General features: G+C 49.9%; 2 protein-coding genes across 3 annotated transcripts; both read right to left on the bottom strand.

Annotated features, from left to right (window-relative positions):
• Positions 1–2,786: 2,786 nt before the first annotated feature.
• On the bottom strand, positions 2,787–207,772 carry DNAH9 (dynein axonemal heavy chain 9). Of its 2 annotated transcripts, none has more exons than XM_086624181.1 (66): positions 207,682–207,772; positions 204,593–204,804; positions 204,166–204,399; positions 199,896–200,063; positions 198,499–198,615; positions 197,508–197,658; positions 196,350–196,464; positions 194,304–194,372; positions 192,974–193,100; positions 190,337–190,592; positions 188,569–188,810; positions 186,058–186,193; positions 184,781–184,977; positions 184,261–184,685; positions 182,211–182,433; positions 180,065–180,231; positions 178,822–179,692; positions 176,886–177,016; positions 175,645–175,771; positions 171,917–172,069; positions 170,796–170,921; positions 169,885–170,124; positions 168,712–168,872; positions 167,487–167,643; positions 166,577–166,681; positions 163,143–163,300; positions 162,685–162,823; positions 161,162–161,449; positions 160,478–160,688; positions 157,463–157,590; positions 156,871–156,979; positions 156,037–156,184; positions 154,264–154,438; positions 149,045–149,218; positions 148,071–148,278; positions 142,920–143,085; positions 141,495–141,597; positions 139,797–140,036; positions 127,275–127,436; positions 126,271–126,467; positions 125,204–125,366; positions 121,763–121,886; positions 119,571–119,713; positions 116,022–116,183; positions 114,812–115,045; positions 105,912–106,172; positions 98,256–98,681; positions 95,214–95,333; positions 84,920–85,108; positions 83,961–84,196; positions 81,718–81,840; positions 79,433–79,637; positions 74,460–74,624; positions 71,949–72,089; positions 68,371–68,541; positions 66,116–66,238; positions 48,279–48,472; positions 44,165–44,313; positions 40,365–40,492; positions 27,660–27,887; positions 22,941–23,132; positions 22,262–22,453; positions 21,356–21,526; positions 18,633–18,815; positions 9,658–10,047; positions 2,787–3,014 (listed from the first exon to the last, which is right to left on the bottom strand). In XM_086624181.1, exons 1-66 carry the CDS (start codon positions 207,755–207,757, stop codon positions 2,787–2,789), a joined length of 12,633 nt encoding a protein of 4,210 aa, XP_086480307.1. In that variant the 5' UTR covers positions 207,758–207,772. The 2 variants fall into 2 exon arrangements, with proteins under 2 accessions (XP_086480307.1, XP_086480308.1); XM_086624182.1 differs by having other exon boundaries at positions 121,763–121,882; positions 125,200–125,366.
• Positions 207,773–215,721: 7,949 nt separating this feature from the next.
• On the bottom strand, positions 215,722–230,148 carry ELAC2 (elaC ribonuclease Z 2). Its single transcript, XM_086623860.1, has 24 exons — positions 229,892–230,148; positions 229,753–229,803; positions 229,518–229,588; positions 228,945–229,009; positions 228,237–228,294; positions 227,642–227,710; positions 226,995–227,150; positions 226,441–226,499; positions 225,175–225,233; positions 225,020–225,092; positions 223,900–224,012; positions 223,154–223,252; positions 222,802–222,940; positions 222,638–222,723; positions 221,470–221,579; positions 220,582–220,678; positions 220,019–220,157; positions 219,384–219,422; positions 219,105–219,214; positions 218,537–218,636; positions 218,336–218,456; positions 218,059–218,137; positions 217,120–217,264; positions 215,722–216,442 (listed from the first exon to the last, which is right to left on the bottom strand). Exons 1-24 carry the CDS (start codon positions 230,146–230,148, stop codon positions 216,200–216,202), a joined length of 2,538 nt encoding a protein of 845 aa, XP_086479986.1. The 3' UTR covers positions 215,722–216,199.
• Positions 230,149–287,287: the final 57,139 nt, after the last annotated feature.

A 287,287-nucleotide genomic window follows, 5' to 3' on the forward strand; every position in this document is an offset into this window, starting at 1 on the left:
GTGGGCAGCCAAACACCCCACACCCGGTCCCTCACTGCCTCCCGGTGGGATGGGGGAGAGAGTCAGAAGAGCAGAAGTGCAAAACTCATGGGTTGAGATACAGACAGTTCAACAGGTGAAGCCATAAGTGAATGGCACATAGGGCTACGCAGAGCTGCCCTGCACGCAGGAGCATTTCCCAGCAGGCCAGGGAAGGGTGGTAGTATAAGGTATATGTAAGTTGTGGTGAAGGGAGATAAATCCAGTTGGTGGCCAGTCACAAGTGGTGTTCCCCAGAGCTCAGTATTGGGGCCAGTTCTGTTTAGTATCTTTATCAATGATCTGTAGGAGGGAATTGAGCGCACCCTCGGTATGTTTGCAGGCAACACCAAGCTGGGTGGGAGTGTTGATCTGCTGGAGGGTAGGAAGGCTCTACAGAGGGATCTGGACAGGCTGGATCAATGGGCCAGGACCAATTGTATGAGGTTCAACAAGGCCAAGTGCCAGGTCCTGCGCTTGGGTCACAACAACTCCCTGCAACACTACAGGCTTGGGGAAGAGGGGCTGGAAAGCTGCCCAGTGGAAAAGGACCTGGAGGTATTGGTTGATAGCTGGCTGAATACGAGCTGGCAGTGCGCCCAGGTGGCCAAGAAGGCCAATGGGATCCTGGCTTGTGTCAGAACTAGTGTGGCCAGCAGGACTAGGGAAGTGATTGTCCCTTGTACTTGGCACTGGTGAGACCACACCTCGAATACTGTGTTCAGCTTTGGGCTCCGCACTACAAGACAGACACTGAGGTCCTGGAGCATGTCCACAGAAGGACAATAAAGCTGGTGAAGGGTCTGGAGCACGTGTCTTATAAGGAGCAGCTGAGGGAACTGGGGTTGTTCAGCCTGGAGAAAAGGAGGCTGAGGGGAGACCTTCTCGCTCTCTACAACTGCCTGAAAGGAGGTTGTAGCGAGGTGGGGGTTGATCTCTTCTCCCAGGTAACAAGTGACAGGACAAGAGAGAATGGCCTCAAGTTGCACCAGGGGAGGTTTAGATTGGATATTAGGAAAAATTTCTTCTGATGAGCTCCAAACTTCCAAACTCAATCTGGAGGTAGATCCTTCTCCCATGGTTGCAGTGGCCATACTACAGGCTGATCAAGCCCACCTTACCTCATTTAAGAAGTCTAGAAATTAAACATCTTTGTCTGAGCCACTCACTCCATTTATTCACAGTTTGTGCAGGGAAATCAGAGTGAGATCTGACCCCTCTTTGATAACCAGTTCAGGATGAGGTGGGAGGACCAAGTCCCTCATGGAGTATCAGGGCAGCTCAAGGTGACTCACTCAGACCTGCAGGTCTCTCCAGGCTGCAAACTCCCACCCTATGAATCCCATGGCTGCCTGGAAACAGGATCCTGGAAGTTTCAATGCCACCACGTAGGCAGTGGAAACAGAGTTGGCTGGTGATCCTCCTGGTGCTAAGCATCTGAGCCCATTCAGGGCCAACTCTGGCAGGTGGGAACCTCTCAAGATGAGGCAGTGTTCATCAAGGTGCTCATTGGCTTTGGGGATTCACCTGAGTAGCAGGGTTTGCAGTATTCCCAAAGGAGGATCACACTCCCTGCTGGAGACTCGAGTCTGGCTGTGAGATTGTAACCTGGGACTGGGTTAGGGTGGGAAAGTTTGGGGGTGCTCATCGGTGCTAATTCCACTGAGACCAAATCCTCTGCACATCTGCCATCTTCCCCGTCCCTCCTACACAGTGACACCTTCAGTGAGCTCAGTGATGGCAATGAACTCCACAGACGAAAACCCACGGCTGCTCGCACGGTGTGGGGCAGGAGGATACTGTGTACCACATGAGGAAGAGAAACAGCAAATACTAGACAGAGGCACAGAGAGCACTGCACAGCTCCATTTCCCCAGGCAACCAGCCGAACTTCTCACATTTCCTGGCTCCCAAGTGCTCAGCTTCTGCAGCCCAGGGCAATGCTCCCTGTGTCTGGCTCGTTAGGATAATGCACGCTCCAGCCATCACTGTGCTTTCTGCTCTAGAAACACACCAGTTCTCACCCACTCCATCCCGAAGTGGAAATGCAGCTATCCCAACCTGACCCTGCACGCGCTCTCCACTCAGTGAGTCAACGTGTGACACCGGCCTCCAGGCAATTCTTAGAGACTAGTCCGGGAATAACGACTTTTATTAGCAAATTTCTATCATTATGTAATATTCTTCTTAAATAATCCTTATGCTCTGTTTTTACTGTTGATTACATGAAGCACACTGGACATTAACATCGTTTTCAATGTGTCTAAAATTTACAGGAATATTAGCAAGAAACAGTTTATATCCACACCATCTGCTAATCTCCCAACTTTCAAATTACACCTATGACAGAGAAACACTCATGTATAAAAAAGACTAAGGTCCAAAGAATTTCACAGGTCACTGGACTATCTAAGGGTTTTGGAGAAGGCCACTGACTTTAAAACTACTTTTGATCACGAAAGAGAAATAAACATTACATTCAGATTTGAGCTTAGCACTCTCTCAGTGTGGAAGATCTGGCTGTGGGTTGGGATCTTCCAGTGCTCCAGCACAGGAGCGTAAGAATTACAGGATATTGCTTTACAGCAGCCAAGAATCCGTTCCATGCGTCCCTCTGCACCTCTGTCACCTCCGTGCAGGTTCTGTTTAGGCCACGTGCTCAGCATTTAGAGAGATGGAGCTTGGGTTCCGTCTCAAGATACTATTTTTTAAGTCGTCTGACAAAGGCATCGTTAGACATTTGCAAACGAGGTGCTCTGCTGGTGAGCCTAGATCTGTAGCAGCAATGCCACGCCAGCGAGCACCCACTTGGAAGGATTTTCTCTAGTTTTAAGGTTAAAAGTCCACACGTAAGTTGGCCCTCTTTGGCGTGTCTTGTATACAGGACATGGGTACGTACTACGGGTATCTTGTTTGTCAGCAGGAATGGCTCTGATGAAAATGACAGGCATGGCTGGGGCTAGCTCCATGAGCCTGGCATCTGTGATTATCCCGGTCTACAAAGGAAAGAAGACAAAGTTGTAGTTAGATTTCCAAGATATCATCAGCTGTACCTCGATACACATGATTCTCTGTAACGTTTATACAAGCAGGTCTTTTTGGTGCAAACATCTTTCCTGAGATCAAGGGGGTGGATAATTCTATTTGAGGTACAGAGGGTCTGGATCAAACACCTACCTTGTTTCATCAGAAGCTCCCCTCAAGCATAGCTTATTCCAAGGGTACGGACACCTGCTCTCATCAGATGCTCAAACCCACCCACACCTGAGCAAGACTTTGAGGGGGAACAATGTTCCTGCCTATGTCCAGCCACAACATCCTCATGCAGCTCTTCCTCAAGGTTTTGCCAGACCAGAACCACCTCGTGGGAAGCACTGCTTGTGCTGAGACCAGTTATGGACACCTGAACAGGGCTCGGGATGCAGAACAATGCTCACTTTAGAAGAGTCTAAAAGGCACCAAGTAAGCATCCCAACACACCACCAAAACTTCAGCATGACCTCGGATACAGTTGTCTGGGCAATGAACGCACGCAGTGTTTTGTGTGGCCCCAAAAGGCACCACAGGCTTGTTTCCACTCTCACAGGTCGTCACACCAGCAAGGCGGATTCAGAAGAACTGTTCCTGAGGGAATATTATCATTAAATAACAAGTTGACATTATCCTCTTCAAAGCAATGCCCTTGCTCATCAGGCTGCCCAATCCAGGAGAAGGATGGTATGTGTCCTGGTTTTAACTGGGACAGAGTTAGTTTTTCTTTTTAGGAGCTAGAAGAGCTCTGCGTTTTGGATTTACTATGGGATTTGCTATGAGAAGAACGTTGATAATGCACTGTGTTGATAGTTGGTGCTGAGACATCCAGGACCTTCCAGCTTCCCGTGTGTTGCCAGTGTGCAGGAGCACAACAGGGTGCAGGGAGCATGGCCAGGACAAAGGCTCCACAACTGCCCTTGGATTTGAACTCAGACTTAGGATTTGGGGCCAAATTGGCCAATGGAGTATTGCATATCATGCAGCATCATGCCCAGTATATAGATGAGGGTTGATCAGGAAAACAAGCTCTTGGCTCTTCTGGGAAACCTTTTCGGGGGGCTCTCTAGGACTCTTGGTCTCTCAGAATTCTCTCTCTCTCTCTCTTTTTTCGGGCCTCTCACTTATCTGGGTTTGTGGTGTCAGGACTTGCCTGTTTCAGGATCGCTAAATGGGACTGCACTGGCGTCGGTCGCCAGGTGGTGAGCAATGACATTGTGCATCACTTGTTTGTACATATTATTATCATTATCTATTCATATATTACTATTATTTCATCATTATTACTTTTAATTCTATATCACTATTCATTCGTTCTTATCTCAGCCTCGAGGCTCCTTCCCTTTTCCCCTTTAATTCTCTTCCCAGTTCCCTGGGGGTGAGGGAGGGTGAGCCAGTGGCTGTGTGATCTGCTGGGCTAAACCACACCAGCGTGTGTCAGGGCATGAGATCAATGGCTTGTTTCTCCAGCTTGAGTCTCTCTGGCAACTTCTGTTTCTCTTTCTGACAATAAAATCCCCTACACATCAATCAATTTCTGGGAAAGCATGCAAAATTCCTTAATGGAGGCTAGAGAGACCAAATGAAAACAAACACAGAAATGGAAATAAAACTTGTCAGTGCTAAAGAAACTGTCTCTCACTGCAGCTGAGCTTCACATATCATTATTATTTCAAGCTCTTACATCAGAGGTGTGGGATGAGATTCAACCTCTCTCGTAGTTTATTTAGTTCTGCAGATGAGTGAAGAAAAATAATCCCTCTTGCAACACACCTCAGTTTAATTGTACTAAGGCTGTTATACTAAGCTATGATAAATCTAACTCCAATTTAGGATTTTATATTTCTAACATGCTGAACAAACATTAAATAATTCTTGTAATACCTTGCAAAGAAGCTATTTATCAAACATTATTATGCACTCTTTTAAAATTCATATCTTTCATTTCTGAGGCTGGATTTTGATCAGATCTCTTTTTTTTTTTTTTTTACTGCTGACAATTCTTCAAATCAAATTTCCATGATATATTCTACCTATTTCTGGGTTAACAAGAGTTGAAATCTTCCTGAGATATCTCTATGGAACATATCATTTTGTTATGTCTGGGCTGATTTGCATTTGCATTTTTTATCGCTCTCATCGTCAGAAATTAATTCTACTCTGAAAGCAATTTTCCCTAACTACTGGCAGAGCACACCTGGTAAAAAGCCACTGTTCTGAGCTCAGAGAGCTCAGGCGTCAGATCCTAAAGAAGCCTTCACTTCTGCGTGTCCTGGCTTCTCAACAGGCGATCTGAAGAGTGGATATATTACGCTGCCACGTGTCATAGAATCATAGAATCATAGAGTGGTTTGGGTTGGAAGGGACCTCAAAGATCATCTAGTTCCAACCCCCCTGCCATGGGCAGGGACACCCTCCACTACACCAGGTTGCTCAAAGCCTCATCCAACCTGGCCTGGAACGCTTCCAGGGATGGGGCAGCCACAACTTCTCTGGGCAACCTGGTCCAGTGCCTCAATGGGTCCAAAGACACAAAACAGGTGTCACAAGCCAGGGATGCTGATAGATGGGCCCAAAAACACATGCAGTAAGTCAACATCCCCTCCCACTCAACTGCCTTTTGAGGTGTCTCATAGCTGCACTTGAACCACAGCTAATTTAGGGTAGTTGGCTTAAAGACCTTCAACATGGCCTGGTAGTCTTTCAGATAGAGTTGCATCTGTTTGCAGGAAAGGGGGGCTAGTGATCTGACCAGCAGTGTAGCCAGCAGGGAACATCACTCTAAGGTGATTGTTGGGGTTAGTGGCTTCAATCGGACATCGGGAACAAGAAAAAGAGCCATCCGTGGAGCACGCAGTGAAGAAGACCTAATGATGTGCTGTCCAGTTAAAACTAAATGAGAGAGGAATTTTTATCACTGAGTAGTGTAAGAGTTGAGATACAGATGGAAAAGGGTTTGTCAAGTTACTAATTTTTCAAAACAACCATAAAAAAGAGAATGGCTGTTCACAGCACAATTTGCAAGTGCCCCCTCCATGGCTGCATTTTACGTTTATCACTGGACACCTCAGCTTGAGCCACATCCCACTCTCATTCTCATAACTCACAGATACATGGGCATTACTGACAGTTGACATCTGCAGGAGAAGGCTTCACGTGATATCCCAGCTCACCCCTCTGGGAAAAATTTCAATCTCTGATGTGTGAGATTTGATGTACCTGGTGCCTCTGCAGAAGAACATGGCAAGCTGTGATGTTTGGGACTGTAGCACCAGAACTGGGCTGTACCAGGGCTGGGTCGCACACTGATGTTTTCATCTGCATCCATTGCTGGCAGCATCTCAGATAAAAATGAGTGCTGTGCAGCCATTCCCAAAGATATCGAGCTAGTTGAACCATCAAATAAACGTGACTGTTCCCCGCCACACAGGCAAGAGGCCCTTCTAAACCTCTCTACTGGTTTAAGACTGGTGATTTACACAGGACTAGTTTTAAAAAGTACACAGAAAGGGTAGCTGGTGAGGCTTGAAGGAGGCACGATACCCTCAGTGTGCTGTGCACTGACTGTGCATCTCCTCCAAGGACAAGGTGGTGTGCTGGCTATGCTTGGCAAAGCTTCCTGTGGCACATGTGGTGCAAAACCCAGCTCCTCCCTTGCACATCTTCTGGGCACATACTTGGCATCAAACTGTCCATTGCTGGGAGCAAGAAAGCCAGGAATCAGTCAGCAATCTCTCATGGCTTGAGATAAAACATCCCACAGTGTCACCAGTCAAACTATCTCTCACTGAGTCCTACTGACTTTAACAGTGCTACAGCAACAGGTCATTCCGACCCAAAACAACCCGCTTGGTTTCATTTCTTCTAATAGCTGCCTGCTGTTTTGTAATGAATGTTTTATAAATTTAAGGCACCCAAGGGCAAACATAAATGTTTAAATACATAGGAAAATTTGAGTAGCAGAACATAGAGGCACTTCTTCCTTTTTTGGAGGCACAATCTAAATGTGAAATATTCTGTTAAAAGTGGAGGTGTTCCCCAGAGGACTTCTTCTAAACAGGACCAGCCGTTCTTATCAGAGGATTAATTTGGAAGAAGTATACAACCTAAAAGAACTGCGCACCTATTTCAAAAATGTTGCTTCCATTAATATATACTGGTTCTCACTGGCTTACAGGTAAAATGAATAGTTCCTCTAAGTGGAAGCCGTATTTCAGTGTGAGCAGCAGCATATGAAAAAATATTTTTCTTTTCTGAAATAAGTTGAGCATGATACCCAGACATTATGAATGGTTCTAGGAGTGTAATAGCTCAGTATCTTTCTATCTTTCACAAGGAAAACGTAACCAGAAAAAACACATTTACTAAAGTCTGGACGGTCTCTGAAGATGTTTGTCTTAATGCAATCACCCAGACAAGTTATTGGAGGGAGATAGAGGGGAGAAGCCATGTGTTTCCCGAAAGATTTCTGGCTTTGCACCACCAAAATTTCTCACTCTTTACTTCCATTATCACTTGGGGATGGGTAAAACCTAGGCAGAACTCAGCCATTTTGACCATTATATCTTCTAGCAATGGTGGTAATGATGGTAAAGGAAAACATAACAGTAGTCACTGGAATTTGTTTTTACTGCAGTATTCGATATGGAAGACCAGGAATTTTTTAAAACTTTCTTTGTACTGTTGTGTCCAGCTGATTTGTATCACCTTAAAATATCAGCTTTTGAGGGTAACAGAAATCCAGTGCTCCCAGTAGTAAGGGGTTGTGATCTCCAAGAGCCATAAGTTTTGTACGGCAGCCACACCAAGGCTTAGACAAGGGAACAGGCAGGGAGCTGTAGGACCAGGTCTTGGGAAATGGACTGGGCTGGTCCCTGTTCTGCTGCTGTGATTTCTGTTGTTAGCAGAGCCAAAACCAGCGAGGCAGGAGATCTGACCTTAAACCTGCATGAGATCCTTACTGCAATCTTCTGACAGAGCCTTTGCCAATGTTCCTGACTGCCTGTGGCTTTCCAGACACAATGCCCACGTCAACCCATTTCCAGAGAGAAAATGGAGCTTTGACCTTTCCAAGGATTTGCAATGAAATGCACCCACGCCATCAGTCAGTGAGTTCAAAGCTTTGCCTAATTTCCTATCCTTCCTGGAAAACTATTTCAGAGAGGGAGCAGAAAAATAAGCGGAGAATATTAGATCTGAATTGCATGGTCAGGTTGGCGTACGGTATACAACAGGCATGGCCTCTCTCCTCAGCGTCCTACACCAAGATGCACAAGAGACACAGGAGGACCTTCAAGGTCAAGACTCTGAAGAGTTGCCTCTGAAATAGAAGTCTCTTCCTGCGAGGGGGTAATCTTGACACAGATAAGTAAGTTGTGGGTGACCCGCTTTGATCAGCCTTCGCTCTCCCAGACCACGGGCAGCAGGAGCATCACACCGGCTGCCCAGAGCGAGAGCTGCATCAGTCACTGTCAGTTGATTCTCACATGCAGAACAAACTGGGAGTTGTGGTGGCACAGCCCAGGCAACTCGTCAGAGCAAGCCCAGCGGGGATTTGCCAGTCTAATGGCTCTCACTCTGCAGACTGCACTCCCAGCAGCTGCCAACTGTCAGAAGGAATGACAGGGACAACTGTGCTCCTCTGGGATGCTGCTCTGAGAGGTGCACTGCGAGAGGAGCACTGACAGCCGTACGGGCAGGAATTAGCAAGTGTACCAGCTTCCCTTCAGCTGCCCGGTTGGTGGGTCTGGTTCTCACCTTGGCTGCCCCGAGGCTGGCTGCGCTGCAACCAAAAGGTATTGGGCCACATCCAGTAGGGGAAAGAAGAAGAGCAAGGGCCATCCACACCATCTGTTTGCCCAGGATCAGCCTACTGGCCTCATGCTGAGGTATCAGCCTGAGTCCATGTTGACAATACAGGTCAGACTTTCATGTAAGCTTTATTTGCCACCCTAAAGGGATGGCTAAAGATTGTGATTAATTTTTGGCCACAAGTTCTATCTATGCAGATGACATCCTGTCACACTCAACAAAGGAAGGGCAGTGGTCTCGATTTGGCACATTCCACCCATTCAGCGCTGGGGACATGTATGAAATCAGTCTTCTCCTTTCTCCTCACTGCCGCTAAATGGGTGACAAAGTAATGACAATGCAAGCCTGCCATGTCACCTTTGGAGGCAACAGCGAAATCACAACCATGCGAAGGTGCAGGGACAACATAGCCTTGAAGGGACTCCATGTTTTCTGTCTGTAGTAACACCATGAGTGTTACTACATGACCAACCACAGTTTAGTCAATGTACACTGAGGCTGAGATTCATCTTGTAAAAACTAGTTGTATCAGTCCAAGTTGGCCACCTTGAACTGCCATCACAGTCACAAAGCAGACAACTCCGAGGGGTGATTCACCTGACCACCCTGGATACCCATTCTAGGCTGCAGAAGAGGTGCCCATCTTTCACATCTTTCCCGCTCCTGAAGAGTAAACTCAAACGACTATTTTGGATGAGCACCTGTCAGGGCTGAGAAGTTCCCCAGAATACAGTATCAAGCAATAAAGGCAAAACATCCATGGCTTCTCTCTCAACACAAGAGCCTTGGTGACCTTACCTGTGCATCCCAGCGCGCACCCTCCAGGAACAAACCGTGGACATACGCCCCTTCCCGAGGAGGACTGGCAAAATCTTCTCTGTTCTTTTTTGTCACGTCGCACTGCAAGGTCACCTTGTCCAAAGGCCACTCGTTCTTTCGGGCTGTGGACTGCATGATGGCTGTCAGGAAAGACTGGGGGTTGAAGAACCCAGCAAGCCACACTGAGGACGGTAAGGAAAAGTCTCCTGTCCAGGCCTCCAGCTCCTTGATGCGAGTCAGGAGGTCAGCAAACCATGTGCCCAGGCTGGCTGTGGAAGGGTAAGCCCTCTTTATCCAGGACTCAGGCACCGTGTCCAAGAAGAGGGCATTCTGCAAGTTCTCCATGTCACTTGTCATGGTCAGTTCTCCCTGAGTGAGAAAGGGTGTAATTAGCACTCATAACTGTTCAACCTGAACAAAGCCTGCTTGAAAGCAGTCTGAGCTAGTAGGTGTGGAAGACCATGACACCCTACACTGTCACAAGAGTTCACATGCTGTGAATTTCTTCATGAGTTTTGTGTTTTCATGGACATTTCCTATTGCATATTCCTGCATCCTCATCTTCCCTAATGTAAAAATACTACTTGGAGGAAAAGATGTGTAACAGAGTGACAGCGAGCATGGGTGTCCCTCGGTTGTCCCAATGTCATTTTTGTTTTCTCTCATTGACTGAAGATCTTTATAGGACAGATTTTCAGAGGTGCAAAGCTGTTCTCACTCACCTGCCAGGGCAGGATGCCAGAGTCTCGGATGATCTACTCCAAAACTGTCCAAATGTTTGTTACATCAAGTCCTATCTCCCTCCTCTCCTCCACTTCCCCTCGCTCCCCTCCTCCTTGATTACTCTGTAGTGCAAGTCTGTCTTTTTGACTTCACATGTTGTCCGCAAATGTAATCACAGTTTCTTTCACAGCAGGGAAACACACAACAAATTAAGATATGATTCAGTCAAGTGAGATACAGAGAGAGGTTTGGCTTCTCCTTTATCCTGCAATTAATTATTTTTAAAGCTTTTAGAAACCTGTATCATTTTGCCCAGACAGGAGAAGAGCTGGAACATCACTGCATGGCCAAAAGGACTTCTGCACAGCAACAACAGCATCTCTTTTGAACTTCTGCTACTCTGCAAAGGGTCCCCAGTGTCTGCTAGTCTAAATTTAAGAAAATTCCTGCTGTATCCAGCTGAAATTACATTAAATCTAAGTAAGAGATGCCTGGATGATACCAATGCTGAAAGGACAGCTAAGAGAAGCCATTAAGACATGCAGCAGTTTGTGCAGCAGGTTGTGCAGAGGGACACACAGACGGGGCTCACAGACTGCTGAGGGCAGCGTCCACCTACTTAGCAGTGATGGTGATGTGTCATGGGGCATGGTCTCTGGTACCATCTGGAGCAACTGTCTCTGGCACAGCAGAGGCCTCAGCTTGGACCAAGCTCATCATGTCTGGGACTGTAGGCAGTGCCTGGAGCCTCTCACTGATCCTGGGGCTGGGAGACGGTCTCCTTGCCTGTAGGAGATGTGTGCCAGTGGGAGACCTGTGCCACCAAGTGAAGGATCTGCAGGAGGAGGACTGTTTAGCATCAGAGATGATGAGAAAGAAACCAACTGGATCTTCTCTGAGACCCTGCAGATACAAGAGGAGCTTCAACTCCCAACAGCATCAAAGGCAGGCAGGCAGAGTCTGTGCCTATCTGCTTGGGAGACTCCCATGATGGCGAAGGCTGGAAGCTTGTGATACCAGCAGCAGCAGCAAGGCTTCTGTTCCCCCTGCAGATCTGCAGCTACAGAACAGGTTCAGTGCCCATGTAGGAAACGAGGGGTTGGGAACTCTGTCCATCAAAGCATCCATGCTGATGGAGCCTGAGCCATGCAGCAGCACAGGAGAGATCAGTGAGTGACAGTAGTAGGTGACTCCCTGCTGCAAAGGACAGAGGCCTTCATCTGCCAACCTGTATTGCTGTTTGGGGACATTTACTGCATGCTGCAAATTTGGATCTGGGACACTGTGGAAAGATTGCTGAGGTTTGTCCAGGCATCAGACTATTACCTCCCTTACACTCTTCCACAGCATCACCAATGATACCCAAAGATGGGTGTGCAGCCATTAGAGGGACCTGGACAGGCCGGAGAACTGAGCTGAGAGGAACCTCATGAAGCTCAACAGAGGGAAAAGCTGAGTCTTGCACTTGAGGAGGAATAATCCCATGCACCAGTACATGCTGGGGACCAACTGCCTGGAAAGCAGTTGCAGGAAAGGACCTGGGAGTCCTGGTGCACAACAAGCTGACCATGAGTCAGCAGTGTGCCTCTGAAGCAAAGAAGGCCACCAGTGTCCTGGGCTGCACCAGGAGGAGCGTTGCCAGCAGATCAATGGCAGCACTCTGCTCAGCACCGGTGAGGCCACATCTGGCATGCTGGGTCCAGTGCTGAGATTGCTCAGCCTCAAGAAGAGATGGCTCAGGGAGGATCTTTTCACTATCTATAAATATCTGACGGCAGGAAGCAAAGAAGATGGAGCCAGACTCTTCTCAATGGTGTCCAGTGACACAACAAGAGGCAATGGGAGCAACTTAAAATACAGGACATTCCACTGACGCACAAGTACAAACTTTTTTACTGTGAGGGTGGTTGAACACTGGAACAGGTTACCCAGAGAGGCTGTGGAGTCTCCATCCTTGGAAATTATCACAACCAGCAGGGCGTGGTCCTGGGCAACCTGCTCTACCTGACCCTGCTTTGAGCATGGGGTTGGACTAGATGATCTCCAGAACAACTAACCTGTGATTGTGTGACACCCAAGCCAAGCATTTCGCAGAGACAAAAACTTGCAGATGCAGATGCAGCTCCTACAGGTACATAATGCCCTTCACAATTTAAATCTTTGCATGCCCCACGCTGAGCTAGAGGGGCACAACCCACCATAGCAGTCTGGAGACTTACAGTGAATGTTGATCGCTGGTTTCAATTATAAATGTTTACATTTGTACTCTTATCATTTTACCAAAATTTATCTGACTTACAATCTTTCTTTGCCTCAGGCTGAGTGTTTTTGGAAAGATTAACTGAAATCAGTTGAGCCTTTTCTGAGAACGAGGGCGAGGGAATTGCGTCAGTCTATTCACATTAAAAAATTCCAACTGTTTTTTCACAGGGCTTCAGTGCGTCCAGCCATGAGGTCAGCAGAGGTGCCCTTTACTGGGGCTACAAAAATCTACGAAGCTTTAGCAAAAGTTGAAATCCGCTTAAAGCAACCCAAACACGTGTTCAGCAACGTTTGTCAGAGTCCAGCAGTTGAAAATCTTTGCAGTATATTCCTCTGCTGGTCATGCCCCGCAGAGCTCTGATCTGCAGATCGCACGGACAGGCTACAGCAGGACAAGATCACAGCTGGACACACAACCGGACCATGGCAGAGCAGTTACCAGAGCCCTTGTTGATGGCCCATGCTGCATCTGGTACCATGAAGTGAAAGCGGGCTTGGTGTTGAGTGATCAAGACTTAGGGCAAACAAGCACGCCGGCGCTCTTGAGCATTTTCTGAAAGCAAATACACTCCAAAGAGACCAGAGACTCCCGAGCTTGGAAGAAAACTGATCATCAGAAGAGAAGCCCTCTGAGCTAATCATGCTGCTGTAAACGCAACTGTCTTATCACGGGGAGGAGGGGTGTCAGCTGAATTCAGGCACTGGCAATGCCTGCTCTAGCACTTCTGCCTTCTTAGCAACGCTTATCTTCCCCTCTATCCCCTTTTTTTTTTCCTGTGAAAGTTTCTAAACATCCACGACGATGTTCATCTTGCCCGGCAATAAGCAAGGGCAGTGCTTCAAAGGGATGTGTGTCCCCAGCACCCACCAACTCAAACCAAAGCTGAGAGCACTTTTCTGCCACCTCCACGCTGCTGCCCGAGGATCCCCATTCCGAGCTGCACTCTGGAGACGTGTGGTTTCTCGTGCAGAAACCCCCTCCCTGGGAAATGTTCACCTCTCATCAGGATTGACTGCTACAAGGTGTTATTAAACCTCTGCTCCAAAGATGACTTGCAAAAAGTAGTAGGCTTTTAAAGGCAGCAAGCATCTGAACCTGCTGGGTTTTCCCACCGAGAACAGATTGCTGGTGGACAGAGAAAATCATGTGTACAAAGGTTTTAAGACGGTTTGTGTTTTAACAGTCTTGAAGCTAACAGAGGTAAACAGGATTAAATGCCAAGGTGGAGGCAGGACTATCTGCAATTAGTCCTAAAACACGAGGAACAACTGTAAGTACCTTTGGAATTACACATCACCTTCTGTCATTTCATGTGAGCAGGGACAGGTGAGTCTCTGCCAGTAAATCATCTCATTATTTCTATTCAATGATTCTACATTTGTAAGAAATCTCAAAATAATGGGTTGCCTGGTAAAAGGTCTTTAAAGTCCCAGGCAATTCCAAGCTGTGGGAAAATAATGGCAGATTGGCGAGGAGGATTGTAAACACGCTCAAGTGGCTGGCAGTGGAGGTGCAGAAAAACACATACATCACACTCATATGTTTAGTCTTGTGCGTTTGACAAGCAGAACATCTGTGTCCAGATAACACAGGGCTGTGACAGACTCAGAGCACCGTATGGAACATGGAATCATAGAATCATAGAACGGTTTGGGTTGGAAGGGACCTTCAAGATCATCTAGTTCCAACCCCCCTGCCATGGGCAGGGAAGCCCTCCACTACACCAGGTTGCTCAAAGCCCCATCCAACCTGGCCTTGGACACTTCCAGGGATGAGGCAGCCACAACTTCTCTGGGCAACCTGTGTCAGTGCCTCACCACCAATCTCACCACATGCTTGAGATTCCTGCCCTGCTGTGGGAAAGACCACAGCTCGGCGGCCAGCTACGCCCCCGCGAATCCCCGGGAAATGGGCAAAACCAGCAGGTTTGGAGATCCCCCAGCACGGGGCTCCGCGGTGCCCGCGTCCCGCCGGCGTGCCTCTGCCCGGGCGCTGCTTCGGGGATCCCCTGGTGCCAGGTAAGGAAAATCAATTCACAAAGAAATACAAAGGCAGCACACGCCTGTGCGTCTCCCGTTAGCCACCGGGGCCGTTTCACTCTATCTGTAACACACTTTAAGACAATTTGCTGGCCCACAACTAAAGCTCACGCAACAGAAAAGCACGGCCGTGTCTGATCAGAGGGTCTGGTAACGAGCTTCACAAGGCTGTCAAAATTATTTGACCTCATCAGGGGGCAGTTGCCATGGCTTTGGTTTTTATAACTTCTGTCGGCACGCGAACTCTGACATGTCATTGTGGTTCCTTCTTCATTGATACCACATGGGTCATCATCTCCCATCCCAGGACAACTTAGACCCTGAGAAGACCTATTCAATGGGCTAGTCTCTGGCTAAAGCCATGGTGAGACCATGCAGGAAGAAAAAAGAGTGTGAGGGTCGAAGTACTGCACTGGTCACAGGAGGACACTGAGAACCACAGGGCCTTCCAATAGCCAGAATCAGAAGTATTTTACACTCCTGGAAGGGTTTTGAAGTGGGTAAAAATATTGCAAAATGTGTGCAAGCAGTCAAATTGATTTAAAGACATAACCCTCATGATCATATATCCTGTCTAGTTTTATTTTCAGGAAACAAATGAATTAGCAAATGTAATTCTCAGGAAGGCTTAAGAAAAGCAATTTTTAAAGCCTGCGCACTCAAGCGTACTTGTTGGAATCTCCTGTGAGGGTTCAAAGGATCTATAGCAGCTATCTCATATAGTTGTCCAAATACAATTATCTATAAATTTGCATTTCAGATGCTGAATACTAAAGTGCATCCAGAATGATTCAAGTCACTTTTTTTTTTCCAAAATGCTGGGAGTAATTTTCATTAAAGACACTCTTGAAGGAAATCCTAATCAGCCTGCAGACACCCCCTCAAGATGAGCAGACTAGTGTCACAAATTGTTTTCTCAGTTAAGGTTATTTTCCCTTGAAATACTCAGCTAGCCTTACAAAATTTGGTCTCACTTCATCCTTTTATAATATTTATTATCCTCATTTTGGAGGCTTATCCTTCACTGAAGTTGCAAAATAGAAAATCCACTTGCAAAAATTACTCTGGGTACAACATTAACATGCAAGTGTTTCAGCCCAGCCTCTGGTCTCACCGAAGTCATCCAGAACAAAGGGCTTTGAAATGCAACATGCCAGTTATTTTTGATGGCTACCAGTCTATTGCAATTTCTCTTCCTCTTAATGGGATGTCTCCTATTTTTGGATCAAACAATCACTTTCCGCTACACAGACACAATGAATTATTCAAAAATTCAAATTAGGCATGACGTTTCCAAATCGCCTTCTTTTAGCAGATAGTCAGTTAAAAACAATAAGACTTGCTTCCTCCGCGTTTTATTCATTCTTTTCTGAAATGTATGGTTCCTGTTACGTAAGCTCTCCTCCTCTGAGTGCTGCCAGTAACGATCTCCCATCCCAGAGATTAACGTGCATTAACAGCTCTCATAGGAACTGGTCTCAGAAGGAACAATTATTTCTTTCCCAAACTGAGTGTGAGACCTAGCTGTCACGTCGGGACAGATGTACTGCCTACAGGAAGAGCCAACAGCAGGGCCAAGCATCCCTGGCTGTGAAGTGGTACTCAAGGCACAGGAAGGGCCCGTTGGGGGATGCTGGGCAGTGGTGTGGCTCATGCACAACATCCAGTTCAGCTCTGCAGGGACCAACATGCAACCCTTTGCTTGCAGGCACAGAAGAATTGCCCACTGGTGGTCTCTCAGACTCCTCCAACTCGTCTCTTTAACATCCACAAGATGAAGAAACGCTAACACAAATAGATACTGCTGCCCATCCACTCTTCAGTAGTCCTTAAGTCCTGGCCCTGTCGTGTCTCTGCATCATCACAGGTACTGAGGCTACTGGGACCACCCTATTAGACCAACATCATTAGAGGTGTCTTTTCTGCTGGTACCTTCTCACTTCCCTGCCATGATTTGCGGCAGGTTTTGGGGGAGAAATCTTCACCCTCTGTTATTGCCTCATTTCTGTGGGAGTTTTTGTCCGTGGTTTATTTAAGCCCATGTATCCACTCATTCCTCCAACCAATTTAAGTAGCTTATTCTTCTCCACATTAAATCTAATCACTGTATATTGTCCCAGTTACAATTATATCTTGTTTAGTGCTCCAGGATTGGAACATTAAATCACTTCTGTTTACCTGTCTCAGGAAACAGAATTTTCATTTCCACTGCCTATGCTAGAAAATAAAAGAAATCTGCTTATAATAATTGACTACATAAATATAAATCCATTTTAAAACGGATTGTGCATACTGGGACACCACGAAGTGTATATGATATGTCTCTCTTTTTGAGCAAGACAATAAGACAGCAGGAAACACACCGCAGAAGTGAGCCAGCATGGACCCAAGCTGCTGGGTTCACAGTGTGCAGCACAATGCAGCTGGGATTTACAAGCAGCCTGGTCCTATCCCTGCGGACTGCAGCCACCTAAAATCCCAGAGGCAGTCCCAGCACCTCTGCGTGCGTGCTGCAGATATGTCCTTTGAAGAGCCCTCTTCAAAGCTGCCCTCAGGAGAGGGCTGGGATCATCATTCAGTCTCAAGACAGGTCCTCACTCACCTGTCAGCTCTTTCTGCTAACGGGCTCATGCAAAGTAGTTGCAGTTCCTTCAAGTGCGATGGTTACCACGCTACACAAAGCATTTTTGCGAGCTGAGCATTTTGGCCAAATGGGATGACAACCTGTGTCGTTCAGGAAATGATGGAACAGGGAATGCCCAGCGGCAGATGCCCTTAATTGCTGCCCCACACCATGAAATCACCCAGGGAGCAGCTTTGTGTTGATGATGCAAGGCATTGGGGTAGCACTGAAGCCACCAGCTCTGTGCTGCAAGCTCCAGGCAGCATTCCTCTGCTACGCCTAGGCCTTTCTGAGGGATGCACAGCACTTGGCTATGGTGAAGGGTCTTTTGGGATGACAAGGTGAAGGGGAGGTGTTGCTACAGGGCACCAAGGCTGGCTAGGCAGGTCCTCACTCACTTGCAGTGCAGCCTGATCTATGCGGCTCTATCCCTAACGGGTAGTCAGGAGCCTTTTAGATTTTGTCCCACCAACTGCCTGGAAGGGAATTCAGCAGATGACTTACTTCCCTTACCAGTGGATGTAGCCTCAAAGCACAGCCCCCTTGCACATCTTGCTGAACCCAGAAATTTGCATCCTACCTGGTGTGTCCTGCCAGCCCCAGAGCTCCTCACTGCACTCCATAAAAAATGGCCAAAGCTACCACCCAGAGGGACACAGTCATCACCTTCACGGAGCAGAGTCTAGTTTCTTACCAGAGTGGAGAAGTAACTGTGAATGGAGCAATAGTGGACAGTATCTCCATAGGGAAGGTCTGCTCCTGACCCTCCTCCATTAGCAAATGACTCATACCCAGCAAGGGGAGTTGTATCTCTTTCAAAACTCTCAAGTTTTGAGGCTTTTTCTCTTATAGCTCTGGGAATTTTGTGTCCTTATACGTGACCAATCTTTCGTTTGATTTCAGCTCAGCTTGTGCCTTTAATGACACTTTGTTAAAAGCTCCCCTCAGTAACTGGGCATTTTGTGAAAAGGTGTAATTTTTTGGCTCAACTTTAAATAGGCCACGTCTCAATTTCAGACTGGCCTATTGCTGCTGTGCCGCAATATCGTTTGGACAGAAGTGCTCGGTCTCTGTTCCCAAAAGCAGTCATTGCTCTGTGCACCTTTCACCTCGCTCAGTGCCTGTGCTCATGGCCTGCGGACACTGTGCCATTTGAAATCCATCTGTGAACCCTTCCCCACGGAGCCAAGTTGGTTTTGCAGCCAGCAGTGCTGAGTACGGAGCGTGACCCCTTTCATTCCCCGAGCACCTTTCCCATTCGTCAAGTCTTCCCGAGGCTGTAGTCACCAGCATCTGGAGCTCCTACCTTCAGCCCCAGCTCCAGCTCCTTGAGAGAGCGCTTTATTTCACTGGTCAGGATGTTCATGCGCTCACATTCCTGGAAGGCAACCACAACGTACGGTGTCCTTTCCTCCACCTTTGCCATCAGTTCTGCAATGTTAAACTCATCCATCAGTTTCTCTAACATCTCTTCCAGAAGAGCTTTCACCTGTGTGCCGAAGAGAAAAGAGAGAGGGACGTTCGTGAATGACCCACTGGGCTTCCTCAGCTGACAGCTGCCTGAATACAGGATGAAAACTCCATCTGCCAGTTAGTGTCTCCGAAAACAATCAGTGTCAGCTGTGCTGGGCTTGGCACCTTTCAAAGCACTTGCCCCATCCTATTAAAATTCAAATGCTTACGAAAGTTAATGTCAGATGAGAAGTTTTCAAAGTGATGGCTTAAAAATGTCACCGTGACATGTAGCAGTCCCCTTTCTTCTTGGGTCTTTAGCCTGTGTTCTTACTTCTCCGAAGGTCAGAGTCAATGCAAGAAGACGGATGGGGCTACAGCCTCAGCTGAGCCTCAGGACAACTGAGCTTATGAGCTGTTTTTCTGTGGTATGTTGATAGAGAGAGGTGATTATATAAAATTGAATTTTAAGCTGAATTTGGCATTCTGAACTAATAGACCCGTGGAAGAAAAGCATAACGACACAAAATTATTTTCTGGTCAACATTACAGCTTGATTTGGAAACAGTGCTTTGTATCTCTAAATACTAAACAGGGAAAGCTCCCATGCAACAGGATGTTTCTACTGTCCGAAAAATAAAAAAAAAACCCACAGACAAAAACTTTGCTGATTGACGATGAGCCATGAAGACCCTAATCTTCATGGGGTCAGCTGTATGTCTCAGCTTTATGTGGACCGTTAGGCAACTTGGTATGGAAGTATCTCACATAATGCTTTCGTTTCCTTGTGCTGGAACCCAAGCAAGACTTCTACTTCAGGATTTTTCAGGAATGCGTAACGCACAGTTACAACTCTATGATCTGATGTGCAAAGCCTGGCACACCAGTGCCAGTGCCAGTGCCAGCTGCCAGCCCGTGGCAGAAGCTGTAATTTTATTGCCATGCCCACCAACATTTATACTTTGGACTCTGTACTCCAGTTTCCTCCCATCATTGCTCATCCAAACCCCCCACACTCGCATCAGCCGTTCCGAAGAGGTGATGATGTGCAGGCTGTTACTGCAACCAGCTCGCTGGCTAAAGCTAAAGCTCAGCTGGAAAAGCTCTTCAGCTGCACCTCAGGCGCCGTACAGAAATATCCTCTAATTTGAAATTCCCTTGCAAATCCCTTTGGCTCCGATTTTTTCACAACACTCACAGTTCATTTGCTGTAATGTGGCCTCCGAAACCCGTGGGAGTAACTGGACTTGTCAAAGCCACAGGAAAATGAGAGGCTCACCGATTCCCTGCAAGCTCCCTAAAACCACCTCAGCCAAACCAGGGGCTGGAAACCCTCAAATAGAGCAGCTACGAGACGACTCTTAACTCACTCTCATTCAAGGACCAAGTGAAAGGGATACAGCCAGTGCCAGCCACAGCTCAGATAATGACTGAGATCACCTCCAGGAGAACATTAGCTGTGGGAGCATCTCCCCAGGCACAGCGGGGTGCGGTGGGGCCACACGCAGGTTGCTTTCATGCAGCTTTTCTTCTCAGAGAGATCACAAAAGCCACAAGGATTCTGTGTTCCTGTGACAGTCTTCTTGGCTGTCACCAGGAGTTTGCAGGGTGGCCATGCCCTGTGATACCACCGCTGGTCACTCACTGGTAACTTTGGTTCTCTGGCCAGGGAGTTTAATTGCATTTCAATAGAGAAAAGACCAGGAGGGGAGAAGAGGTAGTCATGTTGGCTATCTTTGAGCATCACCCTTGGCTTTGCTACCTCTGAATTATTCCTCTCACCTCAAACTCCAGTATGAACTGAAAATTGAACATGCTGAGCACTTTCAAAAGCCCCTTAGGTGGAGGTAGTAAGTTCCCCAACTCCACACCAAGCCACAGGAAGCATGTGTGAAACCACAGACTTCATATAAGCTTTCCATTAGCCATTCATTAATTCCCAAAGCTTGAAACACAGAGCTGGGACTGTAAGACTGCAGAAACAAAACTGAGCAAGTGTTGGCTGGTTTCAGATCCTGTTATGAATGCTTGGGCCAGATTTTAATGAGCTGTGAGTTTCAAGAGGAAGAGCTCAGATCAGCCCGGTACATAGGCATAGAGAAGGATTTCAGCTGGAAATAAGGAATTACAAGGCCCCAGGGAGCCTGGGAGCTGGATGGGACCTGGTGGCAGCAGTAAGAGGTGGGCTGAGCTCTGGGTACATTGCACCTGGCAGATGGTGCTCAGGGAGCCCATTGGTATGCCAGCCACAGCATGGTGCGCGGGGACCGGTGGCTCAGAGACAGTGGAGGCCACAGAAGGTTTATTTGCAACGTCTCCACAGGATAATAATGAAGGCACTGCAGTTCAGGGGGTAATTAAAAGCCACTGTCCTATTACTGACAATACTCCAATTACATCCCACCATGGTGATGTTCTGCATAATATGAGGTTAGTGGTTTTAGACGCTCGGTTTGCATCCGGCAAAGGCAGAACACGTTATAATAAGCAGCTGTGAGACAAACCTGATGTAGACAGGGCTACTTATGAATAAGACAGGAATCAAAATTCAGCAGCTCCTTCCTCTACCACTCTCACCGTTTCCTCCCTGGTCACCACTCCGCCTTCACCCGTGCAGGTGTCCCGGGGCTGCATCTCCAACACGATGCGGAAGAGCTTCTCTGAGGTCTGGGTAAGGAATCCGATCTCAGCGTTAGGATGGAGGCCATACAGGTAAGGAGACTCCGGAGGCAAGGCGTCGTCGATGTACTGCACAGAGAAATTCGGGTTCAGGTTTGATACAAAGGCCAAGGCACTTTGCCCACAGAGTTCATGGCTTACAACTCTGCGCGCGGCTGAAGCACCAGTGAACCGACAGGAGAAAGGAGCGTACAGTTGTTTGCAGAACTGCTGCTACTCCTGCTGTGTACATTTAGTAATTGCTAAAGTTTGGCTCAGTTACACATCTCAGGCCTGGACCTTCTCTAGCAATTATCCACTGTGCATTTCAGCATCAATATCCTGAAATCTCTTGTGGGAATTTAGCTTCCAGTAGTTAAATTTTATGAACAAAACCAGCCTAATATGCCTATCTCTGCTACTGCATTTGTGTACAAAGAACAGATGAGATCAGTAAGTAGATCAACAAGACCCTTCAGTGTTTCTCATCAAAACTGATGATAAAAGGAGCTTGAAAGGGCCATTTTAGCTAACAGTACGTGGATGTAATTTTCCAGGAGCCCCACTCAAGTCTCAAGAACCAATACAGTTGTTCTACTCGTGCATGAACAGAATGAGCCCATGATGAAGTAGCAAATTACCATTAGGCTTGGCTCATCCAAGGGAATGCTGAAGCATCTATAGAAACAGAACATAATGGGAAATAACAGGAGGTGTGCTGAAACACTGCAGTCCTATTCACTGCCTCCGAAGAGACATTATAGGGCAGTTATGGAAGACATTACATTTACGTGTATAAATAATGCAAGAAAACAAAGAGCTTACCTGATGATAGCCATTATAGTCCATGTTCCCCGGGAGGGGGAATCCTGGAGCAAGGAGGAGTTCTCCCTCCAGCATTTCTGGCTTAATAAATTCTTCCAAATAGGTTTTGCAAAGCCGCCTGTCCCAGTCATCTGTAATGTGACCTCCATACATAATCTCACCAAAGAGGTAGCGTAAATCATCATATGGGACCTGAAGAATGAACCAGGAGGGCATGAAGGAGTTCAGACAGCCAGAGCTCCACCAGCCATGTTGTCGAGCTGCAGGCTGCAGCACTAAGCACTGATCTGCACAGTGAGTGCTTCCACTTCACTATTCCTGGTTTCTAAGTAAATAAACATTAGGAAGTAGTTAAATCCTGCCCAAGGAAAACTGGATCACGACATAGATTACATGCCGTTTCCCACTGAAATGCAAATTTAGTCTAAGCTCTGTTAAACTGAAGCCCACTATATATTTTCATTGAATAAAGACCACAGGCACTATTTGCTATGATTTGTAAGCTGCTACAGATGTGGGTAGCACTGAAGCTTCCCATCCCACCACAAAGGTACACCAAACCATGAAGCTGTAAAACCAGGGAAATGGCATTTAAGGAGGCTTCCCAGGAGGTTCAGCACAAATCAGTCCATCGCTGGTGGTTAAAAGCCACCAAACAGCCCACCTGTGATGTGCTCACCTTTGAGCTGGCCTCCAGGTAGTTATAGAGCACGTTGACAGAGATAGTGAGGTCTCCAGTGTTAAAGGGGTAGGAACGGTTCCAGCCCTGGGGGCCAAACTTGCGCCTTTCTGCCACCACGGCGTGGAAATAGCAGAGAGCAAAGAGGATGCTCTTGAACTCACTCTCCCGGGTGCACATCTCCAGCGTATCCTGCAAAACAGGCAGAGAGGCAGGGTTGTGTAAATTCACACTGCCCCCGGTCTCAGTGACTCTCAGGGCTCCCCAAATACACCGCACTTTGGACAGGAGTGAAGAGATTTCATAGAATCATAGAACAGTTTGGGTTGGAACAGACTTTTAAAGGTCATCTAGTCCAACCCCCCTGCAGTAAGCAAGGTCATCTTCAACTACATCAGGTTGCTCAGAGCCCTGTCCAACCTGACCTCGAATGTTTCCAAGATGAGGCATCTACCACCTCTCTGGGCAACCTGTTATCATCTTGCTCCTTAACCTTTCGACTTCCTCTTGCAGCTCTGCCACCGTGCTGAGCAGATCGTCCACCTGGTCATGCCTCACCACTGCTGTCCTTTACCAGGGAATGGCTCTGGCATTCCCTGCAGCCTGAGACCTGGATAGATGTGTGTTTTGGTGGGAGCTCTGTCTGGGTTGCCACATCCCTTCTGTTGAGTGCAGAGGACTTTGCTTTCTGCCAGGTGGATGCCACAGCTGAGCTCCTTCATGGAGGGCGATGGCCACCAGTGGAACTCACCTCTTGAGCTGGCAGGGTGACTGCGCCCATCCTGTACAAATTGCCACCTCACACCCTGGCTGATGCCCCACGGCCTGTTTTCCCGCTCTGTTGGCAGCTGTCCTGGTCACTAGCTCTCTCCAGGCTCCTTTTTGTAGGGGTGAGGTGGCCACTGTTGCTCTGGCAATGCCCAGGCCACGTCAGCATCTCCCTCAAGAGCTGCCGGCTCCTGGGGGGTCTCTCCGCTCCCCTGGCATTTCCCTGCCTCAGGAACAGCCCCTGTGGGATAAGACCTGCTGCTCTGCAGTGAGTCAGGTTGGTGCCAGAGCAGCTCCCCACAGCGACTCTGCTGATTTGCCCAATCAGTTCATTTCTGAATAATATACACCTTCACTAATTTTCTAAGTTAGTTTCTTGGCATTGTAAGTTTATCAGCAAATTCTGATGCATATTTTCTGAATGAATATTTTCCTTTCCAACTCAAAGTGGCTTCACACAGGAACACACACTGACAGCCAACAAGAGGGGAAGGACATGTGCACCCACCGAACACCCCCCCACCTGCATGTGCCCCACATCCCACACAGAGAGATGTAGAGAGGCACCACTCAGGGCAAGCGTGCCAGCAGTGGGACTGGGACCGTGGCCTTAAGCCAGGCTCCTGCCAAGGAGGATTGTACTTGGAACAACTAAAGTCCATCCTGCCTCTTGACAACAAAAGGTCTCCTTAGGGCAGCATTTCTCTGAGCTGCAGGGATGAAGCAGCAGGGAGTTGTCCCAGAAAGACTCTGCTCCCGCTGCTGTGACCCTCTGCTCCAAGCCAGCCCAGCCACGTGCCACAGCCGCGTATCCGCTGACGGCACGACCTAGCGCAGCACACCGAAGCAAGGATGTGAGAAACTGCTAAAAATCCAAGCAGGGGAGATCAAACACCTGCAAAAAAAAATCTAATGCAGCCCTTTAAGGCAAGAACAGCAACAGGTTCTTCCTTTCCCAACTTCCAGGTGGCACTTAAAGTTTGGATATCTACAATCAAATAGGCAGAATTGTGATGTTGGAGGTGAAAGGGTGAGAGCCCGAGTCATTTAATCAATGAAAATGAACAAAGAAAACCCGTCCCCAAAGAACTCTGGGATGCTGGGAGCGCTGTCTGAGCAGGTGGGCACCAAGGGGGAGCTCGGGCAGCCAGGCCAGTTCCCAGCAGCGTTACATCAGCGGTATGGGAGAGCAGAGCAGCAGAAGGGATGACGGGCTGGAGCTGTGTGCAGGGCACGAGGCCGAAGCTCAGCTCTCACAGGAGGAGCTGAACCCCCTTCTGTGGTGGAAGGCAGGCGGAGGCTTGTCCAGCCCTGGCCCTTGCACCGCGCTGGTGAAAGCGAGGGGGCTGGGCAGCAGATCCCCTGCCCCAGGGCAAGAACCCAATGGGATCTTCCACAGCCAACAGTACAGATCTCCCCAGACCTGGGAGATGAACATGTTGGGAAGGGCTTGCCTGCGCACTCACCCACACCCCTGCAAACCCTTCCCAGGAAAAGCACATCCAATGTACAGTGGCTCTGACCTGCACAGCAGAGCAAGTGGCTGAGTAAGGAGGGAGTAGTTACACCAGACCCTCCATCCTCCACCCCAGGGACAGATTCTTTAAGTCCACTCTGCTAAGTGGTGAAGACTACAAAAGGCACCTGCGTGCCTTTCTTTCATTATCTTTATCTTAGAAAAAGACAACGTTAGCCCTCTGATCAGCTGGGGAGCGTAACGGAGCTCAGGGTCTGTGCTGAAAAGGGAGAATTCATTACTCTAAAGCGTGCAGAACGTTGACTAACTGCGTAAGATGATCAAGAACATCCCAAACCCTGTTTTCCCCTTCATTAGACAGCACTCTAAGCTCCCTTCATTACCAAGTATGTGCTGAGCACTTTTCTCATTTTAGAAAATGTTCCTGGACTTCAAGGGGAGCTTCCCTGAACGAACACTGAGTAAGAACCCAGCTCAGTTTCATTCGATCTGTCTATTTAGTTGTGCATTTTTCTTCAGCTACAAAGCAGAACAATATTCCCCACACAGAATAATGGGCCTTCTTTGTAGCTTTCAGCTGAAAGCTAAATTTGAACATCCATTCTGTACAAAGAAGGAAATGAGGTGTAAAGGGGCACCACCCACTCACTCCAGGATTTCTGATAAGAGACATTTTATAATACTGCAGCGATTTAGAAAATGCTAATTGCTATCTGATTGAAATGAAGAGAGGCAGGAGGAAAACATTACTTGGGGTGAAGGTTCTCCCCTCCCTTGCACTCCAGGACATTTTGTGGAGTTCAAGATGATGAATTACAGTAGATAAAAATGGAATCATCTTCCCTGTCTACTCTCATTAATCCTTGCGTGGTGCCTCCCCGCCCACCTACTCAGCCACGTTAGCTCCTGCACTTGAGATTCCCCCCATACCAACATCTACGTGCAAAAATAGTTGTGAGCTGCCCCCATTTCTCTGCCCCATGAACTAATGCTTGGGGTCCACCATTGGCTGGGGTTGCTCTTGCCTGGTCCCAAATGACAAGAGGGTGTATGGAGAGAAAGGAGAGTAATCCTGCAAGGTTTGCCCTGCGTCTTCCAGGCACAGTCATCATCAGAGGCCACAGTAACTGCAGCACTAGTGATTCAAAAAGGCAGTCCATGGAGTGAAAGGACTTTCAGGCTGTTCTGGTTGCTCTAGGTTTCAGAGCCAGGCTCTTGCTGGGGGAGCTCAGTGTGCCAAGGTAATGGCAATGTGTGCACGAAGGTAATGAGCGTTCAGGGCAGCAGGAGGCAATGGTCTGTGTCTCTAGGAAAGGTATCATCACAAACGGGAGCCGTTAGCCCTTAACCTTTTGTGCCAGGTGGAAAACGGGGTCAGACGTAGCACAGCCGCCTCCAGCAGCGAGACACACCGGGCTCCAGCATGCCTTGGCACACAGGCTGTTCCCTGCGGAGCTGCTGGCACTCGCTCCGTGCCCCGCTGCTCTCAGCAGCTTCCTGCCCTGCGGTGCCCGGAGCTGCCGAGTGGGCTCGTTCAATCGCTGCACTACGACAACTCACACGTTGATCCACACCCTCTGCGGCACCAAGAAAAGAGTATTTCCTGTCCCTTCCACATGCTTTGCTGTTGTGTCTCCTGCTCGGCTGCAGTTACAGCAACAAGGAGCGGGGATGGTGGCTGCTGTAGCAGGAATGTGTGTGGTCACCATGCAATAAAAGCAACGAGCAACCTGCCATCAGCTATTCTTCTCGTGGGCCAGTAATTCTCAAGATGGCCTACTTTTGCCTCGTTTGGCAAAGCAAGTCCTCCCTGCAGGGAGATTTCAGCTCTAATTTGCAACACTTCTGATGTCAGCAAGGTTTTGAGCTGAAGGGCCTTTGGGCACACATCACCACGTGCCCCTACGCTGCTCTGAAGAGTGATGTGGGATGTGACCATACCAGTAGTTCTGAACCTCTAACCCTGGGTAAATAGAAGGGCAAAAAAAGAAAGGTTTAATCCCCTTGCCATTCCGTGTCTTTGGGGGTTAGAGGCAATATGTCACTCACTGGCCCAAAAACGAGTGACACACAGAGAAATCAAGTGGAAATACGACAAAAGTTTACCAAATCCTGCATTCAGAAGTTTGATTCTGTAACAAAATAGCCTTTCTAAGGATCATATATTGGTGAGAAAATGATTAGACTGGGCAGAAGTAAGTCTGGTGTGCTGTGACCCCTTGCAAGAAAGAGGCTGGTCAGGATTACCTGAGTCTCCTCTTGGGAAAATCAGTGCTTGGAAAGAGATCTGTGCCCAGCTCCTGGAGAAAACAGGACGGGCTTGTTGGATCCAGAAACTACATGACACAAAGGGACTTGCAAGTCTGATGACTGGGAGCAGCAATGCCCACACACATCACACTCTACCTGGGGCTTCAGCAGCTCCAAGCTGACCTGTCAACCAGTTACTGGTGTGGGACCCTCTGCATTCCTACCTGGTTGAAGTTGTCGAGGGCTTTGTGCAGGTTTGCGTGCATCCCGGTTGGGGCCTCATTGGTGATTTTGATGGAGTTCTCCAGGATTCCCTGGGGAATGACGTGGCCGTCACGGGAGGGAGCCGGTTCTGCGCTGATGAAGACGCGGAAATCCTGGTGGCTGCCCTCACTGTGCTGCTCCAGCTTCTTCTCCAGAGAACTCAGCCACTTGGCCACCAGGTGAATGTTCTGGCAGGGACAAAAGCGACACAGGGGACAAAGCTCCATTTACACCTGCCCTGAGCAGGCACCAAATCCATCACATGAATGAATGGCACCTGTCAAGGCTATGCCCTAAAAGTTGGTACTTGCCCCAGTAGTCCCTGTGTGTAACTCACAGCCCCAAATATTCTGTCACATCAAGTACACTTTCAAGCTGAAAATAATCAATACAAATCACCAGGAATGGAGCAAGCTGTTATCGGGTTGTCTGGGTTCTTGGTGATGATACTCTCCTTCTCGTTACAGTAATGTACAGCTGATGAAGTAGAGCTATTTCCCCAGACCTACCAAGCTCAAAGGAAGATGTTTGTTCATTTTTAACAGAATAACAGTGAGGACCCTCAGTATCAGTTACTGGGCAAAAAAGTCAAACAGATGGTTTTACAAAGATCTTTAACACCAAATTTTTATTTATTCATGCAACTCATTAGACATATCTGTCAGAAAATTAAGCAGTATTATACGGAGATGGTGAAATGGGTGAAGACAAGTCTCAGTTTCTTCAGCTAGAGTTCTATACAATGTTGTCGTTTCCAGGGAAGAAAACATCATTTTTTAATATCAGGAATGGGGCAGGTCACACACAGGTTTGTGGGCTAAAACTACCCTCATTTTAAAGTGAGGCGTGTAATCCAGGCTGACGGTGTTAGCAGGCATGCTGGAAGATGATTTATCCCATCCAAAGACAGGACAAGGAACTTGCTAAAATTAAATTAAAAGCAGCCGCCAAAAAGACAAACTGCTTGCAGGTGGCAAGGAAATTACATAAAGGAACAATATTAGAGGCTTAGAATAAATATATATCACCTATAAAAAGGACCAGAAAGGAGCCCTCGTGGTTAAATAGCAGAGTAATGGAGACTATTAGGAGCAAAATGACATTCTTCAGAAAGTGGAAATTGTGTCCAAATGAGAAAAACAGAAAACAGCAGAAAATCCAGTCATGGTAATGCCAAAAAGATTTTAAGAAGCAATATTCTGAAAAGCATAAAAACCAATAATAAAGCCTTTTCCAGAAGCCAGAAACCTACCAGAGAGCCTATAAAACTAAAAGATGAGCAAGGTGTGCAGAGAGTGCCCAAGAAAGCCAAGGCCACCGCAAACCAGCTCATATTTGCAGGAATATTCACTGCAGAGCTTGGGGAGTGTCTCAGTGTTACAGCCTACGTTACATGGTGGTATCACTAAAACACTGAGCCTCGAGACATCTCTGGAGACCATCCAGCCAACCCTCCTGCTTGAAGCAGGGTCACCTATAGCAGGTTGCTGACTGTATCCAGTTGGGTGTTTGGATATTTCCAATCTGTCTGGGCAACCTGTGCACTGGCAACCACCTTCACAGTAAAAAATAAAACAAAATAAAATAATTATGTTTAAAGGAAATCTGTATTTCCATTTGTGCCCGTTGCCTCTTGCTTTTTCACTGGGCACCACTGTGAAGAGTCTGGCTTCATCTTCTGTACTCCTCCTGCCAAGGGGTATTTAAAGACATTGATGAACCCCTCTGAGCCATCGCTTTTGAAGTTAAATAAGCCCAGCTTTCTCAGCCTCTCCTCATAGGACAGATGCTTCAATCCCTTAATCATTGGAAAGACTCTTAAACTGAAGCGGGAGATGAAGAGTTTTTCAGAAAAACTGAGAAATAATAGCAATTTACTAGGACCAGATGGTATCCACCCTGAAGAAACTCAGATGTGGAAGCGCTGTATTACTCCTCAGTCTGCACCGGGCAAACTGGCAGAGGCTCCACTAAACCAGGAATTAGCACACAAAGAGTGGGACTTAGAGAAAACTAGGAATTTAAAATTTCCAACCCATTTTAGATAGCTAAAGGGGGGATGCCCAAATCTGAACTTGTCACCATAAACTCCCTTTGGGGTTGCCAGAAAGGTGGGCGCCAGCAGCAGCTCACCACCCCAGCTTCAGGCATCGCCCCAGACAGTGGAGGAGTTGTTTCCATGGTGCCTATATGTCTCCATGCTTGGATTTTCAACAGTATCAGCTGTTTATCTCTCAATTCCCGGTATTATTGCAGGTAAGAGCAAAAGTCTCGTAGGTTACCAACTGGTTAAGGCACAGGAAACAGGGAGTGGGAAGCTACTGGTGAAGTTTGAGCTGCTCACGGTGTTCAAAAACCACCTGAAAGAGCAAATGATCGGTGACATGACAAAATTAGTCATCAGACAAAGTAATGTCAAGTACTGAAAGTAAAACCTGGTGGTAAGGAACTGCAGAAGTGTGCCATCATTCTAAGTGACGGGCAACGATACTGCAGAAGAAATTCAGTGTTGAAGGGGTGTTGTTAGTAGGTCGAGAGAGGTTCTCCTCCCCTCTACTCTGCCCTGGTGAGGCCGCATCTGGAATATTGTGTCCAGTTCTGGGCCCCTCAGTTCAAGAAGGACAAGGAACTGCTGGAGAGAGTCCAGCGCAGGGCCACAAAGATGATGAAGGGAGTGGAGCATCTCCCTTCTGAGGAAAGGCTGAGGGAGCTGGGTCTCTTTAGCTTGGAGAAGAAGAGACTGAGGAGGGACCTCATTCATGTTTATAAATATGGAAAGGGTGACTGTGATGAGGATGGAGCCAGGCTCTTCTCAGTGGCATCCAATGATAGGACAAGGGGAAATGGATATAAGCTGGAACATAGAAGGTTCCGCTTAAACATGAGGAAGAACTTCTTCCCAGTAAGGGTAACAGAACACTGGAACAGGCTGCCCAGAGAGGCTGTGGAGTCTCCTTCTCTGGAGATGTTCCAAACCCGCCTGGACGCGTTCTTGTGTGATCTGATCTTGGTGGTCCTGGTCCGGCAGGGGGATTGGACTAGATGATCCTTTGAGGTCCCTTCCAATCCCTGACATTCTGTGATTCTGTGATAGATGCAAAGCAATACACACAGAAAAACAACCCCAGCTATAGACACAAACAATGATGGGTTCAGAATTAGCTAGTACCACTCAGGAAGAGATCTTGGAGTCCTTACGGTTATTTCCTGCAAAGAGCAGTTCGATGCTTAGCAAAGTGAAAGCAATCAAATGTCAGCAAAGGAACAGAGAGGAAAACTGCAAACATTATTATGCCACTCCATAAATCCATGATGGGCCTTCGTCTTGAAAAAAATACCCAGTTCTCACTTCTGTATCTCCAAAAGGGAGAGACTAAATTGATATGGACTGGCCAATTTGGAGAGAGAGGAGATCGGCGTGGAGGGGGTGACTGAAGAACAAAGATAGAGGGATGAATAGAGCAGACTGCAAGTTTAAAAAGAATAAATTACAGTATATTTTCATACGACATAACTAAACTGTGAATTTATTGTCTCAGGGTTTTTGTGGAAGTTGAGACAATCACAGAATGAAACTGAGCTTAGATCCACTGAGAGAAACATCACAGCACACTTGTGCTGTCTATACACCCTCTCCCTCAGATTCTGGATGTGCCTTCTTACAGGCAAGGAACTGCACTTGGGTCTGCCCCAGTATGGTGTGGACCGATGCCGCATAGGAACATCAAGGGAGCTCCCTCATGAGAACACAGAAACCCTCTTCTGGCTTTTCTGTTTGAGGCTGCAGATGTCTTTTGTGAGCTACTCATGGAAAGATCCCAGCCAGGACTGGGGAAGAGGATGAGCAGTTGTAGAAAAGGAAAATCTGAGGCCCTTTAGGCATGGGTTGGGATAGAGCAGTGGCTGCTGTCACAGCCTATTAGCAGTACTGGCAAATGCTGAAGGGATGGGTCAGCACCCAGAGATGGACCAAGAGGCAGGAAGAACCAGATGGTGATACATCTCTCCAAGTGGAGCTGAGATGCCTCAGAAGAGAAGAAACTAAAAACTCAGTCACATCCAGAATCAGCCCCCTTTGCACATCAGTGACTGTCCTTGCACACTGCCATGTCCTTGCCAAGTCCTGGATGCAAAAGTCAGTATCACCTCTCACTTTTGTAGAGAGATCTTGCTGAGGATTGGTATGTCAACATTTGGTATCCCAACTGTACTTTTTTTTTCCCTATTTATATACGTAGCGATCATGGTGAAGGCTGACTTCTAGTCTCCTAATAGTGACAGCAATGTATGCAGATCCGAGTCTTGGCTCTGCAAGCAATGCCACCCAGTGTCTACAAGCAGCTGGACCAGCAGAGCAGGCACGCTCACCTCCTTCAGAGAGTAACTCCCCTCTCCAGTGTCACAAAGCAAGAGCTCTAGTCTGATCTTGGTTGCACGAGCACAACTTCAGCACAAGTTGCCTCTGGATCTGTACCAGTGTTCAAGGGTACTGGATATGGGTATGTGTGAGCACAGATATCTGCAGCTGAACTAATGATCCCACCAAAGAGTCACGGAGAAAGTAAGTCATCTTATCCTAAAACAGATGTGTGCAGTGCATCTGATGGATCTCTGGTGAAGGTGCCCAGCTCTCCCCTGGCCTGGAAAAGGGGGCTGAGGTGACTGGAGTTGTTACTATTGCAGGCACCTGAAGTTAGGGGGGATGAGTGGTGCTTTCAGAAGCCTTCTAGTAATACAGGAGATACATTACTCTGGCTTCAGGAGTATCAGAAAATAACACAGCAGGTGTGCAACTGTGTTTTCGAGACTGTAATGTCTTTTAAAAATGCACACTTAACTATTTCTGTTTTCTTACCCTCTATAGGGCTGGGTACAAAGTGTACCAAGACTGCAGGAAAAGCTCCTGTGCTTCCGTCTCCTTGCTCAAGACCTCTGTGGTTTAGATGTAAATACCACATTCTCTGGTGCTTGGTAACTTCAACATTGCCCTCGTCTGCTCAAGATTTTATGGCACTGTCTTGGTGCCCTAAGTCAAATAAATTGCTAGATGACTCCTGCCAGAGGTCAAGCCTCCGTCTCTGAGATGGCATTTGCTTCAGAAACATGAGTCAGGAGAATTATCGCTTGGGGATGTCATGGACACCTTGCACCCTCCAGTCTTGTTGCCCCAAATTTGATTCACATGGGTGGGAACAACATTTCTTATTTAGAACTGCATAAATTCAGTCTCCTTCCCTGAAAAGATTTAGGGTTGTGCTCACGGTACATGGAGGAAATGAAGTTTGGGGTGTAGAGAGAGACAAGGAGGAGATACCTGAGCAAAGGAATGATGTTCTGGGGCAGCGTTGCTTTCTCGTAAACAATGACTGCGTGAAGAGCAGCAGACAAAATGCAATTATATCCGACTGCTGAGGCACCCGTGCTTGCCTGATGCAGCTAGGATTTCAAGAGCTGAGGTAATCCCCAGGTTCCAGGCAACAAACTCACTCTAAAAACAAAAGTCCAGTAATAAAGGAGGAGTGGACAGAAACTTGCAATTGAAGTGTTTCAAACAGCCACAGAAATTAAGTGGGAAAGAGCTCAGTGAAACAGCGTAAGAAAAATTGGGCGTTAAGTATCAGTTTAATGATAGGCTACGTACCTGACCTTAAGCATTTTCATCTTTAATTGGTAGCTTCTTCCTACATCTGCTTTTGTGGTGTTACGTGGCTGAAAAATAATTGCTTTCGCTTGTGTTGACATGACACCAATGATCATTATTTGTCAGTATCACTACCTTCTAACAGCCAACTTCTGGAATATTTCCACTCTAGCTATAACTGAGTGTGTTTATATACTATGCTTTTGGGATGGAAGGGATAGAAAAGAGGAATTTATGCAGCAAAACAGAGGTTGGTACTAAGAATTCATGACTTGATGAAATGAATATGTCTGCAAAAAACAGAGGGAGATGCAGTGGAGGGGATTCATGGGTTTGAAGGAAACTTTGCAAATTTATCCTTAGCACCAAGATAACACAACTTGACAGAACATGACTAACGACAACACCGGTGATCCTAATAACTGAATATGTCAATTATCAATAATGACGTAACACAGACAAAGCTGCATGAGCACCCATCACAGCGGAGTTACATGTTGATTGAAGAACCACCTCTTCTTGCTTGTTTTGAAAACTTCCTCCCACCAATTTCATGGGCTACCTCTAGACCTCATTCAGGAGGAGAAAGAGGGGATAATCCAGTCTGTCCAGCTACCTTTGGCTCAGGGATTCATGCACTCCCAATACTATCTCCCTAAACCACACTGTACAGTTTACACTGCACCAGTTTTACGTCCTCCTCATTCCCTAAGACTCCCTGAAGACACATTTACCCAGGACACAGCAAGGTATTTCATTGCTTTATTACATTTTTTCTCTGCCTGATTTTGAAGTCTGTGAAAGAGCCGTTGTGCGAGGGTAAAAGACAACTCCCTAGCATCTCTGGTTTTTCACAGCTCATGTCTAGGTCTGTGTTGCAGGCAGAAATAGGCAATGGTCTCAAAATCACTGTCTTGCTTTATGAATGGAGGGTGGGGAGCAAATCCTGCTAAAAAGGAAGCTGCTGAAAAGAAGGCAAAAAAGAGATCTGAAACATCTTCCCATGCACACTGACCGTTACACAGCAACCTGCCCTGTGCTGTTTCCCCACTTTGTGCTACGGAGCACGAGTAGCTGAGAGCAGGTGCCGGAGGATGAGGGTCTGCGGCGAGAGCTGGGCCAGGGGGCACGTGCAGGAAAGGCGGGAGCACCACCGGCTTTTCTTTGGGAATTCACTCCCGAGCACCTCTGTGTGTTTGCACTTCACAAGGCAGAACATATATCACAGGATGCAAGCGTTGCTATGGCAACCATCGGAAATAGCACCACGTACAACCCAGCACGCACCCCACGACGCGCTCCCTTTGCTGACGGCAACTGGAGACCCTTCGCGCTTCCGCAAGCGGCTCTCTCCTTCACGCCTCCTCACAAGCCACCTCCCAGGGCAAGGAGAACCGGCTGGTTTTACAAAGCCTCGTTCTCTTGGGAGATGCTCTCAGAAAACAGTCACTGCTTTTACAGTACATCCGAAAACTGGTCTTTACAGCCCAGAGACAGCCCGACACTGTAATACTCACTGCACCGTGCTGGGGTATAAAACGGGCCAGGGAGGGGGTACCACAGACAGCCCCTTCCCCGGCCCTGCTTGCTGTCAACGGTGGTGTGAGATTTCATCGCATGAGAAGATGCCACACACACGCGGGAATGGCTCCACCCTTCCCCAGGCAGCCCTGCGACTGTGTGAACCAGAGACCAAAACCATAAGGATAAGCACAGACCCTCCCACCGACACCTGGGAGGGACCTTAGGGTGCCTTAAGGGGCGAAGCTATTTCCGAGCAGCAAGCTTGCTGTTGCGTGATGTGGAGAGAGGCAATGGCAGAGCTCTGGAAGCACCAGAGAAGTTTTACCCATGTGCCTTCCCCTAGCTGAGAAATTACAGCAGCCAACTTTCCAAAGGTGCCCCACGTGCTTGGATTTCTGTGGTAGCACCCTCAGGCTGTAGCACCCTCAGGCTTTTTCAGACCTCACTCCATGGTCACATTTGGCAAGGAAGAACGCGTTCGATCCTTGCAGAGTCAGCACTATCTGATCGCTCCCTGAAGCCCTTAGCCCCCAGCGAACCTCTCCAAGCACAGAGGGGACAATTACAGCATGGAAGAGCAAGTGCAACTAATTTGTTGTCCTTCCATCTCACCCCTGAACATGCTTTCTGTTCCTCTCGTGTTGCTGGGCCCTATGAAGGCCCATCATCTTACTCGGGCTGGGCCAAACGAAGGAGCTCTGTCATCTACACACAGTGTCACTTCTCTGCTCACCACCTTAGCCCCTGAGCAATTAAGAACACGGTGGCACCACTCTGCCTTTTGCCACACTAAAAACGGTGCATCTGTTCCTATCCTCTGTTTGCGAACGTGTCTCCTCCACCATTTGCGATGTGATTTCTCCGATACCGACACAGATGCAGCACTGATCTGCCTATGTAGGTACTGGCAATGCTGAGCCAGGTCAGAACAAACATCAAAGCGGGCTTTACACCTCAGGATCTTGACTTGGCCACCGCTTGTCCCCATGCTAAAGCTGTGCTGTAGTGACTTCACAAAAATGCATTTGCGTGAGTGTTTCAAACATCCAGTCCTCAAGGACAGCACATCTTTCATCCTTGGAAGAAGGAAATAAGACAAGGGGCAATGGCTTTAAACTGAAAGAGGGGACATTTCGATGAGATCTAAGGAAGAAATTTTTTACATTGAGGGTGGTGAGACACTGGACCAGGTTGCCCAGAGAAATTGTAGATGCCCCATCCCTGGAAGTGTTCAAGGCCAGGTTGGATGAGGCTTTGAGCAACCTGGTGTAGTGGAGGGTGTCCCTGTCCATGGCAAGGGGGGTGGAACTAGATGATCTTTGAGGTCCATTCCAACCCAAACCATTCCATGATTCTATGTAGGAGCTGTGATCCCTGGAGATGTTTTATGCACCGGACTGCCATTCATAGGACTTAAACACTTTCAGGAGTGGGGTTGGTCAGCAGCTACACACCTTCCTCACATGCCTCAGCCCTCCCAGCCCATTCGTACAGACATGACTGCTGTCACCCAGTCTGAATACAGACTTAAAAACTGCTTTTGCAGCTTCAGTATCCACTTCTTCTGCTACTTCTATCTTGTAATGATCAATCAATATGTTAACCAGGTACGGTGTAGCAGCCTCACAGCCCCTATGATCAGTTCTATTGGGAAATACGCTGCTGAGGGTCACCGAAAGAACAAGTCTTGATTTGACCTGCTCTGTAAGCTGCGTTACAGCTACCACCAAGCATTTGTATAGCCTTTTCCTTAAATCTTCTTTCCTTAAATTCTTCTTCTCTGACTGTGGACAACATAGTCACAAAAAGGGCTTACCTAAAGGGCAGGTCCAAACCCTCCTGGCAACAAAAAGGGTCTTGAGAAAAATGTGATTTTGTGATAATACAAAAATCTAAATTTCTGTAAAACTTTCTTCAGTCTTTCAAGATGTTGTTTCATTGTTGTCCTACCTCTACATCAGATTCCTTTCCACCAGTTGTTACTAACAATTCAAACTATGTTTGACAGATGATATTGGAAGCTCAATGCTGATGGTTTAACCACCTAAAGAGAAGGTATCAGATCCAAATTCTGTGCCTTTATTACATCAAGAAAAATTTGGTTTTAAACCCTCCAAACCTATGAATTGTTTCTAAGGAGACCTAGAGGCTGAACCTGATATCAAAAAGATTTTTGTGGAGCTCAAAGATCAGCCTCAGTTCTTCAATGCCAACAGTTTGCAGCTGCTGGGTTTGTGCTGAGGCTTGTCTCTGCAGCCCTCAAGTAACAAGTTCTCCTTCAGACAACAGCACTTTTGCCATATGGGGCTCCTGTTTTGCAGTTGGACCATCTGTACTTGTAGAAAATAGTTTTATCCATGGACTTTATTCTCTCATCATCTATGTCATCAAATAGTATCAGGGTAGGTACTGTGATGGGAAGGGGTAGGAGTTCAGCAAAGCTGAAGCTACAAGACAGGTACAACACTGATGCTAGAGGAGCAGGAAGCTGCACTGGTCAGGCTTTGCCAGTGTAAGTGATTTTCTTTCCATGGGAATGAATAATTGGGTGGCTTTCTGTTGTTCTCTCTTATGAAATTAGTCATTCATGAAAATAACCATTTTTGGAGTGAGTTGAAAAACTTTCAAGTTCCCAGGGGAGACACGGATGCTGTTTTCTTTATTTTGCCTCCTATGATATCAGAAGGTGACATCGGCAGGTCAATACAATTGACAAGGAATTGGTCCCAGGACAGCTGCCCTTCCCAACACAACAGTGATCCTGTTTCTGTAATCCAATAAGGACTTCCCAACTGTTTCAATATCCCTGAACAACCAGTTCCCACAAACCTAATTCTCTAACTCGTTATTGCTCAAAGTACTTGACTATCATTATTTCTGGTTCCAATCAAGGACCAGTAATGAACTACATGCTTAAAAGCCACCTAGGTGATCATATCAGGTGTTTGTCTTGGAGAATGTGTGTATGAGTTGATGTCAGACAGCAGGTTGAGTGGATGGAAGAGGAGCTCTACTCCACGTGAGCTGAGGAGCTGTTCAGTGGACAGCAAAATACAGAAGTGAACCTAACAGTTGCTTTTTGTCTGCTCAGACGGAAATGGGAAGCCTGAATATAACTGTCCTGTGGGTGGGATACAGCCTTTAAATAATGAGGTTGATTAGCCTGAGTAAAATTACCCTGACTGTCTCTTGAGATCATCTCTAAACTCTCTTTTATTATTCATGCAATGATCCACAAATCCTGGGACATTTTTGTAAATTGAGTTGTCTGTGTCATTCCAGATCTTGTGCAACTGATCTACAAACACTCCTGAAACCTTTTGCAAGGTATTTGTCACCAAAAGCCTTGCAGGAAAGATCTTACCAAATAAACTACCATAGGGCAAATATTTGCTATGATCCATCTACGACTGAAACGACAGGAGAATCCTTTGTGGGATCTCACCCCCTGAATCCTGCTGTGCTGAGTGCGGATACTGAGTTTACCAGTATCTGGAGAGGTCAGAGTTTCAGCCTTGTGAAAATGGTTTGTCCAACATTGGAAGAAATAGTTTGTCCAGAGGGTGATTTCATTGCAGGTGGACGTTTGCTTGTTTTGTCTGACTAAAGGAGTCTTGTCTGCCAATGTAGGGGACACAGGTCTAGCCCCTGAGGCTGCTCTCCCTCCTTCTCATTTTACATGAAGTCCTTGGAAGAAGATGGGAACACAAAGTGAGATACAGAGAGAGGTTCTGGAGCTGAGCAGCTTGGCCAATCTAGGTGACAATTAAATGCCACTGCTTTGTTGTCACTCCACATGCCCAACCGAGACACCAAATGCAGAAACTGAAGAGAACTGGTACTGCCTGCCTCCAACACCTCTGGAGGTTTCCAAGTTTGTCCTGAGAGTGAAGTGCCACCAAGGCACGACTCCAGCTCCTTGTGGGGCCCTCACTGTCTGCATTGCTCAGAAGATCTGTGACTATAAGAACAAAGGAAGGAAGAGCTCTGACCTCTGTGTTGAATCAGTCTTGCCTATATTGCTTTATTCTAAACCAAGAACAACACAGAACTAGAATACTGACATGTACAAAGTTTTATCAGTTTTGTGACTACACCAAAGAAAATCCCAGATGACTGACTGACCCCGAGGAGACCCAGCACTGGCACCAGGCAGCCTGTCCTAATGGCCACTACTGTGACCACTGAGTTTCTCTTACAGAGTTTTCATCAAAATCTGCTGTCCCTCAGCTGAATTAATCTCCTTTCTAAGCTCATGGGGAAACCTGTCTGCTCTGTGCCACCAGAGACAGTCACACTTGGCAAGTGTTGCTGGAAAATCAGTCAGCCCAACCATCAAAATCGTCCTTTCATATAAATCTAATTTCTGCAGCTCTTCTGATTTAACCTTCGGTGTTTGCTGAGACCTCTTACTGATTGCTCTGACCACCAGAGAAGAGATGAATGGATGAAATAAAACTACTTCAAGCCCACAGTACTCATCTGCTAGTACTGAAGCAACAGACATGAAAGCTGACATTGCTAACAGATCGTTTACAAGATCTAACCATCACTGTGGAAAAGAACCCTTCACTTTGCATTACTGAATGGGACATGTCTCAAAAAGCTGCATATTTTCTTTTTCACCTTCCCAAAGGCAGATGCTGGTATTGCAGCCATCTGTATTAAAAACTCTTGAAAAGCTCAGCATTGTCTACCTTGGAGAGAGCTTGCAAAAAAAAAAGCAAAAATTAGATCAAAATATCAATGGCATTTAATCTACATCCAAAATCAGGCCTGTAGGTTCAGATCAGGACTCAAAGCTTTGTCTTAATCTAATTGTATCCAAACAATTCAGCGATAATGAACATTTATAAAATCCACATCCAGGAAATCAGAGGGGTTCCCAAGACCTGTAACGAGAGCTGGCATCACTGACTCTGCATATTAGCAAACCCGGGCGCTCAACAAATAAGTGGCTCCAGAGAGCACTTGACAAAGACAGAGCTCCTTCTGCACCCTAAAATGCTCTGAAATAGTTTGCCGAGTTGTGATAAGAGCTTCAAACATTTACCTGTTTTGGGATGCATAAAGAAATCGGCACCACTGTGGATGGCCTCTGCCTTTTTTACTGTGGTGTGCATGTTCTCATTGCTTATTTAAGTACATGGTAAGTTTTGAGTGGTAGTAAGAGAACTAGTCTAACAGCTCTTAAGGACAAAGCTCTTTCTTTATTCATGAAGGAAATAAAAGCATGGGAAAGCGTAGCACAACCTTCCCTCAGAGGACTCCCTACAACTACACACGCTACAGGAGGCTCAAAGAGCAAGAAAACCAGAACGACAGTGCCCAATAAAATCGATAGATAGCAGTAAGAAACAGTTGGAAAGCGGCTGCTTTGGACACACAGATGACACCGTGTCCCATCTCCCATCCCTTGTCCCATCTCTCCACCATTGCCAAGGCGATGGGCATCAGGTAACCCAGGCGAATGGCAGGACTGTTTCCAAAGACACCGTACCTGAAGGATGACCCAGTGACCTTCCTTTGCAGCCAGATCTAGAGCTTGCTCAGCAACTACTTCTTGCCCTTGGCCAAGGGACACGTTGTGGAAATTCCTGTTGTTAAACGTATAACCGAGTTTCTTCCCTAAAAGAAGAAAAAGAGCGATGTTGAGCACTTTCACCCAGAGCGGCACGCGGCACAGCTGGGCTCAGGCAGCAGCAGCCAGGCAGAGATCAGGCTTATCAAAAACCCTCACAGCAGAGCTATCACACTTCTCACAATAGTTATCTCGTCTCTCACGCGCTCCTCGCCAAAGCGCTGAAAGCAGCAGCAGCTTCTTCCAAACTACTTTTAATTACAGAGCGGCATCAACAAACACAAAGGTACATTATTACAAAGTGCCTCTTGTTCGAAGAACATTATTCCCCTGCAACCTTGTGCAAAAACATACTTTACAGTGATAGGAAATTAAAATCATTTCCTGCTGATTAAACAGGCTCTGAGAAGACATCATTCGGGGGGGAAATGCACCCTGCGAGGGATGCTAGAACCAGCAGCAAGGTTAGGAACCCGTTCAGTTTTCAGAAGGCAGCTGAAATGAAATCTGTGTGAGCTTCCCATGGCCCCGACCGAGGCCTCTCAGGCTTCTTGGAGCGAGAGATCAGTCATCCCTCCAGATTTCTCATGGATCTTCATGGGCTTTATCAGGTGTGCAGATGCCTCTGGGTGCCCCACAATGTGTGTGGGAAGGCCTATGGTCAGTGGACTGTGGCAGAGCCCATGGGAAAGGGTGCACCAGGAGCCACTGCAGACCACCTCCTACAGTCCCTTCTACATCCCTCTCTGCTCAGGGCAGAGTGAGAACCCCAAAACTCATGTCATTTACTACGTTGTTCTGGAGGAAGGATGGCAGCTATTTAGTGTTTCTTCATTTAATCTGTGATACTCCTTTGAACTCCCGATTTCTCTGTAGCATCCTAGTGCCTCAGATCCTTTAAGTGATCATGGCTCAAGATTCCCTGTTTAGTTTTCTGAATCTGTGTGTCACCCAAAGATGGAGAACATCAGTAGCTCCTCATCTCACAGGAGAAGCAACTGCCTGGAGCAAGCTGTCTTTGCTGTGTGCTCCTCAGAAGAGGAGCACCGATTTGTGCTGCCGGAGGGACGCAGCCCGACAAACATCCACACTGGCTCCACGCGTCATAACAGGACACATTCGGCTCAGCCGGGGAGTTGGTACACGCATCCCGATGTGCTGATCCCTTGGGATTGCCCACATTGATCTTTGCGCGCAGGTTTGCCTTCATCCAGGCAGTGCACCCTTAATTCCTGATTTCTGTTAAAAGCAGGCAAGTTTCATAGTAAAACAAGGAAAAGATTTGTCTTGCAAGACTTAGGATTCAGCTCTCGGTACAAGATTGGAAACAGATGGTCATAAGTAAAACAAACATCCCAAATCTTCCCGTTGCTCCAGCTCTCTGCTTAGCCTTACTACAGTAACCCCCTTGGATACAGCTCTTCCCATGTCTGAGAGTTTCCAGTTTTCTTTCTCTTCATCTCTGGTGGCTGCCAGCTTTTGAGAGCTGCGAATCTGCTCCTCTGCCTTCAAGACCTGCCCTCTCAAGAAGGGATGGGGCAAATTTACAGGAGGCAGGGCGCTACGCCAAACCAGGTGAGTAATAGTAAAATCAATATCAGTTGTTATTTCCACTTTACAGACAGGAACTGGGCTGCAGAGGGACACACCATGAGCCTGCGCTGGTTGCCTCACCAAGAACAATGCCAGTCTTCCTCCTTGCTCGGAGGAGAAGAGGGGACGGTGCTGCCCTTAGCAGGGAGCTGGGGAAGCTTTCTGAGCCCAAGTGTTTGCTGCAGGGTCCTCCCTATGTTGCCAAGGAAAGGTCCCATGAGTGGGCAGCATCTGGAAGAAGACACCTTCCATTCACAAGAATTATTTAGCCAGACCTGCACTTTAATAAAACCCAATGAAGGGCAGAGAAAATATCAAATACTGGATCCAAAGCGAACCCCAGCGAGGCAGCTTTAAGGCTGCTGCAGCTGCACTGAAGCAATGGTTTTATTTCATTAGATTTTTTTTCACTTTTACTTGCTGTAACTTTTCTGGCTGACTAACCCCAGGAGCTCAACTACACACATCTTTACAATTCCAATTAAACCATTCATGGCTGGATTTTAGTGCTTCATTTCCCATACAAGAAAACAACGCAGTGAGAGACAGGATCACCGATGTGGCTCCAAAGGGAAGCCAGGCACAGGATAGGACCTTCCTCATGGGAGGCCCCTTAAGTTCACCATAATGAGACTTGATGTCAGGGCAGAAAGAGCACGAAACACAATGCAAAGTCCAGGAACTCCCCAGGATGAAGAATTATCATCTGGCCTGTGGCTCAGGCTGCACCGAGCTTTAACATCTCTGCAAGCTGCTTGTGGGTAAAGACTGACTCAAACATTATTTTGGGATGACCCAGAAGGTGCATCAGAGAGAGGGAAAGAAATCCTCAGGTCAGCATTCTGCCACCACTCGCCTGGATGATGGCTTACTTCAGCATTGCTGATTTCTCTGCTGGGGCTGCTAGCCTTGCTGATGTTGAGTCTGGAGACCTGCCTGCTAAAAACCACCCAGCAGCTCTACTACGGTATTACAAATTACATTCCTGTCAGTCTTTAAGAGGCATTTGGATATTGCCCTTAATAACATGGATTAACTTTTGGTCAACCCTGAAGTGGTCAGGCAGTTGGACTAGATAATTGTTGCAGGTCCCTTCCAACTGAAATATAATATTCTATTCTATTCTATTCTATTCTATTCTATTCTATTCTATTCTATTCTATTCTATTCTATTCTATTCTATTCTAATTCTATTCTGTTCTTTCTCAAACAGTTTAAATATACTATGTTCCACACTGCCAGGAGCATGGGAGCTTGACTGAAAGTCGTGGTCTTGGAGATATGTGTAGCGTATTGCTGGAGAAGGAGAAAAGACATCTGATGAGCATAATGGCAATCTGGAGCAGCCCTAAAGCAGTACCCAAATGTGTCTGACTCCTCTGCTCCAGGGGGATGGAGCCCCTCTTCTATAACAGTCTCAAAAGAAGCGACGGCAACTGCAGTGACCTCTGTTCGACAGTCGGAAGTGACCCCATTTCCAGATCTACTGTAACTGCCATGTTCAGGCTGCAAGTGGTAATTCTTCCCCAGTGGAGCTGAGACCCGTAGTAAATTCTGCACATTGGCAGCTTCAGAGCACAGGCACTGACTGCAGCAGTCGGTGCACTACAGAAAGCATCACTGCCTTCTCAAGCAAGGCACCTTAGAGAAACCCCTTTGGCTTTGAAGCCAGCCGACAGCACTGCCTCTGACCATCCACACCAAAGCCAACTCAGGAAGGAGGAGATTAAAAACTGGAAGCTCTGCCACTAACCAGCAGAATGTTATAGGCGGCTGTTGCTTATTTTTAGCTATCTGACAGCATATTAGATATCTCTGACGTAAATTATAGGTTGTGTACAACACCAACTCAGAAATCGTTGCAGTGTGAACCACACGGGGAATCCAGGCAATGCAGGAAAGAGACAAGTTTAATTTAAACTTTAGATGAAAATCCAAAAACCTTTAATAAAGAAAAAAATAAAAGAAACAATCGCATCTTCTCACAATTATCTATTTTTAACAGATTACTCCATTATCTACAAAGCAGTGAGGAAGAAAATACATAACAAGAATGTCATGTCAAGATAATTATGCAGAAGATAAAAAGCAATGCCGTGCTATGCCTGGAGACATGATTTATTTACCTTGTTTCTCCACGTCCTTCAATGGGTCGACTCCTGGGGACAGGATAAAAAACATCGGGGTTGCAGGTCCTGATTCCTCAAAGGTTGTTGCAAAATCCAGGGATCTCCCTCCCACATATTTACTGCCAAGCTTTTCTTCTACAAAATCTCTGCCAGAAAGAAAAATGTTTTGCCAGTCTACTATTGTTCACAAAAGACAGATTTCCCTGCAAATAATCAATTAATTAGTTTTCATTTTGCCAATTCAAACAAATTAGAAATTTCATGGAAAAAATGAGCATGAAATAATTTTAGAGAGGATCTGCAGGCTGGGCTTCAGGAGCTACCATCCAGTAGCAATGTTTGGCACTTTTTACAGGGGTAAAACGACACGTGGCACACCAATACCTGACAAACGAAAGGAAGTGAGACCTACCAGCCCTACGCTGCATTCGGAATTTCAGTACAAGTAGGGGCTTGATTCTGACAAAGGTATCTCAGGAGAGAAGAAATAGTGATGTTGATGTACAGGAAACTTCCGTGTACTTTGTAATCCACACAGCCTTTGAGAAGAAAGAGCACTCCTTTAGATTTATCACCAAAAGTCACAAGAAGTCCATACGATTTACAAAATTACTTTGTTCCGGAAAGATAAAAGAGAAGAGCTCTAAGAACATCTAGCGTGTGTAGCTTAGTCTCTGCATGAGAGTCACAAGGAAAAATACAACCGAGTGAACAGGAAAAAATTCAGCTCCACAGCAGCTGCCTGAAGAGAATACGGCGCGTGGAGAACGTCCAGGCTGAATTTCCCCAGGGTGAGCTTACCAAAATCACTGCTTTAGAAAAAGAGGATGCAGTGAACATTGATTCAAAGGTAGGAAGATTATATTCAAATCCTAAGAACGAGCAGTTGCTCTTCTAGCATAGATGCATGACTCAGGCCTTTTGAAAAACTCAGTACCATGGGGAGGAAAAACATTAGCCGGTTCTCACCTGGTAGATGATACTGGAATAACGAAGCCAAATTCTTTCTAAGAGAGTTGAAAGTCTCCTTCAAGGACAAGTGAAAGGCACTTGGAATAGATATGTCTAAGGGATTGCAAAAGAAAAAGCTTCCACTTTGTCTGGTACCTCTTTCAAGTAGATTTTTCTGCTCTGGGTCAAGATATGCTGAAGAGCTACTGGAAAGCTTCAATCCACAAAACTTAAAAAGTCCATTAGATACAAGGCCACATTTTTGTTTTACATTTCTCAGCTCCATGAAATGATGTCTTGGAGATTCAGAAACACAATTAATGTGACTTAAGAGACTTTGAAATGGACCACACATGCAGGAAAGGAAGGTCTGCCCTCAGACACAGGACTGGAAGAGTGCCTACACTTGATGTCTTTCCAATAAGGTATTCATAGAGGTGGTTCACAGTATAAGCAGTAGGATTTGAGAAATGGTGCCAGAACAAAAAGCAAAAATGCCCTGCGAGACAGATGGCTGACTTACAGCTTTTCTATGAATCCAGAGATGCCTAAGATCCTCAATCTGAAGAGTTCATGTAAGTGTCATAACCATGGCTGTAGGTGCCAGCTGCCAGAGTCCTTAATCCTTCTGCATTGTTTCAAAGGTCTTTTCCTCAAGGCAGAAGTACCAGTGCTTTGGAAGGACTTCACCATGACCAAATTATACCTTGCAAGTGGCAGCTAGACTGATTTGACCTCATCATGAGTGTGGAAGCTTGGGAGCACAAGGTGTTGCAAGAAGCTCCTTGTTGATGTTCTTCAATAAGATTGAATTTACATTGGAAAATGTCTTTTGAGGAAATTATGGTTCTTGGTGATGGACAGTAGAGCACTGCCCTCACCTAAGCTCTAAGGAGTGAGTCATGGTAGAGTGATTTCTCCTGAAGGCTCCTTAGGCAACAAAACAGTCTGTCTGTGCAAATATCCCCAGGATCTGCTATGAAGAGTGGCTGAAAAACTTCCAAGACAGGGAAATGCAAAAAACGTGCACAGGGGTGGAGGGAGGATGGTATCCCTGTCATTTTAGATACTAAAGAGCTTCCTAAACTATCTTCATGGAGGTAACATATATGACATGGGACAAAAAGCGTCTTATACCTTTCCAAACAGCAGCTGGAGATGGGGTAAGGATATTCTAGAGCATCTAAAATATGAGTAGGCTACCAAATTACTCTTTGGCTCCTTATATGCACTCAAGTACTTGTCAAGACTCTCAGAGAGACAGGAAGGTTAGGACTGTACTCGTAGTCCTGTCCGTTGATCATCAACAAGGTGTTTAATATCAGCAGATTTAACTGGTATATGGAAGGAAGAGATCAGCAAGTTGAGAACTGTAAAACAACCTGTGGGATTCAACGACACTGCAGATATCCAAAACTCAGTTAATCTATTAAGACACACGGGATCTTGAAACGCTGCTGGCTGAGCCAGGCATGTTGAGGCTGAAGTCCTCGTGGTCAGAGCATGCAGCTCCCCAGTGCTCTACGGGATCCACTGCTTTTTGAAAGGTCACAGATGCAACACAACTTTGAAGGTGCTCAGGAAAACAAGACACCAGATGACCATTAGCACTCTGTGTGGTGGCTATATTTGAGGACTCTGATACTATTGAGGAGGACCAAGGAAGTCAAAGGCATTTTGACTACTAATAATTTCACATTTGCTTTTGCAGTATGAGATTTCCCTAAACAAAAGCCCTTCTTAAGCCCTTTGGGCTGAGTTTTTGACTACCTGGTATTTCAAGGAGAATTTTAGACACAAACATCTACAAACAAATTCTTGGGGAAGGCACGGTGAACTGTTACTCTTTGTACATGTTTACGTTCTATCCTACTTGTAGATAAGAAACAAAATAAAAAAAAATAAATACTCTTGAGTAAACAGAAAAGCTTGTCATGCCCAGACCCTAAAAATATCCAGCCCAGCTTTTGAACTTGGATTCTCCTACCTTTTCATAAAAGAGAAATACGAAGGAATTGAGGAATTGAAATTTTAGGTTCTAGTTATTTTTGAGCTATGTGAGTACCACCATTTTGATTGTGAGGAATGAATTATACTTGCTTTAATGAAAAATGCACTTAAAAGCTCCGAAAGAGAAGAACTTATTTTACTCAGATTAAATAACAACAGGAAAAACAGTATTTTCAGCGGAGAGAACACATGGAGGATCCAGCCCTAGAAGAGTAACAATGTAAAAGAAGATGGTTTGGAATGGTATAATTATGACTAATTATAGTATTTAATTTATAAAACATAATAAGATTGACCATAGTGAGACTTCACTCATTCTTGTCTGCGTTTTTCCACGAATTTTAAAGCACAAACAGAAATCTAGTTGATACACTGAGTAATACAATCTGCTACCCATATACACGCACATGCCAGATGGTGGAGCAATATAAACTACTGGAGAGGCAGTGGCATGAGAGGCATTGCTGAAATGTCAGAACACAGACTACCAGGACAGAGAAGGAGAAAATAAGTCCTAATGGAGTGAAAGACCTTTAGTTTCTCCTGGAACAAGCATATTGCTTCTGCATGCCTTCATAAAGTTTAGATTCGTCTAGTTACCTTCACTACATAATTTACAACTACAACTTTCAGAACTAGCATCACATGAATTTTGCATTTTACAGAAAAAGAAAAAAAAAAAAAGATGAAAACCTTCATAAGACTTTCCTTCCATACTTTATTCTTGTGTCTAAGGAACAACCATAAAGGATCTAGTAACAAATATCGACCTCTATGAACTCTAGAAGCTGTACTGATCATTAAAAGACTCTACCAGATGTAGAACACCTGCATGATGATGCTCATTTTTCACTTGGCATGTCTGCTCCTCACCCAGTGCTAGTTACACTGCTTCCATCACCATCAGTGATACAGGGCTGGATCTCCCTAAGCAAGAAATCCCAGTTAAATGAAACGTTTTGGCTGTCTTGCAGAGTTCAGAGATGACTCATACAGCAGATTCCTTTATAGGAAACCATTTTGCAGAACTCACGTTCTATAATAAATAAACCCAAAAGTATTCCTGAATTACTCCTGTTCCCTAGAAAACACACACCCAAGTTGCCTGCTGAGCCAGAGCATTACAGAGACAGGACAGAAGTGGCCCCACCTGACAGCGTAGGTCATGCGGTCGGGTCGGATGGCTCTCAGGATGCACAGGCGCTGCAGAGCTGACTTGTTCTTCCATTCCTGGGGGAACTTCTCCTTTTCAGGACACTCAGATTCAACAAATTTCTTCCACCGTTTCGCAGACCCCTCAATATCTCGATCCAGGTTTCTGAATTCCTCCATGGATGAGAGAGCCTGGAAAAAATCAAGGAAGATCTTCAGAAGAACAATCCTACATGCCTTTGGACCATTTTTCTACCATTACCGACTGCTCATGTTTTGCTCCAACAGAAGTGTCCTAGCTGGAGTCTGGGAACCACAACCAGAAACCCACCAGGATCAGACTTTGTCCCTTCTCCTTTCTCCAACTCTGTTGTCAGCACACTGTCACAGGAGCAGGACTCAACACGGGCCATTTGCAAGGCCACAGGAAAATGCACCTGGGGACAGTTCCACACTTGTGGAAGGTACACGCTCAGAGTTTTTTGCCCCGTGCATTTTCTGAACTGAAATGTGTCTCAAGGCTGCCCATGTTACATCAGCTCTAGAACCACGCTGCACCTGGCCCAGCCTTCCCTGATGGTCTCACCCACACCCCTGCAAAGACCTTCCCCAGCCAGTGAAGCCACACATGGCATCCATACCTTCTCCCCTGCAGCACAGTCGCTGTCACATGGGAGTTTGGAAGTGACAATACAGGAAAGGATGAAAGAATTTGGCATCATCCACAATGCAGTTCTCCGTAACCCAAAGAAGGAAGAAACCTGCTCTCCTGTTTTGAAACCAGAACTCAGAAGGGTGACAGGCACTTGATACCGTCAGCTATTCCAGAAATGCCTGATTTGGGTGGGAGCTGGAAATTCTGAGCCCACATCTGGCAGGAGAGCGCGTTGCTGGCACTCCGTGAGCTGCAAGTCTGCAAACAGCCTCCTTCCTGCTCCACCAGACACGGAGAGAACTGTGCAGCCAAACAGCTGGAACGTTGTGCTTTTGCATCCAGGGTGCTCAGCACCCACAGCTAAACTCAGGCTTGCCGTGCTCACCAAAACTGCTTTTCAAAGTGATGTCACTTGCCAAATGCACACCAAGATTGAGTTCTCAGTGCTACCAGTCTGTAGCAGAAGCAGGTAGCTGAAGAATGCCCCAAAGTACAGCTGAGCGAGGCAGTAAATAAATGGTAATTGCCATGAAAATGTAGCTAGATTTTTTTTGCTAGAAAGTGGCAACTATAAATGTTATGCAGAGAAGTAAAGAATCCAAATTATCTTTCATACAAGTGGTGGCAAAACATATTGCACAGCTTGTAAGGTTCTTCTGGATTTCAAGCAAAATTCTCGCTGAAACAAACATCTTCAGAGCGTTTTGCATAATCTGAAGCTGTAAGCAGTTGAATATGAAGTGGGAAAGACAAGTGAAGTATAAAAGACAGTGAATGAGCTATTTTCTAAGGAAACAGAAGGACATACTCAGAGCGAAGCAGAAGCCTCTTGATGGGCAGAGGTGTTCTGCACCATTAATGCTCCAGCTCACATCCCATACAGCTCCGCTGCGGAAAGCAACTGAGAAAGCTCCTTGAAAAATGCTGGTGTCACACCTCGTTCAGATCAACTGAAAAAACACGCACTTACCAAAGGGCTTTAAAAGTCATGCGAATGCCCTGACAGAAGTGCTGAGAGATTGCCTTGAATATGAAGCTGTTGCAAATGAGGCAGAAGACACTGAAGGCCGCCCTGCTCTAAAAACTGCAGGGAAGCCGTGCTTTCCCTCTGGAAAGGCTTCCCAATGAGAAGACAAGAGCAATGTAAAAGTTTATCTTTTCTAAAGGAATTGTAGACTCATAGAATGGTTTGGGTTGGAAGCGACCTGAAAGATCACCTAGTTCCAACCCCCCTGCCATGGGCAGGGACACCCTCCACTACACCAGGTTGCCCAAAGCCTCATCCAACCTGGCCTTGAACACTTTCAGGGATGGGGCAGCTACAACTTCTCTGGGCAACCTGTTCCAGTGCCTCGCCACTCTCAGAGGGAAGAATTTCTTCCTTAGATCTAATCAAAATCTCCCCTCTTTCAGTTTAAATCCATTGCCCCTTGTCCTGTCACTACACACTCTTGCAAAAAGTCTTTCTCCAGCTTTATTCTAGCCCCTTTAGGCACTGGAAGGCTGCTGGAAGGTCTCCCTGGAGCCTTCTCTTCTCCGGACTGAACAGCCCCAAATCTCTCAGCCTGTCTCCAGAGCAGAGGTGCTCCAGCCCTCGGATCATCTTCGTGGCCTCCTCTGGACCCGCTCCAGCAGGTCCATGTCCTTCTGATGTTGGGGGGGCCCGGAACTGAATGCGGTACTCCAGGTGGAGTCCAGGTAGATGACATCAGTTGCTCTTCCCTTACCCACCAATGCTCTAACTCCATCATAGGCGGCCACCAAATTGGTCGGGCAGGATTTGCCCTTAGTGAAGCAATGTTGGCTGTCACAAATCACATCCTTTATTTCCATGTGCCTTAGCACAGTTTCCAAGAGGATCTGCTCCATAATCTTGTCATGCACAGAGGTGAGACTGACTGGCCTGTGGTTCCTTGGGTCTTCCTTTTTTCCCTTTTAAAAATGGGGGCTGTATTTCCCCTTTGCCAGGTGGGGGGAACTTCACCAGACTCCCACAACTTCTCAAATACGATGAATACTGACTTGGCATCTTCATCCATCAGTTCCCTCATGACCCGTGGATGCATCTCGTCAGATCCCATGGACTCGTGCACCTTCAGGTTCCTTAGATGGTCTTGAATCTGATCTTCTTCTACAGTGGGCGGTTCTTCATTCTCCCAGTCCCTGCCTTTGCCTTCTGTGACTTGGGCAGTGCAGCTGGAGCTCTTGGCAGTGAAAACTGAGGTAAAAAAAATCGTTGAGCACCTCAGTCTTCTCTGTATCGCAGGTAATCAGGTCTTCTGTTTCCTTCTGGAGAGGGTCCACGTTTTCCTGACTCCTCCTTTTATCACTGACATATCTATAGAAGTTTTTCTTGTTGCCGTTGATGTCCCTGGCCAGATTTAACTCTATCAGGGCTTTGGCTTTCCTAACGTGGTCCCTGGCTGCTCGGACAATTTCTCTTTATTCCAGGCTACTTGTCCTTGCTTCCACCTTCCGTAGGCTTCCTTTTTGTGTTTGATTTTGTCCAGGAGCTCCTTGTTCATTCATGCAGGTGCCTCCTGGAGTTTGTGCCTGACTTCCTCTTTGTTGGGATGCACCACTCTTGAGCTTGGAGGAAGAAATCCTTGAATATTATCCAGCTGTCTTGGAAGCCCTCTTCCCTCCAGGGCTTCATAGAATCATACTCTACCAAGCAGATCTCTGAAGAGAGTCTGCTCTCCTGAAATCAGGCTAGTGAGCTCATTCTGCTCCCTTCTCGCCACCCTAAGGATCTTAAACTCCACTATTTCATGATCACCACAGCAAAGTTGGCCCTTGAGCTTCACATTTCCCACCAGCCTCTCCTCTGGTTGCTCTATCACTTGGAAAAGGAATTTCTAATCAATGCTTTCCAGGAACCTCCTGGATTGCTTCTGCCCTGCTGTGTTGTCCCTCCAGCAGACATCGGGGTGGCTGAAGTCCCCCATGAGGACCAGGGCTCATGAACGTAAGGCTGCTCCTATCTGTCTACAGAGGACTTCATCCTCTTAGTCTTTCTGGTTCGGTGGCCTGTAGCAGACCCTCACTATAATGTCCCCTGTCCCTGCTCTCCCTTTAATCCTGACCTATAAGCTCTCAGTCAGCTCCTCATCCACCCCCACTCAGAGCTCCATGCACTCCAACTCATTGACATAGAGGGTGACATCTCCTCCCCATCTCCCCTGCCTGTGCTTCCTACAGAGCCTGTATCCTTCCTTTCCAAAACTCCAGTCATAGGAGCCATCCCACCACATCTCCATGGCGGAGATAAATAATAGACTGAATTTAGTTAGAAGCTGTACTTCAACACCGAGTGCAAACTAGGGGAAGAAAGGAGTCAGAAAAAGGGGCTTCTTATGACAAATGAGTTCATGCTTCTAGCAGGGGAATGCCTGTAGATGACAGAGAGAAAGCAGCTGTGAAGCCATTCCCAGTGACTCAGGAGCGTTCATTGACTCAGGACATTCATTGACCATACACCCACAGCATCACAGAAGCAATGGTTGGAAAAAAACCTCTGGAGGTGTCTAGTCCAACTGTGTGCTCAGACTAGGACTATAGCCTGGATCAGGTCAGTCATGGCTTTGTCTACCAAAATGATGACCTCTAAAATGAAGCTCTCTCAGCCCCTCTGGGTGTCCTGTTGTAGAGCTGCACAATCCTCCTGGCAGAGATATATTTTTTTTTAATATGTTCAAGCTCAATCTCTCTAACTGCAATTTCTCACGGTTGATCCTTATTGTGTTCACTGCCGATAACTAGGAGAGTTTGGCTCTGTTGTCATCTTGTAGCTGGACAAACCCTTCCACCTTTTCCCACAGATCATGTGCTCTAGGATGAGAATTAGAGCTATAGGCAGGGAAGTGTTTGTAGATACAACTATAAACACGACTCCAACCAATTAAGCCTTGCTGAAAGTCACAATTTCACCAATATTGCCACAAAAGACACAGATAAGAGCAGAGTGCTTGCAATACCTACAGCACAGACCGACTCGATTTGGCACTGACCATCTCAAAGCCAAACTCTCAGGGATCGTGAGGATTTCATGAAGAAAACTGTGAGCAAAGTAGTGATTCAACAGAAGTTGTTTCCACATATGGATTAGCACTAACGTGGAGAAATGTCAGCAACAGAAGTACTTGCTACAAAATCAGTGCCACATCCTACTTTCTATGGAAATCTAGAAACCGGAGCACAGAGCATGAGAAACTGAACTTCACAGGAACAATGCCATATATTCTGATCCACCAAAACCTTGTCCTTGCAGCAATAAAGATATTTGATGCACCTCTCATAGCTGAACACAATACAATGGCAAATGTTGAATTCAGTGGATTCATCAGCGCAAGCGCTTATATAAAACATTTTAACACTCTTGACTTTTGAAGTGTCTAACTTAAAACACCACTTCAGAACTTTGGCTGCTGCTGCTTCGAGAAGTCTCTTGGTGATGTTAACACGGGAGACTCTGAAAAATTGCTTTCTTCTTATTAAATGACAGACACGTAATCAGAGACGACAGTCTCTCTCTCCCTGAACAACATGTTGCACAATCAAGAAAGCTCTGATTGAAAGTATAAAGTCTGTATTATACAAATTAACACTAAAATTTTCATTAGTCAACAATTTTAATTGCATTTATTAGGAGTGATGGTATTAATAAGAGATACTGCTATTTAAAAGCTGGTGCAATGAAAGCTATCTCAATCAGTAATCTTTCTGTGAATATTAATTGCTTTTCAATACCTCTGCTGTGAAATTTTCCAAGAAACTTAGACCAACAATAATATATCACCGCTTCCAGGCAGCAGGAGTAAAAGCAGGAATGGTACATGGGACAGCAGATGGGTACCACATATCGACCTGTGCAGCAAGGCTATTTTTGTCAACATAATGAAGAATACATTTGTCAATTAGAGTTGTCATGGAAATTGAGAGAGACACAAACATTGACCAAAATAAAATATGATTAAAAAGGCTGGAGGACTTCAGCTCCTGCCTTTGCAACCCGTGCTGTAATCATCTCTGGAAACAGGAGGGTCTTGAGTTTGTATCTTAAAATGAGCTCCGACAGCCAAACAGGTCTCTTCACACCATGTCAACGCAAGGATCATTGTTTTCTCAGAGATTTTTCATTTACTGAATCACAGACAACTTGCTTTTATCACGTTGGTTTTCTTTGACAGTTTCTCGTCTAAGTCAGAACCAGCTTTAAACTGGAGCTGCTATGTCAGCAGATCCGTGAATTTCACACATTCACAAATGCAAAGCGCTCTCTTTCCCCCCGCAGCTGTAGGAAACACAATGTGTATCAGCCATTGGCTTTGAGAAGGAAATCCTAGTTGCCATTGCAGAGCAACTGCTGGTGTCCTTACCAGGTCTCCTGAACACACGGCCCTTCAGAGTCCCAAAAGGGCCAGGAGGGAAACGGGATCTTTGCAAAGAGACAACGTCTCAGGGGGACGGGAATGAACCCCAGGGAGATGGGCACAACAAGGAGACGACACACACAGTTTCTCCTCACTGCTTGCTGCCTCCAGAGGGTGGGCTGAGTCTTTAGTGAAAAGAACAATTTCAAAGGTCTGGTGTCATTGCTACTGCATGCAATTTATCTCCCAGTGCCAGATACACTACAGCAAGTCTTTGTAAATTTATTAGACAAAACACTTGCTCTTATCACTGAAGGCAGTTATTCTAAGGACACCATCTGGTCAAAACTGGACCCAAGTTTAGGCATCACTTCATAAGTTTTTGTAAAATCAAAAAAAAAAAAAAAAAAGAGATTATCTCCATGTTTTCTTCCCCTCGGGTCTAAAGGAAATTATTCTTTTAAAAAAAGATTGGTTTGTATTTTAAACAATTTCCATAATTTAAAATACCCTGCTCCACAGTCATCTGACTCAAGAACAGCTCTGGGGCAAGGGAAGTCAAAACGGCACCTCATCACCATGCTCTGAGCTGGCATAAATAGTGTGGAAAGTACCACAGTGCAAGTAAAACCAGTGCTGCTCCTTAGACCTATTTACCAAGCCTCCCAGCAGCCAGGAAATTGTTGTTTTAAAAAAAAACATAATGAAATCATAATAAAAAAAAAATGTGAGAGGGTTTTTTTTTAATGCTATCCTTACTTTTTAAGTCTTCAGGTCATACCTTTCAGTCTTAGATCCTTATCTTGCTTTTTTACAAAAAAAAACGCTACTTAAATAAATTAGGTCTGTAAGGAACACACTGAACATCAAACGTCTCTCTATAAAAATCACACAACTTGACAACACTGGAAAGAAATTATATTTCACATTCTCACAGTTTTAATAATCTGTGAGATGATTAAATCCTATCAATAGTCACGATTTCCCTTGCAGGACGGAGATGTGTTCCTATGAATTACGTTATATGCTTTTTAAGCAGAGCGGGCTCCACAAATCAAAAGTTCACAGTGCTCAGCAGTTGTGCAACTGACCCTGAGCCCATCTTCTTCTGCAAAGGCAACGTCATTTGCAGAAGCTGCAAGGGTTTCAGTGGGCAGGGGTGGCTTTCAGCGAGCCAAGCCCACAGGCTAATGATAGTTGAAGGAGAGTTGTTTTCAGATGTCAGGGGAGGTGTGTAGCAGAGCTATCCAGGTTCAACAGAATGTTTTCAATACCAGCACCAGGATAAGATTCAAAGTTTAGAAACTCTCCAGTAATTCAGAGTATTTGATCTGGGCAGGTGTCACCATGGCTTGGCCGTGCATTTTGGAGCTGTGCTTCACCAATCCGAGGGACGCAGGTTCTTGGGGAGGTATGGGAAAGTCCCGTCACAACTCAGCTCCCCAGTTGTCTGTCTCTACATGGGCTTGTAGAGTTTGAAGCAGCTCATGTGTGACCTCTTGCAACAGGATTAAAGGAGAGCAGCTGTATGAATGCTGGATGTTTGGGAACATCATGTGTTTCCAAAACACCTTCTAAAGGTCTTACATTGTCCATATGCACTGTGAGTTCTGCTTATATAGGTTTCTGTAAATATTCATCATTTCTTTCCTTCATTTTCTGTAGGTGGCCCAAATCTCGTTAGGAAAACCAGCATCCCCACAGGTGGAGAAAGACAGCTCCTGGGAGAATGGTAAAGTTAAACCTGCGTCTGGCTTGAATTGATAGACTGGATCGTTCAGGAAGTAGACGTATAGGCAGACAAATTATTCCATTTGAATACTACTGTTAACTGGAAGGATTAATGTAGAAAATGATGGAATATTTGCCATCTTTCCCATACTAGGTTTTGGTTCGTATCATTCATTCACTGAAAGTATTATTTTCTTTTTAGCTGCGTTACTTGAATTATTCAACTTCTAAGAAAAATCTCTACCAAAGGTAAAAATAAAGACATGATGGGTTTGCCAAACTCCAATCACCTCTCAACACAAAAAAGTCATTTTAATCATCCTTATTTCTTTCATAAAATCTGACTGACAAGTTCACTGCCCCTATCTTCATTCAAACGCCTCCTTGATTTTTCCCCACTGGAAAAATTACACTGGGGTTAAAAAGTACGTAATGCCATGCCATGCCACTACACAAAAACATCCTTCTGTTTATCTGCAGCATCCTTCCTAGAGCATCACAAAACACAGACACCGTGTGGTTGGACAACAGAACTGGTCTGAGGAGTGATGTGTTGGATTTCCTTACCTTTTCTCAGAAAATTCCGAGTGAAACCTTCACAAACCAGAAAGCAATGGCTTCACCATTCACGTCCTTCCTACTAGGAGATTCTTATAGCCAACTCCACTGGATAGGAAAGGCCAGCAACAGAAATGAGATTTAGTCATAATCTTTGTGTTCTGGTTGCTCATAACCACCCACCAGATTTTCACCATTTTGCCTGAGATGTTTCACAGAGAGGTTCATATTGGCATTTTTCCTGCATTTTCTGCAAAGTTGTTCAGGTCGTTTTGAGAATGGGCCTTGAAAAGTCAGGCCGTCCTGCCAAACCATGCTCTCCATCTTTCCTCTTCACTCTTTGATGCTCTCCAGCAAATCAAGGACATACAGCTAGAGTCGGAAGCTGGCCATGGGTCCCTGATGACAGCTGGAAGGTGGTACTGGTCTATTTCTGAAAAGTTCCCTGGATTTGGCTGTTACAAATCACAGATGGGCCGTCACCATGGGCCAATGCGCAGCAAAACTTAAAGAGAAAATATGTCTCATGGACTGAAAGAGCCCAGCTGAAGCATCTGTTCCAGGATGTCACCTGCTAGAAGGCTCTCAAGGTCCATGATTTTGTGTCCTGATGTACATATATGTATATATACACACACAGGTATGGACTCATCCCTTGATGAGGCTTCTCACAGCTCTTTTCACAGCAAAGGTCTCATCCAAGATTTCATGGTGGCACCACAGCAGAGCTGGTCTTGAGAACAGACAACCAGACTAGAAGCTGCAGAGCTTCTTCTCTGAGAGCTGGTGCACTCAGGCCCCGACAGAATCCTCGCACGTGTGCCACATGACCTGCTCGAACAACCTCAGTAACGAAAACTGGGAGTGATCTATGCCCGTTCTTCACTATCTTCTATTACAAAGATTTTCCAAATGTCTGGTGTGAATCTCTCTTGCGGTACTTTGAGATGTGTCTTGCTCTACCCTTTACTGATACAGAAAACCAATGGCTCTTTCCCCTTCGGAGGTCACTTTTTGAAGATCGTACCCTCCTGTCCCCTCAATCTTGAGGCCCTCAGGCATAACCTTTCCCCTTCTCCCTCTTCTCAATCTCTTCTCACAGTTATGTGTTCAAGTATCTAACACTTGTCATTGCTCGCCTCTATCCTGTCTCCACAAGGTCCACATCTTTCTTAAAATGCAACACTCAAAGATCAAACCCGACTCCAGCAGAGGCTTGGCCAACCCTGAGTGAAGTGAAAGGTGTGTCCCTATGGCACTGTCAGACTATTCATCGCAGGAGGATGCTCCTGTTCAGATACTGGTGATACTGTGGTCCACTGACACACTGTGGTCACATGGTGGGGATCATGCACAGACCATGAGTGCCTCCACAAAAGGCTGTGTCATGTGCCTCAACACAGGTAAAGCCTTGGTGTTACCACCAGGGTTCCAGAGATTGTTCCCAGTTGAAATTTAGCTGCAGTCTTCACAGCTGTTCCTGCGAACCAACACTGCCATGCAAAGGAAACCTGTACGAGCTCCACCATGCTACAAAAATAAGGAGGTCCTTTATGGCAGATCTGGGTTTAAAAGCAAGAACTAACAAAGAGGAGCCAAGTCCAAGCCATTTGCCTTCATTACCTTTCCAAAAGCATCTTATACATCTAGGTACAGCATGTCACGTCAAAAATGGGATGACCTCTTTCACACCCTTAGTTGCTAACAGAGCTCAGCCATCAGACCTCTCTGTGGTCACTCCTGGGCCCACAGTCAACTTGTGTCTTTTCAGGAGTGCACTGCAACTGATTGTTTTCCTGGTTTTTTTTTAAGAACAATGGGACTTCAAAAGATATACAATGTCTAAAAAAGATACATTTGATAATCTAAAAGATATCTCTGATGATGCAATTACTTCCCTTTCCTTCCATTTAGAGGGTGAAAGAACATTTACATTCCAAATGACCGGCTGACAGAGGGCTTTGTGTCATGGGTGGATTGAGAGTGAAGGATGGGGGCTGACACTGCGGTAGAGATATCCAGAAAAATCCAATTTCCACTCGACAATAAAACTAACATAGTAAGTCTTTGAATATTTGATGTATCAAAATCTCTGCTCTATTTCAGATAAACATCAGATCGTTAGCCAGTAGGTTAAAAAAGAAAAGGAAAACAAAAAAGTTAAAATATTCTCAAGTAGCATTTCTGTGAGACATTGGGAACATTTCTCTGAGACTAGAGTGCTGGTGCAGACAGATGAATCTCCTTAGGAAACTTCTAGATGAGAGCAGATAAATGCACATCGAAGTGTCATAATCAATGTTTTCTATCAAAGATGCGCTAAAAGAACTGAAGAACTGAGTTAATGGAAGAAATTTAATTAAGACTATGATTTTCTGGCATAATAATAATTTTGAATGTACATGGAGAGCTGTGAGCTGAAAGCCTTTCATATCTGACCAGCCTGATCAAAGGACCTTGCTTATGCTCGAAGAATACAATATAGGCAGCAGATTGTGTCACAAGGAATCTTTGACGAGAATGAAAAATTTCAGTGTCTAAAAAGTACAGAAAGTGAAAGCTGGAAGAGGGATTTCTGTTCTTTTGTCAAAAAAATCCAGTTTTCTTAAACGTAAAATGTATGATTTGGTATTTTATCTCATAAGCCACACACGCAATCTTATCATCTGCATTCTGCAAAATTATAAATATGGAGTTAATATACTACTTTGTCTACTGCTGTTCTCCTCCTCGAAAGCTGAATTCAGTACTTAGAGCTCATTATTCAACATCACATTTATTAAACAATGCCCTTTCAGTAGCGTTTTCATATCTACATAATGAAAATTCTTCCTCTTCAGAAAAAGATGAGGGAAATGATTGGGCTGAAGAAGTAATCCAAGTTGGCCAGGTGTATTCTTGCTGTATATTAACTAGCTTCGCTTACCCTATGGGACACATCTGCATTCAGCAATGAAGAGGCGCTGCAGAAAATATCACAAAGAAACTCAGACTTGGGCAATGCGTATCTGTGCAAAGGAGATGCAGAGCTGCCTACACCCAGCCCGTGGGAACACGCTGCCACGGTGAGAGCTGGATGCACGCACAGTTAATCAGGGACTGCGGTTCTGCAGGAGGCAAAAGGCCACAAGGCAACACGGACACAGCCCCCCAGGAAGGACACGGCACGAAGGGAGCCAGAGTCGGGGAGAATTTTGCAGCAGAGATCACCAGGGTCACAGGGAAATCCATTCACCCAATCTTCAGCAAGTCTCAGTGGCCTGAGAACCACCCCATCTTCTCAAAAGGGCTGGGTTTTGGCAAAGGCAACTGTGAAAGTGAAAACCATAAGGGCATGACCACTGGCTTCAACAGTAGTGGTGAGGCTCAGGAAGAGCTCAGCTTGACTCTGGGCACGTTCATATGATCTTTTCTAGGCAAATCCAAACTGCGCTGCTGAAAAGAAACACAAGCATGGTCTTTTGGCATTGTGCACTGAACAGAAGATGTGTAGCTATGCCCTGTGTGAGGCTTTGCCTAAGCTAACAAGCCCTGTGATGGGCAGATTGTACTAGCTCAGGACCAAAACCACACTCATGCATCTAATAAAGCTGTTCCAGAGTAAGGTTGTCTCAGACTATGGGTAGAGGGAGGTTCTACCTGTCTGTCTCAGACCCCAGCATACTATACAGTGAGGAGAAGACACACTTTTCTTGCCTGCTGATCTGCTCCTGAATCTGTGGCTGCAGAACAGGTCCAGGCACAAGCTCACCATGAGCCACACAGTTTGCCAGTATCTTGCTGGCTCACATTTGACTTTGGCAAACTCACTTGCTCTCAGAAAATCCCTGGACATAGCCCAGGGGGTAGGACACTCCAGGGACTTCCCACAGCAAACAATATAAGTCTCTCTAGTTTGGGAGGCGAGGGGAGTTTCACTGTATGGATTCACATTGTGCCATGTCATAAGCTGCCAGAGCCCGAAAACAGCTGCTGGCTGCTCCCAACCAGGTACCAACACATTCATCTTATGACACTGGAGAACTTCCAGTGAAGGAAAGAAGGAAAAAATGGAGAAAAAAACGCTACAGAGAATAATCTTTACACTGATTCTGTATTGAGTTCAATCTTGCAACAAGAATATAAGAATAGTCATTTGCATACGGCTGTGGCCTGACATCCTGTGCAGCTCGAGCAGTAGCATCACTGTACCTTGTAGTCTAAGGTGTGTCCACACATTTATAGGTAAGTTAACCAACAGGCAAACCAGGAGAAATGGACAACCTTGCATGCACACAAAAAACTTTTTCAGAAGTACCAATGGAAATAAAAACTTTCAAGCTAAGTGGATGAGGAAAGTGTAACATACTGTAACAAAAGAAACTGAAAAAAAAGACAGAAAACCTCATTAGGAGTAAAAGAATACTTTTGACTTCTCAAGAGATCACTATTATGTATCTGCAAAAGACAGGCCTTGGAACTGAACCGACCAACTCTATTGAACACCAGAGCCAGGGACTCAGCAAAGGCACTACTTTCATTAAACGATACAATTTCGTCCCCTTCCTGCACTTAATTAACCCTTCAGTGACCCGGGGGCAGCACTGGCACTGAGGCTAATGACTGTGTCCTTCACCAACACCTCTCCTTGCTCCAGAGCTAACCAACGTGCCTCCACAGGGGCTCCACCGGTACCACTTTTTCTCCCGTGTAGGCTGAGTGATGAACAGAATCAAGTTAAGCTCTGAGCAGTTTTTCTCAATCTGTGCTTCGTTTGAACTCAATTCCTGGTTCAGGCTTAAAGCAGCACTAAAAAGCCTGAAATTTACCTATTTTTCCCAAGTCTATCAGCAGATCTAATAAAAGATATTACCCCTCCCTACAAAACATGTCCTTCCGGACAGGTATGTGAGTTTCTTCATTTAGTGGTAAATATTGAGCTTCCCTGGCACATAGATTACAGCAAAAAACTCTGGGAAACTTTTACTGAGCTTAAAAGAAGCTGGAAGAGTCAACCATAAAGATGTGCCAGGTGCTCCAGCCTCATGAGCTGAAAACAGCTGCCCAACTGCAAAGGAGTATTAGCTTACACATATTGTTAATCAAACAGCAGCAATAAATAATAAGGCAAGTCACACAAGGCTATTTGCATGCCCAGAGTCCTCATCATTTAATGAGGTTTCCTTTGAAATTAAGGTGCCCAAACCGGAGGCACAGAATGGGCCACAAATATCAATATTGATTTCTTTTGGCACTATGGTCTCGGCCTGAAACCCCTGGCAAGAGGAGGACTTTGGGCAGGAGCGTTTTCAACGTTTCTGTGAAAAAGCAGTAGAATGCTAAATTCCACTTCGAACTTCATGTAGGAATCTGAAATGTACTTTGCTCAAGCTTTGTTGAAGAAACAATTTATTACAGCACTTAATTTGCCTGATGAAAGAAAAGGAGATTTTAGCCTGCTAATAAGCTGTAGAGAAGCCATGACTAATTAACCTAATTATAGCAGTCTGTGACAAAATGTGATTGTACTCAAACCATGCCTCAAGTAACAGGAGTTGCCAAAAACTCAAAGGCTAATAAACCAACACACATTATAGAACATAAATACTAATAAAGTTGACATCAGCCATATTATTTACAGTAAAATCAATACTACAATCATCACAAAAGAGTGTTCAGTATCTGATAATACAGAATTCACAATCTGAAAATCCTGAAACGTATCCAATTAGCGCAAACTATTGACCAGGGACCGCAACTCTTCGGGCTGTGCAGTTCACGGAGACGGTGGACGCATGCTGAGGCTGGAGACACCTGAAATGTGCAGCAGACTTGGACACATTTATATTCTCCCATCTCACAGCTCAGCAAAAAGGTGTGCAGAGAAGCATCCCAACCAAAACCCCCGAGATACTCAACGGGAGAGAGGAAGGTGAGTGGGAAGGGCTCATGGCAGAGAGAATCAGTTATTGCAAAGCAACTTCAGGTGACGGTCCATTCTCAATTCCTGCCTACCTCAGGATAAGTCTCCAGCTACTCCACACACACAAAGACTACATGATAAATACCCAACACTGCATCAGTTTTGGATGGCAGAGGGATGACGGAGTGCAGGCAGCTGGTGAGGACAAAGTTGGGGCATATATCTGATAAAAGGGGTGAAGACCTTGTTCAGTGATGCCACTGACAGTGCTTGAGCACTGACAAGTAGAAGTTCCTTACTGCTGGTCTCATAGCAAGTTCTGTCACAGTATGCTATGCCCTCTGACATGCTATGCACAGGTTCTCCTGGACATGTCATAGTGATGCAAGAATAAAGTCTGAAGAATGAATGACTGGGAGTATGTTCCTTCTGGAGTTTACAACCCTGAGCTGACAACTCAGGGTCAACTGTACCAACTTCATGACAATAGTGAGGCAGTTGCAACCATTATGATGAAGCACATGGGGAATATGAAAGGCAATTTCACCCACATTGAATTGGAACTGGCCAGCACAGAAGGGATCATCTCACAGAGAAGAAACCTCACTGCAAACTTAGGTGTCTGCTTGTAGAATGTAACACCTGCAGGCAGGACTAGCAAAGGCAAGGGCATCCTTGGGCACTACAAGAGAAATGTGTTTCCTAAGATGCATAAAAAGATCTCCAAAATGAGAACCAAAGCCTGAAACCTCTGAAACCTATGGTGGAAGGAAGTTCACCTTCCAGAGGAAGCTTAGAGTACTGAAGAAGAAAGAAGCTTTGCAGTGCAGTGCTCCCAAGCAGTGAAGTACTCCAACCCAGAAGGACTCCAGAGGAACCGAGATGTATGATTCATCCTATATATATATCCTCATGCTGGACACAGACAGGAACAGAGCAGAGTTGAGAAAGCCTGAGGTTATCAAGCAATAATATGTATGTATACCTATAATCTGTACAGACTGCACAGACCAAAGACAAAATATGCTGTTGCAAAGCAAGTATTTAATGGGCTTGATGGCTGAGTTCCCCTGATTATGTGTGTTGACCCTAAAAGTCCATTTAATTTGTCTTCAAAGGAGAAACAAAAATAAAGCTGCTGCTGTCTAAGCAGCAAAACGCCACTGCTGAACAAAAGATGATTAAAGAAAGAGTGTAGAATTTGTTATAATTCCTCCATTATTATGGAAATATGCCTTTTAGAGGATGAACAGGTCTGGTTCAGAGAGACGTTCCAAGCTTATTTTATGGCTGAAAATGCGATCGTGACATTTTCAACATGATCTAGGTCGTGTACATGCACAGAATGAGATAGGCCAGTGAAGAGACAGAGATGATAACTCTTGGTCAGAGAAGACACATCTGGCGTGAATTGTTCCACGCTACCATTTGAAATCGTTACGATGACCTGGGTTAGAAACATCAGCTTCATTTGACTTCTGAACTGCAGCCTGCAACTCAGAGCTCCAGCTCTGTGTTACCTTAAACGACAGTGTTTGCCAAGTGAAGCACAGCCTTGCAGGTTCTTGCCTAGAAAGGCATGTGGCACCATAAGCCAGGGCTCCTGCAAAACTCCAAAAGCCCCAAAAAACAATACAAACAGGAAATTTGGCTGGATGGTCGCACTCAAAGAGTTGCAGTCAACAGCTCAATGTCCAAGGGGAGACCAGGGACAAGCGGTGTTCCTCAGGGGTCGGTGCTGTTTAACATCTTTGTCAGCAACATGGACAGTGGGATCGAGTGCACCCTCAGCAAGTTTGCAGATGACATCAAGTTGTGCGGTGTAGTGGACACGTGGGAGGGAAGGGAGGCCATCCAGAGGGACCTTGACAGGCTGGAGAGGTGGGCCTGTGAGAACCTCATGAAGTTCAACAAGGCCAAGTGCAAGGTCCTGCACGTGGGTCGGGGCAATCCCAAGCACAAGTACAGGCTGGGCGGAGAATGGATTGAGAGCAGCCCTGAGGAGAAGGACTTGGAGGTGTTGGTTCATGAGAAGGTCAACATGAGTCAGCCATGTGCACTGGCAGCACAGAAAGCCAACCGTGTCCTGGGCTGCATCCAAAGCAGCGTGGGCAGCAGGTCAAGGGAGGGGATTCTGTCCCTCTACTCAGCTCTCATGAGACCCCCCCTGCAGTGCTGCGTTCAGCTCTGGGGTCCCCAACACAAGGAGGACAGGGAGCTGTTGGAGCGGGTCCAGAGGAGGCCACAAAGATGATCCAAGGGCTGGAGCATGTGTCCTACGAAGACAGGCTGAGAGAGTTGGGATTGTTCAGCCTGGAGAAGAGAAGGCTCTGGGGAGACCTTCTAGCAGCCTTCCAGTACCTAAAGGGGCTACAAGAAAGCTGGAGAGGGGCTTTGGACAAGGGCAGGTAGTGACAGGACAAGGGGCAATGGCTTTAAACTGAAAGAGGGGAGATTTTGACTAGATCTAAGGAAGAAATTCTTCCCTCTGAGGGTGGTGAGGCACTGGAACAGGTTGTCCAGAGCAGCTGTGGCTGCCCCATCCCTGGAAGTGTTCAAGGCCAGGTTGGATGAGGCTTTGAGCAACCTGGTGTAGTGGAGGGTGTCCCTGCCCATGGCAGGGGGTTGGAACTAGACGATCTTCAAGGTCCCTTCCAACTCAAATCATTCAGTGATTCTATGAAAACAATATCAGAAATGTCTTAGGCCTGGATGAATACATTTTGTCTGGTCGCCCTCCAGGAACCACAGAAGTTCTCTGTGCAGCATGGTAGAAAGGAGACAAAGGGAAAACCCAATGTCCTGGATAAAAATTTGAGAACTATCCCAACGCAACCAGGATGTCTTCTCTCCCTGCTTTACAGCACCAGAGAAATGTCCCAGAAAGGCAGCATGCTATAAATAAAACTGATTCTTAAATCACAGCGAGTGCCAGAGACTGATCAGAAGCCACACTAAAACAAAAAATACAATCTCAGATCCAACAAGGTGTGAATGAGCATGCCTAACTTGAACATTTGACCCCTTCCAGAAAACAAACCACACCCTCAATCCAGTCCAAATCCCAGACAATTGGCATTTGTTGACAAATAGGAGTGAAGATGGGTTAACTCACATCTCTTTGAGATGCTCTTCCTCACCTCTCACTCCAAACACATGGCAGCTGTTAGACCTTCTCATTGCCATGACTGTATTTTCCTGCAGAAGGTCTGTCAGCTGTCACTCCTCTATCCCCAGCACATCTCTGCAGATAATCTTATATACCTTAAATTCCCACCTCCTCCCAAATACATTGAAGATCTCCATGTCCTTTACAACTTATGATCACAAAAAACAGAGGATACTCTTATTCCTTTCCTACAGAGAGAAGCCTAAATTTCAGAGGGAAAAATCACCTTCTTGGGGACACACAGATCATCAGGGGTACAGTCATGAGGAGCCCACAAAGTCAGTCTTGTATCTACAGAACTCTCTATTTCTGTGGCATTTTTGTGCTACTTCGTATGTATGGTCAGAACTTTGTTCACCAAATGCTACAAGGACCAACCTGAAGGCTACTGAAGGGCTTTTAGAGGAGATAAGGGATGCTGATTTCACAGTTCAAGTGAAGCAGATACCTTGATTCCTCCCCAGGAGTGATTAGACAGGAACTCCACAGGGCTTGTGACTCTGGTCTGTGCTGGGTATCTTAGTAGGAAATCCAGTTCTGCTGTGTTGATTTCTTTACTCATCAGGAGTATCTGTAATTCCAAACAAACAAGAGATCCTTGAGCACCAATATACTCCAGCAGATTAATTATTCTCAGCAGATTAATTATTAATTATAACTCAGGTAGCTGCCAAATGTGTGGCTGAAAAGTACACAGTGCCCCATGTTGGAGGGGTGTAATGAAACATACCATATAGGTGCTTTGGTCTCCCAAAAGAGGACCAGGAACGAGTATGGAGATTGGCAACATGAGAGGATCAAAGTTTGGGAAAACTATGTAGCAAGGGCTGTGATCCAGGTTCACAGATAGCACGTTGAGAAGTCCCTTCCAGCAGAGACACAAACTGCAGGGTGTACTGCAGGTCCCTGTGCTTGATATTTGCAGCTAGAGAACAGATAACTTTCTTGAAAGGAACCAAAGCATTCATCCCTAGTGCATAGAATCATGGAATGGTTTGGGTTGGAAGGGACCTCAAAGACCATCCAGTTCCAACCCCCCTGCCATGGGCAGGGACACCCTCCACTACACCAGGTTGCCCAAAGCCTCATCCAGCCTGGCCTTGAACACTGCCAGGGATGGGGCAGCCACAGCTTCTCTGGGCAACCTGTGCCAGTGCCTCACCACCCCCATTGTGAAAAATTTCTTCCTTATATTGGCATGCTACCAAGCTCTTGACCGTCTCTCACTACCTTGTTCCACTTTGAAAGTGGAGAAAGTTCAAAACAAAACAAACCAACCAAAAAACCCAGAAAACAAAACCAAATCAAACTGAAAATGAAAAACAAACACACACACACACACATAAACCTTACGGTACATACATCAAGAGAATAAGTGGGTCCCAAACACTGGGGAGCAGCTGGGCCAGTCAGCTGTTGCAAATGTTTTTACCACCAACAAGTGGCTTTTGGGAACACAAGGACTAAGACTGCCAGAGCAATGCTGAAGGTAATTCTGGAAAGCCACACGTGTTCATGAACCCAGCTGGAGCCACTGCTCCATGTGCACTGCCAGAGTTTGGAAATCTCAGAGACAGATCTCCAAAACCCTGAACACCAGTTCTGGGTGGAAAAAGAGCAGAGCTGGAGTGGTGAGTTTGTCATTTCCCTGTCACAGATCCTAAATGTGTCTCATTATTGCCTACTGGGCAAGGGCATCTGAAGTGTGCCTGGCATCTCTTCCACCACTGATGGTAATGAGCCACCCAGTTCAAGAGCCAACTGCTTTTTTATGCGGGTGAATCCTGTGCCTCATCACTCAGCTGCCTCCACACTCTGCAATTGGGGATACTGGTTTTCCTGGCAGCTTAAAAGTGACCCATTAACTATTTTTAATGCTTAATGTAGTTCCAAACACAATGTGTGCTACTTGAATACTTTATTTAGAGATATGTGTTAGAAAATTTAGGGATCCTTTGGGTCACAATTAAGGCTGACATTGCAAAATATAAGCTGATGTTTTACACACAGACAATTTATTAACTAAATATATTGTTCAGGTCAATTTTTTAATATATGTATATATATCTCTGTGTATATATATACACATACGTTCCCTTTTACACATAGAATTTGTTAAGTAGAATTAAAAAAAAAAATCCTGACAATCACGGGATCCAGGTTAACTGGACCTGCACAGTGTTTGAGCGGTTCCAACTTGGTTCATATCTGCCTTCTACATGTCAGGGCGTTTACACAGCCATTCACTGCACAAACTTCACAATAACTTTGCAATATCATGCCAAGTGCTATTTATTGATTGAATTTGATTTCAGCGTAGGGACATACAAAGGTCTTCTTGCTCAGATCAGAGACCAAAACTTCTACTAACATACTAGACAAAAGACAGACACTACGTAGCACGCATTTCTTTTGGATAAAACCAATAACCTTCAAGACCAGCTCACTTTACCCTGTTTTTCAGGGGCTGCAAGCAGGTATTACTCTCTCAAACCACTTGTCAGCATAATGCAAATCAAACACAGCATCTGTGACTGTTACCAGCAAGAGAGGCAGAGAAGAAAATCAGTTCCCCAGCCCTTGTATTTGCTGCTCTGATGCTGAAGGCCACAGCTGCGACAGTTCGAGCTTTCTCTGCATGCCAGTATCTTTGTCTGTAAAATACACCATTGCATACAAATTGCACGAAACGGTGGTGTTTACCTGGAAGGTAACTTGAGCAGTGTAGGTCAATTTATCACACTCAAACAACCCCCGGGTTGTGTACTGGAACACGGAGAAGGTAATGCTGTCGATGAGGTTCAGCACGCGCCCTGTGAGGCTCTCAGCTGGAGGTGCCCTCTCAATGGCTTTCTGAAACACGATGCTGAACGCCTGGATGGGCAGACACAGAAAGACACCCATGGTTTCTAGATGCTCTTTGCACGCTCCTGGGTACCACCTGAAGTGTTGCAATAAGTGAAGCCAACTCAGACACTTCATCTCTGGAGCCATAAACAAAGCATTCCCATCTTGCCCAGCAGTGTGGCCACCAGCTCCAGGAGGCAAGGGAACAACATTTACAGACCAGACCCTCCATCTGCCTTTAGCTGATTTTCAGGAACATACAGCCAGGCAATGATGGCATACCCTGTGACATTGCACTCTCTTGGGCTTGAGAAAGTAGTGCAGAGACTGGCTGATGGAATTAAGACACAATGGATATAGGAAACATTTCTCTGACCAAGTACGTTCCCTCATCAGGATTACACAGTCCACTTTCTCTGCAAATGTTGAGCCAAGAGACAGTGGTGTTCCCAGAGGAAAGCATACCTCCCGTTTCACAAATGTTTCAACTTAGAAAAAAGCAGAAATGCAAAAAAAAAGTCCAATGAGTATTTTACTGTCTCGGTTCAGCAAAGGGCTAGATGAGAAGGGCAGGTAGGACTTCACCTTGTGGAAACTGGATTAACCAGTCAGTAAAACCCTCTCGGGGATGGGTGCATGCCTCAAGAATGATGCTCTTATGTAAGATACTAAAGATTCTTGGAACAACATTTCTGATCTAAATGAGAAAAGACAAAAAAACTTTCAGAGCCATCCGAAGAAAACCTATTAGCAAATTATCAAATGCAACTGGAAAAAGAGAAAGAAAAAAAAGCCTAAATCCTGATTAGCAATGCAAAGCCTCCATACACTGGGAGCCAGCTAATAGGAAATGACCAGGCCAATACAAATTAATAGCACCAACTGGACAAGGCATGACTGTGTTGGCAGTGTTATTTTTAGAGTTCTACAAAGGAAAAACGATGCCTCAACAATTTAAAGTAACGTTGATACCTACTGCATTATTAAATAATTGCAGAACGGATTTTCCTGCTTACATTTCTTTAAATTGTGCTAAAACATGCTGCAGAGTCGCATATAAATCTTGTGTGCTCTAATTTATAATGGGCTTCTAGCTGTGTGGTAAGTATTTTAAAATCATCTCTGTGCATCTTTACACAATGTTTTATGATCTGTCATCAAAATTTATTAGATAAAACCATTTCATCCAATAATTTCCTATGTATTTATACACGTTGCTAATGTTAACTGGAAAACATAAAACAAACAAAATACAAAAGACGTAGATTAAAGGTGAAACCTTAGAACTCTTGTATCTATTATGTATGTGTAAGGAATGAATCTTTCAAAGGGCACCCTGGCACAAAAGATATTCTGTACATTTTCCTGGTAAAATTATTTCAGCACGAGTAGTAGATATCAAAAAGAAAAGCTTCTTTGTGGATGAGGATCAAAATATTGTATTCCCTTCTCAATTACTTTTTCCAGGTCACTTGTCAAGGTAAGAAACTGTTTGGAATAAGTTCTAGACTAGGATGCCATCTCATTTAACCCTCCATCCCCCAAAATACCTTCCTTCTATGATAAAACAAGGTCTTCCCTTTATTAAAACATTACAGCTGGAGCTCTTCCATAAATACCCCGAAACGCCCTTGGGTCTCTACTGGCCAGACCCAATAAGACCACCCTGCCAAGGCAAGGGATTGTCTGCACGTTCATTTTTACTGCAGCAAGTCCTTAGAAGCTGCTCAGGATCCAAGACTTCCCCAGTGTCTTGGGCAACACATGCAGAGCTCAGAGAGAAGGGACTCCTGCCTAGGCAGCTCCAAAAGCAGAGGGGACAGCTTGGAAGAAACTTCACTTCTCACCAGTCAAAGAACAGAAAACAATTGATACAGTGACACCTAAACATGATGCAAAGATATGAACTATGAATTCATCACCAGTCATATATTTCATTCTAAAGATTTAGCTCCTCCGTTGTGGCAAGTGGAGTCTCAGGCTATTCACACCTGCCACAAAAGGAAGCACTGGTGTCTTAGAGATAGTCAAGAAACTTGGAAAACATGGCCATGCTCTCATTCCCACAAAAGCTACTGGCTTCCCACTGCACTCTGCTGTCACATAGCAAGTGAGACGGCTCAGCCACACCACTGAGTAGTAATAATTGCATTGAAACCAACCCGTCATGTTGGAAATGTTCTCCAGGTGAAAGGCTTTTGTAAATGCAGCGTAGGAAGCAGCCAAGCTCCTGAAAGCTCAGCTGCTTGGGACCCTTCTTGTGTTGTAGAGATGGAAGCAGGAATGACTTGCCTTTTGCACAGAAGGTGGCAATAAATCCCTGGTGATGTGGTCACAATGGGACAGGACTGTGTTTAGAGGGTAATGAGGATCATAGAATCACAGAACGGTTTGGGTTGGAAGGGACCTCAAAGATCATCTAGTTCCAACCCCTCTGCCATGGGCAGGGACACCCTCCACTACACCAGGTTGCTCAATGTTTTAATACTGTGTCATTTAGGAAGTCAGTCCTGTTTCAATATGAAGGTCTAAGATAATCGTTAAGGGCTGTGTCAGTTCCTGTTAACTTCTGAAATATCTGCACAGGCATCACGACCCTGATGACATCACAGATACAGAACTGATGTAAATATAAAGAAAAGATTAAATGATGGAGCAAGTGACTCCAAATGCTGAGCAAAATCTCTGTGTATAAATATATAAAATGCATAGAAAAAAGTACTTTGTTGGCTCTTTCCCCAGATGATATCCTTTAAACCCATTACTCATCTTGTTCTGGAGGCCAAGGCCATGAATATGGAATGAAGAACAAATGGCTCGTAAGGTTCTGCTTTGCAAGGAAACTACCTGGATTTTTAGCAATAAAGGATATTAACGCATCGCTAAGTCAGAGTGCGTCTTTCCACAAGTCTTCAGCCACTTAGAAAGAACCCAAGCAAAAGAAAGAAAAGCTGATTAAGGCTCATCTAACCTGATCCCAATTTGACCACCTGCAGTGGGCTGACTTGCAAATTTGGAGTCAAATAGAGACCCTGGCCCACACTCAGTACTCAACACAGAGGAGCCTCTTGGCATTCAGACCACTCCTCACTGGGTCTTTGCAGGTGCTGCTGAAATTCTGCTCCTTCCACCGGGGGCAGAGATGAACGTGCTCCTCTCAGTGCAGCGAGTTTTGGACAACTCTTTCCCAAAAAGCATTAGACATTATCGCAACACGAGATAGGAGTAATGTATGTTGAGCAGCCACACAAAGAAATAAATTACAGGAAAGTTTCCCATAAAACCAAACCAGCAGAATGGTTTAGGTTAGATCATCTTTTTGCCTGGGAGTTCAAATATCCCCAAGACAATGACTTTGAAACTCAGTAAGAGGAAGAAGAGGCAGCACTGCCTCCTGCAGCCATGGCACGGCCCGAGGCTCACGGGGACAGTACCTTCAGAGAGAACTGGTACATGGGATGGATGGCATGGAGGTCGTTCATGGTGAAGTACAGCAGAGATGCCCGCGCGGCGGCAGGCCTGTAGTGCTCTCTGGCCTCGTTAATCTTGGCTTCTGCCACCTTAGACTCCTGGACCTGGGAGGAAAACACAGAACAAAATTCCTGTGAAAACATCTTTGTGCAGCCCAGGGGAGGGCTGACGTCTGCCACAATGACGTCGGGCCAACCCGCATGAGACCACCGCAGGGACCAGCCTCCACCCTCTGAACCCCGGCGCAGCCAGGCTTGAGCCGCCCGCTCCCAGCATCCCCCCTCCTCTGGCATATTCTCTATTTAACTGCATTTACCACCCTGTTGCCCAATCCTCTATTTTCCTGAGCCCCCTCCAGGCTTCTCTCTAGGATCCCTGCTCTTTCCTAAGTGGAATTGCTTTTCTCATCAATGAGTTTCTCCTGCTAATTGTCCCCCTCCTGTGCAGGTCATTAATAACACAGGGCTGAACAGACTTAGTGCTGATCTAGAGGCAGCTTCCCCCCAAGGCTGAGAAATGCTCATTTATAACGGCTATTTTCTGCCTTTCTTCACCAGCATTTAATGCACCCCTGCCTTGCTGGCCAGGTGTCTGCATAGCTGCTGTGATGGACATGGTGAAAATCCTTTTGGCAGATACATCACTCCATTATCGTCTCAGTCCTGTTCATTCTTTCATTCCACTTCAGCAGCATAAAGTGACATCCTCCAGCCTCCTGGGGATTATTTTAGGCTCTGGCTATGTACAGTCATGTCTTGCAACACAGCCACACGCTGCCGAGCCAGTGCTGATCCAGCTAGCTCAGCACACCATGCCATGGGGACATGGCAGAAAAGGGCTCAGCACGTGTTGTACAAGCCAGCGAGGCTTGACACAGCCCCCACCAAAACGCAGGTCACTGGGTGTCCCTGTGCCATGACCTGAGCTGGTGTGAGCACATCTGGCTGGGCCACATCAAACCTTCCCAATAAAGCACAGGCTGAGCCTTAATCTGTTGTGTGCAACCAACACGTGTTGGGATCTGTGGGATTACCCTGTCTGCACATCCCCAAGAGCAGCGATGGGCTGTAATATCTGAGTTCCCCAAAGTGCAGCTGCAACGGATGCTGCAGAAATGAGCATCCACAGGGGCCAGGAATCACCTGTCTACATCAGGTGAGCCCCTTTCTGGCAGCACCCATGTCTCTCCATTGACAATAAAGGGAGCCCAGAGCCTAGCTTAGACTTAGACAACCAACTTTTAGATAACTCGTCTTCAAAAAGTTTAATAAATCTAGTAAAATAAAATCCAGAGGTGGGGAAGACAGTTGCTTTCCATAAATAGAGCAGGGAGGACCTCCATAGGAAGGAAAATATTGGCTAAATATTTTTCTTTGGGTAGACAGACCAAGAAAAGAGAAAGGGATGACTTGAGAAGCAGACCTCTAACAGGGACCTGAGATGGTTTTCCATGTGGGTATCAAACTCAAAAACCAGGTGCAAACTCCGAAATTCATCCCTGTTGCCACAGAGCTGGCAGTGACCAGTTTTACAACCACAACTTGTTCAGAAATTGAAGCACTTCAAGAACACCTCCTTCAAGAGGGAGATGCCAGGCTTGCCAGGTCAAAACATCCCTTTGACATCCCCTTTGGGGGTTCAAGCAAACCCTTCTTAGGGAGCTGAATGCAGCTGATGTACCACAAATGGCTAGCAGAAATAATTCCAATTTTATGTGGAGAATCACTTAGTTCCTTGATCACTGGGGCTACAGTGCTGGGAAGTGAGAGGCAGTTCCAGTCTGACCCCAGTACTTATCCAGGCAGCATGGGCCAGTGGGCTGGAGGATGACAAGTGTGGGCTGTGAGGTGGGAGGACTGTGGAGGGAAGCAGTTGAGAATGGCCATACAAGAGTCCTATCACAATCCAGGAATGACAACCACGCTCCTCAAGCTCCCTCAGTGGAAGGGGAAAACCACTTTGCATTTAACTAACCCCATTGAGCCAGCAAGGTGGACTAAGCAGGTGGCAATGCTGACACTGCCCAGCTAATACAACTGCTGATTTACACTCTAGGGAATGGAAGGGTATGAAATACCCAAGTTCTTGCAGATTTACTTGAGATCACAAACTCAACAGACTCCAGTCCCCAGTCAGTACTAAAATCTGGCTTAATTGAGGAAGCGCGATGTATTCAGGATTACGATGGAACAGTTTGAAGCTGCCTTGACACAGTGTGTAAATTTTATTGTCTTTACACCAGGCACTGACGTTTTCTCTTGGTCTTAAATAGGCCATTTAACATACAAAAGCTCCCAAGAACTAAACGGCCTGAAGCTGCCCAGAATGGAGAGCACTTCGATTTATACCACTTTCTATTCTCTGCTCAGCAGAAGGGGCAGAGATGGGCAGAGTAAAGAAGTTAGCTCCACCCAGAAATCCTTAAAGATAACATCACACACATGCTTTTCCCTAGGCTATCACTGTCTTTTTACCTTCTCTTCAATTTCTGCAGCTGTCTGTTTAGTGATCTCCAAGTTCTCCACCAACGCTGTGTCTTCCAGGAAGTTCCCAGATGCTGATGACAGCCGAGAGAGCAAGTTGTCCTCTAACGTTTTCAAGGTGATTTTGAATCCATTCTGTTGCTTTGTGAGATCCGACTGCAAATAATAAATTCAGAAAGTTTTCACCATAAAACACATGGTAAAGTAAGAATTAACCACCTTCACATGGGAACAGGCTTATAACTGGCAATTGCCATAGTGTGACACTGCTTACTCCTGCCTCTGTGACTCCTGAGTAGGGGCAGAGCTCCGGGGATCGCTCTATATCCAACAAGTCATCAACTCAGAGAAACCTTGAACAGCACAGAAAGCACCAGGAGAACTGAGCCCTTTCACTAGGAATGTATTAAAATGCTGGAAATGAATCAAGAGGAAAAGATCTCCATCCGCCATCTCAATGGATCTCCATCCTGTATCTCCATCTTAGAAGTAGCTACTTGTTGGGATCAAGTCATCCTGGATAGTCCCAGCTGCTTCCCACCCCTCCTCATGAACCTCTGCACTTGCCACTACACACCAACACCAGTCACACCAGCAATGAGGACCACGGGGTTAAAACCTGATGGCAAAAACAACAGCAAGGTCACCTGGGTCCAGAGATGAGCACAACGCATCTCAGGCTCAGAACTGAGGGCAAAGTCACAGCCTCATTTGGTTGCTGCTCCCATTTCCTTTCTGGTCTCGAGATCTCACTGGGACCAGTGGCTTACTGTGCTAGAAGCTGTACATGCAAAGACAACGTCCTCCTGCCAAAGAATTTGCAAACTCAGCACAAAGATGGCCAAGCAGATACAGACTGGGAACAACCATCTTGTCTCCGGGGCAGATCTTCACAATTATAGTGCAAATTCTTCCAGTTTCTGTGAAATTCCCCCTCCTTTCTCCCCAGACACTTGTTCCATTTCCCTCTCTTCTGTAGAAATACCAGTCACTAACACTGCTCATGGTGGAAAAAAAGACTCTCATCTGGCTTCTTTTTGAACTGATCCTCCAGAACAGGCTTTCTCCCACGAAATGTGATTGCCCTGTTCTGTGTGTTTGCTCAGGGAAATGACATCTTTCCTGCATTTCAGGTATATTCTGTCATTTCACTGTAAGATCCTATTGTGAACACCTATTTTTAGCGTTATCACAGAAAACATCCTGTGGAAAAGCTGCGTGTCTGATGTGGATGCTGCTAAGATACAAGCCTGGTGACTATTCTCTACATAACTGAAGTCAATCGCCAACAGCCTGGTACACAAAACACTGCTGAGTGATACACAGTGTTAAATCCTCAGGCTGTACATAAGTGACACAACCAAGAAATTCAGGTAGTTTGCAAAAAAAAAAGTGGTTTATAGCCCTGCAAAAAGCAGCCAGCATCATGAAGTAGCAGACGTGGTGCACGTGAAATTGAGACAAGTTCTGGGCCACGGCGACTGAAACATGGCAGATTAAATGTCATAAGTCAAGTGATTTAATGTTCCAAAGACAGCTTTTGGAGAACATCCCCACACCTTCCAACCATCTTCAAGGTGTGGAAGAGCCCCAGAAATAGGAAACATAACTCTAAATGTCTCTTCCAAACCCACAACATACAAGGGAGCCCGCAGTATTTGCTCTGCTGCCAGAGATTTTCAAGCAGATTAACTCTTTCATTAATAAGTCATCTTTCAATATTTGGGCTGGAATTTCACATACTTGCTGCTCACACACTCCTTCCACGTTAATGCCAAGCCAAGTACTCAGCAGAGAGTGCACCGAAGCAGGCCTGTGGTTGGTGTTTCAGCTATACATTTGTAAAGGTTTTAAAGGCCTGTTGTGTAGGCATTACACACCAGAGTTTGCCCATGGTGGTAAATATTTCACAAGTCTGGAAACAGAAAACTAACACGGCTAATTTTGTGCATTCCTGTCGTTCAAGCATGGCATGCCTCGAAAAATGACAGTTTGCAAGCTGTTATTCCAGACCATGGACTGTAAGCCCTGGAGTTTCTAATGAGGATGTGTGTGATTTTTCCTCCAATAGCTTGCAATCACCACGCAATTCCTGAAACACACCCTTAGCAGTGCACACGATGCTGCATTCCTCACAACAGCCTGCATCCGTTGCAGCTTTGTCATGTTATTGTTTTCTTATCAAAGAATCTTTCTATCATTTCTTATTTCTGCAGCTGAACTCATCATCTGTTGTTTCACAGTTGATATACAACAGCTCGACTTCTGGGAAACAGGTTAGTCTGAGAGCCTTCAAAAGTTTGTTCCATTAAAAAAAAAAAAAAAAGAAAAAAAAAAAAAGGATGTTCATCTAAGCTACAGGCCAGTTTTGCAGGAATCACTAGCAACCCCTTCTTTGCTTGGCCACAGTAGTCACCTTCCTCTCCTTGTCCTTTCTGTTGGTTTTATTGTATTATTTTAACATCATAAACTAGAGAAAAAAAAAAGAATAAAAAAGAATATCCCTGTATTTTCAGTCCACTCCTGCAGAGCACCTTCTTTCCTGAAGAACCTCAACACTGTCCATCAGAGCCCAAACGTGCAGGGACTTTCACACTCACTTTATCTCCTGAATCAGCAAGGCAGGACTTCAACTCATGGCATATCCACATATGGCTTGGGACACAGCTGCCAAAATATTCTTCCTAAGGCAGCTCTCAGCACTAAACAGACAACAAATTTGAGGCAAATGCAGTTTGAGACATTTCAGACCAAGCAGTGAAGTCTGGTGATGGGGGAGATGCTTGAAACCAGCCTTGGTAAGATTATGTGGACCACAGGCAGTGCCACCAGCAGGTGGACGAACCACGCAAAAGGAAATTGCACATGAGACCAGAGGGAAGCTCTCAGGACTTGGCCTTGCTTGCCTTGGCCGAAACTGGTTTCAGCTTCTCCTTAGCTGTGATTGTCTCACAACCAGGTCACCACTGCCTTAATCCAGTTTAGCCTGGCTTTAACTTACAGTCAGAGCACGTAGCTCTTCTGGACAGACTGACCTGTCTCTAGAACCAAAATATGGCAGAGTGCAAAAGTGCTCTCAGACTCTGAACACCCGTTGTAACGGCAGCGCAATCCTCTGAGTCACAGACGGCTTCAAGGAAAAGAAGGAAGAGAAAGGCTGCATAACTGGGAATACATGAAGAAAAAGATTATGGAGACAGACTGTGTTGAGGAAACATTTTAAAAATGTTAGTGTTATCATAATCGGATTAATAATAGTCACTTGATGAATTTTGATTAGGTTATTAACAATAAATTCTGGGCTCTACATGTAAGGGGTGTTCCATCTTTGCCCATAACAAGATTTTGAGCTCAGTAACTACTTTGTGGTGCTGTAGCAGTCACCTCCACCTGCCCGCAAGCCAGAGCCCTAAACCTTCCCCAGACACCAAACCTTTTTGTTCCAGGGTAGAGAGGATGGATTAAAGCACAACTGGAGAAGTGGTCTCTCCTTTGAGTAATCCAAAGATTCACATGTGTGTTTTCAGGGAGCTCCCCTCAGCTATCAGACAACAGCTCTAGTGGCTTTTTTCACATCAGTAGATAGACCAGGGGCAGAAGAAGGTACTGAGCCCCAGGCCAGCAGTCACCCACAGCGGTCAGCGCAACCATGCCCGGTGCCAGTCCCCTTTACCATGCCTAAGGAGCCAAGTCTTTGCTTTTATCCCAGCAGGGAAGTGATTTTTTTGGCTGACTATTCCCCATCCAGCAGAACATCTTGAACATCAGAGTGGTTTTCTCCTCCCTGATATCTGCTGGGGCAGCAGGACTGCAGCAGGAGGGAAGCGGACGAGAGGGAAAGCAGAGGTAGTGGACTCTGGTATTATCTTGCTGTGGTGATAAGGTTCTTTCTCAGCGCGGGAGGGAAGCGCTGCTGATTTTGAGTTCCCAATTTTCCGAACCTGACTGTGGCTTTGTCGACCGCGCACGAGACTGAATTTGTCTTTCTTATCGTGACAAGCACCAACAGTGATGCTGCTGAGGCTACTGGGAACGATCCTTCGCACAACGGCCGTTAGTGACACCACCCTGCTGATCGTGGTCACCCCGACGAACCCCCTGAGCGCAAACCAGCAAAGCAAAGCGGCTGTTGGCCCGTTGGCGACCCGGCACCGGGCATGTGCCAGGGGTGCCTGACCAAGAGGCTTTGGGTCTGTGGCGGTCGCAGCGAGACAGCCGTGGCTCGCACGTTAAATGAGCTCATTATGTATTTTGGATGCCATCTTTTGGCTCGTTAACACATGAGCCTGGTTAAAACTACATGCATCATTAAGGCTGCACAGCCAACGTCCTTTAGAACCTCATTAAATGAAAAGATTAGCACAAAACTGGCCTGGCCTGGCTGAACGTGTGTCCTAAATGTATTCCCACTCTCAGCAAATATTTAGGATTATACATATTTGTTACATTGTTAAATGTGCCATTAGAACAAAGGATTTTCTTTTAAAAATTATCTTGAAACTGAAGCCTGAGAGGTCAAACAAGACCCAGAACTGAAAAATTTCATTACCAGCCTCACAATATTTACAGGGGGAATCCTATACCATCAATGCTTCAAATTAAGTGAGATTATTCCTACCTCCAAAGTTAAATCTGTGAAGCCTAGAAAAAAACTTGTATAATGAAAATCTCACTTTCCGTTTCCAAGAGGGGTAGGAAAAGAAAGAGATTCTTACCCAAAGTTTTGGAGAAAAAACTTGAAATTGCAGTTCAAGTGTTTCCAAAATACCGAGAAAACAAAAGACTGAAGAAAAAAATTCCTCGCTGTTTGTCATTTAAGGGAAATCTCCTGATTTTATGATGAGCTCAGCAATCTCGCACATAAAATGCTATTTTTTAAATTATGACAATTATTATTTATTGTTATTACTAATGTTATTGGGTTTATTTATACTTGCTCCTGGTGTAAACTCCCAGCTACGGACCTTAAGCCCTTCCAAGTCAGGCCTCTCCATGTTGACCACCGCCGCGAGCAGCTGGTCCTCCAAGCCGTCTTGCGTGACGGTGAAGTTGATGAGGGTGCACTGTGCCTGCAGCTCGGGTTGGAAATGAGGGTTCGCCAGCTTTGTGTGGAGGATGAGACGGAAAGCAGGGTTGAAGTCACACTCCTTGTCCCCAATTTTAATATACCTGAAATTAGAGCAAAAGGAGCATGAGCGCACCTCTCTCCCAGGGCATTTCGCCCGAAGACAAACGGTGGTATCGGTCAGTGACATCTACCAGCGTGGGACTTCGCACTCTTCATACAGAAATCACTATTAAAGCAAAAAGTATTTCAAATTGGATGCACTTGAATCACTTCTGATTTAGGATAAAAACCCAGACAATCGCCCCTGAATCTTGGATCCTATTTGAGAAGGCTCACAGTTTCTGGCAGCAGGAGGGTCAGTTCAACCATGAACCTTCCTTGCTTTTTACAGAGGCTGTATTCCACCTAAAGTTGGGTTAGATGGAGGAAAAGCCTCTCAGCATGGAGATTTTAATCCAACACAGCTAAAATTGCCCAGTGTGTTGGCTCAGATCAGGCCAACTCTGCGGTCGCACTGAGCTTGAGCGGTGAAGCCAGATTAGGAGAGCAGCTGGTCACCATTCCTGGGACGCAACCTCACTCAGGAAAACCCAGCCTTTTCCTGCTCTGCATATCTGACATCAAGTCTAAAACTTACAGAGACCTCAGAAATCAACATACTCGAACCCCAAGTTAACAAAACACATGGGAACCAGAGAAACAGAGAAACTGGAGAAGCTTTCAGGGATACAGTTGGACTGTTATGGGAACAGTGGTGCTATCATGGGAATGTGAACAGATTTTCCAGTCAAACATCAGTTCACTGGGTAGCCCCTTGGCCACCTTGATTTCTTTTACAGCTGTGAAACTGAAGCAGAAATAAATCACACAGTACAGGCAGCTCACAGCAGCACCCAGAAATACTGCCGAGAGCCCCGACTTCAAAAAACCTTCTTGTTCTGGGACTGCCAGCACCCATCTATGGGCTTTGGGCTCATGTCCTGGAAAACACAAACCCCACGGACTTTTTATTTGATTTATGACTTTTTTCCCCTTTCTTAGGAAACACATGATCTCACAGGGAGTTTCGAGAGCAGGGACATACAGTCTCAAAAGGGGATGACTGAGTTTTTCACTGTAGGGGAGTGACACTGTAGTGTCCCACCACCTCTGCTGTACCCCATGTCCCCTTTCAAACATGTCAATCCCCTTCAGTAGGACCATCATTCCCTCTGAAAGGATCCTTCCCCCTCCATCCTGCAGCTGATCCCACAACCAGCCACCCTTCTCATGACGCTTTCCCCTGCAAACTTTCCAGACGGCTTGCCTTTCCCAAAAGTTTATATCATTCAAGGATATTTCAGGCAAGGAAGGAAAGGACCCTCAAAGAACTTCAGGAATGTGAAAGGCAGGCTTTTTGGTGTTTACTGCACAAAGTCACGAGAAGGACTGCACTGCGAGGTGCTGCACAGGCGCAGAGGTCAGCCCATGCTGGGCTCCGGCGAGCGCCAAAGCTGTCAGCGACAGAGACTTTTAAAACCCCAAATGACATGTGTCCTTCTAAAGACTGGTGAAAGCCAGCGAAACAACATCAAAAGAGTCCCCACATCAAGTTCAGCGCTGAGCAGGAGGTTTTATTCGTTGTCGTTATTTAAGCACGTTAAGAATGTGGTTTTTTTCATACAGAAAGAAGGAAAAAGGGAACTCCCTTGCTGCCCTCCTTGCTGACCTCCTCTTGGCTGGAGGGTGACCAGCAGCTGCCATGAAGAACTCAACCTCATTAAGAAACACTTACATATTCTTAATGCTTAAACCTGCAGCTGTATTCCTAAGTGGTGCACAGTGTTTGCTAAAATTCAAGGTTACTTTTCCTGCATAAGAGCAATAGCTATTTTGGTAATAAGTCGGTGTCGGGGTAGCCAATTACAGACACCAAGGTCACTGTACAAAAGGAGAATTACAGGTCTTGCTTTTACATGAGGTTTGAATGACACTGTCCAACAAAATGAAAAATCCAGGTTTATTTCAAAGCCATCCTATGCCTGAATTACCTGTAATTGCCTGATTTCAAGTGGCTTCTCTTCTGAAGGCAGGATGTCAGTGCTGCTGTATACCAACACCCACAATCTGAGGTCAGGAGCAGAAAGCACAACAGCACAAAGAACCCATTCACACATGCCATCAACTCCCCCTGAAGCTCACCTTCCTTTCTTGATTGTTTCTCGCCCCAGTAATGGCCCCAAAACTGGATCCACGGATTCCTCCAGGTTTTCAATCAAAACCAGTTCTCCTGCAGCCAGGGCTCGTTCCATCGTGTCCAAAAACCTGTGGGGAACAGCGTTGGTACCCGGCACAGCGAGGCTGGAAGCGATGTTTTGCAGCAAGAAGGGTGGGAGGGGAACAGAGGGGTGCTCCACGCTGCCATGGCATGACAAACGTCAGCAGTTGCGAGAAAGAGATGTAAGATGGTGCCAACATACGGTGCAGAAAACAGCACTGGTGGACAATCAGCTGTCCAACAAAGAGAACCAGGTCTCAGACCTCCCAAGTGCAAACCTAACAACTGTGTCTTATTTCTTAAGAAAAGAGCATGAGCATCAGTGAGCACAGATGGGACAGCTTGGGGTTACTTTTGGCAAATACTTTGTTTCCCCCAGAACCCACTGGTGCAGTTGACCTTGCATAAAAGCAAAGAAGAGGAGCAGGTTTCAGCTCCGTTTGCCCAGGGTTTAGGGTCACGTTTAGGACAGCTTCTTTCCTCACGAGGGAACTGAGCCCCTCTGCACAGTGCCCAACCGTGAAACTGGGATGCTCTGCATCAGGGTGCTTTATATTGGGAAGAGCAGAGCCAAGTGCTTGTGCTCTCTCCTTCAGGGCTGCTCTGCATTTCACACAACTGCATTCTCTGAAAAGAGGAGAAAAGGGCCCTGGGCAGGCGGTGAGGATGCTCCGGGCACCGTTACACCATCACTGTTGTGCTGAATCGCTCCAACTAACTCCACTGACTAAAATTTAGGTTCCTCGTCTAAGCTAGAGAGTTTGGGACCTCAAGAGGTGATAGAAAGATCTAAGACAAGAAGTTCAGAATGACCTTTAGGTCTGACCTTTAAAGGAATATGTTGGCACAATGCAAACCTCGTCCTTGATCAGCAGCTCTCATTTTTCTGAGTGCGGGAATATTTTATATAACGAAACAGTCAGCGAGGATGACAGCATCTGACCCCAAAGCTGCTCAAATGGCCCTTAACTGAAGGAGAGAAGGGTGTGGGCTTAAACCTTTTAAAGGAGCTGAAAGTAAAAAAGTACCATTTCCCAGATGATGAAACACTCCCTTATTTACTGTAATGGGGCAGTAAATGATGCTTTTAGCCAACGGCCTGAGGCATCACAGCAACACACTAAAATCCCCTCTAAGAGCACCTGCCAGCCTGCTGTGTGGCCGGGGAGGGAGGGGAAAAGAGACGCCGTGTTTGCACAGCAAGGTGTGATGGCAACATATGAATGTTACAGGGTCTCCTCTGGGATCCTCACTTTTCCTCAGACTGTTCTGAATAACTGCAAGGCATGATGGCCAGGAAACAGAAATTTGCTCTAATGAAAAATGAGCTGTATTTTCATTCCAGGCAAGATCAAATCTAATAACTTCTTGCTATTTTCTATGAGGAAAGTAGAGGAGGAACCAGAAAAACAACCTGGGCAACCCCAAGAAATCTCCAAGTCTACATGAATTTGCAAGCACCAAGCTTGGGTCACTCTCCCCTGTTGCCAAATAATCTCAGTGCTCATACCCAAGTCAGGACTTGACTCTGGGTCTGCTCCATCCCAGCTGGACTCATCATTAGTGGGTAGAAATAGGTGCAAACTGAGATAGCAGAAGACTGGTCTGTGCGCTGATCGGAGACAAGGGTCCACAGTGGAAGAGCATTCCAATAAAAGATTCAGCCAGAGTAATGCTGGGGTGCTGCAATGAGAACGTCCTAGCTGGTGCCAGCATGAGAGAAGTGTTGGCCCAGCTGTTCTTCAGGGCATGGTGACCCTCATGGCAGCTTCACCCTCTGTGCCCAGGCCCTCTCTCTTCTTCCAAGATGTAGGGGGCCCTACTGACCCTCCTGGGTGAAACCAAGTCAGGACACGACACATAAGACGAGCCTGATGGAGGATGCCATAGTCTTAAAGTATCTCAGCCTCCAGCACACAACCTTCTCATTCTCTGTTTGAGAGGAGTTTCTATGGTAACTGAGCCAAGCACTAAGCAGACCCTCTATTTAATGAGAAATCTCCATCATTTTGGTAATGAATAAGCAGCTAACGCACAAATAGGTTCGAGGGTTCTCCTCAGTGCAATTGGCTCAGATGTTTGCAGTTTGAACGTACGCTGTTCATCAGCTACCACAGGCAGATAACCACTAAGAGGTATGATTACGTGATAAGGCTGATGTTTTTACCCCTTCTGCCCAGTCCGGATCACTCGGAGGTCTTCGCCGTACTTCGTTTTGATCCATTTGATACCCTGCAGCTGGGGATCCACCAGGAGGGGCCAGCGCTCGCAGCTGGTGAGGATGGTGGCGTTTTCGGTGGACATCCGATCAGCTGGCAGGCCCTCGTTCTGCCACGCCGCCACGTCAGCATCATCTGTCAGCATGGTCAGGGGATCGAGGGATGGAGTTACAGGGATTGGCACCTGGGAGGAAAGGAAAAACGCTGCCTAGTGTGTCGGCAAAAAGCCACGAGTGGGACTTGCAACATAAAGCATTTTGACTCGAGCATCACTGCCCAGTTGTGGCCCTATTTAAAAGCTTCTTGGCATTCCACCAGGATTTGTAACATCCAGTTACTGTACTGATGTGCAAAAGCTCAATCCTTCAGGAGATCGAGCAGGTGCATTTACTGATGTATGAGAGGATCTGGTAAAAATTAGTGAAATATTAAACAATTTTGAAGCACAAGGGCTTCCATCTGGTCCAAACAGCAAGACATGGGTGAAACCAGCTGAGAGGCATGGCCAGAGTGAATAGAGGTTGTGTCCAGCATGAAGAACCATCTGGAGTTTCTCCAAGCCTACGAGAGAGCTGGCAATGAGCTCTGCCTGTTCCAAGCAATTCCTTCTCCATACTGCCTCCCCCCTTCTAGGCCATCCCTGGTTAAAACTGCAGCATTGGCACTGGGCTCCATGTTTGGGATGCTGCATCGGGGATTTTCCTTTGTACATGGAGGAATCTGGTCTCTTGCATGGAGTAAGGACATCACAACATTTTCCCTGGAGAGGAGTAAATCAAGTGTGGCTATGTCCTGCCCCGACTCGACGGGCGTACAGGGATGCCTCTCATTTGGGAGATCCCCTGCGGACATCAGAATTTATGGCCATGTTAATTCCAGTAACAACTGCTTTTCAGAGAAAGCTTACTTTTAGCTGGTGTAAATAGGGCTTCCAGATTCCGTCCAGAAGGTCTTGACGGTATTTCTTGGTGAAGTAGCCCAGGTAGGAGACGAAGGCCGTGATCAGCAAGACATCTCCACACAAGGTGCTCTGTTGCTGTTTGAAGCCCTTCACAGCTTCAGCCCATCTCACGTTCTCAGAGGCAAGTCCCCCAACCTACAATTCCCAAATTAAATTGATCATTACGGTGGTTCTTTAAGCAATATCTCAGTATCTGGCCATGTCCATACCTTGTCCCTCAAGTCAATTGTCATTCACTAAAGTTTAAAACCTGAGGATAGGAAATATGCAGCAATTAATTTGCTAACCCCCCACCACCATCCCATTCAGTGAAAGACTGGTCCTGCAGGTGAATCTCAGCTGTCTGCTCCACGGCTCCTCCAAAATCATCAAGGGAGGATCTGTCACTTCCTCAGCAGGAATTCACACCAAGCTGCCTGCATAAAGATTGCTGAGGCGGCCCAGCAGAGGTTAATTGCCCTAAGGTACAGACCCACACCTCCTTACACCCACTCTCACACATAGCACTCCTCTCCAACAGTCACAACTTTATCCCACATAGATGGAATTTTGATCACAATCCCCTCGGGTCTACGTTTTCCTTTCCCTTAAGGCTCCATCCAGAAAACACTTCCTCATGGATTTTTTCATGAGCATCCAATGCACCAACAGCCCAACTGGGGTCTTACCAGCTTTGAAGAGGGCACAGCATCTCCTTGCAAAATAAGATAACTCCACAACTACAATAACTCTACAACTGTGACCATTGGTACTTTCTGGAGTACCATTGGTCCCTCATTCCTGAAGTCCTGTGATTGTAAGAGATATCCTGACTCACTCCTCTTTTTTTTTAAAAAAAAAACTTTTATTTTAAAATCTTTTTTTTTTCTTTTTTAAAAAAGAGAAAGCTTCAGCTCTATTAACCGAGAAACACAGCTTGGAAATACAAATGGAATACAGCCTTCAGGTTTGTAAGCCAGAAGAACCCAAAGCAGTTTTAACTTGGCCTCATGGATTTGAGATCGAGAACACCAAACTTCATTGTCAAATTCACAATCACTCTCCTGTCATCAAGGTGCTAGAAACACCCACGTAATTCCCAGATCCCCTCTATTCACAGCCCTTTGTTGTCAGGGCCAATCAGCACTTTCTATTTCTCTTCTTCAGTGTAGAGTGCACATGAGCTTGAGGTTATTTCCCATATTTCTCATTTTTATTAAAATTCTTCTGTATCCTTCTCTTTTGCAGATCTCCCCAAATAAGAGGAGCTGCAAATGTGACTAACGTGACACTTCTTCCAGGTTACCAATGAAATGTTAAATAGGACCAGTTTTAACACAAATCCCTCTGATAAGTATCATGAACACCTTGAATAAGTCCTTCCCTAAAATGTTTTTTTGACTATTTTAAACTAATAGGTAGAATGCAGGTCGCAAAGATGGGAAGGCTTCACCTTCCAATCCTCACTGAATTTCACCATCACACGTCCCAACTTGGTCAAGTCCTGTTTCTAGCAGACTCTTGCTGCCTTCTGGGGGTTAGGAGCCACCTTCTCATTTCCAACACAAATTTGCTCCTGGACAGCTTATGCCATTGGTTCTCCTGCAGACACTGTCCTTCAGCTCTGCTCTTCTTCCACCCTCACATGTACCTCCAGAGGCTCTTTAAACAGTCAGTATTTTCTAGGGAATGTGCTCTGCTTGGCTAAGCAAAAGAAGTTGATCTAGTGCTCCTCTGAAACACACAACCACAGGAACAGCTCTACGGGGCCAGACCCAGGTCCACCTCCTTTGGCATCTTGTCTGCTGACAGCAGCCCTTAGCAGATGACTTGGGAAGACTGTACAGATGAGCACCTGGTAATAGTTCCTGACACAACCTCCCACCTTCCCACAGCTGGCGGTTTAAGGACCTTTTGCAAGAGAGCTTGTATCTTTGTGCTTAATAGCCACAGATGATTTCTTCCTTCATGACTGAGTCTAAGCTGCCTGGATACCAACCAACCTTTTGGCATCTACAGTATCCTGTGGCCAGGAGATACACAGTTTAGCTACGCTTTTCGTAAAAAAAGTACATCCTTTGATGTGCTGCCTGACCTTTTCAATTGCTAAAACCTGTTAGCACAGTGGAAAAACCGAACAATCACGCTCGTGTCACCTTCTCTGTACCACTCATGATTTCGAGTCCTTGATACCCCCTCTGCTGTCTCCTTTTGAGGTTGAAGAGCTTTAGCCTATTCAATAATTCCTCACGCAGAAGAAGCCTTTTGATTGTCCTTGCAATCTTTATCTTTACCGAATGATGTAATCTTTATTATCCGGTTTCTTTTTATTGTTACCTTCTCTGCATCGTTTCCCATTCTACTACATCCTTTGAGGTTCAGCAGAGGGGGCAGAGGTACAGCTGCACATTCAAGATTTATTTAGAATGTATTTATATGGTGAGATTGTGATTCTTCTCTGTTTTGTTCTCTCTTCTCTTCCGAATAAACCCTAACATTCCATTTCAGCTTGGGTTTTCAGTTTGTTAAGGGTTTTTTTTTGCCTCTGGGAACACAGAGCTCAAATACTCACAGAACTCTTAACTCCACCATTTCATTCCTGAATGATAATCACTAGCTCAGTATCACTCACAGGGCATCAATCCACAAGTCTCCTTTCCTTCTCCCCTTTGATTCTCTTCCCCATCCCCTGGGGAGGAGGGAGGGTGAGCGAGCAGCTGCGTGGTGTCTAGCGACCAGCCTGGTTAAACCACGACATACCTACGGGTCTTTCCTCCAGTCTCCTTGAGGTCAATTCTCATCCTACTCCCATAGACTCTACGGATCTGATTTTTCTAAAACTTGTAGACTCTCTACATACTCCTAATTGATTTCTTGAGGTGATTTTCTCTTTATCCACTCAGGTCGTGGAGGTCTTTTCTTCTCTTTTGCTTGGGTCACACACTACTGCCAGTTCTATTATCTTAAAGAAATCCCAGGTGCCTTCCACCTCAGATCCTAGAAGTCATTGGAATTCTTTTTATTTAGCAAGTAGCAAATTAAAAGCCACCTCACTCGATTACCTTTAGCTCTTTGATAACGAGGGACAGTGAACAATCATTCCCTATTAACCGTCTGCACACTATGCATGATTTTATAGGCTTCTATCACGTCTATCCCTACACTGTCTCTTTTCCAAAAGGAAGAGCCCTAATCTATTTCCTCTGTTCACGTATGGAAGCAGTTGCATATGTCTTGTACCTTTTCTAGGTCACCTACAGCCTTCTGAGACGGGGTAACCCATGTTCAGCATGCAAGATACAGGCACACCGTAGATCTGAACTGATACAATGATTGTTCAACTTCTGCTTCCTGATTTTTCCATACCCATTTGTAACGCTCAATTTGCCTTTCTTCCTCCAGTCGAGTACCACACTGCTGTTCCTGAGAACTCTCTGCAACAACTCCAAGAGCTCTTCTGTGAGTGATAACAGTGCAATTAGGACCTATCAGTGTAAATGCATGATTACAGTTCATTTTCCTTGCATGCATTATTTTGCATTTGTCATCACTACATCTCCTCTGCCACATTAGCACGTATCCACTCATGAATACCACCCATCAGCCATCCTCTATTTTTTCTGGTGTGCAGATCCCTAGATGTTCCCTGGTCCCTGTCCCTTGGATCCTGGAGCACCTTCCCTAGGTGAGCTAAAGTTTGTGAGATGCCAAACCAAAACCAAGGTACTGTACAAGTTCCACTTGCCTTCATCCCCCTGGTTCATTTCTCAATCCAAAGCAACACTATTCAGTTAGGTCTGCTCTTCACAGAACCTCAAATGTGTTTATTTCAAAGTCTGGGGACTTATTTCTGCTCACAGTCACACAGGTGACACATCTCGGATGTCCAACAAATTGTGTATCAGTAAGGGCTGTCAGGACCTATCCCTAGATCAAAGCCAGAGATGACACAGGAGATGGTGTGCATTGCACAACGGTGAGCTGGGATGCAAGCAGTTCCTTGCATACAAGTGATCCTTTTTTGACAGCATTAGTAGCAAGCTGTGTGCTTTCTATCCAGGGCCTTAACAACATCCAGTGGAACGAGTACTGACATAACTTGTTCCTGACTGCATTTACAGCTGACTGTGTTCAGTGCTCCCTCAGCTATGAGACCTGCTTGCATCTCCTCACCGCAGCAGCTCCATCCTGCAACCAGCCAAGATGCATAGTGCTTCAAGGAACCCAACGGAGTCTCAATTCAAGTTTTTCCCAGGCCATGGGGTGAGGAAGACATGTAACCAGCATGGTCAGAGACTGTTGCCACTCCTCCAGCGTTTCTCTCCATCTTATGGCAAGCATGACAAGATTTCACCTCTAAATAAAAACTCCTCTAAGTGAATGGATTCTCTATTAAACGGCAATACAAACGCTGTAGGTCATACGCCAGCCACAGGCAGACACAGCTGATTTCCCAGGGACTAAGAGCTTCTCTTCTTGTCTTTCAACCAGTTGCATTGAACCGCAGTATTTTCCACCAGCAGAAGTAACTCGGTCCTTGCCCAGACTTCTAAATCATCCCTGATCCTAATAATTTCCATTGTTTTTCATATGATCCACAGGTCACAGAGACCCTTGGTAATCATGCATCGCCATGTGCTGCAGCATCCTGGCAGCATGAGAAGCCAGTTACCTTCCTCTTTTTGCAACTGGGCTGGCAAGAACCGTGTTCTCCCCCATTAAAGGTCTAAACAGGAGCCCAAGGTATGTTCATTCAGGGATTTCAGTTCCAGACACGAGTTTGAGCCGACAGCCTGTGCTCATCTCCCATGTGAAATGAGAGATGGAGTTTCTGGATTTAGTCTGGATGACTTTGCCCACCAGTGGCTAACGCTGCCTGCAGGTCCCAAGGCTTAACTGACTCCAGGAGCAGGATGGCACACGCCTGCAATTGTCTGTGCAATGAGTTTCTGGCTGGGTTGCAAAAAGTTCCACGCAAGTGGGAAGTTGGAGCCCTCAGTGTGGCAGCAAGAGATGAAACCCTTCCAGCAAACTAATCACCACTTCAAACCTCAGGTGGGAACACTGAAGGTGACAGTCCCTCCATCTATGCTCCAGTCCCAAGACAACAGCCACGGAGCGTCTCTGTGGGAAGCGCTGTCTGGGTGGCTCATGCACTACTAAGGGGACTGCTATGTCTTTGTCTTTTCCAGTGTTTGTTTGGCACAGCTGGGCAGGGTTAAGAGGGCTGGGAGGGAGAGAGCAGCAGAAAGATAATTTATGAGCCTATTTGCAGCACTAAGAGAGCTCCGAGCATCACTCAAATCTCTTTCCAAATTCTTGCCTTTGGAGACGTGGCAGCAGCAGACACTGAATGGGACAGATAACTGTTTTTCTTCCCTTGTTCGCTCGCTTTCAGATTGTACATTGTTTGGAGCAACAGGAGACTCTCAGCTGTGTTTTGTGGATTTGTGTGTACATGCATTCTCACCTCTCAGCAGGCCATAGACAAAACCAGAATGCAAACAACCCCACTCCCTCTTCTCTGCTTTACAAAAGCCCAGGGTTGACACTGGCTTCCCCAAGCTCTCAGCCTCTTCTCTGTTACCAATGCTTGTGACTATCAGGCTGAAAAATTTACCCTGTGCAAGCGAGGCAGATGTTGTTTGCCAGCTAGAGATCAATAAAAAACACGCTGCTTTTCTCCAGCAGAATGCAGAGCATTGCCCAGCACTCATCTTCCTCACCATTGCAAAGACTGTGGCAGTGGTATGATGCTTCAGTTTTGTGTGATCCTAGATGCAGGAATAGAGATTTACTTCCACCTAGCTCTGCTTTTTCTCTAATAATGAAAGGATAGGGTGTTTCAACCCAAGGGAGAGCACATCCTGGCAGCAGCCAGAGGGCAGAAGACAACAACATTGGCAGACTATGGAGAAAACAATGTTTAGCCTGTCCCATCTATGCACAAAGGCAAATTCAGCTTGGGGAAGGTCTTCATGCTTTCAAACACAGAGCAAAACTGCTTTCCAGCCTTCCTGGGCATCTCCTTCGCAAGCACAGGAAGACGTGACTAATCATGGTCCCCACTATGGCAACGCGCCACACGCCGCAGACGTCCAAACTCCATCTAAATTAAAATGGCTTCTAAACGTCAGGAAGGACTGGCAGGGCTGAAAAATAACAACCATATGCAAAGGAGAAAGCCTAAACCTGAGTGATGTCTTTTATCTGCCAAAAAAATATCAAAACAGCCTCCTCCACCCAGTTCTCTTCATGCACATACAGAACCATGGAACGGTTTGGGTTGGAAGGGACCTTAAGGATCATCTAGTTCCAACCCCCTGCCATGGGCAGGGACACCCTCCACTACACCAGGTTGCTCAAAGCCTCATCCAGCCTGGCCTTGAACACTGCCAGGGATGGGGCAGCCACAACTTCTCTGGGCAACCTGGTCCAGTGCCTCACCACCTTCAATGTAAAAAATGTCTTCCTTAGATCTGATCTGAATCTCCCCTCTGTCAGTTTAAAGCCATTGCCCCGTGTCCTGTCACGACACTACACATCAGTTCTGCACACTAACACATTCGCCTTTTTCCTTTTACCATTTTCAGTTTGCTTCAATGAGAAACTTGAAACCCAGTCACCGAAACATTCCGATTTTAAGCACAGATAAGAGAGCGAAATAACCACGGGGGTGGCCAATGTCACCCACTGGGGACCAGGAAGAGCCACGCACAGTTTTTCCCGTTCACACAACATCACATAAGAGTAGGGTGGGAAAAGCATTTTGTGCATAAACACTTCCTAACTGCTTTAAGGATTCCAAGATTTCAAGGCCTTCTGTTGTGCTTCTCCTGAAGCCTGGACAGAGAAAGGTTTCTTTCCAAAACCGGTCACCAGTGCATCCCAAGAGTTTCAAGAGGAAAGAAACAGGAAGGCTTTGAAGCCTTCTGTCTAACTAAACTGTTATACAAAATAAATCACCTAGACTGTGCCTTAGCAATGAAAAACATGATATTCAACAGTTAAGTATATAGTCCAGCATCAGCAAAGCGTGTGACCAAGTTCTGCTTTTAAGCAGGTGCTGCCCCTGCGCCTGTGAGTGGTACCAGCTGAAGAGTAAGGTAAAGAACACGCTAAAAATCAAATATATTCCTGGTGCTTCACTGAGGTCACACTGCCTGTGACACAGGCTCAGTGCTACCGGACCACGGACAGACGAGTGTATCATTGCAAAAGAATCAGAGAATCATAGAACGGTTAGGGCTGGAAGGGACCTTCAAAGGTCATCCAGTCCAACCCCCCTGCAAGGAACAGGGATATCTCCAACTAGATCAGGTTGCTCAGGGCCTCGTCCAACCTGGCCTTGAACGTCTCCAGGGATGGAGCATCCACCACCTCTCTGGCCAACCTGTTCCAGTGTTCAGCTGCAACCACAGAAAGTTTTTCTAAAACTTGATTCCAATGTCTTATCTTGATTTCAGAATTAAAATACTTCCTTTTAAAGGAAATTACTAAACTTTAAAAATCATGTAGGAACATAACATGATGTTATAACATAACATCACAAGAGACAATCTATCTTGTTAAAGTATTTTCTCGTTTCATTTTACAAGAACAATTTTTTTAATATAGCCAAGACAAAAAAAAAAAACCAAACACCAGAATTCCACAATTTTTCCTTATCACAATGTCACAGTTGTACCTGAATGAAGATTCATGTTTTAAGCCAAGAATTCACATGCTAAACATGCACCTTTAAGCAATCGTGTTCTGTTTGTTACAGTGGTACTAACTGAGGTGAAATCAAGCTGTATTCAGAGTAAAACACACACACGTATATTTATATGAAAAGATCTTAAACCATCATTTCTATGTTTCTTTTTCATGAAACATTTTCTTCTGGTATTTGGTGTTTACTGGTTCCTAGATGACTCAGAGCCATGTCTACCTCCACGTCACACGTTGAGGTAGATCCTAAAAATCCTAAAACCCAGGATTTTGTTAGGCTGTGGAAATACGCAGGGAAATATCTTGCAAAATCGCCCCAGAAACATAATGGGTTCTTTCAAATGAAAAAGCTTCTTTCCTGTTTTAATTAAAGGTTTTGGAAGCATTCAGGGAGATTTAACCTGAAGAACATGAAAGTATAAAACTCCTACAGCGGCTGCATAAGAGAGATCTAAATCAGTGTAAAAAAGGGGATTTATCTGCTGTTTGTCTTTAACCTCTTGTGTCTGAGCACATCCCAGTCCTGCCTGCGGAGCAGCTGCCTGTGCCACAGCCGTGCTGCACTCCTGCTTCCCAAAGCAGGCATGCAGGGGTTAAAGACGAAGGGTTTTTTGGAAGTTTCCCAGTACCTGGGCATGCAGGTGCTGGGAGCCGTGCGATGCCCCACTAAATGCGGCCGTTCTCACGCACCCATGAAAACCCGCTTGAAACCTAACCAGGTCTGGAAACCCAGGCTAGAAGCAATTTGCTGAAGGTCACCTAAGATGGGTTGAGAGTATGAAACGGGGAATGGAGCACAACTCTCCCTGTCCAGAGGAAAAAGCTTAACCATTTGGCTATCTGTTTATCTTTACCACTGATTGCTATATTGGCATAGACACAAATAGACACTTTACACACAAATTACAGCACGACACAGCCATGAGCTGGTAACACAAGCAGAGAAACCTGCATCCAGCTTCACCTCTAGAAATCCCTTTGTATTGTGGCTTAGCTGCCACCAGCCCAACCAACAGAAGCAACTTGCATGAGACAGACTGAGATCAGCATCCACCCCTGGATAGGTGCAGACTGAGCAGGACGCTCTCCTGGACATACAGGTACAGCGGGAAAGCGAGTGGTTTGAACACAACATCTCTGCTGTTTCTGGGAGGAAGGGCAGCCCAGCAGCCTTTCTTTTGGTTCTTCTACAAGATGGGGCTGCGCAGCCCCAGCGAAGGGTCCGTGTGTTTCAGTGAGTTTTGCCAGGTCTCAGGCAGGAGCCGTGTGCCGAGCTGCGCACACATCCTGCACCCAAACCAGGGCAAGGCAGGCACGTCACACAGCCAGAGCTGCAGCAGAAGCAGCGTGGGGGTGCACTGTCTGTGCCCATAGAATCTGTACCTCTACTCGCATCTTTCCTGTGGGTCTAGTGAGTCAGATGATTTAAAAGCATAAAAAAAATTGGGGCTCTCCACTGAGACAACATAGATGCTGCCTTCATGTGCTAGAGGGTGAGCTTGAGTCAGCAGAGCCAGCTGTTGGAACCAGCTCCAACCCCACTGCCTGCCAGGGCAGAGCTCAAGCACAGGATGGTAAGGGAGACCTTCCAGCAGCCTCACAGTACCTAAAAGGGCTACAAGAAAGCTGGAGAGGGGCTTTGGACAAGGGCATGTAGTGACAGGACACAGGGCAATGGATTTAAACTGAAAGAGGGGAGATTTTGATTAGATTTAAGGAAGAAATTTTTTACAATGAGGGTGGTGAAACACTGGACCAGGTTTCCCAGAGAGAGAAGCTGTGGCTGCCCCATCCCTGGCAGTGTTCAAGGCCAGGTTGGATGAGGCTTTGAGCAACCTGGTGTAGTGGAAGGTGTCCCTGCCCATGGCAGGGGGGTTGGAACTGGATGATCTTTAAGGTCCCTTCCAATCCAAACCATTCTATGATTCTGTGGTTTCCTGCAGCCCTGTTTCCTGCTTGGAGGAAGACCAGGCTCGCTCCAAGTGAACAGCCAGTGCAGAAGCCAAAACACAACTGGACAGTGTGAACAGAAGCCACTATCTCCTCAGTCTCTTATCCGTGAAGCAGTGGTAGGGCATTGCCCCACGGAGGGCCAGGAGGCTGCATACATTGAAGATACACCAGACTGCAACACATGCCGTTGGGCTGACAACAGGGACAGGCACCGTTTTCTGGAGCTTTTCACTCTTCACTTTTTGTCCTTTCAGAACCTGCAAAGCTACCGGCATATTCCGTATTTGTTTTCACGACACGGTTTTTGAGTCATGCAGTTTTACCCATCAGTACTTGTTCGTGCATTTCAGTAACAAAAAGGAGATGAGAGCTGTGAAGAGAGCATAGCCAGTCTCTTTAAATACGAGCAGTGCCTACCCTGATGTATGAAAACAGCCAGTGCAAATTCATTTTCATCACTGAAACACGCTGCAGCGCAGGAAATGTATTCCAAAAAAAGGAGAGGACGTAACGTCCTGTGTGCACATGGTTCATGTCTCAGCAGCACCTGATACCTCCCATTCATGCCGCTGGAGTCGCATCTGCTGACACTCACCAGTCGATTTGCAAGAGCGATGGTACACGCTGTAGCTTCAGCTTCTTGCTGACATTTCAGTTTGTCTGAAGTGGCCTTCTCAAACTTGGCTGTGAGCTTTCCCAGGTTCTCATTGAGGCGCTGTGCATGAAAAAAAAAAAGAGAAAACGACAGCACAGTTTTAAGGAGAACCCTTCTCCAGAGATGATTCACCCTTTGGGCAGGGCTGGCCAAGCTCCAGCACAGCTCGTGCTGCCCGGGCTGGCACCCAGGGTGTGCTCTGCTAATCTACGTGCTTGTAACTCACATCCTTGGCGCAGGGCAGAGGCAAAGAACACACAAAAGCGATTTATCTGAGGCTCTGTCCTGGTGTGAATTTAAACTGGGAAAGGGGGTCCTTACTGCCAAGTACCAATGACCAGTGCTATGGCTGAGCAATGAGCAGGGCAGCTAAAAACCCAGAATCCTATGCTCTCTGATGCTGCAGCCCCCTTGGCCTCAGTCCAGTCTTTGAGGCTCTGCTGATTCACCAGGTCACTCAAACCCCCAAGGCGTTCCTTGAGCAGCTGGAGGTAAGCCCGCACCATCTCCAAGCCATACCTCCTGCACCCTATTTCCAGAAAGCAGTATGACAAATAAGTCAATAAAGTTCTTCTGCTCCCAAAGCTGCCTGAGCATGTGCCATGGGACACACGTGCAGAGGAGCCCAACCAGCACTGAGTGGGACCATCCTACATGCAGGTTGGCTGCAAAGTGCTTTGGGGCTGAGAAGGGGCAGAAAGGACCCAAACCAGCTGGAGAAAAAGAAAAAGAGCCTTTTGCTTGGACAGAGCTGTTCACACTCCCGTCTGAAACAAACCAAGGGCTCCCACAAGCACTTGGAGCATTTCAGTTCTGATAAGAGAAGTAGAAGTAATAACTGATTGTATCGGCACCCCGTGCAAACTGCTTCAGGCTGAACTGCCTGTCAGTCACTTCAACACCGTTTGAGCCACACGCTAGAAACAAACCTGGAAATGAAAAAGGATTGTATTCGGGATATCTGCAGCTCTCCTGGATACTGGGAAACACAAAGCAGTCTCTCCTCGACCTGCCTTGGCATTAATAACACAAAGAGTTTTGGTCTCTGCGTGCATATGAATGTATGTGCATACATAGGCTCATATACAGAAAATCTCGTTACACAAGCACAATCTGATAAACGAGTTGATGAGCTGTGAAGAACAGCTCAAACCTGCAGTACGCACCAGGTACACCCTACAGGAACAGACAAATACATCTGTGTGCAACTGTGAGCATACATCTTGCTTTTCCATCCACCCTCCTCAGATTCGTAGCAACCTGATTTCCCATGTGAAGGAGGGAGGATGGTACTTGGTATTTTTGACAATCAGAATAGTTTCATTTATTACTAAAAATGGGAATGTGGCAGCTCGGGGCCGGTTGTGAGCAGGTATGAATCAGCCTCCTGTCAGGGAAGCGATTCAAGATGTCTCAGCTTGATAAGCAAGGATATACCTCCACATCCCCCACGCTCAGCAGTGTATCATCACCCATCTGCAGAGGGGAAAGCTCACCTAAACCAGCCAGTTTTGTAAGCGCGTGCCAGCCAGTACCAGTAATCTCCCCAAAGATTGCCATTTTCTTTAACAAAATCCCACTTCTTTAAAAAAAAAAAAAAAAAAAAGAAGAAAGAAAAAAAATAAAAAGCTCGGGTATTAAAAGCTTTGGAAATGAGCTGCATAAAAGGGATGAAAGAAGCTCCCCAGCAGCGTATTTCACATCTGAGATGGGAGAACCAGCGGCTCGAGACCTCTAAATCCATCCCTGCTCCAGGTGCTGTGCCCGCCCCCCTTTCATCTGCAGCAGGAGGGGCTCCTGGAGAGCTCCGGAAATCTTTTTTATATTTGTAGTTAAAACGTGTAGTAAGCATTTTAAGAACAATAAGCCCTAGGAGGCATCAGAAGAGTATTACGTATTTTCCAGCATGAAGGTGTGCTGGCAGAAGAGGTGAGTACTGGGACGAGCTCAGCTGGAGGGACTGGGCTGCCCCGCTCCAGGTGCAGCTCTCCCAGTCACTTGTTTAAAGACAAACCCGGCAGCCCAGCTGCCAGCGCAGCGCGGTTATTAACGGGGATTTTACACAAATTGGGGTGTCAGTACAAAAAGTGCAGCCACAGAGGACCCATCACTCACAGACAGGGACCTGGATCCACAGCACCTTCAGAAAAGGCAGGTTTGGGGGCGCGAGCGGTGGCACCAGGAGGGACCCGGAGAACACCAGTGATGGGACGGGGATGCTGTGCTGAGGGACGGGCTGGCGGGGTCCCCCGGGCCAGGGGGTATTGGCCAGGGAGGGAGGGGGCAAGAAAAGCATTATGTCTTTTAACACTGAGATAATTTTCCAAAGGAAAAGGAGAAAGGCTAGAAGCTACTCTCTGTAGAAATGTGATTTTAATCACACAGTAATTTCTTTTATTCAATGATTCTTAAATTATTTTTTTTTCTGAAATAGCAAAACTCTAGATAAAGATAACGCACAAGATATGCTGACCAGGAGCTGTGCTGTGACAAATTATTAGGCTTCTACTAGAGCAGTCACCATCCTGTCAAACATGCCCATCACCAGGGCCTGAGCGTGGGGAGCCGGTCCAGCCCAGCACTGTGCTACCAGCACTCCGAACTCAGCCTCCGCTTCCTCTTCCCTGCCGCCGTGCAGCACACCAGGAACACGCTGCTTTGAGCTAACGAGTTTTCTGAGGACCCATGAGTAGAGGCAAATTACATTTTAAAAATTAGATAGGAATTATAAGAATTGATAATTAGCCTTCCTCTTAAGGTATATGCAAGGCTGGAGAAGAATAGATGAAATGTAGAAAGCAGCAATAAAAGGGATAGAAAAAACTATAATCTCCTGAATCTCTGGATTCCCACCCTACCTTTAAAATGAATGACTAAAATGAAGAAGACATGAATGCAGAGAAGCAGCTTTCTCCAAAGCGGAGGATTTCTCCGCGTGCAGCGACTGGCACGACGAGTCCCAGCGAAGGGCAAAGCACTTACGGCGATTTTGGCCTTGATGGTGGCCAGCTTGTCCTGGGCAGCTGCCAGCTCGGCGTTGGCTCTGCTCAGAGCCTGCCGCTTCGGCTCCACGTCGCAGTACACCTCGTGGAAACGCACGATGTTCACCACCCAGGAGCAGAGCCCGGCCGCGGCGGAGGACTTGGTGGTCACGAATTCGGGTTTAAACTTGGGATCTTGTAAATAAGGCTGAAGGGCTCTGAGGCAGTTCTCGTGGATGTTCTCCTTGTCAAACTTGATCAAGGAGTCCAGGAAGCCATCCACCCTGGCCATGGCGACTTTCGCGGCTTTCCAGCTCCTGTCCTTGGGAATCTTTCCTCCCGGAGCCGTCAGCACCATCACGGCCGCGGTGACGTTACTGACGGCTGAAGGCGGCGACCCGAAGGACCTCAGCTCTGTCAGATTCTTCTGAAAAGGGGAAAACAAGGTTGTTAGACAAAAATGAATGGGCTTTCTTTTTACTTTGCCACTAATAGAGTCAGGCTCCCAAGCTATCAATCCGATAAATTGAGTTTCTCTCGGCGTGAACATTGCTGCCTTTAAATCACCACTATGCATGTTTGCAGCACATGTGCTCCATTCCCTGCATCCAGCTCCTTATATCCCACCCAGGACCAGCATGGCATGGTGTTCCTCCTTGGACTCCCACCCTTGCAATGCTGCCTGGGGGAGCAGGATGTTTTCTGCCTTCTCAGAAAATCAGGATAAGGAAAAAGGAAACCTTTCCAGATAATAACCTCTATAAATAGAATCACAGAATGGTTTGGGTTGGAAGGGACCTTCAAGATCATCTAGTTCCAACCCCCCTGCTGTGGGCAGAGAACAGCCCCCAGCCCCTCTAAAACTGCCTTGCAGAGCTCCCCTTCATGCTCAACTACCCCCTGTGCCAGACACCCACGCATTAAGGTCTCGTTGAATTATTTGTGTGCACCCATGTTTCCACGGGGCTGTCATGCAGCCCAAATTTAGGCAATTTAACCAAGCAGCTCAGCAGGAGAGAGGTCATTGGGGTGAACAGGCAGTCCCTGCACGAGAATCAGCAAATCTCTGGGGACCTTCCCAAGGGGGAAGGTCCAAGAGAAGGTCCAAGGGGGTCTTCCCAACTCCAACACTGGCAGTTTTAGCAAGTCCTTAATATTAAGCAGGATGAATCTTAACCTAAGCAAGAAAAGCTGAATCACGGAGAAAGCACCCACTTCCTAACACACTTGCACCTGCGACAACAAGGCAATGCTGAGAGTTTTCTCTGCTAACACCTGAAATCCTCTCTCCATGCACATGCGAGACAGCTTTTGCATAGCAAAAACCAGCACAGGCCAATCAGCTGTTCCCAGATGACACGCTGCCGTCAAAACACGGATAAGGGCTGTCTCAACTCTCAACACCAGTTTGAGAAAAATCTATGAACTTCCGTCGGTTCCTGTTTCTATCAGGTTTGGAGAGCTTTTAATCTATATTCTCTGAAATTCTGCTTCGATCAGTTTCTGCCTATGGAAGCAAGGTGAGATAGTCTGGTACTTCTGAGTATCCATTTTTTGGATAAAGGTATCTGCTATGAATCTCTTCCTAGATGTGTCTGTGGTTGCTTCTAGCGTTTGTTAATAACCAAGCTAAGAGAGACAGGCCCTTGGGAGCTGTGTGCATTTCCAGTGTAAAATGTCTCTAATTAACATGCTCAATGACATGGAGCCAACCGTGAGCACAGACGAGTGCCCCAACATGCTCTGCTCCATCCCGAGCACTGTGCTCAGCTTAGCTGGGAGCAGCGTGGGCTGGGGGCTGGTGCTCAAGGGAGACTGGTGCTCGGCAGGGCTGGGAGGGCTCTGGCAGAGCAGCCTGTGTTTAACAGCCTGCATCTCACTGGAAATGGAACACTGAGCTGGTGCCATTGGTTTTTCCCTAGGAGGTGAGCACTTCCATGAGATGACAGGAACAGTGACACTACAACCCTGAATGGAAGGGAGGATGACACTGTCATAGAATCATAGAATGGTTTGGGTTTGGAAGGGACCTCAAAGATCACCTAGTTCCAACCCCCCTGCCATGTCCCCCCAGGGACACCCTCCACTACACCAGGTTGCTCAATGACTCATCCAACCTGGCCTTGAACACTTCCAGGGATGGGGCAGCCACAACTTCTCTGGGCAACCTGTGCCAGTGCCTCACCACCCTCATTGTAAAAAATTTCTTCTTTATATGTAATTGAAATCTCCCCTCTTCCAGTTTAAAGCCATTGCCCCTTCTCCTGTCACTACACGCCCTTGTCCAAAGCCCCTCTCCAGCTTTCTTGTAGCCCCTTTAGGCACTGGAAGGTGCTGGAAGGTCTCTCTGGAGCCTTCTCTTCTCCAGGCTGAACAGCCCCAACTCTCTCAGCCTGTCTCCACAGCAGAGGTGCTCCAGCCCTCAATCATCTTCATGGCCTCCTCTGGACCTGCTCCAGCAGCTCCATGTCCTTCTTGTGTTGGGCTCTCCAGAGCTGAAGGCAGTATTCCAGGTGGGGTCTCACGAGAGCAGAGCAGAGGGGCAGAATCCCCTCCCTTGACCTGCTGCCCACGCTGCTTTGGATGTAGCCCAGGGTACAGTCCCGTTCTGGCCAGGAGATCGAGTAAGACCTGGGCAGTGTGGAGTGGCCAGTTTCCTTCCTTACCGCAAGAGTCTCTGGCACCATGGGAAGAGGACAAGTCAGGTCCATTGGCAGTGCCACACTGTCGAACTTGGGTACCAGGTAAAGGGAGCTCTGCCCTTTTCCCTGATGACATCAACAGGTTTCATTTTAACAAACCACTCTGAATTCTTCTTCTACATTGACATCAAGTGCCACCTGCCTCAGGAATCCCAGCTGCTATGGCATCCTCGCTTGCCTCTGGACCATCTCCAGGGAATATTCCCTGTAGGTAATTGCATGGGAAGTTTGTTGCTTTTCATATTGTCACTGTTTTCTGCTCACTGTAACCTGTGCAGAGACTGAGCAGCACTGGCCAAGCACCATCCTCCTTTCCAGGGGCTCACAGACCACCCAGACATCCCCGCAGGACAGCTGCTGCCTCCTCTTGGGAAGTGCTTTGTGCCAAGCAGAGACCCATGAGCAGGGAAAGGCAGTGCCATGTGCCACGATCTCCCCATTCCCACCCCCCAAAAAGGAGATGAAGATGCTGAAACATCAGATCTGCTGCGCCCCATGTCCTGCAGTCCTTAGGGCCCAGGGGATGCGGATGCTGAGACAGAGCCCAGGCACACTCACAGGGCAAGAAGGCAGACTGCACTGTAAGAGCTAAAATGGCATTTTTGCCTCTAAAACCTGATTTCCCGAGTTTTCAAACTCACTATCAGGTCTGGGTTTGCATTTTTGATTTTGCAGATATTCTGTGCTATCATAACCCACGTCTTTCAGCATGGTCCATATAATAATTCTCTTCATTATTTTATATATGCGTGTATATACACCTCATATACGTATATAATTATCACTTTTTAACTCCATGAACAGCCTCTCCATTTGCCACGGGCACTCACCCTGCCACCAAACCCTGCGAAAGGCATTAACACTCAAGCAGGGGACGGAGGTGGCTGCAGCAGCTTCCCCCCGTGCCACCAGTGCCCAGCCGAAGCGGGGCTGAGCCTGCCATGGCCATCGCCTCTTGGCTCGACCAGAAAGAAGGAAAAGGAAACCCAGAGAGCTAAATCCTGCTGAAGGCTGAGCTGGGCCACCCCCTCCAGAGAGCAGCACGGTGATGGATGGTTCTGAAGGCACCAAAGGGGATTATTTAAAGCACCAGGAAGATAATCCTCCCTCCACAAAAATAAGGAGCAGAAATCAAATTGGGTTGAAGTTGTGCCCAATGAGACGGCAACGCGCACGGCATGGCCACCTTCATCCGATCACATGCTGCCCAGGTGAAGTATTTTCTGTTTTGCTGGAATAATTTGCGCACCAAAAAAAAAAAATAACATGCATTTGTTACTCGTAACTACCGTCGCTTGGGAAGTGTCTCGTGAACAGCTGCTGCTCTGATTGCAGTAATGAATGATGAACAGCGACTTTAATGGGGCTCAGGCGTTTTTTACCAAACACCAGGCTGCTTTGCAGCCAGAGGCAAGGCAGGAGGGGATGGAAAACCATCCAGCTAGAAACTTGTGGGGCTGTGCAAGGGCACAGCAGCATGGCAGTGCCTCTGGCAGCAGCGTGCCCCAGTGCACAAGCCATCTGCCACTCAGCCCTGGGGAATTCAAACGGGCTGCCACTGCTGTAGATGCCCACACCAGAGGTTAACACCTCCCTCCATCCCTCTGGGAGCAACAGGTCCATCCATGGCTGCCTAATGCTCCTCCACTCCACTTGCGCTCCTCCGTGCCGCTCTCCTCTGCTTCTCTGGCTGCAAATCTCACATGGGATCTCTGCCCTGCCAGGAAAGGTTGATCCCTTGGATTTGTGCCCTGGTAATCCTGGAAATGGCAAAAAACCATCCTGGCCCATTCTCTTGTGTGGAGCTCAGATCTCATCCACATGATGAGGATGTGTGACCTCTCCTATAAAGACAGGCTGAGAGAGTTGGGGCTGTTCAGCCTGGAGAAGAGAAGGCTCCGGGGTGATCTTATTGCAGCCTGACAGTACCTAAAGGGGGCTTACAGGGAAGCTGGAGAGGGGCTTTGGACAAGGGCAGGTAGTGACAGGACAAGGTGTCAATGGCTTGAAACTGAAAGAGGGGAGATTTCGATGAGATCTATGGAAGAAATTTTTTACATTGAGGGTGCTGAGGCACTGGCACAGGTTGCCCAGAGAAGTTGTAGATGCCCCATCCCTGGAAGTGTTCAAGGCCAGGTTGGATGGGGCTTTGGGCAACCTGGTGCAGTGGAGGGTGTCCCTGCCCATGGCAGGGGGGTTGGAACTAGATGATCTTGAAGGTCCCTTCCAACCCAAACCATTCTATGATTCTATGATGCCATGGACAGCCCAGGTGCCAGCCCAGGTCGCATACAGCACTGGCAGGGGCACATGGCTTTAGAGCAGCTGTCCTGTCCAGGCGAGCCAGGGTTTTCATGAAGGTTGGCCACCAAGGGCAACCAGCTGGCTGCTGACCAGCCTTGCTCATCCTTCACCTGGGATTAATGCAAAGGCACCCCCATTGCTGCCCTCCCCACACAGCCTATCTCCAAAAGAGAAAATAATAAAAAAAAAAAAGAAAAGTGGGGATGTGGCTGCTCTTCTTTCAGACTAGCAGGTGACACTGGCACAGAAATGTCCATGTATCTACATACTTACTGAACTCCTTGATAGCTGAGTACATGTTACTGTCATACCTATTACTGTTATTATTACTGCATTCTACTCAACAGCTTTTCTCACTGTTTTCCCTATTAATGTTGCATATAACAGCGCTGTCCAAATGAGACAACTTAGATAATTGGGGAGAAACTGTATCTACACACATAAATATTGCTGATTATTCATGTCAGAAAGCAAGTCGAGCTCTCTGACGCATCTCCGATCAGAAGGTAAGGAAGACCAGGCCTTCCTGTGCTCTGCTTTGCAGGTCCCTAGAGAAAACCTCAGCATCTCCCTAATCTTTGCCTAATGAGATATTCTACAGCTCCAGCATGAAACCAAAACAAATGAAGAGACAAATATTTTCCCTTTGTACAGTCCTTTCCTTTCCAGGAACAAGAGACAAAGCAACACGTCTGCAGCGAAGCCACGTGTTTCCTGAAAGCTCAAACAGAAAACCCATCCCTGGTGACTTGGAGACGCTTTCCTCTCCCTCACCAGGGCTATGGTTGAGCGGTGGTTTGAGGCAGGACCGAGCCATGCCTTGCTGCGACCCTGGGACTAACTCTGATCTTCTACCCGCCCCGGGTGCACGGGGAGTTGGCTGCTCCAGGATGCTGCATGAACTGAAGACCAAGATAAATTGTAGGTACGTGTCTCTGGGGCACATCTCAAAGTGCCAGGCTCCAAACATGAACTCCTGGAGTTTCCCTTGGAGGAAAAACTTTTCAAGGTACCAAAAGCCTTCCCTAAACGAATCAATCAGTCTCCTGCAGCCAGAGCAGTCCTTATCTCCTGGATGTACATTTCCCCAGTTGCGTCTTCCTTTGGAGTCACCTCGTCTGCAGCAATGTGCAGCTCTACTAAGAGGTCACCCTGCACTCGGAACCCAACTACCCACCACCTGCAACAGTGTCCTGACCAGCCCAGGGACACCTGAAAAACAGGTCCTCTCCCCTCCAGAGAAGCCCCGGTACTGGATAAATCCAAACATGGAATGAGACTTCTGTACCAGCACTTATTGTGTCAAACCAAAAGCCACCCCATGAGTGCACCTGTGGAGCCAAGCTGTATGTATCAGAGAATGAGCATCACACTCAACAGGCCTGAGGAATGTCTTGGACAAAGGGAGGGCAAGGCAAATTCCACCCCAATACAGCTGGAGAGGATCAGACTAAACCCTCAGGCCACCGTGTTTTGTCCCTATAACAGCAGGGAACTCATGAAGGAAAGATGCCCAGAGGAGCCCAAGAAGTCACCAACTCTCCCCATTGCACCTCTGGATCTCTGATCCTTCTTCCCCACCCTGTCTCCCCCTTGGCCAAGCAAGGCATTTGCCATGGGCTGCAGGAGGACACTTGTCCCACGGTGCTGCAGACTCAGAGGAGGACGTGAGCCTTTCCATCACAGATCCCTTTCCAAAGCAGGAGATGGGTCAAGTGGGAACTTGGAGGACACCCATGCTCACTGCCAGCTGCAGCCACAAACTTCCACCTCCACACCCACCAACACCGGTGTGTGAGGCTCACATGAGATCCATCTGTGCAACCTTCTCAGCACCACCTACACCACTGGGGAGAAAGGCTCACAGAGCAGCTGGGTGTAAAATCTGCCTTGTCGGTATTTCGGTGTGTTCTCAGCTCCCTCCGTGCTGTTTGTGCACTTGCACAGAAACATCCCAAGATAGCAGCACCGATGCTGTCACTGAAATGACGGGGTGCTCAGGCTTCACCCCGCCTGTCCTGTAACACCTGCTGCACCTCTGCTGTGACCAGCTAAGGGCACAGTGCTCCTTGCCACAGGACCCTCAGTCAGCTTGAGAGCACCGGCAGCCTCTCCTGTCTCCTCTCCTACAGCTCCATTCCCTGCAGCTCGAGGGTAACAACCTCAGAAAAGTCTGGAGCGAGATGTGGCCTGTGCCCCTGCCCTGGAGCCCAGCCCTCCATCCTGCGTGTCCTCCTCCACGTTAGCAGACAGGTCTGAGCCAGAGACAGTGCCCAGACAGCAAGACAGAGGTACAGAACTGGTGATCCCTCTGAGACACTCTTCCCTGGGTCCTGAAGGAGGGTGACAGTAAGGTGACCTCCCCTTCCCTGTGGGGCAGGCCGAGAAGCAGTGGAGCCAGCCAACAGTGCAGAAGAGGTGCAAACGAAGCACCCACCTCCAGTTCCTCCTGTTCTCCATGGCCATAAGTAAAGAGCAATTTGGTGCAGCCTCATGCTGCTCTGAGTTACACAAAGGACCAAGCATGCACCAGTTGGAAAGAAGCTGGAGGAGGGTCAATACAATGCCCTAATACTCAGGCCATCAGATGACACTACTCCTCCACAATGCAGGAGGAAGATACTGGATTTCTGTGGGAATCTTCATCCTACCTTGTTGAGGGTGTTCAGGGCGGCTTGCGCAGCTGCCAGGGCAGGCTCAGCTTTGGCCAGGTCCTCTTCACAGTCCTTCTGTTTCTGCTCCACCTCCTGGGTGATAAGTGCCACTTTCTGCTCCTCCTCATCAGCGACTGCCTTTTCCTTGCTCACTTTCTCAGTCTCCACCCCCACCACCTGGATCAGCTTGTCAGCATCGTCATTCTTCTGCTTCAGCTCCACTTCTTGGGCTGCCAGCTTGGCCTTCAGCTCATCCACCTAGAGGGAAGAAAGACATGTAGGAGCACGGACACTCACCGACCTGCTCCCCACCCAGCCCAGCAGCACCAGCTCGCACTCGAGAGGGGCAGAGCGCCACCCAAAGCATGGAGGGTCTGTGTGTAAAGCCAGCAAAGCCCTGGCAGCACAGAAGGGTGGTGCTTCTAGCTGTTGGCAGGGTACTGCTATTCTCCTTCACTCTTGGTTGCTCGGGTCACAGTTGGAGAGCCCACGGTCCACACACCGGAGCAGCAAGGGAGAAACCAGCACCAGCAGGATGAGCTGCTAAGAGGGTTCATAGGTTTCATAGATTTCTAGGTTGGAAAAGACCTTAGAGATCATCAAGTCCAACCGTCCCTAATCCCCATTAAACCATATCCCTAAGTAGATCATCCACCCTGTTCTTAAACACATCCAGAGATGGGGACTCAACCACCTCCCTGGGCAGCCTATTCCAGTGGCTGACAACCCTTTCAGAGAAGAAATACTTCCTAATATCCAACCTGAATCTCCCCTGACTAAGTTTATACCCATTTCCTCTCGTTCTATCACCCATCACTAATGTAAAGAGCCCTTCCCCCACCTCCCCACCATCCCTTCTCAAGTATTTGTAGGCTGTAATCAGGTCTCCCCTCAGCCTCCTCTTCTCCAGGCTAAACAGCCCCAACTCCCTTAGCCGCTCCTCATAAGTTTTATTTTCCAGCCCCTTGACCAGTTTAGTCGCCCTTCTCTGGACTCGCTCCAGGAGCTCAATATCTCTCTTAAAGCGAGGGGCCCAAAACTGGGCACAATATTCCAGGCGCGGCCTCACCAGTGCCGAGTACAGGGGCAGGATCACTTCCCTGCTCCTGCTGGTCACACTGTTCTTGATACACGCACCCCTGCTTACTGTCTCCACTTGGAAACTGGACAGAGGTTCTGGGACAATATGAATGTTGCTTTGAGCAGGTTCCAATGGGAAGTAGGTGGAAACCTTCATTTCAGGTATTCTTGGGATTACTTTTGCACAGCCCAGAAGCCTCACCATGCACCAGGTGTCTGCAGGACAAGTCTCTCATTACGAAGCCAGATACACCCAGCTTTGAACATGAGATCTGACGTTACATCACATCCCTGGAAAAGGAGGCGGGCACGTGCTGTGCACGCGTGCTTTGCGGCAGAGATGACGTGCTACAATTCAGCTGCACTTTCTTTGCTTCTCAACCTTGACACCAGCAGAACAGAGCACGCCAGTTTCGCCATGTGTTGAGGAGGACCTGTGCACCAGGACCCAGTGCTCCCCAAGCCGTGGGCTTACCCAGGTGCACCCTGCCACTCACCCACCCCTCCATCCCGGGCCCCACGCGCACGAGGCAGAGACAGCACCCCATCCACTCCCTCGCAACCATCAGGTCCTACAGACTTGTGGCAGGAAGGGCATTTTTTACACCAGAAAGATTACAGTTGGGATCTGCTGACGGGTACAGCCCTTGCCAGAGGTCCATGGCTCATGGGGCCTGAAAACGTGATGTCAAATGAGGTTGAGAAGGGATGTCCCGTTCAGTTGGTAGCCAAGAAGCACAGCAGTGTTGGCAGCTCCTCACACACTGCTCCACCGAGCACCTGCTCACACCCAGCGAGGTAGGAGCCTTCTTCAGCAACAGGCTGAAGCGTTTGCATGGTGGGGGAGCTCACACCAGCTCTCCCTTGAAGATGGAAAACCTCTTCCTAAAAGCACACATTTCAATGAATTTACATCGGCTCTGCGCAGACCCCGGAGTCCCTCACTGTCCTGCCATCAGGCTCACAAAAGGTTGCTTAAAGCTCCTGCGGTACGTCTTTACCTACACAAAATACCTTACCAGCAGGGAAGCAGACCCTCGCTTTTGGTAATCATTCCATTTTTATACCAGAATAACGAGCACAATTTGCAGCCTTATATACTGAAGCTATTGATGTTCGGCATCAGCTCCAAGCGGAGAGCGGTTTCTTAGGAGCCTCTTTGTGCACTTTATCCATTGTCCTCTCCTTCTGCCTGGTGCTACAATGCCATTTTCACCAGGACAAAAACACAACTGTAAATCCAAACGACCCTGGGCTCTCAGGAGCACACAATCCCTTCGGTTGGCAAACTCAGCGGCAGCTTCTTGTTCGGCTCCGCAGCTTCGAGGATTGCAGGAAATTGAAGTGGGGGACTTCGCTGATGGCAGATATGGATTGTGACCTTCTGCTCAAAAATCAGCAATCATGTGCTGGATGCATACACAAATGGGAGCTTTCGGGGTTTCCATGACCGTGACAAAATAAGCAAGGGATCAAAACCCAACCGCACTCAACAGCGCTGTAAAACGAGCGGATGTGAACCCAGCGCCGCCCGTGAGAACAGAAAACGCCTGGACACAACGTGCTTCCAGCCAAGCACGTGCAATCACAAAGGGTAAATGACTCGCTATAACGCTGTCAGGATTTAAAAAAAAGCATGGAATTCAGTTAGGGCTCTGCCTGAAAGAAATACCTGGAAGCCCAGAAGTGTGTGTTACTCTGAAGGCCCCTGTCCAGCTGAGCTTGGGTTCCAGGTTAAATTCCAAGTGAAAACGATGCAAACTGGAGCTGTGCTGTGTATCCTGAGGTTCTGCTGGACCCTCTGCCAATAGACCACACCACATCTAGGAGACATATGGTGACCTCCAGCCTCCCTTACCTGCAGCAGGATTTTGGAACATGAAAGGAAACAATTGTGTTTCCCCAGTGAGGCTAAAGCTCAACCCCAGTTGAGAGGGGACAATTTAGCGGTGTTTGTGCTGTGGAAAGAGAGAAACAGGAGCTACACCTAAATAACCAAACTCACTGGTTTTAGTGATGTCCTGGGGGTGGCACAGGGAATGTACATTTATGAACTTTACTCCTCCAGTTTCACTCCCTCAGCACAGCAAACACGTTTCCCTGAATGCTGTACTCGCATCCACAGCAAAAACAGTCACATCCATTCCTCCTCCCTTCCCTCACATCCTAATGCCCAGACATAAAATGCCTGATGAGACACCAGTGAGCAGGGAGGCCTCATGCCAGCACCTTTGGGAGGGCACAGGGGCAGCAGAAAGCTGAAATGTGCTCCCATCAGTGACCTGTGGAGCTGTTCCTGGTAGGGCAACATCAGGAATAAAGGCATGAAAAGTTCTCCTCTTTCTACAAACGGCACAGTAACAGAAGGAACTCAAATTTCCCCTCTCACCAAAAAGGACTTTCTATCCAAAAATGATGGCAGCTTGTACACAGAGCTATTTTCTGTTTCTTTGGAGAACCCAGATGCTTGTCATATTTCCAGCCACTAAACTACACTTCCAAAGCCCAGAAGTGGCCAAGTCCGACCACCACTAACACAGACTATCTCAGGGTGTGCAGAAAACCTTCCCAGCACAGCTTCTGTCTTCTCTCTTCTCACAGCTTAGAACTTCTCCAACAGTCACATGCAGTGTCCCTCCTTGCACTGACACCCCCCGTACTCCTAGTCCACCTTATGAAAACCAGCAGTGTTATAAACCATCCAGATTAGGAGCAGGGCCATCCATCATCCTTTGAGTGTAGAACTCTGCAGACACCGAGGTCACTGAAGGAGCGGGAGGAGGTGCTCCAGGTGCCAGAACAGAGATTCCTCTGCAGCCCCTGGTAAAGATCATGGTGAGGTAGGCTGTCCCACTGCAGCCCATGGAGGTCCACAGTGGAGCAGAGATCCACCTGCAGCCCATGAAGGACCCCATGCTGGAGCATGCACCCAAAGGAGACTGTGACCTCATGGAGACCCCACACTGGAGCAGGCTCCTGGCAGGACCTGTGGCCCCATGGAGAGAGGAGCTCACACTGGAGTAGGTTTGCTGGCAGGACTTGTGATGCTGTGGGGAACCTGCAGTCTGTTCCTGAAAGACTGCATCCCTGGAAAGAACCCACACTGGAGCAGTTCATGAACTTCAGCCTGTGGGAAGGACTCATATTGGACAAGTTCATGGAGGACTGTTCCCTGTGGGAGGGACTCCATGCTGGAGCAAGGAAAGAGTGTGAAGAGTCCTCCTCCTAAGGAGGAAGGAGTGGCAGAGACAACGTGTGATGAACTGACTGCAACCTCCATTTCCCATCCCCCTGCGCCACTGGAGGGGAGGAGGTAGAGAAATCGGGAGTGAAGTTGAGCCCAGGAAGAAGGGAGGGGTGAGGGGTAGGTTTTTTTAAGATTCGGTCTTATTTCTCAATTACCTTACTCTGATCTGATTGGCAATAAATTAAATTCATTTTCCCAAGTTTTTGCCTGTGTTTCGCCCATGACGGTCACTGGTGAGTGTTCGCCCTGTCCTTATCTCAGCCCACAAGTTCTTTTCCATCTTATTTTCTCCGCACCCTGTCTTGCTGAGGAGGGGGAGCGATTGAATGGCTTGGTGGGCACCTGGCATCCAGCCAAGGTCAACCCACTACACCTCAGCGAAAAGGAAACCAGGAACACTCAGCGTGAGGGGAAGGCTGAATACCAGACCATCCGTCTACAAGACAGAGCTCAGGGAGGCACTAACAGGCACGGGGCATGCGTAGCAGGGACACCTGACACATGGACACAGGCATGGACAACCGGCCTACAGGGAGTTGCTAAAGAAGATAAAGAGGAGCAGCTCCATATGGAGGGGCAGGAAGAGACCGTGTTATATTCAAAACAAGAGCACAGGACTGGGGGTTCACACCTCTTCGAAGACATGAGCTCTCACAGCTAACAGTGGGGGTCAGGGTGCTGCAGCGACCTCTCCTGTTTGGTTCTTGCCAGCATATTGGACCCTGCTGTGCTGTGGAGCAGCCACAGACACGTGCTTTATAAATTACCATCCAGACACACCACAGAAGAGTCATTACCACATCCAGAGGGGGTGAGAAAACACCACTGGCTTTTCCAGTGGCTGCCAACACTGGTGAAAGCAGAAGACGCCTTCTGGGTAACACGTAACTGGTAATCACAAGAAAGCAAGAACTACAAGAGAATAACGGTACAAAGAGAGACCAAGGTGGCATGGCAAATCACAGCAGAGTGTCACCCCAAACAGAAGAGAGAACTCTATTAACCTCCTTCCCATAGGCAACACCAGGATAAGAACCAGAGTAAGGCGTGAGCAGACAGATCCAGCACGTGCCTTAGCATGGAATGTCATTACTGGCCACAAAAGGGTCCCCAACAGTGCTAAGAAATGTGAAAAACCTGAGCAGCTTCCTAAGTCCAGGACAATCTGATAAGCAATTAGTAATGTGAGGTGGAAAGGGAAAGAGCAAAGCAAATGAGAGATTCAAGGGTAATGTACTGTGACTCCAACGGGGAAGGAAGAAGTGCTTGCCTACCTACCACCAGGACGGCATAAGAAGAATTATTAAAGAATAGAAAACCTGGAAGGCACGATCCCGGAAGACTCGTTTTATCTGATTGCCCCTGTCTTGTTTCAAGAGCACAAAATACATCACAAAGGTCAGCGATTAATTGATAGAGCAAGCAAGACTTGAATCTGGAATCCAGTGATGCAATATTAACCAAAGTCATCCTAAAAATTACTCAGCAACAGGCTCCGAACAGAGCACTGACCTCTTCCTAGTGAACATCACTCTGAAAAACAAATGACTCATCCCACACATCTTCCCAAATCTATTATGTCCTAGTCACTGGAAGCCAGCTTCTGCTTTTCTGAGTATTGAGGACAGCTGCTGTCTTCAAGAAAAGATGGTTAGGCATGTTAAAATAATGAAAAATATTTCTTCAGAAGAAAAGTTGGTCAATAGTATCAAGATGTCCAAATCTCCAAAGGGGAAAAAAAAAAAAAAAAGAGCAGGTGAGGGGAGAAAAGTCAAAGGGAGGGGAGAGGTTATTTGAAACTGCAGTGGCTAAGTCAAAAAGTGCCCTGCAGCTGCTTGCACAACAGCCTCCTCATGCTGAGGCCACACTGAACAGTCTACAGAAATACATAAAACTCATAATTAACTTGTCATGGCATCCAAGCACTGGAGAATGTTGATGATAGGAGCACTAGTCCTCAGACCTAAGGCACAACCAGCTCATACCCAGGGATCAAAATCCTCCTCCTTTACTTTGAAAATAAAGAACAGCATATCGCTTCCAAGCACCATGAACACAACCTGGAGATGACACATCTGAGTGAGACAGAAGACTTGTCACTTCCTCAGCACCAAGACCACCCATTTCCATGGATGAATGTAAAGTTCAGACTTTTAAGTCCATATTCAAGATTGAAAGTCCTGATATGATTGCCAATATCGCTAAACATCCACACTCCGGTTTCAAATCAACAGCAGTTTTGACTATTGCGCACATCTGATAATTTAGGTGTTTAATTTTAGGTCCCTAGTGCTAATTTTAGATTCAAATTTGACATATTTGTCCTCACTGCTCTGCATCTTAATCAACTTCACAAACAGGCACTTCTTGCCCCAGCTTTACTCCAATCAGATAGGGACTTCACATTCTTTTACTTTTCTTGCAACAGCAAAGCCTACAAGACCCACAGGTGCAGTGGCTTCCCAGCTCCTCCCCAGTCCTCCACCACTGCTCAGCACCTGTTTTGTGGCTTGTCAGAGAACCCTTGCCAACACAACGCCCATATGAAGATACACCTGAAGAATATAGAAGGGTCCCTGTGTTTGACCGACACTACAGGGACTTGTTTCCTCTCAGAAGGTTAGTTTCATATTAGTTGCTCTCAATAAAAAATAGACCTAACCCATCTTGTCCACCACTGAGGTATCATGAAAAGCAGCAGCACCCCACAGGTCAGCTAAACTCTTTGCCTCCATAGGTAAGGCAGATGTCAGGTCTGCTTTGCAGCGACAGCACGTGCTTATTGCCCTGGTTGGGGTCACTGGTTGCAATGGGTGCTCTCTACTGCTGGCTGCTCAACCTCAGCTGCATCCTTACAAAGAAGATACTAAAGCCTGCCAAGGGGGGGGTGAAACATGCCCGCTCCCCTCCTGAATCCTCAAAGACCCATCCTGCACCATGACAAAAGCAACTGTTTGAAGTGAGATGTAGACTATGAGAGTTGAGAGGCACTAATAAAGCCCATACATCACCCTCCAGAAGGACACGTGTCCTATTGAGTGTGACAGACCTGATTTATGCCACCAGCATTATCCGGAGCATATCTATGGAAGGGGTTGAACCTGTTAGTCCTCCATTCAATCAACCCCCTGCATTTCTTTGGAGCAGTATCAGGAGAGGCCCATTTACCCCAGTAGAAGCTCGTAAGTGAACATTTGTGAGAGTTAATAGAATATGAAATAGAGAGAAAACTGGGAGTTTAGCAACAGATGTAGATGGCAAAGTTCTGAAAGGCAGTTTGAGTCACTACAGAGAGGCTGGTGAAACACTCAGAACGACATCTAGCCTGTGCCACAGAGGAGCACCAGTGCTGCTCTTTAACGGTGATTTTTGGGATGGTGTCGGGGTTCAGCCCGGCGGCGGCTCAGCCGCTCCCCACTGCCCGCAGTGTGGGGAGAGGAGAGAAATGTCACCCACGGCCCGAGGGTGGGACAGGAACGGGGGGAGCACCCACCGACCGCGGCCCTGGGCAGAACGGACTGGGTCTGGGGACAAACCAGTTCAATTGACTGACAGTTACTGGAGAGGATAACGAGAAACAAAGTCAGATCTAAAACCAACACCTCCCCCACCGCTGCCCCCTTCCCGCCGCTCCCTCCTCCCCGCGGCGCAGGGACGGGCAATGGGGCTGCGGGGCAGTGCGTCTCGTTTGTGCCGCTCCCTTCCCGAAGGAGGAGGGCTCCCCACACTCCGTCCCTGCTCCAGTGGCTCCCCCCCTCCCGGGACAGCCCACAGGCTGCTCCGCCGTGAGAGGAGAAGCCCCGGGGTGGGGAGGGGGCAGCCCCCGCCTCCCCCCGCCTCACTGCAGCTCCGAAACAGCCTTTCGGGCTCCTTTGTCCCGGCTCAAAGGGGCCACTGGCGGAGGCGCGGATGGGCCCGGGCTGAGGGGATGGGGGTCCGGGCTGGCCAGAGCCCGGTCCGAGCGGTTTTGGAGCCCGGGAAGGGGCAGGGGTGAATCCCCTCTCCCGCTACCAGATCCCTTTCCCAGAAACCCAGCACAGATGGTTAATCGACGTTTCAGACGTTCATTACTTTTCCTTAAAGACGGATAGTGTAATGCAAGGAAAAATAAACATCAGCCGTACTCGGAAAGGATGCTCTGCTCAGTCGGAAAGAGAGGACTCTTGCTGAAGTAATTGTAGGTTTCCTGGGCGCAACTCCAAAAATCACTGACCTTCCAGTATTTTCTAAGCCATTTTGTCACCACAGCTGAGATATAGCCGTTAACAGATGTACACAGCCGACTGAATCCCTGTCTCCTTTTATATCCTGTGATCTTTCATCTGGGATTAGCACCACCCAAACAGCGGAGACTGCACCCACGTCTCTTCCCTTCGCCTTTCCAGCACAGAACGTAACTCCTGCTCCTCCAGGAACCAGTTCAAGCCAGACTAGCACCAGGATCTAGCACGAATTTTACACCCTGTACAGCACCAGCCTGTAAAGTTCTCCTTCGAACCAGGATGCAGAGATGTCTCTAAAAGAGAAACAAGGAAAACCATCGGCTTTTAACCCCAAAGAGTTTGCTGACCTGTGCAGACGTGCTGTTGAGCTTCTCCAGGCCATTCTCCAGCCGCTCCATTTTTGCTTTTAACTCCTTGCCCTTCTTCAGCAGCAAATTCTGGTAGAGTTTGATTTGCTCCAGGAATGACTTCGGAGTGGTGTAGTTGTATCGTCGCTCATTGCTCAGGTACAGTCGGGATATCTCGTTGACACTTGTGTGGACATAGGCCATGAATTTGCTTATTGACTCTTTCACCGAATCCTGATGGTAAGATGAGAGCACAAGGAGAAAATATTTCAACAGAACAACGATGTACAGTGCAGACCTGTGCTGTGTATCAAGGAATTTATTAACTTTTTATTTCGCTGCAGCAAAATCCGGAATGTAACATCTAAGTTGATCCCTTTTCATTTGTTATCTCTAAAATAACTTTGTCTGCTCGTGTACTTTATACCTCTTTTTATATCTTTTTATCTTGTACTTTATCTATTCCAAGCAATTTTTCTAGCATTCAGCTCTATAAAATAACAGCCTTGTAAGTATAAATTTGGGCTTTTCTCTTGTACAAATGAGGAAAGTGCACACTCATGAAAAGAAACATCATAGACTTTGTTCTTCCAAAATCTTGCCCAGAAAAGATAAATAAACAGAACTGAATCTCTTCTAGTCTAGGAGCAGGCTGTCATCAATGAGAACATGACATATTTTTGCCCTTGAGATTTCAGACGCTCAGACACGCGTGTGGAGAGAAAAGCATATAATCCCTGCAATAATCATAAGCATTAAGTTATTTTCTACACCTATTTGTAAGCTGCCTCTCTTGTTAGCAACGCAGTCGTTCCACTGGCAATACTACTGGTGGACACACACACACTCACACACGAGCGTGGTGCCTGTGGCCATCCTTCTGCTAAGGTCCATGCCCCTCTCGGAAAAACCTGGGCTGTATTTCTAGCATGGCTTGATGCAGTTTAATGCACTACAGCACTACCAGTGATTCCTCCGCAAATGGTCACCCAGATGTCCTGGATAAGTGCTGGAGGGCAGTAACGGTGAGCAAACCCTCTCCCCAAGACTGTGCTCGATGTGCGAGGCATTGCTGGCACCGGACGGAGCGACGAGGTCACACCTGGCTGCCACCAGCACCATGTCGCCAGGGTTGGCCAAGGCCAGCACCCTGCAGAGGAACCCCCAACCCAAGCATGGCTTGGGATTCCCCAGATGCCAGTGGGCTCACCTCCACGGCGTCTGTTTCTCGCAGAAAGCGAAGGCTGACGGACTCCAGGGCCTCCCGTGGCCACTCCTGGAACCAGTCTATGGCCGTGCAGCTGACGATGGCGGGGAACCTCCTGCTGCGGACGCGCAGCTTGCTACCAACGGGTGAAAAACACAGCGTGACCTGTGGAGCCCGAGGAAAGAGAAGGTGAGAAGACATGGCCGGGAGCAGGTGGTGGGCTCCAGCCACACAGCCCAGCCCAGTCTCTTCCAGCCACTTCCAAAGGAAGATCTTGTGCCACCAGCTAAGGGTACAGCAACGTCAGTCCTTGAGCCCTTGCACTTCAGACCAACAAGCCTGGCCCGGAAAAGGTAGAATCTGGCAGTAAACACATTTTTTCTCTACAATAAAGCCAAGCAGTGGTGTTGGAGCATTGCTATGGTTGAAAGCAGAAGCCTGGCACACTTTCACAGCGGCAGCCAGGGTTTAGTTTAACCACTCTTCCCTGCGTTAGCAGTGACACAGAGCTTCTCCTGCCAGGGAACTGGCGTCCAGATTCAAGTGGTACAACCAGGAATTACAGTGAATGGATCTAAATTCTCCTGGCAGGACCACAGGCCTGCCTGGATAGCTTCCCCAAAAGCCAGCACTGAAAAGTGTTCAGGTGGCTCGAACTCAAAATCCGCTTTTATCAGAATGAGAATTTTTTAAAATAGAGAAATCTCAAACCAGAGCAGGTTGGCAATAAAAGCATTTGTGAACGCGTTTTCCCTGCTCACTGCGTTTTTGCACAGCATGTCCTTCACTTTTCAGGCTTTTTTTTTCAGTCCAAGAGCTGCTAAAAGTTTCTGAGTTGCAGCAAATCATGCAGCGTCCATGGGTCTCTGGGAAACCTCTCTTTGCATTACTCTGGGGCTCGGTCAAGGGACTGTTACTTCCTCACTCAGCATCCTCCCAGCCCTGCACCATTTCTCCTTTCTCCAGCCTTCAGCACCCTCTCCTACTCCATCTGCCTTTCCCTGCAGACCTGGAGCCTCCTTCCCCCAACAACCAGCCTGCTCAACTCCTCTCAGGAAGGCACAAGCTCTCCCTTTTCCAGAAGGAAACTCCTGGTCCAGGGTGTGAAGCCAGGACAAGGCAAGTACCTTTCCTCTTCATTGCCCCACCACCAGCTTTAACAGTAAAATAAGACTCAAGGACCAAAACCTGCCACCACCATTCATCACAGCCCTTTTCCTGCAAGTCTGCTGGGGCTGGACTTACAAGCCCTGCTCATCAGGCACGAAGGAGGACACGGTCAAGTTGCCACCATGCAATGAAGTAGCAATACCTGAGCAAGGACTGGTTTGGGCAACAGCACATTTCACTCAATGCATCATCCCTCTCCCACTTGTGAGCCCTGGCTGGCACCTGCACAGCCTTGCAAGTGCCACGGGCCAAGCTGCTGCCAGCTCAGACATCTCTATAAGGTGTCACCATCTCCACCATGAGCTAAGATCTGGGTTTCAGAAACTGTTACAGCCTGCAACAAAACCACTTGCATCTCATTTCAGAAGAGGCAGTTGAACGCAGAGCTTCTGCTCCTCTGACAGGGCCACTGAGTGCTCACACGCTGGGATAGACACGTAGAAATCCTTCCTACACCTTCAAGGAGAAGCTTTGGGCACCTCTATGTTGCTCTCTCAGGGCCAGGCAAGTTTCAGGAAGCTATCCATGAACAAAAGCTCTCTTCTGCACTACTCTCTCTCAAGACCCCGAGGCAGAAGGTGTGTTGGTGCTTATGCTCCGCTGGGCCAAGCCCATCTCTTGTACTGCTCCCAGAGGTCCAGCATGCCCTGGACCAGCAGATCGATCAGCTTTCTGCACAGCGCGCGATACAGTCACAAAACATTGGGGAGAATAAACCGCACTTCCTGGCTGCCCCCATCCATCTGCTCTAACACGTCGTTACGGAGAAGGGCAGACAAGGAAAACAGATCAGCCTCAAATAAATCACATTCGTGCTGTCCTTCCAGTGTACCTCACTAGCTAACAGGAATATATCTAAGGAGGGACACCAAGCAGAAGACAATGAAGGTGCTTCAAGAGCTACAAAACAGCATCAGCACTCATCAGAAATTCCCCTTTAAACTGGGAGAAGGAGAGAGAGGAGAACGGGATTCCCTCTCCTTGGGCTTCTGTACCGTGGCATAGTCCCCAAGTTTTCCCTCAAAAATCAACTCTCCAGCTGTTCCCCATTCTAAACACGTACCTACCCACATCAAAAAGGGAACAGGCGAACCTACCTCAGTGAACGTGTCCCACCAACACAAAACAAGCAGCGAGTAAGAAGAAGAATATGTTTTCATTAAGCAAGATCAAGCCTTCACTCGCTGCCCACCCAGCCTCCCTGCTCTGGGGCCGCAGAACTCTGCAGTCCCGCAGACGGGTAAATACCGTCTGGAACAGTTGAACTTCTTGCACTGTACTTTCTTCACATGCTGGGCATACCTGGGAAGTCCTGAAACTGTTTTGATATTTTAAGACGTATTTATAAGGCTAGAATATGGGCTGCAGTGGAAGCAATCCTGTAAGCATGTTATGTCCCACTCAGTTCCCAGCACTCTGTTTTTAACCATAGAATGGGTTAGGTTGGAAGGGACCTTCAAGATCATCTAGTTCCAACCTCCCTGCCATGGGCAGGGACACCTTCCACTACACCAGGTTGCTCAAAGCCTCATCCAACCTGGCCTTGGACACTGCCAGGGATGGGGCAGCCACAACTTCTCTGGGCAACCTGTCCCAGTGCCTCACCACCCTCATTGTAAAAAATTTCTTCCTTAGATCTCATCTAAATCTGCCCTCTTTCAGTTTAAAGCCATTGCCCCATGTCCTATCACTACACGCCCCTGTCCAAAGCCCCTCTCCAGCTTTCCTGTAGCCCCTTTAGGTACTTGAAGGCTGCTAGAAGGTCTCCCTGGAGCCTTCTCTTCTCCAGGCTGAACGACCCCAACTCTCTCAGCCTGTCTCCATAGCAGAGGTGTTCCAGCCCTCGGATCATCTTGGTGGCCTCCTCTGGACCCACTCCAACAGCTCCATGTCCTTCTGATGTTGGGGTCTCCAGAGTTGAACACAATACTGCAGGTGAGATCTCACAAGAGCAGAGTAGAGGGGGAGAATCACCTCCCTCAATCTGCTTTAAGATAATGGTTTTTTAATTATTCTGGTTATGGATTATCAAAAACATGGAGAATGATCCCCTGTGCAACTTTTTCAAACAGCAAGACTTAGTCCTCATGCACACCAGTTAAATCCCTGTGCATGGCTTTGAAAACAGAAAGACTTGTCCTGCTCAGCTCTTGAAAAGAAAATTTTCAACTCCCATGGTGCTTTCTAAACCCCAAGAAGTGATAACAGATGGCATTTGTTATACTTCAGCACTACTTGCCGAGAGAACCACAGTTCATGTTGTGAACAGGCAGAGAGGCCTTTCAGGCTGCAGCCTGACCTCCCTAGAAGACAGCCTGAAGCATCTCCACCCCATGGCCCTGTGCCAAGGTCGATGGTGAGGACCCGACCTCCCCGTCTCACCTTCAGCTGTCGTCGAACACGCTCTATAAAAAACTTCCAGCAAGTCTCCCTGGTGTCCACCAGCCCCCGGCCTTTGACTTCATTCCTCACGCTGTTGATGATGTTTTCAACTTCATCGTCGGGGAAGAGATCAGGGATTTCTCCTAAGTGAAGAGAGCGCGGTTTGATTGGCTGGTCTGGATTTTGTAGCAGTATTAGAGCAAAGTGAAGCGGTTGCCTCCCTCTTCACGGGCTCAGGGCAGCCCCTTCCTCGAGAAAAATCACTGCGCCAGGTGCCCATGGACCCCGGCAGCTGAAAAGTGGCACAGAAGGTCAATCTGCTAAAAAATAAACGCTTTTGAAAGCAAGCTTTCCTATAAAAGCACAAGGTAAACAAACATGGAATAGAGTCAAAGTACCAAAAGCGTGTTTTTTTCAGATCTATAGTGCTAATTAGATCACAAAAAACAAAATTCAAATATCAAATACTCTGTACACGATAATGAAATCATTTTAGTTTTGCAAAGGGATTAATTACATGGACAATTTCTGCAGCTGTTCAATGTCATTTCCAGCAGTGGCCAAATAACTCCCAGATCACCAAAATGTTTTAAAAGTCAGAAATCTTTTAAAAACTTTTAAATTGAATAGTTATGCAACTGATTGCCAAAAATGTACACAACCAAATATTTTTTTAGTGGTTCCTTAATTTATCACCTATTCATTTCCTTTCTAGCTTCTGATTTGATTGAAATCATCATTATTGAGATACTGTCAATATGAGTACTAATCACTTTGGAAAACACACTCATCAGAAATCTGCTCATTTATAAGAAAGACTAAAATACATATTTTGTTCTAGCTTCTTAGGTGATGATCAGAAGTGAAACAAGAAAAACAAGCCTGCAGATAGCAGAGAGCAGCCAGACCCATCAGTCAGCACACGCTGGGTGGCACTAGGTCATGTCATGGAAAGCCACAGTCCGTGCGTGGCCCCTTCCTCAGTCCAGCTGTGATTCTACACTGCCTCCCTGGACCCTGAGTGGGGACCTCTGCTCTGTCCCAACTCCCCCACATGGCAACCCCAGGAAAACACTACATCTTTCAAAGCCCCTGTAAGGTGACCTGGGCATCCCAAAGTCAGGCTGCTCGACCTGCCCCTTCCTGCAGGACACTGCAGAGCTTCAACTCAAGCCATGAGATGTTCGTGTCGCCTACACCATGCATAAGAGGTGGTGGAGCTACTCATCTCCACAACAACCCCTGTCCTTACTCCTAGTTACAAATTCATCACAGGCAGGTCTTGTTTGCTGCTGAAACCATCTGGCCAATTTATAGCCACATATGTCGACTCTAAAGTTACTCACAAACTATCACTCCACTGTGATGTCAACTCTCCACCCCTCACCATCCATGGAGGTCACCTGAACCAGCTGGAATCTTCCCACTCCTGACACTTAAACCAGGCAACAAGTGATACGCAGTTAATCGCAGTGATTTCCCAGGGAGCCTGGGGAACACACCCACGCTGGGTTACTTAATGTGGTCACGGTGACACGGCTGCACACTCCCATGTGCACTGTGGCTGCAGTGCACCCAGCACAGCGAGTGCTCATCCATACATACTTGTGCTGTCCTCTGCAGGGAAACAGCATTGGCATGTAGACTGACTATTCTGCAACTGTTTCAGCAAGCAACAGCTCAAAAACTTAAATGCATCTGGAAAAACAGAGAGGAAAAGGACAGCGACGACATAAGCAGGTAGTTGACGCACACAGACATGGTCATCTGGTGGCTTTGCATCATCCCCCAACTCGCAGATACTCCAGTCAAATATTACAGCCAGGAACAACCTTATTTTATCGGGCAACTAGAGCACGGATGCGTGGGATCCATCTGTTGATATGTTCTTTTGCCTCTGCCCTCAGCTGCAACATCACGACAGACACATCACTTAACAACCGTATGCAGTGTTCTATGAAGTATGGAAAAACTGGGTACAAGACATCAGAGAAAGAAAAAAAATTACTGGACATTGGAGTGTGTCCTCACCGAGGAGACCTTAGCGCTGCTTTTACTCTAGAGCTTAACCCATGTATCTTCTAGATCCTTCATGCACTGCCCTTCTGTGTATTCCAGAACTACAGAGGCTACCATGAGCAAAACTACATGGAAAAGAGGGAGAGGAGAAATCAAAGAAATTAGAGACGTACCTGATGCTAAGAAGTCATTCACCAGCACCAAGAACTGCTCATCCGCCACTTGCGCGTCGGTCATCAGGAACACAGTGCCTACGTTCTTCACGCCGGCTTTCAGGTACTGCTTTGCCAGGTCTGCCTGGGGGTGGGAAAGCAAGTGGACTTAGAGGTTGCACTACATTCTGCAAAGTACGGGCTAGGTACCACACCTACAAGTGAGATGTTTTAGAATCTTCTCGTTAACCAAGAACAAAGCAACTGCAATTAGAATGAAGCTGCACTTTGGCCTCTCTCCATCCTCACGGCTGAGCCTTCCAGGTTATACAGGGGAGTCTGTTGCTGTCACCTGTAAGACTAATAAGACTTGACGTTACGCCCAGGTCTGCATAACACAAAACTGAGAAGAAAGCTCCAGGCAGCACTGCTAGACAAAGGGAAAGGTCTGTAACTGAAAGACTTGGAGATCAATGGATGTGGCTGAGGACATCCATGCAATCCCTGGTTGTGGAGACTGCAAGAGAAGTTCCTAAAGGCTCCTCTGCCCCGGGCTGTGGGTACGGTAAGTTACAAAATCAGAGAAGTTAGGGCACCACTGGGACTGGGAGAGACAGCAGTGACTGGAAATGTTGGTTCTTGGTACTCTGATGCTGTAGATTTCTCTGATTTCACAATTATACATGAATTATTTTTTTTTTTGCTCAGGTGCTGCAACACATTTTCTTTTGTTTGTGAGGAAGGCAGGAGGACACCTTGTGCAAACATGGATTTTTTTTCAGTTGTGTATTTCTTCCTTCTCTTCCAGAGTCCAAGCAGGCACTCACCCTTCAGTCTCCCACTCGGTGCAGTGATGCTGACACAGAGCCTGCTCACATGGAAAAGCTGTTTCATTTCAAAGGGGAGTGTCCCCCTAATGAAGGACACCATCTTTTTGAAATCCAAGTTGCTCACGAGATGGGAAAAACACCCTTGTCCAGCTCAAACTCCATCCTTCCCTTCCTGCCCCTCCAAGCAGGTTACAAGACATGGAGGGGACCCTGAAGGAACGCACTGCCCAGCGTTTCAGAAACTCTCTTAGAAATTCAGCACACACACACGTTTCTTCCAAAAGAATCAATTGTTACTTTCATCACCAGAAATTTGGATTAGATCAATTATAATAGTGGGAGAGGCCAATGGTAGACAGCGTAATCTCTCACCATCTTGTTCTTCCGCATTAAAAAAAAAAAAAAAAGACTCCGTATTTCATAAATTCTTTGAAAATAAATATAGAGTGAAGGGAACATCAAATTATCTTCCACCTCCACAGAGAGAGAAGCACAGAGATGCTTTGAAAACAAGTTTATTAATGCTGGTATCGAGCTATATTCCTACATAGGAGCACCGGACTCCTTAATAAATTGGCAGGTAGGAGCTAGAAAACCCCATGAGTTGGGCTGAAAAACACAAAGGAGAGCTGAAAACACCCAACGGATGATGGACGGGCTTGTGCGACATGAGGAAACCAACCACAGGCACAGGTCATCAGGTGGTGCCGCTGACGGGGAAGGAACCCAGGGGTCACCAGCCATCACGCCTCCCAGGCAGGACGCAGCGAAGTTACTGTGATTGCGATTTCTACAATATTTTTCATGAGAATCATTTTTCCTGTAGCTAAAAAACTTTTAAACCATTTCAGTGATATTTTAAAATGTTAATTTGTAACTCCTAAGCTCACTAGCGTGGGCATAAATATAAGCACAGGTACATGTCTACAGTGAACCATCCACCGTCCACTCAGTGTTGGTGGATAAGAGAAGAGCAACTGACATCATCTACCTGGACTTGTCTAAAGCATCTGACACTGTCCCACACGACATCCTTGTCTTTAAACTGGAAAGACATGGTTTTGATGAATGGACCACTCAGTGGATAAGGAATTGGCTGGATGGTCGCACTCAAAGAGTTGTGGTCAACGGTTCAATGTTCAAGTGGAGACCAGTGACAAGTGGTGTTCCTCAGGGGTCAGTACTGGGACCAGTGCTATTTAACATCTTTGTTGGAGACATGGACAGTGGGATCGAGTGCACCCTCAGCAAGTTTACAGGTGACACCAAGCTGTGTGGTGTTGTGGACACGCTGGAGGGAAGGGATGCCATCCAGAGGGACCTTGACAGGCTGGAGAGGTGGGCCTGTGAGAAGCTCATGAAGTTCAACAAGGTCAAGTGCAAGGTCCTGCATGTGGGTCGGGGCAATCCCAAGCACAAGAACAGGCTGGGCGGAGAATGGATTGAGAGCAGCCCTGAGGAGAAGCACTTGGGAGTGCTGGTGGATGAGAAGCTCAACATGAGCCGGCACCATGCGCTGGCAGCCCAGAAAGCCAACTGTGTCCTGGGCTGCATCCAAAGCAGCGTGGGCAGCAGGTCAGGCAGGGGATTCTGCCCCTCTGCTCTGCTCTTGTGAGACTCCCCCTGCAGTGCTGCATTCAGCTCTGGGGTCCTCAGCATAAGAAGGACATGGATCCAGAGTGGATCTAGAGGGGGGCCACAAAGATAATTTGAGGGCTGGAGCACCTCTCCTATGAAGATGGACTGAGAGAGTTGGGGCTGTTCAGCCTGGAGAAGAGAAGGCTCCAGGGAGACCTTCTAGCAGCCTTCCAGTACCTAAAGGGGCTACAAGAAAGCTGGAGAGGGGCTTTGGACAAGGGCAGGTAGTGACAGGACAAGGGGCAATGGCTTTAAACTGAAAGAGGGGAGGTTTCGATTAGATCTATGGAAGAAATTCTTCCCTCTGAGGGTGCTGAGGCACTGGAACAGGTTGCCCAGAGAAGCTGTGGCTGCCCCATCCCTGGCAGTGTTCAAGGCCAGGTTGGATGAGGCTGAGCAATCTGGTATAGTGGAAGGTGTCCCTGCCCATGGCAGGGGAGTTGGAACTGGATGATCTTTCAGACCCCCTTCCAACCCAAACCATTCTATGATTCTATGAAAATACCAGAGGAATAACTGGGTACGATTTGGGAACTCTCTTCCTACTGTCTCCTGCTACTTTTCCTCCAAATGACTCCACAATAGACACCTCACCAATAAGCTAATTACCACACCTTGGTTTAATTAGAAATAATAGTCAACTAGAACTTTTCTGGTCCTTTAGTGTTTCTTGAACAAGCATGAAGTGGATGTCCACACTGTTGGGTTCATTAGCACAGCCCAGTGCTGACACTAAGCCTTGGGCTGGAATGCTCTCAGGCCTGGCCAGCTGAGAGGGCTGGCAGAGGACATCAGGTCTGTCTGCACCCCTGTTCAGACATGCTTCAATAAGGTGTTTCAAGAAGCGTAGCTCCTCTCTGCAGTCCCATATCATGCCTGGAGCTTTTTAGTATCTTCACAATGGTGTCACTCAATATGGAACAAGACAAAATTTGGGGGGCAAGTTCTGCTTTTTATTTCCTTCCCTTCCACCTCAGCCTCAAAAGTGACCTACCTTCAGGTCAGGGATCCCATACCCTTTCCTCAAAGTGATCTGGAAAACCTCCAGAGAGCTAATGAAGGCTGCCAGTCTGGTCAGGCTCTGCTTGCCGCTTCCACCCACGCCAACCAGGAGAGCGTTTCCTCTGGGGGACTCCAGGATACGGTTGATGCGGCAGCTAAATTGAAGCATAAAAAAACTCTCATTAATAAGAGTATTTTTCTTTTTCTCTGCCTGGTGCTTTTCAATACATATTTTATTTACTATGAAATTGTATTCTGAATGGGATGAAAAATGTCAATCTAAGAGACATGTCAGTAATCGATCCCCATCTCTGCTGACACCTATACAAAGGACGTAGCTGACGAAAAAAATAGTTTAGTGGCAATTCAGACTGTATCCAATTTTTTTCCTGCCTGCCAAGTCCTGCTGGACGTCTTTGCAGGGAGGACAGGGAAAAAAAGCACGTTACATCAACATGCAAAAACCGGGAACAAAATTCAAGGTTCTGATGCACCTCCTCAGTAAAGGTTTCTTCTCTTCACAAAGCATTTGAGGCTCATGTCCAGGTGAAGAGTCCCGCTATGCATTGAAGGATATTCACATATGCCTAGAATGGCACAAAACCTGTCTGGAAAACAGAGTCTGTGTTTCTTACTTACCCAAACCACCACTACCTAAGAGTGAGATTAGGGAAACTGCAGTATAACCAGTTCCGTAGCTGGCTGACAAGTGAAGCCAATAAAGCACTTGAATATTGTCATGTACAATAAATGTTCTTGCCATATGCAGAGCATCAAGGGCCAAAGATATCGTAACAGCAACAGACTTTAAAATAACCACCAGCATGCAGTCCTTTCATCTGATAGCCCCAGGCACCCTCATGGTTTCAAGAGTGCCCTCCAAACACCAGTTAGAGAAGCAGTGCAGTATTCGTGCTGGACATGTCACATGGGCAGATGAAGCCTCTGCACACCTCCAGCTCCATCAGCCCTAACTACAGATACCTACATGCTCCAAGAAACTCCATAGAAACAACCTGTGCAGATAAATGAGATCATAAAGCCAGAAAATTCCCTTACACATGGCACATGGCATCCTCAAACAACACCAGGCTCATGGCAGCGTTGACTTCGTTGTAGTTGTCCAAGGCTTCCACAAGGATCTGGTTCAACTCCTCCCAGGTTGGAACTGGTCTATAGCTGGGTTCACCGATGCCTTTAGCAAAATGGCAATAAAGGTTCATTCGCTTGGTCTGCTCTAAAGTTTCCTCAATGTCCTGTCAAAGAAAAAAAAAAGTATGTATATGACAAGTATAGGAAAAAACACTGCAGTTCTATGTCCTCTTTCCAAGTAAAATATGGTGATCCAGCAAATGCCTTTTTATGCCCATATAGTTGTACCTGTAAGTTGGAAAAAAGGGAAGAGGGACAAGAGGTAAAGAGAGGGGAAGGAAAAACCCCAATACTGACTTCTTTTGCTCTGACGACTCTTCGTAAATGCCAAAAACTTGACTCATTACTGGAGGACAATGTGGCCCCAAGAAAAGCCCCACAGCAATAGCCATGGCATTAGGCTGGTGCATGGACAATGACAACACCTGGAGGAAAAAGCGCTGTCTGCACTAATCACGTCAGTGACACTCATGTGGTGCATGTGGCAGCACTGCTGGGCAATGCCAGGCCTGAAGGAAAGTCCAGAGCTTTAATTTGAAAGACATTTTGGAAAAAGAGAAGGCATTAGAGATTTATGCCTGCGTTTCACTTCACTCCCATCGAGACTGGGGATCTGACCCTTCTCCTGCTTTTGCCACGTGAGACTCAAAGCACTTAAATAAAGGAATTTAATTCACAGAGCCCAAATCTCCTCTCCCCAGTGCCCCATGGAGTGCATTGTTTACCCACACCGCAACACTGGCAGCTCAGGACATGGATGACAGAGACTTTGCTCCTGGGCTCCCCTCAAGAGCATTGCCCTCCAGGCAAGTGAGAGGTGGGCAGATGTTTGGTCAAACTTTGCATTCCCAGAGAACTTTTTTCCTGTAAGCATGTATGTTATTATCAGAGACATGAACTTCAACACTTACATCATAGAATTTCTTTACCATCTCCAGCTGAATTTTATCAAAAATACCATAATCTTTCTCTTCAACCATCTTATCCCGGTACACCCGGTTTGACTCATGCAGGTAGAGTTTCACTAGGTCTTGGGGTTGCTTCAGACATTCAGAGGTAGAGAACAGAAGGCCCTGTGGAGAGCAGAGACAGTTGGTAAACCCCATCTTGACCCCAAGGGACTAACCTCACCCCCAGCATCCAGGCTAGCGAGCCAGGATAGGGCTGAAGCACTCTAAATGCAGAGTTGTTATAGCAACCTGCAACTGATCTTCTGCATAAGCCCCTACTCAACAGTCCCTGGAGAACGTGCCCTTTGTTACTCCCAATCTCCCAATGCTGTTTATACCCATTATACCCATTTTGATATCCCAAACAGCATCCCCAATGCAGCCTGGCTGGGCTGGTGGTCCTTATCTCCGCAGCAAAGAGCGTGCAGAGTCGGGTGCCAGCCCAGACGTGAGGCTTTTTGCATCCTGACACCACACCACGGGTGCTTTGTCAAGAAGACAAAAATAGTTTGGAAATTTTGGTGGCAATGACATTTTTTTTAATCAATTAATTTTAATTAGGTGCATTCTGCCTGCAGGAAATATTAGTTGCTGTCTGCTTATCCCAGGATGTTTACCATGAACTCTATTAAAATGCATAAAAGAATTATATTTCAAAGAAGTGTCGCCTATAACTAAGCCTATTAACAGCACACAGGGTTTTCAATGGCATGAATTAAATAGAGAGCTTTTATTCCTAACATCTAATTATTTATACATAAAACATAAAATGCATTAAAAGCAATGTTAAGGCACTTCCTCTCAGTTCATTGGCCCGTGGCTGAAATCGTTTGGGTTTCACATTTGTCACCACAGCTGCCAAATTGTTATTTTATTTGTTTCATAAAAAAAAAATTATTGAGAAGAGCTGACAACTCGAAGAGAGAAAAGTGAAATTCATCAGGTCCTAAACTGATTTTTAAAAAATTAAAATAGAAAAAAAAAAAATCAGTCACTGTAAAGAAAACTAAATAAAAGTTGTTGTGTTCCTGCTGCAGGCACACCTCAGTGAGAGGAAAATCCACACTTCACAAACCTGTTATCAGCTTATTAACACCTGAACATCTCCCTGTCCTCACTTTGCAAACCCGACCCTCCTCACTCCTCTCACCAAAGCCACCAACATCAACACAATTGATGGCTCCTCCATCAACACAACCAGCTGCATCCCCACGGAGCGATGGGGTTGTTCCGTGCAGGAGGTTGAGCTTCCAGTGACTACGACTGGGACGTATGCAGGATGCGTGTTCGTGGGTAGCTGCATCTGCGATGGATGTGGTGCCAACATCAAAAAAATAAAGACAATGGATAATCCCGTGCCCTTTGCCACAGCAATGCAAGTTGCATCCATCTGGCTGTTGAGTCCTCAGGTTGCATTTAGCCAAACCTTTCAGCTTCTCCACCTCGCCAGCAAGGTCAGAAGATGGTTGGGAAGCCCCCTCTGCCTCATTGAGGCTTCTCAAGACGATATCAAATATCACGACGTCGATGACAAAACAGCGAAACGCCAGAAGAGGCCTTTGCTGAGAGGAGCAGCTGTGCCCATCGGGGTGGGAGGGGATCGCTGCCAGGCTGCAGGACAACCCACCCTCCGGCCAAGACTCATCAGATTAGGATTTATCACTGGGTAATTCTGAGTGACAGGATCCTCCGCAGCTTAATAATCACCCCAGGAGATGATGTGTATTTGGCACAGAAACAGGGAACGTGCTAATCATCCCAGGAAGACACGTCTGTTGTGCTGTCGTCATGCATCAACATGCCAACAGAGATGGGCTGTCACGGCTCCGACAAGGCAGGACTTCAGTTAGTTGCTTGTTTTTTTTTTTTTCCTATAATCTCCATGAAAAGGAGGAGAGAGAAGAGCACCCATGACCCCGTCAGCCTGCCAGGGAGTGTGTCTCCTCCTGGTAGGACCCCATGTGCTCTGCACTCACCACAGCTGGGAAGGGAAGTCCAGGAGGTATTTCTATTACCCATCAGAGCTCTGTGAACAGGGACAAGTATCGGTCAGCTCGCGCTTTACCGTGTCAGCACATCTAGGCAGCTAGCAGCCCTGGCCCAGGGCACGGCAATTCCCACCACGTCTCCATTAACGAGTCCTAGCCCACAGCATTACCTCAAACACCATGTTGTCACTATCCTCAGACCAAGAACGGTCTCAAAAAACTTCACACTTCCACCAGCTCTCTTGAGTTGTATCTTCACCACAACCATTGGTTTCCCCCGAAACCTCAGAAGCCTTCCATGCAAGACCAGCTTCCATGCAAGACCAGCTTCCATGCAAGACCATTTTCTCCACCAATAGGCTCAGGTGCTCTGGATCTAATCCAAAGCCCCTCACAAATAAAAGGATCGCTCGTTTTTCTATAGTGAGATGCACAGCACTGCCCACAGTATCAGTAAGTGCCACGTCACACAGCTAAGTGATTTTTGGTAATAGAGTGGTTCTTCAAAGAAGGTATTCGAAGTCACATAGTCAGATGGTCCAGCTGAGAGACTTAAATTTTTCTTTCTTTTTGCACCCTAACATGCTCTTAGGGGCACACATGGAAGAAATGCACACTCATCTCTACACACAAATATTTTGCACGCATACAGCCAAAACAGAAAGAGAAGAGATCTCTCCACATGCAGGACAATCATGGAAAGTTAAAGATTTGGCATGCTGCTACCCAGAACACAATAAAACCTTCATGTAGAGGGAAGCCGAATGTTTGGGTTTAATAAAAAAAAAAAAAAGAAGAAAAGAAAATTAAAAAAGCATCAGAAACATTCACATGCCTGGCACCGTGTCCTGCACACCCGGCACCGCGTCCCCACACACTCGGCACCATGTGCCACACAGCCAGCACCATGTCCCACACACCCGGCACCGCATCCCCACACGCCTGGCACCGTGTCCCTGCACACCCAGCACCGCATCCCCGCACGCCTGGCACCGCATCCCCACATGTCCCTGCACACCCGGCACCGCATCCCCGCACGCCTGGCACCACATCCCAACATGTCCCTGCACGCCCGGCACCGCATCCCCGCACGCCTGGCACCACATCCCCACATGTCCCTGCACACCCAGCACCGCATCCCCGCACGCCTGGCACCACATCCCAACATGTCCCTGCACGCCCGGCACCGCATCCCCGCACGCCTGGCACCGTGTCCCTGCACACCCGGCACCGCATCCCTGCACGCCTGGCACCACATCCCCACGTGTCCCTGCACACCCGGCACCGCATCCCCGCACGCCCAGCACTGCGTCCCACGCACCCGGCTGGGGGAAGCGCCTGGGTGAATGTGAGCAGTTAACAGGCTCCCACGGACGGGGCAATCAGGTGACAGGACAAAGTCCTGTGGGTAAGAAAAGGTAAGAAAAATAAATTACTTTCTCTTTCTTTGCAGTCTAAATAACATTTAAAATAACGAGAACTTGTGCAGCGTGGTGACCCCTTTCCAGCTGTTCTGCACCGCTGCACTGCACATCCTGCTCTCCTCCTTCCTGATCTTACTCTTGGGGCTCCTGGAGCTGCCTCAGCACTTGGAGGACAGCGGTGACATGAAAACAGCGACAAACACTGCGTCACCATCAACGGCGCGTGGGCCACGAACCCGGGCTGGGTATTGCACCAATCTTAAAATGTGCTCATGGGGCAGGATTGACGAGGGGCTCCAGTCACCCCACTGGCACCGCGTAGCGCTGTATCTGCCACGCGCGATGGAGCAGCCCATAACCAGCATCTGGATCTCAGTTCAGAGGAGAAACAGCAGAGAGGGTAAGACAGACGGAGGGGGAAGCTCCGGAACCAGACTGGCACAGGCAGCCAGGGCGCAGCCAAGGTCAGGGCTGAGTCATGCCAAACCACCGCACCAGACCAGGGGACAAAAGTTCTTCCTTGACCGTCTCCGATCTTAATGTGACACGCTCCTTGAAAATCTTGTTAGAAACGAGAATAAAAAGCAAAATACAACCCTGCTGAGTTTATGACGATTATTTTAGAGAGATGACAGATATAATTCAGAAGAAAATACCATGGTAACCCTTTCAGATGGAAAGACGGACAGCAACAGGGCTTGCTCTGGTGTGAGTCAGTGGGGAATATATTTTTAAAAAGCATAATCCACGAGTCTGCTACAGCAGAGACCTGTCTGCTTTAATCAAGGGTAAATTGCCTGGAGTCTATCAACCAGTTTGGCTTGGCAGTGCATGGTGGGACCCAGAGGCATGAAAAGGTGCCACAGAAATGCCCGGCAAAGTAGTGTCGGTCTTTAACCACAGATGGGACCCGCGACAGAGGGGAAGCAACAGATGGCACCTTCTGATGAGCCACCGGATTACCAAGGACGGAGGGGTGATCCTGCTTCTTGTGCCAGTTTATGTGGTGGGGTTTTGGTGGCGGGGGAGGGGCTGCAGAGATAGCCCCTGTAAGGAGCTGGGAGAAGTTTCCTTGGTTGGCTCCAACACCGGTCAGACCGGCCTGTGGTCGGGGCTGAGTCAATCAGCTCCTCTGCAACTGCCCTATTTAACAAGGTGGACAAAGGAAACTGAGTCACATGGGACCTGCAGTGAAGAGAGGGGGAGGCAGGGGCTGGCCCTGACCCAGCTTCCCAGCCAGGGGGCTGCCACACTGGGATGTCACCACTCCCCTGGAGAAGGCCACAGCAGTGGGACTGGAGTGCTCCGAAGCACCCCACTTGCAGGACACCCGCTGGATGGAGTTCATCCTGCTGGGACTGCTGAGGTCCTTCAGGCTGGTTGGGCCCAGCATGGCTGCAGTGGAGAGAGGACTGAGATCTGAGAGAAACAGCCACACAGACACCGGGTCAGTGCGGTGGGGCGGGAGGAGGTGCTGGGGCGGGCCCCGCAGTCATGGCAGACTGTGGGGCACAGACCCACCGCAGCCCGGGGAGAGCCCATGCTGGAGCGGAGATGCTGAGCCTGAAGGAGTTCATAGAGGACTGTATCCCATGGGAAAGGACCCCACGCTGCTGGAGACTGACGGTGGAGCAGAGATGTGTCTTCAGTCTGTGGAGGACTCCACGCCGGAGCGGGTGGCTGCATCTTAAGAAGCTGTGACTCCATGGGAAGAGCCCGTGCCAGAGCAATCTGATGGGTAAGGATTGCGTCCTGTGGGAAGGACTCACGGTGCAGAAGTTCATGAAGAACTCTCTCCTGAGGGAAGGGACCCCATGCTAGAGCAGAGGAAGAGTGTAATAAGTCCTCCCACTGAGGAAGGAGAGGCAGAAACAGCATGTGAGGAACTGTCCTGCAGCCCCCTCCATTCCCCGTCCCCCTGCGCTGCTGGGGAGGAGGTAGAGCTGGGAAGAAGGGAGGGGTGGGGGAAGGTGTTTTTAAGAGCTGGCTTTGTTTCTCATTATCCTCTCTGATGTAACTGATAACAAATTAAATTGATTTGTCCCCAAGCCGAGTCTGTTTTGCCCGGGGCCATAGGTTGGTGGGTGATCCCTCCCTGTTCTTATCTCAATCCTTTTTTCACACTTTTTTCTCCTCTCCACCCCACCAGGGAGGGGTGAGTGAGGGAGCAGCTGCGTGGTAGCTCAGCTGCCCGCTGGGCTAAAGCACAACACTCACGCAACAGTAACATCCCTAACAGTAAGTGATACAGTCCAAGGACAAGGAGCCAGGGCTGCCATTCCTGCAAATCTTGCCTAACCCTACTCCAGCCCCTTCTTGCCCATCAGCCTGGACTGTGGTTTCCAGCTTCTCCTCACCCTAAACATTTCCAGTGAGATGCAACAGCAAACTTAAGCTGGTTTATTATAGCTAGATTTTACAGCACTTGCTGAGGCTTCTGTAACCACTCAAAACCAGCCCATGAGCCCCGAGGGTTGAAGATGATCACAGATTTTGAGGCTCTTCATTATTCTTTTTCAAAATCAGGAAGGAGCATCCCTCAACCCAGACCTTAGTGAGTTTCCTGGTCAGCAGTGTGTTTGTGTTCATCAGAGGAACTACGTCCAGTGCTGGCTTCTTTCTCCCTTCGGTTCCTGTCGTGGTTTTAGGCTGATCCAGCAACTAAACTCACAGTCTCTCCTTCTCCAGTAAAGTGGAGAGGAGAAAAATATAATAAAGGGGCTGAGGGTGGAGACAAGAACAGAGGGAGCACCCACCGACCATGGTCCTGGGCAAAACAGACTGGGCTTTCTTAAAAGCAAAACAATTTATTGATGGTTACTTAAAAGGACAAAGGGAAACAAAACTGGTTACGTGAGAGGATAAAAAGAAACAAAGCCAGATCTTAAAAACCGACACCTTCCTCCCCGCCACCGGCACAGGGAGCAGGGACTGGGGGAGTGCAGGTCAGTTCATTCCGTGCTGTTACTGCTGCTTCTCTCTTAAAGGAAGAGGAGTCCTTACACCCTTTTCCCCTGCTCCAGTGGATCCCCTACTCATGAGGAAAAATCCACAAACTTCTCCAGCGTGAGTCCAGCCCACTGGAAACAATCCTTCCCCACGGATTGCCCCAGTGTGGGCTTTACCACAGTCTCAGATTCTTTGGGAGTTGTAGCCACTGGCTCCGGCGTGGGTCGTCACACAGACTCCAGATGCCTCTCTGCCTTGTCGTGCACCCCAACACGACCATCCTCAGGCTCAGGCATCTCCTCTCCACGGGCTGCGAGTGGGTCTCTGCTCCACCGAGGCCGTCCTGGTTGCAGGGGGGCCGCCTGCCATCTCACCATCAGCCGCAGGGGAAACTCGGCTCCGGCACCTCCTCCCGCTCCATCCTCACTGACCTGCTGTCGATGCGGCTGTTTCTCTCAGATCTCAGTCCTCTCCAGGTGAACTCAGCCCAGTGGGCACCCCGGGAGTGGGGTGCCCCCGAGTTCCCCAGCTGGCTCCGCTGCCACCATTCTCCGTGGGCGGCGCCGGCCCGACGCAGGCAGCTGCCCGACCGGGAGCCAGGGAGCGGGGGCAGTGCCCTCCTCCCTTCCCTGCTCGATCCTGGGCAAAGCACCTTTTCCGGTTCCTCTGTCCTGACTTAAATAGGGCAATTCGCAGAGGCGCCCTATTGGCTCAACCCCGAGGGGGATGGCAGTCTGATCTGGTGGCCAGAACCAAGTCTAACCCGGTTCCAAAACCAGGGAGGTCACAGGGAGCAAAACCCCACTCCTGCCACCAGAACCCCCACCCCCTCCACATCAAACCATGACAGTTCCTCTGCTACACCCACAGCCCTTCTGCCAGTCTCTGCCTCCCTGGAGACTTGTGTTCCCCTTTGGGGAGCCATCCCCTCCCAGTAGGCACACACGTTACCTTTGTGCCACACAGGAGACACTGGCTTATTTGTACGTGGGGGCCTGAACCAAGGTTTCACCCTGCGGCCCTTGGCCAGCTGATGACAGAGAAGCAGTGGCACCACGGAGTGCCATGCTGAGGCATTTCGTATTGTCCTGCTGAAGGGCAAGTCCAGAGTCAAAACCAAGTGAGAACGGCGGATAAAAACCTTGTTGTGTCGGAATACATGGAATTTCCCACGACCTTCCCAAGTCACCAAAACGAGACGGTTCATCTCAGGGGACAGCTACTCCGCAGCCAAGGAAGCCTCGGAAGGAGCACAGCTCAAGCAGTTCAGACAAGAGACCCACATGGAGCAGGCAGATACAACAGAGGAAGATACAGATGCTGGAGCCCACATGGGATATCCTGACATGTTTCAAAAAGCACGAGGCACCCACACTTGGGTAACAGAGTGAAACCACACCTGTGTCCCTGGCAGGGAGAGCTGGACAGCCTTCTGGCCTCCCCAGTCTGGGATTTCATAGATTTCATAGATTTCTAGGTTGGAAAAGACCTTAGAGATCATCGAGTCCAACCGTCCCTAATCCCCATTAAACCATATCGCTAAGTAGATCATCCACCCTGTTCTTAAACACAGCCAGGGATGGGGACTCAACCACCTCCCTGGGCAGCCTATTCCAGTGGCTGACAACCCTTTCAGAGAAGAAATACTTCCTAACATCCAACCTGAACCTCCCCTGACTAAGCTTATACCCATTTCCTCTTGTTCTATCACCCAACCTAGGTATCCTCACATACTTGAATCTGAGCATCTTAAACGAGCCAAATCCCATCTTGGACCTGCAAAGTGCCGATGTTTGACAACAGGACAGCCACCTTGGACTTCTTTCATCTCCAGAGAACAAGGTGCTTCAGAAACAGTTCCTCTGAGCTCTTCTCCGTGTTTCCATGAGGACGAGTTGAACTTGAACTGCAGACAAATGCCCATTTTTCTCTGCTGAGGGAGAGGACGTGACTGGCCAGGCAAAAGGAATCCCACTTGAAGATGCTCAGATCCCCAGAGATGATCGTTCCAATTAGTCAGGACAAACATGAACAGTGCTTGACAAAGTCAACCCGCTGCTGCCTGACGAGTTTTCTACCCCTGGGGGTACAGGTTGCTCTTTTTCCCTTTGGTCTCACCAATAATGTTGTCTAGACAATCTCTCTGGCATTTCGCCGTCATTTGGAGTGAACACCTTCAGGAGTCACCTTCAGCTGAACCTCACACGAAGCAACACAGACATCAGCCTGAGCAGCTCAGGCCAGGTGGCAACGGGCACCGGGTGCAGAAGGGCAAACGTGAAAGCAATGAGTACCCACATCTGCCTGCTGAAAGGAATTACTGCCGACTGTTCCGGGGCAGCCCTCCTTTCTGTGCAACGCTCATCTGCACACCAAGCCCCAACTCGTTCACTCTTCATTAGCTGCAGCAATTCAGATGCAGGTTCTGGGAGTGTTTTGTAACGAGACAATCAGCACCTCACTCCTTCTCATAAGAGCTGCCAGGCAGTTTTGGCGAAGGGAACCACGCCGGGTTCGTAAGGCCCTACGGAAATGTTTAGGTACGATATCAACATCTAACCCAGCACGATGACGTGAGGCACCGGACAGATTGCAAAGGGAACCCTGTCAACGAGCGGTGCCGAGCCAGCAGGACGACAGTGCCATGGCAGCAAGTCCTGGGGTTGACTCCTCCACAGCTGCCATTTGCACATTGGCTGCGGGTAAAATCCCAGCAGAGCTGTAAAACAGCGATCCCCAAACACCTGTGGCACACGCAGCTATTGTGCCCCCGGGGTACGATTGTTTGTCCGGGATTAAAACGCATTTGAAAACGGCGTTACGCACCGACCTGCAAGCCTTACATCCACCGATTCTCCATCTTCCCACAGAAAAAGGAAATTCGGACAGCCCTGATTTCTCAGGGGTTTTGTTCCCCTCTTTTTTTTCTCTCTTTCTTTTCTTTTTTTTTTCCCCCCTCCCGTCTCCCTTACTAGATAGAATCACATCAAGGGCCGTGGACCAGATGGGTAGACTGCAAGGTGAGTGGAGAACTTGCTGGACCACCAGGCTCAAAGATGTAACTAGAGGCCAACTACCAGCAATGCTCCTCAAGGGTTGGTACCAGGGCAATACTCATTAAAGTCTTCCTCCATGACCTGGGCAGTGCATTCTCAGCAGGTCTGCAGATGATGCTGACCAAGCAGAGGGGTTATGACACAAAAGGGAGGGACCTTGACAGGCCAGAGAAAAGCTGTGTGAGATTCAGTCCACTTCTGATTGAGTGCACCGTCAGCAAGTTTGCAGATGACACCAAGCTGTGTGGTGTTGTGGACACGCTGGAGGGAAGGGATGCCATCCAGAGGGACCTTGACAGGCTGGAGAGGTGGGCCTGTGAGAACCTCATGAAGTTCAACAAGGCCAAGTGCAACGTCCTGCACGTGGGTCGGGCAATCCCAAGCACAAATACAGGCTGGGCAGAGAATGGATGGACAGCAGCCCAGGAGAGAAGGACTTGGGGGGTGTTTGTTGACGAGAAGCTCAACATGAGCCAGCACCGTGCACTGGCAGCCCAGAAAGCCAACCGTGTCCTGGGCTGCATCCAGAGCAGCGTGGGCAGCAGGTCGAGGGAGGGGATTCTGCCCCTCTGCTCTGCTCTTGTCAGACCCGCCCTGCAGTGCTGCGTTCAGCTCTGGGGTCCCCAACTCAAGAAGGACACGGAGCTGTTGGAGTGGGTCCAGAGGAGGGCTATGAAGACGATCTGAGGGCTGGAGCGCCTCTGCTATGGAGACAGGCTGAGAGAGTTGGGGCTGTTCAGCCTGGAGAAGAGAAGGCTCCGGGGAGACCTTCCAGCAGCCTTCCAGTACCTAAAGGGGCTACAAGAAAGCTGGAGAGCGGCTTTTGAAAAGGGTATATAGTGAGAAGACAATGGGCAATGGCTTTAAACTGAAAGAGGGCAGATTTTGATTAGATCTAAGGCAGAAATTTTTCCCTCTGAGGGTGCTGAGGCACTGGACCAGGTTGCCCAGAGAAGCTGTGGCTGCCCCATCCCTGGAAGTGTTCAAGGCCAGGCTGGATGAGGCTTTGGGCAACCTGGTGTAGTGGAAGATGTCCCTGCCCATGGCAGGGGGGTTGAAACTGGATGATCTTTCAGTTCATCCTTCCAACCCAAGCCATTCCATGATTCTATGAAAAGGTGAAGGGGAATCTTACTGCTGTCCACAACTACCTAACGGGGAGTTATGGAGAAGATTGAGCCAATTTTTTTTTTTTTTAAATGAATAGCAAAAGGACAAGAGGCAACAAACGCAAGTTGTGGGAAGAAAAATTCTGACTGAAATAAAAATAGATAAACTTCACCACAGAGTGGATTTAGCAGTGCAACAAGGGCCAGGGAGGCTGTGGGAACTCCAGCCTTGGAAACGTTCAGAATTCGTCTGATCAGCCTGACCTAACTTTGAAGTTGGTGCTGCTTGAGCAGGGGGTTGGACAAGAGACCTCGAGCTAAATTATGAACTTATGCAGCTGTAACAAATGCAACACAAGGAAAAGCATTTCTGAGGTCCAGAAATTCTTTCACATTCAATTTCAGGAAAAAAATCTGTTCCAGCAGAGGTAAGCAGGAAATCAGGAGATCTCAAAACCTGACAATATTTAAGGTAAGTATATAATCAAGAATGAATAGCAAAAGGTAAGGAAGGATTTCAAGAAAAATCCAACCACAATTTTCATAAACTTTATGAGACCCAGGAGCCGGCCTGCCCCGCTCCTGCAGCCATGTGATGAGCGAGAAGCCACCTGAGCTCCTGTCACTGCTCCTGCCCGGGCAGACCCTTTGCTAATACCCCGCGACCTTAGAACCTTTCAAGCAGACTCCAGTTAAAATTCAAGCTTCCCATTGAAATGCTTCTTTTCTCTCCGGGCCTTTCAAAGCAGAGATTAACCAGGAGCCAGGATTTAACACGACCCACATCTCGCGGCAAAGGCTGCTGGTGTTTAGCTGAGCACAAGCGACAGGTCCGATTCCTTCCTGACACAATGGAGTTATTGACTTTGTCAAGGTCCTCTTCTTGGGTTTCCCAGTGCCTGTCACTACCTCAGCTCCTGTCTGAGGGACCAGACCACGAGGCACTGAACTTTCAGTACGTGCTTTGTAAGAGGGACAGCAACAAACTACAAACTGGGGTTTTACAACAGGTTATGGTGTTTCAAACCTCTTGATTTGGCTGCTGAGAACTTTCTCAAACTTTATTAATCAGCCCTAAACTGTGAAAGGCTGTTCGGGCAGTAACACCTGCTGCTTCAAAGCATGAGATTTCTGGGGAAAAAGAAACAAAAAAAAAAAACCTCTCCAGTGTTGGAAGAAAACATTTCTAAAGCTGAAAAGCTTCCCCTTGGTATAGAACTGGCTCCAGTGGTAACTCAGTTTCAGCAATTAAGTCAAAGTGGGTTTTGATTTATTTATCAACCCTTTAAATGCCATCCTTCATGCACATGCCGAGTACCTGACCATCGAGAAGCTCAGAGGACATGCCAGTATAGGCCAACAAGCTGTACTTGCTCTAGGTAGAGCAGTTGAACTAGTTTCTGCTCTCCTATCCTCAGGGTCAGTAGCCCACTAAGTATCCACCACCATCTGCCTGAGTGCAGTAAAATAATTTCCCTGCATGGTGGAGCAGTGCCATTAATCCCCACACTTGCACGTGTGGAATTGACCCTCACAAAGACAAGCCCAGCTCCATCACACTCACCAACAGTCACTTGTGTTGAAGTGCTGAAGTCAGGAGCCTAAAGCTCCCTTCAGCTGGTCCCTCTACAGCCAGAGGGCATTTCAACCCACCCAGAACCTGCACCTCCTTCTGGAGCTGCTCATCCCTCCCAGTTGTCCACACGAGGCTGGAAAGAAAATAAGCTTCTAACTGATGTTCCTCAAAGTCATGAGTGGTGGCTCTGGAACCCATCCAAATCCAATCAGGCATTAGGGAATGGCCCCTTTACTCAGGGGACACACATGCTGTGTCATTGCCAGGTGGGAGACTGCGTTTTGCTCGCTGAGGTTAGCTGGGCCAGAGGAACACAGGTGCCACAGCCTCCCATGGCATCAGGACAAGCTCCAAGTGCCACAGGACAGCAACTGCACTTACTTGGAAGATATTGGAGAAGTCTCTCAGGTTAAAAATGTAGTGAAACTTGATAGCCGTTGGCAGGAAAGTAGCAGCTACTTTCTGATGCAGTCCTAGGGCAAGGGCAACCAGCTGCTGAGCTGATTTTTGCACAGCCCCGGAGAAATTCCCGCTCGTCAGGTGCTGCATTAAAATGGTGCTGTAGATCCTGGACAAGGCATCCTGACCAGGGATGGAGAGAGCGAAGACACAGAAGTGACGCTGAGGAAGAGAAAGGAAGACATGGAAAGGTCAGAGAGATGGGCAACCATCTCTCAAGCAAAATGCCTTTGAGGACTTGATGTGGATGGACACAGTGCTAGATAATCTCATCTAGGCTCCCTTTCCAATGAAAGGTTGGACCAGCTGATCTTCCCGGGTGCCTTCCAACCTGAGATGCTCTATGGTTCTATGCCTTGCAGTCTACCTGAACAAGGCTATTTCCCTCTTCCAATTTCCCAGCAGAGGACAGTTGGTACGACATCCTGCTTGCTAAACCAGGGATTTTCAACTGCATTTCACAACTCCTACGCTGGAAGTTCAGTCCATTGAAGAGCTGAAGGGCTCTGAAGGTCCTATTGGTCTCTGATGAAGTCCAGTCACTGTCTCTGTCAGAAACAGTCCCTGGCAGGTGCCATCTCCCAGAATACCCTTTTATTGATTTGGAACTTGCAAAGATAGAGGAGATGCCCATCCACAGCCACAGGACAGTTCCCTTTAACACCACAGATTGCTGAAGAGGAGCCAGGGCCTGGACTGACTCTGATCATGAGGTTTCTCCAAGAGGGAATGAATTTTGCTCTCCACTGCCCCGGCTCCCCAACAGCTGGCAGGTCCCTGCAGTGCTACGCGCAGGATTTGTCCCTGTGGCAGCCGCCCCGCCGAGTCACAGCTGCTCTCGCCTGGGCCCCCATTTCTCAGAGTATTTCTCCACCACTGCTGACACGCCAAGCTTCACCCTGGAGCACAGCAAACACCTGCCACACGGCCAGGAAGAGCACCGTCCCTCTGCTGCCGTGTGTCCCCCTCAGATGCCAACAGGACCCGCTCAGTGCTTCTGATCCGTGGGCACAGGGAGCAGCCCAGCTGCCTCCCACCCGGCTCTGCCACCGCAGCCTCATGGCTGGGAGAAGGGGTAAGTAACGTCAGGGCTGATAATAACCAGCTCTGTGATCCACGTTAAGCCCCACAGCTCCCAAAAATCACACCCTGAGGTTTAAAACCTCTCTCGAATCTATACTTCTGTTACTATCAGCACTTGCAGTGGTTTTGGGATTGTTTTTTTTGTTTTCTTTGTTTGGGTTTGCCCCTCGCACGTCTTTTTAATGAGAATACACTGCCAGCTCTGTCAGGAAATTTTAGAAACCAAAAGGCTTTAATGAACTATGTTCCAGAGTTCAATATCAGCTAAACAAAGACAAAATCGAAGAGAAGGCTGTCCTGAAAGCTGTGTTAAGCTGCTGGCAACTTGTGATTCCTTCCTCTGACTGCGCGGCAGAACGTCAGTTAAAACAAACAAGGGAATAAGGGAGCAAGTCTGCTGCTTCACCATTAGGAATTACAGTCACTTGACACATTCATGCCATTTCTACTAACAAAACGACAGCAGCATCAGTGCTCTTCCTCTAGCCTCATGCTTAAATAATCCACCCAAAACCAAGCTGTAGTGCGGGGCTTTACCTGCAGACGAGGGTTGATGGTGAAACTCCCCGCCGTCGGGTTCATGCACGACACGTACTGCACATTGGTGACCTCCTTCAGCGACAGCTTGGTCCTGTCGTACCTGCAGGGAAAAGCACGAGCAACAGCACGGTGAGCGCAGCCCGCCAGCAACCTGCCTCTCCCTTGGCACGTCCAAGGGCCGTCCATGTCTGCTGCTCCTCGGGGGGGTCAGGTTCTGCATCCCACCGAGGCAGTGCCCAGCCTCCCTGTCTGCACACAGCCTGGCACACACGAGTCCGGCTCTTGGTGGAAATCTTTCGGCTTCAACAGCCTGTAGCTGATATTTCTGTTCTCTAGTAACAAGCACTGACTGCAGCCCCCAGGTCGTATCCATGGCTTGCACGGAAGTTGTAGAAAATTGCAGGAGTGCCTCTGGTTTGAACCCACCCAGGACAAGGGCAAGCACACTGCCCACTGCCAGGGGCAGCTGCACACCTGCTGCCTGCGTGGGAAGGGTGGGCAGTGTGCTGGTGGCCCAGGGGTGCAGACCCACAGGATTACTACTGGGCTCAGGGCAGCCCAAGGGTAGCTGTGAGCTCTGCCATCTCACCCCTCCCCATCCCTGGCACGAGCTGCAGACCCACCAGACTGCAAGAGAGCACATCGAGTGTGCAGCACCCTGGCAGGCGCAGCCGAGAGCACAAGCAGACAGCCTGGATGTGCCCAGGAGGGGACCCGTGCCACGTCCCCCCATGCCACTAACGCTCCCGGGCAGAGCCCTCCTCCTGCCTGACTTCCCCGACAGCCACAGCCCAAAATTCCTGCCTCCCCTCCCGTTGCCATACTCGGGAAGCTTTTGGCCGAGCTCCGGCGGGCACGCAGCTGTCCCTGCCCTGTGCCCCCCGCGGGGAGAGCTGCAAACATTCCATCCCACGCAGCGCTGCTGACCGCGATGTAAAACGCACCAACCTCCTTCCAAAACACCGTCACTGCTTTTCCTTCAAACTACCCCTGCCTCGAAAATGCTTGTTTGCTGCTGCCTGACTGAAAGCAACATGAGGTGCTCACAGCAGGGGCAGCTCATCCCAGCTGAGGCTGAACCCACAGCCTTCCTCCGCTCTCAGCATCGCAGGGCATCAAGGACGAGCATCGCGCTTCCCGGGCAGGCTTTGCGCCGGGACCACGGGGCAGTAAGAGCAGAGCAAAGCTCCTCTCAACCAGGCTACGAGCAAGTGAGTTTTTTTACTGGCGACAGAGGAAAACTCAAGGCTCACAACACTCAGTTCACCCAGAACCTCCCAGCAAGCTCCAGCCCAGCCAGATGCAACGGAAAATACGGGATGGGAAGAGGGAACCAACACTTTGACCTTCTCTCAAACTCCATCCCCAACACTGGAGCTGAACACAAAGTTCTTGGATGCCTGAGCCTGAGCAACCTCCTACCAGTGGCCGTAGTCCAGGTGCTGCCTGATCAGCGTGTGGGGCTGCACCGTCCCGTAAGCATCCACTTCAGGCATGTTCAGATCGTCCATGAAGTACACCAGCTTCTTGGTACCCGGAGGGCCATAATTTCTGCCAGCCTTTTTATCCAGAGGCTTCTCAAGCATGCCTGTGGGGAGGCAGAGGTGCAAAACTCAGCTACCAGCAGAGGCGTTGCTGCAGAACAAAAAGGATTTCTCAGCCCAGCTCGATGCCGTGCTGCGTGCAGCTACAGCAACCCAGCAGGAGCTGACCCACGCACGGGATGCAGGGCTCGGCTCGCAGCACGGGGGAAAGCCCCTGGCCCCCTCCAGCTGCCATCACAGAATCATAGAATGGTTTGGGTTGGAAGGGACCTTCAGGATCATCTAGTTCCAATCCCCCTGCCACGGGCAGGGACACCTTCCACTACACCAGGTTGCCCAAAGCCTCATCCAGCCTGGCCTTGAACACTGCCAGGGATGGGGCAGCCACAGCTTCTCTGGGCAACCTGTGCCAGTGCCTCACCACCCTCTGAGTGAAGAATTTCTCCATCGGGGACGTTTATTGCTTTTTGGGAGCAAGAGCTGGTCTCAGCACAGGATGCTGCTCAGCAGCAGGATGGCGGCTGTCCCCAAGTGTGGCCACAGAGCAGCCAGACCCCCGCACTGGGCTGCACGGACCCCCGGGCAGCTTTTCCATCTCACTTGGCCAAGTCAATTGGGCCAAGCTCTCAATTTCTCCATTCAAACAAAACATGGCAAATTAACAGTCTGCTACAAAACAGGTCTACTTCAGAGCAAACGAAAGATTTGCACGCAAGATAAAGCCTTTCGAATCCCTTCTGCATAATTTTTTAACTAAACCTTGCTTGCCGAGGGCATTCCGACCCGTGCGGCGGAGCGGTGGGTCCCAGGACATTGGCTGCTGCCCGCCCCAGCGACGCAGTGCCACACCGGTAACACGGCAGCAGCGGCTGGGCGCTGGGAGGGAACAAGGGCGATGCTGTGGGCACAGAATCCCACGAGCAAAGCTGATTTTATGAATGTAAGTGCATTTTTTTTAGCTCTGTTAGACAAAAGAAATAGGTGATTTCAGGGCCGAATTCCTGGACATCTTCAAAACAACCAAAATAACCTTTTGCATTTAAATGCACCGAATACCCACAAGTTCCCTGATCCCCTTCCCAGCATTACCCAAACCTCCAGATAATGTGACAAGGCTCAGTTCCAATACGAGCTGTCAAATTACCACCTAGTTTTAAGCACAGCCATGCAGAAGCAAGGGAAAGCATGGAGGGAAAAGTTTCTCATTTCAAAGCTTTGGAAGGTTTTTATTTGTTTTAGCAAAAGACTGAGGTTATGCATTGCTCTGGATCATAAAATGCGGGGAATACTTATAACACTGGGCTGGTATTTAATAAAAACCACCCCATATTGCTGCACATCATGTCTTAGAGGTGATTGGTTCCTTGGATCGCAGCTCGAGCAACCTTTCTGGCCACGGTAAGTGGAAAAGCAAACAGGAGCAGCTCTCCAGCTCTCCTCTGCCCAGATCCTGGGATGGGTTTTCTGCCGTGGCCTCACGGTCTCAGGGGCTCACTGCTCTCCTGAAGGCAGAAGCAGAATTTGTTCCATTTACACCGTTTGGGGTTGTCAACACACCTATAAGTTGCTGTAGAGAAGCATAAGCAGCAATTCTTGGCAATTAGGCGAGACTGGCAAAAATGTAAATGGGACTGGGAATTTTTATAAAAAAAATCTCCTTGTGAAAGTGTACACTTAAGCCATTCATTATCATGTGCAAAAGTTATTAAGGAAGATTTATATTCCAGTTTTTGCAGACCACAAATCACTTAAAACATCATTTTTCTTACTGCTTCGGTGCGTTGCAGACAGCTTGTCTTTCCCACTACTCAAAATTCAGCTGATTTCTTGTCACAGACAGTTGCTGCCCAAAGGAATGAATTGTGCTAAGAAAAATGATGGATCTTTCCTCAGTGGAGTCTCTCTCTCCCTTCAGCAAAACCACAATATTTGAAATTTCTGGGAGCAAGTTAAATTAAGTGTTTCAAATAAGCATTTAATTTAAATTTAATTAGTCCTTAATTAACATATAAAATCAGCCCTTTTTGAGGTTAAACAAGTTTGCAGGAGATTCATCACACTGAAATGCAATTACTGGGGATCAAGTGACATGGTCGGGAAAGTTGCATTTTAATTCAAAGCCGCATCTCACGACACTAATAAAGGGTCCACGTCTCTGCCTCTGAGATCCCACCACACCCAAATTAGCACCTGAAAGAAACAGTCACTGCCCAGGAGACTTAGCAAGTGCAACTCTTCTTGCCTGCTGGCTGGTGATCAAGGAGGGGGAGAGGGAACCCCAAAACCAAAAACTAAAACATTTATTGCAGTTTTATCACGGCAGATCTGGAGCGGAAAGGTGCTGAAGGACAGAAGACAAGGGGCAATGGCTTTAAACTGAAAGAGGGGGGATTTCAACTAGATCTAAGGAAGAAATTCTTCCCTCTGAGGGTGGTGAGGCACTGGAACAGGTTGCCCAGAGAAGCTGTGGCTGCCCCATCCCTGGCAGTATCCAAGGTCAGGCTGGATGAGGCTTTGGGCAACCTGGTGTAGTGGAAGGTGTCCCTGCCCATGGCAGGGGGGTTGGAACTAGATGGTCTTGAACATCCCTTCCAACCCCAACCATTCTATGATTCTAAGCCAGGGCCACATCTGACAGAGGAGAAAGGAGGAGCAGAGGTCCAAGAGGGCATGAAGCACAGAGAGCAGCAGACTGGAGGTCCAGGGCAATGGGCTGAGAGAGCAACAAATGCCACAGAAACTGGTATTTAGTCACAATACACCAAAAAATAAATACCTGCAGTGGCCCCAGGCTTGGGCAGAGAGAGCGTCTGGCTCCTTTCAACCCCTATGCACGTGCCACTTCTGTAAGCCACGGGTTCCGCAGGGATGGTTTAAACCACACACCTGGGCTTCCCCCAGATGGTGCACGCTCTGCACCCTATAAATCTCTGCACCAACAGGCCCCTTGTCTAGGGAATTACTGGCTTTCAGGTTAGGCTCTATTTTAAGTAAAAAAAAAAAAAATCCCAAACTGCTTTGTGCCCATATTTTACAAATTTAAAGAGGGAGGTGCCTACTAGGGGGAAAAAAAAAAAAAACAAACAACAAAACAAAACAAAAAAAAAACAGCCAAGTGACAAACTACACAAAAAGGGGAAAAATGAACTCTAAAAAATGAGCTACAGGGAACCAGGCCAAGCAGCATAAGTCACGCTTCCCAGTGCAAATCTCACAGCCACATAGAATCATAGAATCATAGAATGGTTAGGGCTGGAAGGGACCTTCAAAGGTCATCTAGTCCAACCCCCCTGCAAGGAACAGGGATACCTCCAACTAGATCAGGTTGCTCAGGGCCTCGTCCAACCTGGCCTTGAACGTCTCCAGGGATGCAGCATCCACCACCTCTCTGGGCAATCTAGAGGTGGTTGCCCAGAACAACCTGAGAACAACCATGTGGAGGGAACAACCCCTCATCTTCATCCCCACACGAGACGAGGGGCTCTTCTCTGCGGAGGGAGGGTGAAAGTCGCCGTCTCAGCCCGGAGCTCACGGCCACAGAAGGGCACGCGCTGCCCGGTCTGGTCTGCCTGGACACATCCCAACACCTGCACACACTCGTCTGGCCAGAGGGAGATAAATGAGCCCACGTCCCTCACCCAGGCAGCTGGGCGGGCAGACAGACCGCTCAGCCCGTTTCCCAGCCCAAGGGCATTTCCCAGAGACCTCGCAAAGGGAGAAAAGGAAAAAGGGGTACATGGGAGGGTGGGCACCAGCAAGACCAGAAACCCCCCCAAACCTGCCCCAGAAAGCTGACATGGCCCCACAACCCGGCCCCAGGGTGCAGAGCAGGGGCTGAGCCTGTGCTGTCACCTCTCTGCAAGCGGCTCAGTCCCACTTGAGCCCCGGCACCTTTCTTAAAACATTTGCGGTGGCAGCAGCCTGGCAGAGCACGGATGAAGCCCCAGGCATCAACCTGGGCTCTGAGCACATCCCCACCCAACACCGCCCGGTGAAGGTTAAATCCTTGGTCTCACTCACGCTTCACAGATGGTGGTCCCGAACATGGATGGGGGAGTAAAAGGATTTTAGGACATTTGGATCAAACCAAGCTACATAAAGGATGTTGTGGTGTTGGTTTTTTTTTTTACGGTGATCCACAGCTGTTATTCAACTCAAAACAACCCAGGTTGTTTCATTTCTGGTTAATAAGGTTAATAAATACACGTTAAAAATTATTTTAACTCTTTTAAGGTCAACTAGAAGTGAAAACATCGTTCCAAAATGAGCCATTTCTCAAGAATTCCCTCCTTTTTCTTCGTCTCTGAAGAGACTACACAGCAAAACTGACATCATCTTGGTCTCAAACTTCATTTTTCATTGATGTGCCAAAATCCTCATCAGTGACGTTCTCATGGACTTCCCCAGGGCCAGCAACTGCTTGGGGCTCTGAGCCCCCCAGGTCCAGCAAGCCCTGTGCCCCTGGGGAGGTGGGGATGAGGGAGCTGCTCCATGGCAGCACGTCGGGCTGCAGCAGGACACAGAGGACAGCCCCAGAACAGGCAGCCCTGGCTCACAGCCCACACATCTCCCTTAGCACCACCTGCACTGCTAATTGGGATGCAAGTCCCATCATGGCACCCTGAGGACAGTTTGGATCTTGGCCAAGAAACCCATCCTGTTCAGCATGGGCTTAAATTCAAGCGGATAAAAGGCACACCTCGAGTACGAGCTGCGTGTTGTACAAAACAGCTGCAGATTTGAGCATGTGCTTCAGCCCAGCCCTGAACCAGAGTCACGGTGTTCAGAATTCAAATCCTCGTCTTGGGAAATGTCACCTTCCACCAAACCAGGGGTTCACTGAACTGAGAGTTTCACAGCAGGGTTTAAGAATCCACGGGCATCAGTGCAGTGCCCCCAGATGACACAGGCAGCTCACTCACAGCTTCCTCCAAACACCAGAGTCCACATCCCACTCCAGACCGTGCCAGATGCCCCAGAATTCCTTAACCTGCCAGACAGAAGTCCCGTGGCTCAGCCACTGTCCTACCTTGCAGCATGGCAGAGGTGGTGTAGTAGTTAAATGGGACCTTCTTCACCACATATGCATCCGTGTCCAGCGAGGAGAGCTTGTCCCCCACCAGCACAGACTTCCCCGTGCCGGCGTTGCCCACCAGCAGCACCGGGCGCTGGCGCTCCAGGAGCCTGTCCATGAAGTACCGCACACGGACCGTCTCAGCGGTGGGCACCAGGCAAGCCTGAGAGGGGCATAACGAGCAGGTCAGAGTCTCCGTCTTTGCCACAAGCCCACAGCCACGTTCTGGGGAGAAGTAAAACTGGGAGAACCAGGAATGAGCGAGGTGACCCCAGTTTCTAGATTGCACTGGGAGGGGAACATCACGCTGCTGCCAGTCATTAAACTCAAACTGTCCGTGCAGATGAAACCAGGACAGCTGGACGCTGGGAGCAGCATCTGGATCTCCCCACAAACACACACTTTGCTAAAACGGTACCAATTTTTACAAGTCATCTGCTCCCTGTGGCACTTTAAAAGGAAAGAAAAGCGTAGCTGGCAAACACGATTCACTCCCTGCAGAAACACCTTTTTTTTTGTCCAAATCATAAAACCATCTCTATTTTCAGCTGGGCACAGGATGACGACACAGTGTCTTGGGGGCTTTGTCACTACATTGTCTCACATCCTGCAGGCTGAACTCCTTGGCCACATGTACCCCCCGTCCTGCACCTCCCATCCTGCACCCGGGGCACACCCGCTCCTGGGTCATCGGGTGGCTCTGAGCCTGACCCTCGTGTACATCGCTCATACTTGGAAGACGGATGAAGGATGTGTCTTCACAGTCAAAGCACAGTAAAGAAAGATGGGTGATTTAGTTGCACCTCATCAAGAATGCCATCCTTATGGTGAAGTGCTTGACCTTTAACGAGACTTCATGGAAATGTCCATGTACAGTCCCTAAAATGCATGTGTTCCTCCCAGACAAAAAGCGTGCAAGGTTCACCCACCTGTAATGGCACTTCTGGATCAAATTCAAACTGAGGAATCAGTTTAGACCAAGGCTCAAATTTCTTCGTTTCTGGATCGATGTAAAAGTCAAAGACTGTGCCCTGAGAGGGAAACTTGATAGTCTTGAATTCTGCCACCCACCACTTGCTGAACTCCACTCTGTAATCCACAAGCTGCAAAGACAAAAAGTGGAGAAAACATGCTCATCTGGAGAAGTTCATTAGTGATGGAGAATGTTATCTATCCCAGTCCACCAGAGTGGAATTGGTCCTTAAAAATATATTCCCCAGCATAATGATCTTATCCTTTTTCCTATTATTAAGCCTAATTTTTCATTTTCTGCATTTCTTCTCATCACTCCTATTTATTCACCTAAATAATTCATCCTCTGTGTTGATCACTCTTGGTACGTCTGAGATGAGATAGATGGATCAATTTGAAAAAGAGAAATACGTGTCTGTGACTAAACAGACCTCTTGATTGACTCTTGGTGCCTACTTCTTCCAACAGACAAGGACACAACATCCGTCTACATCTGTGGTCATGGTTAGTCAAAGCGTGCATACTAAAGCCCTTCCTCATATATTAATACTTAGTTGTTGTCTTCTGGCCTCTTTTCAAGCTGTAACGTTTTGGAGAAGCAGGATTGCAGACATCCACGTACCAAAGCACCACAGAGGGACTTGGCAGGACCGGGGAAGTGATTGTCCCCCGTACTCTGCACTGGTGAGTCCACAGCTCGAATGCCATGTTCAGCTTTGGGCCCCTTGTTACAAGAAAGACATCAAAGTCCTGGAGCATGTCCACTGAAGGGCAATAGAGCTGGTGAAGGGTCTGGAGCACAAGTCATATGAGGAGCAGCTGAGGGAACTGGGGTTGTTCAGCCTGGAGAAAAGGAGGCTGAGGGGAGACCTTCTCGCTCCCTACAACTGCCTGAAAGGAGGTTGTAGCGAGGTGGGGGTCAGGCTCTTCTCCCAAGTAACAAGTGATGGGATGAGGGGAAATGGCCTCAAGTTGCACCAGGGGAGGTTTAGTTTGGATATTAGGGAAAAATTCTTCACCGAAAGGGTTATTATGCATTGGAACAGGCTGCCCAGGGAAGTGGCTGAGTCACTGTCCCCGGAGGTATTCAGAAGACGTGTAGATGTGCTGTTAAATAGATGTCTGTGAAATACCAGACGCATAATTTAGCCGGTTTTAACAGCAGTTTCTTCCTGAGGCATCTGTGGGTCTCTCCTCCCCACAGCCATCCGAGCGCTTTCCCAGGCCAGCAGCCCTGGTGGGACTGCCACCGCAGTGCCCACGGGCTGCCACCGCAGTGCCCACGGGCTGCCACCGCAGTGCCCACGGGCTGCTACACCTCCAGCACGAAACCTGAGTTCGAAGCTGAACTGAACCGAGTGTCCTCTGTAAAGTCTCCTGAGCCACCTTCCACCAAAAGACCGGAGGGAGAATTTGAAAACTGCATTATTAGTATCCAGGATTTTGCAGTCCCGTGCTATTCAGAGAGGCACAATAACTGTAATTCTCCGTTCTCCTGTTGCTGTAACTCCTCAGCGCTGGCCGCCCAGTACCCTGCAGCGGGAGGGATGTGCATCACTGCTAAAAGCTTTCTCACAAGGGTGCCCTTACCCTGGCACAGGCAAACCCTGCCACGGGCTGCCCACCCTTCCCAGCCCAGCACGTAAGCGGAGCCGCTCCAGCCCCAGCTCTATTGCCAGAACAGGAATCAAACTGCTTCTTCAACAAAAACCCCATATGGATTTCTGCTAATTTCAGAAACGGCTATCCATCATCTGCTTTCATACCGGGGCCCTGCTACCCACCACCAGGGGTAGAGCAGCGGGAAGCCTTCCAAACTCTTTCTCCTGACATTTTGGCAGCGAAAGGTCAGCGTGAAGGGCACCTTCGATAGAGAGCAATAAACAGATTTTATGTTGGATCGTTTTTCATCAGCCTTCCCCTCGCTCACGCCGCTGTATCCTCGCGCTCTCAGCTCTGACATTTACAGAGCATCACAAGCGGCGACGCGCGGTCCAGCCTCAAAGTCAAACCCTGCCAGGGACACTGCGCCCGCAGCCCCTCCTGCAACCCACACACAGCCCAGCGAGACCGTGCTGAGCCCAGGCCAGCGCCCCCTGGGACAACATGAGGACTTCAGACGATTGCTGAAGTGAGCCCAAGAAAATGGACAAAAAACTCTGATAACTGTCCATCACGACGCTGAAGAAATACACCATGTCCTGGAATGAGTAAAGAAAGATGGAGAACATCATTGGTGGGATATTTTTGTAGGATATTCACCATTGGCAATTAAAGTGTTAAACTTATTAATACATCCTTTGCTTGTAGTACTGGTAGCAGTAACAATACTAATAATTGTAAACCTTATTTTCCAGTACAAATTAACCAAATTGACTAGAAGAGTTCGGGCGCTACTCACAGTTCTTAAATATGAACAATATGGACTTCTGCAAAAGAATTCACAAGGAAAAAGAAAAGGGGGGAATTGTTACCCAACAATGAAGGGGTTAAAATGTTTGTGTTAAGAATTTCATGAAGGGTTTAGTAGGAGGTTTGCACATACCTAAGGAACAGAACAAGATGACCATCCTTGAAGCTGCCTTCAATCACACTGAAGAAGTGATTAGAAGGGAGACTCTACCCAGAGCTGTCTGCCCTTGAAGGGAACATCCCAGAAAATGTATAAACTTTGTTCTCATGTTTTTCTGAGCTGGCAACACGCGCAGCAGTGACGTGGGGAAGAGGGAATTCTGGCCAGGAGAGACAGCGACCACTGACTCATGGACCACCTGCCCTGAACATAGCCCAGACCCAAAAGAAAGGGGCGGAGGAGAGAACTGAGCTGCAAAGTAATTTACATGTAAAGAGAGAGAGAATTAACCAATTGTTTAAGAGAATAACAATGAATATGTAAACACGTTATGAATATGCAAGATTGTGGTGTATAACTGAGGTTCTGGCCAGGGGCCAGGGGTGCAGCCAGGAGGAGATCTGCCCCGTGCACCCGGAGCTGCAATAAAGAATGCCGCTTTCTAAAACTCCAAAACAAGTCTTGGAAGGTTCAATTTCAATTCTTTCCAGGTACCACCAGGGAGCCACGCAGAGCAACACCTGCCACACCACGGACTAACCCTGCTATGGGGAACGCGGTGCCCATCCGCCACACGCCCACGCTGCAGCCAGCTCACTCAAGGAGCCCTAAGCTCCTGTAATTAGACAGCAGCTTGTACTGCTGAAGCAAGGACGAGCAGAGCTTCCCAGGCTTTGTTGTGTTGGGCTTTTTTATGTCACCCTACACTGGCAGCACTAAGGCTGAGTATTTCCCAGCTGGCACATGGGAAATGGAGGGTTAATTCCTCCACAAGGACCAGGAATAGGTCATTCAATGGCCACGAGGCATGATGGCACTGAGCGAGCACCATGCTGAGCTTGGCCTGTGTTGTTTATCACTTCCCCAGACATCTGCTCCTTGGTGCGAAGCAAACGTGAAGGGTCCGGCAGACGTTGTTGCTCTAACATTGAGGCACATGGAAAAAACATGAGGAGACCTCAGTGAGCTCTTGAGCCGCCTCCGAGAGTGGTGGTGCATCCACTCAAGCTGGGGAATGATCTCTGGTGTCAAGTCCATGGAGAGACCTCCCACGTACTCCAGACAACACAGAGCTTGACACAAGCCCATTAGAGACCAGGTGTGGATCTCTGAGCCCTTGACAGCAGTGCCCTGTCTCTGGGCAGACCCACACATCAGGACAACATGCTTTAGACCTGAGGATAAGGTATCCTCTGACCAGGAGATGCAACCACTCCAGAGAGACTGAGCAGAACCAGAGCAGGCAGTTCCAGCAAGTGCCCGATGTACGTCCATCTGCAGGTTTGCACTACTTGCAGTGGTCCTTGTGCCACTTGCTGAAAACTTGGTACTCAAAATCTAGGCCTTCGGGTGCTACACGTGCTCTTAGACCTCTCTACAAGTGCCTCAAGCTTCTCCTGCCTGCCTCTGAACCAGTCACATTAAAAATCTCCAGCTTGTACAGGCATCAATCTGGAAACGGCAACGCCAGCAGAGGGTGGGAAACTGTCCTGTGAGCACGGGCACGAAACCGTGGAAGGGAGCCAAGGGTGGCCCTAGCGTCGGCAGCGCTGGCAGCAGGACTCGGACACGCAGCCCGCTGGCTCCTTGTTCGTTATTACCGTTAACGGTTGGAAGTTGTAAAACAGCAGCAGCTTTTCCAATTACTTGGAAATGGAGAGACAGCCCTGCTGTGCCGAGCTGAGCCGTGCGGCCAGGAAATGGGGCGGAACTGGGGACTGGAGTGAAGGGAAATGGCCATTTCTCCTCTCCTGTGCATGAGGCATTGGGCAGAGACAGAGAACAGGGAGGGTCAGAGGCAGCAGCACAGCTCTGCTCCCCCCAGGTAAGTCTGGAGAAGATCCTTCTCAAGATCCCTGTTGTTCACATGCTACAGCTCCCACCAAAGCAGTTGGGTTTCAGCCCAGCTGGAAATGTCTGTGTTTCTCCAACGTTTTAAGGGACCAGGACGTGAAAGGGGGCTGAAAACGTGCTGTATCAACTGCTGACCTTGAGAAAACTCAGTCTTATAATATCACCATCACACCCACATTATATAATGCAAGCTGACGGATTCAGAGGCTGACAGCTGCAATTAATCCATAGGATAGATGCACTGTGGGAAGCAGCATGGAGAGTAGCGCCCTGTCTTCCTCTGCCTCTCAGACACGAGCGTACTTTGAATGTCAGAGACAACACTAGAGATCCACAACCCGATTAATCATCCTGGCCTAAGATGATCTTGGTCTCTAGATCGTGTCCTCCAGCACTACAGATTGGGTGTGGACATCCATCCACCAACAGCTTGACTGAGCCCAGCAGCTCCTGCCAGAGACCATATTTCCCCCCAGTGGAATGTGTCTGCATAAGCAAACATCCCTCTGTCTTTGGCACTTGACCCCTCAGCCATTCTCCCGTGGTGTTACACCCTGGATAACGAGGCCTTTCGCAAAAGGAATTGTTGTGTTCAGGTTTCTGGTTTCTTATCACCTGTATGAGCGCCCCAGGAAAACAGCATTACTGATCCAAGACTGTGTTTTGGAAAGTATTAAAAAAAAAAATCAAAACAAACAAACAAACAAAAAACCTCTGTAAAAGACGCTGAAACAGCATCTTCCTTCTTACCTGGTCTTGAAACATTGATCCACCAAAGGCCCAGACAGCAGCAAAGACAAAGTAAAGTTCATAAAGCTCCTTGGGACAGTCGGGAGGTGTGTTCTCCTCCGTCAGGAGGCATTCAAGGAGGTAGCACAGCATCTGAACCATACTCTGCTCAGGAATGGGAATAATCTTCTTAAACCTAAGGAATGGAAACGGAAAGCATGGGAAATATAATTGGGTCCAGCAATACAGTCGCTCCCAACCCGGGAAGGAAAGCCTCAAAATGCTTTTTCAGAATATTAGCGCTGTGCTTGCCAGCAGTGCATGGCTTACTCCCAGGGACAGCAATAAAGGAACATCCATTCTCTCCCTCGGACCTGCTGGCACCGGCGCATACACAATAATAACAGTAATCAGAAGTTTCGAGCCTTTTAAAACTTTGATCCTCTTGAAAGAAGTAAAAATGGAAGACTCGCTAAAGGCGATGATTTCCTGCGAACACCACGAGTTCAAAAGCGGTCAAATAGAGGAGTAATAAAATAAACCCTTTCATCTTGCCATTTTACATTCATTTAGGCTACACTTACAGAATTCCAAACTAATATCGTAGCAGCACTGAAGTCCTCCATAAAGTAATTACAGCTATTTGAAAGGTTGGTTCTACAATTTCTGAATTAAGCAAGCTACCAAAATACTCAGCTCAGGGGTGCCTGCAGCTAATCCCGTGGATTTCACGGTCTAACAATGTTCAGCAAATAGAGTGGGAAATGTCCAATGAATTTTGCTGCCAACAGCTATAACCAGCTTGGTCCCCCAGGGAGCAGCTCCCTAGAAAGAGGCCTAACTCCTACTTCCAAAGACCACGGCTTTCACTAATGCCGCCCCTCTGACACATCCTCACCCTGGTTGATAACTCCCATGCTCAATTGTACACTGAATTTTTAATTTTATTTTTTTTTAATGAAGGTGCAACTACAGGAAGCAAGCAGAGGGTAGGAGAAGCTCCCTTACTCAAGGTTGTTGGGACTTCACTTTGGTCAGTCCTCACCACAGTATAAGAGAGCTGTCTCCCATGATGATAAGAAAGAACCACACGACTTCTCTATGGGCGCTGCTTTAAAGCTAACTCAAGCCAAGAAGCACCAGGACCCTTCCAAATATCCAAGTTCTTCATGCTCATTAGATTCGTGTCCAACCATAGAACATACCCAGGCTGGACACCCACACAGACCGACTTCATTTTGTTAAATTATATCAGGAAAGAAATTCAAGAGAGAACTGCCAGTAGAGCAAACCCATCCTCTCCCACAAACAGCAGTTTCCTTCTCGTCTCTGAGGGGCAGGAAAAGAAGTGGGGAGAGGAAAAAACAGGATCTGCTCTCTCCATCTTCCACACTGCATACTGAAAATTTTCCTTCAGCAGTGGTCTGAAATCTGCTCTACTGAAAAATCACTCGTGGAGCAGACTCAGGTCTAGCATGACACATCAGGAGACTGAAAAACTTTCTCTGTAGGATCTCCTGGATTTACTTTCCAAGCAATAGAGAGCAGGTACAGGTAATATAGGAACAATCAAATCAAAGTCAGATGAAAACCAGATCTGACCAACAGAGAACGTGCAGGAGCATCAGCTTCCCCACCTCGCCCCGTTGTTTCTCTGAGCTTAAGCCAACGATGCTCAGGGTTCTCAGGGGCAAGGAGGGCAATGTGCTCACAACCCCAGCACAGCTCGGCTGGAAGGTGGCAAGTGTCCTCCTGCGCTGGCCAGTGGAGATACAATCACTCTTCAGATGGTACCTTGTTCTGAGGGTATCCAGGCAAATCGGCAGGTACTTATCAAACAAAATGGTCAGGTTGGCTCTTTCGGACTGGATCTCTCGCCTGTCAATCCAGCTGCTCACTGGGGGATTCCAGCCCAGATCCGATGGGTTGATGTACAGGATCCCTTTAGGCCCAAGGTAAGAGAGAACAGTAAGGACTCAGCAGAGACTATTCCTTTCCTCCAGTAGAATGTCTCAGCTACTTTGACACAACTCAAACCCCATCAAACGTGCCTGGGTGCCCCATCACCCACCACTCCTCCTGCCCCACTGCAGAGTAGAAACAGTAACAGTGAAGAGACTTAACTCAGGAAATCAAGACACCTTTCACGACACTGCCCCAAATTCAGAACATGATCTTGCTTGAGTCATGTTGTTGCTCTGGGCCTCGTTTCCCCATGTGTAAAACTAGAAGACACCTTCATTCCCTTCTGCTGTATTTCATGCACTTCTCCAGAAGATCAGGAGCTCTTCGAGATAGGGACTGTCCCTCTCCTCACCAAGTCCCTACACAGAGCTTTGCACAACAGGAGCATTCTCTCAGCAATGCTGAAGTCATGATCACCCATCAACAGTCAGAGAGCTCTGGGTAAATCTAGGAGATGATGACAGCTCCACATAAGGACTTGAGATCAGGATCCTCAGTTTGTCTATCCATTTCAGGAATCTACTCTGTCCACCAAAGGCGGCTATGAACTCAGGTTGGGTACTTTCAGCAGGAACCAAGTTGGCCAACAAAAGACTAGTTAATGGCACTAGATCCTACTTGGTCCACGCAAAACCCCAGTGTGAAGCTCAGACCAGGACTCACCTGCTCTGGACACGGTTGCTGGGGTGGCTGTGCGCAGGTGGCTGATCTCGAAGACCAGCCGCATGGTTGGGTTCAGAGGGATTCTCTCATTGCTTGCCAGGGTCAGCACCTACATGTGGCAGACAGACAGGTGAACGTCTCCCCCGGAAACAGGAATGGAAAGTGTTCAGCACTGTGCACTAAAAAGCTCGGCTGCTGTCAGCCCAGCTCCTCAAGGCAAAGCAGCTGATTTCTAGTAGGTAGGAGAACGATCCCTCTCTCTTCCATGACCCAGAATGAACAGCACTCCCTTAGGGTGGGGAAAAAATTGTAGGATTATGACCCCACTCTATTCTTAAAGGGCCTGAAGTTATGATCAGGACATCTTTGGTTACTCATGAGCCCAACTCTCTAGAAAAAGGAAATTCCAGTGAAAACATGCTTTGAGCTGTTTCCCTCATGCACCATTTTATACCAAGCAATATTGCATAAATATCTGAAGAAACACAACTCCATTGTCCTAGCAGGTGTTTTTTCAGCATCTGCATTTCTCCTAGGCTGAATCATGCCATGCAGTCACCGAACACCTGCTGCTTTATCTTGCATCCATTACCTTATTATCATCCATCACAGTATTAAGAGACTCAATCCACATTGGATCAATATCTCCATCTAGTACCATCCACTTGGGACCATCATGTGTGATGTTGGCCAGCTCTCGCATGATTGATGAAAACAGTCCTGGGAAGGCGACAGGAATATGTTGATGAACGCTGAAGTTGACACCTGCCCTAAGAGATTTCTCCAGCAACTTACTAAAAATTATCCTAATTAATGCTTTCCTCTTAAGCACTCAAAACTCTCTGCATCTGCACATAAATATTACTATATCACTATATGGGTCTAGTCTGCTTTGAAGAAAAAAAAACGTTACCAGTTGTCACCACTGAAAATAACTGCAGACCTCCATACGAGCTTCATTCCCACCGAGAAACATAGATTCATAGATTCATAGATTTCTAGGTTGGAAAAGACCTCAGAGATCATCCAGTCCAACCGTCCCTAATCCCCATTAAACCATATCCCTAAGTAGATCATCCACCCTGTTCTTAAACACATCCAGAGATGGGGACTCAACCACCTCCCTGGGCAGCCTATTCCAGTGGCTGACAACCCTTTCAGAGAAGAAATACTTTCTAACATCCAACCTGAACCTCCCCTGACTAAGCTTATACCCATTTCCTCTTGTTCTATCACCCATCACTGATGTAAAGAGCCCTTCCCCCACCTCCCCACCATCCCTTCTCAAGTATTTGTAGGCCGTAATCAGGTCTCCCCTCAGCCTCCTCTTCTCCAGGCTAAACAGCCCCAACTCCCTCAGCCGCTCAATCTCTCTCTTAAAGCGAGGGGCCCAAAACTGGGCACAATATTCCAGGTGCGGCCTCACCAGTGCCGAGTACAGGGGCAGGATCACTTCCCTGCTCCTGCTGGTCACACTGTTCTTGATACACACCAGTATCCCATTGGCCTTTTTGGCCACCTGGGCACACTGCTGGCTCATATCAAGCCAGTAGTCAACCAACACCCCCAGGTCCTTCTCTGCCAGGCAGCTCTCCACGTATGGGAGGAGAAAAGTGAAGAGCAGATACTCAGAAGCAAAAGAAGGTACGAATTACACAATGCAGAGAAAACCATCTGAATATACCTCAGAAGTTCTTATAAATGTTTTTTTTTTGTGACTCAAAGTATATCAGGGAAATCGAGATGCATTAAACGCCGGGTCACGGCTTTAGTGAGATTGAGGGGAAAACAAGCATGGAATGACATTGAATGACAGAACAAAATGTCAGTAAAACCAAGGAGACAGAGAGGATGCAGTGTCTCGAGGGGAGTAAATAATGAATGTTAAGAAGACCACGAAGGCTGGAACAGAGCAGCAGTACTGCAGAGCAAATGAAAACTCCACAAAACTATCGCTCTCCCGTACACGTCAAAATACCCAGGGAGACGCTGGTCTTCATGAAAAAACATCAGGCAAACATTAAAAAAAAGCCTCTCTTCTGGTGAATCGTGACAAGCACAGTTTTTTTTTTTTTCTCCAGGACAAGCTATTTCCTTGTGATCCAGATCAGGATCAGCGAGTGGCACTATGCGACTGAAGACAAAGCTTGTGCACAGCAAAGGCAGAACAGCTCGCCCGAAACAGGTATCCAGTAAAAAAAAATAAAAATAACACTTCACTGGCTCTGCCTTGACTCGGTTCTTCACATGTTGGACACAGGCCCTGGACCACTCCACCACCACTGGTGTCAGAAATAGCTTCTGTCTCAGAGCATCAATGCTTCCCCCATGCACACCCCAACAGCAGAGGGGAGGAAAGTGCCTCTCTCCCAACCTGTGTATCCACACCTCTGGTCTTGGGATTTAGAAGAAGAGTTTGGTTCTGCAAAGAGCACTTTCAGGATGCCCTTGTGGGACATTTTACCACCTGGCAGGTATAACCTTTTCAACTCTTGATAATGAAAGGAGTGACAGGATTAAAATGGGAAGAGGAAAAGAAGGGGCTGATCCGTAAGGGAACACACCCGCTGGTGCTGGGCTGCAGTGAAGATTGCCTGGCTGGCGTCTGACAACAAGAAACAAAATTTTCAGGAACGGTTAAGGCAGAAAATATCTGCCTTGAAACCTCAGGGACGAGTCCCGTAAGCTCCCTTGAAACGTTACAGGCTGGAAACCACTGGGCAGCCCCTGTGAAATGTCCCTCTTGCTGTCCAGTGCCACCGCAGTGCTCGGTCTGCAGTCACTGCTGCAGCCAGTCTGCCGAGTTCCGGCTGTATCCCACGCTTCCCTCTGTCGCTTTGATTTAGGGTCCCTAATTACAATTAAAAAGAAATTAACCCTGGCCCTGGAGCAAGGCATGGGGTCAGGAGGGGGCCAGGCGGAGGCCAGGGGAGGTGGGCGGCATCATCTCCTGGTGGACTTTGAGCCAAGGATGATTTATGGCAACGTCTTCCCTTACCTCGCCCACACCTCCCAAACCAGCCTCGCACGTAAATCAAAGCTGCCGTTACGTTTTCGCTCCAGATTTCTGTAAGCTTTCAGCAAATTTTAAACCCTCATCTTACGTTCCTCAGGAGCAATCAGGATCAACCAACTGGTAAGTGCTGGTGTACTACAGAGACCGGGCAGCAACGTTAAGTGGAAAACCACCACTTTAAGGCTGCTGTGTCTCTGCCACCAGCAATGGAAACGTGGGGATGGCACATTTTGGGGCACCCCAGCGCACACCGTAGGGCAGGAGGGAATTTTCTTCCATGACTGGTCCAGCCAACCCTGAAAAACTGCCTGCCTCACTTAAGAACTGGTAAGCATTGGTATTAATGGACATGATAGTCGTCCTTAGGGCATTAGGATAAAGTAGGTTTATGCCATACTTGCCATTTGAAGATCAAAAAGCTAAAACATCCTACGTATCCTTTCAACAACAAACTGCCACGTGGCTGTGAGCAGCAGAGAAGCACCTGGGCTTTCAGCCCTGCACAAAGAACCAGTCATCCTGCTGCTGCCCAGGGAGTTCATTAAAAACATCCGTCTTTATCTACACACTCAGGCATGAAAAGACATTTACCATCTTTCCATTCTCTTGTTGCTGGGTTAATGATGCCGAAAAGCTCATCATTGGTGACTGCCTTGGGGTTGAGGTCTGTCCAGACAGGACGGCGCTTCATTATCTGGTAAGTCTTGTTCAGGGATCTCATCACCTGAGACTTGCCCGTGCCTGCGTTCCCCACCACGAAGACAGAGTGCCGGACTGTCAGCAGCTCCTCCAGCTGCACCACCTGAGAAAAACACTTCCAAATTTTAGATAAAGATGACAAACCAAAGTTCAGATTACAAAATAGCTCCCATTGGGCCTCTTCTTTAGAAAGATGCAACCCAGAGACACAAAAGGATTTGACATTAAGTTTGGTCTAGCCACTCTAATCAAGATGGGCGAAATCCTCAGCCTGCAGACAAACCACCAGCACTATTTACACCTGATAGCCATCAGCCAAGGAGGTTCTGCTCTCCAGGGGCCCCACTTTCATGAGCCTACAAGAGTTAGTCTCTTTGTAAACTCAGGGACTGAGCCACTGCTGGCTTTAGGGGCAGGTGCAACTGCATCAGATACAGCAGAGCTGACTGTCCTCCATCAAGGTCTGCCTGCAAGGGAGATATTGTGCAGAACCTTCTTTGAGGAGGCAAAGATGATTGAGAAAACCCAAATGATTTGATGGCGATGTAGGTACAGCAGAATATCTCTTGGTCTTACTTTGAGCACAAAGTTGTCTTCAGCCTGCAGCCGGAGGTCCAGCACAGCCTGCCTCACAAACGACTCAAAATTCAGGTCACGCTTCCGAGGCACATCCAGCGCAGGGAAAAGATCCCCAATCAGCCCCATAAACACGGGCACATCATCGGTCACAATCTTGGGGATGTTGAAGTCACGAAGAGAGCGCATCAGAACTTGGTCTTCAGGTCGCTCTGGGTCATCTCGCTTGAGGGAGCCAGCAACAACTAACACCGATTTGATAGCACGCAAGCCCCAGTCGTAGTGATCCTACACGAGGGGAAGAAAAAAGAAGCAAGTTCATGCTCAGACAGTACATCACTGTGTACGGTGAAGAACCAGCATCTCCAAACTGCCAGACAAGCCAGCAATGGAAACACATGCAAATCTGTTATTAGCATTGTGGCCAGAGACCTCGACCAGCCTGAGTTACCAGTTTCCATTTCAGTAGGTGAGATTCCCATCAGGGACAGTATTAAAGAGTCAAATAATTCAGCTGTTCATACTGTCACACAGGCTCACAGTTGGCAGTAAGACAGCAGTAGGACTTGCACTCCAGAGACCTAAGCAATTTGTTTCACCTAAATCATAAAGCAGCTAAAGCAAGGCCAGCCAGACCTCTGGACCTGCAGGAGGTGAAAGGCTACCAAGGTGAAAGGCTTGTTAGTCCACTACAGGGCCTCAAATACCCAAGTTTCTCCATCCTGCCCATCACAAGATCACAAGCATGTTTGGTCTAAGAGGCAGTCTCCCAAGCAGGGGCCAGTAAAGGCATTGCTGAAAAAGGACCACAAAAAGGCATGAGAGGGACTCTCAAGCCAACAAATAAATTGTTATATTTCTACTCTGTTAACACTCTCCAGAGCACAGCTCGACAGCCAATTGCTTTGTGTGGGAGGTCATGGCTTCCACCAAGATCTCCAAGGCACAGCACAAAGCTTCTGTGACAGGGCGTCTCCCACCCAGCCCCATGCTGGCACAGCCAGGATCAGATTTTCCATCTCACATTGTGATTCAGCTCTTCCCTGGACCCAACTTTGATCTATGCAAAGGACAACAAGTAAAAATCTGATTTGCTTTGCACTGAAAGTGACCCTGCTTAGCCAACACCTAACAAGACCTGGAACCCTTAGGCTGACCTCAGAGAGGGACAGACATCATAAACCACTTGCAGGCAGGAGAATAGGAACTAAGAGACTGGAAAGCAAAGCATCACTGAATACTACCCTAAACATGGTGTTATTTGAGCCCACTGAAAGATCTCTCTCATTCATGCTTTGGTCAAGTTCTTTTGTCTCTGCAGATCCTCCAGTAAAGCAGTCTGAGAATTTCATTGCTCTGATGATCAGAAACCTTCTCTTCTCCCAGCAGCTAGTGCAAATCCTGACATGAAATAAGAGCTGTGAAGTTTTAGCCATGGAGCTGAGTGGCAGAGTGCCATATTTCTGCCGATTTTGAACATCAACAGGCCTCATTGTACCATCCAGGCACAGAAGCAGGCTCACCTGCTTGGACAGGAGCTCTTTGCAGAGTTGGTACAGAGTAATGAACTTCCTGGCTAATGCCCGGGCCTCAAGGAATCCCTCAGCCACCAACATAATTTCACAGATGAGCTCAAAGTCTGGCACGACCATCGCGCATGGCCTAAAAAAAACAGGTAAGAAAAGATTGCACAACAGGTATTTCTTGCCTTACAGGACCTAGAGGCAGTGGATTTGCAGCTTTATCTTCCAGGTCTTCTCCTATGAGCCAGGTCACACTCTGCCGTTCCCACCGCGAGGGACAGAGCTGCTTTGCCCTGCCTGTGAATTCCCAGACCCAGGCTGGCTGCATGAGGCAGAAACTATCTGAAAATCCCCAAAGCAAGTGAATTCCCCAAGGAAACAAAGTCATACCTCTATGTTCCAAAAGACAATTCCTGGTGGACTTGTAATACAGGTCACAAGCTCTGACCTGGACTTACCTGAAGAGCGCTTTCAAATTCTCGGGTAGCTCAGTTCGCCCTGCATAACCAGGGTTCATGGTGATGAAAATGCCTACTGAGGGCACCAAGTTAATCTCTTCTCCAAGAAAATTGAAGGATTTCTTCTTCTCCCGTATTGCATCCTGCACACTCTTCACCTAGAAACCAAGACATTATTATAGTATCGGTGTTCAGTTAGGAAAAACACATCAGACAGCAGTGCTGCCTTCCCTACACTTGGTCCCATGACAAACGGATCTTATCATCGTTTTGGTTTGGTTTTTTACTGACCATGTAAAGCTTTATACACTGTTTGGAGTAAATCTGTACGGCAATATCAATGTCCCATCACAATCAGACTCTGACAAAGCAGAAAAGTGAACTGAAGAGCCTGGCCAGTCAAAGTGCAAAGGAGTGGCAAGAATTTACACCTTTGCTTCGTAAGACAACAGCAGATGTGGGTCAGGAAGCAGAAAATGCTCTCAACGCTGCCTGCATCTCACCTTGGCTTTTGACATCACCCGTGGGACACTTCTCAGCACATCTCACAGCAAAAACTCCACCAAAGGCTAAATGATGTCTTTGAACTTCCCAACCTAGCAGGAGGCCAGAGGCATGAGATGCGATACAGGGCTGTCCAGGCATCCACAACGCAGCAACAGCCAAATGCACTCCCAAGAGTCTGACACAGTATGGGCCCCTGATTCCCTTCACCCATCTTCATCCCTCCTCACACACCGTTGCTCTTCATGAACATCCCATGCCTGCCCTGTTCCTTGACTAGACCCAGAGAAGAAGCAGCATTTCCCAATAAACTTGGCCTCAGCTCAACTGCAGACTGATCACTTGATACCACTTTTAAAGATTTTGAGGAATCAGATGCTTAATTTAAAACCAAAACCACAAGGCAGAAGCTGTAAAACCTCCCCTGGCACCTTCACTCACGAATATTATTTCATTTTTTATATTTGCCTGATCGCGGCTTTGTTCTTCTCATTCCTCACCTTCCAAAAAGAGCAAATTTATTAAAGCTAGATCACCTTTCTGCAAACAGCACTTCAGCGAGGGAGAAATCCCTCTGTATTCACTGCTCTAACCTTACTGCTGTTTGCCATCTTAAAGTTCAGCAATTAATCGAATTTTTCTCTGTAAGGAACCATATCGACATTAGCTGCATGACTAAGACAGCCAATTAACCATCACCATGGTTACACTCCTAATAGCAGCCAGGAGACACGATGATGGAATGACAACCGCGCCGCTTTCTTCAGATGCCGCGCTCCAGCCAGGAGCGAGGGAACCATTAGCAGTTGAGTCATATCTGGGCTTCTTTTGTTCAGCTTCCCTTTTTATTTTAAGATCCTCAAAGATTTTTTTCAATGACAGCTTTAAACTAGAACCTGACGGAAGAGAAATTGAGAGGGAACGCTACGTAAACTCCTGTACCCGCCTGGGGCTTCTGTGGGACGCCACGTAAGGTACCAATTATGAGAGAAAAAGAGATGAGAAGAGTGAGTAGTTCACGGAGGGGTCCAGAACAACGTCTTTGACCGAAACATTTACAAAAGTGTAGAAACTTCTGAGCGTCAGGTCTTTCTCTCTGTAATACCAAGCCCAAAAGGGGGTCTAGGAAGAATCCAGCACCTCAGTCAGACATTGGGATCCTAAAACCTGCACTCAGCTGACACTTGAGTCCAGAAGAACTTAGATACTTTGTCACCTCAGTTTTCAACACTGAAGCCCCCCAAGGCTCAAAATTTTCAGTTTTGCCCATGTCAGAGCTGTCTCAGTCTGGATAGTGCAGCTAAGCACCCACCCGTTGTTCAAACTGGACTTACTTGGCATTTTCAGAGGATACCAACAACACTTAGGACCTGGACAACATCCAGACACAGTTCTCCTTCAAAGCAAGGGGCAGAAAAAGTAGCAGGATCTGCTCTCATCCTGCTGCCCCATGGTTATACCTGGCTACCCCAGATTTCGTCCCCTGCCATGGAGATTTACCCTCTCAGCACTTGTCTTGGGTGCCCTTTCACTGCCCACGGGGCACGCGTGACCAGAGGCCAGAACACTGCTCCTCCCACAGCCCTTTCCCTTGTATAAAATAATTCCAGAGTTCCTCATGGACCAGAAAGAGGAGGGGAAGGAAGAGGCAAAGTGCCAGATTATACGTAAGCACAAGAGAACAGGTCTCTCCAGCATGATGGGGAGGTCAGTCTCCTTTCCAGCCCTTCTCCAAGGCCTGCTGCTGGGCTTTACACGAGACTCACCAACAGAATGCACTGAATGGTTAAACTACAGTGGGCACAAGAAATCACTCAACAGGGAAAACACCTATGCACAGCGGGCACAGCTCACACAGCTCCCTCCCAGCTTTAATCCCACGCTGTCAGGGTGTCCTACACGTAAGTAAGAGCGGCTGCAGGTTCCAGCTACCGAGCGGCACCCAACCGACACTGGCTTTCAGGAGCACCACGCTGCACCCACGGTGCTGCACCCGTTCCTCCTAGGAATTACACCACTTGGCTGGGAATACTCTCCAAAGCCATTTTGCAGAGCTCTCATTACAGACACTGGAATTAAATCTACCTCCAAAAAAGAGAAGGAAGGAAGGAAAGAAGACTCACAGTCTTGGTGACAGGTAAGCGTTAAGAAAACTAATCTTGAACATATTCCTATTTGCTGAATAGGACACAATCTGTGCCTCACTGGAGGCAATAAGTAACCCCAAAAGTCCAGCAGGCCATGGATCTGCCCCAAACACCACCCTTTTCATAGAACCATAGAATGGTTTGGGTTGGAAGGGACCTTCAAGACCATCTAGTTCCAACCCCCCTGCCATGGGCAGGGACACCTTCCACTACACCAGGTTGCCCAAAGCCCCATCCAACCTGGCCTTGAACGCTTCCAGGGATGGGGCAGCCACAGCTTCTCTGGGCAACCTGTTCCAGTGCCTCACCACTCTCAGAGGGAAGAACTTCTTCCTTAGATCTAATCTAAATCTACCCTTCCCCTCCATGAAAATGACTCCCTACACGGCAAGCTGAGCAGCCGTGAGCGAAGGCAGCTCTGCTCCTTAAAATGATGCGCTGCGATTGTCTCGCAGCACATTAATGACACAAGTGTCTTCCTCAAGAGGAATCGGGACAGAGCCACGGTGAATACTGGTGTGGGAGAAGATGCTACAGAGAACGGCCTCAACTCAAATGCTCTAACCAGGGGAAGAAAAGAAGTGACAAAAATGTTTGCAGCACATAACTGCTGCATTTTGTTAGTGCTGATATTCACATGATTAATCCTGGGAAATAATCCCTCACCTGCCTACACATGGAACTGAAACCAGTAACACGCACTTTCCGTATTTACCCTTGCTCCACAGGCTGCAGCGTGGCTCTGCCTTGTTTGGATTTATTTACAAGCATTTCTCCGCTTACCTGTACAGCAACCACAGAAAGGACTTCAACTGAGATCCTGTTAAATTCATCAAAACAGCCCCAGGCTCCTGTTTGGGAAAGGCCTTTGTAAATATTCCCACAAGACTAGGAGAAAAAAAAAAAAAAAAAAGAAATTACAAGACTGAAATCACAAATGGAATCAACTCTAGCAAAAAAATAGATTTTATTTCCCAGCCTGTTTATTTATAGCAATTTACAGTCTATTGTGAGTATTTAGAAAAGTGCATGGAAACAGCAGGCAGAACTCAATTATAATATTTATAGCCCTGCACAGTTTGCCACTTGATTTGCTAATTGCACTTGCTCGACATATCTGTGCGCTTGCTTCACCGAAAGGTCACCTGCCAGCCCCGCTTCCTGGGACAGCCCAGGTGACACAAAACATGACCCGAGGCTACCGAAATCACCGCGCCGTGTCAGACCGGTGGAGAGCACGGCTCAGCCCAACCATGCCTTGTTCCGCAGCGGCTGAAGGTTCAGCACGTTTTGGCTTATTCTGGGACAGGATCCTGAGGAACCCAGGACAGGTCCTGTCCGCCCACAAGTGTGCCAAGGAGAAGCCACCAAGGTCAAAGTATCAGCACAGCCTCGGTCTCAACTGAACAGGTCAAAATTTTTTAAGCATTTCCCATGGAAGCTAACTCCAGAAGGGAAGGGAAAGGCGTAACGAGGCAGAGAGCACAGTTTGGGTCTTCCTGAAGAACCTTGTGCAAGTCTTAAAGAAGAAAAGAGAGGAAGAGAAAAAGCTGTTCAGTAGAAGGGAACGTAGCAGAGATTTGAAGAGAGGTGATGGACCAAAGCGGTCTCAGCTGGATTACTCTAATCCTTCAGGTTTCATGGGGCCCTGAGCATCCCCAGCCCCACCTGACGGCCCAGGTGGGAGCAGTACCTTGTAGTCCATCTGTTCGGAGCAGTTAAACACATACACCATGATGCCCAGGGCTCGCCCCAAGTCTTTCGTAGTCTCCGTCTTGCCAGTGCCCGCAGGGCCCGCGGGTGCTCCGCTCATGGTCAGGTGCAGCGACTGGGTCAGGGTGATGTAACATCTTTCACAGCCAAGAATGAAGGAAAAAAGGAAAGCGATTGAGAACTTGGTCCAACAGGTCACTGTTGGGCTGCAGGGGAATGGCACTAGGGCAGGGCACTCAGGAAAGCCTTTCTTTTGAAAAGCTCTGCGTGTCTAAGCTGAAAGTCCTCTTGGGCATTAATTACCACCTCTGCCCAGCTGTGTTTTCTCCAGGAGATACTCATCTTCCACTGGGGTCTGTCCAACCTCTTCACGTCCGGCTTGTGCTTTCTTTGGATCCTCAATACCACTCACTGACATTGGGCATGTCCCAGATAGTATGAGAAAAGGTCAGCTTTTCTGAAAGACTTTCCTCCTACCCTCTTGCCCTCAGTGCTCTTCAGCCCAAAGGATCCCATTCCCCATCACTGACAGATGGCCTATGAATAATCCCACTCAACGCTGCAGCAAGCCCCAAAGTTTCTCCATCAGGCTGATGATGGACACCAGGGAGGTGCCCACGTGTGGGTGTCTATACTCCCTGTACAAGCCACAGAGCTGTAGTCAATACGGCCAACACAACCGACAATGCATTGGGGCTTGGCTCACGTGACTAACATGGGTGACTAGAGCCATCTGAGGTGCTCCTGGCTACTGAAGTGTCACATAGGGTGGAATGATAGGACAAGGGATCCACAGAAGACTTGCATGCTTCTGGATGGGCAGCTGGAAGCCAGGTGGGACAACACAGAGCATCTCAAGTCACCCTAGGTGTCCCCATTGAGACAACTGAACCAAGTGGTAGATGTCTACTTCAAGATGGGATGAAAGCTTTCTAGATTCGCCAACTCTATGGGTTGTGGTCATCTTGTGCATAGGCAGACACTATGAGCTGAATCCCACCCCAGGATCTGAAGCAGATACCCCAGAGGGTACCACCATCAAATCACAAACCAGATGACAGTTAGACCTCCGCTGTTGGATTGCTGGGACACGGAGGAAGAACAAGAGGGGTGCAGGTGTCCAAACTTAATCCTTCTTTGGTTGGAAGCTCTTTTTCTAACTGTATGGGAAAGCTCACCTATGACAGTGTTTCCCGGGGACTTACCTGTCGGTCAGCGGAGTGATCACAAGCCGAGGGGTGTTGCCAAGGTATTCGTAGGAGTACAGGAACTGGGCGTCACAGATGTTGGCAAAGCAGTGCCGTTCCTCATCTGACCACCTGTGCCGGAGCTGTGACAGCCAAATAAACGCCTGGGCGTTGTCCACCTGCAACGTGCCCACAAGCACCATCATGGGAAGGTCAGGGATGCCAGGAAGATGCCAAAACTGTGGCTGCAATGACGTTTTCATTGGGGATGGACTGGTCCTCACTGCCAAGGCAGGTGTGGTGAGGAAGGTCACCTCCCTGCAATGTGGTGAGAAAGGTCACCTCCCCATCGCCTATCAGTAGAGGGTAGGAACCAAATTAGTAATCAAGTTGGTGGGAGAGGAAAAAGTGAATATCCAAGAGAAAGAGCAGCACAAAAAGACTCCTAAAGAGGAGATTTCAGAAGCAGCAAGCTGGGAAGAGGCTCTTATAGTGCAAAGAGAGTGGGAGAGGGAGGAAAGGCTGTCTAGACAGGGAAGGGGCCACAGAAGGCACCAGGGAAACAGGCTGGGGACAAAGGGCCAAGGACAGCCATGGCCAGTGCTCTGCACAACCAGCAGGCAGACTCAGCAGTGGGACTGCTTCACCAGAAACTGGGCCAAGGCACCACCAAGCCCAGCTGAGCCTTGAAGCCAGAAACCCTGTGAGCAGCCTGGCTTGCCTCTGAGAGGACACGGATGAAGGTAAAGCCACCACCCAGCACACCCAGGGCACCTTCCCACCCACCTGCAGGGCTGGACACTTGACACAGCATCAAGGACAGGGGAGTGGTGTGGGAGAGGTGTGCAAGACAAGGGATTTCCAAAGGAGTCCCTGTGGCCCCATGCCAGACCAAGGAAGCTACAAAAAGAAAAGCCCAAATGCTTTTTCTTACTTTCTAAAGACATACCTGAGACTGCACCCAGCAGCCTCCTGACACAACTCCATCATCTACCAACACGTGCCGTGAACAGCACTGCAGGCTCACGGGGGCTTCCTGCCTCCTTACTGTAAACACCTTGTAGAAGTAAATCTAGTTGTGTTTCTCCCACTAAGACAGGCAGCAACCTCGATGATTGAGGTTGGCCTATCGCTCCTGCAAGCCCCGCTCCAACGCCCCACACAAGACCACGCTGAGCTGTGAACACAAACCTTCTGCGCTATCATCTTTGCCACCACATCCCGAGCATGCACGTCGATGGTGCATATGGTCATGATCTTCTGCCTGTCACCCTTGGAGAGCTGCCCAATCAGCATGGTAACAAGGGTGTTCAGCTGGGTCACTTGCTTCTTGTGATATTCCTTCATCGCGTTCTCATAGCCTTCCTCCACCCTGGCAAAGGCAATCCCAACCTCGGTTGTCCACCAGATCTGGGTGCAGGAAAGAGCCACCTAGGGAAACGGGCTGGCTCAGTATCAGAGAAAACACCAGAGCTTCCTTACATTCAAGAGTGTCTGATCCACAGGGAGAGCAAGGATGAAGTACCCGTGACATGAAATTAAGCATATTTTCATACAGTAGTCATAGCAGGCAGGACAAGAGGGATCTGCCCCGTGACATTCATTTAAAACATCATATCAGTAGTAGATATATTTAGCAGCTACTTATTAGTAAATTAGCACCTTTCACATGCCTGACACAGCAGAGGAGGAAGAGCTGGAGACCACAAGGTTGTCAGAGGTGCCTCTCAGGGGCTCTTTTCTCTCATTAGCCCTCACCACCTTGTTGTCCTGCTGCACCTCTCGCTCCTCTGGGTGTACAGCCTTCTCGTGACCCACGGGGTGCACCAGGCTCTGCCCAAGCCCTGAGTTCTGTAACCCAACCAAAAGCGTAGCCCCCCCTGGAGTCCCAGTCAGAGCATGGAGTTCAGCCTGGAAACTCCATGAGGAGATTCCCAGGACAAAGGACAACTCATCCTTTCTCCCTCCTGGACACTGGAAAAGTCCCCATCCACAGGTAGAGGCCATTGCTAAACGAAGGGAAGGGCAGGACTGCAGGGGAAGCCAAGCGCTGTCTTTGCCACACGTTAGTCTGAGCGGAGATGAGGAGCACTAGAAGATACCTGGGCAGGGTAGTCAAAGAGCCATTGTTCCCTTGGCTTCTCCTCGTAAGCCATGACGGCTTCCGTCATCTCATCTCTCACAGTAGCCCTCATGCTCTCTAGTACGTGGTTCAGCCAGATCTCAACCTGGAGAAGAGATTAAATCACAGCGGCACATTCAGCCTTTAGCAATCAGTGAAGGTGGAGAATAGGACAGTCATCTCAACTCTGGAGTTAAACAAGCCTCACAGCCTCCTTCGGACTGGGTGGATTTCACCGATTCCGGTACTGCAGGATTAGCATCTATTTCCAGACACCAAGAATGCAAGGCAGATTTTTCTTGAACTTCTAGCTGTAGGAGAAACCAAAGTGAACTCCTCTGACGAGTAATTTGGTTTGGTGCGTTCCACCTCCAGGCCGTGACAGAATCACTCACAGGACTTGGGTGCAACCTGTCAGCAGCGGGATAAAGCTGCTGCCGAGCTTGGGAACACAATTCCTGCTGAATTTAGTATTTCACAGGCAGGGCCCTCACTGAGAAGACAGTTCAAACGCAAGCAAACGCCATCGCCGGGGAGCTCAGCCCCCAGTACCATGTACTTGAACTTCCTGTAATAGTCCATGGAGAAAGGTGCAACTACAGGGACAGATAAGCTGAACAGTAGTTTGATTCTTCAATTTCATACTTCAACTTATCCTATGAAGGAAGGAAGATTTGGAAAACAGGAAAAAAAGCTTTCTCTTTCAAAAGATACCCATGCAGAAGTACTATGGGATAGCTTAGTCTATTTTCAGTCTGCATCACCTCCCTTACTGAGGATATTTGCAACAATCTGCAAGATTAACCTTCAGAAAGTCTTAGAAGAATTCAAATAAAAAAAATAGTTAGAAAGAAGCCACAGTCCTTTCTTCCATCAGGGACTGTGACACCGTGACACCCATGCCCCACCTTAGTAAGGACCTATCCACAGTGCAACCACGGACTGTGGTGTGAGGAGGAGTTAGGCTGGAAGAGGTGATGTATAATTTTTCTCATGCATAAAGGAATAGTGAAGCTCTACGACGTCTTGGTGACAGACACCTACACAACAGGCAGGAGAACAGACTCAACGGGATAATTTTGACAATGTCTTCTCTCTCACCTGCCCACTGCAGTCACAAGGTTCACTGAACCTGACGTATTCCTCCTCTCTACTGTACATTCCCAGGCCAACCTTGGTTGGCTTTTGCTCAGAGTCCAGCTGGAATTTCATCTTGGCCAAGTTGTCAAAGAGTTTGGAAAGGTGGCGTTGCACCTGCAAAAGGAATTGTATAAATACAGACAGAACAAGCAGAATGGAGACCACCATACATGTCACAGGCACAATCATGTTCACAAAGCATGATCTTGGACATCTTGGTAGCACCATGTGTTCTCATACATGGCTAGGAAACTGCCAACGCAAGCCTCTTGCTGACTCTCCCACTACTTCAACCTATTTCTACATCATTTAGAAAATAGACATGCCTTAATAAATCATATTTCCCCATTGGGAAATCCCCCATACAAGACAAAAGCGCGTAAAACGTTCAAACATTGTGTGACCTCCTCATCCCATTTCCCTACATGTAGTGATGAGAGGTCTCTAGCCATTGCTCCACCTCATCCTATTCTCAGCACACTGTGGAGTTTTCTTCACTATGAACCTTCCTGTATTTTCACTTCCAGAAATCAATTCTGTGCCAATGAAAAATCCTGAACTCTCCTCCATGGAGAAGAAAGACCTTTATTTCGGCGCAAGACTCATGATAAACAGCTCAGTCACTCAGACCTTCTACAAAACCCCTATCTTGACCCAAAGTGTTCTTCTAGACTATAGAGTCATAGAATCATAGAATGGCACAGGCTGGAAGGGACCTCAGAGATCATCTAATCCAACCTCTCTGTCATGGGCTGGGACGCCTCTCAACTAGACCAGGCTACTCAAGGCTCCATCCAACCTGGCCTTGAACACCTCCAGGGAGGGGGCATCCACAACTTCTCCGGGCAATTTATTCCAAAGTCTTACCACCCTCATACTGAAGAATTTCTTCCTAAGATCTAAACTAAGTCTGTTCTCCTTCAACTTAAACCCATTTCTCCTTGTCCTATCAGTGGACACTCTTGTAAAAAGTCCCTCCCCAGCCTTCTTGTAGGTTCCCTTCAGGTATTGGAAGGCAGCTATTAGGTCCCCCCGAAGTCTTCTCTTTTCAAGACTAGATGGAAGAGAATAACTCAGTCCTGTCCACACCTGATTGAGTTTGAAAAGCCAACAGGGAGAAGCCAGCACCACTGCTGCAGGCTCTCAGCATCGGCACCTGTCCCCTGGGAGCTGAGCGGGTCACCAACGCTTCTTCTAGATCACTGCATAACACTAAATCACTGCATAACGACTAAATCACTGTGCATGTCACATGCCACCTCCAACAAAGGTGAGCTTCTCCCACGACTGGTGTTCCCACAGAAAGGGTCAGCTCACAAAGCGGTTCCAGACAGGAGTTGCCTCTCTCAATGACAGCCAGAGACAGGGAAACGGACAGACTCCCATGGGTGGAATGAGAAACGAGGGCAGCTCGTGATGCCTGCTGCTCCCATGCTTTCAGAGACAGGCGGGTGGACTTGGCCGTTTAATTCTGACTCACTGCCTTGCACAGGATGACAGCGCTCCTTCTCACAAGCTGTCCTGCAGGTCGACACAGCCCAGTACTCTTCTTACGCACATTCGAGCAGGGCCAAATCCTGCAAGGTGCTAAGTACCTCTAAGAAGCAAAAGGGCACCCAGCTTCCTCCCAGATAAATGTATCTCCTTTCAAATCTTAAATAAACCATAGGAATGTTTTCTTAGGTTGAGAAGTTTCTGCTCACAAATCCCCACTGTCTACTCCCAGACCTTGGACATTCTGCAGGGCTTCAGAAATACTCCAGCACTTGGTGCAGTCCTGCCAGGAGCCCTGAACACGCCTGAATCTGCACAAGTTCAATGCCCAGTTCAAGGGGACAGTATCATTGTGTATTTCATCCTCCTCTAGGAACTATCAGACTTTGAAACGACAGTGGCTGAGAGTGTATCCATGTATGATCCTACTTGACACTTACTTTGATTTTACTGCAAATAGTTTTGAATAACAGAAAACACCAGGAATTTCTTCTTACTCCACGGAGCATTTCGACACAGCATCTTTTCTTTGCTTCCTGTGGTTTTTTCTCTCCGTCTTAAGTATCAATCAACTATGTATTTATGATACTCTGCAGGCTGAAATCACCCAGCAGCAGAAACAGATACAAGTGGCAAACAGCAGCATTTCCAAATGCAGGTGCAAACCTGTTCCATTCAGGTGCTCACATGAATGCTGAAACGGTGAAAAGCTTAAAGAAGGTGAGATTACTCACTGCTGAAAGAGGGAATAAGGAATTTGTCCTTATCCAACACTTCCCATTTGCTGTGAACATTTTGATTGGTTTTACATACCAAGCTCAGGATAAATCATAAAATCATGGAATGGTTTGGATTGGAAGGGACCTGAAAGATCATCTAGTTCCACCCCCCTGCCATGGGCAGGGACACCTTCCACTACACCAGGTTGCCCAAAGCCTCATCCAACCTGGCCTTGAACACTTCCAGGGATGGAGCAGCCACAACTTCTCTGGGCAACCTGTTCCAGTGCCTCACCACCCTCAGAGGGAAGAATTTCTTCCTTACATTTCATTGAAATCTCCCCTCTTTCAGTTTAAGGCCGTTGCCCCGTATCCTGTCACTGCATCCTAAACAAGGACAGACAGAGCACAGCACTGCCAGGCAAAGTGATTGAGGTTTCCTGCAGCAACTCCTGTAGCACCACTAATTAACCCTAACTCTGCTATGCTTTGTATGGAAAAACATCTGCAGAACTACTTGGGACTGACTCTTCTGAACTCTGCCCACCAGGGTACAGGTGGTGTCTTCAGTCCTCTGGGGAATGGGGAAAGAGCACAGTGAGGCCATTACCTAAAACAGGAAGGTTACTACAGGTTCCTCCACAGGATGATCCAGCAATCCACCAAAGTCAACAGGAGGAATGGTATATTTGGAGTGATTTCCTCACACCTGGCATTCAGGCACCATCCTCAGAAAGCCAGCCTGGAGAGGAGAAGCCTCCTCGGTCAGATAGTGAAGCTGCCCAGTGCAGGGGGTCACATTCCCAGCCTGGCTCCTGAGCTGTGCAGGGATGGATGGCAACCCAAGAGATCTGCTTGCTTGCCTTGGCCATAGCCACTGTCTGACTACCAGCTGTCTTATCTCTCTCAGGTTGCATTCTTCTCTCCACCTATAATGAGGACATCCTAAAGGCCTTTGCATGGGGAAGGAAGAAGTGTCTGACTAGCAACTGACTCTTCTACCTAAAAAAGGGACCGCTGCAAGCCATCAGTCGTAAAAACTTCCACATGTGAATGCCCAGTCTGTGGGTCTTTCAACAGCAGATGCTGTTTGGTGGCATCCCAGGTTGGGTAGCCAAGGTCAGCAACAAGTTTGGCCGAGATCCTCAAGAAAGATGGTTTCCTCCAGCCTCACTGTATCCCATCAGAAACAAATGCACTGTTTTTACAGCATTAAAAACGCAGCTCTACTTGGTGCAGTGCTTTCAGAACCATTTGCAAGCATCGCCAGGGTTAGATCAGACAACACACAGTGCTCATGTTGCCCTTCAAAGATGTCAGCTGAGGGCCAGCTGTGAAAGAGTTATTATTAATCCAAGCGAGGGTGGGAGAAAAAGCACTCAAGAAAGGATAAGCTACGGGAGAGTCCCAAGACAGCATCCACCATGACATTACTGACAGCTGGAAAATGCAAAGGTGATGCAGTACAAGGCTTACCAGCTGTGGGTTGGTGCCGTTGGAAAGAATATCCAATAAATCTGCAGAAGAAATGAAGTAAAATCTGGGAAAGGCCAACCTCTTTGTGTCCAAATATTCAGCCAAAGCCTTCTCGCACAGAGACAACCTGGGGAGACAAAGCAGATGAACAGAGCCCAGGACAGGTGGATAAATATCTTTCCATGTTTCACGCCACAGTTTAGGTTATCAAGCAGCTTCTCTCCTACTGCGGGGAAATGCCAGTCGTGAGCTGAGCCTGTAGGCTGGTCCTCTCCAGCATTTTCCAAACAGATCAACAAAGCACACAGTAACTCAGAGATTTCTCTCGAGTCCCAAGGGTCAAACAGCCTGAGAGTCAGAGAAGCCTCATAAAAAAGCAGCAGCACAGGTGGAAGAAGAGGCTGGAGAGAGTCTGCAGTCTGACCGACTGCTTTAGACAAGCTCTTAACTGCCGCAGTTGATTTCACACTGGGATGAAAGTTTCCATAACTGCTTTTATTCTAATGAGCCGCATTTCAAAGTCTGATTCAAACCTACTCAACTTTTGGTGTTTGCAAAGCCTGAAAGGAAACTTGTTTGCTCCGATCGAAAATGAATCTCCCAGTGTTTACACGCTGAACTGCTGCTGAGCTTACGAAGCTCATAAAACCCTCTGTGAGCAACACTGCCCTTCTCTGATTCAAAAATAAAACAAAATCTTGATTTTAAATGGATAGTTATTACTGACACAACAGCTCTCATCAATTTTCACTCGTGTTCCAGGTAGACTAGCTCATATGTTGAGAAGTGTCTCCATCTCAGGACACTAAGGTCCTGCTCCGGGAGTCTGGTTATACCACGTGTGAAGGGTAAACACACCGGGCTGATTTCATACATTAAAGAACATGGGCTCCACTCTGCTGCAGATATCCCTGCCTGGACTGCTGAACAGATATTTAAGACATTGCATTTGGGGTGGCAGCGAGGCCATACGGTATTAAAACCAGCTGAATGCCCAGCTTTGCATGTGGGCAAATCAGTATTCAGAATGAGAGTTTGCATGTACACAAAGTCAGACTCCGCTTCGGGGGCTTCGGGGTGATGGATCACGAATAAAAAGACTGGAGAAAGATCAGAAATGCTGCGACTTGTGAATGCAAAGAATGCACAGTCTAGGAAGAAAGCCTCGGAGCACAGCTTAAACAAACTACTAGAGTTGATCCCAGTTTCTGACAAAATCCTGGAACTGAAGTTCTACCTACCTACTCTGAATGTCCTCCAGTTGTTGGGATAAATTTGGTTTATTGGTGGCCTCAACTACATTTGGAGTTTTCTGAGCCTCATAGGCCAGTTCTTTAAAATCTATATCAATCCCTTCAAAGCGTTTGGAGTCCTAAAAAGCAACACAAAGAACACGTTTACAGTAAAATACTAATTTTGTGTTAAAAGATCTCATCCTCAGAGTGCTGTCTTTGGGTTGAGGGGAAAAACTCTCTGCAGAAAACCTGCTGTCCAGTGCAGAGAGGGATCTCTCCACCATCTCAGAAGGGCTCTTCCACCCACATGCCTGAAACAAGTCTCCAATTGGGCACTGGCCATCTTGTCACTGTATTCCAAAAGGGTTGTGGATAAAGTGATCCATGCAGAAGCCAACACTTAGGACCAACCATTTTCATGGGATTGAATTCCTCTTCGAATATCTCCTCATAACTCTTCCTTTCGCATGTCCAGATGAAATACCAAGCTTCGCTGACCACAGCAGCAGGAGATGCTCCTATACGGGGGCAAAGCTACAGACTTCATGTGAGTTCACTTTTCCCCTCCTGCTACAGCGTAGGAATCCCAGTGCTCATCCCTGAAATGGGTATGATGACACTTGCAGAGGAGAGCCCTTCCTTGCCTTGAGTAAGGCCATGGAAACCCCATGTCAGCAGCAGAGGAGCACACTAACCTAACAAAGACCCTGAACTTCTGGAGCTAAACAGTGAAGAATAAATCAAGCTATGTTCAAAATGTCTCTGCTCCTCCCTTTTTCCCAGATCAGGCCTCCTGAGTGAGCCAGGACACGGAATAAAAGTGCTCCAGGCTGGTGACACTTCCACGTTAGCTTGTGTTCAGCCCCAGCAGCAAGGCTCCAGCCAGAGGGTCCAGCCCTCCCCACACACAAGCCACATGCCCAGCTTCAGATGAGCGTCCCATGCCCTGCCAGCACATCCTCCCCCAGCCTGGATGCATCCCAAGGAGGTTCAACCTCCGGAGGCTTTGAGCTTTTGAGCTTCGTCCCTTCTTCCAGGGAAGGGAAGAGGCTGATGGTTGGTGCCACCCGCCAGAGGAGAGGCAGACAGCTGCCCAGCAGGATGCAGATTTAAATCACGATGTGGTTTCATCCATACTGTTAGATAGTAGAGGGAGGAACAGTCCAAGCAGACCAGAGTGAGGGTATGGAGACAGGCTAGTGTATTGTCCTGGTGTCACCGGGATGTGCACACCCCCTCTGACGTGTCGGTCCCCGGCAGCGCCGCCGGTGACGCTGCACGTGGATGGGGATAGCGGTGACGCAGCCAACTGCGTTCACGGCGAGCGAAAGGCAGGTTCCTCAGCACGGGAGAGAGCGATCCAGCAGGGCCAGGAACCAGCTTGGAAGATTTTTCTTGATAATCAAGGGAATCTGGAATAAGGCTGGAAGCTGAACTCAAAGACACCCCCGAGGAGGTCACCAGTGACAGCTCCGTTCCATTTTCCGAACCAGGAGTGCAAGAACAGCCGCTCTTCCCCTGCACCGGTGCTGAAGGCAGGGAAGGGAATGCTGCCAAAGCTGCTTAGTCCAGCTCTGATTTGATGATTTGCAATGCTTGAGGAATGATCCCAGTCCCTTCCCCTCTGAGGAAAAGCAGGAATACGCCTGCGACACTGCAGGAAGCTCACAGCCTCGCGCTCGGTCTCTGGGGACCCTGCGTTTGCTGTGGAGGGGTGAAAAGCAGCTTCGCAGCGTGGCTCAGGGACAACCTACAGCACGAAACCGTCCTGGGGCAGAGTAGGGAAACTCCTACAGCACTAAGGGAGCCTCCAGAAAAGCAAACCGGCAGGAGAAAAGCCTTGCTTTGGGGAACTTGGCACTAAAGACAACCCTATTTTGTATAACGGAGGCTCTTCCTCAACATGTTCCAAACAGGAAAAATAGGATTCGGCGTTTCATACCTTGGGAAGCTGTGCCCGGATATCTTCTGAGCCCATGAATATGCTCTCCAAGTGACACCACGTACGCTGCACTTCAAACCAGAGAGAAATGACGGAGTCGGCGATGGACAGCTTCCTCTGCCACGCAGACACTTCCTCCAAGAAGAAAGCAATGTATTTGGATGTCATCAAATTCTGCAGCTGCACCTGGTTGTCTTCTAAAGTTTCAACGAGTTCCTCATCTGACTTCAGCAATGGAATGTTCGTCCTGGGATGAGGCTCATACTGAAACTCCATGGTGCTCCAAGTCATTTTTAGCTCCTTCAAGACCTTCTCCATACTCATTTCTCGCACTGCTTTGTCCACAATGCCACGAACCTCATCCTCAAACTTGTGCAGGTTGAGCTTCAGGAGGTCAGCCAGCGTGGTGTCCGAGTCCATCGTAAACCTCACGCCCGTCATCTGCATCAGTTGATTCCAGTGTCTTTCTCTAATGGCAGGATTTTGAAGTTCAGCAACAGCTTTCAGGGCTGTCAGCATGTTCTTCACCTTGCTGTCCAGCCCGGTGAAAGCATCCCACGCTCTCATTTCTTTATCCAAATTCCGAATCTCTCTTGCAAACTTTTTACACTCCAGATCCATGTTTTCCACATTAATATCCACCCATTTGGTGGTCTGCCAGTCATCAAGGCTAGTGTCCACAAGTGAGATCATATCCCAGAGCTCTTTGAGAAGATACAGCTCCTTTCTGCACTGCTTCAGTTGTTTATAATCTGGCACCGTGACTTCAAACAGACCAGCTGATTCATAAATCGAGGTCATGGCTGACTCCATTTGTTTAATCTCAATGTGCTTTGCATCCAGCAGCTGATAAGGCTTTTCGGTGTCAAACCTAGAAAGAAGTGTTTATTCTTCATAAGTGATATTGTAACAACTTCTAAAGCAAACATAAAACAAACAGTGCCTCTGAGAGACAGAGCAGAGATGAAACGCCCATAGTACGCATTGATGGTACAGACACATGGCACTACTGATCCCACCTTACAGTGATATCATGCACTCAGCATCCAAATTGAGTCTGCTGCCAAGCTGGACAGTGTTCCTGGGGACAAAACACCCCAGACATACCAGAGACAACACTGTGAGAAGGTAGGAAACGCATGCAAGGGCTACAGCACACATCCTCAGGGCACTCAGAGATAACCCCATACGGCTTTTTTTCCCCCCCCCTCGGGGCTGCTGTGATGCTGTAATTTGTCCGTACCTGAAGGGCGCTTCTTTCCGAAACCGCTCCCTGAACCTGTGCTGCTCCACATCGAACGCCGCGCAGCTCTTGCGCAGAACCGTCATCTCGCTCGCCTGCAGCGGAGCCACATGCTGCTTCACAGCTATTGCCAGCTTCTTGATATTGTTCCATTTTTCTGGCAGCTCCTGCAAGCACAATTCCGATGCTGGTAGGCAGCATTTGATATTTGATATTTGATATTTGAAGACGCATCTGATCCGTTTATGGATAATCACAGAACAAGAAAAGCAACAGATTCCGTGTCTAAAACTGTAAGGAAGCTTTGTCGAGATTCGAAGGCTAAACATGCAATTTGGGATAAAACTTACCAGTTATTCGCAATTTTGAAGACTAATGAAGACTGAGACCTTGTAACTGGCTGCTCTGACTGTAAAAGCATGTTCAATAACTCCAGAAGAAGGGTCGCAGAGTAGATCCTGGGCTGCCAGGAAGGCTCAGTGCTCAGGAGAGAGCAGTGACCCTCACACCGAGCCCAGTGGGACCCAGACCCTGCTGGGAGCACCTGAGGGCAGGAGGATGGGCTGTGGGTGCAAACTCGTCAGATCATCCGGCTTCCCAGAGCTAACTAAGAAACGGAGCCTGGGAAATTGCCTGCCGGCTCTTCGAGCAGAAGATGATGTTATACCAGAAGGACTTCCAGAGAGCTCTCTGGGGTAAATCCCTCCAGCCTGTGTATTAATATTAGTACTAAATAAGACTAGTTTCTTTCTCAGCTCTGCATCCAACCTGCAAGCGCGCAGTACTGCTGGCAGTTCACCCTCTGTACCTGGAATTCTCTTCAGAAAAGGATTTTATTTCTTCTCACTAGGCTTCTCAGGCCATGTCCTCAGCCCAGACGCCATCCATCTCCACTACCATGGAGGGAGCAGAACCTAGAGGAACTTATTTCTGGTTTTCCCACTGTATACAGGAGTGAATAAATCATTCAACGACACAACATGTTGCTGTCACTTGTCAGAAAGACCAAGCCTGTTTTGTTATCCTCTGCATCTGAATGGTTGCCCTGCATCCCCTCCTTTCTTCTATCGGAAAAATAAATCAGTTGTTTGAACATACTTGCACAAACAAGCACCAAACAAGCATCTCTTGGGCAGAGGAATCAGCAGTCAGGTCCCCGCAGCCCCATGTTTTATACTGGGCTGAAGCTGTTGCAGCAGCCAAAGCATCCACATAATGCAGCTCTCCTGGTTTTCAGAGAGTCTGTGGGAACCTACAGATCCTTAGAACCCTTAAATATTCCGGATTTGGTGACCTAATCATCCGTGGATCACAGTTGCACAAACAGAAAACCAAGGAATTGCTAACTCTACTCAGCTCCCAGCCAAGCCTGCAGCAGAGAACTGACGCCTTTGCTGCACAGGTGCATAAGGCAGGAACATCTCCCCAAGAGGTCCTGCCTTAAACCTTGTGTCCTACACAGACCCCTCTGCCCACAGGGTATCCATCAGCACGTAGCCACACGCTTCTTCGCTGTAACACCTTGGCTCTTGCCAGTGCTCATCTCCTGTTCCCCGAGAACGGCTGGGTCCCTCGCAATCTTTACTAACCTCCATCTCATAGTCCCCCTTTCTTTCTTTTCCAAGAGAAAACTGATTCATCAGAGCTAGATGTGGAAAGGTGCCAAAATACTTTCAGAACCTGCTCCCAGTGACGTCATCTGGGTCAAGCAGATTTGGTGTTACAGACCCAGTGGAGGACTGAAGTCCTATGAGAAGGCAACTCCTCTGCCAACGTTATCCTTCCCATCTCCACAGTTGCCAAGAACTGGCTTATTTAAAAATAATTATAATTCAACCTAATTAACAGATGTATTTGAAAATGCATTAATTTTTTTCAAGAGTAATCGCTGGGAGTTGGAGCAGGCAATTCGGTGTTTTTCATACATAACAAAAGGCTTAATCTCTGCTTTAAAAGAAAAATCTCAATGTAACTCCAAAATTTAGAGCTATTAAGGCACATCCTGCAATAGCAAAGCACTATCCACTGAGGCCCTCTAATGACGGGGAGCGAGGTCTCAAATATTCCTGCAACGCTCTTAAGCTCACACGCTCTTGGACATCTGCTACTCGGCAAATCGGTGTGTCCGTCGCGAGTTTCCACCCACCTCCAGCTGCTTATGGACTTCCTCTGGCAGCTGTTGCTCGTACGTCTTCAGCAGCTCGATGGTCTGCTTCAGGGGCTCAAACATGGCATCAGTGACACTCTGCCTTTCTTTAACAGCCAGGAGATGACCCATGGTCTCCACCAAGCCATCATAGTCGCCTTTTTCAACCTTTTTGCTCAAGCCTCTATCGGCAGTTTTTATGAACTCGTCCAGGTCAGCCAAGCTGTATAACACAAAGCAGGAAAGCACAAAATGAGAGCACTTCTTCCTGAAATAATTCTCCACCTTATGGCTGGCAGCTGGCCTGGCATGGACAGGGAAAGGCCTGGCTAACCCTGCCCATTGCATGGCAACACGCTGAGGGCATCAGAACCACAGCTGATAGAATAGAATAGAATCACAGAATGGTTTGGGTTGGAAGGAACCTCAAAGATCATCTAGTTCCAACCCCCCTGCCATGGGCAGGGAAATCCTCCACTACACCAGGTTGCCCAAAGCCTCATCCAGCCTGGCCTTGAACACTGCCAGGTATGGGGCAGCCACAACTTCTCTGGGCAACCTGTTCCAGTACCTCACCACCCTCAATGTAAAGAATTTCTTTCTTATATCTAACCTAAATGCTCTACCTGATGCTCAACGGGACCCACAGATGTGGTACAGCTTCCTGCAAGGAACAGGTAAATTGGTTGGGACTTCTCAGGTTGGAGAAAAGGTATATGGGAAGGAATATAGCAGAGACCTGTGAGCTCAGGAGTGGTCTGGGGAGAGAGAGTTTAAAAGGACAGTTTTCGTCCCATCTCTTGCAATACAAGAATTCAGGGTCCCCAAATGAATCTGGCCGGTCGTAAAGCTGCAACAAACAGGGATACTTCTTCTTCACCCACTGCCCCATTTCACAGGATGACTCCGTGCTGCAGGAGGATGCAGGTAACAAAAATTCACAGCAGTTCAGAAAAGCAACCAAATATTTGTAGGAGAAAAATATTCCATCCAGGTCTTTAAATACAAAGGCACGGGCCTGTCTCTCAAAGTCCTTGAGCCGTAAATCATTAGAGACAAGGAGAGGATTTGGGGGAAGTTTCCCTACCTGCTCACCCTGCTCTAATCTCCCCAGCTACTGGGCACTGCCGGCAGAGGCACGATGGGCTCCTGGATCCCTGGTCCTTTCCAGCACAGCCATTCTCTTCTCAAAACACTTACTTTTTAAGTGCCCACTTAAATTCTGCAGATGCTGCTGGGCCAAAACGTATCCTTAAATACTTCACCTAATAATGCCTAAACTGCAGAGTCAGGGACTCTTAGTAAGAGCTCCTAAATACCTGTTCTACGTTGTGCAAAAACCTCTTTGCACAGAAATTACTTAACAGAATCACGGAGCTGAAAAGGACCCAGGAGGCCATGTCATCCACCACCCCCCGCAGCCTTCACTACTCTACGCGTGTCCGTGAACGCTTCTGTGTAAGCGTCCAAGCCCTGTGACATCCTGCGGTTGGGACCACTCAGATACTGCCACATCGTCCCGCGCAGACCTGGCAGCCGAGCGGTACGCGGCGCAGGGAACACATGTTAATTCAGAGCTGACATCCCCAGCTCCTCCTTTTTGTAACCTTGAAGCTACCTGCATTTAGAAATGGAGTAGGCACCTCATGGCATTAACGCAGCTTTACTGATGGCTAATTTCAAATTCAACCAAGTCAGCGCAGAGCCCTGGCAGAGGTGAGTTTAGCTGGATCAGGACGAGCAGACAAACAGACGTCCTATCTAATGGCACACAGCAGGTCCCAGGAGCACCAGCTCATGGGATGTCAATGGTACCAAGTCCATTAACAGTTTCCACTTTACACACTCAATCATACCAGTTCCCACCAGAGATCAGGGGATGGAAGATACAGGGGATGCGATGGAGCTGGCACACAGCATGGGCCGCCTTCTCTTGCTCCTGTATGATCCCATTGGTTATCAGTGTGAAAGGATAAAGTCCAGCCAAGACAAGAGAAACCCGCTTTGGTCAGCACAGGTCCTGGGGACAGGGGGCAGGAACAGCTCTTACCTGTGTGTGACATGGTCCACGAGATGCTGCTTGAACACCAAGCTCCACCTTTTAATCACATTCAGCAAGGAAGCCTTGAAAGGCCGAGCATCAACTTTCATCCAGCTCTGGAAGATGCTGATGGGCTCGATGCGATTCACTTCTTCATAGATCTTCTCGTAGGAGTCGATCTGCTCTCTGAACTGCTGCAGCGTGGGAGGTGTCTCAGGGACTCCGTCCTCCGCATGAGCCTCTATTTCTGCAGCGGTGAGGATGTGCCCGTAGAGGAGGAACTGGCGGCAGAACTCCTTCCTGTCGTCCCCGTAGAGGTAGGAGTAGTGGTCGAAAGCACTGCGGTAATCGCAGCAGGCCGTCATCACAGCCTGCACACGTCCCATCAGGTCACGGCGCATGTCGGCCAGGTCAGCCATGTCCTCCATGTCAGCCTAGGAGAGAAGAGAAGAGGAGAAGGCAGTCATTCAGGAGCAGCATGGCACCTCTGCACTGTCACACAGCAGGAGGGAGCTCCACAGCCACCCACCTGGTAGTGGAGGAAGCCACTGTGTTCAGCCAGCCTGGGCACCAGCGATGAGATCCGGTAGATGTCATTTAGAAGACTTTCCACCATGTCATAGAAGCCATCATTTGTGCCAGGGTCCAAGGAGGGATGAAATATCAAATCTGGGATCACCAAATCCAGCTGCACCTCAAACAGGGGAGCGAGCCCTGCCTTGGGATCTGGTAGGGAAGAACAGAGATGCGAAGATCTTTTTCAAGGGGAGAAAAGTGATCTTGAGCCACCACTAACATCCCATCACAAGATGCACACATAGGGACACCAGGCAGGTGTGATCCCAGACACCCACTCGCTGGGTCCAGTGACGTGTCTGCACACGTCACGGAGAAGATGCTGGCAAACTAGCTGATGTTCTGGTACCCACAGGAGATGCTGAAGAACAGATGAGACACGAGTGATTCAAGGACCGGAAAAAATGCGGTGGAGGAAAGCCTTACAGAGAGCAGGCTCTTTAGCTAATCAAAAGGGAGTCTGAGAGCTGAACAATTACAGCACATAAGTACTTGCAGAGGAGAAAAACAACAAGAACCAAGAGGCTCTTTAATTTAGTGGAGAAAGGCATAAAAAAACGCCAGCGACCGGAAACTGAAGCCAAATGCAAATGCGTAATTATGTGCATGTTTTTAGCAAGATGGTGAAGAAATGGATGCAATTCTCCAACCCAGTGTGTCTCCACGTCCAGGAGGGAAGCATTCCTGGAGACGTGCTTTAGCTGGACACAAGCTGCTCTCAGCAGAGTGAGTGGACTTCCCTGGCAGCCTTAGGCAGGAGGTCTGAGTTAGTGACTCCTGAACCCATCTCGTCTCTTCCCCAGACTAATGTTCGGGGACTGAGGCTTTTCTTTCATGCTTTTCATCAGTAGAACCAGTTCTTGAGACTCTCCACAAACAAAAGATTGTGTCACCTTGATGCTTTGTGCATGGGAGGGCAGGAGATGGCTGATGCCCAAGCACAGACTTGGGATGACAACTCAATTTTGTCTGTTCATTAACCCCTGCAAATGATTCATAGTCATTCCTATCCCTCCCCCTGAGCAATGCTTTGCTCCAGTGACTGGGGGATGGAGTCACCCACCCAGTATGGATGTCCCCACAACCCTTGCTGTAGGTAGTGCCAGAGGCACAGCAGAAAGCCAGGAAGAAGAGAGCAACACTTAGGCATGAGGAGAGCACAAAACAGAAACCTCCCTTTGGTGAGACTGAAGCAGCCGTCGTGACCAGGGCAGAGGAACCAGCAGTCACCTGTGTTTTCCAGGAGGTACTTGAGTGAGCACTCAATGGCAGTGAAGAATCCATCCAGGACTATCTCATCCACATAATCCACATACGCCTTCCAGATGTCAGATGCTGGGTCTGCAAGTAAGAGGCTCTGGTTTTCCTGGAAGAAAGAGACACCTTCAGATATAGAGAGGCTGAGTCTGTCCTACAAGAGAGCTGCCCACAGCTAAGGACTGATGCCAGTGAGCACATGGGTACCAGTCTCATGGAGGGATGGGAAACCAGACGGATGGATGTTGCTGCTCCAAGATTTGCTCCTCTTGTCAAAGGCTGCTTCCTCATCTGAAACAACTCAAAATAATTGCAAGGTGAAAATGGAGTGCAGAAGAGGCTTAGCAGCTCTGGGATGTGTTCTCCTCCCTCTTCTCCAAGGCTGCAGGGCTCGAGGCTGCTTTGTAAACCTGGGACAGGGAGCACTCAGGGGTCTCAAAGGCTCATCCCAATGCATGAAGACCCAGCCCTGGTGGCCTGTATAGTGTTACCTTGAGCGGATGAGGCCTTCAAGGTGGACCACTTACACTTCTGCCCTACAAATAGTCATCTCAAGATCAGAGAACTTTTAAATTCAAGAAAGAATTTTTAAATAAACCATGTAAAAACAGATAAAGATTGAGATCGAAAGACAAAGGATTCGCTAACAACCTCCTTCCTCAGCTTCTTGTGTTCCCTTCCTCCAGGCAAAGCTGCCAGTCAAGAAATTTGGGGTTTTCTGGGTCACAGCAGGGACCCATCCTTCCTGGATTTCCTTTTTCCATCCACACAAAGCCAGGCTGTGTACCCACTCCCTGCACCTCCCAGCAGCCTCCCAGGCTCTGCTCTGATCCTGTCCCCACAGCCTTGCTGTGCCCTCCAAGTGCTCCTTCTCCTAAGCCTGCCAGGGGCTCTTGATATGGGCACAGTCTCAAAAAAAATAAGGTCCACCAGCAGAAATCAGCCCACACTGTCTGCTGCTGGGGCACGGTCAACGTTGGCAGCATTTCGTGTCCCGGGCACAGGAGAGGATGCCATTCCCAGCACTGATGTGGCACCTTGGCCCACATGACATAGAGCAGCACTGCCAGCTGGGCTTGAGCCAAGCCAAAGGTGCTGCTCCCCAACCTCTCGCATCGTAGTTGGGTGCTTGAACTCTCAACAGAGCAAGCCAGCGCTCTGGCCCTTTGCAGGCTCACTCCAGTCATGTTTTGCTGACATGAGAGAAAGAGGAACTTCACAGGAATTAATTCTGGAGGAATATCCATCTGAAAGCACCACCTGCTTTTCACCACATCCATTGTATTTTGTCATATCCCCTTGTTACTGGTGTTTTACCAAGCCTTCACTCCAGAGGCCTCATCCTGGTGAAAGAAGGACAATGAACACCAACATCTAGCCTTTGCCATTGGTGCACTTACCCAAACCCTCCCTGTGCAAGACAAGAGTCACCTGGCCCTAGGAAGACTTGAACAACCGAGGCAAGCCCAGCAGACCAGCTCTTGGCCCCTCTGCTGCTGCGCCTCCAGGCTTGACCAGCACAGCAGGACAAAGGCATGGGGACACCCCATTTTGGGCCATGGTGCCTTTCCTTCCCCTGGACTTTCATGCTGCTTTGCAGTTGGTCCTGCCTCTGTGAGAAGCATTGGTGGTGTCACCACCCCAGTGGGGCCAGCCCTCCTTCCATGACCACAACCCCGTATTTTCCTTGGCCAACCTAGAATGTGCCCTGGTCTTTTGGGCAGTAGCTGAAGGTGGCTGAGCCCATTACAGCTGTGGCAGCAGAACAGCATGGGCACGGTGAGATCCTTCCCACGGCTTCAGCGTGCAGAGCAGCGGGTTAGAGGCCAGGGCTGACTGCAGACAGCACGGCAAGGTGAGCAGCCAGAGCTCAGTGTCCCAGAGGGGGTCAGCCAGTTCTTTCCAGAGTCCAATGCCAGATGGTGACCCTCAGGAGAAGGCTGGATCTAAAATCTATCTCCCTCCAGGACAAGGTGCTGTCCCTGACATGAGTAACACCTCGCTCCAGGCAGAGCTCCGGCCTTCCTCCCGGTCTGCGAAGAGGACTCTCAGCTCCGGCAAAAGCCCGGAGGTTCCGGACAGCAGCTTTTCTCTGGTCCCTCAGCATCACCTCCTGCTCCCGTAGAGTGTGAAATGGAAAGGCCAGCTGCAGCCAGCTGCCTCTCCACTGCCAGGTTGGCGTTTCGGGGGATCTCTGCTCGGAGCAGGACGCCCGAGCCCGATGCACGACTCCCATCTAGCGGCTCCCGACAGCCGGGGCTGGAGCGGCCCTTGGCAGGGCTCCAGCGGCGGCTCCAGCGGCTGCTCCCCGCTCCGGCTCAGCTCCCTCATCAAAGCCAGCCTTAATTAACACTGCGCAGGACTTTCTCAAACGAGTTAAGGGAGTTAATTTTAAGGTGAAACAGCTCCGGATGCTTTCACCGGAGCAGAGACACACAGAGCCCATGAAGAGCCAACGAACCCCCGGGGAAGGTCCCTCCTCACCTTCAGCAGCGAATGAATCCTCTGCCCTGACTCTCTGACCAGGCTGTAACGCTTTTCCAGACGCTCCTGGCAGTCCTCCAGGCTCAGCAGCGATTCCCTTTTGCAATCTTTCCTCTCGAATACGGGCGACACCCACGATCGCACCGTGGTCTGGATCTCCTCAATGTTGGTTTTGGCTTTCTGTGTTCTCCGCTCAAGGTCGCGGACGGCATCCGTCACTGTGGAGATGTGATCCCAGACACCTGGTGAAAAACGAGATGATTGACTACTGGTTTTCAGAGCTGCTGGGCCAAGCCCTTGTGCCAGCCTCTGACTTTTTCCCCTTGGTCTGACGTGTTTCTCACCCATCATTAATGCAAAAGACCATGTCACACAGCAGAGCCACTTCCAGCTCCCTCCTACCCCAACAAGCCACGGTACGGCAGCCACAGCCTCTGCCTTCTGCCAGGAGTACCAGCACTGTGGGGGTGTCCAACGGTTCCCACTTCCCTCTATCCAGGTTTGATCTCCCACTGACTGCTACCGGAGAGAGCAGCACGGGGAGGATGCGTACACCAGGCTGAGTGTCCCTGCCACCACCACTGAGTACACCAGGCTGAGTGTCCCTGCCACCACCACTGGAGCACACCAGGCTGAGTGTTCCTGCCACCACCACTGAGTACACCAGGCTGAGTGTCCCTGCCACCACCACTGGAGCACACCAGGCTGAGTGTCCCTGCCACCACCACTGAGTACACCAGGCTGAGTGTCCCTGCCACCACCACTGGAGCACACCAGGCTGAGTGTTCCTGCCACCACCACTGAGTACACCAGGCTGAGTGTCCCTGCCACCACCACTGAGTACACCAGGCTGAGTGTCCCTGCCACCACCACCGGAGTACACCAGGCTGAGTGTCCCTGCCACCACCACTGGAGCAGGGACCTGTAGCTCTAACAGACGGCCTGTGCCAGCCCCCGGTACCAGCAAAGGCTGCGTTTAGATGCTGGGAACTTAGGGTTCATCTGTGGAAAAATCCCTTCATCTTTACTGTGCAATGGAGAAAGATTTTCAGCGTGAGGACTTCCGCTCTGCATGTTCCCAAGGGAGGACATTTGCTCCTGCTCATGTCACAAGCATGATGACAGAAATGTGCATTCCACCTGCGAGCAGTTTGCTTTCACCAAGAGGAAACAAATTGTTTTCCTCTGCTGTGCTTCACAGTTAAAACTGATCAAGCGAGAGCACTGGTTAAATCATCCCAAAGCCACGGTCCACAAAACCCACCTCCAGCTGCAGTACTTCATCCTTCAGGAAAGGGTAACGAAGTGGCCCTGCCTCTCACGGGGACGAGCCCATCCCAGCATCAGCACCCACAAGTGGGTGAGAATGCAGTACCTCGAGGACACGGGCATGAGCCACACAATGGGTCACTTGGGCTGGCACGGGGGGGCCAGCACCAGTGGGGAGCCGACGCTTCAACCCTGGACTTGCCAGCTCTTACAGACCCAAATCTTGCCACCTCCTTGGCAGCACTGCCCACAGGGCAGCCTCGCCACCCCGAAATCCCAGGATCCTCTCCACAACCCCAGCAGAGCAAGGGAACGTGGGAAGGAGCAGGCAAGCTGAGTTGCAAGAAGGCAACTGGAGCCTTCATCTCCTCAGTGCTGGCTCTGCTGTAGAGTCACCTGCGCTGCTGGGAACCGCAGCTGGGAACCAGGGACAGAGTTGGGGGAACGTGATGAGACCCAAGAGTATGCGCTCTTTCGTCTGAACATAGAGCCAGCTCACCCTCCATCTTCCAGTTCAGCGTTTCTTCTGCCTCTTTCAGCTTCAAGTCAATATCCCGCAGCTGCTCCTGTATCAGAGGGTATTCGACCTCCAGGACAGTCGTCAGGACCTTGTTGTATCTGTTCACCATCAGCTCCAAGTTGGCCACCATCTGCCGGTATGATTCCTTGGAGGCATAGATCTCCGCGGCCGTCGGTGGGATGGTTCCCAGCTGACTGCCAGACAGGTAGCTCACCTCCTTCAGCACCGAAACCAGCTGGAGAAACAAGGCAGAGAGCTGAACATGGGGCAATCCTCCCCATTGACCTGGCAGACATTCTCCAATCAATTCTGAGCATCTTAGGGGTTTCCTGCTGGTTTATTCACACAGCAGTGTGCTCTGAGAAGGGCCTGGACACCTCCTAGTCCATACCATCTGTCTCCCATTGATATCTGGCTCTGGGTTGCCTCCCAGCCAAAGACAGACAGCTCTGTTAACTGCCCAGCCAGCAAACTCTGCAGCCTCTAAAAGCCAGGATGATCTCAGGCCCTCTCACCCATCCTCATCAATCAAGTCTTTCAGCAATACCATGCCTGCAAGCGGAGCTTAGCAGTTATCTAAGTGAAAGATAAAACGGCTCCAGTTCTGTTGGTCTGCTGGGCTGACTGGCACCAAAAAAAAAAAACCAACAAAACGCCATGGCCCCAAACCCAGTGACTCAAACCCTCCTGCGGCCACCTTCCACCAGAGACTTCTGCTGGAGACTTCTCCCAACCAAAAGCACTCAGTGCCAGTGCATGTTTGAGTTGTGATGGGACTGGATTGAGGGGGATTATTAGATTATAAACCCAAGTACAAATGAAGCCCTGCAACAAAGGGAGCGGCGAGGTCTTCCACTGCAATACATCACCTCTAAGACTAAAAATCTTTGCTCAGTTTAGTGGCTGGTGAGAAGTAAAATGCTCCTGGAAGTGCACACGCTGACAGGGTGACAGAAATTTGGTACACTGTATGGGCAATGGTAGGGGTGAGGACCACTCCTGGCTGCAGCTGAGCTGGGAGTGCAGCTCCCTAAAAACCACCTTTCCCCTGGGTTGGCAGATGGCATCATCCCTTCCTGTGAAGATGTGGGGAAGAAATGTCTCTCTGATCCCATCCCGTTCATGCCCTCTGGTCCCAGTTCCCTGCCCCTATTTTCGATAGGAAAACTGGAAAGCTGCAGGAATGAGCAGAAGCTGGTAAAGCCACAAGCACGGGGTCTGCGTGGCCAGGAGCCTCACAAGTCGGGCAGATAAGTCATCACACACTCAGAGTATCTACGATACCGAAGTAACAAAGAATGAGATGACAAGAGGAGGAAAGAAAGAAGGGGTGGAGAAGAGTGCAGGGGCACTCTGGAAAGGCGGATGAAGGAGGATGGGGTGGGAGGAAAGGGAAAACCAGAGGGCTGAGGGAGCGAGAGGGCAAGTGGGATAGAACCAAGCTGCCCTCCCTTCTTTGCACTGGAACATCTGGGACATGCCCACCATGGGGGGCCAAGAGTGGCTTCCCCTCTTTCCCTCTCCTCCACGGAAGGTGAGCTCTGGAAGACTCTTCCATGCTAAAGAGTTGCAAATGCATCCTCTCTTTAGGCAAAATAAGGCACTCCTACCTATTCTGGAGGGCATGGAGGGGCTGCTGAGCAGGTACTTGAGGACATCAGGCAGCCCTCAGTACGGAAAGCTGAGAAGAACAGCACAGAAGCACTCAAAGATGAGCTGAGAAAAGGCATTCTCAGCACACCACAGGGTCCAAACGCTGTCACCAGGGTGAAGGGTGGAAAACATCCCCTGGGGCCATTTGGCTCCCACCTTAGCACGGAGTTTCCAAGGAGATGGACAAATCCTTTGACTGAGGGCCAATGAATGAGCTCTAAAACCTAAACGCTTTCCTTTAGCAGCAGCGTGCCCCAGGGAACTGGGGAAGTTTTCGATGCCGGTGTTTCCCCAGCCCCTGAGATTCAGCACCTCCCCAGCAAACGGGGTTTTTACAGCTGGCAGACCCTGGCCCCCATCAGGCCCCAAAAGCTTTCGGTTCCTCTCTGCACACTGTTGCCTCAGACTCCTGCTTCTGCTTTGGGCGAGGTGGATGGTCAGTCCTTCCTGGGCTGGAGACAGGTTTTGGGGGAGCTCTAGGGAACAGAGGAAAGATCTTACATCTATCATAAGCCTCACGCACCTCAATAAAGGAAGTCCAACAGCCACAACATTGGAGGAACAAAAAACTCTTCCTGGGCTTTTTCTACCCTTTCAGGAAGCTCAGATTTCATGTATGGGATAACATGAACCCACCGCTGTAGATGATGCCCCAACACTCCCCACACCAGGATCAAATCTGTTCTGGAGATGCTGACACCAGTTAAACATCTGGCTACGCAGGGACTTTCTGCCACTGGCTTTAATTAGAATTTGCTCTGCTTAAACTGTAATCCTGAGGTTTTACCAGGAGATAGAGCACACAAAGAGGACGGTAAATTCATGTTACCTATCACAGAAGGGATTCCACGGACCTCAGCAGAAAGGACCTAGTACCAATCCCACCAGACCTCCCACACCCGGTGGGGCACAGCTTGGACACATGCCCACAGGCAGGAAAGGTAACTGGCAGCAGTTTTTTACCTGGGGATCAAAATTGACTGTGATCAGTTTGGTCTCTGGATCTCGCCGGATGAGCGGTTGAGTAAGGTTGTACAGTGATTTTTCAGAGACTGTCTGGGACCAGTCTACGTAGAGCTTCTCCTGATATCTGCCAGAAAAAAAAAACACCACATCCACCATGTAGCCACCAAACCAGCAGCCCAAGGCATATAACCAAATGAAAGCCAAGTCCACTTCTGAGGACCGAAGAACATGAAGGAATATGAAAAACCCATCCATATCATCTCCAGAAACAACATGACTTCGAAGACAAACACCTGAAAACCAGTGACAGCATCAAGTCAGGAGGGCAAAGATCTCTCAAGTACCATTTTCAGCAGAGAATTCAGATTTGGAGACCGATTTTCGAAAGCATTTAGCCTAAAGTAACAGATAAGCAGCTACTGGGCATTTCCAAAGTGCCTAAGCAGGATGGGCGCCTAAACCCGCACAAATGCCGGGGACGGACGCGGTTGTCCTCACTTCTCAGAGTTGCTGCAGAGAGACCATCAGTCTCATGGAAATCCAGCTCTTCAAGAGCTCAGTGATACCACTGGGGATGGAAGCCCAGAGGGGTGAATAAGGGTCCTGGTACCTCCCATGCCATGGTCTGTCCCAGCCACCCAACAAAGTCTCTTCTGAATCACCTTTGTCACCTGAGCACTTTGGGAAACGTCACCCAGAAAACACCATCTCTGCTGAAGTCACCCAGGATCCTCTCTTAGGCTGCTCCCTTCTGAAAGGCTGCACCATAATTATTCCGCCTTTGTTTTGGTAAATCAGGAACAGGGCTCCCTCCAAGTGCCCTGCAGAACCCAGCAGCCACATGTCATCGCTGATGGAGAGCAGGCCCTGCAGAGACATCTCCTTCCTGGGGAGGTGGCTCTTCCCAAGGGAAAGCCCAGCGCAACCCGTTCAGATCTAACATCAAACATTAAGATGCTAAGTCAGAGGCGATGAATCCCACTCCAAACTGTGGAATATACACGTTACAGCCACTGTAAATACAAATGTAAATGGGCACAAATGGATTGAGACTTCTGGTCAGCCCAAGTTTTCCACCACAGCAGCTTCTACATCCAGCAGAAGCTTGTTCCAATGCTTCTGCTAGGCTGCACAGCCCCCGTTCCTCCCACGCAAACTTCTGATTTCAAGATGTTACAGAAAGACTGTGGCATATAGCAAGAGGATCCCTCCTCCTCTTTCATCAGAAGATTCCCTCTGGCTTAGAAAGAGACATTCCCAGGCTGGCAAACATGCTGGAAGGTGGCTTAGAGGAGGAGAACGTTTTTTCACATAGTTACAGCCTTACCTGTTGAGCAGCTGGATCATTTCTTCATACTTCTCTACCACCCTTCTTCCTTCAGCGGAGTCCAGGCAGCTGGTAGCACAACAGACAAAGCTCAGCACGACACTTGGCTCTGCCAGGCTGCTGGCTGCACATATCCCTTCCCAAGACCACCCACCAGTTTGCAGGCACACTCTGACTGGGGACCCCCACTTCACCCAACAGCGTTTCTCTGCACAAAGGCTGTCCAAGTCCCAGTATGTTCTTCCTCAGGTTTTTCCATGGCACCCTGCAAAACAGGAGCCCCATCCTGCGCACGGGAAGAAGGGCTCAGCGCTGCGGGAGGAATCCTGGACTCCAACATACCTCATGCTCCTAGTTTCACACTCTGCATTTGCATAGAGCACAGCAACCTCTGCTTCCCAGCATTTCTAAGATCACAGAGGCTCAGAAGGAAGCAACACGTGGCTCCTGGTAGATGCAGCTCTTCGCAGTGCCAAATTTGTGCCCCTAAAACTGTAGGGGCTGGGAAGAGCGAAGCCGTGATGGAGCTGTACAACCACCTCCCAACGCCGGGAGGCAGCCGGCCAGAGTTATTCTGACAAAGCCATCTTTTCCCCACTGTTCCAGCTACAATAAGGAGCCATCCAGAGGGACCTTGACAGGCTGGAGAGATGGGCCTGTGAGAACCTCATGAAGTTCAACAAGGCCAAGTGCAAGGTCCTGCACATGGATCGGGGCAATCCCAAGCACAAGTACAGGCTGGGTGGAGAATGGATTGAGAGCAGCCCTGGGGAAAATGACTTGGGAGTGCTGGTGGGTGAGAAGCTCAACATGAGCCGGCAACGTGCGCTGGCAGCCCAGAAAGCCAACCGTGTCCTGGGCTGCATCCAGAGCAGCGTGGGCAGCAGGTCAAGGGAGGGGATTCTGCCCCTCTGCTCTGCTCTCGTGAGACCCCACCTGGAGTACTGTGTTCAGCTCTGGAGTCCCCAACACAAGAAGGACAGAGAGCTACTGGAACGAGTCCAGAGGAGGCCACAAAGATGATCCAAGGGCTGGAGCACCTCTGCTATGAAGACAGGCTGAGAGAGTTGGGGCTGTTCAGCCTGGAGAAGAGAAGGCTCTGGGGAGACCTTCCAGCACCTTCCAGTACCTAAAGGGCCTACAAGAAAGCTGAAGAGGGGCTTTTTACCAGAACCTGTAGTGATAGGACAAGGGGTAATGGCTTTAAACTGAAAGAGGGGAGATTTCAATGAAATATAAGGCAGAAATTCTTCCCTCTGAGGGTGGTGAGGCAGTGGCACAGGTTGCCCAGAGAAGTTGTGGCTGCCCCATCCCTGGAAGTGTTCAAGGCCAGGTTAGATGAGGCTTTGGGCAACCTGGTGTAGTGGAGGGTGTCCCTGCCCATGGCAGGGGGGTTGGAACTAGATGATCTTGAAGGTCCCTTCCAACCCAAACCATTCTATGCTTCCATGATTACAAGCATTCAGATGATAAGTATTCCAGCATTAGTTTCTTTCCTTGATCTTTGGAGATTTCTCCTTTGTTTAATGCTGAGAAAGTTGTCTTCTGCCAGTGCTCAGCAAAATCTTCATCTGTTCACCAACATGGAAACTCAGCTTCATCAACCCATCTTAGATGAGTCCAGTCCAGCACCGCTCTGCCGTTCACAGGTCAGATGATGCCAGAACCGGGGTGTGCAGATGAGGGTTGGGTGGCTCCCAAAGAGGTCCTGCAGAATATGCTGAGTGGGACTGCAGTGGGAAAGGTTCTGATATCTCTTTCTGTTGCAACCTAGGACTATCTCTGAAAGCGGAATAGCCCATGTTCTATCCCACTGTGCCTCTTAACCACTTCAAAACAAAGCCAATTAATGAGTTTCTTATAAAAAAAAAAATAATGCTTGCAGGGAAGCTGAAAAGCATCAGTGCAATCACTTCACACCTCTTTGACTAAGAATCATTTCAGCTATAACCATTAGATAGTGTTCAACACAGAAAGAAAACCAGATTGATTAGAGAAAAGATATCAGGATGATCATAAAGCAACTTAGCTGGAACAGACACGCACAGATGTGGGATGCGCCTCAAGTGCCCAAATGGCACCTGGATTCGTGCTCGCAGCTCCTGAGCCCAGCCCAGCGCTCCGGCCACCGGTGGCATGTTCCTGTGCACAGGAGGGGACCCTGGGGAGGGCACATTGAAAAAGCATTTGACTGAATACTGCACTTGTAACCCCAAAGATGCACCCACAGAAACTCATCTGCACAACACCGCTCTGATTTCCCAGCTTCCTTCCTTAAATCCCACATCTGCTACACTGGTGTAGGTCTGAGACCAGAACAAGTCTCCTAATGCCTGTGGACCTTGAATAAGGACCTGAGATCAAAGGAGAAGTCCGGCATGTGTTACAAAGAGCCGATGCAGAGGCATCCTTTGCCTGGGACACATCCCCTGCTCCCCACAAACTCTGATGGGGGCATTTCTGACCAGGAGCTAGTTCTGACCATCTTATCTAACACCCACAGAGCAACATCCCCCAAACTCACAGCAAAGGATGGACTCATCCTCCACGAACCTCTCCACTCCCTTTGGGAACCTGCACTGGCTCCAGCAGTGCTGCCTCTCCAGACTTGCCTGGTTCCAGCACAGTCTTTCCAAGGCAAGTAAAGGGGTCGCTGTTCAAGAAGACACACTCTAATCCTCATCATCTAACAGGAGCCCAACCATTCCGTCCTGTGCCAAGGCTCATGGGAAATAATAAAGCTGGAAGGGGCTGATTAAACCCTTGGTTACAAAGCCCCACTCACACGCTCTGCGTTTACACCTTTGCAAGGGAAACCCAATAAATTCACACTGGGGAACACCCGAGAGGGCCTGCAGGTCCCACGGGGTGTTTGAAGAAGTGCACAAGTGTGGAGAGAAACTCCTTGTCACAGCCTTGCAGGGGGAAAAGCTCAGCATGTGACTTCATTCCCAGTCACATATCACATATACACATTTTTAAAAGGATGGTTTTTCCCCCAACAGATTATTTGCTTCGATATTAAGAACCGAGCTTTCCCAGGCATTTTCATTTTCACAAGGAGCTCCAGAGGCTGAAAACATTTGCAATTTGGGACGTTTTGACTTCCTTAGAAAAAGCAAATTGTTTCTTCCCCCCACCCCCCCAAATTAATCTAAATCCAATTTCCTGTAAAATCAATTTTACTCAGCACATGCCACCCACCACGCTCCAGCTCTGCCTGGATGTGCCGGGAGTAGATGAGCCTGGCGTGGTCCAAGGCTCTGCTGAACATGCTGATGAGCACAGAGTATCTGTCAGCAGCATCTGCAGCAACTGCTGGTCGCTCCAAAAGGCTCCCGAACATGTCCAGCAACTGCAGAGGTGAAAGAGCAGGGAAAGAAGGGGGAAAAAAAATCACAACCCCAACTTCTGCAGACAGATCCACTGGGATCCTCTACACTAGCCCCGATGTCTGCACCGATAGGCACTTTGGAAAAGGAAAATTTCTTTCCTTTAGCCTGTGTTTCCAAATTGTGCCTCCCTTTGTTACAGACATGCTCTGTGGGTGAACCATATTCCAACGCTTCAAATTCTTCAAATGCTTCAAAATTTGCTATTTTTCCAAAAACCTTGGAAAGAGAAATACTATCACTTTCTACAGTCTTCTCTACAAACATATCAAAATTTTTCAGAAAATACCATTTACTTCTTCTGAAGACAGATTAATTAGTGAACAAAGCCTTGTTTCTAGAAAACCTCCGTTTCCAAAATTGAAATACAACCATGTGTTAATGATATTAACCATAATCACCTGGTTTTTAACAGTGGTTCTCACCGGGAAATCCTACAAAAACCATGATTTCCTCCAACTCACAGACACGAGTAAAAGCAATCAAAAGCCTGATTTGAATAATTTCTGAACTACTCTTTCTAAAACTGAGCAGAGGTCGGTTCTGTTCGTGCCTTAATGGGAAGAGCAGAAATACCCTGAAGCTGCCAGCAAACACACTGCTGCCAGCTCCATGGCTTGGCAGCTGGTGAGGGACCCACGAGCCTGAGCATCACGAGCCAAGACCAGCCCAAAAGCTCCAAGTCTCCTTGTCCCACTGTCCATCCCCAGCACCACCTGGCTCCTCCGTGGGATTCTCAGCCAAGCAAGCCGTCGGCTCCCCGATTTCCCTTCTGCAAAAGCGAAGGGACGCGACAGACGAACCTTGACGGCGTGCTCCAAGCCCGAGGCATCATTGAAAGCCTGGATGAAAACGGTGCCCAGGCGCCGGTCGATGTCTTCCACTTTCTGCTGGAAATCAAAGACGTCTTGCTCGAACTCCTGAGGGAAGGCACAACAGCGAGTGTGAGGCTGCGAGACGGCACTGAGAAGGTACCTGCAACCTCCTGATCCACAGATCTTTCATCTTCTTGTTCACCATGAATTAAATCGCTCCTCAGGCCAACCTTCAGCCATTGCAGAATGGTAAAGCTCCACTGAGCCTGAGGACATTTCTTTACTGTCCCATGGTGGAGATCATGGCCCTCTAGGATGGTTCCTTTGGTCCCAAGGGCTTTCCACAGTGCCACAAGCACTAACTTCAGCCTAGAGGCAAGATGGACTATTTCCACACTCTCTCTCCTACTACTTGGCCTGAAAACTACACCATCATCCAGAAAACCTACAGATGCACCTACTGAGTTCCAAATCCAATCTACTTCCAAGCCAAAACAAGGCTGTGGTTTTGATCATGAGTTGGCTGTGAATGAGGCAACAACAGAGGCAGTTTCAAAACACTGACACAGGTTGCCCAGAGAGGCTGTGGAGTCTCCACCCTCAGACATATTCAACCTTGGAGATATAAGCAGCATAAGAAATCAAAGATCCTCTGAGATCAGACATCATGGGACACAGACCCCTTCAGAAATGCCATTCCCACCCTTCCTTCATAGTTCACCCAGGCTACGCTGCTCACTGTCAAAGCCAAGGGCAGGAGTTTCTGAACAGACAGTAAGGAGGCCCACGGTACATCTGCTTTGCCCTACTTGTACGACACCTGCTGGTGTGAGCAACTGTGATCTGGATGGCCATGAGCCATGACCCAGACAGCTGGGAATATTCCTTTAATTAAAGCATTACTGATAACAAAATAGGGAGCCTTTGAATTCTGAGAACACCAGATGCCATGTGCTCATCTAGACAGGAGAAAACATGTCCCCAGAGATTACCTGAGCTGGTGCTCATCAGGCAAGCTAGACACCAAGAGTAGGAAAGCAAAGAGATGTGGGTGCTGGTGTAGCTCATATACACCAGCAAACACCACGTATGGGAAAAGCTTGTGTAAAAGGCATGGAAATCCAGGTTTCTCAGCTGCACTGGTCTAAGGTCCTGACCTAGCAAGATTTGCCAGATACAGACCTGAAAGAACTCCCAAATCTCTGCAGGAAAGGTCGGCAGCTCCCTCTTCGACAGAAGCGACAGATCAGATCATAATGAAAGGAGGAAGGAGTTGGGAAGAAGTCAGCAGGGCTGTACGTGAGCCAGGGCTCCATCATGGAGGAAGCTGCTGCTTTGGAAACATGCACTTGTTGCTGGCGTTCCTGCAAGCTGGTCCCACCTACCGTGTTGGTCAGGTCAAGACAGTCATAGGTTCGCTCTGCAAACACCTTGTACGCTTCCTGGAATTCCTCATACATGTCCAGCACCTGCTGGCCCAGGGCCTTTGCTTTAATCCCGCTGAACTCAATCTTTTCCAGCTTCATCAGGTCCAACGCAGTTGCCAGGAGATCCTTCAAAGTCAATGGAGGCACATTTAGGTTAAGATGTTGACAAAAGTGGATGACAACAGTTGTCACAACACGGAGCTGCGCTTGCTGCCGTGCCAAAGGACTTCCCCAGGCACACTGCTGGTGCTCAAGCTGAGTGGCACAAATGGGAAGGGGGGGCCCAGATCCTACCTGTCCTGGGCATCAACGGCTGCTCATAACATGTCCCTCCCTAGAGGGATCTGCTGCTGCCACTAGAAATACTATGCCAACTGCTATTTAGAGGACAGATCCAAAGCAACATATGAGACCCTGATACATCATCCAGCATAGCTAAGAATCCCAATTTTAAAAGTATTAACCAAGAAGAGACCTCTGATGTTTACAGATACCTGAACTGTCCAAAGCTCCTGCTCAGTCAAACCTCCACGTGTCCAAGTGGATGTTACTGACCCTGCCCAGCTGGTGGTCTCTGCTGAGATGAGGATATGGGTCCTTCCCCTCCCATCCTCTGCAACCTGGCAGGGCCTGACCCCGCTATGCCACCTCTCAGCAAAATACCCCACTCACCCAGCTATGGCAGTAGCGCTGGGCAGCCCCGCCACCACCCCACCCCACCCATCCCTTTTGGTAGGGCTAAGCAAGGGCTAGTTGAACATCTGTTGTCTCAGAGGACCAGGAGAAACGTGCTGATCTCAAGCACAGGAACCTACTGGTGGCCATCCTGCTTGCACCAAGTTTGGAGGACAACCCTGAACACAAAGTTAAACAAGTACGAAGCTTCACCCCCAAACAGGTGGCACTCAGCCAGTGCCTCTCTGGCAGCGACTGCCGGATGGGGCACAGCTCAGGACACAGCCCATGGCCCAGAGCTTGCCATGTTCCACCGAGGCATCACCAGGCTTCGGTGCCGCCCCGCAGCCCTGACGAGATTTCCAAAGCAAACGCACACACGTGGTTTGGTAAGAGCACGTTCACCCTAACACACACCTTGTGAGGCAAAACCAACATGGAAATAACAGCTGCCCCTTGCTTTGTCTTACCAGGTTGCTTGAAAAGAAGTGGTGGAGGCAAACAGATGGGGAGAGGCAGAAGCTTTCCTCCTTGACAGGCTGGGGTGTGCTATGCTTTTCATTATAGTTTTACAGCTCACTCCACAGGCCTTCTCTCCCTCTGGCTGCATATACTGTCCCAGGGGGTGTGGGATCGACGGGGCAGGAGGACAAGGGCACTGGTCAAAAGTCACAGCGCTCTGCCACCAGCTCGTGTGGCTTTTTCTTGTAGCCCACATCCATACCAAACGACGAGCAATCAGTGCCCAGAGACTTTGCAGAGGGGACAGTGTGTATTTACTGTCACTTATACTGTTCTCACGATGACCTGCAGATACTCCTGTGTCTGCTCATACTCCTCTCTACACTGCCCAGCACGATTTACCTGCCCAACAAACCCTATTAGAAACCATCATTATGAATAGTTTCAAAATAGACATCAGTCATGGCGACTTTCAACACAGTTAAAGAACTCACAAAGTTATACTGTGTATTTAAACCACTAAAATCTTCTGTTCCACTGGAGAGAACAAGAGAAGGAGACAGGCTGAGAGAGCTGGGGCTGTTCAGCCTGGAAAAGAGAAGGCTCCGGGGTGACCTTCCAGCACCTTCCAGCACCTAAAGGGGCTACAGGAAAGCTGGAGAGGGGCTTTGGACATGGGCATGGAGTGATAGGACAAGGGGCAATGGCTTTGAACTGAGAGGGCAGATTCAGATTAGATCCAAGGAAGAAATTCTTCTGAGGGAGGTGAAACACTGGCACAGGTTGTCCCGAGAAGCTGTGGCTGCCCCATCCCTGGAAGTGTTCAAGGCCAGGATGGATGGGGCTTTGAGCAACCTGGTGTAGTGGAGGGTGTCCCTGCCCATGGCAGGGGGGTTGGAATTAGAAGGTCCCTTCCAACCCAAACCATTCTGTGATTCTATGACAAACTCAGACCTTCCTTTGAATTGGCAAACACCAGCAGGTTGTACACTGCACATCTGATACTGCACACTGGGAACGCGGCAACAATAAACAACGAGATTCACTTCAGGAGTGTGTGGATGGCAGATGAATGTGTGCTGTTAACCACGCGAGAGGAAACAGCTACACACAGCATCTGCATGACTGTGGTCTCCAGACACAGCCACTGGACAAGGAGAGCACGGAGAGTGCTCATACTGTCATGGTTTGATGTGGAGGGGGGGGTGGTTCTGGTGGCAGGAGAGGGATTTTGCTCCCTGCGACCTCCCCGGTTTTGGATCCGGGTTAGGCTTAGTTCTGGCCACCGGATCAGACTGCCATCCCCCTCGGGGTTGAGCCAATAGGGCGCCTCTGCGAATTGCCCTATTTAAGTCAGGACAAGGGAACCGGAAAAGGTGCTTCGCCCAGGATCGACCAGAGAAGGGAGGAGGGCACTGCCCCCGCTCCCTGGCTCCCGGCCGGGCGGCTGCCTGCGTCGGGCCGGCGCTGCCCACGGAGGATGGCGGCGGCGGAGCCAGCTGGGGAACTCGGGGGCACCCCACTCCCAGGGTGCCCACTGGGCTGAGTTCACCTGGAGAGGACTGAGATCTGAGAGAAACAGCCGCATCGACAGCAGGTCAGTGAGGATGGAGCGGGAGGAGGTGCCGGAGCCGAGTTTCCCCTGCGGCTGATGGTGAGATAGCAGGCTGCCCCCCTGCAACCAGGACGGCCTCGGTGGAGCAGAGACCCACTCGCAGCCCGTGGGGAGAAGATGCCTGAGCCCGAGGATGGTCGTGTTGGGGGCACGACAAGGCAGAAAGGCATCTGGAGTCTTCGTGACGACCCACGCCGGAGCGAGTGGCTACAGCTCCCTAAGTACCCGAGACTGTGGTAAAGCCCACACCGGAGCAATCTGTGGGAAGGATTGTTTCCAGTGGGCTGGACTCACGCTGGAGAAGTTTGTGGATTTTTCCTCGTGGGTAGGGGATCCATTGGAGCAGGGGAAAAGGTGTAAGGACTCCTTCTCCTTTAAGAAAGCAGCAGCAGTAACAGCACGGAATGAACTGACCTGCACTCCCCCAGTCCCTGCCCCCTGTGCTGCTGGGGGGAGGAGGTAGAGCCGGGAGGAAAAGGAAGGTGGGGGGGGGGGGAGAAGGTGTCGGTTTTAAGATCTGGTTTTGTTTCTTTCTGTCCTCTCAAGTAATCGGTTTTTATTTCCCTTTGTCCTTCTAAGTAATCATTAATAAACTGTTTTGCTTTGAGAAAAGCGCTGCCTGTTTTGCCCAGGACCATGGTTGGTGGGTGCTCCCTCTGTTCTTGCCTCAACCCTCAGTCCTTTTGTGTTTTTTTTTTTTTTCCCTCTCCTCTCTACTTTATTGGAGAAGGAGAGACTGTGTGAGTTTTAGTTGCTGGATCAGCCTAAAACCACGACACATACACATGGGGCCACCTCGACACATTCAGACCTGCTCTCTGCAGAATAACATCCTCTCCGGCTCAAGGAGCCCTCGGCCACGCAGGGACAATAGGGCTCATGACACCAGACGTCTCTGCCTCAGATGACCATCTCACAGTGACAAGCCTTGTCAAAAAGGACACTCCTAAGTCACAGCACCCCAGGGGGACAGGCCATTAGGACGTGACAGAACAAGTTGGTGAGGAACATGGCCCCATGTAGTACAGCCAAGAGGTGCCCAGCCTCAAGGGGAGCATGTAGCCTCTCCAAGTGAGGCAGGACCCAGCTCTAGGGTGTCTCTGATGGCAACGGGAGGACTAGGAGATTGCACTGCTTTAGTTACAGTCGTGCAAATCACAGGACTCAAGAATCCCCATTCCCTTGCCCCAACATGAGCAAGGAGTCCAGCACTCTCCCAAAAGGAGACTTTTGGGAACAATGACATCCTACCAACCTGACCAGAAGGACACAACTGCATATCCTACACATGCATCAAGCAGGACATGGTAAAACAAGGTCCTAGCCTTGCTGTAACAGGAGACCTTAACAGCAAAAAGAGCCGCACCTTCCCCTGGCATCAGGTGAAGCTACAAGAAGAGAAGATGCCAGCAAGTGAATTCATGGCTACAGAGCTTTCCCGAAGGCTTGCAATATTTTTCAAAACCAGAGTCTCACCTCCACCATCTCCAGTCTCTTCAGGAAGTTGTCCAACCTTGCAAACACCAGCATGGCATGGAAGTCCCACTCCCTCACTTCTTGGCCTGGTTCATAATACGTGTGCAGTTTTTCCCTTCTCTCCTCAAACGCCCCTTTGAACGCATTCAGGATGCCCACCACCGTTTGCACCTTGCCCAGGCTCTCTTCCATCTCCCCTTTCAGAAGGTCTTCTGGAGACAGGTACACCAGGGCCTGGAAGATCAAAATCACACCTGAGAGGTCACTTCTGCCATCACAGAAAACAGTGACTTCTTGCCCAGAACGTGTTTGAACCTCCCTCTCAAGTTAAGACTCACTTTGCCAGGGAAGGACGGGGGAAAGGAGGAGAGAGGGGACTTTCACAAAAAAACTTCCCTTGGCAAACGCAGGCATCACGGTCACACACCTGCTGAATGAGGAGGTTGCAGATTTCCTGGAGCAGCACTACTATCCGCACGGGTACGTTGTAGTGCTTGGAGGTGACCCAGATCCAACACACCACGTGGAACAGAGGGACCAGGAAAGGCTCCACCTCGCTGAACTCAACCGTCTCTATGTGCTCCAGGTGGTGCTTGAGGGGCGTCAGGTGCAGGTCAATGTCCTGAGCTTCGGCCAGAGCTGTGTTAAGAGATGGGCGTAGGGGTAAGACCCACCAAGCTGGGTTATGAGCTGGATGTTGGCCTCACCTCGCCCGATGGAAAGGTGCCTGGGAAAACAAACAGCCCTGACGAGCACAAACCACACTCACCTCCCCGTGTGCTGAAGATTGCTGCTGCAGGTGAGCAATGTTCAAGGGTGAGCAACCAGAACACGAAATAAAATGACCTGATGGCAAGGGACAGGGCGCTGGGTCAGGGCTTTGTGCAGAGGCTGAGCCCACAACTGCTAAATGAGTTTCAGGGAACGTGCCCGGCAGCACCGAAAACACGGTGCTGCCATCGCTACGAGCAGGCAACAGACCTTGCTATGGAGCATCCCAGGTCTTGGCCTGAGCTCGTTTTAGCTCAGGTTTGGCTAAAGCAGCCCCGTGACTCGTGGGCAGGGGACCACGGTCCCACTCGTCCTGGCTGTAACAGCAAACCTGTCAACAGCAACGTGACTAATGTCTGACTAGTTGAAAATGCAGCTCAGCTTTGCACAGCTGTGCGGTTTTACCCTGAAGGATTATCCCAGAGCGCAAGAGTTAATAAAACCAGGCGACTGTTGTACCGTTAAACCTGTGGACCAACAAGAAGAGAAGTGATGGAAGTGCTCAAATGCACGTAAAAATAATCGCCAAGACCAAGGAACAAGAAACTCCCACTATCAACATCACCCTCCCAGCAAAGGAGACAGACAACAGCCACCCCACCACATCAGCAGGGAGGGCACAACCCCAGGTGCCTACAAACCTGAACTCCGCTGTAATGGAGGAGTGGAGTTGACTAATCATAGTCAAAAATACCCAATTAGGGATACTATTATTGTAACCAGATTAAACCCAAATATTTGTTGTATTTTGATTAGACACTTTAAGGCATTAATCAGTATGACGATGAACTCTTGGCTCCTTATGTAAGGGTTGTTCCTCAAGCCCACATAAATTGTCGAGTAGAGTGTGACACAGATCCTTAACAGATTAGAAGTTTCCACGTGGAGGGGTGAAGAACAGTGTCATCTGTCAGCACGTGCGTAGCTAGCAAAGCCTGGATGGTTTTGTCTTGCCAGAGAGCAGCTGGGTTGAAGATGGACACAGAGAGTCAGCCATGAGAGGTGGGCCTGTGAGAACCTCATGAAGTTTAACAAGGCCAAGTGTAAGGTCCTGCTCATGGGTCAAGGAAATCCCAAGCACAAGTACAGGCTAGGCGGAGAATGGATTGAGAGCAGCCCTGAGGAGAAGGACTTCGGGGTGTTGGTTGATGAGAAGCTCCACATGAGTCAGCCATGTGCACTGGCAGCCCAGAAAGCCAACCGTGTCCTGGGCTGCATCCAAAGCAGCGTGGGCAGCAGGTCAAGGGAGGGGATTCTGCCCCTCTGCTCTGCTCTCGTGAGACCCCACCTGGAATACTGCCTTCAGCTCTGGAGTCCCCAACAGCAGAAGGACATGGAGCTACTAGAGCAGGTCCAGAGGAGGCCACAAACATGATCAGAGGGTTGGAGCACCTCTGCTATGGAGAGAGGCTGAGAGAGTTGGGACTGTTCAGCCCGGAGAGAAGCTGTGGCTGCCCCATCCCTGGAAGTGTTCAAGGCCAGGCTGGACGAGGCTTTGGGCAACCTGGTGTAGTGGAGGGTGTCCCTGCCCATGGCAGGAGGGTTGGAACTAGGTGATCTTGAAGGTCTCCTCCAACCCAAACCACTCCATGATTCTATGTTGGTCACAATTTTTCACTGTGGAGGGGAATTTGCATGTTTCCTTTGGCTGGACTGAACTCCCCTAAGCAAAGTTCACAGAAAAAAGATGACGCTTGATTCAAGAGAGCTGCAGGTTTTTTAAGGTAGAATTTTGCTTCACCTACAGGCAAAAAATAATCCTTCCTTATAAGTCTTCTTGTGAATGAAAACTGGAAAACGTAATCTTGTCATTTTTCTGCTCAAAGCTCTCTTATCTTACTGCCTTGTGCCAGACTGCAAAACAAGTGAGAGGAGAAGGCAGATCTGCTGATGCCCACCGCCACCTACGGGTCACCCACCCCCATCCTTGCAACAATCCATCCCTGACGGGGCGCCCAGGAGACCTGTGGGTGGCCAGACCCTGCAGCCTTGGGAGGACACGACCGACCTGGGATGCGGACACACGGACAGGGGGGCCGCGCTCGCCGTGCGTCACGCTCACCCCCAGCTGCAGCCCCTTCCCAGCGGGGTGCACCCACCCAGCTCCCACCCCGCAGGACGCAGAGCTCTGCCCAGCCCTGCCTGGAGCTGTGCACACTGCAGGACCCTGCTTCCCTCTCCCGTGACACAGGTGACACCACCTGCCTGCTGCCATCAGGGGCTTTGAGATCCTCATGCTCAAAGGCTCCGTCCTAAAGTGCAAACTGCTGGTCCTTGAGCAAGGATGTTCGGCGGCAGCGGGCGAAGCCTGGGAAGCAGCAGTCTGACAAAGCAGATCTGCCTTGTGATCCTGAGCTACAAGATCTGCCCTGTGATCCTGAGCCTCCTGACTGACACCAGGGCAGCCGGTGAGAGCCAGGGTGAGTCCTGCTGGATTAACGCGAGTGCTTTATTACAGCAGGGTGAATTCCCAGATCCACTCGCCCTGACCTCTGGGAAGGGTCTGGCTCAAAAGACCAGTGGTCGAGTTCATCTCAGCTTGGAAACAAAAGCATCAGATCAAGCACAAGCAGCTTCACTCCATGAACCAGAGAGGGCCACAAAGAAGGTTGCAGTCCCCACGGTCACAGCAAACACACAAAATGACCAGTGCCATTACAGCCACAACGGGCTTGAAACCAGCACCCCCAGGCTATGAACAAAGGCCAAAGTCAGCACTATGGTGAAGCTGCCCCAGTGTCTCACCTGCCTCAACATCCATGAGCATATCTTTGAAGGCTGGGATGTAGCTGCTCTCGACTCTCTCCAGCACCTCCACCATGTTCCTGACTTTCCTCGTTCTCAGCTGATGGTAAATGCATTCCAGGTCATCACACCTGCAGCGACCACGACACGTTATGAGCCCACGTTGGGGCAGCATCAGCTGTCCCCCGACACCGTCCACTTCCCCTGGGCCTGATTGAGGGTTTGCTCCAGCTCCACATGGACCAAGTCCCAGAAGTGAAACGGGAGGAGGCTCCTGCAGGAGGCACAGACAGACCCCCCAGGACAGACACACCGTGCTGGGCTTCAGACAACAGCAGCTCTGCTACTGGCAGGACACAGCTGAAAGAAGCCATTGGGGGTTTCTCCAGGCAGGAGGGACAGCTCTCCAGAAGGCAGGGCTTTGCCCTGGCTCAGCCCGAACCAACGTGGCACAAAGGTTTTCAAAGGGCAGAAGGAAATTCTGTTCTATGCTATTGAGTATCTAAGTCCCCTCTGGCATCAAGAGAGGAACAGCAGCCAGCCCAGGGGCATCATTTCCAGAAGTCCCTGCAGAAGGTGTCCATCAGCTCTTACTCCTGTGGCTGGTTCCTAGTGAGCAGTGACGGAAAGACCATTTCCAAAAAGACTCCCGCAAGACGTAGACCCTGTGCTGGGGCTAAGTTATGACACAGGAGCTGCCCAGCCACCTCCCAGACACTGTGCAGATCACTCTGCAGGAGCAATTTTCCTTAGCTCAAGTCTATATGAACCTGAGGCAGCCGGCTCTTCTCAACTCATAGAAGCAGCAGCTCTGTCACCAGCACTCTCCCTCCACCCAAAACCAGCACCAGTGACCACCATGCCCTGGCCAGGCTGCCCAGGCTACCTGTTCTTCCAGAACTCCAGTTCCACCTTGGGGTTAGGGTTGCTGCCTTGCAGGAGGGGCTCTGAAGACTCTTTCTTCAGCGCTCTCTGGATCTGGTAGCTCCAGTCTATGATGGCCGACTCGATGGCATGTACAAGAGATTTATCTATCGTTTCCAGGCTGCAGAAAACAGACCATGCAGTTAACTTTGCTCTCCCCTGGTTGCTGTGCATTGCTCAGTGGGATCTATTTCAAATGACCCCGTGGGCAGCTGGATTTTACAGATTACAGCCTAGCTTCACCTTTCAAGACCATGAAACAAACAAAACCCATAAGATTTTGCCATTGGTTTAACATCGGAATTACACCCTGGAGAAACTGGATGAAGCTCTGCAGCAGCAGGGGCTACAACATATTGTTCATAAAACAATGGACAGCCAGTTGCCACCTCTCTGCATAGCCAGTCACCATGAATCATCAGATCCATTCAGGTTCAGGGTCTGACCCGGAGAGCCATACCTCCAGCAAGATTATCTCTCCTCGTACGGTTGTCCCCGAATCTATTCTCTCTCCCCACAATCATTAACTCACTCAATTCAGAGAGAAACTACACGAATTGGGCTGGCATGTTGAGGACAGGTCACCCCACTGCCCTGGAAGCAGTAACTTCTCACACAACCCACCCGCACCACGTCCTGGCTGAGCCGTGGTTAATTCCACTGCACTCACTAACACAGCTCCCAAAGTCCCACGAGCAGAAGCGTGCAGCCCAGACGTGACAACGACATGACGTGCAACCACAGCTGCCTCTACGGACCTTCCAGACTTGGTTGTTTCAGACTGGGCCAGGCTCACAGCACTGCAACACTCAAACTCCTTCCACTCCCAGCTTTGGGCACCAAAGCGGCTTCTTAAGAGGACCAGGGGGGAAGCTTCCCCCAGCTGCAGTGTGAGCACCCTGTATCAGACATATCAGTTAGCAAAGGATGGGGATTCCTCAGCTGCTGGATGTATTCTGGGATAAGGACCGGCTGCACACAGGGCTCAGTGTCCCATGGCTGCCCAGTGACCTGGAGGAGGGGATGGAGTGTACCTTCAGTAAGTTTGCATCAAGTTGAGTGGGAGTGTTGATCTGCTTGAGGGCAGGAAAGCTTTGCAGAGGGATCTGAACGGACTGGATCAATGGGCCAGGGCCAACTGTATGAAGTTCAACAAGGCTGAGTGTCAGGTACTGCACTTGGGTCACCACAATCCCATGCAATGCTTGGAGAAGAATGGCTGGAAAACTGCCTAGTGGAAAAGGACCTGGGGATGTTGGTCAACAGCCAGCTGAATATGAGTCAGCAGTGTGCCAGGGTGGCCAAGGCGGCCAATAGCATCCTGGCTTGTATCAGAAACAGCATGGCCAGCAGGACCAGAACAGAGATTGTCCCCTGTACTCGGCACTGGTGAGGTCACACTGTGAATACTGTGTTCAGCTTTGGGCCCCTCACTACAAGACAGACACTGAGGTGCTGGAGCATGTCCAGAGAAGGGCAACGAAGCTGGTGAAGGGTCTGGAGCACAAGCGTTATGAGGAGCAGCTGAGGGAACTGGGGTTGTTCAGCCTGGAGAAAAGGAGGCTGAGGGGAGACCTTCTCACTCCCTACAACTGCCTGAAAGGAGGTTGTAGCGAGGTGGGGGTCAGGCTCTTCTCCCAAGTAACAAGTGACAGGACAAGAGCAAATGGCCTCAAGTTTTGCCAAAGGAAGTTTAGATTGGATATTAGGAAAAGTTTCTTCACTGAAAGGGTTGTCAAGCCTTGGAAGAGGCTGCCCAGGGAAGTGATTGTGTTGTCATTCCTGGAGGTATTTAAAAGACGTGTAGATGTGGTGCTCAGGAACATGGTTTAGTGATGGACTGGGCAGTGTTAGATTAACAGCTGGACTCAATCTTAAGGGTCTTTTCCAACCTAAATGATTCTGTCATTCTATTCTATGGTTCTAACTAGTCAGAAAGTCTGGGGTGGCTTTCCTGGGGATTGTCCCTCAAGGACTGTAAGTGAACTTCAGAATCATGACAGCTACCGAGAAGGTCTAACTATGAATGGAGAAAATCAAAACTATCAAAGTAATTCATTTAGTTCTTGAAGAGAAACACAAGGAAATGCAGTGGGTGTGTGCAAAGCCATCCTACTTCTCCACGAGGTCAGATGCATCAGGTTCCAAATCTGGCCCCCTCGAGGACCAGAACAGCTCAGGAGCTGGTAGGAAGTTGTAGGTGTTTTTTCCTTTGCATGTACCTTCACATGATAAATTTGATTTTAAAGGGAGGCAGAATAGTCCAGACCAAGCAGGCAGCATGAATCACTAACAAGCAACTCATTTAACTTTGAAACAGTGCGTTTTGGGAGCATGCTTTGGCAGACAGAAGCCAGAAAAAGAGAGAATCCTGCCTTCAAATTCAGTGGCATCAGGAAAACTGGAGAGGTTTTGCCCACAGGGTTTGTTTTTTTTCCCCTCATCGACCCGAGCAGTTCATTGCTTCTCTGCATGCCCACACACCTTTGCACTTTGAGCTTTTCCTGCCTGTACTGTTGCACAGTTCCCAAAGACAAGAGCCCACAAACTAGAGAGCAGGTGGAGCAAAATATACTCTTCTTGGCAGTCTGGATGAGCAGCAGACAAGAGGGAGCAAGAAGAGTCCTCATGATTGGGAGAAGGATCCCCAGAAGACACAGAACATGCATCAGCAGGAGAAAACCCAGTGGAGAGCAAGTGGTGGTACTCACGATTTCTCTTTTTCCAGATCAATGTATTCGATTCCCTCCGAGCCAGGTGGAAGAGGCAGCAAGGTCTTGCCCTTTACTTGGCCAACAACCCTGAAAACCGTACTTTTTAGGCTGTGGACATGACGCATAATGTCTTGTGACACCACTTGTGGCCAGCCCTGATGGTTCTTCTGGTTCGTCAGAATGGGCACAATCACCTATAGCAGGAGTCAGGAGAGAGCAACGGAGAAAAAAGTGCTACAGGAGACGGAGAGGCCACCAGGCTCCAAGGTCCTTGCTTGGCCAGGCCTGGAGACCCGTATTTATTACTGTCTCACCCAGTTCCCTGCCTGCGTGAAACAAGGGCAGATGATGAATGGGCCTCTCCACAAGCCCACCTTGTGTTCTAGTACACCGTGGGCTCTTGTCACCTTACCCTCACAACACCTCCTGGTGCTTGCTCCCCATTTCGCCGCCAGCGGGCAGGGAGGCAGGCAGGGCCGTGGGCTTTAGGCAGCCTTTGAAGGCTAGCAGGGCCAGACACAACCCCCAGGCTGCCCCTTGACAGCAACCCCCAGCGTGCTGAAAGGGAAGGTCTTCTGGTACCCCTGGGATCTACTGTTGGTGAGGGTCACGCAGGTCCCCATCCTGACTGTACTGCAGATCTCGAGCACAGCCAGTTTCTAGGTTATTTCCCAAAGTTGCAGCCCATCAAATACAATTTTTACCTTTACCAGTGAAAGTTCCCAGGGTTTGTATCGACCTGACAGCATGAGGCCTCCCAGCTGGGCTGGGCTCGCCTGGACCTGACCTGCTTTTGGCTCGTGCGAGCTGTGAGAGCAGCACAGCATCTGTCACCTACCCAGGGCTGGCTCCACTCTGGCACCAGCCTTTGGCAACAGCCTGGCAAGGCCAGGTTGTCCCTGGTGACAAACAACAGCCCGTTGTGCTTCAGGGCCCAGGGGAGTCTAAAGGTATAAAAATAGCTACAAACGGGCACAAAACTGAAAATGAATAAAGCAGCCCAGCACCACCACCCGTCCCACGATGCTGAAGATTCTTTGTAACCATGACTGGCATCGTAGACCTGAGGAAGACCAGCACCAGGGAGCCATGGGAAGGGGGAGCAGAATCCCAGGGAGCACAGGCAGACACTGCCCAGTTCACCTGCCACAGTTCTAGCTACATTAACAGCAAGATTTGTCTCTTTTACTTAAATCCCATGGGCTGCTAAGACCAGTAGTAGCGGAGGCGCGTTCCCTTCAGGCATCGCAAGAGTTAAGTGCGACAAGCAGACGAGGTCACCCCAGCTGTGATCCGCAGCTCCTCACTGAATAAAGACACAGTTTTGGTGTGTCGATTCCCGATGTCCTAAATGACCCGCAGAAAGTTTGACAGGAACTATTTCCTTCACTGGACAAATTCTTCCAAGACTGCCCTGGGAACCTCTGATAAAAGACTCTGCAGGAAGTGCTGGTGCAGTGGGCAGAGCAACGCGCATCCCCAGCCTCAGGAAATTCAAGATGTCACCCTGTCCTCCTGACCCAGCACCACCACTCTGTTTTCCTTGAAGTGAAGGAAGGTGGAGCCGAGCCCAGGCATGAGCTGCTCCGGGTGGAAACACCGCATCCATCTGCAAGCACACCGGCAGGATGCACAACCCCAATGCTGATGGCAGCCAGAAAACAGCATCTAACAGCACCTGCTGAAGTGTTCCCACCCCAAAGGCTCTCTGTAGCAGATGGTGTTTACAATGCCCATCATGTGCTACCTGCCAGCGTTTACAAGCAAAGCCACAACGCGAATCTGCTGCTTGTGCAGACTTACCAACACCACGGGGCTCATCAAACACCTCAGCCCAAAAGCTCCCAGTGTACATGATGTGTTATCCCACAAAACCAAGATAAGCAGCCCGCTCTTGAGAATCCATCTATTGGTCACCACCTTGCTATACCAACAGCATCACCAGAGCTTCTCAAATCGAGCAGCTCCTCTGCTTTCCCATTACAGCCTCGCTGCTGAGGCTTATCCAGGTCCATCAAGACAACGTTGTCTGGTTCAGGATACTGACACAGGGAAGGGAGAGCACTCGAACCTCTTGAAGATTCCTTTGGAGGAACATCAGCCCATCTGAGGTAACCAGGCACCGAACTACAGGAGGCTCCTTCTGAACATCAGGAAGCACTTTTCCACTGTGAAGGTGTCTGAGCACTGGCACAGGTTGCTCAGGGAGGCTGTGGAATCTCCAGCCCTAGAGATACTCAAAAGCCATCTAGACACGGTCCTGGGCAACTGGCTCTGAGTGGCCCTGCTTGAGAAGAAGCTTGGACCAGGCAACCTTGAGACATCCCTTCCTTCACCTACCACTCTGTGATTCCGTAACACGGATCAGTCCCAGGAGGACACCACCCTTAGCCAGGCCCAGAGCTGACGTGCATCAGGGTTTAGGAGGTTTAAACGAACGGGCCAGGAGGTGCTGCGAAGGGCAGAGTTAAGGGCACGAGCCCACCAGCAGAGACACAGGGAGGCCAAGGAGCGGGTTTGAACTGGGGACATCCTCCCACTGCCATGTGCGAGCGGCAGCGCCCGGTCTTGGCGCTCAGCCCGGGGGTCCCGGCCGGTGCCAGGGCTCCCGCGGTACCGAGCACCCGGGGCCACCAGCTGCGGGGCCGCCCGGGCCTTACCTCCTCCACGAGCGCGGCGAAGTGCCGCAGGGCATCGGCGGGCAGGTCCCCGCAGAGCAGCTCCCCGGGGCCGGGCGGCCGGAGGAAGAAGAGCGCCTTGGGGCGGGCGGCGGCGGGCGGCGGCGGCGGCCCCAGCTCCAGCTCCCCGGCGGCCCCGCGCCACGCCAGCAGCACCGGCCCCGCCGCCCCCGCCAGGAAGTCCCGCAGCAGCGGCCCCGCCGCCCCGCGCCCCGCCGGCACCCCCAGCGCCCGCGCCGCGCACCGCGCCAGCCGCCCGCCGCCGGGCTCCGGCTCCGACACCGCCATCGCCTCCTCCTCCTCCTCCTCCATCGGGCCCGCACCGGCCGTGTTTGCGGGGAGGAGCCGCCGTTGCCCGGGGGACGCGGAGGAGCCGCCCCCAGCTCGCAGCGTCCCCGGACGGGGATTTCACGGCGGCTCCCCGCCCCCCCGCAGCCCGGTTTTTCCTTGCACCGGCACAGCTCAGGATGCCCAGAAGCGATTCCCCCCCCCCGCGGCTCACTCAGCCGGGCACAGGCCCGGGTCGTCTTCCCACGCTGGGCACAGGCAGGTCCCTTTCACCACCCCTATCGCGTTGCTCCGCTCCACCGTACCCACATCACCCACCTGGAGCTGCAGCTGGCATGCCCCAGTCTGCTGGCACTGTTGTGTTGATGTTTTAGTGGTACCTTTGGGAGAAGCGGCTCGTTATTCCCTAAATAACGGATCCTGCTTTGGCTCCACAAAAAGCACAGGGATGCCGAGCAGTCCCGGGGCTGCCTGGCTTAGCGCAGCAGTAACCATGCCCACCCCCTGGGCACCCCAACGCGGCCCTGTTCACACCTGCACAACAACAAGTACTTGCTCGGCCTTTCCCCAGCCCTCTGCTATCCCAAAAAGCCGAACGAACCTTCTCTGTAGGACCCGGCTGTGCCAGTTGCCCCGTTTCCTCCTTAGACAGACGTAACATCAAAGCACAGCTAACTGACAAAAGATGCCTTGCTGCCAGCTTGTGTCTTCATTTCCCACCACCTCAAAACAGTCTTAAATCTCCAATCCGCACCGGTATCATGTGCTGAGCAGCACCTGGGGAACCAGCACCTTTGAGTTGCCCCTGAAAACGAGCTCCCGAATTCCAACAGGCCAAAGCTCCCCCTCCTCCTTACCAACACGTGCAGTTACTGCACTGCCAAGGGAAGCAGCAAAGCTGACCTCAAAGCCTCGAAAACTCCTCTTAACCACAGACCTGCCTCACGTCAGCCTGCTTGGCCAGCTTTCCTGTCCCCTGCATCCAGGATGGGGACCTGCTCGAGGAAACTCTCAGTTGCCAGTTCAGGAGCCATTCAAAAGCCACCCCCAGTTGCTCCCAGCTTGTACTGACTGAAGTGAAGCTCCTGGCTGTGGGGGAGCAGATGCAGACATGATTTTGCTGGCGTGAAACACAACCAGAACAGGCACGAAGCTCCAGCATCAGGGTGAGATCTTGGTCTTCACACCAGTGCTGAGATGCAGAAACAGCCAACTGAGGTCGTTCTCTGTGGAAATTCAGGTATTTGTTTTCCCTCATTAAGTCCTCATTAGCAATCTAGACAAAACACAGCCTCCGGGAAGATGTTGTTTACTCAGGTTCTAAATAAAAGTTTTGGAAAACTGACCTTACGAAAAAAATAGCAGCTGAGAAAATCAAAATAAAAGGGGAACACGGCAGCATTCGCATTCCTATATTAACCTAAAAATGAATTGGGTCCTATTTTATTGTGAAATTTCCTCCTCTGATCTAGGATCTGTTACCCAGTCACATTCCTCCAAACCCAGAGACCTGCCCGCCTTCTTCTGGCAAATCCATGGCCCCTCCAGGGCTTCCCAAACCTGATCCCTTGCAAGGGTCACAGCTGCTGCCGTTGCACTGTGGAGAGCTAGCACAAACCAAGCGTTAAAAGAGTTCAGAGAGCTTTTGGCTACGAGAAAAATGACACATGGACTGGAAAGACCCAGGACAGGAACTGTATGGGCAGATACTGTCGCCACGAGGACTCGTGCTGCTGACGGCACGCTTGGCAGCTTCAGCCCACGGAGATCCAGGGATGACCAAGCACACCCAGACGCTGAGGCCAGCCCCCTCTTGCACGGTGCCCGCGGGCAGCCCCCTGCGCTGTGCGCTCCCGAGGCCCGCGGAGAGCAAGGCACCTCCCGCAGAACCGAGCGTCCTCAGCCTCCTTTCTCTCAGTTCACAGTTTTAAGCTTCTTGTTTGACAGCTCCTGATGGTTCTTGGCTTGTTTCCGTTTCTGGCTTGGGGCTTCCTTGTTCTCCCCACCAGCCAGTTTGTCCAAGACTAAAGCAGTCTCCTTCAGGAGCCGCATCTCCCGTTTTTCCTTCCGCTCCTCCATTTCTACTATGTCATCCGCAAACAAAGCCTTTAGAGGTGGGATCAGCTTTGGGATGGTCAGAAAGTCACCAAAACGTACCTGAAACAGACACAGGAACACCTGCATTAGAATTGCTTTTTGTTTTCCTTCCTCTCCCCGTCTTTTGCCCATTCAGATGGCAGGGCACCGCGGCTTCCTCTGTGCAGCACCCAGCACAGAGGAGCCCTGACCTCGCTGACCATTTTCAGCTGCATTGACACAGCAGGTCATCTTTTTCAACCCCACAGATCCCATATGCCAAGTTATTTACATTTTCTGTACATTTACAAAAAACCATGTGGACACTGTGCAAGTTCTGACTGATGAATCAGCTATTCTCACTGCTATGACTGCGTTCCATCCCTTGGCAGCAGCTTTTGGCTCCTGGATGTCTTGTGCAGCACACCAATTGAGAAGGGAGTGGGAATGGAAGCAAAATTAGGTCCTCAGTTGGGAGTAGCGTGCACAGAATACCAGTACCAAGCACGTACACAGTTTGTTAAGAGTGGACTTCTGTTCTCAAGAGCCATCAGCATCTGTCTCACTCTGTGCCACACATTCTCCCCACGTTAGTGATGTCTGCTGCCAGGAGTAAAAGGAGATGTTTCTGGGAAGATTACTCTTCAGAAGGAGATAGTGTATCAATACATCACGAGTGGACAATTTAATTCATGAGCAGCCATCCCAGAGTAACACTGAAACTGTTCCCACAGCCTAGATGACAGCTCCCGACTTACCCTCATATGATCAAATGCAATTCCAACCTTCTCGCTGAAGTCTTCACTGAAGAGCGGGATCTTGGCATACCTCTGACTGAAGTGATTGAGCATGATGAACTCTGCATTCATCTTCATCCCAGTCTGAATGGCCTGGGAGGTTGTGCTGCAAAAGGAGCAGAAACACGGCACCACGTACCTTGGTCACACACAGGCTGGCCAGCGCTGCCACGCCGACGGGGCAGGGCAGGCTGCTGTGCCCCTAAGGTCCCACCACACCAACAGCCAACACTAGGTACTGTCTCACACTTGCTGGTCACAAGGTGTCCCTGCTCTTTGCAGGCACACCCAGGCACCTCTTCCTCTGGCAACCTGCACTGGTGGCAAGTCTCTCAACTTCCCAACGACTCCGAGTGCAGGAAAGCAGCTGGGAGTACTTGGAGCTCTATAGTTAAGAGCTCCACAAACTGGGGGCAGGGGCTTATTCCAATACTTGTCCCAGGGACGCCAGGAAGTCCAGCTCTCTTGCACTGGAACTCACATGTAATTCCAAGAAGCTGCTCTCAGGTCTCCTCACTTTTGCTGGGCGCAGCACTCGGTATCACTGGCTGCTGCGCTCAGTTTGAATTGTGCAACTGGCACAGGGGCTGTAATGACTCTTCTACCTCCTGAGCTTAGTCCTGAAACGTAACCAAGCAGAGCAGCTTTCCTTTGGGCTAGTTTATTCTTAGAGTTACTACTGTCCACTTAAAAAGCTGTCCACGTCTCTCTTCAGGGATGTTCAGAGGAGCTGCGAGGTACAGAGCTGGTGCCATGAGCAACACACCATTTTTAGCGCTGAAGAGTTCTACACACACCAGAAACATCTACATGACTTGGGTCCTTCACCACCAGCTCCAGGGACAAAGCCCAGCTCCACATCTTCACCTCCCTTATAGCAACAGGCAGAACACACCCCACCTGTGTGTCTTCTCTATTGCTTCTTTCTCCATGCCATCTTCCAGCGTTGCTTCATGGATCAGCAGGGTGGCATTCTTCCCTGTGCAAATAATCATATAGCCGACCTTTAGTTGGATACAGACTGGTCCAACTGCTTACACGAACTCTCACTTCCCCCCCTCAGACCCTCATGGTGTCACAGGCATAGCACCCAGGGTCTGGGCTGCCTGCTTTGGATACTAACAGTTTGAGACCTTTCTCCAAGGGATTCTTCAAGCAGAGGGTTTTTGTCACCTACCCATTTGTACTAAGGCCATGCAGGGCATTGTGTCACCAGAATAGACTACTTTCCAGCCAGATTTGTGGATCACTGAACATGCAAAAGCATTTTTACAGTGCTGGACTTCACAAGTCTGAAACTGAAGAAGGATAGAAGTGTTAGACCTCAGGTCCCCTCTTGCCCCTCACAGCAACTGACCGTGCCAGCTCGTGAGCTTACCTCAGCCAAGTCGTAGCTCTCCAAGAGAGAACTGACAAACCGTTTGGCTTTAGGTCTGATGTTCTCACAGCCTTTCACAAGGGACTGGGAAGTAATCATTCTGTGAGGAAGGGGAGAAGAGAGAACTAAGGACAGGTACAAAGTAAAACCTGATCTCATCTTTAAGCAGCCTATTTCTCCTATTTCCCCTTTCAGTTCAGTGCCTTACAAGCAAGACATTTTTGTGCATCCATCTGTTTTTCTCCTTGCTTTCAGTATCCAGTGCTCCAGTAACTCATCCAACCACTTCTTCCCCACTGTCAAATACTCTCTCTTCCAGGAATCATTTTCCACTTGCCCAACTCCCCTTTCCTAACGAAAAGGAAAGCCTGCATGTAAGCCTCTATTAAGAGGCACAACTGAGTAACAAACCCTATCCTCCCCTTTGCAAACTGCACAACCTAATTCTACAAACGGGAAGGAGTTAGTGTCACCTTCAACAAAGGGATGAGGGGAATGGATGACAGTAGTTTGCCTTGAATAAGGATCCAGGAAGGATGTTTCTCCACATACCACACAGAACACTCACTTGATGTCTCCAAGAATCTCTTCACAGTGGTTGTGGTACTCGTGTAGCCAAGGCATGATCTGTTCAGGTGCTACCAGAAACAGAGGGCTGAAAGCCTGACCAAGGGCTGCCTGGAAAACCAAAGGCAGGGGGAAAAAAAAGATAAATCAGTACTAGGTATACACCAATTCAGGGAAAAGAAATACCTAGGGAAATAACAGTGCTTTTCCACTACTCAGAAGTTCCCCTCCCCTCACTCCAAGGCAAGTTCAGGAGCAGCGAAACAACAGTACTACTTACAAAAGCTCTCCGCCTCTCCATCAGGATGTTCAACAGCCCCTGCAAAGGGAAAAAACAAGACAGCCAGCTGTAGTCAGAGACATCTGGGGCATAAGCAGCAACCGTACTACCACAGCTCAGCAAGCTGCAGTTTTTGGAACACCTATAGTCAGAAACACATTACTGCTTTTCTAATAACTGCATCTTGCTGAGCTGCTGCAACACTGTCACTGCTTATGCCCCCAAGCTGGTGGCCAGCAGCCCACAACACAAGCCCCTCAAGCCCTTCTCAGTGCAAGAAGTCTCTACCCAACATCTCAGACCCAGTGTGGTTTCCAGACACAAGACAGCAGACCAGCAAAGAGCCTGTCCTGATCAGGCCCAATCTAGAATAGACCAACTGGTCTTGCTGTGACTATTTATTGCACTGAAGGAAGCTGGGTTGGACATTGCTAAAAAATTACAACTCTGGATGATCCCAGCAAGTCTACAGAGACCCCTAACAGGAAGGGAGAGGGGATTAAAAACACAGACAGTGCCTGGGGAATGCGGAGGGGAAGTGCAGCCCACATTCATCATGTGCAGCTGCATCTGAATCCCAAACACCAGAGCACGCCTGCACAGAACCCCTCCTCCTCCCAACACACTCAACCTACCGAATGATGATCAGTGTGCATGTGAGACACAAACACAGCTGCTATGTTACACAGCACTTGGTCAACTTGCTCTCCATAGTGGCGACAGAGCTGTCCAAACGTTCCTTCCCCACAGTCCAAGAGCAGGGATCGGGTAGAGCTGGCAAGACAAGAGACAAAGACATTTAGCAGCCACTGTATGAGCTCTGACCAGGGCCCATTCAGGGAGGGGGATCTTTTGGGTTGGATGGCAGAGAGCTCCCAGTGCTCTACACATCTAAATGCTACTCCAGTCCTGCTAGCCAAGGCTTGTGTCTGCACAGCTCATTCTGGTCCTGTGATGATGCTGAACACACCCCTGGGCAGATGGTAAAATGAATGAAGACATTGAATGTCTGGCTTTACAGGTGGCTCTCAAGTCTTCCCCACCCACAGAGAGACAGGTGCCTGAAACTGAAGTCCTACAGACTCCACAGGAGGGGCACTCTCCCCGTGGCATCGACACACGGGTCAAAACAGCCCTTGGGCAGCATACTCTGAGACACTGAGCCTCTCCAGGCAGAGTGCATGGCATTGGGAGTTACCTGGTGTTTACCAGTGTGGAACTGACATTTCGGATTTTCATTGGAATTGCAGATCCTGTTCCCAAGAACACAATTTCAGGATAATTACCCACATTTCCTGGAGAAAGCAAACAACAAAGATTTGCAAGTAAACGTTATCCACATACTGCCCAGTCAGAGACCATTCAGTTTAACGGCCTGGTAACTCTAGAGTCTACACGTCCACCACAGTCATTTTTGCCTCCCTCAGCCTCTGGCTTTCCTGCAGCAGCAAGGTTTACAAGGGAATACAGAACAAGCACCACCAAGAAAACAGCACAATGCTTAACTGCATGTCCAAAGGCAGGCAAACAAGGACTCTGCTCATTGCCCGTGACAGCATGGCAGTTCAGGAGGGACCTGACTCCTGTTGAACAGTGCCCTGACTCTCCCCAGAAGCAGGTCCCAAACAGTGAGCAAGAGGTGCTGTGTAGTACCAGGACAGCCTCACTGCCAAGAGGACAACTGAAAGCCAGAGGAGAGTGCCCCACAGGGAGCTGGTTCTAGAGCAAGACTTCTCCCAGACATAGCAACTCGTGCTGTGGCTGCTATGACAGCATTCAACACCAGCAGAGCTCTGGCCAATTCAGAGAAACAACACACAGGTGCTTTGTCTCCAATTGCCCCCAACAGCACCCAATCCTCAAACCCAGAAGCTTTAGAAAACCAGAAGCACAAGACTGCGTTAACCCACCTGAAACAAGCTGACTCAGTTTGCAGTAAGCCAGCACAGCTCCAGCAGGAATTCAGAACACCTCTGAGGCAGCAGGAAAACTGCATGTTCACAACTCGTCTGCGCTCTGAATCAGTGGCTCACCGAGACCTCCTACTTCCCATCACACTGATCCAAGACAAGTTGTTGATCCTTACCCGGTAGAGCAGACAGGCTCTCTTTGCACTCCTTCACACGAGTCTGGAAGTCAGGGAGATCCAAGGCTTCACTTACAAATGCATCATGATCACAGACAGTCACAGCATCTCTAAAAGAACAGGTCACATATCAGGACGGGGCAGGGTAGGAACAGAAAAGACAGCACTTTCCAGAGGAAAGTCCCAAATTACTATGCCAAAACACCCTTACAACAAAGGGTGAAATGTTCTCTCCAAAGATCCATTTTGAGGGCTGGGGGAAGGTACATCCTCGAGCGTGGTATGCGCCAAAAAGGCCTGACTGGCCTGAGCCACACCAAAGAATAATCATTCCACCAAACTGGAGAAGCTCCTTGAAAAGCTCTGTGCTCCCCTGCGCTGCCCAGACCCAGAGAGTTGCCGGACACCAGAGGGCACTGCAAGGCAGCACGGAGACTCCTGCAAGAGGAACAGCCACCCAAAGGGGCTCCAGGCACCACTCAAAAGTCTAACACTCCCGTGTCCTGGTCCTGCATCAGAGCATGTGCCTTCAGACACCTTAAAAAGAGAAATGTGAACTCTTCTTGGCATCTGGGTCCTCCTATTCTGCCCAACTGAGCCAGAAATCTGAGCCATGGCAGCTGGTATCCCCTTGCATCATGTCCCCTGCCCTTAAGATCCTCATTGAGCAACTTCACCTACTTGCCCACAAAGCAAGCACCAGTGGAGAAGTCTGCAGCTGTTTAACCAGCTGGGGCTTTCAGCTCTGACACCATCTGAAGACCCAGAAAGCCTGGTAAGACTTCTACGGCACTCCTGGAAAAGTCTCTCCCTGCCACCATCTGCTCTGCCGCAGCCACGGCTGGGTGCACAGCATACGAGGCCAAAGCAAAAGACAGAGGAGCACATGAGGCTACGAGACCAAAGGACAGAAACAGTAGTTGTGACCACTGGCCAAGTGGTGTTTTCAGTGGTTCACTCGTCCGTCTCCTACACCTTGTCTGAGACTTTCAGGGACAGGGACACACTCCTGAAGACACAGCTGACAGCTTGGCAGCTACCCCAGCATGCCCACCAGTGAGCATCTGCACAAGGTGCCTACACACCGTGCTCCCTCAGCACGGACTCACACCGAACAGCTGCTTCAAGCCAACACCCAAAAACTGCTAAGTCAAAGGTTCCCACCGACCTCTGCCACTCCTGCTGGGGTCTGAAGTGGTACTTCAGGAGGCACTCTCCTCGTACAATGGGCACGCTACACACAGCCTCCTCTTCCTACAGGGAGAAGAGCGACAGTAAATGCATTCTTTGCTCAGGGGCATGAGGCACACAGGCAAGCTGGGCCTGGCCTACCTTGCTCTGGTAGGTGGTGAGCAAAGGGAAGATCTCTGGATGGATGAGGTTCAGCTGAGTTTGGATCTTGTAGCTACGTGGGTTGTGCACCGCGGAGGAGTTCTCATTGAGCACCAAGTGCTGAGTTCCAGGTCCAAATCTGTAAGGGGACAATAAAACGCACAACAGCTTCAGCTCCACATTAGAGCTGGGCATCTGTGCACACCTGAGTCATCAGCTAAAATCTCATCTGAGTTAGCAGAGCTCTGCTGGCACCCAACAGCCATTTCCACTCCGGGAAACGTATTTGCACCATAAGAACATGCTGCTGCCCAACAATGGCAAGAAACCAAGCAAGCAGAAGACACCATACCTTTCCAGCCATTGCTGGTAGCGGCTGTCTCGCAGCACTGACTCTGGAGTCATGTGAATAACCAGGGCCACCTGGTTCTCAGCAAGTCCTTCCTGGTACCTGGGGCACATTCAAATACAGAAAGAATACCCGAGCTTTCATCCTCCATCACCTTGGCATCCCCTCCCCACTCCTGTCTAGTGCTACCAGAGAGGTCCTCTCCTGAAGCAGACAGAACACAGACCTGAAGAGCACAGACCAGGAGCTCGAGGCTTCACACTGCGGTGGGCGCAAGGCTCCGTGACACTCAGGCCCACCATTTGTTGACACCTCCAATCTTCCACTCAGGGAAGTTCCTCTCCTCCAAGAGCAGTAACACCTGCAGAGCCTTTCAGAAGCCTAACATGCTTCTGCACAAGCCTACGGAAACATGACACGCAGTCCAGGCTTCCCAAGGCTGGGAAGCAGCAGTCTCTACATTGCTGCCCAGCAAGACACCAGCTTGTGTTTCCTTCTCTGGAGGCCCCTGAGGGAAGATGGGCTTGTCACAGCTCGAGAACTCCACGGGTCCTGCACAGGCCTGCCTTCCAGAGAAGGCTCAAAATGCACCACCAGTGTTTTCTCGCATCTCTAGCTCCTTAACAGTCCTAAAGAGCTCAGACATCAGCCACAGCAACAGGCACATCTAGCATAGAACAGTAACTTCTTTTGCCAAGCTCTGCACCGCTGTGTGCCCACAAGCACTCCAGCTCACCCAGACCCATTACCTTCGGAAGGTCTCGTTTTCACAGACGGCATCCACAAAGCCCTCGTGAGGACACTCCAGCACAATGAACACTGGGCCAGGATCAGTGGGAGTGCACAGTTCTTCGGGAAAGAGCTGCAGGCAGATACACAAAGACCACACCACAGTCAAGCCATACACACAGCCCTTCTTGCACCATCATGTCCGACTCTTCTGGCAGCTGTTCTGTCCGCCAGCCCCCAGCAGGCACCTCCAAGCAGGTTTTCCCAACGCTCAGCGAACCAGCCAGTGCAGTTCTTGCTCCCTGTCTGCTCTCATTACACAAGTTCACGTTCTGCTCCGCAGCAACAAATCCCAACCCTAGACTTAGAGCAAACCACAAGCTAATGTAAGGAAGGGAATTTTAGCAGCTCCTAGGTTTCCACAACAGATTCGGATGGTAGCAAAAGCATGCTTAAAAAAAGACTTTGTGATTCTTATGGCACACAAATACATCAATCCTATCCCCCAGGGTAAGAGCTTCACTTCCAGATCACCTGGGACAAGGCCAGAGCTGGCTCTGCCTCTCACTTCAGACTAGAGTCTGAGAGATTAAGACTCTGCACACAGAGACCACTGAAGTTCTTTTGGTCTAACGGGCGCAAGCAGAGTAAGGAGGGAGCGACAGCCACACAGACATTCAAACCCCAGATTTAAAACATGCAGGGATGAACTCCCCTCGTTCACTCCTAGACCTGAGTCAGCCTTGGAAAGGGGAGATGAAGCTCTGACAAATTACAGACATACAGCCATACTCACAAATCAGCTGATTTCAGAGTGTACTGCCCTAATCACAGCCCTGCAACAGCCTCAGACACACCTCCCCACAGGAGACACTTTCAGCAATAACTTGGGGCTGGAACCAGTCACCAACCAAAGCTCAAAAAGAACAAAACCCATGCCAACCTCTCAGCAGGGATGAGGGATCAGGCAGACAACCATCATCCACCCTTGCCTCAAGGAAGTGTGTTAAAAAAACCCGAAACGATATCCCAATGCCTACTGGTGGGCAAAATATTCTGCACAAAAAGACTGTCACCCCAAGAGCCCCGTGAAGAAGGGAGGATGACCAAGCCACAGCAGAAAGCACAGCTACATCTTACCTCTCTGCCTTCAAAGGTGACGCTCTCACCGTTTTTGAGAGCTGTAATTATGGGAAGAATGGCTGGAGTTCCCCTGAAAACAAGACCATGTTTAGCTTGCCAACATCAACATGCCCGGCGTTGCCCCATCCCCCAGGCTGGAATCTTGTACTCACACTGGCAGGCCCATCTCCTGTGCTTTAGCTGCTAAGAATTTTCCCTTCTTTGGGTGAATCTGAAAAGAGTTAAATAAAACACAATTATCAGCCAAAAAAAAAGGGCCAGGAAACACGATCCACGTACTTCCAGTTTAAGTGTTTCCCCTTAGGCCAAGGGATTTTTTTTTTCTTTTCAGTTCTACAGCCACTAGTCTAATTTACCCCCAAAAAGCTTTTACCAGACTTTCTGGTTTCCAAGATGACACTGCTGTTTCTTGCTCCCTTCTTTAGCCAGGTAAGCAGGACAAACTTCCCTACTGCATTAATCAAGAATGAAACCTGCACACTCTTAATTGGCTGCTCTACCAAGAACACTTCCAAAAAAAAGGTCTCCAGTTTTTACATGTTCCTACTCATATTACAATTACTCTGACATTTGGAGAATAGAATCACAAAATAATTTCAAAGTGCTGCTTGAAAAATCACAGAATGTCAGGGATTGGAAGGGACCTCAAGGGATCATCTAGTCCAATCCCCCTGCCGGAGCAGGACCACCTAGATCAGATCACACAGAACACGTCCAGGCAGGTCTGGAACATCTCCAGAGAAGGAGACTCCACAACCTCTCTGGGCAGCCTGTTCCAGTGTTCTGTTACCCTTACTGGGAAGAAGTTCTTCCTCATGTTGAAGCGGAACCTCCTATGTTCCAGCTTATATCCATTTCCCCTTGTCCCATCATTGGGTGCCACTGAGAAGAGCCTGGCTCCATCCTCATGACAGTCACCCTTCACATATTTGTAAACATTAATGAGGTCCCCCCTCAGTCTCCTCTTCTCCAAGCTAAAGAGACCCAGCTCCCTCAGCCTTTCCTCACAAGGGAGATGCTCCACTCCCTTCATCATCTTTGTGGCCCTGCGCTGGACTCTCTCCAGCAGTTCCTTGTCCTTCTTGAACTGAGGGGCCCAGAACTGGACACAATATTCCAGATGCAGCCTCACCAGGGCAATGCTATTTCCACTTAAACCTATTCAGCAAGATGAAAAGTCCTAATGCCGTTAGGAAGCATTTCTTTACACAGAGGGTGGTCAAACACTGGAACAGGCTTACTAGAGAGGTGGTCGATGCCCCAAGCCCATCGGCACTTCAGAGGTGTTTGGACAATGCCCTTAGTAACATGCTTCAACTTGTGGTCAGGCAGTTGGACTCGATGATCGCTGCAGGACCCTTCCAACTGAAATATTTATTCCATCCCACATTGATTTAGAGATCTGTGTTCAAGCTTACCTTACAAAGGAAAGCCATCACCAGATCAGGATGCCGGCTGGCACACTTCTGCTCGTCACCTGTCAAGCAAAGCAAAGCCACTCAGACTCACCACTATCACTTTTCTTGAAGCCAAAACGTGCCAATGTTTGAGAAAGCATTAACAGGAACAACGTCGTCCAGCCGACTCAGAGCCCAGTCACAAAGTGTTACAAGCACATGAGGCCAGACAGCCCACAATTTCAGCGCCAAGAAACCAAAATAAAGTTCCAGACTGAAAAATAATCAACCTCAACATTCAATCTTAATTAAATTACAAAGGCTGGAGCACCCACTCCAGCCAGGAGCAAACTGCTATGGGGACTATCCACATCCTGGATAGGAATAACATCCAATTTGTAGGCCTTATTAGTTCTGTACCAACTTTTACAGTACCAGAACTCATTCTGCTCCGTGGAATCTCTCAGCTGAGCTTCTCTACTACCCTCACTTCCAGAGAGCAAACAGCTCACAGGACAAATGCATGTCCTTAATTCAGCTTTATTTCATTAAAGTCAAAATTCCATTTCTTTCACCTGTTTTCTTTGGGCTTCCTTTTTTCTCTCCCTCCTCCAGGCTTTGCTGTGCAGCTCCTGGAGATCCAGGCCCTGTGTCCCCTTTAGGGCTACTTCCACCTTGGCTTGATGCTCCAGGACTATGAGGCAATGGACTTCCAACAGGCAGTGGTTTTCCTGTCCCAAATCCAATAAAATCAGACAAAGATAACTCAGTCAAAAAGTACAGATAAGAAAAGCATGAGTAGCATTCCCTCTTCCATGAGTCATGTTTAAACTGCACCAGCACACAGAGCTCTTCCCCAAGTCTGACTTGCACCTGCACACTTTAGCCACTAATTTCAGAAGCCATCACTCATCCAAACCCTTCAGATTCTCTCGAAACTGCTGACTCTGTCAAAGCGATGCCCGTACTCTAAGTACCACAGTTCCCAGCTGGCCAAGAAAGATGAATCCAGTGATGGATTATTTTATACACACACCCCTAAGGGAACAAACCAATGCCCTTGGCTCAGCACGTTTTGTTTCTTTGAGGAGATTCTTCTCCTGAGAAAAACATGCAAATTAACAACCTCTCCTTACTCAGGCTTGCAAACAGAAGCTGCTCCTTTAACCACCCGGAGCACGATTAGTGAACAAGTGCTTCTCCTTTCCGACCGCCTGCTCACCTGTAAGAGGTACTTGGTGAACTGTCATCGTCTCGTCCTTATACTCGGGCTCTGTGTGCAACTGCACAGCTGAAAAGAGATCAGACACCGACATTAACACGTTCACCAGGGGAGATTCATGTTCGACGGGAAGTTAAAATCAGTAAAACGTCTTTTTCCTTTCTGAAACAAAACTTGCTGAATGTCCCCCTTGCCTTCCTCTGCCCGACTGCAACGATCAATGAGTAATTAAGCTCTCGAAAGCCCACTGTTCCCAAAAAATAGTCCATGACATCACAGAAAGCAAGTTCACTGGCAGCCTCTGGAAGCAAATTGCCCTCACAGTGCTTCGAAACAGAGTGGCATCTACTGGTCAAGACAGACTGGCAGCTGCGTGCCAGAAACAGAGCTGGAAACACTGTATTTCTTCCAGGCAGTTCTTGGGACGGCTTTTACCATTGTATCAGAGCAAAACAAATGCTTAAAGCTTTCTTTGAGGGGCTCTAAACCAGAGGCATTTATTCTCAAGTTGTCACTATTCCACGCAACTTTGTCTACAGCTGAAACATAAAAGAAGTTATAAGTTCCTATCAGCTGCACACACTGACCCACCTACCTAAATCCATCCTTTTCAGGGGTCCGGGGAAGAGTCGGATCGCTTTCAGGTAGTTTTGCTGCAAAAGAGAGAGTGTATGAGTGGTCAGGCCCAAGCAGTGCAACCACAGGCACCGCCTTCAGGAGTTAGTTCCAGGGAAGTCAAAGGCTCAGTGCCCAGCCAGACAAAAACCGGGCACAACACAGCTCGTCAGAAAGCACTGGGCAGACGTCCCACCTCCAGCGGGCACTACTCATTTAGAAAGAGAAAGTAAAATAAAGAACCATTCTGTCCATGCCTTCCATCAACACAATCAGTCAGCAGATATTGCAAGGAAATAAAGCAAGGCTGAGGATTGGAAGTTTTCAGCCTAGACATGGCATTAGGCTGGCAAGGATCACATTAAGAAAAGGATCAGGGACCAAGTTTCTATCAAAAGAAAACGAGGAGGGAGCAGCCAGGAGAACAAAGACCGCCCTTTTCCCACAGCATGACTGAGCAGAATATTGGCTGACAAGAGCAGAAGTCTGAAGCTGTCTTGTGTGTAACTGAAGAGATTTGCTTTCTAAAGCCAGTCCTTCCGGCAGAACCTTCGGGCTGGCACTAACTCAGACCAGCATTTTCCACCTGTATGATGAGTCACCCCTTTGATCCGAGCTTCCCCAATTCCAAGGGAAGTTTTAACGCTTGGAAGGTTCGCTAGCCTTTCTGCAAGCTTCCCCCACTTACCAGCTTTGGTGGCCCCAGGAAAACACATCTTTGAAGCCCTACAGCTTTCAATGTGAGAATCATACCTAAAAGAAAGCAGAGAAACAGCTTTGTCACAGCCCCACTAATGGCTGGGGAATCATGCAAGATCCAGGAGTGCTTTCCATGAAGGCCAGCACTGAACTTGGATCCAAACTGGATTTTGCCTCAGCTCTATGGCAGTTTCAACAAATCACTCATCTCCACCATGAAAAATAAAATAATCTACGATTTGGAACGAGTTACCTGAACAGATTGTTAATCTCCTCCTTTCTTGAAAGTTTCCAGAATTTTAACGGAAGAGATCCCAAGTGGTATGTTCTAATCTCACCCCACTTTGAGGAGGGGGAGGGGGGTCCCTTTGAGCTCGGATTAGTCTGACCCACCAGCAGCTCCCCGCTGGCAACACACCCCCGGCAAGGCCTTCTGCTCCAGCAGGTTCCAGGAGGACAAAGCCCCGCACACCGGGGAGGCAGCACCTCTTCCACCGCAGAGCCCCCCCGAGCCCCCCATCACCAGACCCGCACCGGGCCACCCCCGGGGCACCCCACTCACCCGGCAGCCCGCCGACGTTGGCCCAGGCCACCCGGCTGAGGAAGATGCTGTCCAGGTGGGAGATCTTCAGCCTGAGGGGCGAGATGGGGGGCGGGCGGGAGTGAGCGGGGCCTGACGTGGCCCCGAGGGGACCCGGGGCGGCCCCACGGGGAACCGGGAAGACCCCGAAGGGACCTGGGGCGGCCCCACGGGGAACCAGGAAGACCCCGAAGGGACCCGGGGCGGCCCCCCCTACCTGTGCTCCTGCATGGCGCGCTGCGTGCCCTCGCCGCAGTTGAAGAGGTACCTGAGGGGAACGGGGGGTCAGGGCGGGCCCGGACGGCGCGCCCCGGGGCCCGGCTCGGGCGCGGCGCCCCCGCGGGCCCCGCACTCACCGGTTGAACTCGGAGAAGACATAGATGGCGGCGCCCGCGTCGCGGCTCCCGGCGGCCACCACCTGCACGTAGACCGTGTTGGGCCCGGCCAGGCCCGTGCCCGCGCTCCGCCGCCGCTCGCGCGCCCACACGTGCCGGGGCACGTCCTTGGGCCGCCGCGCCGCCGCGCAGCCCTCGGCCATGGCCCGCGCCGCCGCGCGCCGCCGCCGCCGCGCGAGGCCGAGCACCGGCGACAGCGCCCGCGCCAGCGCCCACATCCGCGCGCGTGCCCCGTGCCCCCCACCCCTGCCGCCGCTGTCGCCAATAGCCGCGCAGCGGCTTCGGCGGCGCCCCTCGCCACGTGATGCGGGCGGACCAATGAGAAGCGAGAAGCCGCTGCGGCCGGCCCTCCCCGGAGGCGCCGCGCTCCGGCCCAGCGCGGCCACCGTCCGCTGTCACGTGACGGCGCCGAGCCAATCGAAGCTTCCCTGGAGGGGGCGGCGCTCCGCGGCGCCGCGCGGTTGCTTAGCAACCGGCGCCGCCCGCCTCGCCGCGCTGCGGCGGCCCCGGGGCCGTGTGGGTCCGGCCTGAGCGCGCCGCGGCTCCCGGGGCCTCGCTGGAACTCAGCCGGGCCCTGCGGGGGCTGGGCCAGGCGGGCGGGCCGCGGGAGAGGGCACCCGGTGCGGCCTGGCGGAGCCCCGTGGCTTCGTAGAGGAGGCGGCGGCCACCGGGGTGCCCGAGCCCGGCCCGTCACGGCGCGTCAGGAGGGGGCGAAGCAGCAAGTTAAAACGCGGGAGGTGCCAGCCGGGGGAAGGGAGAGCCGCTCCCCTTTGAGGCGCTGTCAGGGACCGGCAGGGCGACGCGGTACCTCTCCCGGAGGCTCAGCACCGTGCTGGGTAACGCCCCGAGGGCCCCGTGTGACCCCGGAGCTGACCCAGCTTTGAGCAGCAGGACGGGCCTCCCAAGGGCCTTCTGAGCCCGAACTGCGCAGCGATTCTCCGGTTTCCTCTGCACCGTGTCCCCGTTGCCCGCAAGCTTCCCCGTACGAGCCGCGCTGGGGGCCTGTTTACAAACACTACATGATCCAGGCCACAGCTCTGTTTATTTCTGAGCACTCCAACCCCCCCCCCGAGTCCTCTCGGGCTTTCTGTGCGCTTCAAAAAGAACTACTAAATTTTACTGTAACCAGAGTACCCCAACATAAACAATCCTAATCATCAATACCCCTTTTCTTCCTTACTTCCAAAGGCAAACCTTATCTTTCTCAGTGCTTCGCTTTCCAAACACTGTCTCCCTTTATTCTTAGTGCCAATGCTCTTCCCTTTCTTTTTTCAGTGATCCAAGCAAGCACTTTGAGTGGGGACCTGTCCAAACCTCCAGATCTTGCCATGGCTGTTTACATCTGTGCTCTCAGTCTTTCTCCAAATCTGTAATTCATTTACCCTCTCTCCTTCTGACTCCCATCTCTTCACACAATATTTCAAATTAGCATGGCATTTTTTCCTGGTTTTCCCCACTTCTGGATGAAGTAAAAGGTTTATTCCTTTGAATGGCAAACTCTTTGTTCATGCATGTTTTACTCATTACAGTTCTGCAGCCTAAAACTTGGCTTTGCTCCCTGTGGCCACATAGGAAGGGAAACATCAGTGTGGATCTTAAATTGTTTCCCAATAAAAGTTGAAGTTTCTTGAAGGTGAGCGCTCTATTTGTGCATTTCTGCCTCACTGCTGCATCATTTCCTCCCTGGGTGTCTCGGTTTGAAAAAAAAAAACAGAGGAAGGAGCCTCCCTCGAAATGGAAAATGTAAACCCCCCTCCCTCCAAATTACTAAAATTTTGAAATTAAGGGGCTCTCAGGCAAAGATATGGGAGTAGGAATAACAGTTCTTTACTGGGAAGATTAAAGAGAAGGGAAAACAACAACAACAACAACAACAACAACCACCCAAATGCAATAGTACACCAAAAAAAGAAAAAGAAAAAAGAACACCCACTGACAGAGTCAGAAGACGCCGTGCCCCCCTGCTGGTCAGGGCGCTGGCACAGCCCGACCCAAGGGCGGCTGCAGCCCCCCTGGCACGGCAGCCGTGGCTCCGCGGAAGCCGCGATCCCGCCGAAGGGCGCGGGCCCCCCCGAAGGGCCGGCGGTGCCGCAGACGGGCCCGGCCTTCCCCCGGGACCCCGGCGGGGAAGGAAAAACCCGCTGCTCTGGGGGGTCAGCGCCGGCCGGCCCGGGCCTCCCCGGTCTGGGAGGAAGGCACGCAGCGACCCTCCAGTGGCTGCTCTGTGCCAACCAGTCACCCAGCAGCGGGCAGCGCCCGTCTGTCCCCCCGGTGCCGGCCAGAGCCCCCCGACCGCCGCCCCCGCCGCTTTCCTGCGAGTGGGCGCTTTCGCGAGGCGCCCCCTCCCCTCCCGGCTGGAGCATCTCCCCTGGGGCCGGTGTTGTTCTGGGAGTCGGGCCGCAGATCCCTGATTGCCCATCAAACAGAGATGGCTCCTGGAGGGAGTGATCCACGAGTCATGGGCAGGGCATCGATGGCCCATTAACAGAAGACAGCCTGGGAGGAGGAGGCAAGGGAAACATTGCCCCACCTGGTCCCAGCAGCTCGTGAGGATGGTGATAGAATACAAACTTTTGGGCACATCTTACATCGTAACCTGGGGCAGGAGTGTGAGAAGCCAGCGCAGGGCGTGTGAGCAGCTGCCATAGGGAGTATGGGAAGATGATGCAGGCTGTGTGAGAACCTGATATTTAGCTTAGTGATGCTTTTTTAGGCACAGCCAATAGCAAAGCTAAAACAGGCACGTGCACCACTGGCTGTCAGCAATCACAGCTGGGCAAGGGGCGCGTGGGCACATCGTGGCTGGAGTGATGATCGATAAAAGCTGCTTGTAAATTGTAATAAACGTCTCTGGGATCACATCGACGGAGTCCGTGCGTTCAGCCGCCGCGTTAATGCCTTTGCCCCGTTAATAAGCAGACGGTGTTCGGCGTCCCATGGCTCTGCCCAGAGCGACAGCTCTCTGCATCCAGTGCCCTAAACACCATGAACGTTTCGTTGAGTCCTGAGCTCTGCAGATCCAAGGGCTGGTAGGGGCTGATGATGTGGCAGCAGCAATAGTTAATCTGGATGGCTCCTGTGACCCGAGGGGCCATCTGCACTTTGCTTCAGCAGCACCGTTTGCACTGACACAAGGCTGACTGAGGCCGTGTAGGACACACCACCTTGACCAGGTTGTCATTGAGCATCTGGGATGGTTGGATGTGGGGGGGTTCTGTTGGCAGGAGAGGGGATTTGCTCCCTGTGGCTTCCCTGGTTTTGGAACTGGGTCAGACCCGGTTCTGGCCACCAGATGGGACTCCCATCCCCCTCGGGGTTGAGCCAATCGTTGCCTCTGGGAATGGGCCTATTTAAGTTGGGACAAAGGAACCAGAAAAGGTGCTTGTGGATAAATCCCTGATGGGGAGGGTGCAAAGCAGACAGAGGCAGGCTCTCCTCGTGGTGCCCAGAGCCAGCGGGAGAGGCAAAGGCTCCAGACGGAACCCCAGGAAATTCCACGTCAGCTGCCGCACCTTGACGCTGGCGCTGCCCGGGCTCTGTCCTGCTGATGCTGCGAGCGAGGGCTGGTGCTGGTGAGACCGGCTGGAGCATAAAGGCTGCCCCGGCAGCATTTGGTCCGTGGGGGGCAGCTCAGGCTGCAAAGCCAACTGGCGTGCCAAGGCAGCTGGCCCCCACCCCGTGCGGGAGCAACGCTGCCCGAGGGGCAGCCGCAGAAGGGGAGGAGGGTCCCTGCCTGGGCTGCAGCTCCTCCCTGGCCGTTTTTGGGGGCTTTGGAGTCCTTGTGCAGTGAGGCACAGCCAGGCTGCCTCAGCCCTTCGGGGCTCCTGGCTCTGCTCTGGGTTCCGCGGGGCTTTGGCACCTCTTGGGTGCCGTGTCCCGGTGCCCCTGCGCTCCCTCCCCCCACACACAGGCACCGAGCCCTTCTGCAGAAACAGATTTTAATGGAAAAACAAGCAACAGAAAAGCTACTAGAAACCCCTGCCAACCCCCTCCCCAAACACCCCCTCTTCCTCCCCCAGCCCTGCGTGCCCCGTCTCCCCCTCCAGCGCTGGGTCTAACCCCCCCCCGGCCGCCCCCGTGCTGCTGCCCCGAGCCCGGCGCTTGCTGGGCGGCTCTGGCCAGGTGCTCCCCCCCGGCCTCTTCCTGCTCTTCTGCGCCGTGGCTGGCGGGGACGGGGGCAGGTCCCAGCCCATGTGCCCCCACGGCTCCTGGGCCTCCATGTCGAGGAGGAGCTGGCCGAAGCTCAGGATGGTCTCGGTGCTCTCGGGGACGGCGGAGTCGGCGGGGAGCAGCTCGTCCGGCAGCGCCAGTGAGGCCGAGTCCCATGGGGAGACAGCTGTGCCGGTGCCACCGCTGTCCCCAGGCGTGGGGGCGATGCCAGCACCGTTCGGGCTGACCCCCACCTCCTCGCGGGACCCATCAAAGAGGCTTAAAAGCTCTTCGAGAAGATCTTCCTCGAGTGGTCCAGGGTCACAGGCCAGGTCCTCCAGGGCTTGGGCGGGGGGCGCAGCAAAGGGGCTGGGGGGGACAGCGCTGCCCAGGGCAGTGTGGCTGCCCGGGGGTGTCCCGACAGGGCTGGCAGAGCCGGTGGTGACTTCTGCTGAGTGCCCCTCGGTGTGCTGGTAGCTGGGCATGGACGTCGGCAACACCGAGGGGCCCGGGGACACTGCTCTGCCCGCGCTGCTGGTGCCACCAGCGTCCCCAGGCGTGGGGACACTGCTGGCACCATCCGGGCTCATCTCCACCAGATCCCGGGAGAAACCAAAGAGCCTCAGGGCCTCTTCCTGGAGCATCTCCTCAGTCACTTCGATGTCACAAGCCGGGTCCCCAAGGACTTGGGTGTGAGGGGCAGCAGAGGGGCCGAGGGGGATGTCACTGTCCGGGAGGATGCTGCTGCCTGGGGGTGCCCCCACGGTGGTGGACGTGCTGTAGGTGAGCGGTGCTGCCCGTCCCTTGGTGTGCTGGTCGTCGGGGATGGATGTTGACAACACCGAGGGGCCTGGGGCCACCGCTCTACCCCTTTGTTTGTAGTGCGGGGGGTGCTGAGGTTGGCCCTGGTGCTTGGCAGGGGCTGCCTGGGCTGGGATGGTCCCACAGCCCCCAGGGCCCCCCTGGGCAGCAGCCGGCGGAGGAGCGGTGACGTTGCCCAGCGTGGAGGTGGCCTGGACGGTCAGGATGTTGCCGACCCACACGAACTGGAAGAAGCGAGGGTCGAAGCAGCAGCCACATGGAGCCCTCACCATCCCTGTGGGAGCAAGGGGAAGCCGTGCTGGGCTGGGGGGACTCTCCATGGGCACCCGCCCGGCCGGGCCCCATTGCCGACGGCCGCTGGCTCTGCGCCGGGCACATGGGGAGCTGGTGGCTGGGGTGCTCCCACAGGGGAGCTGCTGAGCTGGCGGGACAGGGCTGAGAGTCAGGGAGGAGACTCGCTGCTGGGATGTGGCAGAGATGGCCCCAAGGATTTGGGCAATTCTCTAGAAAGTGCGTTTTCTGGGCACACGTCAGCCAGGCGAGGGTAGGGATGCTCGTCCGGGCTCACTGACCCCCTGTGCCAAACCTGGCAGGGGGACAGGGGTGGTGGGGATGCCGGGAGTGCCCGGGTGCTGAGGGTACCGAAGGTGCCGGGGTGGCAGATGGACAGGGGTCCGTACCTGCAGGCGGTGCCTGGAGAGCCTGGGGAGCCACCCCCACTGCGGGTGCCCCGGCTGCGGGGACGGGCTGCTCCTGCCCGGGCACTTGGCAGACGCTGGTCAAGCCTGGAAAGAGACGGGAGGGATGGCTGCCGGTCAGCTCCGCTCTTGCCCCCGAGAGCGTCTGGGTGCTGCCGGAGCCGGGCTGGGTCACTACCTTGGGGGCTGGCAGTTTCACAGAGCAGAACAAGCGGAGGCGTCTGGGGCTCCGCAGGGGCCCGGGAGCCGCGCGCCGAGAGCTGCGCTCGTGGCGGTGCCATGGTCTGTTCTGGCGCTGCCATGGTCTGTTCTGGCGCTGGGCTGCCAAGGGCTCTTGGGGGTCTCCCAGGACACACGGAATGTTGTTTGTTCCCGTGTTCCGCCCCTCCCCCAGCAGCCTCCCCGGGGGGTTCCGGGGGGTTCTGGAAGCTTCGGGCAGCTCTCAGGGGCTGTGTGAGCAAGTGCCTTTGGCTGGAAGTCTCGATCCCTTCCCAGAGCTGGGCTGGCCTTGGGATTAGGGAGACTCAGTGGAACGAGTCCCACGGCCGGAGTGCTGGGATGGAGGGCACAGGCCGTTGCGGGGAGAAGACACGAAATGCCACGGCTCGATTCGGGTTGAAACTGGCCAGTGCTGGGTCAGACACCAAGACGGGCTTTTTTACGTACGTTGATAGCTTTGGGCACCCTGGTGTAGTGGAAGGTGTCCCTGCCCATGGCAGGGGGGTTGGAACTCCTCTGGACCCTCTCCAATTGGAGAGGGTCCAGAGGAGGGCCACGAAGATGATAAGAGGGCTGGAGCACCTTTCCTATGAGGACAGGCTGAAAGAGTTGGGGCTGTTCAGCCTGGAGAAGAGGAGGCTCCGGGGTGACCTTATAGCGGTCTTCCAATACCTCAAGGGGGCCTACAAGAAAGATGGGGAGAGGCTGTTCAGGAGGGCCTGTTGTGATAGGACAAGGGGTAATGGTTTTAAAATAGAGGGAGGTAGATTCAGATTGGATATTAGGAAAAAATTTTTTACCATGAGAGTTGTAGAACACTGGAACAGGTTGCCCAGAGAGGTGGTGGATGCTCCATCCCTGGAAACGTTCAAGGCCAGGTTGGACGAGACCCTGAGCAACCTGATCTAGTTGGAGATATCCCTGTTCCTTGCAGGGCAGTTGGACTAGATGACCTTTGAAGGTCCCTTCCAGGCCTAACCATTCTATGATTCTATGATTCTAACTAGATGATGGTCCCTTCCAACACTAACCATTATTCTGTGATTCTGTGATTGACTCCAAAATTAGCTCACTGCAAGGTGTTTCTGCAGGGCAAATGATAATTGTCTTAATCCCGTTTGATCTTCTTTCATCATCAATGGTAAAGCTCACTGTGTTTTGGATCAACTTGTTTTGCTTAAAAAGCAGCTAGGATTGGCTAGAAATTACTAAAAAGGCAATTATCTGGGGCTGGGGAGACAATGATGTCCCTTTTCAGAAAACAAACCTCTTGCAGGTCAGACGTTAAATTGCCTTTGAAAAAACTCTCCACTGGAAGTCCCCTCCTGCTGCTGCCCTGTGCTGGGGCTTGGCCTGGCCATGGACCCAGACTGCAGAGTGGGCAGTGTCCCAGGACAGCCGGTGTTCTCCAGGAGGCCATGGGGACAGCAGACACGGTTGAGCTGGATGTCCTCTTTGGTCTGGGCAAGGAGCCTGCAGGTGTGGATGAGGCTCAGCACCTCTCGGCTGCACTGCAAAGTATCTTTATGCAGCTTTTGCTGCTCTGATCTCATGTGAAAGCTTCTCTGAGAAGAGGTTTCCATTTTTAGGACAGGTCTAGTTGCACTTCCATTGAATGCTCTTCCTCCTGTACATGTTATGTCTCTCTCATCCTCTGCTTCATCGTGGTGGTCCAGCACATCCATCTTTGCGTCCTGAGCCCCCCGGCCCTGGAAATCACCCGATACAGGGCGATTTATCTCCCTCTTCCATGTGCAGAGCCAACGCTCTGCTACTCCTGGGCAGTCAGGCCGTCAGGCCGTGGCTCCCACTCCTTTGCCCTGCTGAGACTTCAACAGACGAGCCGCAGCAGCAACAGAGCAGCTGAGAGGACAGCCAGGGGTGGCATCCCCTGGGCACCCTCCGTGTAGGATCAGCAAGGCGACGGCTCACAGCGCCGACGGCCGGCTCTGAAAAGCGGTGGGGCATCCTGCCTGGCAGGACCACGGCACGAGTGCAGGCCCTGAACGTCCCCGTCTTGCCAACCACAGCGCGTGACGACTGACAGCATTTAAAGCAGCGGAGCTAGAGCACAGCTGGCCTCAGCACCATTCCACCTGTAGCTTCGGCCTCAGCACCATTCCACAGCAGCCAGAGGGACAGCCTTTTCCTGGCCAGCTGGGGACTCATGGGCATTATTTCCCAAGGACTGGTGCAGATGACAGGCTGTGCTGGGACCCCCAGCCAGGTTCCCAGGTGGTCCCATGGGATTCCCATGGAAGCTGGACCACAAACATCTGTCTACTGCATGAGGGACCAACAGGACTCCAGTCCCTCCGTCTGAAAACCCCGTTGTGCCAAGCTGGATCTTTAGGCACTGTTAGTGTGTGGGATCATACGCACAGTTACAGCTGGGGCCTGACCTTGAGGATTTCAGCCTGTGCTCTTTCTGAGCTTGGGAAACAGCGATGAAGAGGATGGAAAAGAAAAGGGAGTGTGAGCAGCTGGTGTAGGGAGTTGTCTTGGTGTGAAAAAAAAAAGACAGAGGTCTGCTAAGGAAGGCAGGAGCCTCCCTCGAAATGGAAAATGTAACCCCTCTCCCTCCGAATTACTAAAATTTTGAAATTAAGGGGCTCTCAGGCGAAGATATGGGAGTAGGAATAACAGTTCTTTACTGGGAAGATTAAAGAGAAGGGAAAACAACAACAACAACAACCACCACCCAAATGCCATAGTACACCAAAAAGAAAAAAAATAAAAAACCCCACTGGCAGAGTGAGAACAGGCCCTGCCCCCCTGCTGGTCATGGCGCTGGCACAGCCCGACCCAAGGGCGGCTGCAGCCCCCCTGGCACGGCAGCCGTGGCTCCGCGGAAGCCGCGATCCCGCCGAAGGGCGCGGGCCCCCCCGAAGGGCCGGCGGTGCCGCAGACGGGCCCGGCCTTCCCCCGGGACCCCGGCGGGGAAGGAAAAACCCGCTGCTCGGGGGGGTCAGCGCCGGCCGGCCCGGGCCTCCCCGGTCTGGGAGGAAGGCACGCAGCGACCCTCCAGTGGCTGCTCTGTGCCAACCAGTCACCCAGCAGCGGGCAGCGCCCGTCTGTCCCCCCGGCGCCGGCCAGAGCCCCCCCGACCGCCGTGGCGAGGCGCCCCCTCCCCTCCCGGCTGGAGCATCTCCCCTGGGGCCGGTGTTGTTCTGGGGGTCCGGCCGCAGGTCCCTGATTGCCCATCAAACAGAGATGGCTCCTGGAGGGAGTGATCCACGAGTCATGGGCAAGGCATCGATGGCCCATTAACAGAAGACAGCCTGGGAGGAGGAGGCAAGGGAAACATTGCCCCACCTGGTCCCAGCAGCTCACGAGGATGGTGATAGAATACAAACTTTTGGGCACATCTTACATCATAACCTAGGACACTGGGTCAATGATTTTCATCTCAGGTGACTAATTAGGAGGTATGAAAATACCTTTTCTTCACACCTTTGGAAGCACAAAAGCGTTTTTAGGGCTCAGACCAGCTGGCATGGAGTTTCCAGCCAATGTCGCTTTAGTTGGTGAAATAACGAAGATGGGGTGTGGTATTTTTCATCAGCTGAATCCTGGCAGTTTTGTCCAACCTTGCTGGCTTGCTTTTGTGCACATCGCCCAATATTTAGAGCTGTGACTTCACTAAAATTCTGTAAAGGGACAGAGCTGTCTGTAATATCTCGACAGTCTCATGAAGAAAAATAAATAAAACCCCTCTGATCTGAGGTTCATGCCAACACAAGCACGCTACTGTCCTTTGCCATTGTCTGGGCACTCACAGTGGGAGGAATTTCAAAGACTGGTTCACAATTCAGGAGGAAATGACTTTTATTTTACAGTTTTGGTTTTTTGTCCTAGCCTAACAGATCTGTTGGCAGAGAAGTAGGGACACCCCGGAGTTTAGTCCTTGCAGCACTTGTGAAGTGAATGACTAACGCATTTTGTCAGCGTAATTCTTGCTGTGATTCATATTTCCTTGGAAAACTCTTTTATCGATAGGGCGCTTGATTAAGCTGAGAAAGATCTTGGTTTCGGATTTTCAGCATGACCTTTTAAACGTTTGGAATAGTTCTCTCACAGAAATTCGGAATATCAAAGCCATCCTTTGCTTCCCAAAGTCACCTGCAGTCTGTGGGTGCACAGTGAGGACCAGGCACCCCCAGAGACATTAATGCTGCAGCCAACATCTCTGTATCTCCTGGGATCACTTCTGTAGCGCTGCTGGGACCGACTGGGAACGGCTCACGCCCTTTGCGTGCAGGAGGTCCCGTTCCTAACAGCGCTCGCGTCCGGCGGTGCCCGTGTGCGGTGGCTGGGGAGGCTGTTGGGAGCACACCCAACGGCACGCTGCTGTTTGTCACCGTCGCAGCAGTGAGCAACACCCATCAGAGGTGCCCAGTAACCACCCAAGGGCATGCCCTCTGGTCTGACTGAGGCTGTAGGGATCAAAACCTGCCTCTTGACCAGGGCTGGTTTGCAGCCAGGAGGCACACACAACCATCTGTGTGCTCCTTCCATGCTCCTTGTGCCTCTGTGCCCTGCGTGTGGCACATGGCCTGTCCTCATGCCGCCCTGAGACCCCCTCCTCCCACGGGCAGTGTCAGCTGGCACGGGCTGCCCACCAGCAACTGACAGTGATCCAGGAAGCCACCGCCAGTCCGAACCCCTGCCAGGCCTGGGAGGGGTGTGGAGCAGAGTACAGCTCTGGGAGCAAGCGGGTCTCCTGGAGCAGGTCTCTGACCCTTAGATAATAAATGCTAATTACAGTCTAATTCCCCCCAAATGCCTCATCTTCCCAGCTGGTGAAGATCACACGCAGTAATCAGCCCCAGCTTGGAGAGTCGTTATAAACCATCACCGCCCCAGGGCCGTGAGGAAATGTGCCGTCTGGCCCAGTAATGCTGAAATAACACAGCAGTTCAGAGTTTGGTTAACTGGTTCGGCTGAAGCGATAACATCGGCCACGCCACAAGGGAGATTTAGAAGTAATATCCCGACGGATACCCTGAACAGACAGGGGAGGAAGTTTGTATCTGATCCTTTCCCAAGATGACACTGGTGCTTCGATTTGTTTGCTAAAACATGGACTGTATGTGATACTGATTATCCGTTATCGTCCAGAGTTTTATTAGAAGAGCAGGTTCACGTGTAGATCAAAGACAAGACAATATGAAGAGTCGAGGTGGGTCAGTGACCCACTCAGGCTTCTTCTGAAATCTGTTCCTTGTTAAAGATAACCAGTCTGGCCAAGATAAGAAGCAAAATTACTGGAAAATAGAAGACCTTGAGGGCAAAGCAATAACCACAAGGGACTGGTCTCAGGCGAGGGGGTTCTCTCAGAGCAGGGAGCACCAGGGAGCAGGAGAGGGCACTCTGAGGGACGGCTCTGTCCTGTGTCATGGAGCTGTGACACTGGAAGAGACTGCCCAGAGGAGATGTCACCCTGTGACAGGAGGCCCTGGGAGATGAGGGATGCTGTGGGGCATGCAGATGGAAGAGTTTTTATCTGGGGCTCAGTGCATATGTCCTCTATACCAAACTGGTACAGCATTGCAGAGCATGTCGAGGTGCCAGCCTTTGCCCTTCAGGTACTCCAAGGCCTGGCCCAGGACCGGGGAGGACTCTTTAGCTCAGGAGTGAAAACAATGGTCAGGAGCATCATGTCAACAGCCTCAATGGGCTTCGCTGCAGGGCACAGCATTACCTTGGATGTTGATCCTCCAGGACCAGGCTGTCCCACACCCCCTTTCCTGCTGCCCTTTGGGCCAGGCACACTGCTGCCTGCCCTGTCAGCACCTCAGAGGCACGTCCAGCTCGTGTAAACTGCACAAAATCGACCCCCAAACAGACCAGTGTCCGAATCGTCCCACCCAAGCTGAAAGCACAGCAGGGGGGATCTGCTCCACAGCTGAGGGTGGCCTGACACAGCAAAGAGCTGGTATAAACTGGGGTGGAGTGTCCTTGGCAGGACACAGTTCGAGTCAGGAGCTGAGGCCCCTCTGGGTTGCGGATGGAGGCTTTTTCAGTGGTGATGCTCCAGTGTGTGCTCCAATGTGCTCTGTGTGCTCCCTGCTGCGGTCGGTGAAGCAGCTGCCGTGGGCCTGACCCCCCCAGGATGGCCGCGGGCGAAGCAGGGACTCTGCTCTAAACGTTGCGTTTCTTCTCCTGCGCTGGATGTCAGAGTAAGTTGATAAGAGCCTGAGGATGGGGTGGTGTTTCGCAGTGCTGGATTGCAAAGAAACATTTTATTTTCTTCTCTGTGGAGTCATGTTGAGATGAGCACCAGAAGACTCCGTGAAAGGCATCCAGAGTTTGTTCTGCTCCTGCTGCTCCTTTACTGGCCCCGCAGCAGTGTGCACCATCCCTTTCAACCATGAACACATGGTCCTGGCCGACCCCAGCCCTGCTGAGCAATGCAGCAGATGATGTGCAAAACACTAGTGAGCTCGGCAGGGGTGTGCACAGGCATTGATTTGGCTGGCCAGTACTCCAAGCCCTCTTGGATATGGTGTTGCTTCATCCCATTCCCCTTCCCGCCTCCACCACCGCACAAACAGCCATCGGCCACCCGCGCCGCTGCTTTCAGCCTCCTGTTCCGCTGCAGAGCTCAGAGCTGTTCAGCAGCTCGTGTTTTCACACCAGCCCAGCATGTCCTGGGAACACACGGGACATCATAATGCCCTCTAAAAATGGCATCATTTCTTAGTCTAGAAGGACTGAGCAAGGGAGTACGTAGTGGCATCCACCTTTATGCCAGCTTGGATGATGGAATTACCACCACTTATTAAAAAGGGTGTGATTTTCCCTTAGAATAGCCTCAGCTAGCCCAAGGTGAGCCCGCAGTGTTGCCTCCTGTTTGTCCTCACACATCAGTGACCCACAGGTAAAGGCATTTCCTTTTTCCGCGACGAAAGCCAGGCCACAGAGGTCTGTAACTTACAAGGATGAGCAGATATCCAAGGAATCCAGGAGGAGAAAGCGATTTGACAATGCTGATTTTGCCATAAATACGGTATTTGAATGGAGGTAGTTGATAAGATTACCCTGGGAGGTGAACTCGCAGGTGATTTATCCCTCAGATTAGTGACATTTTGCTGAAAAAGCCTGTTTCTCCCCAACCAATACTGACAACACCTGAGAGGGGAGCGGGGAGATTCTCACAAAGTGGTACAGGACATCACTGGGACTGTCTTGGCTGGTAAAACCTTCAAAAAGACAGAAAATAAATAGGCAAAAGTGCAGGCAACCAACGGAGAAAGAGAAACAAATTCCTTGGGCCGCAGAAAACGTGAATTTAGAGCGACTCGAGGGAGCGAACAGCAAGGTGTGACCCAGGGAGCTTCATTAAAAAAGAGTTTACGTTTCTCATCTGGGATCTCACCCAGACCCCCCAGCCCTGTTTCTGCCGGAAGAGCAGATGTACGGATATGTCCGACCCCCTGCAGAGGCAAAGCTGTCAGGGAGGTGTCACCTTCTGCTCTTTCAATAACAGGAAGGCAAACACTGCGCACCCAGCTGCAGGGGCCCTTGATGATTTTCAATTCTGATTGTCAGAGTATAAATTAAATCAATTCCTGCTGTTTTGAGAAGGGACAGGATCACTCTCCCTTTAATTTTCTCTTTGTCATAGAATTACAGAATAGTAGAATGGTTTGGATTGGAAGGGACCTTCAAGACCATCTAGTTCAACCCCCCTGCCATGGGCAGGGACACCCTCCACTACACCAGGTTGCCCAAAGCCTCATCCAGCCTGGCCTTGAACACTGCCAGGGATGGGGCAGCCACAACTTCTCTGGGCAACCTGGTCCAGTGCCTCTGTCCATGGCACACGAAAACCCAGCCAGTGCCGTGTAGCTGACTTTGTCACTGGTTTTCAGTAAGTTAAGTGAGCAGGAACACAAAGAGCTTCCTCCTCTACAGCAGGAGACCGGGCAGCTGAAACATGTAAATCGAGGCTTTTCCCACCTGCGACGAACTGCAGACTCCGTGGCTTAGTCTGGGCGAGGGGGACAGCATGGCGCGTTGCACCAACAGCTCCGTCGTGTTGTGTGTCGCAGTCGCACCCGTTAACCCGAGAACGTGCCCTGGGAAATGCCCTGCACTGCCTGCTTTTCCAGGACAAAACTTCATTAAACTGGGACTGAGGGAGCAGCATGGACTGCAGCGGAGAGCAGAAGCCTTTAAAGCGGCCAGTGGCAGAAATCAGACTGAGATCAGAAAATTCACTCCAGAACCAACGCTAAGGAAATCCAAACAGCTGGAAATACAGGAACGCCGAGGCAGGGCATGCAGGCAGCCCCAGCTTCGGCCTCACCAGACCCTCCTCCTCCTCTCTCCTCCATGTTCCTTACAGACTTTGGGTCTGATTTGTATGAGCCTTGGCAGCCCCAGAGCTCCTTGCTGTCCTGCCCATCTCTCCTGGGCTGCCCCTGGGCTCCGTGTGCCTGGGTCCAGCCTTTCCTTTGTTAGTTTTTCCCTTGATGGCTGCAGGATGCGGCAAATGGCAAGCATACAGAGAACAGCCTGTGCCTGATTTAGGAGGATTTATTGCTGCATCCTGCTTTTCTCCAGGCACCTCTGTGTTTCTTACTGCATGACCCAGGAGGTTGGTATTGTCCCACTGGAGAAGCGATCTGGGTCTGATCACGCTGTGCAGAGCCGGCACTGTACCTGTGTGAGCAGCTTCCAGCCCCATGACTAAGCCTCACCAGCTGAAGCCAGTCTGAGGGGTGCTTCAGGGCCAAGTTTCAAATAGCAGGTGAGGCTCAGAGTGCTGTTGAGACCAAAGGAGAGCCAGAGGTGGTATGGGGAAACCTCCCACCCCCATGAGATTGCCCAAGGACAGGCAGAAGGCCTCACAGTACAGCAAGGTCTCAAAGACCAGACTGATGTCCAGCCGCAGGACTGCCATCACCACCAGTGTGCTTCTGGGAAGCAGGCTGCATGCAATTTTGGGAGACTAACTTAAGACTTGACCCATGTGCTTTTAGCTTAAATTCCAAGAGTTAAAAAAGCCCAGCTGTTCTCCCAGGGCAAGGGCAAACTCAGAGCACTGGGACATCTCCATCTTTGGGAGCCATCACCTCCATCACCCACCAAGGAGTAGCCCTGCTTGGATGCACTGTGAGGAGGTGGCCTCCATCCCATCTCTTCCTACAGACCGTACCCCCAGCCCAGCTTTCCCTCTCTTCCTTGGCTGCACATGGCTTGGGGAGACAGGACCAGCCCCAGTGCCGCAGTGGGGATGCGCAGCTCGGGGCTGCAATACTGTCCTGGCACGTGGGTCTCTGCCAGGCGTAGCACAGGCTGCAGTGATCAGGAAGGAGCTGTGCACTGCTGCGCCTGCGGGTGCCCCCATGCCCCCTGCCCCTGCGGCACCCACCTCTGCCGTGCCCGCACCACCGACTGCGCCGGAGGATGCGCGTCGGGGCGCAGCTTTGGGCTGGCGCAGCCCCAGGCCCTGGCTGCCTCCGCGGAGCAGGAGCGCAGCGTGAGGCGGCTCACCGCGGCGGAGAGAACCATGGAATCGTCTGGTTGGAAGAGCCCCTCAAGATCATCGAGTCCAACCGTTCCCCCTGCACTGTCAGGGTCCCTAAACACCAAATTCACACGGTTTTTAAACACCTCCAGGGATGGGGACTCCACCACCTCCCTGGGCAGCCTGTTCCAATACTTCGCAACCCCCCCGTAAAGAAATTCTTCCTGATATCCAACCTAAATTTCCCCTGGCGCAACTTGAGGCCATTCCCTCTCGTCCTGTCATTCATAACGTGGGAGAAGAGACCGACCCCCATCTCCCTACAGCTTCCTTTCACGTAGTTGTGGAGAGCGAGAAGGTGCCCCCTGAGCCTCCTCTGCTCCAGCGTGACCAGTCCCAGCTCCCTCAGCCGCCATCACCCGTCACCTCCCGCAGCCCCCGGGGGAGCAGACCCCTGGCCGGGCAGAAGATCCCAAAAAACCCCCGGCCGGGGAGAGCCCTGGGCTGCCCTCGGGGAGCGACGGGGCCCCGATTCCCGCGTTCGGCACGAAGGGGGAGCACTGATGCGGAGGGCGGTGCGGTGCCCAGGCACGGCCCTGCCCAGCCCCGCCGCCCCTGCCCGCAGCCTGCGCCAGCTCCTGCCCCGCTGCCGGGGCCGGTGCCCGGGGCCAGTGCCCGGGGCCGCGCCCGCCCCAGCCCCGGCCGGGCCCTGCAGCAGCCCCGGCTCGGCCCTAGATGGCACCGCGCTCCCGCAGGCCCCGCCGCGCCGCTGCCCGCCGGGCCGGGGGGGAGGGTGCCCGGCGGGGGCGCGGGGGGTGAGGACGGGGCAGCCCTGCGAGACACCGCGGCCGCCCGAGCCGCACCGCGTCCCCCGCACCCGTCCGCTGCTGACCCGCTGTATGCCCCCGCTCTGCCCCACTGCCCCCGCTCTGCCCCACTGCCCCCGTGCTGCCCCACTGCCCCCCATGCTGCCCCACTGCCCCCCATGCTGCCCCACTGCCCCCGCTCTGCCCCACTGCCCCCCATGCTGCCCCACTGCCCTCGTGCTGCCCCACTGCCCCCGTGCTGCCCCACTGCCCCCGCTCTGCCCCACTGCCCCCGCTCTGCCCCACTGCCCCCGTGCTGCCCCACTGCCCCCCATGCTGCCCCACTGCCCCCGCTCTGCCCCACTGCCCCCCATGCTGCCCCACTGCCCTCGTGCTGCCCCACTGCCCCCGTGCTGCCCCACTGTCCCCGTGCTGCCCCACTGCCCTCGTGCTGCCCCACTGCCCCCGCTCTGCCCCACTGCCCTCGTGCTGCCCCACTGCCCCCGCTCTGCCCCACTGCCCCCCGTGCTGCCCCACTGCCCTCGTGCTGCCCCACTGCCCCCGTGCTGCCCCACTGCCCTCGTGCTGCCCCACTGCCCTCATACTGCCCCATTGCCCCTGCTCTGCCCCACTGCCCCCCATGCTGCCCCACTGCCCCCCACGCTGCCCCACTGCCCCCCATGCTGCCCTCATACTGCCCCATTGCCCCTGCTCTGCCCCACTGCCCCACATGCTGCTCGGCTTTCCCTGTGCTGTCCTGCCATTCCTGTGCTGCCCCACTGCTCCTTGTGCTGCCCCACTCCTTGCTGCCCTACTGTCCCCCGTGCTGCCCCACGACCATGCCCAGCGCTTGCAGCCACTACAGATCCCATCTGCCCCAGCCCAGCCCACAGCACGGTGCTCTCACCCTCCAGCTGCCCCATCACCTTCCCATTCCTCCGCTGCTGCCCACAGTGCCACCCTAGGCACGCCTGGTCCAGGCCCTCATGCAGGGCCAGGCTCCCAGAGGGACCTCTGCCAGGGGGAGCAGAGCCAGCCCGAGCAGCCACGCAGGCAGGACCTCTGCCCCGTGGGATGCCCTGTGCCCTTCCCCAGAACAGGTGTCCTCCAATTGCAGTTGTTACGCTGCAGTCCAGAGGTCTGGGAGATGAGACCCTGCCTCACCAACAATGGCATGACACTGAGGACCAGCTCCACTTCCCACCCTCCCTCTGGGCCAGCTCTGCTCCATCCTGGACTTGAATAGCCCAGGACCCCCAGGCATTACTGGGTTTTTACCAGCTCACCCATTCCAGGACCTTCTATGGGGCCTGAAGCTGGTTTTTGACATGATTGATCCTCAAACAGGTAAATCAGGCAATGGTCCATCCATGGAAAGCATCCCCCCTTCCCATTCCTGGAGGACCAATCCCCCCAGGAGGAGCAGTGGGCCTTCCTCCACTCGGAGTCTGCCTCGCTCCAGCCCCCACTTCCTATCCTGCCCACTCGCATGGCTTGTGTGCTGCAGGAGCAGATCCCTGTGGGAGCAAATGCCCAGGACCACTCTGCTCATTATTGGGACAACCCACCCATCATCCCTATCACCTCCTCCAAAGGTCAGGCTTCGGTATTTATGCTGGGATTTCACTAGCAACTGGAATGTGCCTGGAGAGCAGTGCAGGGAGAGTGGGACAGTGCTGGCAGGTCCACCCTGACCACTCTTTTCTGTGGCCACTTGGGCAGAACCAGCAGCCCCTCTTTGCTCCCCAGTGGGCTCAGTGGTCCTGGACCTGTGTGCGGAGGCGGACACCAGGGTCCCACCTCTGCTTGGAGCGATCCCTGTGCATGAAGCTGCTTCTCCTCATTCCCTGTCGTCTCGTGAAACCTTCAGCAGGCAGCTGATGGCTCACCCCTCGACACAGCCCTCGCTTAACTCCATCCCCTTCCTCGCTTATTTATGGCCCTTCATCGCCAGCACGTCTTCACCCTGATGGACGGTGTTTGCGCATGTCCTTCTTATCCAGAACATGGGGCTTTGCAGCCACTTCTCTATTTACTGTAATTTTTAGCTCAGACACAACCAGAACTCCCACCCTGTCTGGGCGTCTCAGTGCAGAAAACAAGACTAAACTATTTTGGGATGTTTTTCCCTTTTCCTCATACTTGGGTGCTTTCCCATGTGGCTAAGTCTTCGGAGCCTTGGGGAGGGTGAACCTGTTCCGCATACACCCCCCCAAGAGCTGCCTCTGGACCTCTCTGCACACTTAACCCTCCTCTGACTGTGGGCACTTCCCACACGAGGCAGTTTCATGCTCCGCTTAGTTTTCCGAGCTAGAAAATGTATCCAGTGTCAGGGGATGAGGTGGGAGCGCAGTGGATCGGAACGAGTCTCCCAGGCTCCATCCCTCTGCACCATCCTCGTTGTCACCTCATCTGGTCACACCTCACCACGGTGCCCAGAAAACTGCGTGCTGCTGCCCCAAGGTGGGGCGGGAAGGTGAGCGTGGCCCCATATGTCTGGCACGTGTGAACAAGAGCCTGGAAAATGCCCCTTTGCCTCCATCGCTCTCGTTTTAGCCCTGCTCGTGTGGCACCCGCTGGGGAAAGGCCAGCACGGAGCCCAAGTGATGTGCAAACCTTCCCCCCTCCCGCCTCCGTCACAGCCAAGAGTCTCTCCATTGAAGTTTACTTAAAGGTCTAATAAAATTTCCAAACTGGAAAAATCTTTATGCGGAGGGTTCACTTTGTTTAAAGGAAGAGGACCGTAAAGATAAAGCCGTGCCTGCCCACCGCTCCCCTCCCGCTGCCAGGGCGAGGGGCCGCGGCACAGCCCTTCCCACCCAGCCTGGCTGCGGACGGAGGAAGAGCTTGTTTTCCTAACGAGAAGTTTGAAGATTAAAAGGGGAAAAAATCAGCCATTTGGAATCCTCTACTGACGCTGCAAATACCCTCGTTAATAGATATGTCTCGTTTTGTTACCTCATTTTAATTAATCATTAAACAAAGACAGCTGCCAAATTTTGGCTCTGGCTCTGAGCCTACAACTGCCTTGGAGCCCTTGAAAAATAGACTATTTATGGTGCCTGGGTTTAAAGCTTAAATTTCTTGTATAAACTTTACCCTTCCTAAGAATAGCATGGGGAGCGCGTTGCCGGCTACATCCGCGGTGCCCCGCGCCCCCAGCCCCGAGCCCTGCGTGGTCTGCAGAGAGGACAGGAGGCAGCCAGGTCCCTCCGGCCACCAACAGCCCCATCTTGTTGCACAGGAGTGACTGCACCAGTTCCAGTGTGTCCTCACCCCAGTGACACCCCAGCCCACCACCCACGTGTGGGCAGGTGCCACTGGCATGGGACATAGTATCATAGAATCATAGAATCATAGAATGGTTTGGGTTGGAAGGGACCTCAAAGATCATCTAGTTCCAACCCGCCTGCCATGGGCAGGGACACCCTCCACTACACCACGTTGCTCAAAGCCTCATCCAACCTGGCCTTCAACACCTCCAGGGATGGGGCATCCACAACTTCTCTGGGCAACCTGTTCCAGTACCTCACCACCCTCAACGTAAAAAATTTCTTATATCTAACCTAAATCTGCCCTCTTTCAGTTTAAAGCTATTGCCCCGTGTCCTATCACTACACACACTTGTAAAAAGTGTGTAGTGATATGCCCTACTCTCATGGCCAAGTGAGAGAGTTGGCTTTTGGGCAGAGCATCCTGATGCAGGAGAACATGCCCACATCTCCCAGCACTGGCCGGGAGTCTAAGGCTCCCCTGGAAAGTATCTGTACCCACCTGGAAAAGGGCAGAACATGGGGTGAAGGACCTACTACATGTGTTAGGGCATGACCACTGCATCCAGCCCTCCCACTGCCTCCCCAGGAGCGGGGTTCCTGTCTCTGCTTCATACAGACACACGATACCAGCATCCTCAGATTTTGCATCGTGGTGGCTGGTGCTACTCAGGCTGCCCGCAGTGGGGACACAGGGCTCCTGTGCCTTCCCTTGGATGGTGGCTTGGGGCTCCACAGGCAGCGAAATGTCATTTTTATTCCTTTATACTTTTTGAGTATTATTTCTTTTCTCCACTACAGTACTTCGGAGATAGGCTGCAGCCTGCCTCCTGCTCCCATCTCCTTGGATGGCAGGCAGAGAAGGAGCTTTCTCGGAGACTGGGGCTCGGTGCAGCTCAGCAGAGGGAGGGCACGGCAGCGCAGGAGGAGCAGTGCCAGCACAGACTTTTGGCTGCCAACTCGTCCAGCCCCCCGATGCTGGGTGATGCTCGGGGGGGCGGTTTGTTGAAGCAGGGACTGAGGTCTTCGGGTGGTGTGTGTCCTGGTGTGCTGCTTGAAGAGCATCCTGCTGCAGAGCTCACGCTGCCTGCGGTCATGGCTCCATGTGAGGGCTCACACACGCTCACACACAGCCGTGCACACAGGTACTCTTAACCCAGAATTTGGCACAAATCAGTCCTTCACACACACGCATCCCTCGAGACTCCCTCACTCCTTGCACGCATGCCTGGCTGAAATAAAAGCATGGGAACCTGAGGCTGCCTACTCCAGAGCCGAGCCATGCTGTACCATGCTCAAAGCATCCCAGTGGTTATCTGACCAGCTCGTAGTGCCGGCAACCCAGTTTTGGGTAATTCCTGTGCAGCAAGTTTGAGCTCCCCGGCTGCCAGGCTGGGCTGAGGTGGGAGTGAGGTGATGTGCCGAGATGATCAATACATGGAGGTGCATGCGATGTGCATCGGCCTGTACAGGGGGCACAGAATCAGGCTGGACCCCTGGCATATGACATTTAACCCTTCCAACACCTAAGGAGCAACTGAGATGTAAGGACTGGGAGCAAAAATCACCCTGCACGGCTGCTGGCTGCATGCTGTAGCTGGGCTGACAGCGTGCAGCCCTGCAAGGGTGGCCTTGCCCATACGGCTGTGCCGGTGCCAAGCGTGGCCAGGACCAAGCTCTGCAGCCACGGGTTCATCCCAGCCAGCCGAGGTCTGGGTGTCCGTGCTTGGGGCAGCGTGGCTGATGCACGCAGCCGGTGCTGGGATCTGCACCGGCTCTGGCTGACCTGGCCCTCCTGCTCCGAGAGGGAACGGGGCCAGGCTGCAGGATGAACTCCTCCAGCTGCGGCCGGGAACCCGCAGCTCATATTTCACCCTGCTCGCAGCTCTCCCACTCGGGTGACACCAAACGCGTGTCACAGGCACTGGAGCAGGCTGATGGCCCCCCTCCCGCCCACACAGCCTCAGCCCCTGATCCTCCAGCCGCTGCCCTCCACCTCCCCCCCACAACGGCTAAAATAAACTGTCTGATACACAGCTCGCATGGTGCTGGAAGGCTGAAGCTCGATGGAAACTCCACATGCAGTGCCAGACACCCAAGCCTGGATCTGGGGTGCAGCACCTGCCTGGATCTGGGATGCTGCAAGATCCAATCTCTGCATCCCACCCCTCCCCTGGCAAACCCCCAGGACACCCCTGGTCTTCCTATCCCAAGCAAAGCCCAAGCACCCACGAGCGTGCACAGAGGTACAGCCACGCCGCTGCCATGCTGCCGCAACCGTTGGAGGACTGCGGTGCCCACAGGCTGACGGGAAGGGCGGCTGCGTGGCACGGGCAGTGAATGACCCCAAGCACCCGTGCCGGCTGCTCACATGCGTCTGCGGGATTGCCAACAGAGGCAATCCAAGCTGTCTGCGGGCAGCACAGTCACTTCACCTTCATGCCACATCTTGATGGCCCCGTGCCATCAATCCACTCGTTGACCTGGGCTGAATGGCCTGAAGGACGGAGCTGAGCCCCTCTGCTGTGAGGTGTTGTCAGTTCATGATGCTGATGGGATAAACTGACCACATGTGGAGCTGGCGGGGAGGAAATTCATCCTCTGGCCCACAGTGTTATCCAGCTGCCTGCCATGCGGCTGGCACCACTGCACAGCTGGCACACAGGTCTCCCTCTGAAAGCCACCTGTGAAATGGATCCATCACCCTCCAGAGCTCCCTCTCCTCCCTTTACCCTGGCCTGGCTGCCAGCACTGGACCATGGCTCTGGTGTCACTGCAGAGGGGTCCTACCCCACCCGAACTCTTGTGGCAAAACTGTCATGAAGACCTTCCAGTGTGAAGACTTTCCGGTGAAAACTCAAATGTCCCCCATCAGTGGTGACAGCATGGACAACAGATGGCTTGGAAGAAAGCTCAGAGATGGGTGAGTTGTTCCACTGCCCGATGTGGACTGTTAACTCTGAACCCTAATGATGTCAGCCTAAATAACAATACAGGTACCATACGGCCCATTAGTACAGAAACACTCACCTCTCCACCTCAGAAATGTTGCTGTTTCCCTTTGCGTCCTTGTCCTAAAAACTGCCTGCTCCTAAAGGATGCTTTCTGGACCTCAGTTCTCCCTTGTCCAAACCTACTATGAACGGAGCTCTCCTGGGCAGGGTGTCTAGATGTGATATGAAATTAACTTCCACAGGGACCATCATTCCTGTTACATTATTGGTGCAGGACCTTTTGGGTCTCTGGCTTAGGTCTCTCCAAGATCGGGAGTCGCTTTGCCAAAAGGGCTCCACTCCAAAAGAGCTGCCATGTAAACAAACCCGGTGGAAGCCAAGGATTTATGGAAGAGCTGGGGAAGGGCTGGGGGCAATCCCCCCGCTACATATGTCTGTCCAGCCAGCGGCTTCCACACAGACCAAAGAGATGTGTTTGTTAGTACGAGCAGCAGGTTCGCCGCAGGGTGAGTTTACAGCAAGACGAATATAAATAAATAGAAGAAAAAAGACTTTCCCTGCACAGGGAGTGGCGTCCCGCCACCGGGGAAGGCCGCCCTTGGCCCAGATGCTGGTTGGAAGAGGGGTTTTCTTCAAGGGAGCTACTTGATGGTGTCAAAAAAAAACCTACACTGATTTTCTTTTTTGAAGGATGAAAGTTTGGGGTGGAGGGAAGGGAAACAACCGCCAGCACCATGCCCAGCACACAGCACAGCAGTGACACCCATGGGTACGGGTGGGCAGGTGGGTGGGTGAGTGGGTAGGTGGACGTCATTCTGCTCCTTATCAATTAGGAGAAAGCACCAAGGAGAAGATGTGTAGGGCAGAGGCAGAAGAGGCACGAAGATCACGTGCAGGGAGCCTTTGGAGCTCAATGTTAATCGTAGAATCACAGAATGGTTTGGGTTGGAAGGGAACTTAAAGATCATCTCGTTTCAACCCCCCTGCCATGGCCAGGGACACCCTCCACTACACCAGGTTGCTCAAAGCCTCATCTAACCTGGCCTTGAGCACTTTCAGGGATGGGGCAGCCACAACTTCTCTGGGCAACCTGTTCCAGTGCCTCACCACCCTCATTGTAAAAAATTTCTTCCTGAGATCTAATCTTAATGGGGAAAAGAGGCACAGCCTGAGCAAAGGCACTGCCTTGGGCTGCTCAGAAAACACTATTTAGCCCAAGTGGTGAGGACCACATCTGGGAAGACCCTCTCTCTATCCAGGTTCCCTTCCCAACAGCAAGAGCCTGCAAACCTTCAGGCTTCAGCCAGGCACTGAGATCAAGAGGGAAGAGCTGATGTAAGGGATGGTAAAGCGTGGCAGGCTGCACTGGCACAGCTTCCCCCAGCTCAGGGTGTGGGGTGGCCTCGGCTAGCCTGAGCCCTGAAAAGGGGGTTCATGGGTGGGAAGATGGTGTCTCCAGGGCTTGGAGGCAGAGGAGAAGTCAGAGGGCATTTGGCAGCAGTTCGTTCTTCATCCCAAGGATCAAGCCTGGAGAAATCAAGTCCTTTGGGACCTGCTGATGCAGCGAACGTGATAAAGAGCAGCTCCATTCCTGAGGTGAGGCCATGTCTTTTCCCTTTTCCCTTTTCCCTTTTCCCTTTTCCCTTTTCCCTTTTCCCTTTTCCCTTTTCCCTTCCCAGCCAGTGGTGCTCCCCAAAACTACCTTTGGCACACCATATCTTGGTGCTTCCATGAGCATGAGGGTCCGTGGGGTGGGGGCTGTTGTGCCGTACGGACACGTGTGTCCCACCCTGGAAGAAAGTGAGGAGGGACAGATCTGGGATGCTCAGTGCAGAGGACCCGCCTGTCAGCAGACCTCTTGGGGCACAGCCATGCCTTGCTACCACTCGTGCCCTGGGCTTCCCAGCTGGTACGTGCCACGCTGGCTCAGTTGTCAGCCTGTGGACAGAGCCCACGCTCTGCTCGAGGTGATGGACCTCCGCAAACGCCAGGCTGACCTCAATAAAACCCTCTGGTGCCCAGTTACCGGGGATGAGATCTCTGGGTGCCCCGCTCAGCCCAGGTGCTGCGGCGTGGGACACGAGCTGCAGCAGCCCCCAGTTCATCCACACCAGGGCAGTTTCCAGTGCCGCGGAGACCAGTGTCTCTGCTCAGCCACACTGGTCTCCCTGGGCAAATGGGGCAACCGGAGGACTGGGCTGGAAGGCACCGGGTCTGGCAGGGACTGGCACGTTAACTCGCCTGTCTCCTGGCCCAGCTCCTCGCTGCTGCGGTGGGGCTTTTCCAGCTGCCCCTGCTCCCCAGTGCCAACACGGGGCTACCCAAGGGGGTGCCGAGACAAGACGGGGGGGCTGCGGCTGGTGCAGGAGGCGGCGACAGCCCGGTGCGACACGGGGCAGCGCCCAGCGCGGCGCTCCCGGCGGCCGCGGGGGTCCCGCGGCGGCTCTTTGGGAAGGGATTCCCGGTGCGCCCTGGAACTTTCCTGCTCCAAGGCAGGGCCGGGCAGCGGCGGGGCTGCTGAGCCCGGGGCAGGTGGCGGAGGCGGCGGGGCACGGCCGAGCAGACGCCCGCACCGAGGGGACGGCTGCCGCGGTTACCCGAGCCCCGGCAGGGCAGGCTCCTCCTCTTCCTTAACTCTTGCGGGGGCCGGAGCGGAGCCCGCGGTCCCGGGCTGCGGCTGGAGGCGCCCGGCGAGCCCCGTGCCGGGCGGGGGGGCGGTTGGCGCCGGGCAGCCCCCGGGCTCCGCGCTGGGGCGGCCGCCCCCGGTCGCCGCCCGTCGGGGCACGGGGCGGGGACCGGCCGCGCTCCGGCTCCGCTCGCTGCCCGCCCGCGGGGATGCTCTGCCCACCCCTCACCTGCGGCCGGAGCCGGGCAAGGTGAGAGCCCCCCCCGCTAGCCCCCGGCCACAGCCCGCCACCGCCCCGCGCGCCTGCCCGGCCGGCCCTCGGCCTCCCCTGCTCTGCTCCGCGGGCTGCAAGAAGTTAATTTATTTTTGGAAAAGCAGCTCTCAGAGTTTGTCTAATTCCACCCGCACCAGCTCCTTTCACTCTATTTTAAACCAGTTCTTACTGTGCTTCAAGTTTATAAAAACAATCACTGCTCCCTGATAAAAGCAGCCCTAACCCGCGGAGAAAGCAAGGAGTCACAAAAGCAGCATCTCCTCCAGGACACTCTAGCTCAGCCGAAAAGTTTGCAGGTAATTTACGTTTCCTACTTAATGTCTTTCTGCTCTTCTAGCTGCTTTCTCACCAGCGCGTGGGGTTGCGCTGCCACTCGGACCCTACGTGCTGCGGCGTCTCTAGGCAGGCAGCGCCGTCGGGCGCCGCTGCTACCTGCTGCTTCTGGGTTATCGGTGGGGCCTTGGTGGCCGCTTGCACCCGGCAGGTCTTGGACTATGTGCAGACCTCACGGAGCGTGGCACTCGTTCCAGGCTGGGCACAAGGTGCATTTAGCAAATCAGGAGCTGGCCTTCCTGGAGGGGCCGGCAGGGAAATGTGGAGAGAGGACGCAGCAGCTGGCTTTGCACAGGGAGGATGATGGTGAAGGGCAATGCGAGGTTCCTGAAGGCTCTTACTTTGCTGCAGCTATTTGGAGGCTGCTCTGGTGGTTACTCTAATCTCTTCATCCCAGCTGGTGCAGAGGGCATCCCTCTCAGCGGGTCAGGCTGTGTGATGTCACCCTGCTTTTGTTCCTCTTGCTCCTGCTTTGACAGGAGGATCGTGTCACGGCTCCGTTAACTGTGGAGGGTCGTTCTGATTGCACCAAACGCTCAGCCGTTCAATGCAACTTCTCCATGACTCACTAATGCAACCCACAAAACTGTTTAGAAAAAGCTCCCAGCATCGCTCATGCTCAGAAATTCAGGGCATTTATGGACTGCTTTGTTTCTTTTAAATGAATGCATTGCAAAATGTTGCCAGTCACAAACTACTGATGTCATTTGCTGAGTGCTGAAGCACTCAGGGGAGGTTTTGTCAGCCTCGTGCAGGGCTTTCTGGTATGTCAGGGTTAATGCTTTCGAAAGCACCGCCTTGGCACCCGCCAAACGGTCACATTTCCAGCACAGTTTGTGCAGGAGCTGGACGGGTGGCAGCGAAGCCACGACGAGGCTGTGCTGGTGCCCTTTCCTCGCAGGCTGTGTGACCTAGTGCTGCCCATGGGCGACCTCTCTCTCCATCGGCGCGACCCTCAGGGCGCCTACATGTATTTTTGGAAAAGGGAGGAGGGTTCAGGTTTTAGAGCTGTGTGTTACAATTGCTGCTTTGCTGAGATCCATCTTGCTCCTGATTGACTTTTCCCCGTTGCCTGTTGATGAAACACACATCATTTCAGCTCTGAGGGGGAAAAAGAAACCCAAAAAGGCAGAATTTTTATTTTTTTTTTTAAGAATTTCATGACTCAGTCACTCCTGTAAATGTCATTTGTCAGAGAGTCCGAGGGACAGCAGAAGTTAGTGACCTCACGTCTGCCTCTCCGATGCTGCTCTCTCCGGCACTGCCCGTGTTTTTTGGTGGTCCAGCATGCAGGGGACGGGAAATGTGGTTGTTATGTGGAGTGTACAAGCTAAAAATAGTTTCCCTCTCGTGCTCCATCTGAATGGGCAGCCACATATGACTGTACATGGATCTGTCTGATAGTCCTGTTTCAGTGTAAGAGACAAAATATCTTAGTTATGGCTTTGTTCTTCAGCTAACAATGGGTAGCTAAAAATATCCGACTTTATTCCACTCAATAAAGTTCTCTCAAGGGGAGACACTAACATTACATTTTTGCCAGATCCGTGCAAAACGCAGCCAAAGAAAATGCACATTTTTGCCAACAACTTTTCATAAAACATGTAACTAGCAGAAAACTCCATACTGTTCTGCGAGCGGGGCTGCTCTGTCTGCTGCGCGCAGCATCCCGGGGCTCCTGGCTGCCCTGCTCCCTGGGAGCATCTCAGGAGGGCAAGGCATGTGGCCTCCTCCCCATCCTTGTCCTCCTCCATGTATGCTCCAGCTGCACCACGGGCTGCCAGCACGTTTGGGTTTGGGCACAGGGTGATGCACTGCTGCCTGTGTGTGCTTGGCCGGGGAGGAGTGCCCCAGTGCTGCCAGTGGCAGCGGGTTGGTGGTCGCTGTGGTCTCGCTCCAGTTCCCTTATTTCCCGTTTCATGGCAGCCGAGGCTGGAGGCCAGCCAAGCCGGCCCGGTCCCGCTGTGCAAGCGCTGTGCTCGTGTTAACAGCCTGGCACGGCTGCGGCAACACGCTCGCAGCCTGACAGCCAAGAGGAAACCAGCAGAGACCTCACTGGGCTGGCACAGTCCCTGCAGAGAGGAAGGAGACGGGCCCTCCTGTGCTCACCCTCATCTCCAAATAAAATCACCATCTCCCCACTGCTCCCACCCCGGTGCCCTCTCTCTGGCTGCAGTGCTGGGTGGGTGGTTACTGCACCCAGAAGGGGTCAGGGAGGCAGGAGACCAGTCCCATCCTTTATGTCTATGGAGGCCAGCCTGCTCCTTGGGTGACGCTCCCACCTGCGCTCCTTTGCCTTGCAGCCATGGGCAGAACAGATCTGGGTGACTCCAGCTGAGAAAGCCCCTCTTTCCATGTCAAAGCTGGTTTGGATGAGTAACTGTTTGCAACAGGCACTTTGCTTTCTCATGTAGAAGTTCCCAGACTCAGCTGGAGCTCATTTTGGTTTGGGCTAGAGAGCTTCCCACCAGGTGCTTGCTGAGTGGGACCAAGTCTTGTTTTAGCTTTGGCCAACATGAGGAAAAGAGGCTGAGCTGCTTCTACCTTCCATGGTACTGCAGATTTCCAGGTTGTAAATCATTCTTGTAGCTCTTCTCTGAACCTGTTCCCATTTTCCAGGAGCTCTCCTGTTGTGTAGGCACAACGACCAGTAATGATCTCCCTAATTCTGGATGTCTTTCCCTGTGCTATATTTACTCTCCAAGCCACAGTCCCACATCCAGAGCTCCTACTCAAACAGTTTTCACTGTGCCCCTTCCTGCAACCTTGTCACGTTGACGCTTTTCTCTGGGGTCCCTCTGTTTTGCATGTGGCCACGTTAAACCCCGTTGGCATTCAGGTGGGGTCATTTCAGAAGAACAGAGGAGGTTTGTGGGTTGTGGCAGGTGTAGTCCCCTGTGTGGAGAGCACAGAGGAGCTCTCAGGGCCCTGGTGGGGCAAATGCAGGAGTGGTTTTGGAAAGGCGCACTGTGGTGGTCACTCGGCAAGGATGGGCTCACATGGCTAAAGAAGAGCTGGTAGAGCTGGTTCCATGCCAGTGAGAGGCTGAAGTTACTGATGGAGGTGGGATGCAGCCAGAGAAACGGGATGAGGGACACTATGAGGGTCTTCCATGTGCTGTGGCGAAGCAAAGCCTCCTTCTGCCCTGGTGTGGAGGACCTGTCTCCTGCTTGAAAGGCTGAGCTCCAAAGGTGGGCTGCCCGTCCCAGGTGGGCAAACGCATCTTTTGGGAAGAAGACGCCGCTTGACGTGATTCATGCAGTGTTTGCTGCCGCAGTATTCCCGGAATGTCCCTGTTTTATTTCTTGGCCTTCTCGCTTGTTACTGGAGAGGAGCTAAGTTAATGTACTGGGTATTAGATGATGAAGACATCCGGTCCTTGCCCTTGGGTTCAGGGTATGCTGGCACCCCAAGAGTTAGGGGCACCTTGGACCAGGGGTGCAAACACAGGACGGAGCTCCTCATGCTGAAGGACAGGGACCCGCCGGGATGTTGGTCTGCCAGACGTGATATGTTTGTGACAAGGTTATAAGTCTCCTCCCCAGGTCACCTCCCCATCTGCTTTTGAGCTCCTGGCAGGCTGGCTGTGCCTGTCCTCCAGCACAGGCTGGCTGTCAGGTGCAGACAGTTTGCAGATGGTCCCCTGCTCCTGGGGAAGCTCAATGATGTCCCACCGTGCGTGACTGGGGACATCGCTCATGGTGCCAGCTCAGGGCTTCCCTCGTCCGTGGGTCTATCAGCACATCTCTGCTGGAGGGCAGTTCAGAGATACAGCACAGACCTTGCACCCAATGGAGAAGAAGAAAGAGGCACCAGTGCCAAGCAATCGATTCTTCTGCCTGCCTCTTCCTCCTGCTCCTCCACAAAACCGCTTGCCTTCCTCCAGCCCCAGCTGCGTGCCCCACAAAAGCAGTTGGCCCCTGTGTGTCCCTGCACTTGCCTGGCTCCCAGAGGGTAGATACTCCATAGACAAGATTGTCTTTTAGAAACTCCTCTGAAGCCCACCTCTCCTGCCAGCCTCCTTCTCAGACACTCCTCAAGGACTCATGCCCACCCTTGGGACTAGGAGCCAGAGGGTGCCTTGGATTCAGGCATCAGATATGGAGATTGGGCCCAACCCTGGGCCCCTGCGTGGGGCGTCTGGAGAGGAGCAGTGAGCTGATAGCTGGGAAACAGGAAAACGAGCACACCGGGTCATGATGCCCAGCTCCTTGCTGTTTGGGAGACTTGCAGTGACGCTGTTGTGGTGAGTTACAGGCAGGACCTTTCTGGAAGGGGACAGGAGGCAAGTTCATCATTTTTTTGGCTGAGGCGATCCAAAGATGGCAGATTTCCCTTCCAAGTCTGCAGAGCCTCAGCCTTCACCATACTCCGTGTTTCCTGCAGAGGCACCTCTATTTTGAGACTGCCCAAATGACATGAGCTCCAAAGGTGGTACAGGCACTGATGTTCAGGAGTGTGAGCCTCAACACTCCTCCCAAGTCGTTGTGGCTCCAGGTGCCTTGCAGCCTGGAGGCAGGGCTGTTGCCATCTCTGTGATGGCCCATCTTTCATTCACCTGACTGTAGGTGGCAGTGGGTTCCAACCTGCACCCCTCCACTTCCCAGCTGAGTTGTTTCATCTGCCGCTTGCCTTGAAGCAGGGACAGACGTTCTGCAACCAGGAGTGCTAGTTTCATGGGAGAGGCAAGGAGGGGAACCCTCCATACTTGTTCTTCCTTCTGAGCAGCCCCTAACTCATTTGCAGTCCCAGAGACAAGAGTGCAAGGAATGCAATCAGAGGAGGCAAGGGCCACATCCGAGCACTGATACATGAGTGGGGGAACAGTCTGGGAGTGCTGACCCTGCCCTACAACCAGCTGCCAGGACATGGGGGCTTCTGGCTTGCAGGGGTAGCTGTGGACATGGGGCATCATACATGGGAATGGTTCATCCAGCCATCAGAGGACGCTCCTTTAGGACCTTCTAGCTACGTGTTTGTGCCAGCATGGCCCCAAGATGGGATCAAGGGTTTATGCGTGTGGCCTCACCGTGACCTGCTGTGGTTATCTCCAGTCCTGCCAGTTGGTGCTACTCATCAGGTGCTAATGATTTATTTGAAACTATGAGGTCATTTCTGAGAACCTCAGGTGGGACCATGCTGTCTGGATCTTCCAGGTTGTGCTGTGTGTGTGGTGCATGTGGCTTCCTGGTCAGCACTCTCTTCTCCTTGGGTTCAGGGAGCATATGGGTAATTCTGCTCTCAGGATTGTCCCCTTCCACACACTGGTGCTTGGCACGTGATCCTGAAGCCAGAATAGCCAGAGCAGTGACCTTTATGATTCTTTGGCCACTGCATCTGGTACCTGCCTATGTCCGTCCTGCAATGTGTCCCAGGCAAACAGCGGCCACCAGGTCCGTGCTGTTGGCATTGTCCTGGAGAAGGCACCAGGGCAGGAGACATACGTCCATCTTTTCTGACTCATGTTGATGCTCAAGCTAAAAATACACGCTGCTTGCATGGGCACTGTTGGAACAGATGTGGAGGCTTATCAGCTGTCTCCAGGGACTTCCTGGAGACAGCTCCTCTGGACCTCATGGTGACAGTGTGACAGCCATGAGCACCCTCGGGAACAGGGCCGTGCCCTCTCTCTCTGAGCACTGGGGTGTGGGATCTGCTGCCTCTCCTGCAGGGATGGCAGTGGGACTCTGCACCTGGAGTGTGCTGCATGCTGCTGGGAAAGTTTCTCCCCTACAGACCGAGCTGTGCCCAATGGAGAGCAGTCAGCCTCCCAGGCAGCTTGTCTGCGTCAGGATGTGTGCCCAGCCACCAGCACACTCTGCAATGTGATTCCTGGTGTCAACCGATGGGACATCCCCAGTGGGCCTGCAGATGTGTAATGAAGGACCAATAGATGCTTTTGCAGAGCCAGGAAGGAGATAAATGAACTAAAATAAAATCCAGGCTAAAATGAGCAGGCTTTCCCACCCAGGCCTCATGCTGGCCAGGGACTAGCCCGGCCTGGTGCACCCCAACCCCCACCAGCTCCTGCTCTTCTCTGGGTCTGTCCCAACATTGCACAGTGCAGGCAGCAGGAGACCTTGGGGTGCCAACAGCTGCTCTTTGGGACACAGAAGGCAGATGTGGGACCTGCGACAGCTCTGTGCTGACCCCATTCCCACACTCACCAGTGTTGCCAGTGGTGAGCGAGCACCCAGGGAGGTTCCTCATCGTCTGTCCCTGAGGGCTCTGCTCAGGAGGGTGAGAGGACCTCATGTTGGCACTGTGTGTCTCGGCGAGCATCATCCAGCCCACAGGCAGGCTCTGACCTCTAATGAGGAAGCCTGCCCATGTCTTTTTGCATGTTAGCAGCATGAATGGTGCTCAGTCTGTGTGATATTCTCCATTCCCAGTAGACATCCAGGACACACCTGTGAGCTCACTGTACACCTAAGTCAGGCTTCTGGGACCCTGCATTGTTCCCTTTGTAACATCCCTCTTGCGCTGTTAGAGCTTGTGCAAAGCTATTGCTGCTCTCTCTGTTGGCATCAGCGTAGGCTCAGGATCCCCTGTCTCCTCTGTGCCACTGCCCAACCTTGTCCCAGCCCTGCACTCAATCGGTGCTTAGGGTTGCCTGGAGGACAGCTGGTGTGGCTCTGCCCTGGGAAAGGTTGAGCAAAGGCAAGACCTGCAGAAACTGCAACCTTTCACTCTGGCTTTCTCTGGTTTGATTCTCCCACGTTCCCCAGCGGTGTGCCTACAATGCCAGCCGTGCTATCCAGCGGGCTGTCCTGCAGCAAAGCTGTCCTTGAGCCCTTGGAGCTGTCACCCAGGTGCAGCAGCTCACACCTAGCTTCTGTGTCTCCCCAGGTCAGTCCTCAGTGTTTTCTTCTCTTCTAATAGTCCTCCGATCCCATTAACTGCAGAGCTGGTTTTGCTCTTTACGTTGTTTTTCAGGCCTCCCAAAGCCAATCCATCCCCACGGGCTGCTGTAGCCAGCGGAGGGGAAGAAAACAAAGTGTCTGTGGTCTGTTGAGGGTGGTAGTCTGGGATACTCCTATTTAGAAAGGCTTGTCTGCTCTTAGGATGAGTTTGTGAGCAACAGGGCGATGCTGTTCCCACATGACAGTGTATTCCTTCTAAACTGACTGAGTTTTGCAACTTTCCTGCATTTCTAGAAGCTAAATTGCTGCTGAGGTAGGGCGAATGATTGGGAAGTTGCACCGAGCATCTCGCTGTTTCAAGAAGGGACTGGCTGAAACGCAGAGGGACCTGGGGATGAAAGGGCTGAGGAGAGCACATGGCCTCAATCGGGTGCAGATCCAGATCCAGCGCATGTCTGTGCGTGATGTTCCCTATCTGCACCGCAGCCTAACGCAGTAAATCAAAGTGGATCACTGGGAGAAGGGCTGTCAGAGCAGGTCATTTCGCAGGGCTTTGACACGGGCCAGCCAGCTGCTGGACGGGCATATGGAGTTTGTTTAACTACCAGCAGCGGCGTGTATTGCCTTGGGTCCAACAGCTCATTTCGCAGCGCAAGTAACAATAACAGGCATTCGCAGTTGACGGAGGGTTGCGATGCCATGTGGGATTTGCTCTCAGCTCAGGAAATATTCCTGGGAAAGTCTTTTCCCTTCCAGTGTTAGAAGAAGAGGCTCGACTCCTTTCTGAAGTGGGACGATGAATAATAACTCCCCAGAGATGTGGCAAATGCTGCGAAACAGCCTCACATAGCAGCGAGCTCCAGCTCAAAGGACCCCGCTGCGTTCTGTCCCTGGAAAACTCGTGGAGTCTTATTTCTGCTCAACAAACAGCACGTAGGCATCTCCACGAGCGGCTGTCATCACCACCCCGAGGAGCCATCCCGGCATGCCGTACGGAGTCCCCGGGCTCCAGGCTGACAAACTGCTCCCTCCCCAGAGGTTGCCCCTCTCTGCTGCTCGAGGGCGCGTGTCCCTGTGCCACATGGGCTTCCCCTCGCCTGGCGTTTCTGTGGTGGCCTGACGAAGGGCAGGAGTGGCTGCAATATCTCGCGGAGTGCCGAGCTGCTGTCAGCACAGCCAGGCCTGCTGCTCCCTCCAGTCTCACTGCTGAGTGGAGTTCGAAGGACAGAAATGATCCTTTAGGTGGTATTTGAGCTTGGTACATTCCTTGTGCTGTTGCTTGCACATCTCGTGCCGCTGCTCCACTCTCTCTCTGCTCCTCTGGGGCTTTTCTGTAAGGTGGCTCCAGGCTTGTGGCCCACCAGGCTCCAACACCAAGCCCCGCAGAGCAGCCGGGGCTCCTGGGGCTGCGTGCATTCCCAGCCCCTTGGCAGTGCTTTCCTGGAGAAGAGTCTCCTCCTCTCTTTAGCAGTGCAATCAAAACATGAAGAAGGCCCATAAAGTAGTTACTTTACCCCCATCAGTGCAGCAGTTTCAGGGCCCCCCTGGCAGGAACCGTCTCATGTCCACATGGCACCCAGTGCCATGGGGCCACCAGGCTCTTCCCAAGAGGTTGGATAATGTTGCTGCACGGGACTCTCCACATCATCCCAGAGCTCTGTCCTGCCACCATGCTTCATCTTCAGGGATGTGTGATAGTGAAAGGTGGACATACAACCTTTCAGAGGGTTCCTAAACACACTCCTTAGCTCAATTTGAACAAGAAGGGTACCAAAACTGTATATCTCAAGCAGCAATGCCAGCATTGGCTTCCTCCTGAGGAAACTCTGCTACTCCAGACCCCACTCCAGGTCTGCAGAGCTGTGGAGAACAGCTGAGGCAGAGGGCTGAGGGGCACCAGTGGCCCACAACTGAAGATGTATTTAGTAACTGCTGTGTCCCATCTGAGACACCTCCCACCAATCTTGATTTGGATGAGGCATCAGCAGGCTGCTGAGTCCAAGTCACTGGCTCATGTGGGCTGCGCACAGGGAGCAGATAGGGTTGAAGGAGGTGCAGAAGTCCTGGACACAGCATGAGCAGGACGCTTGGGAAAAGGGACAGGATTGTCATTTGGGACCACAGCAGGCAGTTTAATTGGAGGAGAGGTGCATTTGGCTCAGCCCTGGGTGCAGGAGGTGACCTGCCGCTGCAAGAGGGACTTATTAAAGCTGGGACATAAAGAGTGCACTAAGGACTGATGCTCACAGCGGTTAACCCATAGCACACAGCCAGGCCTAGAGAAAGAGATAAGGGATGTCTAAACCCGGAGTGGGAGGCAGCAGCTCTTTAGAGAAGAGTAGGATGTGCCAAGAGCCCTGGTTTTGTGCTCTGTAGCTGTACAACAGTCTTGACAATAAGCCCATGCAGGCTCTTCCGTTGGGGATTTTCAGTGTACTTGGTGGTATCTGCTCCCCTGCGCTGCCTCCTCCGGGGCCGTCCGACTGCAGCACGCACGCTCTGGCTGCCCAATTCCTCAGCCATTTGTCACTGAGAAATTTAACTTTCTGAAGTCTGCAAGCTTGCTAAGAATAAACTTAATAAATTAGTGAGCATATTTAAAGTGCACCACTGCTCGCTGATCTGGCATTTTAATCTACTCGTGAAGCTATCCAGAGTGTTTGCTCAGCGTGTGGCCAAGTTCTGAAATATTTGCATGCTGCTATTGTCAGTACATCTTCTGACCCTTTGCAAAAGGATGGCAGGAGGAGTGAATTTATAAGAATCTTCCACTGGCGAAGGTAGCGGAGTCGTTCCTGCTAACACACTCGGTAGAATTATCTCCCTGAGATCATCTTCGCCGGTTATTCCGATCTGGTGGATGAGATACTGTTAAACAACGCAGCTGTGGTTTATGTTCTCCAGGGCTACATATCCTCTGCGGTGACACACATTCTTTGCAGGTCAGTTGTAAAACATGTTTGAAGTTGGCACATAGGCAGCCGAGGCAAACCGAAGCCACTCTTTCCACTTGGGAATGACGGCCATCATAGCTGCAGGTTAGACTCTCCTCTGCCCGGTTAAGGAAAGAAGTGCCCTGCCCGTCTCCTTCCTGCCTCTCCCTGCGGCTGTGGGCAGGCGGGCAGAGGGAAGAGGGGACTCAGGAAAGCCGGAAAAGAACCAAAGTGCTGTGCGCAGGGCTCCAGGAGCTGGTTCTCCTATCCTCATCCTCTGCCTTGTGGCAACGGTGGGATAATGACCTCTCCACGGGCTAACTTTTCTGCAAGCCACCTTCTTCCAGCAGCTCACAAGAGTTCACGAAGCCCTGATGAAATGGAGCAAGAAGCTCTTGGCGATTTGTTGCTGTGGTTGTGCTTCTTTCTGTGACCATCTTCATGCTCTGGTCTGCACAAGGTGTAGGCTCTAGCTCTGCAGTCCTTACTCGCCTCTTGGATTTGCCTTTGTTGTGAGCAGGATGCAGAGATTTCCAATTGTTGGGCAGAGCCACAAACCTCCTGGCTCCAAGGCACTGAAAAGACTTCAGGGTTTATCAGGAAGAGCTGTGCAGAGGATCCAGGGGTCCTTGGCCACCGTTTCCCTGCACAGAAGTTGGCATTTCTAGGTAGTGGATCATCTGCCCTATTTTAGACATCTACTTAGTGCAGGATGAATTGCTTCCTAAACATCACTGACTATAAAAGCTACACCTGCTTGCCCAGATGTGGAGAGTGACAAAGCAGTCTGGCCCCAGAAGAGAATGACTCCCATCCTTGCCAGTTTTGAGAGGTCAGAGTTTCCCTAAAACTGTTTTGCTGAAAAATTCCTGACATGTCATGAAATACGGATGACAGCAGCTCTTCCCATGTTTGGGGTTCCAGAAAAGCCTTCACAGCCTGGTCAGTCTTCAGTACATGGTGTAAGCAGGAGCAGCTAGTTTGGGTACAGCTGAAGAACCGAAGATGACCTGAGCATCTGGGAAGGAGGCAGTGCTAAAGGGAGGGGAGGAGGGAGGAAGGAAGGAAGGAAGTGGATAGGAGAGGATGTCAGATGGCAAGTTAATAGCTGAGTTTGGGCCACCATGAGTCTGGTGTGTTCCTGCTTGAACATCTGAAGAAAATAAGACAGCTCACTTGACATGGAGGATTAGGAGAAGTTAGAGCTTAGGTAGGAGTACACAGAGCCAAGATTTGTGAGGAAGCCCAGTATTCAGTTCATCTGGGATAAAGAACTCCTAAGAATTTGAAAAGAAATCTTTTCAAGAATAAAAGCCTTATCTTTTAAGAAGCTAATTAGTAAAAAAATAATTTGGAGGAGGATGGAAAAGGGGATTGTCGTGGTTTAGGCCCAGCCAGCAGCTGAGCACCACGCAGCCGCTCGCTTGCTCCCCTCCCCAGTGGGACAGGGAGGAGAAAATATAACAAAAGGCTGGAGGGTTGGGACAAGGACCGGGAGGGATCACTCACCGATTATGGTCATGGGCAAAACAGGCTCGTCTTGAGGAAAAAATCAATTTGATTTGTTACCAATCAAATCAGAGTCGGATAATGAGAAATAAACCCAGATCTTAAAAACACATTCCCCCCACCCCTCCCTTCTTCCCGGGCTCAACTTTGCTCCCGATTTCTCTGCCTCCTCCCCGCTCCAGCGGTGCAGGGGGATGGGGAATGGGGGTTGCAGTCAGCTCGTCACATGTTGTTTCTGCTGCTCCTTCCTCCTCAGGAGGAGGACTCCTTACATCCTTCCCCTGCTCCAGCGTGAGGTCCCTCCCACGGGAGACAGTCCTCCATGAACTTCTCCAACGTGAGTCCTTCCCACAAGCTGCAGTTCTTCATCAACTGCTCCAGCGTGGGTCCCTCCCGAGGGGTGCAGTCCTTCAGGAACAGGCTGCTCCAGCACAGGCTTCCCATGGAGTCATGTCCTTCTTCAGGTGCAGCCACCCGCTCTGACATGGGCTTCTCCCTGGACTGCGGGTGGGTCTGTGCCCCACCGAGTCTGTCATGGCTGCAGGGGGCCGCTGCCCCTCTCCCTCTGCATCCAGCAGGTTTTTTTTTGGCTATTAAATATATAATTCACAGAGGTGCTGATTGGCTTGGTCTTGGCCAGAGGTGGGTCTGACTCGGAGCCAGAGGAGCTTCTAGCAGCTTCTTACAGGGGCCACTCCTGTGCCCGCTGTCCTGCTTCCAAAAGCCCGCCACACAAATCCAACACATGGAGTCGTGAAAGGCAACACCGAGGGATTAGAGCTGCAAAGGGTGAGGTAAGGTGGAGGCCACAGGCACCCTGTTTCCCATCTCAGAAGGGGAAGGGAGTCACTGGGATTGCCCAATGCTCAGTAAGAGGTGCACCTGGCCAGCTGCCCGTCCCTCCCTGAGTTCACAACATGTCACCTCTGAGACTGTTTGTCTCTTCTAAAACTGATCTTAATTGACCCTTGTTATTGGAGACCCATTCAGCTACCTCTGGTCCAGAGAGCAACACAGTCCCACCACGGGAACATGTGCCTGCATCGAGTTCAAAACACCTGTGACTCACAGGCTACCGCAGCAAGGAGGTCCTAAGGAGAAGGTCTTGGAAGGAGAAGAGGTCACTTCTGCCGTGCTCCATGATGTAATAAAATTGCTGTGACAATTCCCCTCTTTTGCTCTATAAGATCACTGCAGGTCTAAGAAATGGACATGGCTTTTTTTTGTAGCGACATCACCAGGAAAAATGCCCCCATTGAAGCCTTTGCGGTAAATAAGGCATGACGGAAAGGGAGCAGTGGGATTCAGTCCTTGCCTGTCAGTACGGGCAGAGTGAGCGAGAGTTTCGGAGTTCCTTTCCATCGTTCCGTTTGTGACTATCCAGTCTGGCTACCAGGTATAATGTAAGCCCAGATTTACTCCTGCTTGAATCAGAGCAAGCAACCAAGTATGATGTAACATTTGCTAACGATGGAGATTCCCACGCTGCCTTAGCAATTGTTCTGTTGCTTGATTACCCTTGCTGGTGTGCCAGTAAGCATTACGCCATATTACTAGTTTCAGCTTGACTAGCTTCAGGTTCTACACACTGGATCATACTAGAAGTGTATCTGTGAGGTTGGAGAGTCTTCTGTAGGGAAATATGTGTGGTCTAGATAACGCAGCACCTGTTTTTTTGGCAAACAGAATAAATTGAGCTCTGGAGGTCTCACACTGCGAGGTCAGTTCTCTTTAATCGTCTTCACAGCTTTTCCTCTGACTTCTCAACATCCTGGTGAACGATGAGCACCAGAACCAGGTGCTGGGTGAACACAGGTACCCAATGCAGGGCAGTACAATTTCTCTACTGCCCCTGGAGGCTCCTCTCCAGGGGATGCGTTGCTCCTTTGGCCACCTTCACATGCAAGGAGGGTACAGCCAGCTCAAATCCTACCAGACTCCCCAGGGTCTCACAGTCACCACTTCCCAGGACAGAGCACTGTGACTTGTGTAAGTCGTTGATAATCCACCGCCTTGTTCCTAGATATATGACTATATTTGGCTATATTGACTATCTGCTTGTGCCCAGTTTAACCAGCAACCCAGGCCATTCTGCAGCAGTGATCTGGCTTCCTGTCTATTTGCTGGTCTCACAACCTCAGTGTCATCAGCAAACTTTACCACAGATGATTTAATATTTTTCAGATCATTGATAAAAACGTCGAATAGCATCGGGCCAAGAACTGACCCCTGGGGAACTCCGCTAAATCCACCCCTGCTGAGCGAGGAGTTCCCATTTACAGTTGCATCTGAGACACGTCACCCAGCCAGCTTTTAATCCATTTAATATGTGCCATGTTGACTGTGTATTGTTCTAGTTTCTTAATCAAAATGTTGCACAGTACCAAGTCAATTGCCTTGCAGAAGTCTATTGCGCCACCAATATTATTTTTATCAATCGAATTTGCAATTTCAGGAAAAAGATGAATCTTAGTTTGACATGTTCCGTTTTCTGTAAGTCTATATGAATTAGCATTAATCATATTTATTTTACTCAAATCTCTGTCACGTACCGTAGCAGCCTTTGGAGGTGACTGCCCCGAGCTGATGCCAGGCTGACAGCCCTACCAGTAACTGGTCCAGCCAAATACTTCTATAAACATTGGCAACCATGAGCTGTCTTCTATTGCTGTTGATTGCTCTAGCGCATCCATCCCGAGATACACCAGTACAACCAGCGACTTCAGAGGAGCTATATTTGTTCCTTTTATATGGAGAGAAATTGCTTCTCATTAGCTTCAGATTTGCAGCCCGTACGTTGTCCTCAGCTCTTGGCTTTCCTTATCAGTTTTCTCCAGTTTCTCACTTCTCATTCATTATTATCGGTTTCCACTTTCTTAAGTTATATATGGTTTTCTTATTTTTCACAGTTGTCTTCACTTCCCTCACAAGCCAGAGTCATCTATTTTTTTTAACCAGTGTTGCCTTCTTTCTCAATTGTGGGATTGTGGTTTTGGGGCAACGCGTAAAATGTTTTTCAACAATTCCCACTTAGCATTCACATTTTTCTGATTAAATTCCTTCTCCCAATTGATTTGGTTCCTAATTGTTTTCAGCCCTGTGAAACTAAATCTTTTTAGTATTAAGTAGACATATTTTCAGAACAGAGCTTCACTTTAAATATTCATTTTATTGTCATTTTGCTTTTCAGTTAAATAAAACAAAACACTGACTCTTAGAGACATTTGGCATCCATTTTAGGGTCACAGAACTGGGAAATGGAAATTGTTCCTGAGAAAAGTTGTTTTCATGAAGTGTTTTTTGTCAAAATACATATTAATTTGAATAAAATGAGGCTTGTCTAAAAGCCAGCAGCATGAAGATGGCATTGTCCCTCTTTTGGCAACTGCTGATTGAGACATTTAGTCTGAAACTTTTTTGATTCTCTGAATTTCCCCAAATTTTGAGTTTGGCAGCTAAAATAAGAAGCTCTCTAATCACTTTCGAGTTGTTCAGATTTCACTGGAAACCCAAATTCCTTTTTTTTTTTTTTTTTTTTCCCTAGGAAATCTACATTTCCTTTTGAAATTGCAAATTTGATGTCCAAAATATCACATTTCATTGACAAAACATTTGAGCGAGCCGTTGTGACTTATCCTGTGCAGGATGCCTACAGCTGGAAGGTCTCTCATGAATTGCCCAGTTTATGGCAGGACAGCTCTGTCCCAGAAACGGGTCCCACTATTCACTCTTGATCCATTGTAATGGTGCAGCAGGTGGTCAGCTCTTTTATCTACAAAAGAGACAGAGAAATGCCGTTGGACAGCATGTGGTGGTCCAGCAGCCAAACTGCCCTGTGTGTGGTGGAAAGTCCATGCATTCCTGTGGGAAGTGAGTGAAGACCAGCTGGGGAGAAGATATCAGACCTCCCTTTGCACCTTCCCTGGGTTTGCTGCCAGCTTTACCTGTCAGGTGGTGCACGCAGGGAAAAGGGCAAGTCCAAAGTGGTGGCACCTCACGGCTGGTTGCTGTGTGACCAGGCTGCTTTATGAGGAGAAGGCAGGAGAAGACGTGGCCGTGGATACAGCTGGACAGGCCACTTCAGGCACTTCCCTGCCTGAAACCACAGAAAACCATGGGGAGCAGGAGAGTGGACTGGCCACTCAAACCGTGGGGTTGGGTCTCGACTGACCCACAGAAGGTTTCCAGATGACCAGGTGAGGAGGTTCCAGCACAATCCCTGAATGTGCACCCGCCTTATCAGGACACTTAGGTTGCACAGAGCATTCATGAACATCGTGCTTTCCCTCATCCCTCCTCTGGCTCAGACCCCAGGGTAGGCTGAGCTCTGCCTTACAGCCTCTGCTCTCCCCAGACATGGCATGCTGCCTCTGGAGGTAAGATTACAAAAGTTAACATGTCTTATTCTCATGAGTCATTTTTTTCATTCACACATTAAGTATCTGCAGAACCATTTACTGGCTTTCAAGGACAGAAGGAATCATCTGCTCTGACTTTTGCATAGCAGGCCGGGGACTTTCATCTGCTGATTCTTGCATCCTGTCTGCAACATCTGCTCAATAAAAAGCATTTCTTTTACAATGAGGTACCCAGTCTTGAATTAAAGCCTTCTTGCTGAAAGCAAATCTGCTGCGTCCCCAGCCAAGTTGGTCCAATGGACCAATAGTGCTCAGTGTTAAAAGTGCATTGCATATTTCTGCACAGATCCTGGGTTTTGCCTGCCAGACTAAAGAGCACTCTGCCAGAGAGGTCTCCCTCCCACGCTGGTGTTGCTGGATAACTGGAGACGCCTCTGCTTGCCTGCAGAAAAGCAAGCCCATTATTCCTGGGGGAGCTCCTGGTTTTCACCAGACCTTTCGAGCTCCGTTAACACTCCCAGAGCCCAAGGCAGCCCAGGCAGTCTTCTCTCCCAGCTCCCATCCTTCTCTTCTTCTGCTTCTTACCTTGAAGAGACCTACAAGACTTACACGTGCTTCTAAGGGCAGTACTTCTTTGATGGGATGCTTCCTCATGGGTTTCTTTCCCCATGTCCCTACCTGGGAGATTTTATTGACCTGTCCATAATAGACATTCCTTCCTCAGCCACTACACCAAGTGTTGTTGCACCCCACCATTGGCCCTGGGCTCAGCAACGATGGGGCTCTCGGCCCCAGTGATGGACAAATTGAGGGACCCTGTCACATCGGCCACGGTTCCTCCATGCCACTGGGACTGCCCAGATCCTGAAGGCCAGCTGTGTCGAGGCACCATGGTCATGCTGTGGGATGGCAGCTCCCTTGGAGCGATGTAAAAGCAAAGGCAGAGCTGGATTGTCATGGTTAGTCTTGACTGCCTTGTACCTCAGGAGCCTCTTGGCTGACCCTAAGAAAGGGCCAGTGCACGAGACACGCTCCTGGGAGATCCCCCATCGCGACATCCAGGTCTGCTCATGCTCTCCCCCTCTCCCCACAGCCCTGGGTCACGTAACTCTTGCTCAGAGCAGGCCAGACAGACTCTGGCAGACTCTCTGGCATCGTTTTTTTCAAGCCTGATTAATGGGGCCAACTCTCCTCCAGATTGAACTCAAGAAAATACCATTATCTCCTGCGCAATGACTCAGATATTGTATTGCAACATCTTGTTGGTAATGTCAGATCACAGGCAACGATATTAAAAATGAGCATTTTACCCTGGACAGGGTATTAACTATGAAATTAAATCTGTATTTATTGCCTTTAGCCACAAGCATCTAGACTCTTCCAGAATAAATGTTTTTAGTTCCGTGCAGGAAGATTCTGGTGTTTATAGGCCAGACGTTTCTAAGGGGAATATATACCCCTTGTGCTCACCCCACGTGATACCCTGGGCTGTGGGCTACTATGCCATGTGATGTCATGGCAGATATGATGAGCTCATACCTCGTTATGCCGAGCCAAGCCGAAATACACATGGCGCCCCACAGCCGCTCGTTTCTGACCGGGTGCACGTTGTAAATACCAGCCACGTGCATTTGCTCCAGTGCCCAGGGAGAGCAGGTCCCTGCAGCATGAGGATGGAGGGGGTTGTCTGTGGGATGGGCTCCATCCCCAACAACAGGGCACCAGCCCTGACACCACCCTGGGATGGTGCAGAGCTGGGACTGGTGAGACAGCACTTGTCAGCAGTAGGAAAGCCACTGTGTTTCACACAAAACTGTGTCCCGGTGTCCCTGACACAGGAGCGTACATCTTCCTCCAAGGCAGGAGTGAGCATGGTTTCCCTAGCAGTGGGGAAGCCCTGCTGCAAGGCCCCCAGCCTTCCTCCCTGCTCGGCTCGGACAGAGGCACAGCAGCAAAGTGGTCCACAGATTTCATTTGCCCTGGATGAGATGACCATGAGCTCAGCATATGCCCAGGGAGAGATGCCTGCCAGCCCCCGTGACCTCGTGCCAGCAGTGCACCCAGAGCCAGGATTCAGCCCTCACCCAGGGTTGCAGCAGCCCCATGTCAGCTCTCTGCACAGGTCTGGGAGGGCATAACGTGGCTGTGCCGAGGGGCCACAGCCCAGCACTGGCGAGGCTGAATGGAGTGGTGGTCAGGAGGGCGTAGGTCCTGCAAAAGACAGGTGCTACATATACCCCTGGGGTGGCCAGGGCACTAGCCATGGCATCCTCTCTTCCTGGGCTGCAGGGTTTGGTCCTCAGCCTCCTACTCCTCCTCTGTTTCTCAAGCCAGGAGCTTTTCTGCTGAACAAACAGGTTTCTCTGAAATGGATGTTTTGCATAGAAAAAGGTCTCTTCTCCGGAAAAAAAAAAATTATTTAGTGAATGTATCAGAATCAAAACCAGGTGGCTTTGTTTGAATGCAAGTGGTTTATCAGTGGCATTTCTCAGTTGAAAACCAACAGAGAGGGACTTTTAAAAGAATGATGAGAAATCGTGATGTTCAGTTTGATTCAGCTTGAAGCTCCCTATTTCTTTTTTTTCTCTTTTTTTTTTTTTTTTCCCTTTTTTTTTGATAACTATTTGGAATGGCTCTTAGATTGGGTTGAGCTTTTGTTCTGGATGAGTTTCTGGTGGTGCCTGGCTCTCTTGCCGGTGTTCCCCGGGATGTGCTTCCCTTCCTGGAATGTGGGAACCATGTGCAGCCATGCAAGATGTTGCCAGATAACACCTGCAATTCCCAGACTGGCAGTTCGTGGTGAAATCCTGCCAAATCAGCTTTCCAGTGATGTTTCCAGTGCCTTGGAGTGGCTTGAAGTACAGCAAACATGGCCAGCTCCCGAATCAAAGGATCTTAACTCTGTGGTCATGCTGGAAGGGGAAAGAAAATGAAACACTCCGAACTTTCTTTGCAAATCTGTATGATGTAGTCTGCATTCCCTAGTCATGGCGGCATGGCTTGGGATGACAGCACCCCAGGAATGGGTTGTGACCGAGCCCATGCTGCTGCTTTAGGATGCTTCCCAGGGTGGCTGCAGCGAGGGAGCCCCAGGTCAGTATGAGGGACCCCCCTCCACGTGCACGCCGCAGGGTTTTGCTGCTCCCCAGGTGCCCTCTCGTGACACAGGGCTGCCTGTTCCCATGTAGTGCTCTTGGTGCCAGCGGTGGCAGGGTGCCAGGCTGCCTGTGGCCCTGCTGTGACAGCCCTGAGGTCCTTCACTGCGTCCTGACCCGGGTGGGGATCCTGGAGCTCTGCCTCAGCTGAGTCCAGGGCTCGCCGCACTGCGGCACCGGCATGTACCTTGGCCATCTCTCCTTCCCTCAGGCCTCTCCGCCTTTCTTCCCATCAACAAGTCGAAGCCGCAGCTCTTGGCTTGCATTCCCACCCTCCTTCCTCCCCTGCGGTTTGGGGTGCCTGCTGGCCTGTGGGACGTGAGCAGCTTGCCCCAGAACATCCCCCCCAGGCAGCAGCAGAGCACAGGCAGATTGTCACTTGCACCCCTTGGGAGGGCGGGATGGGACTGACGGATTTAAGGCTTTTCCAAAAGGCATCGAGTCTAGAAAGCACATACTTGCTGTTAAACGCAAGAATACTTCATTGTTGTCAAGTGTAAAAATCACTTTCTGTTGCCTTGTGCAAGCAAACTGCACTGGCCTCACACAGCGCCTGCTGGCAGGGAGCAGGCCTGGAAGGCGGTCGGCGTTTAACGGCGCGGCGGGGGCTGCCTGACCCCTTGGGAGACAGAAACAAGCAAGATGCACACGCGGGCCAGCCTTCCCGGCGGGGGCCAGCACGCGTTGCTCAATGCACGGAGCTCCAAAGTGTGCTTCCCAGGCCACCCTCGCTTCCTGGGGACAGCTCGAACCAGGCGCAGGCAAGGCCCCTTGCTTCATAGGGCCGTCTGGAAATCCTCAGCTCCACCAAAGGGCTGCCGGAGGCTGGGGCCGATGGCGCGGGGGCAGCCAGGGACGTGACCCGTGGGTCACTCTCTAGCCATTAAAAGCACCTGGAAAGAGGAGGCTGACACTGTGGTGTCACCACGCATATACAGGGCCACCAGCGTGCTCGAAGCATAAGTCCTGGGCTGTGTCTTGGCCAGCTCTGCCTCAGTGCTCACCAAAATGTGTCTGTTGTCCAAGTTTGCAGGGCCGTGTAGACAGGGCATCCGACTCCGAGGAGACAAACTGGAAGGGAAAAATGACCCGTAAAGAGACTCCTACAACCCTGCTGCTGGGCTCCTTCACTCCTGATCTGCCACTGCAGGTGTGGGCACCTCAGGCTGCACTGACCTGAGGGTCTTTTGGGATATCCAGATCCATCACCTACAGCTGCTGTGGCCTCCTGGACATCCCAGTCTTGTTACTGGTGGCCACTGGAGCCATTTAACAGATTGTCCTGTGGCTGCCTTTCATCTGCTTAGAAAAGATCCATGAGTGCACACTGCCATGACCCCAGGAGATGTGCTCAAGGTGGGGCTGCTCATCCTCCTCCAACATGAACAGGGGGTGCCTTGGCCCTTTCCCTCCTTAGGCTTCTGGGGGTGCTTGAGAAGAACAGAGACCCCTTCTGCAAAGCTACTGGCTCTTGTCCTCTGAGATACCCTTGGGGCCCAGGGGATGTCACCCAACCTCTTGCCAGCAGCCAGGAGCCCACAGGGGTGAGCTGTCTGCTGCCGCCAGTGCCTGAGGATGTGACTCTTCAAGACAGCTGACTGCTTGGTCCTCCTGAATGGAGAGGGGACCACCCTCCAGATAGGAAGTTGGAGCAGATCTGTGCAGAGGTCCCTTCCCACCAACACTCTGATGCTATGGCCATGTGAAAATAAAATCTGAATCCTAAGGAATAAGGGGCAGAAAGATGACATTAGCCCTTTGAATGCTTCTTCTGCATGGTGTCATGGATGCTAACTCTCCTCATGAATTTTTAGGAGTGTTTTAAGGCAGTATCAGACTCATCTGGGTATGATAACTGTGAGTATCCTTAACATTGGCCAAGTCTTTCAGGATTTTAACCAGTAATTTCCTTTGCTCAAGTGGCTGGCTGGGGACTTAGTACTTCTGTCTTGCAAGGTAGTTTGCTCTGAATTATTGGGATGTACTTTCAGTACTGCAGCATAGTGTAGCTTCTGTCGGCTTTTTTTTCTAATTAAAAAAGAATCTCATTGGAACATTAAACTAGAAATGTGAAGGGAACGTTCCTCCAGTGAGGACATCTCTGTAAGCTGCTCTAACTTTCTGGAGCTGTGAGTACTAAAGCTTACAGGACCTGGCTTTTGCAGTAGACTGTCTACTGCTAGTAGAGGACATGGAGGGCTGTTCTTCTCACATGGGGTCAAAGACCATTGCCTGGAGTGAAATGTCTCCAGGAGTTGCCTCTGGCTTGGTTCAGTATCCTGGTGCAATGAATGGCTGGGAAAACCAGCCGAGAGAGGTTTTAGCAATCAGCTTGAGTGGACCAATTGCTGCCAAACTTATCCCCATAAAAAAAAAGAGACTCAGTGATCCAGATCTGATACCAGCTCTTGATGTGTGGCTTAGAGCCAGACATCTCTCTGAGCTGGCCCAAGCAGAGCTAAGAGCTGGGGAGAAAGGGAGAAGTAAGAAACCCCACCTGAACTGGCAGAGGGTCTGCAGAGACTCAAGTGACGAATGTGGCTGAGTATCGATGAGAGCTTCCAGGATAAACTTGCACTGAGCAAGCAAATAGTCACTCTGTTGGGGTTGGAGATCAGTGGAGGAGGCCAAAGGCACTCAGAGAGCCTTGGAGTTTGCCACAGATCCCAAATCTTTCTGGCAGAGACGCACCTGAAAGGGAGGGAGCTGTGAGTAAGGGAGATGGACGCTGGTTGAGATATGGCTCCATGTCTGTTATTAATGGCGGAAACCCGTACGCGGGTCCTGGCCAGAGAGTCCTTGAGCAATTAGAAAGAGTGATATGTCCTGTCTGTAAAATGAGAGGACTGGCAAGAAAGCAAAAATTAAGAGAAGCAGTTGAATTAGATGCTGGCACCTTCAAAACTCACCATTTAAAGACCCTTTCTGATCTGCAGGGCTGGTCTAAAGGACTGGCTGAGCCGTCTGAGAAAGGGCTGGTCCCACCAAGGCTGGAAAACGACTGCTGCTTGCTTCCTGGCTCCTGTCGTGGGCCTGGGACCATCAGAGCAGTCTCCAGTCCAAGCACTGCTGATGACAGGGCTGCTTTTAGTGGTGTGAAGAAAATACAAACCTAATATAGTATCCACACCCCACAAACAAACCCTGCAGGTCATAGCATGGACCATCCCAAACAGCAGCCTTGAGAACACTAGGGCTCTTCTGCCTCCACAGCCCAGAGAGCATTGCACTGGGGTTTTGGGTCATTGTAGACCCCATGATGGGGGACAATTTCAGACTGGACACACCCAGGCTCCCCACACAAGGTGCATCCTTGATTTCTGAGTGAGGGGATGAAGGTCTCACTGTGGAGTTTGCAGTTCTTCCCTGAGGATACCGTTTCCAGCTGCTCCCCAATCACACATTGCTCATCCTGAGCAGTTTTCCATCATCATGCTGCATCTACTCTGCTTTCTTGCCAGGGTTTTTCTTGCCCTCCCCTCCGTCTCATGCCCAACACTGCAGAGGTGGAAAGGGAAGGAAAGCGTGGTGGCCAAGCCAAGGAGCAAGAGAGAAGGCAGGATCAGACATTCTGTGAGTTTATCTACTTTCTCCTCTTCTTTTTGCCTCAGCTCCTGAAGAGCAGAGGCAGAGCTCCTTCTGTATCACCAGCAGCGTTTTGCTTTTGCCCAAGGGACAGGGCTATGGGAAAGCCGCCTGTTACGAAGGGTCAGGCTGAAACAGGGCACAGGGTCAGGGACTTGCTGGCTGCCGCTCAGCTGCTGTACGTTTCCCACCTTTGGGAGTCTTATTTACCCTGGGATTCCCTTTGCCGCCTAGAAGTTGTGTTGGGAATAATCCGCGCTCTGACTGGAGCTCTTCTGCCTTGTTTCTTGGAGCTGGAGCTGTTAGTTCTTGTTCTAGGATGAATTGACTTTGGCCCCAGAAGCCTCTCTGGTTCTGGCATCATGGCTCTTGTCCATCAGCCCAGCAGCCCTCGAGTCCAGTGGGAATTGTGAGGTGCTGCAGGATGTGGTAGCAAGTCTGCATCCACTGAATGATCCATTAATCCAGGTCTTTGTCGTAGTACAGCCTTTTCCGCTGATTCATGTAGCTGCAATAATGAGGCCTTGAGTTGCCATCTCGAAGACATTTGTCAAAGTGAGTCACACCTATATTGTGGTTTCTTATCTCCTCTTCACTTATTTGGTATCCCATGTCCACCACGCCGTGATTTACGGTGTCTCCCCCAGCTACATGGCGCATTGTGCACGAGCTGCATTTAAGAATAGCTTTCAAGCTGTCAAGATAATCTTGCATTCAGCTGAAATGGATCTACATCAGCTTGTGCCAGGAACCACAAGGGACCTCCTGTGATTTCAGTGAGGTTTCAGCTTTCTCCATTCCTCCCTTGTGCTGGCCCAGAACAGGATGTGTCGGATAGAGGAGATGGCTCTTCATGGGCTCCTCTGGGAGGTGATGCCAAAACTACCTGAGCCTCTCTGAAAGGCTTTTGTCATCCTACCTTCCTCAAAGCTTGTCGTCAATACTGTTTAGCATCTAGCAGAGCATCAGTGCTCTGTCTGTGGTACGTTCTGGGACTTCACACAGTACTTGCTTGCTGAGCTGCCATCCAGATCACTGTGCTGCATCTCCCTCCTTGACCATCCCAGATTGTAGCTAATTTTTCAGAGCACCTTTTGCCTCTGCTCTCTGGACAGGCTGCAGCACTCATCTGGTGGAAGAGTAAAGTTTGCTCCAGCTGCAGCCCAGACTTCCCACTCTGCCTCTCCCATCTCTGTTTCATGCTGAAAGCCCCACTGGACCTCAGCAGTTAGTCCTGTTTGCACTTGTTTGACACATACAGTCATGATCCCACTGGAGATCCCTGAACTTTCTGTACTGTCTGCCTGGTGCTTTACTTTCCTGAACTATGAGAAAATACACTTTCTCTTCGTTAATTATCAGTGTGCTACTCCTGCCGGGAGCTTCAGTATGCTGTGGTCTGGATGACCTTCTCTTTACTCAAGAAAGATTTTTTTTGAGGGTAAACCATGCCCTCCAGGGAATGTACATCACAGCCCAGGTGTCCCTGCCACATGCCCAAAAGCGGTTCACCCCTCTCCATGTTTTCTCCTCAGCTTGCACTAGACTCCTTCGTCCAGGGATTCAGCTGAGACAGGTGGTCCATAGCCAGCACTGAATTTAGGGCCACGGCAGTTACAGCAATCATAGTTCGACAAAAAGACTTGGCAGCTCTACCCACGGCAAAACTGGGGTGCAATCCTCCAGGTGTGTGTGCAAAGCATCCTGGATCCCAGAGCAGTGAACAGCAGTCATGGAACTTTTCCTTTGCTAGTGATGAGCACAGGTGTATGGGTGGTTTTCAGTTCTCTCCCCCCAGCACTTGCAAACTGAACACTGTGTTTTCCTGGGGAGGGATGTGCTGCACGTGGCCAGGATGAGGATGGGCAGCGAAGCCCACCTGCCTGTGCCCAGGGTGCCTCTCTCCGCTCTACTCCGCAGAGCTGAGGGCAGCAACATGCTCTCGCCTGGCTCACCAGCCACCGGCTCTGCTGCCAGCGCACTCGCTGCCAGCGCTGATTATTTCTCCTGTGCTGCACCGAAGGGAGCAGCTGGCAGCCGCCTCCTTAGCGATAAGGAGGAACTAAAAATAAAAGCCAAGCCAGCGTGGTGCAGTCCCCAGGAGGCTGGGCTGGCTGGGAGCACTGGGCTTGGTTCTGCCACCCAGTCTGGCGCTGAGCTCCGCAGACCGAGTGGATTCCTTCAGAGCAGCCCTAGCTGGAAGCGAGGGGCTGAACTGCAGCACGCTGTGTGGTTTTGCTGTACTGTGCACGCTTGCATCAAGCCACTCGCTTGCAGACAGCTGTGCAGGCGTTCTGTTAGCTGCAGGGTGCTGCGGAAAGGCTAGAGGTGATCGACCAAAGCAGCAGAAGATGGGTGCTGCGCTGCCCAGCTCTCTTCCCTCACTTGGATATTGTCATCCTAAGGCCAGGAGAGCGCAGATGCTCCGCACAACTGCTCGTGGTCTGTGCTCAGGGCGCAGCTTGTGCAGGAATGTCGGCAGAGCTCTTCCTCTGGGTCAGTGTGAAAGCAGCAGCCTAGCAGGGGTGAAGTTGATGTAGCCTGCAGAAGCTGCTCGCGCTAATCCTCCCTCATCAGGAACCACAGGGAGCCATGGTCCCACTCCTGCCTGGAGCTTCAGGATGGAGGGAAGCCAAACGTGCGAGAGCTGCAGTGCGCATGGGCAGCAGAGCTCCCACGTTCCCTCTAGAGGTTTGCAAGTATGATGACTCCAAGCTGTTAGTGATGATTTCCAGGATGAGAGATGTGAGTGCTACTGAACAGCATGAGGAGTGCCACAGGCACAGTCCTTCCACCAAACACCCATGCTGGGCTGCACTTTCTGCAGAGAGTCTCTGAGTCTTCAGAGGGGAGATGTTTGGTTTCCTTGATAGAATCCTTCTCCTCCTAACTGGAAGGGGGGGTGTTTAGCTGAGATTATCACTGAGAAAAGGGCTCTCATATGGCTTTGGCACATCACCAACACCAGAATTAAGAGATCTAGGTAGCCCCCTTCCTCCTGTAACCCAACCCCAGGGAGATCGTGGGGCAAATCTGAGATCTTCAAAGCTGAAGGACACACTTTTGTCTAGTTCTGAAGTTCTTGAATGTCAGGTACGTGGGAAGAAGCTGTGAAGGGGTGTCTTTCTTCCCATGCCCTTTTGTTCCAGCCTCAGGCTGAGGTCTCCTGCCATTCATGTGACACCATGACTGTGTCCTGCAGCTGTTGAGGTGGCCCAGTACGGTGGAGCAGCTGGTAGCCATGGGATGTTCCTGGAGCACAGGGGTGGAAGGAGACCATCTGTGAGAAGGTTAAGGGAAGCTGCCTCCCCAGGGTAAGTGAATCATAGAATCATAGAATCATAGAATCATAGAATCGTTAGGGCTGGAAGGGACCTTCAAAGGTCATCTAGTCCAACCCCCCTGCAAGGAACAGGGATACCTCCAACTAGATCAGGTTGCTCAGGGCCTCATCCAACCGGGCCTTGAACGTCTCCAGGGATGGAGCATCCACCACCTCTCTGGGCAACCTGTTCCAGTGTTCTACAACTCTCATGGTAAAAAATTTTTTCCTAATATCCAACCTGAATCTACCTCCCTCTATTTTAAAACCATTACCCCTTGTCCTATCACAACTGGCCCTCCTGAACAGCCTCTCCCCATCTTTCTTGTAGGCCCCCTTGAGGTACTGGAAGACCGCTATAAGGTCACCCCGGAGCCTCCTCTTCTCCAGGCTGAACAGCCCCAACTCTTTCAGCCTGTCCTCATAGGAAAGGTGCTCCAGCCCTCTTATCATCTTCGTGGCCCTCCTCTGGACCCTCTCCAACTGGTCCATGTCCTTCTTATGTTGGGGACTCCAGAACTGGACGCAATACTCCAAGTGAGGTCTCACGAGGGCAGAGTAGAGGGGGAGAATCACCTCCCTTGACCTGCTGGCCACGCTCCTCTTGATGCAGCCCAGGATGCGGTTGGCCTTCTGGGCCGCAAGAGCACATTGCCGGCTCATATTGAGCTTCTCGTCCACCAGTACTCCCAAGTCCTTCTCCTCAGGGCTGCTCTCGATCCATTCTCCGCCCAGTCTGTATTTGTGCCTGGGATTGCCATGACCCAGATGTAGGACCTTGCACTTGGCCTGGTTAAACTTCATGAGGTTGGTACGGGCCCACCTCTCCAGCCTGTCGAGGTCCCTCTGGATGGCATCCCTCCCTTCCAGCGTGTCGACGGCACCACACAGCTTGGTGTCATTGGCGAACTTGCTGAGGGTGCACTCCATGCCACTGTCCACGTCACCGACAAAGATGTTGAAGAGGGCCGGGCCCAACACGGACCCCTGAGGGACGCCACTCGTGACCGGTCTCCACATGGACATCGAGCCGTTGACCACTACTCTCTGAGTACGGCCATTGAGCCAATTCCTTATCCACCGAGTGGTCCATCCATCAAACCCATGCCTCTCTAGTTTAGAGAGAAGAATGTCGTGCGGGACAGTGTCAAAAGCTTTGCACAAGTCCAGGTAGATGACATCCGTTGGTCGACCCTTGTCCACCGATGTTGTCACCCCATCATAAAAGGCCACCAAGTTGGTCAGGCACGATCTGCCTTTGGTGAAGCCATGTTGGCTGTCACCCACCACCTCCTTGCTCTCCATGTGCCTTAGCATGGTTCCCAGGAGAATCTGCTCCATGACCTTGCCAGGCACAGAGGTGAGGCTGACCGGCCTGTAGTTGCCTGGGTCCTCCTTGTTCCCCTTTTTAAAAATGGGGGTTATGTTCCCTCTCTTCCAGTCATCGGGGACCTCGCCAGACCGCCACGACTTCTCAAATACAATGGCCAGTGGCTTGGCAACTTCATCCGCCAGTTCCTTCAGGACCCGCGGATGGATCTCATCAGGTCCCATGGACTTGTGCACCTTCAAGTTCCTCAGATGTTCCCGAACCTGCTCTTCAAGTACAGTGGGCGGTGGTTCATCCTCACAGTCCCTGCTAGTTCTTTCCACAGCTTGGGTGGTAAGACAAGAGGCTAAATCCAAATCTATGAGGTCATTGAAGGGTGCGTTGATCAGAGTGGCTTTTCTGTCCCTGCCATGTGGTCAGGCTACGCTGTCAGCCAAGCCAGGCCACATCCACAAGGACTTCTCCACCCCTCCTTAAGATGTATGCTGTCCTCGAGCTGCACGTTATTAGACTGCCGTGGGCTTTCAGAGTTTCCCTTGTTCTTGGAAAGATGCTGTGTTGTACAAATTAGTGGGAACACTTGGAATCGCACACTTCGCAAATCCTGCCGCTCGTGCCAGTGCACATTTCTCAGCTTGATTTAAGAAGAGGGGTATTCTAAATAACGCCCGCTTTCCCTGGCTGGAGCAGCTAACAGGCACTGATGCAAAGTTGCACAACCCAGTGCTTCTTGTGTACATGCTTGAGAAGAAACAGCCATGGAAAAATCCTGTAACATTCCTCGGCTGGTCCGTCTCCTGGTATCAAAGCGTTTCCTGCTGTGCTTTCACCTTTGAACTTTAATCCAACGGCTTTGTAGGAGTTGAGAGAGGGGGTGAGTGAGGGCTCTGGGGAGTAAAGGACCCCCCTGAGGAGATGGTTGGTTAAAAGCTCCCGCAGAGGAACAAGAGATCACTGGTTTGGTGTCCCTGCCTGGAGGAAATCTGTCACCCGGGAAGTGCCGAGCTGTGCCCAGGTCCTGCAGAGTCAGAGCAGCTGTCGCTGCTACCCTGGCCTTGGTCCCCTGGGGGGGACCCACAGCTCTGACTTCCCATGTTCCCCATAATCATCCTCTCATTTAGCAGCCAGAGGCAGCTCCCTGGCTTCTCTAGAAAGGCAACCCTCGGAAGCTGCTTTTAGATCAGGAGAGCTCATTTCAGCCCTCACCTATTCATGGACAAGCGGCTCCTGCCTCTGTAAGCCCCCAAACCTGTGGAAGGTGGCTGGATCAGTTTGTAGTTAGAAGAAAGTCGGTTCATTTTCTTGTGTCCTCCTCTGTTGTTTGACTAATGGCAAGGATTTACAGGGAAATAACAACACACGGAGACAAAAAGCAGGTCTTTTTCCTTCCTGGCCTGGGCTCATGGAATCCAAACTGGCAGCTCTTGGGGCAGGTGGTGCAGTACCCTATCCTCATGAGAGGCACCTTTCGCCCACCAGTGCCTCCCAGGACAGCTGGTTTTCTAGGAAGAGCTGGGCAGGAAATCTTGAGCAGAGCAGAGCTGGAATTTCCCATCCCAGGAAGAATGACTGTCCCTTGCAGAGATGCCAGTGCCTTTTTCTGATGGTGTCCAAGTGGGTAAGAAGAGCAGAATGGACCTTCACGTAGTGAGTATGAGAGTGGAGGGCACTTAGTGTCAGCTCTGCCTCACCCCAAGGGCAGCAGTCAAACACCAGCAGTGAACTCCTTCTGCCATCTCCAGGGCAGTTCAATGCCCACCTTGCAGCCTGCTCCCCACTGAGGTCCACCATGAGGTCTGGCTGGCCAGGTAAGCAGGGAGGATAGTTCCCACTGCTGTTCCTTGGCATGGTGGTCTGAGCTCTTTGGAGGTGTGGCAGGTGTTCAGCACAGAGCCTCCTCTGCTCTGGGAAGCTGTGCTGCCTCTCTTGGTCCTGAGCCTGGCAGACAACCATGGGCAGTGCAGACCTGTGTCCTGGTGTCTTCAAGCCCCTGAGCTAATCTGCTGAGTGTTTGACGCTGAACATGGGGAGCCCAAGTATGTTTCAGATGGAAACTCTGCTTGGTCCTCGCTGGCAGAGCATCAGCCATCAACCCACAGCAGCTCCCACACCTGCCTACACATCAGTTTGTGTGTAACAAAATCTGCAGCGGATCAATAAACTCCACATCTTTGCTGAATTAAGTAGGTGTGAGAAAGGTTCACTCACGCCATCTGGTCCATGCCCAGCTCTCCAACAGCCTCACATGAGTGTCTCTGGAGTGACACTGATGACTTCTTCTGCCAGTTCGACCAAAGCAGACTCTGCTTGCTTGGAGAGCAGAGATGCTTGTTTATTGCCATGTACCTTGAGCGTGACGTTGAGACTTTACCAGTCCTCACCAAGGCACAGCACGTCGGCTCACTTGTGTAGATTCACTTTATGACTCATTCTGCAACTCGATGCATTATGTCCAGATAAAAGATACTTTATCCCTATGATAAAAACGGATGAAGATGATGTCAAAATAAAAGAATGTTTTCTCATCTGAATAAAAGTTGAAGCTGCTGTTCTTAGGGTTATTTTGCTTGAAAACCTCCAGAGAAAGCAAGACTTTGAGTTTTTACCATTTATAGTTAGTTTTAGAAAATTCAGCATATAAAGTTTGCTATTTGCCTTCCTCCCCTCGTTTGGATAGGAGTGTCTCTGCACTGGTTGCTTGGGACTGTACTCTTACTGTTGGGGATGCAGGGGGGTACATGACCACCCAGTAGGGACCCAAACGCATAGGACACCTTCCTGGGTGGAGAGGGAGTAAGTCTGTGCTGGGTACTCACAATCTACTGCAAGGCAGCTATCCCACATGTTGTGGAAGAGCTGGCACCTGGAGGACATGCAGCCACAGCCTTCAGGAGTTCACTCAGCTAATGAAAGACTGTACTTGCCTGTGCCACCACCAGCAGATTGGGCATTCCTGTGGCAGGACCACAGCCATGCATGAGGGCAGCCGATCTGATGGAAAGCCCAAGCCCTGAGGGAGCTGCGTCTTCCTGGCTGTGTTTCATTGTGCAGGAGGAGTTTATTTTTAGCAAACAATGCCAATTAGAGAGAGATTGTTCAATGGCTGCATCTCAATGGAGAGCAACAGCTGCTGGCCTGGCTCTGAAGGACCCCATCTGTGGAGGGATTCTCTTGGGACAGGGGTGGGGGGCAGCTGAGCTCTGTTCTGCTGCTGGTTCAGCTTCTGGTTCTTCTAATGCTCTGAATTTTCCAGGTCATGATTGCGGTTCCTTGAGCAGTAGAGACAGGGCTCACTGAGTGTGACGAGGGTCCATGGTCTGCTGGGGGACCTTGGAAGTGTCCTCCTGAGGCACTGAGTCTAGATGTCATAGCTGCCTTCACTCATTGGTCTCAAAAGAGCCTGTGCCTCTGGTCACCCGTGTTAGCTGCAGCTGGGGAGGGCACTTTTTGGTGGCTGATTTGCAGAGGTGCTGAAGGGCCAGAGAAGGATAGATGGATCTATCTGTACTAGCTGAGCTGGACTGCAGCAGAAGGTCTGGGAAAGTGCAGAAGAATTAAGAACAAATAGGAATCAGGTACATGACCATCCTGCATCGATTCTCAGTTCAGATGTAAATCGATCATATTGCCTCAGTTAAATCCTCCTTATTAATATAATTAAACATTTTCTGGAGAAGGATCACGGATCACCTATATCCTTAGCGTATGCATCCATTAGCCTGCATCAAGGGAAGCTGCTCCATGAGGATGCCTCAGGGCGAAGGTACTAATCTTGAGGTACTCAAAACTTGTTGCTTTTGGTATTTCTCTGTCTGTGGAGACCAAGTTCAAGTCTGTGACCTGAATCAGTGAGCTTTTGGCCTTCAGCCTGAATCTGTCCCTCAGAGAGAGCCCTGCATCCAGTGGGGAGATATGTGAATTTATATCCCTGGTGCCAAGCTGTTTGCACGGTGAACAGAGTGCCCAGCCCTTAGTTAATTTGCCAGTGAAACATCTTGTAAAATAGATGAAGAGAGACCGCAAGAGGGAAAGGAACAGAATCGCAGAGATTTCAATCTGCCTCATTTTGGAAATGAAAGAGCCTGCTGGCAATGGCAGAGCTTCACATGCTGAGCTGGAATCGCAACCCGGGGAAGAGGGGAATGAATTAAACAGAACAAGAACTGAGGGACTCTAAATGCTGTCTTCAACATTTCAGTAGAGGCCTCATAAATCTAGACAATTAGGAGATGCACTTAAAGAAGCCCAACACTATTATGTTCGGGCAGGAGGCTGACTCTTTGGAAGTAAAACTCTCCGCAGCTCCAGCGTGAGGACATACTGGAGCGATGTGACCTGTGTGACTCTAGTACCTGGAAGAGAAAGATTGGATGAATGGAGCGGGCTGGAAAACCCAAGTCTGTTAACTCATGCAACATAGGGCAAGACAAATGTTCCTTGGCTTCTACCTCTTTCCTTTTTTGGATGCTTGTCTGAAGCTTGAGCATCCACTCCTGAAGTCCCATCTGGGTGTCAAGGTAGCTTGTGAGAGGAGGCACTCAGTCGAGCTCCTCCAGCCAGCTGAGCTCATGCAATTAGTGCTGATTGATTTTCCACCAGATACTCTGATACGAGACCCAGCCCATATAGGCTCTACAGGAGAGAGAACAGCTCTCTGCCTGCCTTTACTGA

The sequence above is a fragment of the Tauraco erythrolophus genome, chromosome 20, assembly GCF_009769465.1.
Source record: "Tauraco erythrolophus isolate bTauEry1 chromosome 20, bTauEry1.pri, whole genome shotgun sequence".
In the NCBI taxonomy this organism is placed as follows: domain Eukaryota; kingdom Metazoa; phylum Chordata; class Aves; order Musophagiformes; family Musophagidae; genus Tauraco; species Tauraco erythrolophus.

Excerpts from the sequence above, each read along its gene's own strand:
- DNAH9 (XM_086624181.1), bottom strand. The coding sequence starts at position 207,757 with ATGGTGGAGGTGCTGGAGAGAGTCGAGAGCAGCTACATCCCAGCCTTC. Across the intron at positions 106,173-114,811 it reads TCAACAGCACGTCTGCACAG|GTGGATGAGCTGAAGGCCAA; the intron begins GTCAGCAAACTC and ends TCTTCCCTCTAG. Across the intron at positions 79,638-81,717 it reads GAAACAATCAAGAAAGGAAG|GTATATTAAAATTGGGGACA; the intron begins GTGAGCTTCAGG and ends CTCTAATTTCAG.
- ELAC2 (XM_086623860.1), bottom strand. The coding sequence starts at position 230,148 with ATGTGGGCGCTGGCGCGGGCGCTGTCGCCGGTGCTCGGCCTCGCGCGG. Across the intron at positions 227,151-227,641 it reads TCACCAAGTACCTCTTACAG|GAAAACCACTGCCTGTTGGA; the intron begins GTGAGCAGGCGG and ends GATTTGGGACAG. Across the intron at positions 218,637-219,104 it reads GAGATTCTTGGAGACATCAA|AATGATTACTTCCCAGTCCC; the intron begins GTGAGTGTTCTG and ends CCTTCCTCACAG.